General features: G+C 44.9%; 5 protein-coding genes and 1 pseudogene across 7 annotated transcripts; 4 read left to right on the forward strand and 2 right to left on the reverse strand.

Annotated features, from left to right (window-relative positions):
- Positions 1 to 3,027: 3,027 nt before the first annotated feature.
- Positions 3,028 to 30,880, reverse strand: ZMAT5 (zinc finger matrin-type 5). The gene is made up of 5 exons (XM_088443535.1): positions 30,612 to 30,880; positions 28,790 to 28,852; positions 22,474 to 22,554; positions 17,087 to 17,189; positions 3,028 to 4,592 (listed from the first exon to the last, which is right to left on the reverse strand). The coding sequence occupies exons 1-5, from the start codon at positions 30,736 to 30,738 to the stop codon at positions 4,463 to 4,465; spliced, it is 504 nt and encodes a 167-aa protein (XP_088299661.1). The 5' UTR covers positions 30,739 to 30,880; the 3' UTR covers positions 3,028 to 4,462.
- Positions 30,834 to 34,390, forward strand: UQCR10 (ubiquinol-cytochrome c reductase, complex III subunit X). Its single transcript, XM_088443536.1, has 2 exons — positions 30,834 to 31,053; positions 34,066 to 34,390. The coding sequence occupies exons 1-2, from the start codon at positions 30,913 to 30,915 to the stop codon at positions 34,108 to 34,110; spliced, it is 186 nt and encodes a 61-aa protein (XP_088299662.1). The 5' UTR covers positions 30,834 to 30,912; the 3' UTR covers positions 34,111 to 34,390.
- Positions 34,391 to 38,577: 4,187 nt separating this feature from the next.
- Positions 38,578 to 38,677, forward strand: LOC148509199 (U2 spliceosomal RNA; annotated as a pseudogene).
- A 2,388-nt stretch (positions 38,678 to 41,065) lies between these two features.
- LOC148509200 (uncharacterized) lies at positions 41,066 to 44,022 on the forward strand. The gene is given in 4 exon segments (XM_088443477.1): positions 41,066 to 41,790; positions 41,792 to 41,809; positions 41,811 to 41,923; positions 42,632 to 44,022. Coding segments are annotated over 4 exon segments (2,247 nt in total).
- Positions 44,023 to 54,870: 10,848 nt separating this feature from the next.
- ASCC2 (activating signal cointegrator 1 complex subunit 2) lies at positions 54,871 to 128,266 on the reverse strand. Of its 2 annotated transcripts, none has more exons than XM_088443538.1 (19): positions 128,093 to 128,266; positions 125,282 to 125,363; positions 122,677 to 122,835; positions 121,523 to 121,693; positions 119,044 to 119,173; positions 118,786 to 118,853; positions 111,055 to 111,162; positions 110,847 to 110,959; positions 102,849 to 102,923; positions 95,436 to 95,543; positions 95,286 to 95,354; positions 90,868 to 90,942; positions 90,619 to 90,787; positions 90,254 to 90,462; positions 89,271 to 89,390; positions 81,262 to 81,459; positions 70,732 to 70,828; positions 65,005 to 65,084; positions 54,871 to 55,112 (listed from the first exon to the last, which is right to left on the reverse strand). In XM_088443538.1, exons 2-19 carry the CDS (start codon positions 125,360 to 125,362, stop codon positions 54,941 to 54,943), a joined length of 2,202 nt encoding a protein of 733 aa, XP_088299664.1. In that variant the 5' UTR covers position 125,363; positions 128,093 to 128,266; the 3' UTR covers positions 54,871 to 54,940. The 2 variants fall into 2 exon arrangements, with proteins under 2 accessions (XP_088299664.1, XP_088299663.1); XM_088443537.1 differs by lacking the exon at positions 128,093 to 128,266 and adding an exon at positions 127,977 to 128,076.
- Positions 128,267 to 183,522: 55,256 nt separating this feature from the next.
- Positions 183,523 to 259,127, forward strand: MTMR3 (myotubularin related protein 3). Of its 2 annotated transcripts, XM_088443539.1 has the most exons (21): positions 183,523 to 183,743; positions 211,752 to 211,819; positions 212,196 to 212,272; positions 212,356 to 212,445; positions 213,596 to 213,712; positions 214,323 to 214,405; positions 214,488 to 214,654; positions 214,908 to 215,004; positions 215,828 to 215,941; positions 216,272 to 216,480; positions 216,916 to 217,047; positions 222,662 to 222,773; positions 223,370 to 223,565; positions 224,439 to 224,624; positions 225,940 to 226,110; positions 226,277 to 226,422; positions 246,423 to 247,752; positions 247,979 to 248,089; positions 251,213 to 251,301; positions 251,381 to 251,488; positions 257,042 to 259,127. In XM_088443539.1, exons 3-21 carry the CDS (start codon positions 212,270 to 212,272, stop codon positions 257,196 to 257,198), a joined length of 3,618 nt encoding a protein of 1,205 aa, XP_088299665.1. In that variant the 5' UTR covers positions 183,523 to 183,743; positions 211,752 to 211,819; positions 212,196 to 212,269; the 3' UTR covers positions 257,199 to 259,127. The 2 variants fall into 2 exon arrangements, with proteins under 2 accessions (XP_088299665.1, XP_088299666.1); XM_088443540.1 differs by lacking the exon at positions 251,381 to 251,488 and having other exon boundaries at positions 183,524 to 183,743.
- Positions 259,128 to 277,397: the final 18,270 nt, after the last annotated feature.

Raw genomic sequence — 277,397 nt, forward strand, 5'->3', positions numbered from 1 at the left:
GAACCCAAGTGTCTGTCGTAGTGAACGACCAACACCGGGAGAACTGCAGCAGGCGGCCTCCCACCCTGGGATCCCCCAAGGGGAGACCCGGACCGTCAGGCCGCAGGCTTGTCATCTGGCTTGGGGGCCGGACGTCTGGTACTCCATGCCTGTTTCCGGGGCTTGACCGATTTCTTAGGGCCAGCCTGTCGAGGAAACGACTGTGGTTTGGGCCTGCCCTGGGCCCTAGATGACCGAAAGGACGATGGTCCAAACCAGAAGGAGCAGCGGCCGACGGGAGACAAGCAGATTTGGCTGCCGCCAGCATGGCCACAATCTTATCCAGATCCGGACCGAAGAGAACTTCTCCCGTAAACGGCAACGCTTCCAGACCTTTCTTGGATCTGCGTCCGCCTTCCAGGATCGCAGCCACAAGGTGCGACGAGCAGCTACCGCTGCTGAAGAAATTCTAGACACCAGAGTACTAATGTCTAGAGCCGCCTCGTTGATGTAGGTGGCCGAATCACGGAGATTGCCAATCAACTCCGCCTGTTCGGCCGGACAGTCGGATTCAAAAGAAGCCTCTAATGAATCCGCCCAGCGCTCCATCGCTCTGGCAACCCAGCAAATGGCCATAGCCGGCCGTGCTGCCCCCCTGCAAGGGAATAAGCGGACTTCAGGCAGATTCCTACCTTGCGGTCCGTAGCATCCTTAAGGGAGGACATGGATGGCATCGGCAATGTGGCACTACGGACAAGACGGGTCACGTGAGAATCCACCTGTGGAGGGGATTCACACTTCGCAAAATAATTATCCGCGAACGGATAAGCCACCGCCAGGCGTCTCTGCGGCTGGTATCTTTTGCCAGGTTGTTTCCACGCCTCCTCTAAATGGTCCACCAACTGACCCGAAAGAGGAAAGACTGTGGCATCGCCCTTCACATCTTTGAAAAAGGCATACTTAGATTTAGCCGCTGGGGGAACTTCGTCCTCAATCACCAAGGCTGTGCGGACCGCCCGAATAAGTCCAGGAATATATACTTTGGACTTAGCATCAGCGTCCTTAGTATGGAAAGGTTCCTGATCGTAAGGATCCAGAATCTCCCCATCATCAGACGTCCCTTCGTCATCCTCATAAGGAGCGGACAGAGACGCCACCGGCCTTTTATGAGGCCGCATCACAGACTCCCCTTGCAACACATCCGACAAGTGCTGTACAGAACTCGTCAGGGAGTTAACCCACGCTGGCTCCTGAGAACCCGGGAGCGGGGAAATAGGGAGACTGTGGGGTACCACCAATTGTCGTGGGAACCCCTGCATGGGTGACGACACCACAGACTGCTGGGACAAACCCATCGGAGTAAACGCGGGCTGCGGAGCTAACTGGCCCACTAAAGCTGTTAACGCCTGAGCGAAACAAGCCCAGGGCGGCTCCTGTACCGGTGCTGTAACCGTAATAGGCCGCGCCATGGACAAACACTGCCGGCAAAGGCCCTCCGCGCTACCCTCCCCCTCCGCTAACGGTACTTTGCACGTGGTACACTGTAGCCGGAGGGGAAAATCACTTTCAGACATTATGGCACCACGTATGTGACCTCTCTCACCAATTAAGTATTAAATAGGCGAGAGACCACCCTGCTGCACCGCACCGCAAGGGCTTTAGCAGAAAGAACAGGGACAGTAATAAAGCTGACAGTTTAGAGAAGAAAAGTTACAGGCAGCGCTAGCACAGTCACATACAATGCAGAGAAATAACAATTCCTGCACTAACAGCGCTGATAACTCAACTACACAGACACAGGGCCTGGTAGGACACAGCGCTGCATACACAGACCTGAGCCACAGCGGAGGAGAGGTATGCGGGGGGACCCAGACCACGATGCTTCCTTCCAGACTTCCAGCAGCGTTCACCATGCGTTGCAGAGAAGATGGCCGCCGAGGAGCAGAGAGAAGCTGGCCTGGGGGAGGAGCGCTGACACAGGACCAGTCAGCACAGTGCAGAGAGGGCTGTGTGCAGCGGGGGAGGCGCCGGCTGTGAGACAGGGAAGGCGCGCTCCCCTGGCATGCATTTAACCCCTGGGACGCCGCAGCGCTACCGCTCTGCTGCGGTCCGCTGTCCCAGGGGGTAGTGGAAGCGCAGGTTGGTCGCCTGGCTCCACGCTGCAGCCAGTCCCCAGGGAGCCCCCTGCCTGGGGACTTAGGACCATGTGATCAGCGGGGACCCACCGCGGGACCCCGCTGCTTACCTCTGTCCCCCTTGAATCCGGCCATGGTCCGGAGCATCTGGGGTCACCGCTAGCTGTGACCCCAGACGCCCACCAGCATCCCCGGATCAGTACCGGCGTTCTGGTACCGGCGGGGTGTAGGGAAGACAGCATGGACGTCAGGACTGACTGTCCATGCTGTTCATCCAGATGTGCAGCCACAGCTGCATGAAGAAAAAGCTTCAGGGGCTCTTCTAGCCCCCACTCCAACAGGTGCACCCGACTCCGGCCGGGTACCAAACTAAACTGAGGTGCCTTGGCCCGGGGGCGGGGTATAGGAGGGGGACCTAGTGCATCCTGGGAGGCTGAAAGCTTAACTCTTTGGTGCCCTGCGACTGACGTCACACCTATACCCAAGGTATCCTGTGGATACCCTATGGACCCTGAAGTAGAAACAAAAAAACAACTTTTGGTAGATGTGAAGGACTCCCTTATTGTTAGATACTCACTTGGGTAGCTACCCAAAAGCTGCAAGGCCAGAGAGGGGTAAAAATCATACAACTATTGTCCCCAGTATTGCAAGTATGGGATAAATAGAAACAACCTGGTTCTCTCACCTATTTTTGATCACCCATAATCCATTTATGTTGGAACCTACCTTTTTTCAGTGTTGAAACTCAAGAGTAAAACTAGAGCATTGAAAAAAAAATGGTTAGAATATACTTAATACATTTCTCTTACACACAATTTAACATACCTGGAGAACATTAGAATCTACCAAAATAAAAAATATTGGATATAAAACAGATTGGGACACACCAATAAATAAAATAATAATACCCTGCATGGTTATAAAACATTTTTATTGATTCCCTACAAGGAAATTGGCAGTCTGTAGCATTTACAAAGTACAAACTGTTGAAGGAGTGAACACTAGGCCATTCATAACCTATAACCAGCCGTGAGCACAAATCACACTAATGCACTGGTATCCCAAGTTAAAGAGATCCAAAACACTTTAAATGATCAAATCTTATGGCTGGTATACAACCACCTCAATTTCTGAACAAACTACACAAATGTAAAGCTCCACTGTACATTTCATCCATAAAGGAATTTACTGGTCACAAGTATCAACATAAATCATCATCACAATAGGAATCAGAAAGGTCCTAGTGACAGGTTACATGCTGTAATAGGTTCCATAACAACATATCTTTAGCCCACCAATAACCACTATGTTTGTGCTTATGCCTTATTCATATGGTTTGTAGAAACTTTCCTCCCATATTCCCTAGGATTTCCCAGCCATTTCAATTAGTCTGTATCCTACTTTTTGCTCAGCTTATTTATGTAACAAAAACAAAATTATAATTATTGCAAGTGACCTCCGAGTACATTAATTGTTGAGTATCAGTGACTTCTAATAGTCTTATAAAAAAATAATGTATCCTGTACAAATAAATATATTTCCATTAAAAGATCAATCACTATAGGGGCAACGACTGCTTGTGTTATCTGCCAAATATCTGCTAAAAACAAATGTCAACATTTGGATGTCCCTTTACATCTTTTCTAGTGGTAACAATTTCTTCAAATTAACAGATTGGACAGTTTGTAGTTCTGGCAATGCATATGCCATTTCTGAATTATCAGGAGATAGTAAGAAAAGGATACCAGTTAACTTCAAGCAAAGTTTTCTTGATTTAATAAAATGATCAATTGGGAAATCAGTCTGAAATGAGGAATTAGGCAGCCACGCATGCCTTATACAGAGACTTCCCGGAATGCTGTTTTTGTGTTAATGCGTAAACACAGGGAAAAGGGTATATAAAAAAAAATCACCACCGATATGAGTCAAACTGGTTATATTTCAGGAAGAAATCTTCAACACTTATTAAAGTGCAATATACTCAACACACACATTATATAAATTAAAATGTGACAATTTTGGGGATAAAAGACAGGACTTTAATGATGCAGCTATAGCTTCCAGAAGATTATGTCCCCATTACTTTCTTCCTCGATCTCATCGACATGTTTCAAGTCTTCAGACAAACATTGCACAAGGTCACACACTGCATTTACTGACCACCACCATTTGTGTTCTATCCTTGATATATAAACACCATGGATCTGGCTTATTGCAGTCAAAGATTTTCTCTTCATTCTGGACACATGACTCGCATACTTTGTATGTCGCATCTGAAATAGTGTCTGTACATATTTCCTGCTCTTTATCCTTTTATCAAGGATTTTACATTTCCTCATTGTTAAGAATCAGCCCCACTCCAGGTCCTCTTCGTCACTCCTATCTGCAGCTATAGGGGGATGGAGCGATGGCGGCAGCTCACATAGCGGAGGCCATCCGGCCGGTAAATGGTAGATAGGACGCTCAAACACAGGTGCACTGTGAGGAGAAAGGTGCAAATTGTATCAAAGACATTAATGTCACAAATGCAGAATTCTACATGGTATTAGACAATACACAAATCCTAACTTTCCCTGTAAACTTTCCCTTGTATTCTGTATATATAAGTGATGCTATGTATAGGCAGAAAATGTAGATTGTAAAATGAGATGACCACTACATTGTACATGAGAATAGAACATTTTTAAAATGTCTGCAAGTATATATTTTTCAGGAATTATATATTTTGGTTGTAATTGGGTTGTTTATAATTATTAAGCATATAAAAGGTTGTATTTATAGTTAGTATATATGTAGTTATTATATTTACAGACAATATATATGGTTTAATAACTGTAATTTATAAGTTATTCATAATCACTATATAATTAGTTTGGAAAATGATAGATATTACACCTATAGTTAATACACTTATAGTTATTATAACTGTAGTAAACACATTTATAATCAATGATCTTATAATCAGTAAAGTACACTTTTATATTTACGATCACTATATTTATAGTCCTTAAGATTGTGGTTATTATATTTGAGGGTAATACATTTATAGTTGATATGTTAGTGGTTTGGATACCCATAGATTTTCACCATGGTTAATATTTATTTTGGTTAAGTTAGTTGTAATTGTTACGTTTAATTGTTAGTTATTTTTTAGGTCACTATATTTAGAACATTTATATTACTATAGCTAGGATGGTTCAATGTGGAATTGTATTTCAATTTGCCTCTAGGCGCTATATATTGTGCTTTGGTTCTATTCACCGAATGTTAGAATTGGTATTGAATTTTAGATTGTTTTAGGTTGTTGCGTTATGTCTGTCAAGCTTCACTATGTTTATTTTATGTTGTATTATATGTTACATGTTTTAAAATGGTAAATTAATAAAATATTACTCCAAAAAAATAAATAAAAAAACCCTTTCCCTTGTATGCTACTAAAGGGTTTAATATATCTGGGTATATATCCTCTCCCTATTTCTCAAAATGTCCCTGTCACACAAATAACGGGCATTAATACAAACAGCCTGTATACAATAGCAATGTACAGTAATACCACAAATATATCTGCTCTAAAATGATGCCACTCCTCTCTATCATATATGTTTCAGTTGTAATTTAATTAGCTATTGCTGTAGGCCAGGAGTTACCTACCACGGTATCCAAGGCACACTAACAATCCAGATTTTGAGGATAGCCATACTTGAGCACGTGTCTTAATTAGTACTGCACTTATTTTGATTTAACCATCTGTGCTCAAGCATGGATACACTAAAACCTGAACCGTTAGTGCGCCTTGAGGACCAAGTTTGGGAAACACTGCTGTAGGCAGATATTCTCACTTTTATTAAAACTCAATATATTTAGCTGCCAAGAAAATGGCTACCTTAATGGAGACTTGAGCTGTGGCTGGTGTATAGGCTGGTCTCACTGGGTCAGCTATACCATAATGGTACACTCCAATCTCCACTCCAGACTCTCCACCTCTATGCAATCCTTCAAACGGGCTCTCAAGACCCACTACTTCATCAAAGCCTTCCAGCTATCATTCTAACTCCCTGCTACATGCTCCTTCCTCCCCATCTACCCCATCTGTGTCACACCTGTTTGTCTTCCCCTCCCTTTTAGAATGTAAGCCTTTACGAGCAGGCCCTCTACCCTCTTGTGCTTCTCCCTACTTTAGTCAGTCCAGGCCTGGAGGTGCTCTGGAGAGGGGGACCCCAGCTCCCAGGGATCCCCGGCCTGATCTGGCTAGCGGTCAGGGGTAATGCTTTGGCCAGGGAAACCGGTGAAAGGTTTTCCCTGGCTGTGGCATTATCCCTCCGGTAAAAAATATGAGATATGGTAAGAACTTACCCTTGTTATCTCTATTTCTACGAAGTCCATAGGGTTCCACAGGATACCTTGGGGGTATAGGTGTGACGTCAGTCGCAGGGCACCAAAGATTAAGCTTTCAGCCTCCCAGGATGCACTAGGTCCCCCTCCTATACCCCGCCCCCGAGCCAAGGCATCTCAGTTAGTTACCAAGCCATAGGCCGGAGGAGGAGAAGGAAGAGAGAGAACAAAGATCTGGACACATACAAGAATCACATTCTGACCAGAGGGAGACGGAAAAACCGGTGACTAGAGCAAAGCCCATCTGCAGCACTGGTGCGACAGGGCGGGAGTCCTGTGGAACCCTATGGACTTCGTAGAAATAGAGATAACAAGGGTAAGTTCTTACCATATCTCATATTTTCTACTTCAGGGTCCATAGGGTATCCACAGGATACCTTGGGGATGTCCCAAAGCAGTATCCTTTAAGGGTGGGGACGCTCCTGTGCAGAAAGGAGAATCCGTCGCCCGAAGGAAGCATCCTGAGAGGCGAAGGTGTCAAACCTGTAATAGCTCACGAAGGTATGGACAGAGGACCACGTAGCAGCCTTGCAGATCTGGACTGCAGAGGCACCACGTCGAGCTGCCCACGAAGGACCCACAGACCTAGTGGAATGAGCCTTCAGAGAAGGAGGAACCGGTAGGCCTTCATGAAGATAAGCTTCAGAAATAGCCATACGGATCCAGGCTGCCAAAGTTTGCTTTGAAGCAGGCCAACCCTTTTTATGGAAGCCATAGAGGACAAACAAAGCGTCCGACTTCCTAAACGAAGAAGTGCGGTCAACATAAGTCCTTAAGGCCCGCACGACATCCAAAGAGGCCTCACCCACGGAAAGACCCGGTGAGTTAAAGGCCGGAACAATGATTTCCTCGTTAACATGAAACTGGGAAACAACTTTGGGAAGAAACTCGGGCAGAGTGCGGAGTACTGCCCTGTTCCCATGAAAAATCAAGAAAGGGGGTCTACAAGAAAGAGCCCCTAACTCAGAAACACGTCTGGCCGAAGCAATAGCCAGAAGGAAAACAGTCTTAGCTGTTAGCCATTTAAGATCCACTCATCCCAGTGGTTCAAACGGCGGTCCTTGGAGAGCCCTCAGGACCACAGCCAAATCCCAAGGCGCCACAGGTGGAACAAAGGGCGGCTGAATGCGGACAACACCTTGCATAAAAGGTGCGCACATCCGGGATTGTAGCAATCCTACGGTGAAACCAGACAGACAGGGCCGAAACCTGTACCTTCAAAGAAGCAAGGCGAAGCCCATGATCTAGTCCCGCTTGCAGGAAGGCGAGAATCCGAGACAGACGAAACTCCCGCGGTGCATAACCTCTCGGTCGACACCACTGGAAGAACGTATGCCACACGCGATGGTATATCCTCGCGGAAGACGGTTTCCGAGCTCGCAACATGGTACGTACCACAGAGCTGGAAAACCCCCGGGACCGCAGCATGGCCGTCTCAACAGCCACGCCGCCAAAGACAGCCGAGTCAGGTCCGGGTGACGAAAAGGACCCTGAGACAGAAGGTCCGGTCGTAGCGGCAACCGCAGAGGACTGTCCACGGACAGACCCTGAAGGTCTGAGAACCAGTGCAGTCTGGGCCACGCGGGAGCCATCAACAGGAGCGTCCCTCCTTCCTGTTTGAATTTCCGGATTACCCGTGGAAGAAGGGAGACCGGAGGGAACAGGTATGCGAACCGGAACGTCCACCGGACGGACAGAGCATCCACCAGAGACGCCCCTTCGTCTCTTGTAAGAGACCTGTACACCGGCAACTTGTTGTTGTGCCGGGACGCCATGAGGTCGATCTCTGGAAGACCCCATCTGTCCACCAGTAGTTGAAAAACGTCCAGGTGCAGGGACCATTCCCCCGGATGAACGTCCTGGCGACTTAGAAAGTCCGCCTCCCGATTGAGCACTCCCGGGATGAAGACCGCTGATATGGCCGGAACATTGCGCTCCGCCCAAACCAGGATCCGAGACACCTCTACGAGAGCCGCCCGGCTTCGGGTTCCTCCTTGCCTGTTTATGTAGGCCACGGTGGTAGCGTTGTCCGACTGGACGTGTACCTGCTGGAGAGCATTGAAGACCGCACGGAGTTCCAAGATATTGATTGGAAGCTCCGCTTCTGTCGGCGTCCACCTGCCCTGGAACAGATGTGGACCCGAAACTGCTCCCCAGCCCCGAAGACTGGCGTCCGTTGTCAACAGGACCCAATTTGGAACCCAGAACGGACGTCCCTCGCTGAGGTGGGTCGTCTGTAACCACCAAGCAAGGGACAGTCGAACCTCCGGGGTGAACACAATCGTCCGGGACTTCAGAGACTGAGGCAGCCCGTTCCACTTTGACAGGATCAGGTGCTGCAGAGGTCTGGAGTGAAACTGGGCATATTCCACCATGTCGAACACCGACACCATGGAGCCCAGTAACCTCATCGCCGAGTGTAGAGACACCCAGCGGCTGTGCAGACAACTGCGCACCCTTGACTGTAAAGCAGAGATCTTTTCCTCCGTCACGAAGATCTTTTGCTGTCCCGAGTCCAATAAGGCTCCAAGATGCAGAATCCTCCGAGACGGGATTAGAGTGGACTTCTGCCAGTTGATTAGCCAGCCGTGCCGTTGCAGCAGGGCAATGGTCAGGTCCAAGTGGCGTAACAGGAGCTCTGGAGATCCCGCCACCAATAACAGGTCGTCCAAGTACGGCAACATGCGGACTCCCTGCAGCCGCAGAGAAGCCGCCATGACAGCCATCACCTTGGTGAAAACACGCGGTGCTGTCGCCAGGCCAAAAGGTAACGCCCGAAACTGGAAGTGGTCGCTGCGGATTGCAAACCTGAGGAACTGTTGATGGCGCAAAAGAATAGGGACATGCAGGTAAGCGTCCTGTAAGTCCAATGACACCATGTAGTCCCCAGGTTCCAGCGCCAGAATGATGGACCGTAGGGTCTCCATCCGAAACTTCGGTACCCGCAAAGACTTGTTGAGTGCTTTGAGGTTGAGAATCGGACAATACGACCCATTGGGTTTCTGTACCAAAAAAAGATTTGAATAGAAACCCTGGCCCCTCTGGGAGAATGGAACAGGCACTATAACTCCAGCCTGGAGCAAAGTGTGCAATACCTTCCGCAGCTCCGTAGCCTTGTTCCGGTCTGATGGTAGACCCGTGGTGAAGAATCGAGCCGGGGGTCTGTGCCGGGAAGAGGGCGTACCCGTGAGAGACAACCTCCAGAACCCAAGTGTCTGTCGTAGTGACCGACCAACACTGGGCGAACTGCAGCAGGCGGCCTCCCACCCTGGGATCCCCCAAAAGGAGGCCCGGACCGTCAGGCCGCAGGCTTGTCATCTGGCTTGGGGGCCGGACGTCTGGTACTCCATGCCTGCTTCCGGGGCTTGACCGATTTCTTAGGGCCAGCCTGATGAGGAAACGACTGTGGTTTGGGCCTGCCCTGGGCCCTAGATGACCGAAAGAACGATGGTCCAGAACCAGAAGGAGCAGCGGCCGACGGGAGACAAGGCGATTTGGCTGCCGCTAGCGTGGCCACAATCTTATCCAGATCCGGACCGAAGAGAACTTCTCCGGTAAACGGCAACGCTTCCAGACCCTTCTTGGAATCTGCGTCCGCCTTCCAGGATCGCAGCCACAAGGTGCGACGAGCAGCTACCGCTGCTGAAGAAATTCTAGACACCAGAGTACTAATGTCTAGAGCTGCCTCGTTGATGTAGGTAGCCGAATCACGGAGATTGCCAATCAACTCCCTCTGTTCGGCCGGACAGTCGGAATCAAAAGAAGCCTCTAATGAATCCGCCCAGCGCTCCATCGCTCTGGCAACCCAGCAAAAGGCCATAGCCGGCCATGCTGCCCCCCCCCCGCAAGGGAATAAGCGGACTTCAGGCAGATTTCCACCTTGCGGTCCGTAGCATCCTTAAGGGAGGACATGGATGGCATCGGCAATGTGGCACTACGGACAAGACGGGTCACGTGAGAATCCACCTGTGGAGGGGATTCCCACTTAGCAAAATAATTATCCGCGAACGGATAAGCCACTGCCAGGCGTCTCTGCGGCTGGTATCTTTTGCCAGGCTGTTTCCACGCCTCCTCTAAATGGTCCACCAACTGACCCGAAAGAGGAAAGACTGTGGCATCGCCCTTCACATCTTTGAAAAAGGCATACTTAGATTTAGCCGCTGGGGGAACTTCGTCCTCAATCACCAAGGCTGTGCGGACCGCCCGAATAAGTCCAGGAATATATACTTTGGACTTAGCATCAGCGTCCTTAGTATGGAGAGGTTCCTGATCGTAAGGATCCAGAATCTCCCCATCATCAGACGTCCCTTCGTCATCCTCATAAGGAGCGGACAGAGACGCCACCGGCCGTTTATGAGGCCACATCACAGACTCCCCTTGCAACACATCCGACAAGTGCTGTACAGAACTCGTCAGGGAGTTAACCCACGCTGGCTCCTGAGAAACCGGGAGCGGGGAAATAGGGAGACTGTACCACCAATTGTCGTGGGAACCCCTGCATGGGTGACGACACCACAGACTGCTGGGACAAACCCATCGGAGTAAACGCGGGCTGCGGAGCTAACTGGCCCACTAAAGCTGTTAGTGCCTGAGCGAAACAAGCCCAGGGCGGCTCCTGTACCGGTGCTGTAACCGCAAGAGGCCGCGCCATGGACAAACACTGCCGGCAAAGGCCCTCCGCGCTACCCTCCCCCCCCCGCTAACGGTACTTTACACGTGGTACACTGTAGCCGGAGGGGAAAATCACTTTCAGACATGATGGCACCACGTATGTGACCCCTCTCACCAATTATATATTAAATAGGCGAGAGACCACCCTGCAGCACCGCACCGCAAGGGCTTAGCAGAAAGAACAGGGACAGTAATAAAGCTGACAGTCTTGAGAAAAAAAGTTACAGGCAGCAGCGCTAGCACAGTCACATACAATGCAAAGAAAATCAATTCCTGCACTAACAGCGCTGATCACTCAACTACACAGACACAGGGCCTGGTAGGACACAGCGCTGCATACACAGACCTGACCACAGCGGAGGAGAGGTATGCGGGGGGACCCAGACCACGATGCTTCCAATGCAGGCTTCCAGCAGCGTTCACCATGCTTCAGAAAAGATGGCCGCCGAGGAGCAGAGAGAAGGCTGGCCTGGGGGAGGAGCGCTGTCACAGGGCCAGTCAGCACAGTGCAGAGAGGGCTGTGTGCAGCGGGGGAGGCGCCGGCTGTGAGACAGGGAAGGCGCGCTTCCCTGGCATGCATTTAACCCCTGGGACGCCGCAGCGCTACCGCTCTGCTGCGGTCCGCTGTCCCAGGGGGTAGTGGAAGCGCAGGTTGGTCGCCTGGCTCCACGCTGCAGCCAGTCCCCAGGAGCCCCCTGCCTGGGGACTTAGGACCATGTGATCAGCGGGGACCCACCGCGGGACCCCGCTGCTTACCTCTGTCCCCCTTGAATCCGGCCATGGTCCGGAACATCTGGGGTCACCGCTAGCTGTGACCCCAGATGCCCACCAGCATCCCCGGATCAGTACCGGCGGGGTGTAGGGAAGACAGCATGGACGTCAAGACTGACTGTCCATGCTGTTCATCCAGATGTGCAGCCACAGCTGCATGAAGAAAAAGCTTCAGGGGCTCTTCTAGCCCCCACTCCAACAGATGCACCCGACTCCGGCCGGGCACCAAACTAAACTGAGATGCCTTGGCTCGGGGGCGGGGTATAGGAGGGGGACATAGTGCATCCTGGGAGGCTGAAAGCTTAACTCTTTGGTGCCCTGCGACTGACGTCACACCTATACCCCCAAGGTATCCTGTGGATACCCTATGGACCCTGAAGTAGAAAGAGTTCGGTGCTGGTTTTTGAAATTTCAGGGGACCCCTACTCGTTTTGTCCCCCAAGTTCCAGGACCAGCTCAACAAAGCCCGGTGCTGGTTCTTAATATACAGGGGCCCCCTATGCATTTTGGCACCTGTATTTTTAGAACCAGGACAGGCTTTATAATGCCCGGGGCTGGTTATGCTTTTTGGGGAGGAGGTGCACGTCATTTTTTTTTTTTTTTTAAACACACACAGAAGCCATCACGGAACTCACTGATCTGTGATGGCTTCTCTAAAACACGCACCTTTTATTGCTACTCGCAGTAAAAGGTGTCAGTTTACATAGTCCTAAACTCGCATATGTAGTAGCCTCGAGCTGAAAAGTTCGCAGGGTATTGAATTTGCGAATTTCAGTACAAACTCACACAAATTAAAAGTGCGAGATTGTACAGTTACTAAAACTGACTACCTATTACATTTGGCCCTATGTTTAAACATGCAAGCTTGTTTTCTTTTTATGAATTTGAATTGCCTGCACCAGGGGGCCATAACATTGTGATTCACAGTGAAACTAGTCATCACGGTTGCTTCACTAAAGATGTGGGCGAGTTCTCTACTCTAGTGGGAGAGCTCCTTGAAATGCGGGAGTCATCTGCACATTTTATTACATAGCAGACTATTTAAGATCTCAATATAAGGGTTAATGATAAAACCACTGCCATCTCATTCATGGCTATTAAAACATGGGCTGTCTGTACAATTTGAGGGTGGCACTGCAAACAACAGTTAGCAGGCCATTTTACAGATAAATCTAGGTTTATACCCTTTATCAACTGTGGAGCAAAGGGCAGAATTAGATCATGAATTAGGGGACAATATCTTAAATTCCCTCATAGTAAACTTTCACTGATTACAGAAAAAGAAAAACTGATTCAGTTTTTTATTTGAAATTAAAGAACACTTAACCCACTTTAGATTGCATAGAGACCAACAACTACTGCCAGATTCTAGGATGCAGACTTTGGTATGTAATATGGTTCCAAGCATTAAAAGCTTACGAGAAGAAGTATTTTCTCTCTCTCACCACCTTCTGTTCAAACTCCTTGGCCGATACAATAAGAGTCATTGTCATTATTGCTCATTTATAGAGCACCACAATACAATACCGCAGCGCTGAATAGTGGGAAGTTACACTTTACACATAAACCACCACCCATGAATACTCCCTTTGGTAGCATTCTCCACTAGTAAGACCAGAATACGGAGATGAGGACACACATTTTATTATGGCTATCTCTGATAACTGGGACTGTACAATATGAGAGATTTAGAAATAAACACCCCAAATGCCCATATGTACTTCTGAACATGAGGGACTCCTCTAACACTTAAATCATCATAAGAAAAGGTGGGCTGCCAGATTTCACCATATTCCCTTAATTGGATTTGGCGAGTCACTGAACATCACAGGTTAACCTAAATGCTTAAACATTATGATGCATGGCTGTGTCAGACACATCCCACTACTTAAAAGTGTATTGCAATGTCACCAGCATGTTTCACCACGCAATGTGCCATGTCCAGTGTTCGCGAAATACGCGCTATAGCGCGTTTTTACGCGCTACAGGAAGTTGGGGACCCAGATTTTAGAACAGAGTGGGTCCTCTAGGACGCGTGTAACGCTGCAGCATCCAATCATCACCGCCGGCGGCGTCGTCTTCTCAACCAATCACCGCCAGCGGATTCTCCTCAATGTATAGCTGCTGGCAATGTCTCCTCCCCCAGTGGGCACAGATCGGCCAGTAATGGATGCAAGTAGTACTACATCTCCCAGAATCCCCGGGTCCGCCTTTTACAGCAGCCGCTCCTTCCGACTTCAGTCACTATCCACGCGCTCCCTGCTCCCTCACGCCCCTCTCCCTTAAACTCTGCTCCTGCCTCTGTGGTGATATCGGACCCGGACAGGGGAGATGACGGCAGCACCAGCTTGGAGGTGACAACCTTGCTGCAGAACGTTGCGGGCCCGTCTATCCTACAGAAATACATCCGAAAGCTGCTGCCGCTGCTGGATGGTGACGCCCCAGCCTCCCTGGAGGCAGCTCTGTCTGGAGATGAAGAACGATGACCTTTTGTGGTGCTGGTGGAGTGGAGCGCCCTGAAAAGTGAGGTCCCCGCCCTGGCCGGCTGTGTGGTCCCCGTCGCTAATGTCACTGGCCTGCTGTGGCCCCTGTCCCTAGTTTTGTCGGCCATCAGTGTGGCCCTGGTGTAACCGGCCACCAGTGTGGCCCTGTCCCTGGTGTAACCGGCCACCAGTGTGGCCCTGTCCCTGGTGTAACCGGCCACCAGTGTGGCCCTGTCCCTGGTGTAACCGGCCACCAGTGTGGCCCTGTCCCTGGTGTAACCGGCCACCAGTGTGGCCCTGTCCCTGGTGTAACCGGCCACCAGTGTGGCCCTGTCCCTGGTGTAACCGGCCATCAGTGTGGCCCTGTCCCTGGTGTAACCGGCCATCAGTGTGGCCCTGTCCCTGGTGTAACCGGCCATCAGTGTGGCTAGTCACTGGCCAGTGGTGCAACCCCCCACCCCCAATCCTGACTGTGTAACTGTTTATTCTCCCTGACTGTGTAACTGTGTTTATCCTCCCTGTGTAACTGTGCATTCGTTCACAAGCCCCGACTGTGTAGTTGTGTGTATTTCCCATTTACCGTGACTGTTAGCTGGGTGCATCCCCCACCTCACCCCCGGCACTACCTGTCCCTAACCTCCCCCTTGCCCAAAATACTACCGTAGCTATCTACCCTTGCCCCCTCCCTACCCCCAGGACTGCCTGTCCCTAACCTACTCCTTGCCCCCAGTACTGCCCCAGCTGTTATCTACCCTTATCCCTCATTACTGCCTGGCCCTAACCTCTTCCTTGCCCCCAGTACTGCCTGAGCTGCTATCGACCCTTGTCCCCTTCCTACCCCCAGCACTACCTGCCCCTGGCCCCTTCCTTGCCCCCTGCACTTACCTCTCCCTACCCCAAGCTCTGCCTGCCCTAACTCCCCCCTAGCCCAAGCTCAACTTCTCCCTGCCTTTACCCCCAGCTCTATCCCAACTGCTGCTTGCCCTAAACCCCCACTACTTCAACTGCTACCTGCCCCCCAGCACTGTCCCAACTGATGCCTGCCCTCACCCCACATAATATGCGATGGGACCCAAAAACTTTCCCAAAGAGAGGGGTCCCTGGGACCCACAATTTTTTTCGCTCAACGCGATCACTGGTCAGCTGTTATCTATCCTTGCCCCCCAGCACTGTCGCAATTGCTGTCTGCACTTCCCCCCTCCCTAGCCCCAGCACTACCTGGACTCCTCTCTACCCCATCTTCTCCCTGCCTTTCCCCCAGCTCTGCCCCAACTGCTACCTGCCCACCAGCACTGTCCCAGCTGCTGCCTACTTTCACCCCACCATAATATGTGATGGGACCCAGAAACGGTGGAGTAGGACTCCAATTTTACAAAGCGAGGGGTCCCTGGGACCCACAAATTTTTCCACTTTGCGCAATCACTGATGTCTGGTTTGTTTTGTTAAAAATTGCTTATTTGTTTTGACGCAAATCATCTATTTTGGCAGATACAAACGAACATCCACTGAAAATATGGCTTGGCCGCAGAGCATTAGCCTCTCACTAGAACTGTACACAAGGGCACGTCTCCTGAGACTGCAGAGCTGATAACCCAAGCAACATTTTTGGGAGACTGCCATGCTCTCTAGTCACCACACAATAGATCACTGCTGCTGCAGTAAAAAGCCTGCGTGACTCCCACAAAAAGCGTAAACTTCCTAATCATGTGAACAAAACGTTTACAAGGAAAAGGAATGACTATTCCAAACAAAGCCTACCGGAATAGGAGGGACGACTGCCTGCTGAGATTGTTATACATATCATGGGACATGCCAAACCTTAGTATACATACAGTGGGGCAAAAAAGTATTTGGACAGCCATTGATTGTGTAAGTTGTTGCACTTTAAAAGATGAGAGAGGTCTGTAATAGGTACACTTTAACTGTGAGACGGAATCAGAACACAAAATTCCGGAAATCAAATTGTATAATTTTTAAACAATTTATTTGTATAGTCTTTCTGGCTGTCCAAATACTTTTTTGCCCCACTGTATTCATGTATGGTCACTTCCTTGTGTTGTGACATTGTTGTGCACCTGGGCAATTAAACTGTGGGGTGGTTTGTGCCTGTATGACAACAAATTTTAAATGAGGCATTTACAAGCAAATAGTGATTGGGTGTCTATGCTTTGTCAACATATTGCATCTTTAGTCTTAAGGCGGGTATCCACTAGGCGATTACACGATAACGACGTCGTTATCATGCAATCGCCTGCAAATCGGGCATGTAAATGACAAAAACGACCAGCGATGCACGTGCCCACTGGTCGTCTTTGCCATCTAACATCGCCCGTACATGCTGGTCAACCTGACGATCCCGTCAGGCTCAGTATGTGCGGGGATGATGGATGTGCCTACACTGAACGAATGAACGTTCAATGAAGGCACATCACTAGACATAAAAACGACAGCACGATTACAATGTCGTAATTGTGCTATCTTTGTATGTCTATAAGTGGATACGCACCTTTATAAGTTCTACCTTACAAAAATAGAAAACCAGTAGTAATAACAATGTAGCACAATAAGTTACTGTCTCTCAATGAAAGTTCACAATGATAGAAAAGTATGTGTATAGGCTGTATGTACTACACCAGCTCCCTCTGCTGTACTCACCTCTCACTGCGAGTGCTCTCTATCTTAGCTCGTTCTTCCAGCCACAAATGCACATCACAAGGAGGAATCTGTTTTTGCTGCTCATCTTTCAACCTTCTCTCTGCTAATAATTAAAAAAAAATAAAAAAAAATGTCAGCTTATAATGATAGGAAATAGTTTGAGAGTAAACTGTATGAGCCAAGCAAGAAAATGATTATCCTTTGTGCAGAAGCCCAAACTGGAGAAAAATATCCAGGGTATGTATGAGCACAAACTGACCAACAAGTAAGCAGAGTGGGGAAAAAAACAAAAAAACACTATTCTAAAAGTGAAGTTAATAGGAATTTAAAAAAATATATAAATCGCTATGGAGTATGTGTGCGCTAAATAAATAACTAGTAATAATAATAAAAAATAAATAAATGAACCATACAGAGGGGAGTATGGATGCACACACAAAATTTAAAGTACATTCTTTCACATGTTTTTAAAACCTATCAGGACATAAAGAAACATGAACTAGTACTTACAAGATCTCATGTGACAAAGAACAGATTGCAGGTCATTGCTTAGACAAAAAACAAGTCAATATGAAAAAGCTGTGAGCGGAAATTTTCATTTTTTTATCTTTGAGTGATTATTTTCTGTAAGTGCTGAATTCAAGTTGTTTATATATGTTATATTACATTCAATTACAATAATATTCATATTATCTAATTATATGTTTTAGAATACTAATTCAACTTTAATACATGTATATATTTCTCTATTTTCTTGTTTAAAATTATTGGGTGTACAGATCTCCCCTCATTATGAGCTGTACAATACTAGTTTACAATTGTTATTTTATGCACCTGGTTTCCATCCTTTTTTTACTGTTAATCAGAGCTGTGTCATTACCTGATCATCAGGAAGAGCTTTTGCCGCTACATAACAGCAGAGCCTTTGGCAGTTTGGTCAGCAACATCCAGATTTGTGCTAACATCATGCCAAAGAGAAATACACCTGCAGTTATCTCAGAGAAGCAATTATGTAAAGTCTATTGTTTTACAGCGAGATAGGAGTTACAAATGGAGGACACAGCTGCCAATTTTTCCAGGAGTGGGCCATATACTGTACACAAAATAAAAAATGCTGGATTGGCTGGTTTACCTAGATTTATGGCTACACTGAGTTCAGGATTGGTGCCAATCATTAATGTCCTTGATTGAGTAGTTAATTCATTTAAATAAAAAAAAAAAAAAGAAGGGATTTTTGGTTACTTTTCTCTGAATTTGGGTGACACTGGACCATGGGGTTGTAGATGGGACTGCAAGGAGCTGGCACTTAACAAAACTCTGGAACTTTAACCCTAAGCTCCTCCCCTCTGCAACCCCCTGACTCCAGCACAACTTCAAAAGTGCCTGGTAAAGGAGAAGCAGTAACTCTGACACTGTCATATCGAAAACCAAAATAACGGTCCCGTAGGGACCAACTGTGTAAAAAATACCAAGCAACACGACTGAGCGTGAGGGAGGGAATGCAGTGTTCCCCAACCTGATTCAGAGAAAAGGATTCAAAGGGAAGTAACCAAAAATCCCCTTTTCTCCTTCATCAAGGCTGGGGGACACTGGACCATGGAACGTTCAAAAGCCGCCCCCAGGGGAGGGAATGCTCAGGTTGACCGACCAGAGAACTGTACGTCCAAAATGGGCGTCGCTGGAGGCAAAAACGTCTAACCTGTAAAAAGTTACAAATGGAAAATAAAAAAAAAAGAAGAAAGCCCTAAGCCAACAAAAGGGCTGCCAAGTAGTCCTCTAAAAATGAACCTTACTCCACAGGCACTTAACCTACACTGGAGTTAGGGGGTTGCAGAGGGGAGGAGCTGGGTTAAAAGTTACAGAGTTTTGTTAAGTGCCAGCTCCTTGCAGTCCCATCTACAGCCCCATGGTCCAGTGTCCCCCAGCCTTGATTAAGGAGAAAAAAAAAGGTTTTGGTGCAGCCAAAGAGGGATATGTGGTATTCTGATACCCTCTGAGACTGCATGAAAGAAAGGATCTGGTTGCCTTATCAGGAAGCCAACAGAGGGACAAACGGAGGACGTAGGTGGAGAACAACCTGCAAGAAAGTCTGAACATCTGGCAGCAGAGCAATCTTCCTTTGGAAAAGTACCAAAAGGGCCAAAACGTGGACCTTAATAGAGGAAAAGCAAAGGCCCAGGTCCATCCCAGTCTGTAGAAACGACAAAATGCGTGCCAAGCAAAAGGACTGAGAAATAAAACCTTGTGCAGAGCCACCCAGTCCAAGTGAGACAATCCGGGTCCAGATGAAGATAGGGACCCTGCGACAGCAGGTACAGCCAAAATTGAAGACGCCACAGGAAGTCTACGGACAGGGCCAGAGGTCAGTGTACCAAGCCTGATGGGGCCAGTCTGGGGCGACTAGAATCACGATGCCCCCTTCCAGCTTGAGCTTCCACAGGACCCAAGATATCATGGATATGGGAAGAAACAAGAACAGGAGAGAAAACTCCCATAGTACTGTCAAGGTGTCCAAAAGAAAAGCTCCCGGATCTCTCGTGCAGAAGCAATAGAGGCAGCTTGTGACTGTGGTGCGACGCCATCAGGTCTATGTCCTGACAACCCCAACGACTTGGTAACATGAGAAACACATCAGGGTGCAGAGTGGACGTCTGGGCGACTTAGAAAGTCGGCCTCCCAGTTTTGGCTTCCGTTGATGTGAATTGCTGACAGCACCGGAAGGTAGCGTTCGTCCCATCAGAGGATGTGGCTGACTTCCCTCATGGTACTCTTGCAGCGAGTACCCCCCTGATTATTTATGTATGCAACTGCCATTGCACTGTCTGATTGTACCTTGACAGGCTTGTGAAGGAGGAACCTGTCCTGGCCCTGTAAATGGCCAGGAGCTCCAGGACATCGAGAGGAAGTCTTGTTTCCTGTACTGTCCAGCGGCCCTGGAAGGAGTGTTGACCCGTTACCATTCTCCAGCCTCAAAGACTTGTGTCGGTAGTGAGAAGGACTCGGCTCCCAGATGGGCACATGCAAGTACGCATCTTGAACATCCAGGTAGGCCATAAAGTCCCCTGGTTTCAAAGTCAGCAGGATAGAGCAAAGTGACCCCATCTGAAACTTGGGAACCCTGAGGTATGGGTTGAGGGACTTGAGGTTGAGAACAGGGCGAAAACAGCCGTTCAGCTTTTGAACAAAGAGGAGATTGGTGTAAAATCTGGTGCCCTGCTGTGCAGAGGGGACTGGGACAATCACGCGAGCAGCCAAAAGAGACTGAATTGAGGTGTGTAAGGCCTCTGCTTTTCCTGGATCTGAGGGAAAACCTTTGGGAAAAAAACTGAGTGGGAGGCCATTCTCGAAACGTGAGGGCATACCCTCTGGAGACAATGGCCCTCATTCAGAGCCGCTCGCTAGCGGCCGTACGCTCGTTCCGAGCGATGTTCGCACATCTGCGCATGCGTACGGTTTTTAGTACGCATGCGCGAACCAGTCAGTGCGGCCGAAAATCGTTTGTACGCTATATAGCGAGTGCCTGCTATTTTGAGTGACAGAAGGAGGCGTATGTGGGTGGTAACAGGGGAAGGTGTTTGAAAACGGGGGAGTGGAATTCGAACGCAGGCGTGCTTAAAGGTCAAAATGGGCGTTTTAAGGGAGTGCATAATTAATACAGCAGCATCATTGACCACGTCACTTGGTTTTTTTTAACTCAGAACTGCTCGCAAAATAGCGGTTGAAAAAACCAACCACAAGAATAGCGAGCAGTTCATACGCTGTACGATGTACTCGATTAATCTAATAAATAGCGGACATGACGTATGGTGCGAGCGGCCAGGGGGCGTTTTTATCAAATAAACGAGCGTATGTTTTGCTCGCTTGTTCAGACTTAGAGGTGTGAACAGACTGCAATTTGCGAACGGATCATTTGAATAGCCACCCCTTGTTTTTGAACGAACGACCGCAAATAGCGAACGGCTCTGAATCAGGGCCAATGCCAGTTACCCACATGTCTAAAGTAGTGTCCATCCAGCTGTCTGATAAACGCAGAAGACGGCTGCCCACGCTGGAAAATCCTGGGTGGGGGGCGGCACAGTCATGCGGCAGGCTTGCTGTCTGCAAGCTTAGGAGTCAGGCGACGGGTGGCCTAAGACTGGCAGCCACAGGGCTTGGAAGGTTTGGAGGAGGAACTCTGAGATCAGGAGGAGACCTGCCCCTTCGCTTTCCCTTGCGGACGAAAGGAGGTAGGCTGTCTCAGACGCTGCCATCTTGGCCACTATCCTATCTAGCTCTGGGCCAAATAAGACCTCATCCGAATAAAGGAGAGCTTCTAGTGCCTTCTTGGAATCTAAGTCCCTCCAGGATCATAGCCAAAAGGGCCCTTCTAACTGCCACAGTGAAAGCAGATATCTTAGAAATGGGAAGGCCTGAATCAATAGCCTCCTCGCCCCGATACGTTCTGGCTTCTGAATTGCTATCCAGGGTGGACCACATTCGAGACCTGTTCGTGCCTTTAAAGAGTCCTTCATCAAGGGAGACTGCCCAAGGCCTTGGCAACTCACTGGATGAATGGCATCCCCTGCATTAGCATAGATTTTTTTAAAGATCTCCAACTTTCTATCTATCAGTGGGTCCTTAAGAGAGGCAGTGTTCGGAATAGGTAAAGTAGTGGACTAGACTAGCCTGGCAATATGAGAATCCACCTGATGTGGAGTCTCCCACTTTGCCCTATCAGTATATGAAAGATGGAAGAAACTCAAAATGCGCTTTGAGTTTAGAAAACACCGGTTTGGTTGTAGCCAGTCCTCTACTAGGAGCTACTCCAATTGTTCCTCACAGTCTGGCTACGCTCCGAATAGTGTGCAGGAGATGGCCAGTGAAGCTGACCCAGTCACCAGCACGCAGGCTGCCGTGACTGGGGTGGTGAAGCAGCCATGAGGACGTTTATGATGCTCACATACTACCCACTCAAGAGTAAATAAAAGGGGCAAACTAAACTAGCCTATTGATACCCAAGAGGTGAGGTACATGGGGGAGGGAGCCTGTGCTGCTGGGAGAGAAAAATTAACTGTTTGTTGCCGAGGCTCCGCTGCTCCACTCTAAACACCACAGTCATCATCCCAGTGGCTGAAGGGAGAAATATCAGTATGGCTTTTATGGACAAAACTAAATTTTCCCTTTGCCCCAATAGTCATAAACCTCCCCAGTGATGCTGGGGAATCACATGAGAGAAGGCCACAGCATCTTCCTCGTTTCCCCCACTTTTCATATGGTTGCCTCTTGCTTTCTTTAACATAGCATAAACAGAGACAAGTATACTGACCACTAATAATAAATGATCATATAGTAAACCTGAGACAATAGCGAAGAAGTAGACTTATTAGTAAATACTCAAATTTCCTCACCTTCCACTCGAGATTTTAGCGCATCTAAGTCCTGGGCAGTCATGTGTGAAAAGCGGCAAGCTGGACCAAAGTCACACTGGCCTGAAAAATGAAACAAAACAAGGATGTTAATTCAGGGATCAGATTTTTGCTGTTAGCAAAATAACAAATAGAATAATAAAATGACGTGTTAACTGGACACAAATGTTGTAGAGTGAACACAAAGCTGAAAGTTCCATCTAGGAAGGGTGAAGATAAAATAAACTGTTCAGTAATATGCAGACATTCCACTGCCGCTTTGTTAGAAATTGTGATTGCGCTATCCCCACTAGCCATTAAAGGCAGTCGATAATCCCAGGCTGTCTTATGTGGGTCTGATACAGTGCACAAAACTCAATTGCAAAGCAAGTCAGGCAGTTGTTGTGAAATAATTGACCCTTTGTACAAGTCCACCAATCTGCAGCTTGTTTTGAGTATTTGCATTTCTTTGAGACTCTAACAAGCTCTGGCTTTAAACTGCAAGACAGGAGACTTTAGGTTAATTGGCTTCTGGCAAAATGAAATTTAGTGTATGTTGACGTGGTAGGGAATATAGACTGTAGGGACCGACATGAACAATTAACTACTCTCTGTAAAGTACTATATATATATATATATATATATATATATATATATATATATATATATATTTATTTATTTCCAGCTCAACATGTTGAAGCATACAAAAAGATGGATCCGCACTCCAATTTTTGAAAGGTTAAATCCTAATGCATTTTAATATAGCAGCAACAATTCATCACAATGCAGTAATTCATGTAGAGTGCATAAAAATACTTTTCAGAGCTCTGAAAAAGTATTTTTATGCACTTTACATGAATTACTGCATTTTGAAGCATTTTTGCTGCTATATTAAAATGCATTAAGATTTAACCTTTCAAAAATTGGAGTGCGGATCCATCTTTTTGTATGCTTCAACATGTTGAGCTGGAAAAGAAATACCATTACCTATAACTGAGATCTGGCACCCATCCCATATTACTACTTTTGGAAGTGTGTGGGATTTTTTGCTATGATGAGAGTAGTGTGTGTGTGTGTGTGTGTGTGTGTGTGTGTGTGTGTGTGTGTGTGTGTGTGTGTGTGTGTGTGTATGTATATATATATATATATATATATATACACACATATACACACACACATACTCTCTAAAAGAACAGGCATCATGCTAGATATGTGTAGTTATACAAACATGATCGGCTAAATCAGGTGTAAGGCATGTGTAAAAACTGTGTAAGCCACCATTACAGATGCGTCATCATACCATATTGCCACAGTCGCGCCAAAGAGCCCAAATTGGTGTGCCAGGTCCTGTGCAACTCGACTTGGGCATAACGTCTTTTGAACTCAATTATGTGTCTTAGTCTTAACCACTGAACGAGTCTGCACTAATTTGATATGCGACACGTACATCTGTGTGCGAATGAGTATGAATCTGTATACAAAGTGCTACAGATGCAGTAGACACTTTTTTTTTTACGCCAAGTTCCACTGTGCTTCATATGCGGCTTTGTACATATTTAAAACTAATTCTTGTGTAGTTAAATTCGGAGCCCGGCATCTCTGGTACAGATTGAGTGGTGTCTTGTTAATTTTACATTTAAAGAAAAAGTTGCTACTCTACACTGCCTGGCACTGTTCACTCACACCAGGCGTCTCGTGCCGCAAGGCGTAATGAGGATAGGAGTGTGAGAACGCATCTGTATCTATCATTACAAAGGAATTACACACCACAGCTTGTGACATAGGAAATAAGTATTACTAAATACAAGCTGCTCTTGCTAAAGCTTTCTAAACACAAACATGTGTCATCAGAAAATAGTTACACACCAGACTGGTCTACCCTTACTACTACACACTCTCCACTCTTAGGAGTCTATAGAATCAGATCCAGGTACTTAGCACTTCCACACCAATGGCCAGTGTTACTGAACACCATTATACACAGTAGCCTAACCAAATCTGCATTTTTCTGGTGCATTTTTAGTGGCCATTAGCACTGGAATTTGTCCAGCCCTGTTTATCTTTAAATAGGTACAGGAATATCATTAAATATTATTGCATAGTTCTCAAGTTTTTAAGTATGGCTTTTCAATTTAATTAGCAAAAAAAAAAAAAAAAAAGTCTAATCAACAACTGTTATGCCGAGTACACACTAGACGAATTGTAAACCAACTTGCTGATAACTACCAATCGTTACGACAAATTGGTTACGTCGTCCAGTGTGTACGAACAGTGTCACCGGCAAGGCGCATTCACATGCCTCGTCAGTAACCTCACCCGTGTGACCTACACGTAGGTCCGACGGGCGATATCATCAGCAGGGGCCATGCTGCCGAATGCAGCATGGCCCCCGCCATCATCAGCAAGTGTGTATGCACTTGCCGATCCCGGCAGCCCGCCGCGAACAAGGTCGGTACACACTAGACATCGTCTAGTATGTACCCGGCTTTATTCATCACTAGCTGGGATACTCAGCATTGCTCGGGTTGAAGACTGGACCCTGAAGTACACCTTCAGTCATTATTTGTTTTACATTGTCCTCGTCTATAACCCCATTCCATTGATCCTCAGAAGGACCCCGCTGTTTGCTAACATGCATGCAAACAGTGGCATAACTACTGTGGGTGCAAGGGGTGCAGCTGCTATGGTGCCCGAGCTCCCTCTGTGGCTCGCCACTCCTCCTGCACCCAGTCACACACACAAGGTGGGCCGTTCCAGTCAGGGCTGCCCAGGGTGGCCTGGGTAGCAGTGATGTTGATTTGGTGCCGGCCCGCCAGATGATTACAGCTGGCAAACTGACAGGCAGACATGGAGAGACAGCGTCGCTGGTTGCGAGACAATCAGAGCTCGCAGACTGGCAGCCAGTTCGTAGTGGCGGCTCCTGATTGGCTGCCGGCCTGCGAGCAACTATTGGTTCGTAACTGGTGCCAGATTCAACTTGCGCCAGTGCTGTTTAACCTTGACTGTCGGTGCGCCGCTGTAATTAGCTGCTCATGTCACACAGGGGAAGGAGAGAGGCTGCTGGAGGGACACAGGCAGGTGGGTTGCTTTGGGGGGGGGGGGGGGGGATATTGTGTAAGGGGCATTACTGTGCGACAATGTTATAAGGGGCATTACTGTGGTATAATATGTAAAGGGTACTACTATTCTGTGGAGTAATGTGTTATATGGTCACTACTACTATGTGGCATAATCTGTAGAGGGCATTACTGTATGGGATAATGTGTAAGGGGCATTACTCTGTACTGTAAGGGGCATTATTGTGGAGCACAATGTATAAGGGGTACTACTGTGTGTAATAACCTGAATGGGCTTTGTGTGGGGGAAAATGTATGTTTTTTTTTTCTTTCCTCTGAGGGGGCCCTTTTAAGTTCTTGCTATGTGGCTCCCAAAGTTCTAGTTACGCCCCAGCATGCAAACAGAGGGCTGAATAATATATATGGTCACTTTAAAAAGGACTAACTCTGGATTTATTATGAATTCGCATTTGTCAAAATTTGCTCAGGATACATTTGTAGCTCTCACACGGTCAAGTGCCACCAAAGCCAGCCCCGAAACCTGTGTAATGTAAGCGTGTCCCTATTTTTAGGGATTATGTTAGTGTGTGTGGCCCTGACTAAGTTCAAACCTAGGCAAAAACCTAATCCTTGTCGAACTACACCACCATGCCAAATTTGGTGTAGCTAGGTCTAAAACTCTGGCTGTACATAAAGGACAAACAAGAAAAGCTCTCGCTTATTACATAGATATACACAGATCTATTCATTCACACTTCTGATCCATAAACAGCTGCTACTCTTAAGTGATCAACAATATTGTTCCCAATTATAAAAGTGCATCAGAATATGCAGGTGTTATATAAATATTAGTACAATTAATAATACTGGCATTCATCTACAAGGTCCAGATCTTTTTAAAATTAGCAAGGAAACCTCTAGAGCAGCGGTGGCAAACCTGTGGCGCTTGAGCCACATGCAGCTCGTCTGTTGCTCTGATGTCGCTCACCTGACTGACACAGACTGCCTCCTCTGAGAGGCGTGCAGCTGTTCAGAGGAGGCTTGTCCTTTATTGCTGCAGTCTGCTCCGGAGGCATGTATGGGCGATGTGGTGATATAACGTCGCAAACAGGAGACGGAGCTCACCTTGTGAGTGAAGCTGCAGCGACAAGGAGGACGCGGTCGCAGACGCCGGAGCCTACCTACGTGACAGAAAGTCGCAAGAGGGTAAGAGCTGCGTTTTTGTTTTTATTAGTTTTCTTAAATTTTATTTGTGACATGTGGGGGGGGCCGGAGTGGCCCGTGGAGTGGGAGGGAGTAAGGGGCAAGGTGGCTGGACTGGAGTGGCCTGGGGAGAGGAGGGGGGCTGGAGTGACACATGGAGGGGTTGAATTGTACTATGTGAATCTTTTTATCAATGATTTTTAGTGGATGTGGCTTTTTCAGTGTATTATTTGTGTATGTGGCTTTTTCAGTGTATTGTATGTGGATCTGTTTTTTTTCATTTTTTTTTTATATTGTTCTGACTTTTTCTTTCCCTTTAATAGTTACCTCCACGGTGATTGTGTGCATGCGCTTTTACAAACATCATACCAGGGGCATGGCCTCACTGGCCATGCCCCTTTTACATGTGCCCCTTCAGCGTGAGCATGATCTCATCTCTTTGACAAACCTACAGATATTTTGGGACTCTTTGCCTCTGACTGGTTGGCCGTCCCTACTCTAGAGGCTCAAGTCATCTTGTAAAATAACAGAGCTTGTCCATTAATTGAATCGTTCTGAGAACTTTTACATTCATACTGTACCACCATAACTGTATGGAACTATGATATTATTACCAGTTATTTATATAGCACACATATTCCGCAGCGCTTTACAGAGAGAATATTTGGCCATTCACATCAGTCCCTGCCCCAGTAGAGCTTACAATCTATATTCCCTACCACATGCGCACACACACACTGGTTAATTTATTATGGGGAACCAATTAACCTACCAGTATATTTTTGGAGTGTGGGAGGAAACCGGAGTACCCGGAGGAAACCCACAGTTAGGGCCATGGTGGGAATTGAACCCATGACCTCATTGCTGTGAGGCAGTAATGCTAACAATTACACTGTCTGTGCTGCCATATTAGAAGTACAGTAATACAATATACTCCCAAAGCTTAAAATTTTATATTAAATGTCCCTTAGTAATTTAAAAAAAAAAAAAACTATAAAGCATTTACAGGGCGAGCACAACTTAGGAAAGGGGTATGCATAATGCTGGCAAAGAGCAATTACTGATGGAACTTAGGGCCTGATTCAGACCCGCTAGCGAAGGCATTGTGCTCGCTAGAGGGTCGATGGCCGGGCAGTGTGCACGCGCGACCACCGTAGCGAGTGAATTTTCAGGTGCAGGTCCGTGGGATAATTTTCTGGTGATAGTTGTTACTACAAGACAATAGTCACGAACACTGAATAGATTATTAAAAAGTCCAGGGATGGGGGATAATCCCCTATCCTAGCTTCAATAAATCCGGGAGTATCCTCACGTGAAAGAGGGAAGTTCTCCTTTTCAAATGATGTGGCCCCTTGATAGCTCTTGTCTCATAATCACTAAGCAATATCACACTGCACTGCAGAAATACTAGTAAAGCCATTGAATGTGAGGAGGACACTTAAAATGTCAGGAGAAGTGAGCAAAATAATGGTATTTTTTGAAAATTCTAAAACTATAATTTTGTGGGTAATGCATAAAAAAAATTATAGATATTGCTGTTGGAATGTGGCCAGCCCAGAAAGTGACAATAAGCTCAGAACAGGGGTGTTAAGCCTGTTAACTAAAATGGACAATATATGATAAATGCATCTAGCATGCTATTTAACCTATGAACGGTTACAATTTATTTCATATTTCTCATATAAAAATTAAACTTCGTTAACAATTGCAATCTTTAACAAGTTGATTAATTACATCACTACTAAAATAAAACTGTGACGGAAAAATAGGTAGCGGAGCAGCTTCAGGGCGCATTATAAAACAATAGCGCTGTACGCCTGGTGAAGTCAGTAGTACTATGAGGTAAACATTATTGACCTCCATGGGAAAAACATTTTCGGTACTTAATAAATTGCAAGATGCAAATGGCACACAGCATGCTCTACTTGTAGTGTGTGCAACGTTTCATTGAGCATGAAACACACATTTACTATATGCATCAATAACGTCAGGAATTCCAGCGAAGTCCATGTGGTGGATGCAAGAACCAAAATGTTATGCTTCATAAAGCATATACCCACCTGTCTGAAGGAAGCGTCTGCAGAGTTTCTTACATTCTTCTTCAGCAAGGATCTCACATGCATCTAATAAAGAGTAAGTTGAGAAGTAAAATTGATATTATACAGAGACTACATCAATTCCAAAACTAATAGCCTGGTTTTGACCATAATGTACGATGTACAAAAAGTAAACTGATTAACAGTAAGACCTCCGCCCCCCTGTTTTTCTCTAGCACTCTCCATGTCACCAGTGCTAACCTCCCTTGCCTCCTACCCTTCAGGCACTGACCCTGTCCACTCAGCCTAAAGTTGCATACAGGATACCGAGTGCGTGCGTGACTTCCACCCGTGACTCTTGCTAATTTCAGTGAGTTACCCTTCCAATGCCCCAGTTATCTGTCCAACTCAGACTGGTGTTATGTTTGATACTTCCATATGGCATTCCATTGTGTATTGTACTCAAGCTCTAATTAATGTTTTGTTATGTTTACCCTGGATGGTGCCGAGTGCATTTTGTGGCACCATATAAATAAAAATTGATATTAACTTTAAAGAAAGTCATAGGCAGTAACACTTATTAAATAATGTCATGTAAAATTAAGTTTTAATCGTCGACCTAGTGCGTACCCAGCATAAGAGACAACACAAAGCAGTAAACACAAGATTAACTAGGATAGTGCTATACAACACAACTGTGGTGTAACCCACAGCAACCAGTGAGAGTTGTGCTTTCAATTTCTAAGGTATACTAAGGGGTCTATTTAGCAAGCAAAAATTCCCGGAAACAAATGTTTCCGCATGATTGAAGTATCACAGCTATGCAGGTACTGGCTACTAGAGAAGATAACGCAATTATCTTCTCCGTTAAAGCCCAACTCCTACAACATTACATTGTAGAGAGCAGAAAAATGTTTAGAACATCCTTAAAGGCTTGCTTTATATAACATCATCTGAGAATGGCGAAATGTAAGGAAAAACCGTATTTCAGACGAAAACTGCAGGGACAGATGCTCCCGTCCAATCAGTCCCTGCAGGCAGCTGAAGCGCCTCCCACTCTCCTCCGCTCATTTGGCAATTACAATGATCGTGTTCCTGGCAGTGCAATTGCAAGACATATTTATTTATTTTTTATTGCACTATACAGTATATAGCCCTTCCTGGCATTCGTCTACCTTGCATTAAAACTGCTCCCTCCCCCACACACGTGTTGCAATGAAAACTAAACCTGGTAGACTGAGCAATATGAATTTGATAGATAGATCCCTGAATAGCAGGGAAAAGTGTAGAGAAAAATACAGAAATGGTGCCGATTTTGGCCCAATATCGACACTGTTGCTGAATAGACCACTAGGAGAGAGAACCTGAGCATTGTCCTGGAAAGCTAAATGGAGAATCCCAGTAAAATGTAGTACACACCAGTAAGACCATGCCTCCTCTGGGGATGTAGCCATCCTGGCACCGCCGACATTCCCGGCTCCAGAATCCCAATGGTGTGTATTAGGGTTAGGCACTAGAGAGGGGGGGGGGGGGGGGATAAGGCTGCAGAGGGGATGGTTATAGTTAGGCTGCGGGAAAGGTGAGTTAGGGGTAGGGTTAGAATACTAACCTGCATGCATTAGGTTTTCCACCATTGGGATTACGCTGCCAGGATTCTGATCACCGCCATCATCAGGATCGTGTTCCCAACCTCTCTCCTCTGCCCTCAGACACTACCATAACTAAATGATATATGAGCACTATAAACAGGTAGAATTAAGGCTAGTGCAGCTGTAGCAACAAGGTACCCCAGCCAGGTGCTGCCGCCAGTATAGGCACATTACATATACAGGGGTAGGGGGCTCACCTCTGAACAGGTCATACCAGGCCTTCTTGCTCCTCTGGTGCTGCACCCCGTTCAGGTGCTTCTTGCGGTTGTGCAGATTGTCGTGGAAGGAGCGGTCACAGTAATCGCACAGATACCGCCGACCCATCTCCTCCTCCCGGCTCTTCTTCCTCCTTCACAGTCACTGACTGCTCAGCATTAACGAGTCGCGACCAACCCTCCACACAGACCACTCACGTGACAGGAAGTGGCGCTCTCTGGCTCCTCCTCCTTGTGTAACGTCAATTCCTGTCGGTAGCAGCTCCTTGGCTACAGGGTCACTATGTCCGTGCTGAGCACCGTATACCGCTCGCTGTTCCGCCGCACCTCCACCTTCACCCTCACCATCGTGCTCGGCGTGGTGCTGTTTGAGCGGGCGTTTGACCAAGGAGCGGACGCATTGTTTGAGCACCTGAACCGAGGGGTGAGGACTGCTGGGTGACCGGGGAATGGCGGCTCAAGGGCACAGGGTGGGGGGCGGTACAGGTGGTACCAGGGACATTTTCCCAACTAGATGTGCTGCACTTGTAGGTTGTTTTGCTTTCATCCTTCTGCCCAGTTCATCCTAAACCATCTCCCTGTGTGCTGGCTATTCCATGATTCCAGTAAGATCGTCTTGTTGTTTTCCCTCAAAGGTATTTCTTCCATAGCCTGTAGGTATGTTTTGGGTCATCATATTGCTGTAGGATGATCTCTTGACCAACTAGGCATAGATCAGAGGTGTGGTGCTGCAAAATGCATTGGTAGCCCTTTTGGTGTAGGGTGGCAATCATTCTGCAAGTTGCCCACTCAGTTGGTGTCGAAGGGGTTATTTTGTTTAGTCGGGTCGTTTTGCTGTTAAAAAGCATTGCTCTTTTCAATACGCTGGGAAATAGCGTAAATAAAGCTCACATTGAGGAACCATCCTTTCGCCTGCTCAGTGGCCTACAAAAATGTGTGATTCACCAAAAATTTCTCATTTTTATTTACCAGACAATAAGTATTTCTTCCTGTCTTCAGTAGTCCTCTGGTGGTGCTTCAATTACCTGTTCCTTGAACAAGGCCTTTTTTTCGAACTCTGAAAATACATTGTTTTTCAGTATTTGCTAATATCTCTTAGCAGTTTACCATTGGAGGTTCATTTGCTGGACTTGAACTGCTTATATTTAAAAAAAGCAAATAGTAAATGGAAAAAATGTGTATGTATATATATTTTGTTCCCGCTAGGATTGGCAGGCAGTGCGCACCCCAAAAAGGGGGTGCGGCCCTGCCGACGTCAATGTTGGGGGCTTGCGCAGCCAGTGCCGGCACTAATGGGGGTGTGCCCTGCACCTACACCTACGGAGGTGCCTTGTTTTCCCAAAGCTCTTCCTTAATGTGAATAGATGCCGTGCGCATGCGCACGGCATCTATTCACATGGCGGCAGAAAAGCAGCAGCCATGCTGTTTTGGCAGGGCGCATTTTGCCCTATAAAAATCGGGCAAGGCTGCTAAAACAGCCTAGCGTGAACACTAATATATATTCAAATTTAATATACACACACACACCCTCCTAGCGTAAAACCTAATGGTGGTTATACTTTTTGGAAAAAATGTGGTTTTGTCTGGCACCTGATTTGCAATGTAAAGGCTTCCAAACATTCTGGTATATCTGTTCTGCAAATGTTCTGTGCTGTCATTGCCATTTAAGTTATTTGGCCAAGTGAGAAGTATTGTTGGTTAAGTTTAAATGGAGCAAAAAGTGTTTAGCTAAATATCGGGTGGGATTTGAATCCTTGTATTGGAGCTTCCAATCCTGGGATTTTGAGATTAGTCAGCGTTTGTGCTTTTCTTTCTTTTTTTTTTGTTTTTTTTTAATGCCGGGCTGTGCTGAGCACCTGCAGCAGACGGCTGAGACACTGCTCCTGTGCGCAACGTAACGTCTGAGGTCACGCTGCGCAGCCTGATGCCAGCTCCCCTGCCTGCCAGTACTATGCTTAAGTCTAAGCAGAGGAGGACTTTCTGCTGGTTGGCGGGACAGCCGCGGGTATCATCTAAGGGGGTCAACCAAAGCAGGAGAGAGGAGCACACAGGCGGAGGCCGGTACTCGGGAGAATGGGGAAGGGATGAGGACTGAGGGGCTTGCTAGTGCTACCACCAACTCAATCCCAGGAATTCCGGGATTGAGTGTTTTTCAATCCCGATTTTTGGGATTGAAAAAGTGGCCCGGGATTGGCCTCCCTAGCTAAATAGCTATGTTTGTGTGTATATATATATATATATATTAGTGTGTGTTTTTTTTCTTTCTAAAAGTTATGTGCGCAGATTTTCTTCTAACAGCAGTTGTGTGTACAGAGTCAAAATGTATGTTTGATAGACTTTCTGAACGAGCTGTAGCAGACAATAAAATTCAAATACTTTTATTTCAATGCAGAACTACAACTTAATTGCGAGTTAAAGACTCAAAACAAGAAAACCAATTCTACTTATACAAATGTGGTGCGCTATTTCAGTTTGGAACTCGTACTGCATGGTACAGAAAACCTGACCTGGGAAAGCCATTATATGAACCCACTATATGTGCAACACTCTCTAGAACAGAATATTTTATGCACCATGGTAACTGGAATCTGTCCAGTCTTGATGCGATAAGAACATCAATTTTTTATATTTCTTTACAAATACATTTTGACCAGGTTGCCTAAACTTTTGTATGCAACTATTATCTGTGTTGCATCACTGATTCAGCAAGCTCCTAATGCACGTCAGGGTCTGCATGAGTGGGCCTCTACTCTTCAAAATGGCACACATTAACCTTAATCTCAGTAATAAGTCAAATAAAAGACACATTTAATCAAATAAAGACCAATTTGTAGTAACCTATCGTCAGGCATTTTAAACAAGTATTCAAGCTACTATACAAACACAACTAACCATAAAGCGAAGGAGCGCATGTTTGGATTTGGTGTCACTTGTTGCCCATCACTGCCTTAAATGCTAGTAACAAACACATGTATTGGTTTAAGGGTTATAATAAGGTGGCAGTCATAATACTGTACAGTGGTTCTGGAACATAGGGCTGAATTCAATTCAGTGCGATGATGAATAGCCGTGGGGGGAGCTTCCGGAGCTATTCAATACACTGCGCTGTTTGCCTGGTTAGGAATTGGTTAAGTTGGAGAATGCTGGTTCTCGCGACTAAACACCTAGGTTAAGTTGCGAGAACCGGCATTCTCCGACTTAAGTGTCGGCTGCGTGGCTGTTAACGCGTGCTAAGCCTGCAAACGGCTGCGTGGCCCACACATTCGTCGGATTTCTCCTCGCATCCCCAGGGGGAAGTGAGAAGAAACAGCACGGTGTATTGAATAGCTGCGGGATTAATGTTGTAATGTGGAATAATCATTTTTTTTAAAAACTGGGTTACATTAAATTTAAAAACTTTGCTCTTACTAATTCTCTTTTTTTGTTTTTCTTCTAGAAATTGTGGAAACACATCAAGCACGAGTATGAGCAAAAAGATTAAGAAGTTGGCTTTCTCCAGAACAATTTTGGTCAATACTCCTGGGCCAGATCCTTCAGAGGACTGCAAAATGGCTGACAATGATTAGTGTCTAACGCTGGGGACAAACCTGCCACATGTTTGTGATTGACATTATGAGTAATAAAATGTAAATGGTAACCTCTAGATGTCCCTTTATTTGCTGCTGCGGATTGTTGGGTTGATAACATACTGACCACTTTAAAACTTGCTCAAAAAATGGTTCATGTTAAAACAAATGCAATAAATCTATTTTGTGTCTAAAGCTTCAATTGTTTGTTTTCCCTTCATGCTGATAGTAAATGTTGATGTTCATCTGAAAAAAAGACATAAAAAAAAGACAGTATATAATTCTTTCCGATTACTTTTTTTTTTTTTAAATGTTCTATCTGGATCACTTAAATAAAGAGGTTGTAAATGTGCACAGATCAGAGTTAAAAGTAAGTACAGAGACAGACATTGCAGTTACTGAAAAGCAACAAAGATTGGTGTGATAAAGTCCAAAAGTATGGGATCTGTCCTTACATTTATGGGAAGAACAGAACAAGGGGGCAATGGAAGCAATACAAAGAGGACTTAGGCGATTGTGAGGCTTCTTTCATTTTAGGGCAACAATGGATGGCAATTCAAGTGTGCTGTCCAAGGCTGCCAGGCTTTAGTGAAGGATTCCAAGGAATTATGTAGGACACTGGTCATAGTCTCTATACAGTTATGTGTACCAGACTGATTTGGGTGACTTTGTTTTCTAAATGGCAAATCATAGCTGAAACTACACATGAAATGTATGTTTGTGTGTATCCCTAGGGGTAGGAGAATATTTATCTGCAGAATAGATTGTAATGAAGTTGTTATCTTTTCTGAGGGAAAAGCTACCAGATGCAGGTGAATGAGTCCTATACAGAACATTCCCTCCAGCATCCAGGACTCATTTTATGAAGTCTCGCATCTATATAATATCAGTAATACAGGAGTTTAAAAGCTCTCTAATCTTTATGTATTTGGAACCAAGCCAAGTTTGCACATTTCTTTTCAGTCATCATCTAAAGACTAAAAAACACTGCTGGTGTTGCGCTAATAATCTAATTTGAGAAATAATAACCAGATATGGCAGAGACAAAGATTCAAGACAACAAAATGTGGCATAAAAATCAATATACAATTTAAATTTAAATATCATATGACAAAACATGCTAAAAAGATAAAAAGACATAACATACTAAAGAGGTCAAAACAGACTACTCATATATATAAAAAACCTCCCAATTGGGGTCTAATTAATATGATTGGCTGACTATGGAAAAGACCACATATGACTGTCTTATTGTATAGCTTATATAGCTCACCGGATTGCAATCCAAAAAATGACGATGAGTAAATCTTGAGTCCACACTTTCACTTGAACAAAATCCTTAATGGAGTCTACACACGGAGGTATGTACAACTGGTATAATGGATTTCCAAATCTCAGATGAGCGCTGACTGCTCAATATGCTGCAGCAGGCACCTCCTAAAATCTAGGAGAGCTGCTACGCTGATGGTGTCCCAGTCTTTGAACAGAAATGTCTCAAATACGTGTTGTTTACAAGGGGCCGTTGTGGTGATCGCCCCGAGTATCACGGACAGGTGTACAGATGCTCTTGAGGAGGGAGATGTTCTGAGGCTCGTAATAAAGTCAGCCCATGACCGCCTCTCTTTCTTTGCCTCTCCTCTATAGCAAACCTTGTCCCGCAGACAGAATAGGAGACTGGATGCCAGATGGATTTTTTGTTCGCAAACGGACTTAAATGGTCTCCAACAATCTTGAGAACAAATGTATCAATGTGATGTTCCTCTAACGCGTTTTGCTTCAGTTCCGTGAAGCTTTATCAAAGTATATATGTCCATAATACTCCAAAGCTTCACGGATCTGAAGCGAAACGTGTTCCGTTTAGGAACAAAAAATCCATCTGGCATCCAGTCTCCTATTCCGTCTGCGGAAGTCTGATTATTGTTCGAGTTTGATCATCTAAAGACTATTCTGGGTCTGACTCCCTCAGGGAAGTCCTGAAGGGTTTAAGCCAGATGTTCTCAAACTCTGCCATTAGAGTCCATGTTTAAAGGATATCCATGCTTGAGCACAGGTGGATTAAATTAGTCCCTCGTCAATTTGATGTCACTATCTGGACTTAGGCATGGACATCCTTAAAACGTGAATTGTATGACGGAGTTTGGGACATCTGTATTAAGCTCCTCATATAATAAAGAGATACAGCTAATTAGTTAGCTGACCATTGACAGTCACTGAGGTTGTCTGGCTGTAGGGTGAAAAAGTCCAAAGTGGTACAATGCTAGAGGCGGCGTCCCGCTTAGTCTAAAGGCCACTCACTGGTAAGTTGTGTACGCTGCAATGTTTCTTCGGGTGATTGGTGCACATTCTTGGGTGAGTGTATAGTCCCGATGCCAGTGTCTGTTCACGGTGGTGGCCAATGCCTGCTGTTCAGGTACCCAATTAGTGAGCCAGAGATGCGCTGGCTCAGCGTCTGCTTGGCCCTGGCTTCCTGGTCCGGGGTCCCCTAGCTTTTGTGGTCACTTGGTGAGATTCTGTTCGTACCTTACTCCAGATGGAGATAAGGATGCTGCTTGGTTTTGTAAGGATGAGGTGTGTCTCAGGTTGATTATACCCCTTTTACATCAAAGTCCCGAGTCTGACCCGGGACACGGTTCTACAGTGACCCCGGCGTTGCAGTGGACACTTGGAGATGATGTAATCTCCAAGTGCTGCTGAAGCCAGCCAATCGGGTAGCATGCGACATGACCCAGGTCATCTTGACCTGGCTCGGGGCGTTTACATTGCAGGGTGACATGGGAACAACCCATGCCCAGCCCTGCAAACTACCCGAGTTGGATACCCGGGTCACTCGACCCAGGTGGGTCAGTTTACACTGACTGAAATCCCAGATTGATGTGCGTTCATGTGTAAAACCCCGGAATTTTAATGTCTATGTAAAAGGGGTGTGAGTGTGGACGTATCCAATGCGTTTCAGCACTTAGTTCCTTTTTCTTCAGGATCCTCAGGGACACCATGGGGATATTATGGTTGGAGACCAGGCACCAAACAGTTAAAGCTTCAGCTCCCAGGATGCCTCGGGGTCCTCTTCCATATATACCCCGCCCCTAGCCATAGGACTTCAGTTGTTCGTTTTGGTGCGGCAGGATCAAGAAGCACCTTTGTAATGGGACTGCCCTGGCAGTCCTAAGCTTTTATTTTGTTTTATGTTTTTGGGTTGGCAGTAGTAAGCGTCTGAATTAAGACGCATGTACTGCGACTCCATCTACCTCCGCTGGGCTGCAACACCAGTAACTTGGCTGGTGATTTCGGCGGGTCGCGGCTAAGCTTGCTAGCCGCAATGCTGGGACCTGGACTGCAACCGGATGTACGGAGAGGTCAGGTAAGGGGAATGGCGTGTGGCAGTCCTTGCTTCTGGTGTTAGAGACGCGCCAGAAGCAGCTGCTGTTAGGGCCCAGGATTGTCCGCATCCTTACTACACTACCGGGCCTTATCGTCTGACGCCGGGGATCGGTAGCCAGTGTACCCAGCTGATTAACGCAGCTTAGGGGAGGTAGCTCCGACCCAGATGCAGTCCCTACGAATGGTTTTGTACGTCTGGGTTGCTCCACCTATCCTCCATGTGTATATGAGATGCTCACGGTCCATGCTCAGTGCGCCCTGTAGCTGTGGTCTCAGGATGGTCTGGGTCAGTCTCCCTGTATACCTCTCTCTAGGTTAAACTATATGGTGCTCTATGTCCTGCCATTCCTTTGCGTTGCTGTAGTTGATTTAGTGCCGATTGTAATTATATTACATATGTATTGTATGTGACTGTTTGCTAGCTGCTGACTGACACTGTCTTTTATTTCTGTATCTGTCAATTATAACTATCACTGTTTTCTCCATTCTTTTGGGTTGGAGGTTTCTTTCTGAGTACTTCACATTCAATTAAATATTTGTGAAGGCTGTCACATAACATTGCAATTATTGCCTTTATTGACCATGTAAAAAGATAAAGGGAAACAGGAGGGGGGCAGTCTGTGTTGGGTCCATGTACGGTTTACGTGTCCTCTCAGGCTGTAAAGGATGGTTTGTGTGTTGTCTGTTATAAAAAGTAACCTAACCAATCCAGTTTACCTGTCCCTGGACAAGAGCCATCTTGGGTTTCCTCTTTGTCCCAGGTTATGATGAAGGTTGTGGATCGTATGGCTGCTCCTACGATGCCTCCTTGGATGTGGTATACACAGCATGCTATGTTTGCACCTCGTATGCATCCTTCCTGGAAGGATGTTTATGGCCACTCTAGTCAGAGTATGGCACCATCTAATGATGAAAGCAGACCGGTAGTTACTAAGGCGCCTAAGCACAAGTTGTCTTTTTATCAGTCTGCCCAACATATGGATTCAGACGCATCATCAGGGGAATAAGCTTCTCGGCCTTTTGGCTAAGATCAAGTGTAGTATCTGTTCTTATCAGTGCTGACTGACTGGACTTTGACTACACTCGGGCTCCAGAGGACCTGCTGCTGCTTTTTTTCTGGACCTGCACCGGCCGAGGAAGCTGAACGAGGATTGCTGAGAGGAAGAAGGATTCGACTTGCCGAGGGTTAGACTTGCTGCTCTGCCCTCTGGAGAAGCGACTGCCAAGCTCCGACCAGCGTCCCCCAGACTGCCGACTGCGACGAGGAAGGACTACAAGTAGCAGAGGGTCAGACTTGCTTGCTCTGCCCTCTGTGAAACCGACCTCCGACCAGCAACGACCAAACCCTGCGACGAGGAAGGACTTCGACCAGCATTGGGCTAGACTTGTTTGCTCTGCCCTCTGCGAAGCCATCTCCCGACCTCCGACCAGCGGCGACCAGACCCTGCGACCGCGACGAGGAAGGACTTCGACTGGCATTGGGTTAGACTTGTTTGCTCTGCCCTCTGCGAAAGCGACTTCCGACCTCCGACCGCCGCAGACCCTTCTCCAGCCCAACTTCGACCCCGGGCAAGAAGCAGGAGAGATGGCCTCAGCTGCCCCAACCCCGGTGCCAGCTCCAGCCTCCGCTCCAGCCACCTCTGCCAGGAAGAAGACGGGAAAGAAGGGACCGAAGCCGGCCGAAGCTCTGCCCGAACAGGTCCTATCCACCTCCACCGCTCCTCCAGCAACAGCCCCCGGGAAGCCCAGCCAGACCCAGCCCAAGGGTACCCCAGCCTTGGAGCCCTAGATGAGGCAGACCGTGGTCATGAAGCTGAAGGAAGTGGAGGGAAAGATGCCGGACATGACAACGGAGACCTTCGGCAAGAAGATGATCCTTGAACAGGGGTTCTCGACTGCTGAAACCCTCAGCATACAGAATTACATCAAGGGCATCTTCTATGTGACATTTGCCTCCATTGCAATTTGCAAGAGGTACTGGGAAGCGGTGAAAGCGGCGAGGCCTGAATCCCCTTTCTCTCGCTTTGTGGGCAATTGCCCTATTCAAAGAGAGGAGAGGCGGGTGACGGTTTCAATGCGGAACCCACACACGCCTGGCAAGGACATCGCCACCTTCCTGGGCCGTTTCTGCACGGTGATCAAGGAGCCCTCCAAGATCCTGGACAGGCAAGTGGGCTGTCATTGTCAAGCTACAAAAGGACAACTGGAGCCCCGATGGAGTTGTGCACCTGCCACAGTTCTTCTCCCTGGGTGCATCTGCTGGATTTCTCAGTTATCCGGACCAGCCGCGGATCTGCAAGACCTGCGGTGGGAAGGACCACATTGGGAGAGACTGCAAGGTGGCAGCCTGCAAGAAGTGCAAGGTGGCGGGACACGACACCAAGGATTGCCCCACCCAGAAGACATGCAACCTCTGTGGGGAGGTGAACCATGTCTACAGAGACTACCCCAATAGGGCGAAATCCTATGTGGCAGCAGTGACTGGACAAGGCCAGCAGAGGCGCCAGGAGGGTAAGAAACCTTCCACCCCCACCCCACTCACTCGCACCCGTCCTACCCTTCCTACCCAACCCACTCCCACCCCACCCCTTCCCACCCGTCCTACCCCACTCCCTCCTCTCACTGTGACAGCAACTCCCATCCCCACTGCTGGCACAACCCCTCCCCCCTCTCCCTCCCTCTTCTCCATCCCACTGTCTCTTCCACCCCCCCTGTCTCTCTCCTCTCCGAGGAAGAGTTTCCCCCTCTTGTATCCTCTGCAGGCACTCAACAGTCGAGTTGGAAGTGAAAGGAGTTTGACAGCCCAGCTGCTGACCCCGATCCTTCCAAGAAGTTGGCGGTAGAGCAGGTCGAGAACCCTCTTTCACTGGAGGATGAGATGGAGGCGATGGTGGAAAGCCTCGTGGAGGAGGAAGTACCTGACCTGAACGCTGACAACTTGATCGAACAGCTGATCCAGAGCTGTATGCAGCTGCCCCAACAGGGTGACCCAGCAGCTGATAAAGAGGAAGCACCGCCCGACAAGAGTGGTAGCTAAATGTATTTTCCGTGTTCTAACCTTTTTTCTCCCAACTAATGGTGTCTTTTTCCCTCTTTACCATTAATGTGAGGAGTATTAAGGATAAGTTTAGAAGACAGTCTGTGTTTGCATTTTTAGATACTCAGAAATGTGATGATTACATGTTGCAGGAGTGCTCTATTCCTTTTTCCAGGTCCTATAGACATCTGGGCCGGCAGTGGTCTCACGGTCCGTCCTATTGGTCTGGTGGGGGTGAGTGTAAGTCTGCAGGGGTCGCCATTCTTATTAGGGGGAGCCTCTTCATGCTAGATTCTGTTCAGGAGCTTGTCTGCGGCAGATTGCTTATCGTAGACTGTTCCTGGGCAGGTGAGCCTATCAGGCTAATCTGCGTGTATGCCCCCCCTGGTAAGAATGAGCGTTTGGAGCTTTTCCAGACCCTGCAGCTGCAGCTCGCAACCACTAGGGCAGTAGTGATGGCCAGAGATTTCAACTGCCCCATGGAGGAGGATGGACGCAGCACCTGTAACACTGCTAAGCTTGACTTGACATCAAAACTGCTCATAGAAATGGTAACCGAAGCTTCTCTGCGGGATGCTGTGGGCTCCATGGGGGCTGGCTCCGTGAATTACACGTGGAGCCGCCCCGATGGCTCGGTGCATTCCCGCATTGACTTTGTGTTTACCTCTAGAGCAGTGAAGCAGAATAGGCATGCTATGGTTCCCTGCTTCTTCTCTGACCACAGAGCCATTCTCTTCCAAGGAGACCTGGGCAATGGTTTTCCTCCTGGCCCAGGCTCCTGGAAGTTGAACTGTGCTCTGCTGGAAAGGGAGGAGGTGCTGGCCGAGCTGAAGGATGCCTACATCACATGGAAGAATGATAAATGTTATTTTGAATGCATGAGTGATTGGTGGGAATATGTTAAGGCTAACATTCGCAGTTTCTTTCAGGTCAAAGGAAGACAACAGGCGTGCGACCGAAAGAGGAACTTCAAGGGACTGCAGAGACAACTGCAGTCCCTGCAGGACCTCCAACGGTGCGGCTGGGACGTGAGAGATGATCTGGAGGAGACCAAAAAGAGCCTGAAAGGGCACTTCGAGGAGGAATCCAGACGCATCGTCTTCCGTTCCAAGGTGGAGAACCTGGAGAAGGGTGAGAAATGTAACTCTTTCTTTTTCAGGAAACTCCACTCTGGCCACACTGACTGAGCTGCGAGATGACTGGTATTCCCAGGCAGGGGAAGGAGGGCGTCATTAAGGTCATCACGGACTACTATGGCGACCTCTACTCCCCAAAGACGACGGACAGTGCTGTGGCTGATGAGTTCCTGTCAGGTATCACTAACACTATTGATCCTGCAGGTAAAGCAGCCATGGATGCTCCCTTGGTGTTGGAGGAGTTGCACTCTGCCGCTAAATCCTTTAGGCAGGGCAGGACCCCGGGCTGTGATGGTCTCCCAGCAGATCTCTATGTAGCGCTGTGGGACCTCATTGGCCCGGACCTGCTCGAGCTGTACAAGGAGATGGTGGTGGAGGGCAAAATGCCTCCTTCACTGAGGGAGGGACTGATCACGATCTTGTATAAGCGTAAGGGGGAGAGATGCGAGCTGAAAAATTGGAGGCCCATCTCTCTCCTGAACGTGGACTACAAGATCCTGGCCAAGGTACTTGCCAACAGGCTGAAGGCTGTCATCGGACAGATCATTCACCCGGACCAGACCTGCGGCATTCCTGGCCGCAGGATTGCAGATAGCCTTGCCCTCCTCAGAGACACGGTCCATTACATCAAGGACCGGAACGTGCATGCGACTCTGGTCAGCCTTGACCAGGAGAAGGCCTGTGACCGTGTCTCACATGAGTTGATGGGTAGGGTCCTGCAGAGGTTTGGGCTTGGTGAAATGTTTTGCACGTATGTTAACCTGATGTACCTTGATATTCACAGCTCGGTGTTGGTGAACGGCTGGAAGACTGACCCCTTTCCTATTCTATCTGGGGTCAGACAAGGCTGCCCTCTTTCACCTCTTCTTTTTGTTTGTGTTATAGAGCTCCTGGCTGTATGCATCAGACAGAAACCAGAGATCAGAGGGGTCATCGCACCGGGTCCAGACCGTAGAGAGGCCAAGTGTTCGCTGTACATGGACGACGTCACTGTCTTCTGCGCTGACCAGAGTTCGGTGACAGCACTCGTCCAGACCTGCGACAGCTTCGGCCGAGCTTCAGTGGCAAAGGTCAACTGCGGGAAGTCAGAGTCTATGCTGTTCGGGCGGTGGCACCTGTCATCCTCCGCTCCATTCCCCTTTGCTGTCAAGCCGGACTTCATCAAAATTCTGGGAGTCTGGCTTGGTGGTGAGGGTGCGGCCCTGAAGTGCTGGGACGAAAGACTTGCCACTGTAAGGCAAAAAATTGGTCTGTGGAGCCTCAGAGACCTTACCATCGAAGGAAAAGCACTTGTACTGCGCAACAAGATCCTTCCCGTTCTGCAGTACACAGCGCAGGCCTGGCCACCTCTGGTCACGGTCTGCAGAGCCATCACAAGGGCAGTGTTTCACTTCATCTGGGGCTCCAAGATGGACAGAGTAAAGCGGACAGTTATGTACAAGGAGCCCCTCAAAGGTGGAAAGGGAATACCAGATATCCCCACCATGCTGCGAGCCTTCTTTGTGTGCAACTGTATCCGCAGGACTTTGTGTGAGACTGATAATGACCCTGCAGTTAACTCCATGTCTCGCTTTTTCCTCCTACCCCTTTGGAGGGCCCTAGGCTGGGCTAAGTGGGACAGCTCTATCCCTTACAACTGGAACACTCCCTGGTTCTACCTGGATGTGTCCAAGTTTGTGAGGGAGCACCAACTGGAGGGAGTTAAACCTGACTTGTGGAAACCTAAGACTATCCACAAGCTCATCAGAGCCAAAGACATTATGGAGCCTATTCCAGGGCTCCCTTCAGCAACTGCCAAGCAGGTATGGGAAAATGTGGCCTCCAAAAGGCTCACAAATAGACACAAGGACATGTCATGGATGGCAATCCAAGGGGGTCTGCCCCTAAGGACATTCATGCACTCCCGTAACCTGTGCAGGTACAGACATTGCCCCTGGTGCATCTCTCACGAGGAAACATCTATGCACTTGTTTTGGGACTGTACTTATGCACAGTTGTTGTTAGATGCCCTGGAAAATGAACTCAAAGACTGTGTGCCAAGGAGCAACCTTTCGTACCACTCGGTACTTTATGGACTGTTTCCTGGCACCCACACCTATGGGGCAATCCAGGAGGCCTGGCGCCTTATGAACTGTGTTAAGGACGCTTTGTGGCTTGCCAGGAATCGCCTCATTCTGCGGAGGGAGAGGATGTCTATCCAGGACTGTCGCAGGCTGATTCACAGCCTGCTAAGAGACTATTCCATCATGGACAGCCCTGAGGAAGAAGAGGACTAAACCCCCCTTCTTCTGCCCCCTCCCCCCATGCTTGATTGTCCAACAAGGACTGGGACAGTGGCCCTTTCCCCCATTTTTCACAGAGACTGATGTTTTGTTGATGTCTTTCTATTTATTTACCCTTCCCATATATGTGTCTGTCTTTCAATAAAAACTTCAGTTCTGTGATTCCCCCTCCCCTCCCCTCTACCCTCCACACCCATAGACCTTGTTGATTGTTGTTTTTGTTTAAGTACTGAATGAATAATGCAAAGTATTATGTATAGTATAGGATGTCTTGTGCTATATGTTTTGCAATGCATTATATAGTATGTTTGATTATGTTTGATAGTGTATTGGGTTTAAGCTGTGCTGCGACACAGTACACTTGTATGTGTGATTTATGTATGTTTTTTGCTATCTTTATGTTAATAAAGAATGCTTTTTTCAATCAAAAAATCAGGGGAATAAGATGATGTACATGGTTCCTCTCCAAGGTCTATCTCGGGGGAGGAGGGCCATCCGTCCACAGTGGATGTTCCTTCTTTGGTGAGGGCGGTTAAATCAGGCCTAGATATTCAGGATGATGAACCAGCTCATAGCTCCAATGTTTAATCCCCACCGGAAGGTGGTCCAAACGGAGTTACCTGTAGCTGAACAGCTCACTGAGCTTATGGATGAGGCATGGGGTAACCCTGACAAACGTTTTTATGTGAATAAGAATATAACATTGTTGTATCCTTTCCCGGCTTCTGTATGTGCGAAGCAGGAGGTACCTCCTACAGTGGATGGCCATGTAACGCATTTAATCAAGAATGCCACATTGCCTATTCCGTTGGCATCTTCCTGAAGGATTCCACAGATAAAAAGTTTGATTTTTTTTGCTCATCTGGAGCTGTCATTCGTCCAGCTATGGCTGGAGCCTGGGTAGCCAAAGCGGTTGAAGAATGGATGGGAGCAGTGGAAAATTCTTTACCAAATGCTACCAGAGAACAGATGATGTATATCTCTCACATACGGGAAGCAGCTTCCTATCTGGGAGAAGCTGCTGGAATTTTAGCTTCTAAAGCATCAGTAGCTTCAAAAGTGGCATGCAGGGCCCTTTGGTTAACATCTTGAAAGCTGATACAGGATCATAGAGGGCGCTAGAGGTTTTACCTTTCTATGGAAAAGTACAGTTTGGAGCAGAGTTGGATAAAATAATAGCTACTCTGGCAGCTTCAAAATCAGCAGGTCTGCCATCTACAGCGACTATAAAGTCTAGACAGGTTTCTTTTCAGTCCTTCTGTTCTCAGGGACGAGAAAGGGAACAGCCTTCCTCTAAAGCCGGCCATCCACTATACAATTTTCAGTCAGATATCTGTCCAATCTGGCTGGTTGGCATGAAAACCTGGTAATTATATAAATATTTAAAATTCACTTTGCCTTATTAGTGAAATATTCCATTAAAAGTAATAAATGTGAAACAAGCATGTATCATAAAATTGTTATTGGTATTAAATTGTTAACAGTACACTTGTCTCCATGTCCTTTATGTGTTGTACTTATAATAAATCAATCATATGTATTTTATTTTAATATCGTCAATATTTATGCACTATTCCTTGATTAATAAATAAAAATAAATAAATAGTATTACTACAGTCTACTTGTCTCTTAATGGCACACTAATCTGATGCAATTCTTAAAGATTAAACTCAGTATATCTGTATGGTCTCTGATGATATATCTGTATATTAATTCAGTCTTCAGTATCACAGTGCCATCTATTGGATATAATCTGTAATTACTTTGTAGGCTGTGTATAATGGAGATCTCACAGCGCCCTCTGTAGGGGAAAAAAACGTCTATCGTAGACCTTTGTACATGGGAACATGTGTTCAATTTCCAATGAGAGAATGCTATGCCCCCTACTGAGATAAAATATAATCAACCATATAATTATATGGGCTGTATGAGTTTACATATATAGTTCATTACCAGAATAGTTTTCACTGCAATACCCTCTATAGCAGGGCCTGCCAAAAGGTCGATCGTGATCTACCGGTAACTCGCGGAGCTCCCGCCTGTAGATCGCGACCGACTTGCTGTGGTAGCTGGGAACGTTGGTCTCTGAAGTGATCAGAGACTAAAGAAGCTTTCAGAGGCCAGCGTTCCCAACTATGCAGTGCGTGGGTGACGTCATCACCCCACGTCACCCGACGTGGGGACTGAGGAGTCTGCGTGCCTGCTGTCAGCGACAGGCACAGGCAGCATCTTCGCCGGAGGGAAGCTGGAGCGCTGGAGAGAGGTAAGTACTGCACAGGGGAGGGAGCACTCAGCATAAGGGGCATTACCGGGGGCACTGTAGAAAGGGCATTACTGGGGACACTGTATAAGGGGTACATCTACAGGGGAAACTGCATAACGGCTACTACTACTGGGGGCAATGTATAAGGGGCACTACTGGAGGCATTGCATAAGGGGCTCTAAAACAGGAGGCATTGCATAATGGGCACAACTACAGGGGGAACTGCATAATGGGCACAACTACAGGGGGCATTGCATAAGGGGCACTGTATAAGAGGCACTACTGGGGGCATTTCATAATGGGCTCTAATACAGGAGGCATTGCATAATGGGAACAACTACAGGGGGAACTGCATAATGAGCACTACTGGAGAGGGCATTGCATAAGGGGCACTACTATAGTGGTCATTGTATAAGGGGCACTACTGTGTGTTGTATCATGAATAAGGGTCACTACTATGTGGTGCAATGTGAATAAGATTGTGCTGCTGTGTGGAGTAATTTGAATTGGGGATACGTGTGTGATTTCGGCAGGACAGATCCCTCGTCCCTTGCTGTGATGTCACACCCCCTTTTTTGAGCTCGGTAGATCACAAAAGGTTTTTAGTTTTAAAAGTAGATCACGGAGTCCAAAAGTCTGGCCACCCCTGCTCTACAGGGTTGTGTAAATTATGTTGTTAGGGATTATATTAACAGTGCCCCCTATACAACAACTGTATAGTGGGTACAGTTAATGGATATCATGCCGTGCAATGATTTTTTTTTTTATATATCTAACACATGTTCCTATTATAGCACCCCCTGTAGGGATGTATAGGCTATACTGATTCGATATGTATTTATAGCGACCCCTTTAGGACTGCAAAGTTGACTAAAAAATTGTGTGTTTAGATAAAGGCAACTGTTAAATTGATTAATATATTTCTACTAGATGTTCAGGTTATTAAATTCATAGTATACAGAAGAAGTATATAAAGTGCAGAATTTATTCATGAGCTGTGTGTTCGATGCAGCTAATAAATGTCGTACTGCATAGTAGATTGTACAAACAGGTATTTCTATTATAGCACCCCCTATTGGATGCTCAAGCTGTATTTGTAAAGTACAATTGTTATAGCACCCCCTATAGAACTGCAGAGTTTATTCAAGGTTTTGTTAAATACAAATTGGTATTGCACCAACACAGAGTTAAATAATGTCAATTGCGTGCTCAGATTGTTGCTGCCAAATTCATGGTATACCCAGTGTGAAATTGTAGTAGTTCTTGCTATCAACCCCACTCATTAAGCTTTCAATCTCTTATTCAACTGTTCAGTGCAAAATATAATGAATAATCCTATCAATTAGGTCACAACATAGGACATAGAAAAGCGGCAGAGCCGCAAGCGCAGACGTACGTTTCACTAACAAAAGGTACTTAATTGGGTCAGGACATACGCGCCGGAAAGTGGTCTCTCCATCCGGGAGTGTTTCAGTTTCTGGCAAACAAATGGGGTCTGCCAGAAATAGATCTCATGGTGTCACATCACAACCACAAGGTCCCCAGGTATAGGTCAAGGTCCAGAGACCCATCAGCAGTTTTTGTGGACACACTGGCAGTAAGATGGGACTTGAAGCTGGTGTGTCTTTTTCTTCCGATTTTCCTCCTCCCAAGAGTTCTCAGGAAATTCAAGCAGTAAGCGGAACAGTAATACTGGTGGCTCCATCTTGGCCCAGGCATCATTGGTTCACCTACTTACAGAATCTGTCAATAGACAGTCCGTATCCTCTTCCTCTATGGCAGGATCTGCTAACGCAAGGCCCCTGCCAACATCTGAACTTACCTAGTCTGGCTTTGATGGCGTGGCTCTTGAATCTTCAATTTTAAGAGCAAAAGGTTTATCCAGTTCTGTAATTCAGACAATGCTTAGGGCATGAAAGCCAGCCTCTGCCCTTATCTATTACAGGGTCTGGCATTCTTTTGGTCTGTGGTGGGCCCACAGAAAGTATGATCCTAAGGTGTTCAGGATTTCCAGGATACTGGCTTTTCTACAGGCAGGTTTAGACCGTGGTCTCCGTCTGGCTACTTTGAAAGGGCAGGTTTCTGCACTCAGTCTGAATCCAGAGGAAAATGGCCTCATTACCAGATATTACAATATTTTTTCAGGGAGTTCTGTGAGTTCAGCCTCCTTTTGTTCCAGCGGTATTACCGTGGGATTTGTTGTTTGCTCTTAAGGGGCTATAAGCTCCCCCATTTGAATCCTTGGGGCAGGAAGTAATAGAGATCGAGTCTGCCGGTGGTGCGAGATGCAGACTGATCTCGATCGTTTTTTTTAAAGTTGCAGTCATTTACAAGGCAAAGCTAGTTCGGCTTTGCCTTGTCAATGACTGCAACTTTAAAAAAAACGATTGAGATCAGTCTGCATCACGCACCTCCGGCAGACTCGATCTCTATTACATCCCGCCCTTGAACTCTGTAGATTTTAAATGGTTGACAGCAAAGTCACTTTTTCTCCTTGCTATCTTTTCTGCACGCAGAGTCTCAGATTTGGCAGCGCTCCCTTGTCGCTCCCCATTTTAGATTTTTCACCAGGATAAAGCTGTCCTTCGTACAAGTCCGGGTTACATTCCTAAAGTAGTTTCCCGTTTTCATGTGAATGAAGATCCAGCTTTTCGGGCTCCAGACCTTTCTGTTGGTGAAGCCTCCCTGGATATAGTTTGTGCTCTCCGTATCTATGTGGAGTGTACAAACTCTGTTAGAAAATCAGATGCTCTTTTTGTATGATATGGTTTTCACAAACGAGGATGGCCAGCTAATAAGCAGAATCTCGGGCGAAATGGCTACGCATGACTATCTCTCAGGTGTACACACAGGCTGATCTCCCTGTCCCAAGCACGGTGACAGCACATGCTACTCAGTCTGTAGGGCCATCGTGGGCATTTAGTCGTGGTGCCTCTGCTGAATCATTGTTCAAGGCAGTCACGTGGTCTTCTGTCCACACTTTACTTAGGTTTTATGCCTTTGATACTTTTGCCTCTCAGGATGCTTCCTTTGGGCGATGAGTTCTCCTTTTTGCTCAGGAGCGTCCCCCACCCTGGCAGAATTGCTTTAGGACATCCCCATGGTATCCCTGTGGGTCCCTATGGACCCTGAAGATTTATGAATTATGGTTGAAGAACCCTATGGACTTGAAGAAAAGGAGTTAACGAACTTCTGGTACAAAAAAAAATCCTCATAGTGTTTATGTGATAAGGAACATAGGGCCTGATTAAGAGTTGTACATAAACGCGATGGTTTACGCATGACTCCAATGTTTAATGATCGGAGCATGTGCAGGATCTGTACTGTGCATGTGCATCACTGACTGCGATGGTGGTTATGATTGACATGCTGCAGCCCTTTGGGAGTGGAGAAGGGGTGGTGATTGCCAGCATTCTTGAAAATGGGGGTGTGTCAGCCTTGTTTTCCAAGGAGTGCTGAGGCCAGGGACTGTTATTTCCAATGCAGATTTCCTGGCCCCAGCAGGATGAAAACACTGACCATCCTGCATAACATGAGGGTTACTCAGATGGCCAATGTTTGCGCAGATAATCCGATGCAGTAGTGGATCGCAGAAGCTTTGCAGGAGGAGTCTATTCACACAAGACACCTCCTGCAGCATTAGCATATTTACACACAGCAGCTGCATGTACTGCGTACAAATCTGAATCAGGCCCATAGATTGTAGGCTCCACTGGAGCAGGGACTGATGTAATGACTGAATTATTGTCTGTACAAGCACTGCATAATATGTGTGCACTACATACATTTTAAAAAATAAGAAACAGGATTATGAATTTTAGGCAGGAAAAGAGCCCTGAGTAAACTGCAAAACCCTGCAACCAAAAGTAGATCTGGAGGACTAGCAGCACCAAAAAGGACACACCAGGAAACGGACTTCCGCAATGCTGTGATATGGGGCCACCGAAGAACCCGTACCAAACCACGGTGAGGGAAGACTGAGAGCCATTCGACAGCAGAACCACAATAGGGTGGTAGATGTGGAAGGCTGAAACAACCTAAAGTAGGAAGACTTTTTTTTTGTTGGAACAGAGTTCCACACCGACCTCAAGAAAATGAGATAAGGAAGCCGACGAGAGAGCTCTGAACTTAGAGACCCGTCTGTTCGAAGCCAAGGACAATAGGAGGACCATCTTCCAAGAGCGGATTGTCAATTCCAGGGTTTATAATGAAAGAAAGGGAACGGGATAAGTTGACAGTTTGATAAAAATAAACAAACAGCAGTGCTAGCATAAGTCACATACAATGCAGAGTATACAATATAACTGCAGTGGGCACTAAAGTCAACTACACAGACCGCAGTGGCTGTTAGGAAATAGTGCTGTATAACCTGACTCCTGGGAGAGGTATACAGGGAGACCGGACCCAGCGTTTCTGGAGACATGAATGCAGAAAATGGCTGCTGTGAGTGTCAGAGAGGGCGGAGGGTGAGGGAGGAGCAGCTCAGGGGCAGCAAGACCGCAGTGGAATGGCACTCTGAGCCAGGGGAGGGGCTGCAGGGAGGGCACCTTCCCCCTATGCTGACATCAACCACCGGGTCCCTGACCTTAATCTGTGCCCTGCGCCAGTATAGTAATGCCCTGGTGGTCTAGTGGAGTCCTTGAGGAACCGGTGTCCACATCAGCGCCTTCGGTCTGTCTCCTGAGACTGGAGGCAAAAGTGCACATAGACGCACGTCCCCCGCCTTACCTGTCCCCTTGAGTCCCGGCTGCAGTCTGCGGTCCGAGGAGCCCTGCTAGCTAGGTCCCCTCGGAGCCCCGTCGACAGTACCTAGCCGAGGGCTGGTGGAGCAGCAGTGCAGACGTCCAGAGGACTGTCTAGCTCTGCTGCACTTAGTGAAAATTATAATAAAATCATAAAAATAAAGCTTGGGCTGCTTAATAGCAGCCCCACTGTTCTAACGGTGGTTCAGCTCCTGCTGAACACCAACAAATCTGAGTTGCCTTCAGGCTGGGGGCGGGGTATAGGGGGAAGGACCGAAGCATCCAGGGACAGGAAAAATCTTTGCTGTTGCTGTCCGGTCCTCCAAGTACCAACTACACCCCATTGTCTCTCTGTGGAGCCCTATGGACCCTGAAGAAGAAAGAATAACTGAGAAAATATGTAGAAAATACTCCTGACTAGGGACTTACCTAGATACTCCTCAGCTTTTTAGTGATGGCCTCAGGCCCCAAGTGTATCCACAATTGGTGCCCCTTACATAATGCAGGAAACAGCAAAAAGCAGTTCTTCATGCTGTAATTGGCCTCACAGTCAGTCTGCACAACCTGTGACCCAGAAGAAACATCACTCTAGGATGTCAAGTATATTCACATGTATATCTCACCCGTGCGGTCTTCTACATCCCCCAAATGTAACTTCACTTGTGCTACATGCACATTCAAGCACCATACAATCATAATTGGGTCAAGAAAGTTGGGTGACAGAGTCTGTTCTGATTGGACGTGTGCAGACAAATTAGTTATAGTGGCACATGGGCCTCCAGAGTCAATAAATAACCTGACCCCGCTAGTACTGTACATTAGAAAAAACAAGAGAGAAATTCCACAAGGACTCACATTTACAAACATAATAAGCCACTAGCCATGTCAAGGAGTCTCTGCTCAGGTGGTCCTACACTGCATAATAGCAGCCCCACTTTGGGTAATCTATTTATGTGTATCTAAATTGAGACTCAACTTACCGAATATATGATTCAAAGTGGGGCTATGATAAACCTATATGTGGATTATCATGTTTGCAAATGTGTGCAACTGAGGGTCTGATTCAGGTTGAATCGCAATGCTGCATTCGCACGCAGCCGGCCGCTGCGGAAATATGCTAATGAATGCATTTGCACTGCCGTCGCAGCACAAGATGCAGACGACCAGCACTACATAGTGATGCCCCTTACCCTCTTCTCACATCCGTACTTATATGCAAGCATGCAAAATCATCAGTAACATCGGAGCTTCACACACACTTGTGGCTGACATGACCCTGCCGCAGAAGTTGCTAAACTTCCTGCACACAGTACTTCCTGCGTATGGGTTCTCTATGCACGACCCTGCAACGGCATTCGAGGCAACAGACACACCTGAGTTTGCATGACCACCCCCCGTCACCATCAAACAACACTTCCTGTCAATCACTAAGTGATGGGTGTGCGTACTGGCTGCGATCGTATTCCCGATCGCACCGCCTGGTTCGCGCATTCGCACTGTATCTTGTAGCATGCGCAGAATGTAAATATCGGCTGGCTGTGTGCGAACGCAGCATTGCGATTGAACATGAATCAGGCGCCAAGTCCCCTGCATTTTATTATGATGTTGGATGTAATTAAGTATCTTTTGCTGGGGATACAGTCATAATTCTGACCGCTGGAATTCCAGTATTCAGAATGCAATGCCATCGCTGAAATCCTGACACCTGTCGTAATCCAGACCCCAGCATCTCGAAGGTAAGTAGCGGGGTTAGGGGGAGGGTTAGCGTTAGGGCTTAGGCATTAAGGGGGGAGGGTTCGGTTTAGGGTGTGGGAAGTTAGGTTTAGGCACTAGGTGGAAGGTTAGGTTCAGGAACTGGGGAGGAAGGGTTAGGATACCTACCGACAGGTGTCGGTATCCACCCTGTTGGGATGCTGGCATCAGGATTCTGACTGCCGGGATACCGAGCGCTGGCATCAAGTACCCAACCCCTTTTGCTGGCCCATTGCAGTGTGCTGGGGAAATGTATTGTTTTTTTTTTACTTGTCTAGATTAACCCCTTCCTTACATGCACCTGCTAGTGCATTACCTATGTCCTGTGACTCCCTCAATCCCACATCCATGATTATACTGAAAGCCTTGAATATAATTGAACCTTCCTGAGATGGCAGAAATAAAAATTCAGGACACCAAATAATATTAATAATCAATTTTATATTCTAAAACATATAAAAAATAAAATACTGATACATTAAAAATATTGATCATACAGTCATACTAGCAGCCATACCGGACCCAGATTAAGAGCTCTGATCTCTGTTAAAAGACTATGTTAATTCTGAATACTCAGTCATTGAAGCAGTAGATTGTTGCATCTTATTGTGCTATATCATCATCATCGTATGATCAATATTTTGTAATGTATCAGTATTTTATTTTGCATACATTTTAGAAAATAAAATGTATTATTAGTATCGTTTGGTGTCCTGAATTTTTATTTCTGCCATCTCAGGAAGGTTCAAGTGTATTATACACGTATCAATATATTCAAACAGTTTTTTTTCAAATTAGCGAATCCCCATCATCTGTATTGTAGGGTTTTGTAATTTGTAGTGAGCATTCACAGGCTCACTGGGTGTACTGCTACTACGATTATTAATATACTTTCTCATTAGCGCCTGGTACTTGTGTTTTTCTTGGTTTAATATAATAGAACATGGCTTTTAATAAAACATGTATATTAAGACTTCTGTATTTTAAACATACTGCAAAACTGCACATTTTGTTTTACATAGTTACATGGATTTCAAAGTACCAAGTGAAGATGATATAAATGTTCCACCGCTACCAATCATTTCAGCATTTTATTTCATATAATGCAGTCATTAAAGGGATCCCTATGCCTTTTAATCAAGTGACCGGTGATGTCTACAGTCCCTTACATAATCACACTGGCATGCTCCATGTAGGTCATTTCCATTCTTGTGCTTCCCAGATGGTTTCCATACAATTCATAGTGCCTGGGTTAGATGTCCCAAGAATCCTTATACCACTTACATTTCTATTCACAGTCTGTGAGAACTTCTACAACAGCCATATAAAGTTGTATTCATTTTAGTTTGAGCTGGCGTGTAAGTCTGTCACATAATGCAGTCATTTTGGTCTTCATTCTGCTTTGAAAGCGAGCCAGCAGGTATGCCCACACACAACGGCCAACAAAAACGGGGTTATTTCCTAATTAAATAAAAATGCAAAGTATTCTATTTTGTGCAATGAGTGCTAGGTGCTTACATGGATTAATGCTCTCCCATTTTAATTTTTCAGCATTCACCTGGAAAGAGGATTTGTACAATATTTTATGGGTTGGCAAAAGTAAAGATTAGAAAAACAAATCATAGCTTACGATCAGATTTGCCTCACTGAGAACAACCTTTCCATTATTCTAGCGAGATACTGCTTGTTGGTACCTGTCCTGAATGCCGATTCCTTCTGATGAGAAGAAAATGGCTTAACATGGGCTGGTCACAGCATTCCCTGAAGAATGCGAGCGTGTCGCAGTATTGTGCATCATTCTGAAAGTGCATTAGAATAAAAGCAGAGCTTCTGTGGGACAACTCATTTTAAAGAACTCCAGTCAGGTTGGAAAAGGGTGTCTTGTTTTAGGTTGGGGTTAATAGGTGGCTGCAGAATCGTTTTGGACATGCACAACTCAAACCATGGTTACAAGGACAATTCTAGACCTAAAACATATAATAATAATTTTCGTTTGCTAGATTATCCTGCTTGGACCACTACGTAAAAACTTATTTTATTTTAGCTCTGCTAATTCAAAAAAGAGAATTGTTAAAAGTTACTCTATGAAGCTCAACTGGTTTATTATTGCTCACAAAGCAAAATTTTACAGAAATTGTCCCTTGAAATGATGAAATTAGGATGGTATCATCCCTTTATTCCTCTTGCGATCTGCCATGGACCTTCGATTGTGATTTGCTCTGACTCCCTTGTTAGCTTCTTTCTTCCTGCGCTCCTGTAGTGTATCCCGGCTCTGTCCCTGTCCCCGACTTGTTCCCGCTATTGCTGCAGAGTTATCATGTCGGAACCTGGAAAAAAAAATAATGTTACATAGAATTTGACGGCAGATAAGAACTACTTGGCCCATCTAGTCTGCTCCATTTTTAAACAGATTGTTACTTCAACCCTTATTGATCCTTACGTCTTCTCACGGAAATCCTTATGTCTATCCCATGCATGTTTAAATTGCTCTACTGTCTTAGCCTCTACCACCTCTGAAGGGAGGCTATTCCACTTGTCCACTACCCTTTCTGTGAAGTAATTTTTCCTCAAATTTCCCCTGAACCTACCACCCTCCAGTTTCAGAACATGTCCTCTTGTTGTAATACTTCTCTTTCTTTGAATAATGTCTCCTTCCTTTACCTTGTTAAAACCCTTTATATATTTGAACGTTTCTATGATGTCCCCCCTTTTCCTTCTCTGCTCCAAACTATATATATCAAGATCTTTTAGTCTTTCCTGGTACATTTTGTGGTGTAGACCTTGCACCATTTTAGTTGCCCTTCTTTGTATAGTCTCTAATGTATTAATATCCTTCTGGAGATATGGCCTCCAGAACTGAACACAGTATTTGAGATGAGGACGTACCAATGACCTATGCAGTGGTATTATCACTTCTTTTTTTCTACTACTGATTAATCTCCCTAGGCAAACAAACATCTGACTTGCCTTCCTCGTTGCTTTGTTACAATGTTTGCTTGCCTTTAAAGTCACCTGAAATAGTGACTACTAGATCCCTTTCCTCTTCAGTAGTTTCCAGTATAGTGCCAATAATACAATATTTAGCCTTTGGACTTTTGAGACCCAAGTGCATGATCTTGCATTTTTAGGCATTAAACTGTAGTTGCCATGTTCTTGACCATTCCTATAGTCCAGTGGTTCTCAAACTCGGTCCTCAGGACCCCACACAGGCCACGTTTTCCAGGTCACCCAGCCGGTGCACAGGTGTATTCATTACTCACTGATACATTTTAAAAGATCCACAGGTGGTTATAATTATTTCTCTTTTGATTCTGTGAAGAGACCTGGAAAACATGCACCATGTGGGGTCCTAAGGACCGAGTTTGAGAACCTGTGCTCTAGTCTACCTAGATAATCAATCATTTGTTTTACCCCTCCTAGTGTGTCTACCCTGTTGCATACCTATGTGTCATCTGCAAAAAAGGCATAGTTTCCCTTCAATACCATTTGAAATGTCACAAATAAAGATATTAAAAAGCACTGGTCAAAGTACAGATCCCTGAGGTACTCCACTGGTAACATTTCCGTCTTGAGACTGCACTCCGTTTACTACAACTCTATGTTTCCTATCCTGCAGCCATGATGTTATCCATTCAACTATTTGTATCCAATCCCATGCTTTCCGTTTATTTAACAGTCTGCGATGTGGAACAGTGCAAAAAGCCTTACTAAAGTCTAGATAAGCTATATCTATGCCCCCTCACCTTTATTTATTTCCTTAGTCACCCAGTCAAAAAGTCAATAAGATTTGTTTGACATGATCTCCCCCCAGTAAATCCATGCTGTTTGTGGTCCTGCAAATTGCTGGATTTGAGATTATCTACGACTCTTTCTTTTAAGAGTGTTTCCATCAATTTCCCTACTACTGATGTAAGGCTCACTGGTCGGTAGTTGCTTGCCTCTATTCCTTGCTTCCACTTTTCTGCAGTGGGACAACGTTTGCTCTTTTCCAGTCCTCTGGAATTACTTCAGTAGCTAGTGACTGGTTGAATAATTCTGTTAATGGTTTTACCAGCACCCCTTTAAGCTCTTTTAGTATCCTTGGATGTATCCCATCTGTGCCCCATTGATTTATCCACTTTCAGGTTTGAGAGTTCTGTTAGGATCTTCTCCTCTGTAAATGTGCTTGTTCCTACCTCATTTTTCTGATTACACCTGCAACTTAACGTGGCCCCTTGCCCTCTCTTTAAGTAGTGAATTCAAAGCAAAAATAATTAAGATGATTAGCTATTACATTGTCTCCCTCAACAAGAGTCCCTCTTTCTGTCTTTAGTCTTTTTATTCCACCTTTTGTTTTTCTCCTTTCGCTTATATCCTTCAAAAAAAGTTTTGCCCCCTTTAGCCACTGACTCTGCCATTTTCTCCTCAGCTTTTGCCTTTGCACATCTGATTACTTTCTTAGCCTCCTTCTGTTTTACAAGATACACAATGTTATTTTATTTAAAAAAGTTCTACCATTTATTTGAACACTGCTATATGATTGGGAGCTTGGAACAAAAGAATAAAGGAGTTATATAACCTAGAGGCTATGCTTCAGCATAGTCATGGTGAGATGCATGTATCAATGTGCTGTGCCACCAATGCATTGCATCCCATTGATGGTGTGACTTCTTCAGAACTTGCTTGTAATCTAACAATTGCAATTTCACACCATTCTTAAATATGGTGTGAAATCCACAAACTAATGGTCACACTGGAGGCCAACAATGTTTGCCCACAGGAGCATGCCTCTAAATAACACCAAACAAGTTCAACAAGTTGCCAGTACAGTTTTTAGTGAACAAAGAGAAAAATAAATTTGAAGTAAACTAAGGGCACAGCTGGAGGGTGCAGTACTAGGCCTTAACTGGCGTCACATTGACTTGAAATTAGCATTGGATTTGAGATAAGCCTCCTGAAGTATCCAGCCTAATATCGATATCCAGCTCATGATCAAAAACTTTCCCTGTAGAGTTAACAAAATGAGAGATATGGTAAGAACCTACCTTTGTTATCTCTCTTTCTATGAAGTCCATAGGGTCCACAGGGAGACCTTGGGGGGTATAGGTGATGATGGAGTCATCTGGGCTCCACGCAGTTAAATTTTTCTCCCAGGATGCACTGGGTCTCCCTCCTATACCCCGCCCCCTCAGTTTTGTAGCAAGCTGAAGGCCAGAGGAGGATAAAAGAAAGAGAAGAAAGTCTGGAACACTAAAGAATCACATTCTCACACAGAAGGAGACGGAAAACCGGTGACCAGAGCAAAGCCCATCTGAAGCACAGGTGCGTTAGGGGTAGGTGCCCTGTGGACCCTATGGACTTCGTAGAAAGAGAGCTAACAAAGGTAAGTTCTTACCATATCTAATTTTCTACTTCAGGGTCCATAGGCTCCACAGGGAGACCTTGGGGATATCCCAAAGCAGTCCTTTTAAGGGCGGGGACGCTCCTGTGCAGAGAGGAGAATCCGCCGCCCAAAGGAAGCATCCTGAGAGGCAAAGGTATTGAATGCATAATACCTCAGAAAACACCATGTGGCAGCCTTACAAAGCTGAACAGCCGAGACATCTCTGTCATTAATGCCTGACTTAGAGTTCCTCCTTGATGGTTGACGTAGGCCACAGTCGTGGCGTTGTCTGACTGAACTTGCACGGGCTTCCCTTGAAGTAAGAGTCTGGCTTGTTGCAGGGCCCTGAAGACAGCCCAAAGGTCCAATACGTTGATTGGCAGGGCAGACTCCTCTGCTGTCCACAGTCCCTGAGAGGAGTGTGGAGCTGTCACTGCGCCCCAACCCCGGAGACTGGCATCCGTTGTCAGAGGGACCCAGTCCGGAAACAAAAGGGGAGCCCCCTAGTGAGGTGGCCCGTCCGCAGCCACCAAGCAAGAGGCAGACGCACCTCCGGAGAGAGCACCATCGTTTGCCTAATACGATGGGATGATCCGTCCCACCTGAAGAGGATCAATTTCTGCAGAGGCCAGGAATGAAACTGGGCATATTGCACCATGTCGAACGTCGACACTAAGGAACCGCATTGCAGAGTGGATGGACACTCGGCGACTGTCAGCAAAGTGATGATCTTTTCTGTAGACAGAAAGATCCGCTGCTGTTGTAAATCCAACAGAGCTCCCAGATGTTGCATCCTTTGGGATGGGATCAGGGAGGACTTCTTCTAATTGATTAACCACCCATGCATCTGTAGCATATATATAGTAGGCTGTAGCTGGTGGTAAAGTCCCTCTGGAGACCCTGCCAATAGTAAAAAGGTCTTCCAGGTATGGTAACAGGCGGACCCCATGCTGTCACAGATGTGCTGCCATTACCGCCATCATTTGGTAAACACCCGAGGTGTAGTAGATAGACCAAATGGCAGAGCCCGAAACTGGAAACGTTGTTGCAGTACAGCAAACTAGAGAAAACGCTGGGGAGCCAAAGCAATTGGAATATGCAGGCATGTACCCTGAGTATCCAGACACACCATAAAATGCCCAGGTTCCATAGCCAGTATTATTGAGCACAGGGTTTCCATCCTGAACAGAGGTACCCTGAGGAATTTATTCAGGGACTTAAGATTGAGGATAGGCTGGGATCCGTTCAGTTTTTAAAACCAGAAAGAGATTGGAATAACAACCCGTTCCCCTCTGGCGCAACGGGACCGGTACAATGACTTCTGCTTGAAGCAAGGATAGTATGGCTTTCTGGATTTGCAAGGCCATGTCGTCCCTTGAGAAACTACTTCTCTTACCCAGGTGTCTAAGGTGATCCGACACCAACACTGGGTGACCTGAAGAATTTGGCCTCCCACCCTGGGGAGGCCCATCCTACTAGGCAGAGGGTATATCCTCTGACGTGGAAGTAGGACTTCTTGTACTCCAGGCCTGTTTCTTAGGTTTGACAGCCCTACTGGAAGCGGACGGCCTTGAGAAGGCCTGACCTGTAGGCTAACCTTGAGGACATAAGGATCGAAAGGAGAAGGTGCAAAGCTTTGCAGAAGCCGCAGCCGAAGGCAGAAACCCAGAATTAACCGCTGCCAACGTGTCCACAATCCTGTCCATGTCAGGACCGAATAATACTCCTGTATGGGAAGCATTGTAGGCCTTACTTGGAATCAGCATCTGCCCTCCAAGAACGCCACCACAGGAAACGGCGAACCACCACAGCTGCCGCCGAGACACTGGAAGTCAGGAGACTGATATCCAGAACCGCCTTCCCAATATGTATGGCTGCATCTCTGATGTTACCAACCAAGAACACCTCTGAGGCCTAGAAGCAATTGAGGGAAGGTATATAGACTTCCAGCAAACCTCCACCTTCCTAACCTTCAGGGAAGAAAAGGAAGGCATAGGTAACATAGCACTTATAGTTAACCGTATTACATGTGAATCTACTGCAGGGGATATGTTCCATTTCATGCAAGGAACTGCAGGAAATGGATAACACGCAGTCAAACGTCCCTGAGGTCGATACCACTTACCGGACGTTCGCCAGGCTGTAGCCCTGCGATCAACTAACTGATCCGGTAAATTCCGCAGAAGTAGCCCTTTATTTGTACAAACAGAGCCTGCTTGAACAGAAGAGCTTTGGGTTGTTATCCTCTATTACCCAGCCGGCTCTGACAGTTCACACCAAGGCAGGAATAGTAACCCCAAACAGAGTCTCCATCTCCAGTGGAGGGGAATGAGGGTTAGAGACATCCGCAATCTCTCTGTCATCAGATGACATCTCAGAGAGTTGTGTAGACTATGCTGACACCAGAGGAGGAGAAAGCCGCTAAGCCTAGATGGCATAGCGGCTTTCTCCTCCTACAACAAGTCTGTAGAGCAGTAGAGGTAACCGCCATTCACCCCTGGGGGGTGGGGGGCACAGGAGGAATCTGCATAGCAGTAATCTGTTGTGGCAATCCCTGAGAGGAAAAAAAAAAAACAGACTGCTGTGATAACCCCATATATATATACATATATATATATATATATATATATATATATATATATATATATTACACACACACACACACATATATATATATATATATATATATATATATATACATACATATATATACACACAAAATACTAGTTAGGAAGGCAAAGTACTGGACCAGTCTGACACTTGGGCAAGCCGCAGGAGCTTACTGCTCAGATATGGCGGAGTGCAACGTACAACAGTATGTGACAACTCTCACAAATACTTAGCTTTATATATACTGTATATATGCGAGATATCAGAAACAAAGAAAAGGTAGAAATGACAGTTTGGTACTGACAGTTTGTGAAAAAAAAGGCACAGACAGACCGCGCTAGCATAAGTCATATACAATGCAGAAATGAACCTGCACTATAATCAACTACGCAGACTCAGTGTCTGGTAAGCAATAGCGCTGCATACACTGACCCAAAAGGGAGAGGTATGCAGGGGGATCGGGCACACGCTGGCCAGAGAGAACTGCGACATTGCCATCCAAGAAAATGGCCGCCGGAGACCTCAGAGGTGGCGTGGCCCGAGGAGGAGAGCCCAGTGGAAAGGCGCGCTGAGCTGAGAGGAGGAGCCGGCTGTTAGACAGGTAAGGCAGCCTCCCCTGGCCAGCGTTTAACCCCCGGGACGATGGACTATTCCGTATCACTCCAGCCTGTCGCCCCTGGCGGCCTAGTGGAAGTGCAGGTCTCAGTGCCTGGCTCCACATGCTGTCGTCCCCAGCCCTGGGGGAAAAGGACTGCATCTCAGCGGTTCACTTACCTTGGTCCCCGTAGCGCCCAGCCGCAGTTCAGGGATCCCCCAGGGTCCCTGCTAGCCAAGACCCCGGAGGCCCGTCGAGATCCCTGGATACGTACAGGCGTCTCGACGCCGGCGGGGTGACGGAGCGGCAGCGCGGACGTCCCCTGGACTGTCTGCACTTGAAGAAAACTTTTTTTAAAAAAATAATAAAATCTTCAGGGGCTGAATAATAGCACCACCGCGTGCAGTGACCAGACACCGGCCAGGCACCCAATGAAACTGAGGTGCCTCTGGCCCGGGGTATAGGAGGGAGACCCAGTGCATCCTGGAAATTTTTTTTAACTGCGTGGAGCCCGGATGACTCCATCATCACCTATACCCCAAGGTCTCCCTATGGACCCTGAAGTAGAAAGGATAGGTTAAAAAGCCCCTTTTACCAGAAACATTTTGCAGTGGACATAGGAGCTGCTAGCCTACCTAAATGCATGTATCACTTATATGTAAAGACTCAGTAATTTAAGTATTTACAAGGTAGAACGCCTAGACAGGAGCTAACTGTAAACTATTATGCACAATTTTCACAGTTTTTGCTAAGGATTGTAGCTTTTAAAAGTAATGCCTTCCTCCTACCAGTTACAGGATTAAAACTTCTTCAAACATGTGAGTATCCGGCCAACCATGTTCATGCACGTGAAAAAGAACCCGCAGAGAACAGTACGGCGTACCAAAGAAGATGTATCCAAGGAAATTTGCAGAGCTCAGCAAAACTCCAACCATAGGAGAATAACTGCGTACAATGACCAGTGTAGCCAGCCTGGAGCCCCTAGGATTACCCTTATTTGGGAAGTCTGAGGGAACCGTGGGGCCAGCAGAAACAGATTCTCTAGATGAAATTTTTTTTTCCACAGAATAGCAAAGCATCCACTGCGGAAGCCAGCGGATACCCGGATCACACACAGAACTCTGGAGCCTGGAAAATGTGTTGAGAGGCCCTGAGATGCCCCTGTGGAGGGCCTCACATCCAGACGAACAGTAGGATGACAACTGAAATGTGACTCTGCTGAGGGAGTCTGCTGTCCAAACTCGACCTACCAGCATAATCACCTCTGAGAGAGTCAGAACAAAAGGTCTACACCATCGTGGCCACGCTCTTGAATGGATGACATACATATGCCTCCGCCAGATCGTTGTTAGACCGACTTCGTCTAGCCTGTCGACAAGGACGGACAGGACCGCCCAAAGTCTGAAAGATGGCTTGGAGCTCGAGCCTTGTAGACGGTGACCCAAGGCCCTGAAGATGAAAAAGCTATTTCGCAGTACCTCACCGAAGAACTGAAGATTGAACCTGGGACAGAAGAATGGGAACCCTCCACCAATGGAGAGTGACGAGTGCATGCGGACAAAACGAGAAACAGAGACTCGAAGGATATCGAGCAACCCTTCTCAGTTTCGAGAAGTACCCTCTGGAATTCCCACGGGGAGAACCTGGTCCACTGAACGGTCCCCTAAGTGGAGACCATCATGCATAATAACCAAATGTTCCACAAAATCGACGGACGACGCATTGATCGACCTGTTAAGACCAAGTCTGGTAGGGTTCATGCATTGTCCGCCACATGAAAAACACCGCTGGAGAGAGGCGCCTAAGGCAACCCCCAGAACTGAAGACAAGGGAAACCATGCAAAAGTCAGGATACGGCACTGCTTTAAAAGTGCTTGAACCAAGAGACATAGGAAGGTCCATAACTGGACATAGGAAGGTCCGAATTATGCTTCCCAAGCAGAACATCCAAAGAGGTCCTATTTGTGATACCCTCTCTTAAAGATACCCTGATCTTAAAGAGTTCATGCAAACTGAACTATCCACCCCTTGGTGCTTAAAGGCACTAAGAGACAAGATCAGCCGGAATGAGCCGGTTAGCTTTCGACCAGGTTTCGTTCCTGCTGTGGAACTGGAGCAGAAACTGCCGGCTGAGTGGAGTGGAAGTACGGTCCAATGGCACCGTGTTCGCTGTTTCCTGGGGAAGACCAATGTTGAAAAGGAAAACAATGCCCTGGCGGCGGACCTCCGAGGTCAAGAATGGTGAAAGATGCCTAACATCCAGGCGCACCCCCCCTCGCATCAGCTGCACACCGGCAAGCTGTCTAACAACTCCCGCAGCTGCCAGCACTCTCCCTGTGCGCTGCTATAAGCAGCGCACAGCGCCTAACTAGAAATGAAATAAAAAATTACAAAAGTAAAGTAAAAATAATGAAACTACAGAAGGGCTTTGTAAAAACAGTGCCCAACTCCTCAGGCACTTAAAGAACACTGGAATTGTGGGATTGCAGGGGGAGGAGTTTAGGATTTAAAGATACAGTTTTATTATGTGTCAGCTCCAGCCCCAAACTACAATCCCATTGTCCAGTGTTCCCCAGCCTTGCTGCAAGAGAAATTTAAAGTTAACGATGAGTCCATCATTGCAAAATCGATTGGGTAGAAGCCAACATAAGGTTTAAAAGAGATATCCTCCAACAATTAATTTGAGGATTTATAATATGCATTTTTCTGGTAAAATTGCATATCTTGTAGTTTATAATATATTTACAGGGAGACCTATGTTCTCTGTGAATATATTCGCAATAGATTATGGTAAATGCATGATGCTGGGTAAGGACCTAGACTTGTTACCAGGTTGTCCATAGCAATTCAATACTAAATGATGTATTCAGGAGTTAAAAACTGATGTCAGAGTAGATCCTGCAATTTCCTGCAGCAAAGACTTGTCTCAGGCCTTCCTCCCATCCAGTCGTTACTTATAAACCCTTTATAAACTGGATCTAGCAGTGTCTGTCATATCAGATGCATATTACACAGACTCTACCAAGTTGGACAATCTCTTTTTATAAAGTAAATACACAAATATTACAATTAATCATGGGAACTAGTTAGTGAGCTTCTGGGTAACTTTCTTGGGTTGCACTGATTGTAAAAGTACATCATTATGGGAGACTTAAGCAATTGTGAATTTATTACTCTATTTGTTTCATTGGTTCTCAAAGTGTACTCCAAACATACAAGGCAAATGGTGGTATACACACTGTACACTACAGTCCGCGTAAAGTGGGAAGAAGTAAGCAACCTGCTACGGTTTCTGTGCGACAGTTTCAATTTGTAAACCATACTGCTACACAATATGCACTATCGATATTATGTTGAGAGAGAGAGAGAGACACACATATATAGAGATGACACCTGGACAAAGGAGTTAATCTATTTAGTGTGTCTGTGTGTGTAATTGGCACGCAATTATTTTACTCTAATTTTTCCCCTTCTAAAATTTGTGGGCATTTTATGGTCTGCAAAATACGATAGTTAAAAATTCAATCTCTGATAAACCTACACAGGCAAAACCTGTAAAATGTAGTTTGGTCATGAAAACATTAATACTTCAGGTCATAGTGAAGCCCTTTAATGAGACCCAGGAAACAACTAGATAAAACTGGGTGCTTACCCTCTCTTTGCATAATAATGTGCTCTTCTTGCCTCAGCTTGTTCTCTCAGCACTGCCGGGTCCTGCACAAAGTGATCAGGCTGTTGGAAAACACAAAGACATTAAATGTAGAAACTGGGTAATAAGGGGTGACAAATAGGGATGGGAGGAATGAGCAAAGTATATGCCATACAAATCGGAATTTGAAGAAGTTCTGCCCTTTAGAATTTTAAGTCAGATAAAACCATATATTTATAGTAGACTGAAGAAAACATGCTAAAGAGGTAAGCACTCTGTAGGTATGGTGTCCCAGAACCATGGCATACTGACACTAACATGATCAAGCTAAAAACAGATAAACGCTATGTTAAACAGCCCAAGTTTCAGGTTATTTAACGGTTCAAAAAATAAAAATTCTCATATCAAAATGAATTATTGGGCAATAAATGAATATGCTTGTTGGGTCATCTTCTTAAATCACACATTGTGTTTTCTTTTTTTCAGAAATGTTTCCACTCTTGTATTGCAGATCTTGCATTTAATTAACCTTACTTATGCATTCCATTAATGACAGTTATTTATTTTTGTCTACCCAATGGTGAACAATCAGCAATCCCCTAGCAACACACAAACTTGTAAAGACTACACCTGTGCAATTGCACCATAAATAATTTACTAAACGTAAAAATACCACTTTGGGGGTGTAACAATAATGCAGTGTTTGATACCTTATGTATAATTTTGGTCAGATCCCCCTTTCCCCAACTTCACCTGCTGTGGGAACTGTTTCCATTGTTATAGAGTTGCTACAGTTATGGCTGTGCATCCTGTGTACATGATGGGGCTGATGCAGGGTTGCACACAGATTCATTTTGACAGAACAGGTTTTGCTGACCCATGGTTGGGTCATCAATCTTTCAAAATCCAACCTGGTACCATTTCAAAGTATGGTGTTCCTGGGCATGATACACACTGCGGCAATGGGTGTTTCTTCTAGATTCTATCTCTTCAGGTCGAGGTTTAGTTGGTGCTAAAGTAGAGACCATTGATGGTCCAGGTCTACCCTTACAGTAGTGTTTGCCTGTTCCAGTTTGAACTTCTTTCTGAAACAAGTCTTACCTGCAGCTATCCTGGTGCATCACTTTGTTTACCCCAAAAAACTTGCCTACTTGGTAGTTACAAATCAACCAACTGAACATGGGCTGAATGTTCATCCATATGGAACTGGACCCTGGTGTCAAAGCCGGATAGTTGGTTGAGACAGAATCTGTTAGAATCAAAGTCGGCACAACCCCATCTTGCGAATGGCAACAAGACACCATTTTGCGACTGGTCGCACAACGCCATTTTAACTACAATTCACACAATACAAGTACATATGGAGATGTTATTATTTAGCGTCGTGCGATTCCTACGCAATAGAACACTATTAAAAGTCCTTACTGAAACCATACCCACATGTATCAAGACCCATAATAAGAACAACCCTGCAAAACACGTACCACGGTGTACGCCACAAACACGTAGACGCACAACGCTAACTAGCTTCTTTTCTTAATATCCCTATACTTATACATTATACAATTACACTAAAAGGTTCCGTAGCATTTAAGGGTAATATTCAAGGTTTTATTCATTATCAATAATGTTGTGAAATACATGTTATTTGATATCTAAGGTTTAATACATGATAAGCAGACCGTGTTTGGTGCCATTCTAAGCCACTGTGTATTTGCAGATCTCCGGTTCCATCGGCAAGAAGATTGCAACATGAGTCTGCAAGTTATGGATCAGAGAGAGATAGGCATTGAAATTTTAAGGTAATGCAATGTAACTAGCCAGTTTAGACTTGTTTCCAGGTGCGAAAACGCATACAATGTTGGAAGGCTGAACTACTAAAGTACAAATGGACCTATGAACTATATCGTAACAGAAGATCCACGAGAAAGAACCAATGGGATTATGCCAGCTCATGTCTATTGTATTGCCTATCTCTGTAAAGGGTATATATTCAAGCGCTCTGACCCTAGTTAGTCAGTCATCATCTTCTTTCTTGTGACGGAGGCTTTATCTTTGATGCCGGGATCTGGATTCAGAGCGCTTGCATATGTATCGACTGTACCTTATTGAATGTAATAACCCTTTGAGCTCATTGTCTAGATCAAAGCGTGTATTATTTATTTTTGTTGAATAATATAACTTTTTGTGCTTTGGAACCACAATTGGGCTGGTCTGCAATTATTATTGTGTAAGACGCTAAATAGCGACTTTAAGGTATAGAGGTTAATTAGGTATTCATACTGGTAATAACAGATGCCAGTCAAAGGGCGTGAGGGCAGTAATGTCCATTCTCTACATTCTTAAATGCCTTGAAATCAAGAAAAATTGGCTAATCCCATCAGTCCTTGAACTCAGGGTGGTCTTTCCTTGCCCTAAGCAGTGCACAGACCCTCTTACAGAACAAGGCGATAAAGATCCAGTCAGAGAATTACACAGCTGTGGCATATCTGAATCACCAAGGGGGCACTAGATCATGGAAGACCATTTGATCATGAAATGGGCAGAGTGGCATGTTGCAGCTACCGTGGCAGTCCTCATTCCCGTAATAGAAAACTCGGGGGCAGACTTCCTGAACAGGCAGGACCTTCACCCAGGGTAAAGATGCCCCATCTGGAGGATTTACAAATTCAAGGTGATGTCTATCAGATGTCAACATGACAACATCCCGGCATAACCTCAACATGCAGAATGACTCTTCTTGACAAGGTACAATACTGCACTACTAGTCTACTAGACTCCATGGTTGACACTTGGGTCATTTCTGTAATTTACTTCTTCCCTCTGGCAACAATGTTACCATATGTCCTAAAACGTGTAAAAACAGAGAAAGCCTGGGTCATCCTGGTGGCACCAGATTGGCCACGAAGGTCTTGGTACTCTGATCTTTGATCTTCTCAGCATGGTGGAAGCCCCTCTATTGCATCCTCCAGTAAGGCCCAACCTTCTGTCAAGGACCTATTTGGCACCCCACATTAAATTGTCTGTCTAACTGTTGAGGCCACTATCCTGAAAGCAACAGTTTTTCCAGATAGTTTGGTCCATACCATGTTGAAGGCCAGAAAGCCTGCTTTCGGCAGGATTCATCATAGGGTCTGGTGGACCTATGTTTCCTGGTGAGAGTAGAAAAAAAAGTTTCTCATATCAACCTCACGTTTGGCTAGACATACTTTTCTGCAGACGGGCATGGATGCAGGCTTGCAGCTTGGGTCTGGTCTCTACACGGTTATCTTTCAGCTCTCACAGAAGTCACGACTTTTCTTTAGGTGGGGATCCATGTGCAGCCTTTTGCATTTCTCCTAGTAGAGACCTGAGACCTTAAACTGGTTATTCGGTCCTTGCAGTCGGAACAGTTTGAACCTTTGGACTCAGTGGTACGGAGGTACCTGACATGGAAAATAAACTCACTCCTGGCAATAGCTTCTGTTTGGACGGTTTCAAAACTTGGAGCTTGAAGCATTGGATCGCTCTCCTTTCTTGGTATTCCATTAGGATAGGGCAGTGCAGAGGACAATGTTTTCTTTACAGCTGAAGGTGGGTTCTAAGAGGGCTCTCGTCATTTGCTCTTAAGAGCTGGGATATTTGTATAACAGACTTGCGCCTGACAATCTATGTGTTTTGTACGACTTCCCTAAATGGGGATGGCTGACCTCCAAGCAGGCCATCGCTCAGTGGATCACTGTCATCAGCCAGCTTTACATTGTAGCAGGTAATATCGTTCCAACCCACGTGTTCTACTTCGTCAATGGGGGTTTCATGGGTGACGAGACATGGTGCCTACACGCTGAGCAGCTGTGCAGGGCACTACTTGGTCGCCTGTGCACACCTTTGAAAAATTTGACACCTTTGTGTTCAAAGATGCAAGTGTTAGCCGTATTGTGTTGGCCCCTGCACAGAGCAATCCTTCCCTCGAGGACTGCTTTGGAGCAGTCCTCGAGGGAAGGACAAAGTAAGAATTTGGGGAATTGTGTTGAATCCTAGTCTCGGATTCCATAAGGGATACTGGAAGCCCTCTGAGCGCTCTCTCTCTCTGTCCCTCTAATTTACTGTCTTTTTCTGTATTTTGTTTCCTGTGGTTCTTGCTCGGACGATTTTCTGTTCCCCGTCTTTGTCTCTTTTCGCTTTGTTAGAAAATTACCAAAGCTTCTAGGTAGCTGGTGATGTAAAGGGGGAGGAGCAAAGTTAAAACAGACCTCACCTCTAGTTATACCCGTGTTCCAATGGAATCAGAGAAAAGGATCTAAAGTACCACAAATCCTGTTATTTGATTGTCAGCTGGAAAATGCGGTTTGTTTATTAATGTAATTTGCAAGACCTTTAGGTTTCTTTTTTATATTCCCATTGCATTTTGTTTAAATGTATTCTTTACTTAAAAAAAAAAAACAAAAAAAATAAATGAATCAACCTGCACTATGTAAATGGACATGAATAAACCTGACACCATGTTTGTAAATGTTATAAACACAGGGTATAACACCTACATTTATTTCTGATTGGGAATCGGATTTAGGGGGATTAATAGGAAAGGATGATTGGCCGGAGATTTTCAGAAATACTTTTGCTGCTTCCGCAAATGTGTTAACAATGGAGACACACTATAAGGTCCTTTCACGTTGGTACTGCTGCCCCAGTCAGCTTTCTAAGATGTATCCAGGAGTTCCTAGCACTTGTTTGGAGATGCAAGACAGAAGCGGGAACACCTCTGCACATCTGGTGGGAATGCTCTTCTATTAGACCTTTTTGGGACAAAGTAATTGAAACGGCAAGTCTTATTCTTCATGAGGATTTGCCTTCGTGCCCTAGATTTTGGCTTCTGAACCTTGTTTGAAAACCCTATGTATATTTTAAAAAGTCGCTACTTCGCTATATATTAAGTGCCTCCAAAGCGGTGATCCCTGTTCACTGGAAGTCCAGGTTGGTCCCCTCTATGTCTGAGTGGTGTACACGTCTTAATCATTATATGACTATGGATGATTTGATTTTATCCCACTCAGACAGGGGTAATAAATTCACTGTGACTTGGTATCCCTGGTTGCAGTATAAGGAATCGGACCACTATAAGATGCTTAGTCACAATTAAAGAATAGTACAACAAACTCCGGAGATATATTTAATAGCGCATTAAAAATAGAGGATCAGATGTTGTAGTTTTAAATATCTGGTAGGAGGCTTCTTTCTCTTTCTTTTGTGTTTTTCTATTGTGTTTTATTCTTTATTTGTGTTTATTTCATTTATTCTGCTGTAACTGTATTTGATAAATGTTTGATTGAAAAATTTGATCATAATGTGTAATACGATTTACTATATGGATATGCCAAATGCGGGTTCTTTTGATATGTTCTCAATTGATACTTGTATATGTGAAAGAATTTGTGTTTGTATTTTATTATGGTCTTCAATAAAAACATAATGCGTAAAAAAATAAACACAGGGTATAAAAATCATATGTGCAAGATACCTTAAAGTGGGTGTTGTCAGTCTTATTACATATTTACCCTCAAGTTAAAATGTAACTGATTTATCTATGTAGGAAACTTTTATATACTTTTAATAATATTTTTTTTCCAATTATAATGCAATAGAAAAAAAAAATAAAAAGATAATGGTTACCATCTTCATAAAAACAAAGACATCGCCGTATACTGAGGTGTCTATTAGAGTGTGCTTACAAGCCATGTCTAGTTTTTATACCTTAACCGTCTCCTCTTCAGTCTCCTCTTCTTCAAATGAATCTTCTCTCTCATCTTCTCGCTCCCGGAACCTTAGCACTTGTGGAGTAGTGAAAGGCCTTGGAAATAGGATACAGAGATTATAATTAAGTATGCCAAGTCATCTTCTGTTTCTTTATGTTTTTTTTTTTTTTTCAAATATCTTTTTATTTTAGATTTTTCAGACAAGAAAAATACAAAAAAGTAACAAAAATACTCTTGTAGGTATAACAGAAAGAAGTCATTTAAATATGACAGAGTAGATACAAACATACTGCTCAAAGACATAAAGACAAAAAAAAAAAAATCGACCATGAAATATACAGTTATTTCCAAGCATCTGAAAATGATTACAGATAAGATTAAACAAAACAGAAGTAAGGAACTCTAAAAGAAGTTCCAATCTCAAAAATCACATCAAAACTGTAATGATTGAGAACCTCAAGGTTCCAGATTCTGGTACTCTATTAGATAAAAAAGAAAACAATTTATATCTTTAGCCTACTAATACAAAATAATAATATAATATAAAATATAATATTTATAATAATATAAAATAATAAAATAAAAATAGACAATATACATAATGAAGAAAAGGAAGAGAGAGAAAGGGAATAGAAGACAGAGGGGGGGGGGGGGGGAGGAGAAGGAGAGATAAGTACCCGTATTTTTAGGTGTTTCTAGGACTGAGTCTTCTATAGTAGAGACCTTTTAATAATTTAATTCAGAAAGCTTGAACAGAAGTCATTCAGATCACTTAAGGAAAATAGACACAATATATGAGTTAAACCAGTTTTTGGAGCAAGTACCATGATGTGGTTTCAAAAATGTTATTAATATGGGATTGAGTGGAGTTATCCAAGTGAGATATATAAAAGCCCCATTTTCTCTGGAAACGTTCTACCCCCTTCTCTATATCCGGGAGAGTGTCACGCCGGTCAAAATAAAGTACTTGAAGTATCATACGTTTAAAATCCCCAAGAAAAGGAGGGGTCTTTACCGTCCAATTTATGAGAATCGCTTTCTTAGCAATGGTCACTATTATCGTAAGGAGCGGAATACCTGTTTTCTTATTATGAGGGAACACATTCCAATTACTAAAGTTCGCAAAAATTAAAGCTAAGGGATCTTTTACTAAACGTATTGATAACAAATCATTTATAAAGCACATAAGTTTATCCCAGAATTTGCGGATGTGCCCACATTCCCATATATTGTGCCAAAAAGTGGCTTTAGAGGCTTTGCACTTCACACATTGTCCCGTCTCATATAATACCATATGAGCTCTGCTACTCTGCGAAATATATGCCCTATGTAAAATCTTCACATGGACTTCCTGTAGGCGAGCCGAGTGTAGGATTTTCAGGGTAGACTCATAATATCTTAAAAGAATTTCAGGAGAATCAATTGTGGGGATATCAACTGCCCATCTCTTCGCGCATTTATGCCATAGGGATTTTGCTTTGGATGAAGTGAATTCAGTTGTCAAAAGTTTAGTTTTGTAATTATTTTGCATTGTGAACGTAGATATGGGGTCTAGTGCATCTTTTGCACCTGGGTCTGTCAAAGCAGGAGGGGTATGTTGGATAAAATGTCTGACTTGGAGATACATGAAAAATTGAGAGTTAGAAAGATTGAATTTATCCTTAAGAATTTGAAATGAAAGAAAGGTGCCGCCTGGGTCAAAAACATCTTTGATTTTTGCTAGACCTTTAGCCTTCCAAATGAGGAAGTGAGAGTTATCTGAACTTGGGCTAAACATAGGATTACCCCAAAGGGTGTTGTATTTTGAAGAACAGGCGATTCGGTTGAGTCTCTGGTTAATGTTCCACCACGCCTTGTAGGTGTCACGAAAAATGATATTACTGAAAATTAGATTGGGGAGCTTGGATTTAGGTGTGTGTAAAAGTGCACTTGGAGCAAAAGGAGAAAGTAATTCTGTCTCCAGAGATAGATCTGTATAAATACTATGTCCAAGACACCAATCCAACACATATCTATAAAATACAGCTGCTGAAAAGTCCTTCAGATCTGGGATGCCCAAACCACCCCTCTTCCTGTCACCCTGAAGCTTAGCTAGAGCTATTCTGGTTTTTCTGCCTCGCCATAAAAACTTGGAAGCTGCTTTTAAGTAAGCATTAATATCCTTTTGGGTAAGAGCAATAGGAAGCATTTGAATTAGATAAGCGATCTTCGGAAAGATTATACTCTTCAAAACCGCTACTCTTCCCAACAACAACAAAGGAAGTTCACGCCAATCCTCTAATTGCTTATAAATTTTCGAGAGTATTGGGGAAAAATTACAATGGTATATTTTAGTAGTCACGTCGGGGATGTAAACCCCCAAATATTTTAAAGTGTTCTGTGATCTTAAAAATTGGGAACAAACCGTGGGTAGAATAGAAGGGGGGTACGATCCCAAACACAACAACTCAGATTTGTTAAAATTTACCCTATATCCCGAGAAAGATCCAAAGCGCTCAATATTTTCCAAAATTGAGGGTATGGAAGATTCAGGATGGGATACAAACAACAATATGTCGTCTGCAAATAGAGCCAACTTGGACTCCACTGTTCCTATCTTGATACCAGAGAACTGCTCATCATTCCTCAGTGTAACCGCCAGAGGTTCCAGTGCTAATGCGAACAGCAAGGGGGACAACGGGCAACCCTGCCTCGTCCCCCTGCCTATCACAATAGGATGAGACAGGTAACCGTTACAGGCAGTCTGGGTTATTGGATTAGTATAAATAGCTGAAATTAAATTTATAAAATTATCAGGGAAGCCAAAACATCTTAGAGATTCAAAAAGATGATCCCAAGTTAGTAAATCAAACGCCTTTTCGGCATCCAAAGAGAGAAGTAAAGGTGTCCCCCGGTTCTCTCTGAGTTCTAATCCTTGCATAATCGAAACAACTCTCCGAATATTGGTCACTGAGTGCCTACCCATGATAAAACCTGTTTGGTCTGTATGTATTACCGCTGGCAAGCATAATTTAAGGCGATCTGCCAAAATTTTTGTAAAGAGTTTATAATCCGAATTTAGTAAAGAGATAGGCCTGTAAGACCCTGGATGTTCAGGATCTCTTCCTGGTTTAGGGAGCAATTTAAGAATGGCGCTGTTAAAATAAAGTGGCAGAGATTTATTTTGAAGTATATCATTATACATTTCTAATAAAGTGTCTCCAAATTGAGGGAAGAGAATTTTCAAATATTCTCCAGTAAGGCCGTCGGGTCCTGGGGCCTTATTGGGTTTGAGAGAGCGTATAGCTCTAGAGAGTTCTGATATTGTAATAGGTGCACATAGTATTTCTGCAGCTTCCTGACTAATCTGGGGTAAGTGTAATTGTTCCCAGAATCTATCTCTTCGTGTATAGTCTATTTGACTGCTTGCATAAAGATCTGAATAAAACGTCCTAAGGGTTTCGGATATTTGAGTACCGGTATGCACACGAGTACCCTTTGGATCTATCAGGGATTGGATGATATTTGTTGTACGAGGGCCACGTAATAAATTGGAGAGAAGATGCCCTGTTTTGTTGCCGAATTTGTGAAATTTAAAATCTGAGATATATTGTGATCTATCATGATAGTTTGACACAATAGAGTCAAAAGTCAATTTTTTATCTAGGTAAATTCTTTTATGTATGGGAGAGAGAGTCAGTTTGTATGTTTGGAAAGCGTCCGTTAGCTCTCGTTGGGCCTTATGGTAATTATTATAATAATTCTTCGTATGTTGTTTCACATACGATATTATCTCGCCTCTTATTACTGCTTTGGATGCTTGCCAGAATAGGGTAGGGTTCGTGAGCCTGTGCTCCTCATTATTAGGTTTGCCAGGTGGACTCTAGCATAGATCTAAACTCAATTGAGTTAACTAAGTGTGTGGGGAATCTCCATTGTCTATAAGAACCCTTGTCAATTTCTTCCTTAATAGTGACGCGAATTAGTGCGTGATCCGAGATACAGATTGTTTCAATATGTGCCTCTTGTACCTTGGGAAAAAGGGTAGTCGAGATTAACAAATAGTCGATTCTAGAAAGAGAGCCATGAGCAGCTGACAAACATGTGTATTCTTTTTCTAGTGGATGTAACGCTATCCATATGTCTATAAGATCTAAAATACCAAGTTTAGGTGGTTTAATTGGACGGGTTCTAATTGTCTGTCTGTCTAGAATCGGAGACGAAATTATGTTAAAATCACCTCCCACAATAAGCCTAGTCCCAGAAGGCGAGTTTAGTTTATTCAGAATTTTTTGGAAGAAAGATCTGTTATATACATTTGGAGCATAAACATTGCACAATCTGTAGTTAGAACCATTAATAGTCACATCAATTATTACAAAACGACCCTCTGGGTCTAGGACAGAAGAATGTATCACATAGGAATGTTTTTTATGTATCAATATTACCACACCTCTTGCTTTGGAGGTAAAAGAGGCATAGGCCATAACTTTATATTGAAACATATTCAATTTATTTATTTCAGGGTCCAATAAATGGGTTTCCTGAAACATCATTAGATCAATGTGTAATTTGCGAATATAAGTAAACACCCTTTTCCTTTTAATAGGGGAATGCAACCCACCCAGGTTCCACGAACCAATATTCAATGAGCTCATTGTGTGGAAAATAAAACAGGTCTCACATTAGCAGGACTACCAAAGGTTATACCATATATAAGATCAGTAATAATAAATTCTAGAACATTTTTAAAAGACTCATGTTGCATATTAAGTACATTATCCTCATCAAGTCGGGGAGGGAAGGGTGCGTAAGTATGAGGGAAGAGAAGAGAAAGAGGGGAAAAAAGAGAAAAGAAAACATTCAAAAAAATCATAATAATAAAAATAACAAAATAAAAACACATAAAATTACGCTCCAAAGGGAGGCAATCTATAACTGAAGCCCTCAGGCAGCGCATGAAAACCTCTGACATGAATAGCATTAATACCCAAAACCTCAGGCAAAGACATAGAAAAAGAACAGAAAAACAATATAATACATTATATGTTTTAGCCCGCCACGGCCCTATGATATATGTGTTGACAATTAACGTAAATAGTTAGGAGAACGTCAAAATTCACCAATAAAGGAAAAAAGAACATTTATGAAAACCGTAGTAATTACCCTATGCAATATGCATTTTTTTTATGGATACAATGAAGAAAGTCTCTAAGTCACCCCACTGAGGAGGCAGAGTGGACGGGTGGAGATGGCTGAGTTGCGTCGCCCTCCTCCGATAGAAATGCCATCGCATCTGCCGCCGTGGAAAAATCTTGATATGAGGAGCCATCAAACAATCGAAGGCGTGCAGGAAATAATAATGCAAATTTGCGGCCATCTCTGATCAGACGAGAGCACACTGGGTTGAACTCTTTACGGGCTCTGGTGACCTCGGTAGAATAGTCTTGGAATAAAAATAACTTGGTGTTTTCCCACATCAGATTGCGCATGCGTCGAGAGGCTGACCATATGGCTTCCTTATGTGCAAAATTTAAGCATTTGAAGATGACCACCCTAGGTCTATTTGAACCTGTATCTCTGACAGGCCCCAGGTGGTGCGCTCGTTCAATTACCAAATCAGAGCTAATATCACCCAACTCCAGCAACTCAGGCAGGGACTGACGTAAGAAATGGTATAAGGCAGTTCCTTTGATAGATTCAGAAAGTCCCACTAGACGCAGGTTGTTCCTTCTGGAACGATTTTCTAAGTCATCGATCTTATTGCATAATTGGTAATTAGACTTCTCCAGTGTTTCACATTTACTTTTAAGGATTTGTATGTCATGGAAGTTGACCCCCACTCTATTTTCAATTGTGTCCACAAGAGTTTCCACTCGTGCAACATTAGACTTAATATTTGCTATAGCCTGTGTAAAGATGGATGCTTGATCTTGCAGCATCGGACCCATTGTATCTTTTATAGCCTGCACCATTGATGCATAACTTATAGGCTGTTCAGGGTTCGAAAATGCAGGTTTAGTAGAGATCAAGTTGGAAGTCAGTAAGTTAGAGCCTTTCACCTGCGGCTCAATGACAGCGGCCATAGTGGAATCCCTGCGTCTGTCTCCCCGTTGCTTCTGATTTGATTTTCCTGGCATCAGCGGAGGGAAGAATTTCTCCATACAGTGGAGACACTCAGCAGGAGATATATTAAATAAAGAGGGGGGTCGTAAACGCCTAAAAGGCGGTTAACATATAGTCGGGGTGGCAATGGAGTAGTAATATAGATCTAATCCATATCCTGCCTAAGGTCCAGCAGATCTTCACAGCATGTCAAAGTGATAGCGGGCCTGTGCAGTATGTAGCAAACTGGGGCCAAACGCAGCACGCACCAGATGTGGAGGAGAAGGAAAGGACCCAGCAAGGGTGGACAGAGTCTGCCACGAGAGCTAGGAGGACAGAGAGATTAATGAGTCCCCCATCTCCCAGTGTTTTGCACTTGAGCCGTGAGCCGCGACCAGCGCACTGCTCACCGTGCTCTCCAAAATGGCGTCGGCGTCTCCTCTCAGACCCACCGCAAGACACGTACCAGAGGGCAGCTCCGGATCCTGAGGATCCCCGCGGGATGGTGAAAGTAAGTCGCACGGGTATCACTGCAGGGTGGAGGGAGAGGGGGTACCTTAATGTGCAGCGTGTGTGGCAGCCGTGAGTCCCGCCTGTAGACGACCGGAAATCGAGGCCGCGGCTTGATGTGTGCTTGGTGTTTGAAGGCCGCAACCCGCAGCAGCGTAAAATCTCACTGCCCGATTCCGCGGACCCCGCACCTTCGTTCTAGCAGTACACAGGCAGGTATAGTGGGTGAAAGTCAGCTGCCAAGCCTTGGCAGTAACCGGATAATCTCCTTAATCAGCGGGAGCTCAGGCTGCGTGCATCCATCTCTTTCAACGGTCAGGCCACGCCCCCCTGTTTCTTTATGTTAATAAAACAATATGTGTCATATAGGTGACCTAAGGACTTAGACCTACCTAACAGACATATCATGCCAGTTGTTGCCTTATATCACAGTACAATCTTTAGTTGCTCAAACTTTCCCTCATTAATTTGCTATCTACAGTCAGAAGTGCAGGGCATGGACCTGCTGGTAGAAAGCATTTACTTAAGTGACAGAGCCTGTGGTTAAATACACATAGCTTTATTCAGAGCACCATGGAGAGTGGCCGTATCTGCAAATTTTCACACTGTGCGTGCATCCAGGAAAACATTTGCATCTATGCGGATCTGGTACTATAAAGAGTAGCATGTAAGTCAGCTGGGTCACCACTTGCGGCAAAATATTTGGTAATGGGTTTTCACAATTAGCATAGTTGTGTGAGTGTAACAGAATTAAGGCCTATTCTGAGGTGGGCATATGCAAAGTTGTGACAACTTATACCCCTTTCAGACATACTGAGACTTTCGGGATTTTGGCCTGCCTCACCCAAATTCCCGGCATCTCGTCAATGTCTGAAAGGCACCTATCCGGGAACACGTTCTCGGGTAGCAGACCCTCCAATTGACCAGGGAATACCCGGGACTACCTGGGTCATGTCTGAATGGTGCTACCCGGGAGATTACTCCCGGGCTGCACCAAGCAGCTTTTACATTGAGTGGGCATCGCAGAGCGTCCTTCAGGACTCTCAGCACTGCCGCTAGTCACCCCCGGCGCCGGTGGCCATGGAGCTGGCGACTGGGTTAGCGACTTCGGCCGCGTCCTCCTCCTCAGGCACAGAGAAACCCAGCTGCAGCTGGACGCTGGGGACTCAGGTAAGGCAGGGAGCCACATTGGCGCGGCTTCACCCACCGGCAGGTCTCTGGCACAGGGGGCGGCCAGGCTGCCCGCACATCCTGCCGGACCACCAGGGCAAATATTAACGGGGGCTCTATTGTGATTGGCCAGCTGCATGATGATGACATCAGCGGCAGCCGGAGAGGGGACAGCAGTCAGCAGAGTGAGGAGAGGGGACTGAAAAACCCAGCTTATGTCTGAAAGGGGTCTACCTGGGAATTTCCCGGGTAGAAGCTGTAGTGTGAAACGGGGGTCTCCACCAAATACTCAGGATTTTGTACAGGAGAAATTCCAGGGTCTGAGCAGGAAATTTCTTGGGTTGTATGTTCTCACAGGCAGATGTATAGGAGCGGTGTGACCAACTCAGAATACAGGCAGAAGTCTGCTGTCATTTTCAAGAGTGCAATGCTTTAGTGGATGTGGCTGCTTTGCGTGCAGCTCTGAATCAGGCCCCCAGATAACTTATTTATGTCAGATAAAAGTGGACTACACTCTCTAAGGCATTGCTGGTGAGCCAGGCAGATGCTACTGCTGGAAATCTAAAGCTTAAGATTCACTTTCTCTGTATTCACAACCTGAGGATCTACCGTTAGTATAATCTTCCCTGCCAAAACATATTCTCAGCTTTTACACTGCATTTGCACTGTCAATCATACTCCAATACGGTTTTCACTGGATCTACAGAGCATTTAGCCACACTTGCAGGGAACACCACCAAATAGACATATGCCTAAGTGTTGCAAACAAAAGACAACAAATAAGCAGAAATGTGTGCCTGTGCCTGTTATAAACCACACAGAGACAAAGGGGCGAAATCAATCAGCTGCGGTAATTTACCTCGGGAGAAAAAGGTGGTATCCTTGTGCTTTTATGCCAGAGGCTATTCAATTACAACCCATATTCATTGTGCGCTTTAACCCAAAGGTTCCAGAAAAAGTACCCGGAGCTATGGGTTAACGCGTTTGCGGTATCCGTGATAAGGTCATTTACCGCGGATTTCTGTTTGAGCATTCCTCAGGCTCAAACAAAAATCCGAGTTAAGTGTGGCCTGTGGGCTGTAATTGAATAGCCCAGGCTGACCAATTAGCCCGCGGTTAATTACCACAACTAACGGACCAAAGTGTAACAAATAAATAAACACAGCCAAGGCCGAAGCTTCTATTCTGAGAGCAGAATAACTCAAAACGTTAGTACTTTGTAGGTCTACCACGTGCAGGGATTACTGCAGACACCCTTCTTGGCAAACTCTACACAAGTTCCCGGACAGCAGGCGGTATGTTTTGCCATTCTGCCTTAAGTACACTGATCAACTGTGACACTGAAGGTCGAGTTGCCAAGAATGAAACTGTCGCTCCAATTCGTCCAAGAGGTTCTCAATGGTGTTAAGATCTGGACTCTGCTTTGATCCAGGGTACCAAATGTTTTGTATACTAGTCCAGCGGCACCGTGGAAACATGACAGGCGGCATTGTCGTCTTGATAAAAACATTTGTTGTTTACATAGAACTGTAAGAGCATGGGCCTCCTGACAAAGTGTTCTTGTCGAAAACGCCACATTAGTGGCCATTTGGAACTCGTGTGCAATGGCATGCATTTCACTTGTGAGGGGGTGTCCAATCACTTTTGTCTACATAGTGTACTAGGAGATAGAGGTGACTAGTATGCCCTGTAGAAGTAAAGGTCTCACCTACGGTTTGTAATTCTACTGTTGCCTTGTAACAAATTTCCTATCCCAGTGATAGGCAACAGACAGCCCCCAGCTGCTTCCTGCTTATATTGTCAGATTTGTTTGTTATAGCTTGTAACTCTCATTACAAACATCTGCCGATATATTTTTACAGATAGGGGTCTTTCTTTTTTATAACGGAGATTAAGGTAATTTGCTTACAGATAGGGGTGTTTATTTTTTATAACAGAGATTAAGGTAACTTGCTTACAGACAGGGGTCTTTCTTTTTTTATAACTGAGATTATGGTCATTTGCTGCCCATGTGGCCCCTGATGTGTATCTGGTTTCCTATTACTGAGAGTTGATGGGAGAGAGTATGTTTCGGAGATTATGGGGCACAATTTGGTTGAGTGGACAATATATACTACACAAAGTGCTGGATTCTGTTTAATAACCATTTAAATATCATTAGGAGAGTAGGTTATTGATATGTTCTATCACATACCAAAATATACTTAGGGCAAATGTATTAACCCACGATTTGCAGGACAATTAGTTTAAAAGGGAAAACCAAAAAACTGATTTTGCCTTTAAACCAGGTGTGGGCAATAAGCGTCCATCCAGCTGCTGTGGGACTATACATCCCAGCAGGCCCTGACACAGTTTTGCTATCAGGGCATGCTAAAACTGTGGCAGGGCATGCTGGGTTGTGTAGTTCAACAGCAGCTGGAGGGGCGCATATTGCCCTCACCCCTGGTTTAAACTAATTGCCACTTTAAATCTAATGACTGTTTGCCAGAATTTTCCAAATTGCAGACTATTACATTTGGCTCTAAGTTTCTATATTAACTGAACAACAAGTACTTAAAAAAATGTAGGTACACATAATTTATAGTACTTCTCTTACTTCTTCTTGGATATAAAAACTAAACATTGGAAGAAAAAAATAGTGACTTTGGGGAGATAAACATGTCGAAGAAAGGCATAGTAACTAGGTGAGCAGGATAGTGAGAAGGGGAGGTTGGATATATTGAGATACAGTATGAGATAACGGAATGAAAACGAGAGCGCTCACCTGCGGCTGATCAGCTCATCGTCAGAATCTGCATCATTAGCTCCAACCTGGTTCCCATCATACGTATCATCATACTCATCATCATAATCAGAACCTACTGTGTGTTCTTCAGAGACCATGTTATACTGGGCATAGCGTGCCTTCTGTGCCAATATTACACTCTTATCTGCCAGTACCTGTGCGGCTGTTTCTGGTTTCCTGCACAGGGAGAAAAAATATTCTCATTTTGATGTTTTATTGTACTGTGTGTGTGTAATGTTATAATTTCTTTGGACATAATAAATAGATTTACTTTTATTCCATTATTCCTCTTTTCTTAGCCTAGGACAGTCCCACACTGATCTACCCATACACATTACCTGCACTTGCTGTGTAGGATTACCTAGTTATTATAGGATAGATGGGACCAGGATATGACTCAGCTAATAGACAGGGAAGGTAAAGAGACATTTTTTTCTAATAAACAGGTTCATTTTATTATTAAAAATATTAAAATGAAAATGTAAATTTTTTTATTTTTATTTTGCAAAATCCACTAGTTGCAAACATGTTTTCTGTTGTGTTAAGGTTTGTCCCGGTGAGCTCCTCCTTTCAGGGAATTACTGCAATTCTACCATTATCTGTTATTCATGCTGCCTGCATGGACAGTGAAGAACTAAGCAACAGTGAAGACTGTCTGTATTATTTTGAGGATTTTTGGTACTCTGAATCCATCTGGGGCACATTGCCATAACATAAGGCAGTGGTATTCAACAGCTGTGCCATGGCACTCTAGTGTGCTGCGGCCGGTTGTGAGGTGTGCCGCGACGCAGTCAGGAGTGGTGGTCAGAGCCGCCGGTCACATTACAGATCTGCGGACCGGGCAGCACTGCCGCTAAGCTCCTCTGGGAGGCTCAGGCACGCCCGGGCTGTGAACTTCCTAGGGGCGGCGGTGTGACATCACAGGTCATGCACGCCACGTTGCCAGCCCGCTCCACAAGACAGCCAGACTGCTCTCCCTCCCACCCGCACGCTCTCACGGCTCTGCACTGATAGGTAGGTATGTGGGAATCAATGTGGTTGTATTTTTCTGTGAGGGCAGCCAATGTTTTTTTTTTTTGTGGGAATGTGGTTTATATTGTATGGCCTGTCATCTTTATTGTTTTTCCTGAGAGGAGTAATGTGTTTTGTTTGGTTTCTGTGGGGGCCAATGTATGTGCATTTTATTCCTGTGGGGGCCAATGTATGTGCATTTTATTCCTGTGGGGGCCAATGTATGTGCATTTTATTCTTGTGGGGGCCAATGTATGTGCATTTTATTCCTGTGGGGGCCAATGTATGTGCATTTTATTCTTGTGGGGGCCAATGTATGTGCGTTTTATTCCTGTGGGGGCCAATGTATGCGCATTTTATTCCTGTGGCCACCAATGTACAGTATGTGCATTTTATTCTTGTGGGGGCCAATGTATGTGCGTTTTATTCCTGTGGGGGCCAATGTATGTGCATTTTTTTCCTGTGGGGGTCAATGTATGTGCATTTTATTCTTGTGGAGGCCAATGTATGTGCATTTTATTCTTGTGGAGGCCAATGTATGTGCATTTTATTCCTGTGGAGGCCAATGTAGTGTGTTTTATTCCTGTGGGGGCCAATGTATGTGCATTTTATTCTTGTGGGGGCCAATGTATGTGCATTTTATTCTTGTGGGGGCCAATGTATGTGCATTTTATTCTTGTGGGGGCCAATGTATATGCATTTTATTCCTGTGGGGGCCAATGTACAGTATGTGTGTTTTATTCCTATGAGGGCCAATGTATGTGCATTTTATTCCTGTGGAGGCCAATGTATGTGCGTTTTATTTTGTGGGGGCCAATGTATGTGCGTTTTATTCTTTGGGGGGACCAATATAGCCTGTTTTATTCCTGCGGAGGCCAATGTAATGTTTTATTCCTGCGGAGGACAATGTAGTGTTTTACTCCTGCGGAGGCCAATGTAGTGTTTTACTCCTGCAGAGGCCAATGTAGTGTTTTACTCCTGCAGAGGCCAATTTAGTCAATTTAGTGTATTTTATTCCTGTCAGGGCCATTGTATGTGCATTTTATTCCTGGGGGGGGGGGGGGGGGGCGATGTATGTGCATTTTATTCCTTGGGGGGGCAATCTAGTGTGTTTTATTCCTCTGACGCCAATGTAGTGTGTTTTATTCCTGAGGAGGCCAATGTAGTGTGTTTTATTCCTGAGGAGGCCAATGTAGTATGTTTTATTCCTGAGGAGGCCAATGTAGCCTGTTTTATTGCTGAGGAGGCCAATGTAGCCTGTTTTAATCCTGTGGAGGCCAATGTAGCCTGTTTTATTCCTGTGGAGGCCAATGTAGTGTGTTTTTTTATGCGGGAGCCAATGTATATGTTTTGTCATAGGTCGCGCATGCTGCATTGCCGGGTGGTGTGTCCTGGCAATTTAAAAATCTTGCGCAGTGCGCCTGGAGTTGAAAATCACTGCCTTAAAAGTTGTAGAGGGCGCCAAACCAGGAGCAGACACAAATTCAAACAACTTATTTGTAAGACTTGTTCCTCCAACTCTATATCACATGAGATCACGGGAAGTCAGTTGAAACACTGAACCAGAATCACACTCAACAACACGAGTGAACAGAACAGAGTGATAGAAGAAGAGGGATCACAGTGTCCCCCAGATGGATTCAAAGATATTGATTTAACAGTAGGTACTAAAATTTATCTTTTGTCTTTCACTGCCATACATTGGGAACTTTCCAAATCTGCCTCTACTTGAGGGTACTCACAAAACAGTACATAAGATGTTTTCAACCTGAACGGACATTATCACATACTACAATCAGAGATCACAAGCAGCGGGAAAGTAGCAATGGAGAAACAGAAGTTCCAGAGCACAACATTTGACCTTTGCACCATGCTGCTCCACACAAAGGTCACACACCCAATGTGGAAGAGAGGTGTAACGTGATCAGACATGAACCCGGCACCAAACACATGGTGGGTCGATGGGAAGAACAATAAACATATCAGTGACTCATAGGTTGCGGGAAGTTCATTAACAGGACCAGAGAACTACCCGTCTACTGGACGAAGCAGAGGTATTAAACACAGGTATACACAAGCTATCCAGGAGAATAGAGAGATAGATAAACCAAGCATAACCAGAGCACCAGGAAAACAAGGCCTGGGTAAGATGGGATGTTAAAACCAACAGTCTTAGGGACAAAGGTCAGAACGCAAGACAATACTGCCTTACAAAAAAAATAAGCATGTAGTCCTAAAATAAAGAGAAGCCAATGCAGGTCTCGTCCTGCTAAGGCAATGTCCAATTGCCCATTAACAGACACTAATCAGTAGAGGACTCTAAGACTAGAGTCAAGGAATAGAAAGAAGCTATCCAGCTATTCACAAAGCCAGAGGGACATAGGGAAATCCCACAGAACAACTGCCGGAACATGGACAGTACAACTCTTAAAATCCCTGAAAGAAGAGACCTAAAAAACGCTGGAAAATCAGACCACATGTGTTGAAGACCAGAGAGAGGGTTGAAACCAAAAAACCAAAAGGTCAAATCATGAACTGGACCACAGTGGAAGAAGACCAGATAGAAACTCTGTAGCCACATGCCAACTGATGTTTTTCTTCACGATAAGGTGATAAAGGGAAAAGTCCGGAGTCCTGGCCCTTATTCAAATTGACTTAATTACTTTGAAAACTTGCCAAGGCAAACTTCGATGGAAAAGCTGTCGGTATTATAGCCTACAGACTCCGTTCCACTGTGGTAGAAAAACCCAGTAGGACACGCAGGTGTCACGTAAATGAACCATCTATTAATGGCTATACCAAATTCTCCAGATGCTCCATATAGGTTATACTGTATATGCTACAGTTATAGATTATCCAATGAGATGCAAAGGAGACTGCCATTGACGAAAAGTGAGCTCAAAGCAGAGCATGCAGCACCACACTATAAACTAGAAAACGCAAAAAGGCAGAAAAATCTATTGAAACCCCAGATTCTCCTAGGTGAAGGTACCAATAGCAGTCCCCAACCCTGACCCATGATTATGACAGTCATCCAAAAGTAAGGCCATAGCTGATAAGCAAATAGCAATTAAACATCGATGGCGAGCCATTGGTGGTTAGGCAATGCGCAGACGGAGCCCTGCACATGCGAATAGTGGGGCAGACAGTCAGCATCTGGAGACATCCACTGATGTTTCCCCATCAGGCAATCAATGGTTGCATCAGAGAGGGGAGGAGCCTCAATCGCAGTAAAAGACGGGGCTACGTTAAGGTCCTGGCCACGGCTTCCGATCTCCAGGCTGTGGCGGACATTACAGATTCAGAATGGATCGCAATTGCAACCGCGTACGCAGATTGGCCGATGGTGCGTACTGCACATGCACCGACGTGCGCGTGTGCAGTGTCAGCATTGCAATTGCACTGCGATCATGCAGATAGAAAGCCATCGTAAGTAACAGGGTGTCAGAGTTTTAGGGTGGCGACAAGGGAGAGGTTGGAGAAATGCAGGTGTGCCTGTTCGTGTGAACGCTGCTGCATGGGCGTGCATAAATTAGCCACTGCGACGGCATACGCAGCTTGAGTACTCACTGCGTGCAACAAAACTTACAATTTCTGAGACAGGTCAGAGCTGCTGCAATTGTGTGTGAGGGTCCGATGTTACTGATGTGTACGCAGTACTGTGAGGTATTACGAATGTGAAAAAGAGATAGTGGGCGTTTCTATGCTGGCTGAGCAGTTGCAAACATTACCATATTTCGCAACAGTAGTGATCCATGCTGAATCAGGCCCTTAGCCCTCACTCCCATTTGGCCCACTAAGCTCCACTCCCTTCTCTGATTGGCCTGCAACATGCCATTCCCCACAGCAGGGATGGCTGTCCTTGGGTGCAAGCCATCAATGGTACCCCATTGATGGTGTCATGCTATCGATATCGATAGTAACCACTGAAATGTAGAGGGGGAGGAGCTAGCATTACAAACAAGTTGTGTTTGAATTTGTGCTTGCATCTGTTTTGGTGCCCTTTACACTCCAAGGTATGGCAGTGTCCTCCAGATGAAAGAAAATAGGTGATAAACCTCAACTTCAAAAAAACAAACAAACAAATAAAAACGAAACAAAGGCCCTCATTCAGAGCCACTCGCTAGCGGCAGTACGCTCGTTCCGAGCGATGTTCGCACATCTGCGCATGCGTACGGTTTTTAGTACGCATGCACGAACCAGTCAGTGCGGCCGAAAATCGTTGGTACGCAATATAGCGAGGGCCTGCTATTTTGAGTGACAGAATGAGGCGTATGTGGGTGGTAACAGGGGAAGGTGCTTGAAAACGGGGAGTGGAGATCCGAACGCAGGCGTGCTTAAAGGTCAAAACGGGCGTTTTAAGGGAGTGCATAATTAATACAGCAGCGTCATTGACCACGTCACTTGGTTTTTTTTAACTCAGAACTGCTCGCAAAATAGCGGTTGAAAACACCAACCACAAGAATAGCGAGCAGTTCATACGCTGTACGATGTGCTCGATTAATCTAATAAATAGCGGACATGACGTATGGTGCGTGCGGCCAGGGGGCGTTTTTATCAAATAAACGAGCGTATGTTTTGCTCGCTCGTTCAGACTTAGAGGTGGGAACAGACTGCAATTTGCGAACGGATCATTTGAATAGCCACCCCTTGTTTTTGAACGAACGACCACAAATAGCGAACGGCTCTGAATCAGGCCCAAAGTTTGGATTCTCCATATTAAAACTTTTATACCAAATAAAACAGAATGTGAATTGATTTCTGGCTTATTTGCATATTAAAATTACTTAAAAATAAATTAAAATGAAACCTTTAGAGAATTGATAATATACAATATATATCTGTGATGACACTAAAATTATAAGCATATTATAAGGCGGTGAGGAGTTCCATGTCCACATAAAGAAAAAAAGGCTGTAGGTGACTTGTAATATCTGTAATAAAGTACAGTAATCACTCCTTATAATACACAAGTTCTTTTAAGGAACACTGATCTATCATCAGACATCACTGTTTACACATATATAATTTACAGGAGCATTTAATACACAAATATCAGCTTCACTTATTTATTATAGAAGTTTATCATATAAGTAAATATAAGAATAGCTCTCTATTGAATTCAATCAATATAATAAATATACGAATAACTGAATTATATTAGAAGATTTTTAAATAGTACTAAGAATGAAAATCATTGATTTAATACTTGAAAGCATCACAGAACAGCAGGCACATTTAGAGTATAAAGCCCAAGTCACTTCTACTACTTAGAACAGGGGTGGGGAACCTTTTTTCTGTCCAGGACAATTTTGATATATAGATTATGCAGGCCACGTCCCCTCCGTGTGATGTCACCCAGAGGCGGGGCCACAATCACTGGTGATTACAAGAATGCCTGCAGCATCCTGAGGATGCTCCGGGGAGCTGTAAGGCCAGCGCGGTGTGACCGTTTGAAGCGTCCTAAGGACGATCCAGATGGCACTGCTGCATAGATTCTGGCTGCAAGGTGCCAGTCTAGATGAGGCTAGCAGAAAAAAAGAGCTGAGGGCTAGACCAAATGATTCTGGGGGCCATATACAGCCTCCGGCCTGAGGTTCCCCATTCTTGACAGGAGGAAATGTAATGAGCCCCATTTTTGTCCATATTTGAAGCTGCAATTTTTTTTCGATTTGAACACATCAAGGTTCTTTACATTAACTCTTTAGATACATTTTCTGGCTTGTTAGGAGAAATGTTGCAATGATACTTTTTAGATTTATTTCAATGACTATTTTGAAAGCTTTACTACATTTATTTATAAGTTCTGGCCAAGCTCCAATTGTATAATGCACTGGTCGGGGAACAGGGGTAATTACCCCAAATGGGGTAAAAATGAAACTCCTGGGGGTAATGGACGGACAGCCGGGCATGCATATTAATCATTGAATGCCCGGCTGTCCGTCCATTACCACCAGGAATGGAGGTCACTGGCGCCGGGTGCGGCGCCAGTGACCTCCAGCCCGGCGCCGCAGGGAGGCTCTAAGCCGGACGCCCGCTGAGTTGTTATTAACAGCGGGCGCCCGGCTCCTTCCCTGCAGCGCCGCGTTAGCCAGAGGCTGGAGTTCTCTTCTGAACTCCAGCTTCCGGCTCTCTCCATGCCCACTATGGGAGAGCCGTCATGACGTCTCTCCCATAGCGCCGAGGAGCAGCCGGGCGGACAGGACGGTGGCGGATGCAGGAGCGGGGATTAAGGTAAGAGGGTTTTTTTTTGTACAAGTGGCACTATATGGGGGCACTGCTAAAGGGGCACTGCTACAGGGGCACTATATGGAGGCACTTCTACAGAAGGCACTATATGGGGGCACTGCTACAGGGGCACTACTACAGGGGCACTGCTACAGGGGCATAACTATGGGGGCACTACTACAGGGGCATTATATGGGGGCACTGCTACAGGGGCATAACTATGGGGGCCCTACTACAGGGGCATTATATGGGGGCACTACTATAGGATTTCCTTCCTTTCATATCAAGGGGGTAACATCGGCGTATCTAAATATATTTGGGGGTAAAAGGTAAAAAAGTTCCCTGACCCCTGGTATAATGAGTTTATTTTGTGAGAATTAAACAGTTTATTATTCATTAATGAGGTCTGATGAGCATAGCTGGGTAACAGTAACTATATTGAACTAAATATTTGTATTGGTAGTTAAACAAAGGATATTGATATTGATTGATTGCTATGATTTTATATAATTTAATGCATGTACATATTTTTATAAAGTTTCAATTTGAATTATAGATGAAACAAGCACCATCCACTGGGACTTTGTAAGCTTGCAAAATAGTTCCTATACTAGAGGTGCAGGTTATTTATGTATCTAGATGAGACATAATAAAACCATTAATTAGGACTTCATGTTTAAACACTAAATTGGACAATTCTGTTGTCTATGGCACTATAGACAGGAACACGAATACTTAATAATTCTCACCTCCTCCCCTTCCATATCCTTGAAGTGTCCACAATGTCTCGGCTGAAGACATCAAATTCATCTTCAGCAAAGATATTTGAGCGTGAGGTGACAAGAGGACAGGGATCCACCCGCTCCTGTCTAAATGGCGAAAAAGACATCATATGCACCGTATAAAATACACAAAACAGTTACATGATAAACTCATGCGCTGACTCCATACGGATTACACAGAAGGACCTTGCTGTTTTAACAGAACATTAGGTGACTATGATTAACAAAGATTCCAAGTATTAGTGTAATCAGATTCTTATGAGACAGAATGTATTTTTGTCCCAAAGGCCAAATGAATTAATATCAGCTAGTTCTTAACATGCTGAACCATCTTAAGTCCATAAATAATAAGAGAACAGCTTCTGCAAATCGAAGATCACAATGAAAGGTGTGAAACTGCATATCTATAAACCTACAGCTAATAACTAGTATATTCCATGTACTAAGAACCTTATTTAAACTCCATGTTGTTTTATTATAAATGGTTTGATTATTAGCATTCTTAGTGCGCACCTCCATTTTATTCTCTTTTTTTCCCAGCATGGTAGCACCTCGTACTAAGTTTATTGTCATGGTGTGCAGTCCAGCCCCCTCCCCTTTTTCCCTATGTATGTGTGTATTTAATGTACACTTGAAGGTGAGACTCCTTTTGCCTGGATTAGTAGGTTTAGGCACTACGGGGAGGGGGGGAGATTGAAGTTAGGCTTTCTTGGGGGTGTTAGGGTTAGGCACCACTGGGCGGAGGGTTAGGTTTAGGCACTAACGGGGAGAGTTAGTATACTTGCCCGACCCGTTGGGATACCGAGCATCGAGATGCAGCTGTCTGAGGCATCATGACTGCCAGTATTTCATACCCAACCCCAAAAAGAGAAAGGGGTTTGTCATTTACCCATTTCATTTTGCACAATATTGAAAACATTCATTTTCTGTTAAATGCATTGCTGCAATACCTTGGCAAGGTCCGATCTAGCTTCTGTAGACTTGGTGTCAAGTTGTCCTCTAGCAAGTGGTTGATGACACTTTCAGGATTGTTCCCATATTCTTCAAGACATCTCATAATGAAGCCCTCACCCAGATCAGGAAGCAAATCTTTCACCTGGGACACTAAGGAGTCCATCTCAACACCACTTAGAAAAGGGCCAGCAGTAGCACCTGCACACTGAGCAACACAGTGACAAACCAGCCTATTAACTTAAAAAGTAATTGAAACCTTGAAAAATAAAAAGCAGATACAAATTATAATTGTGTGTCAAACTGGGAAAACACAAAAAGTGAAATAAAAATATTAAGATCAGAGACTCATCTGTGTCCTCACTTCAGGTTCTTCTCTATAATGCGAGGTTTGTCCATTGTTTGCACATACTCCTTCCATGCTTCTCTCGGGACTAATCTGAGCTGGGGGTACAGTATGTGGCCTGGATCTCCGAGCCTCTGCCCACGCACTCTGAACACCAGCCAATAGGTATTTGGTGCGAGTCTCATCACTGATAAAGAGTTAAGGGACACTCAGACTGAATGAGGCCACATATAGCTCTCTTCTATTGTAGGATTTCATAAAGGATACAGTGAAGGGGAGACTTGTTGTAGCAAGCTAACATCCTCAGCAATAGGAAACAGCTCATCATAATCACACAGAAACCTGGAGATCAGATACATGACAGAAGCATATGAACATTAATTTATGAAGCCTGATATCTGGATAAAGGGTCGACAGTCAATAGGTCAAAAGGGACAAATGGCCAAAATATCTTTTTCAACATTTTAAGGTTAGGCTGACGCAAGGGACAATTAGGGTTAGGCACAATGGGGTGGGTTAGGTTAGGCTAGAGTTAGGTTTAGCTACTAGGGGGGAGAGTTAGGGGGAGGATTAGAATTAGAATTACAAAAAAAAAAAAAAAAGCGTCGACCATTTTAACTTGGCCACTTTTTAACCCGATTGACCTATTGCATGTCGACCATTTGGTGTCGACCTATTTACTGTCGACCTTTCTATTGTACCGTAGAGATAATTTTTTTTTTAAATAGAGGAAATTTCATGAGTCCAACTTAAAATCTTAGTAAGGGACCATTTTGTGTCATTAAAAAAAAAATTAAAAACCAAACCGCCAATTAAATGTTACCCATTAGACATTGAAATATGAACATATCAAATCAGTTACATGGAACCATCAACAAATAACAGCTCTATATATCAGTTGGCAGCCATACAAACTTTTCACTTGCAAATGGGCAACTAATAACACATATCTAAATGAGGTGTTTGTGATGGAGAATTGCAGAATTAAAAAAAAAAAAAATCACGACCTATAAAACCATTCAAACAAACATTGCTTACAAGAATAAAACAAAACAGAAATTCCCACAGCACTCAGTTACACACATTTGCAAACATATAAGTCGCGTCATTGCGCCTCTGCTCACGTGGTCCTACAATACATAATAGCTGCACTATGGGTCATATATTCATGCGTTTCTAAATTGAGAGCTAACTTATTTGGAGGTCCCCCAAAATCCTCCAATATAGGTCCCCATACAGGAGAGACGGATTGCAGCAATTGTGCAATTTGCAATCGATTGTGTATAAAAATCTTTCCCTTTTACAATCGATTGTGGCAATTCTGCAATCGATTGAAAAAGGGAAAGATTTTTATATACAGTTGATTGCAAATTGCACGATTGCTGCAATCCATCTCTGATGTATGGGGGTCTTATGACACTACAAAGATCAGCATATCCTTCAACTACTGATCCCATACATGCCTCTCAGAACAATGATACACAGCACGAAAGTTGTTCAGAATCAATTTATTGGTCCATCACAGGTGCGTGTAAGGAAAGGTTAATGTAGACAAGAAAACAACAAGACACAAAATTGCCCAGCATACTGTTAGAGGCCAGTAAAGGAGGCATCATTAAATAATAAAAATAAAATGCAGAGGACTCTGTTACACACTCCGTTTTCTTAGATTAACGCATCCCTAATGCTGGGCATACACAGCCAGATAAAATGTCTGTCAGACTGACAGACATTTTATCTGGCCGGCTGCCAGCCGCAGATGTCGCCGGCATACACTGTGAGAGAAATCTCACAGTGTATAGCCCGACATCCGCGCTCCGCCCCCGGGGGAGGAGACATTTCCCTGTTCCTTCCGTAGGAAGGAACACAGGAAATGTCTGTCTGTCGGCAGCGCTGGGCATACACTGCCCGATGCGGCCGACAGTTACCGGGTAAATATCGCATCGGACGGGCATGCTGGACAATCCTGCATGCCCGACCGAGCAATATTTAACCCTCGGTCACCCGCACACACGCTACAATTATCGGGGCGATCCGCCGATATCAGGCGGATCGCCTCGATAATTGCAGCGTGTATGGCCAGCATTACACGCACCTGTGATGCATCAATAAACTGATCCTGAGAAATTTTTATTCTGTTTATCAAATAACATTCCTTACCACATATGACGACTTAATAGCCCGGCTGATTATCTGATTAACCAGACCGTCTGCAGGGTATAGGAGCAATGGAAAGCAGCCTGTTCTTCTGTGTCAGTTAAGTGATGTAGAAGTGCACTCGCTCGGATTGAATAAAGGCTGCTCTACTAAGAATGCTCCACTGTGAAAGGCTGCTCTCACATTGGGTATGCAGTCGGGAAGCCGGCGGACTGTCGTATCCCAGCAAGTGTCTAATGACAGGCGTCGAAATCCCAACGCCTGTCATTAGACAATACGCCGGGAGCTTGATATACTGATCGAAGGGATGCCGGGCGACGAGCACGGGCACCCCCAGAGGGAGGTTAGGGTTAGGCACCCCCCTGGGGGACTTAGGTTTAGGCAGCGGGGAAGGGGAGGTTAGGTTTAGGCACTTAGAGGGGGGATTAGGGTTAGGCACTGGGGGGGGAAGGTTAGAGTTAGGCACCCTAAAGGAGGGTTAGGGGGAAGAAATAGGTTAGTCAATACTTACCTAGGGACGATCGGGGTTTCCTCCACTGCCGGGATGCCGCTGTCGGGATTCCAACCGCCGGGCATGGGTCCGGCAGTAAATCATACCGATTCCTCACATTGTGCCCATTTGTCAATGTGTATTTGAGGTAAAATCCCCAAAAACGGGTGGTTTACCTCAAATACTAAGTATCCCCTATTTGCAGCAGGTTTCTATGGGGGATGCGATGCTACCAAATTTACCAATATCCGGTGCATTCCAGATATTGGCCCCCACAGCCAACGCCTATATGTAGTCAATGGGCTACACCGCCCACTATTAGCCGGCGCTGGGATCCACCAAAACCCTCCCCGGCAATGGCGGATGTGTATGTGCCGTCCACTGGACTGAGTATGTGCACCACCCCCTGCACTGGCCAGCAGCTCTCTGGAGACATTGCAGGGTCAGGCTTCTTTCGGAGCCCGTGTCCCTGCATGTCCCGGATGATACATAGGCCGAAGAGATTGCTTTTGCAATGCGATCATGGGCATTACTGGCATGCCCTGATCGCATTGCAAAATCGATCCTTGATAAATGGGCCAAATTGAGTAACACAGACATAGGGCAGAGTCCCATTACTACAAACCCTGCTATGCAGCCTTCAGTCCTGGAGACCATGTTTACCAAGCGCAAATTTGCCCGCTAGCAGTGAAGACTACGATTGTCTCATCTTACAGGTGTTGTAGGATTGCTGTGGTCATTACTTTTACTTGGAACCACCACCAACAACAAGAAATTGAAGAGGACATCAAGGTCAGCAAAGGTATTCACAGTGCAGGAGATGGCATTAGCCACACATGTATATATCTTTATCTATAGAGAATTTCTAAATTGTTCCAAGCAATGAAATGTTTTAAACAATGTAATGATATATTTATTTTCAATTATGTGATGCCATTACTCGCCTACAAACCGCTTGCCTAGGCAACTCAATAACACTCATAGAGGCTTGTTAAAATAAATGGTACAAATGGCATTTATAATTGGTTATGGGTACCAGCACCTTTACTTGATTTAATTAGTCTGATGTTCTAACTATGCCATTGGTAGCTTTGGGTTGTGCATGTTTTAAAGGCTCTTTATGAGGCCTTTCACTGTTGTGTCAATTAATGTTCCCTTTGCCCCTTCCCTGTGGTGGCCACATATTTTGTACCAGGACATTACTCTACAGACATCACAAGTTCTAAAAATGTCCAAATCCCTGAACAGTAACACTATACATAACTGGACTTTCAAATAGGGATGTGGGTGGCCGTCTGAACAGTGTTCTTCTTCCATGGTCTCTTGGGACCTTTGAAACTTATGCTATAAGGTTAGTCTACCTTAGACAGTAGCTCACCTGGTCTACCATTACCACTTGGTGCACAGGTAAACCTCCCCCTCTTGGGACCTTTAGCTGGGAGGGCTCAATTACCTTTCAGTGCCTGGTCAACCATTATGCTAATTATACTGCAGGTTAGGTGGGTGCCACGCATTTAGCAGCCAGGAAATAAAATGAAGACCTAACTCATCCCATGCTGGCGGCAACCACACAGCTTAGTTAAAAAACGTGTTCGTTATCTGGTCATCTAGAGGCAGTTTTGAGGGGAAATTTTTTAAGTGATTACCAGATAGCTGTGGTGATGTGTCCGACTGCTAAAACCTTTAGTTTATGTACACTGTTCTACATCGCCATATGGGCAATCTGAAGAGCTGCATGCAATTATCTATAGTGTTCCTAGCATTAGATCAGTAGATTTCCTGGCATGCACACACACACTATGGTCTATGTTTAGTAGCATTGCAGGGAGCGCTACTAGTGTATTAGTCTAGGGCTTCCGGAACCCTTACTCAGGTCCTGCCTTTGTAATAAAACTGTGAAATGTCCAAGGAGAAAGACCGTACCCTGCAGGTACGATACAGCTCTATCTGCCTAATAAACAGAACATAACAAAACGATGGAGGGTATCCTCCTTATGGTTCACCGGCAGCTTAGTTTATAAAATTAAGTCAGTCTTACCTCCTCTCTGTAAGAAGATTTGTTAATATTTGCAGGAATTCCTCCACAAAGGGTTGTACATTGTCTGCTCTGTAAAACAAAAGACACTCAGGCATCTTGGGCCACACCGGTGACATACAGGAAGGTTGTGTCATGACACAGTACAATTACCTGTGCTCCAGGATGGGTTGAAGACATGTATTACTAATAATAATGTGAGAGATTTCTAATAACTTCTTCCTGGAATGAGACAGCCTCCTCCAGAGATCATGCTGCATGCTAGAAAAAACAGGAGATATGGTAAGAACTTACCTTTGTTATCTCTGTTTTTACGAAGTCCTTAGGGTCCACAGGGATACCTTGGGGTATAGGGCTTGGCTCCAGCCATGGGCACCACATAGTTAAAGATCTCCATCCCAGGTTGCACCGGGCCCCCTCCTATACCCCGCCCCCAGGCCAAGGCACCTCAGTTTTAGTATCAAGCCATAGGGCGGGAGAGAGGAAGAAGGAAGTCTGGAACACACAAGATTCACATTTCATAGAAAAAGAAGACAGAAACTGGTGACCAGAACAACACCCTACAGAAGCACAGGGCGTCAGGGCGGGCGCCCTGTGGACCCTAAGGACTTCGTAGAAACAGAAATAACAAAGGTAAGTTCTTACCATATCTCCTGTTTTCTACCTCAGGGTCCTTAGGGATCCACAGGGATACCTTGGGGATGTCCCAAAGCAGTATCCCTCAAGGGAGGGGACGCTCCTGTGCCGAGAGGAGAACCCACCGTCCGAAGGAAGCATCCTGAGAAGCAAATGTGTCAAAGGCGTAATGCTTGACAAAAGTATGGACAGAGGACCACGTGGCCGCCTTACAAAGCTGTACAGCTGATGCACCACGTTCAGCTGCTCACGACGGTCCCACAGATCTTGTAGAATGAGCTTTCACAGAGGGTGGCACTGGAAGCCCCTCATGAGTGTATTCCTCAGAGATCGCCATGCAAATCCAGCGTGCCAAAGTAAGTTTATTGGCAGGCCAATCCCTCTTATGAAATCCATATAGGACAAACAAAGAGTCCGATTTTCTTAAAGAACTGGTACGGTCCACATAAATTCGCAGAGCCCGTACCACATCCAAAGAAGCCTCACCAGCCGAGAGATCAGATGAATTAAAGGCTGGGACCACAATTTCCTCGTTAATGTGCAAGTTAGACACTACTTTAGGAAGGAAGTCGGAATGGGTATAAAGTACCGCCCTATCCGAATGAAAAATTAGAAATGGTGGCCGACACGAAAGAGCCCCCAAATCCGACACCCTTCTGGCTGAAGCAATAGTTAAAAGGAATACTGTCTTTGCCGTAAGCCATTGCAAATCCACGGAACCCAACGGTTCAAATGGAGGACCCTGGAGTGCCTTCAGGACCACAGCCAGATCCCATGGAGCTACCGGATGGACATAGGGAGGCTGGATGTGAAGGACACCCTGCATAAAAGGTACGGATATCAGGCTGCGAGGCAATCCTATGTTGAAACCAAACCGACAGGGCAGAAACATGCACCTTCAGTGAGGCGAGGCGTAGACCTAAATCCAAGCCCGCCTGTAGGAAAGCCAACACTCTTGATATCGGAAACTCGTGAGGATCATACGCTTTAGGGCGACACCACTCAAAATAGGTATGCCACACCCTGTGGTAAATTCTAGCTGAAGCCGGCTTCCGAGCACGTAGCATGGTATTCACCATCGCTCTAGGGAAACCCTTGGACCTCAAGAGGGAAGTCTCAGGAGCCACGCCGTCAAAGATAGCCGACTCAGGTCCGGGTAGAGATAAGGACCCTGAGACAACAGGTCCGGCCTCTGAGGTAACAGCAAAGGAGTGTCGATGTACAGACACTGAAGATCCGAGTACCAACTCCGTCTGGGCCACGCAGGGGCCACGAGCAGGATCTTGCCTCCTTTCTGCCTGAAATTTCGAATTACTCGAGGCAGCAGGGAGAATGGAGGAAACAGGTATGCGAATTGGAAGTTCCATCGTGCCGACAGAGCGTCCACCAGGAGAGCTCCTGCATCTCTTGTTCGGGATCCGTACGCCCACAGCTTGCGGTTGTATCTGGAGGCCATGAAGTCTATTTCGGGAAGACCCCACTTGTCCACCAGGAGTTGGAACACCTCCTGGTGAAGAGACCATTCCCCCGGGTGTACATCGTAGCAGCTGAGGAAGTCCGCTTCCCAGTTGAGGACAGCCGGAATGAAGACTGCCGAAATGGACCGGAAGATTGCCTTCTGCCCAAGTCAGGATGCGGGACACCTCCCTTAGAACCGCTTGGCTTAGAGTTCCTCCCTGACGATTTAGGTGGAGTTGTCTGACTGAACCTGCACAGGTTTCCCCAGCAGGAACGGTCTTGCATGCTGCAACGCCTTGAATACTGCTCGATTTTCCAATATATTGATCGGCAGGTCCGATTCCTCTGACGTCTACCGGCCCTGGAAGACATGTGGGCCTGTCATAGTGCCCCAGCCCCGAAGGCAGGCATCCGTTATTAGAAGAACCCAATCCAAAATCCAAAACGGACGTCCCCTGCTGAAATGGGACTTTTGTAACCACCAAGTCAAAGACAGGCGCACTTCTGGAGTGAGCCTGATCATCTGCGTCTTAATTCGATGGGGATTTCTGTCCCATCTGGAGAGGATCAACATCTGCAGAAGCCTGGAATGGAACAGGGCATACTCCACCATGTCGAACGTTGACACCATGGAACCCAGTAACTTCATCGCTGAGAGAAGAGACACTCGGCGATTACTTAGAACTTTGCGTATCTTGGACTGCAACAGGGCTATCTTTTCTTCCGTCAAGAAGATCCTCTTGTTGAGAGTCAAACAATGCCCCGAGATGGACCATTCTCTGAGAAGGAATTAGAGAGGACTTCTTCCAGTTCACTATCCAGCCGTGAGCCTGCAATACTGATATCGTCAGTTGTAGATGGCTGAAAATGACCTGTGGCGACCCTGCCAACAACAGAAGGTCGTCCAAGTAAGGTAACAGGCAAACCCCCTGCAACCGCAGGTGTGCCGCCATTACTTTTCTGAAAACCAGAGGAGCCGTGGAGAGGCCAAAGGATAGAGATTTAAACTGGTAATGAAGGTCCGACACTGCAAATCTGAGGTAACACTGATTAACCTTGGCAATGGGGATATGCAGGTAATCATCCTGAATATCCAGGGACACCATAAAATCCCCAGGCTGCATAGCTAAAACAATAGAACGCTGAGTCTCCATTCGGAACCGAGGGACCCTTAAAAACCTGTTCAGTGATTTGAGGTTGAGGATAGGTTGGAATGATCCATTTGGCTTTGGAACCAGAAAAAGGTTGGAGTAATATCCGGTTCCCCTCAGGGATAACGGAACAGGTTCTATTACTCCCATCTGAAGCATAGAGCACCCAGCCTCTTGGATCGCTAGAGCCTTCGTTGGATCTGAAGGACGGCCTGCTACAAAGAACTGATGAGGAGGCCTTCTGTGGAAGGAGAAGGCATATTCCTGAGATACCACCTCCCTTACCCAAGTGTCTGTGGTGGTTTGGAACCAACACTGGGCGTATCGCAGAAGTCGGCCTCCCACCTTGGGGTCCCCCAAGGGGAGGCCCAGCCCGTCAGGCTGAGGGTTTGTCATCCAGCTTGGCAGCTGGACGTCTGGTACTTACTCCAAGCTTGTTTCTTGGTCCTAGCGGTCTTTTTGGGGCCTGAAGGTCTCGGAAAGGACTGAACCTTAGGTTTTCCCGGAGGGCGATAGGGCCGAAAAGACAGATTTTTAGACCCAGACAGAGTCGGGGCTGAAGGTAGACATGCAGATTTGGCAGCCGCCAGCGTGTCCACTATCTTGTCCAAAGCTGGCCCAAACAGGACCTGCCCATTGTAGTGTAAGCATTCCAAGCCTTTCTTGGATTCAGTGTCCCCCCTCCAAGAACGTAACCGCAAGGAGCGTCGAACAGCCACAGCCGCCACCGCGGAAATCGTAGAAGTAAGCAGGCTCAAATCCAAAGCTGCTTCGTTAATGTACATAGCGGAATCCCGAAGGTTACCCACTAACACCACCTGTTCGCTGGCAAATGATGCTTCCAAAGCGTCCGCCCATCTTTCCATAGCCTGGGCCACCCAGCAGACAGCCATAGCTGGTCTAGATGCTCCTCCAGCGAAGGAATAGATGGACTTAAGGCACACCTCCACCTTAGGGTCTGTAGCATCCGTCAAAGAAGACATAGATGGCATAGGCAAAGTTGCGCTCTTTACTAAGCGCGTCACATGAGAATCCACCTGAGGAGGAGACTCCCATTTAGTGAAATAATCTTCCGCAAAGGGATATGCACGGGCCAGGCGCTTGTGAGATTGAAATCTTTTTCCCGGAGATTTCCACGCCTCCTCCATGTGATCAACTAGCTGACCAGATAGAGGAAAAACTGCTGCAGTTCCTCTAACCTCCTTAAAATAAGCATGAGTAGGCGCTGCAGGTAGGATGTTGTCAGTAATTATCACAGCCGCACGGACTGCCCGTATGAGACCTGGAATGTAAATACTAGACTTAGCCTCTGCCCCTGCTTGAGGAGTGTCAGTGTCCGACAGATCTAGAATTTCGCCCTCATCAGACGACCCGTCATCCTCATCATCCTGTGCAGATGAATATGACAATAATGGTCTTTTAGCAGGTCTAGACTGATCCTGCTGAGTGTTCTGCACCCCAGAATTAGACAAACCTGGGTCTGCCGGAGTAAGGACCAGTTGCGGGGGGCACTGCGTCATTACTATCGGCCCTGGAACCCCTATAACTGGAGGTGGGACTACCGCCTGCTGTGCGAACCCCAATTGTGGAAACGCAGGAGGGACTGCCAACCTATTTACAAGGACAGTCAAGGCTTGCGCAAAACAAGCCCAAGGTGGTTCCTGAGAGGTACTGGGTACAGCAGAGGGATCAGGAATGGCCAAGCATGCAGCACATAACCCATCCTGAAGTACCGCCCCCTCCCCCACACCTGCTTTACATCTGGAGCAGGAAAATATGAGAGGTGCTCCTCTAACAGAGTCCTCACTGGACATAGTGGTATATGACACTTCTCTCACAGTAATGACACTTAAACTGTGAGGCAGATTCCCACCCTGACAGTACTGGCACTGAGAGGGTTGGTCAAGGAGGAAGACATAGGGATAGCTAAAATGGCTGACAGGAGAACAGGCACACAGCGCTAGCATAAAGTCACATACAATGCAGAATTCCTGCACTAAAAGCACTATCACATACACAGACCTACAGCCTGGCAGTGATAGCGCTACATATGCTGACCTTATACTGGAGGAGCGATATGTAAGGGGCACCCAGGCTCCGCGCTCCGCACCCCGCACCAGCGTACTGCTCATAAAATGGCCGCCGGAGGATGAAGGGAGGATCACTGTCTCAGCCCGCAAAAACCTCAACGTAAGGCGCCAGAGAACAGTGATGGGGAGGGGACCTCCTGTGCGCTACAGGGAAGGCATCCTCCCCTGGCAGGCCATAAACCCCCCGGGATGCTGTAGCGTGTTCTGCAACGCTCCAGCCCTATATCCCTGGTGGTCTAGTGGTGAGCGCAGGCATCCGCCTGGCTCCACTATACTGCCTTCCCCAGGGAGCCCCCAGCCCTGGGGACGCCGGACTGTGAGACAGTGGGCGCCTACCGCAGATGCCCGCTGCTTACCTTGTGCAGCCCCCCGTACATCTGGCCACAGTCCACGGCCCCCGGGGGTTCCGCTTGCTAGAACCCCCAAGAGCCCGCCGACTTCCCCGGATCACTACCGATGGTCGGCGCCGGCAGGGGTGTCGGAGCGGTAGCATTGACGTCCGCTGGACTGTCCTATGCTACTGCTCTTGAAGATCTTCAGGGGCTGTTACACACAGCCCCCCTTTATGATGACCCGGCTCCCGGCCGGGCACCTACTGAAACTGAGGTGCCTTGGCCTGGTGGCGGGGTATAGGAGGAGGCCCGATGCATCCTGGGATGGAGATCTTTAACTATGTGGTGCCCATGGCTGGAGCCCTATACCCCAAGGTATCCTTGTGGATCCCTAAGGACCCTGGGGTAGAAAAAGCAAGAGAGACATTAGATATTATTTTATTTAGTACGGAGGTTGGTCTTGATAAGCAAGCAGAGGCTCTATCTAGAAATGAAGCATGTGTATACACTTTTAGCTACAAGACCAATGGACACATTTTGTTTCTTCAGTAAATATCGTTACATGCTTGCTTTAGAAATGCATATGGCCAGTACAAGGACTACTTAGCAAGTTGTTAGTATGGTGCAGGGGCGGAAATAAAGGAGACCATGAAAGGCGGTCACCTCCGGGCATCAGCCCTGAAGAGAGCACACTGACCTCCTCCATTTCTCTAGGATCTGTTTATGCACCGCAGAGCAAGAATAAGCATGGAGCCCAGGGACCATGTGCCATGGTCCTCCCTTTTCCAGGGCCTCCACCCTTGAGTCCGGACCCAGGCTTGGCAACAAATCTTCAGTAAGGATACTGTATTAATGTACATACAAGGGGCAGGAGCTGGAGTGCATGCCCCCCTTGGTTCCTACCCCTCACACATGCGGGACCTGCTGCCTCTGCTGTTGGCAACAAATAACAAGAACGGAAGACTCTGATCAGGTAGTGTTTGTGTGCAGGGGTGTTGGTAGTTAATCGGGGGAGGAGTTTGTGTCTGGGTGCTGCTGCTGGGTTGTTGGCAGTGAATGCAGGAGGGGAGTGTGTGTGTGTCTGGGTGCTGCTAGGCTGTCAGTAGTGATTGTAGGGGGGTGGGGGGGGGAGTGTGTGTGGGTGCTGCTGGGGTGTTGGCAGTGTATGAAGAAGAGGAGAATGTTTGAGTACTGCTACGGTGTTGGCAGCGATTGCAGGGGGAAAGTGAGTGTCTGGGTGGTGCTAGGGAATTAGTGAATGCATGGGGGAGGGTGCATGGCAGGGTGATGCTAAGGTGTAAGTAATAAATGTGGGAGGGGGTGAGTGTGTCTGGGTGCTGCTGTAGTGTTGACAGTGAATGCTGGTGGGTGGGGGGGGTGTCCAGATGCTTCTGGGTTGTTAGTAGTGAATGCAGGGAGGGGAGAGAGTGTGTGTGGGTGTTGCTAAGTGTTAGTAGTGAATGCAGGTCTGAGTTTCTGTGAGTTTGGGTTCTGCTAGGGTGCTAGCAGTGAATGCAGGGGGGAGAGTGTGTGTGTGGGTGTTGCTATGGTTTTAAGGCATGCAGGGGTTGAAGGTGTGAATCAGGGTGCTGCTATGGTCTTAGTAGTAAATGTGGGGTGGGGGTGGGAGAGTGTCTGGTGCTTGAGTGTTGGCAGTGAATACAGGGGGGATGCGTGCCTGGGCGCTTCAAGGTTGTTAATGAATGCAGGGGGGGGGGGAATTTCAAATTTCTTTCTGGTTTAGTAAAAGCCTTCATCCTTATTGTTATTATGACAATACGACAACTGCACTTCTGAAGATTTTGATCAAAAAGAGATCATTATTTAGCTAGGGAAATAGCTGAAGTAAAATATGTGTTGACGATAAATGCTGGAGTACAATTAAGATATTATATTTACCTTTTATCCTCAAACTTCCGTTTTATTATTGCAGATTCAAGCTCTGGGCAGAACAGCTCATAGAAAGAGCTCACTCTAAAAAAAAAAAAAAAAAAAAAAAATCATAGAATAAGAGTAAAACCTACCAGAACAAAATGTTTCATTTTCATTACCAAGTATTAATATTGGTCAGAAATGCACTCATTAAAAACCATATTTACAAATAAATGAAACGTTCAGGATACAATTTGTAAATAAAGCAATTACATCAGAGATGAAAATTGCAATAAACCTCACTTGCCTCCCTCACTTTCCTATTATTTAGAAATGGGTGTATAAAATTATATATACACACACATACATACACACAGTCAGGTCCATAAATATTGGGACATTGACAGAATTTTCATATTTTGACCTCTATTCACCACCACAATGGCTTTGAAATGAAACAAACAAGATGTGATTTAACTGCAGACTTTCAGATTTGATATGAGGGTAATTACATCCAAATCAGGTGAATGGTGTAGGAATTACAACGGTTTCTATATGTGCCTCCCACGTTTTAAGGGGCCAAAAGTAATGGGACACACTAAACAGTCCTAAATCTAACTTTCACTTTTTAATACTTTGTTGCAAATCCTTTGCAGGCAATTACAGCCTGAAGTCTGGAATGCATAGACATCACCAGACGCTGGGTTTCATCCCTGGTGATGCTCTGCCAGGCCTCTACTGCAAATGTCTTCAGTTCCTGCTTGTTCTTGGGGCATTTTCCCTTCAGTTTTGTCTTCATCAAGTGAAATGCATGCTCAATTGGATTCAGGTCAGGGGATTGACTTGGCCATTGCATAACATTCCACTTTTTAGCCTTAAAAAACTCTTTGGTTGCTTTTGCAGTATGCTTCGGGTCATTGTCCATCTGCACTGTGAAGCGCCGTCCAATGAGTTCTGAAGCATTTGACTGAATATGAGCATATAATATTGCCCGAAACACTTCAGAATTCATTCTGCTGCTTTTGTCAGCAGTCACATCATCTATAAATACAACGGAACCAGTTCCATAGGCAGCCATACATGCCCACGCCATGACACTACCACCACCATGCTTCACTGATGAGGTGGTATGTTTTGGATCATGAGCAGTTCCTTTCCTTCTCCATACTCTTCTCTTCCCATCACTCTGGTACAAATTGATCTTTGTCTCATTTGTCCATAGGATGTTGTTCCAGAACTGTTATGGCTTTTTTTTAAATGTTGTTTGGCAAACTCTAATCTGGTCTTCCTGTTTTTGTGGCTCACCAATGGTTTGCATCTTGGGGTGAACCCTCTATATTCACTCTTGTGAAGTCTGCTCTTGATTGTTGACTTTGACACATATACATCTACCTCATGGAGAGTGTTCTTGATTTGGCCAACTGTTGTGAAGGGGTTTTTCTTCACCAGGGAAATAATTCTTTTGTCATCCACCACAGTTGTTTTCCGTGGTCTTCCGGGTCTTTTGGTGTTGCTGAGCTCTCCGATGCGTTCTTTCTTTTTAAGAATGTTCCAAACAGTTGATTTGGCCACACCTAATGTTTTTTCTATCTCTCTGATGGGTTTGTTTTGATTTTTCAGCCTAATGATGGCTTGCTTCACTGATAGTGACAGCTCTTTGGATCTCATATTGAGAGTTGACAGCAACTGATTCCAAATGCAAATGTCACACCGAGAATCAACTCCAGACCTTTTACCTGCTTAATTGATAATGAAATAATGAGGGAATAGCCCACACCTGTCCATGAAATAGCTTTTGAGTTGATAGTCCTATTACTTTTGGCCCCTTAAAAAGTGGGAGGCACATATTGAAACTGTTGTACTTCCTACACCGTTCACCCGATTTGGATGTAATTACCCTCAAATTAAATCTGAAAGTCTGCAGTTAAAGCACATCTTGTTTGTTTCAATTCAAAACCATTGTGGTGGTGAAAAGAGGCCAAAATCTGAAAATTCTGTCAATGTCCCAATATTTATGGACCTGACTGTATGTATGTATTATATATATATATATATATATATATATATAAATATAAATAAAACATACATATATATATATACATACACACACACACATATTCACAAGCTATGATAGAACACATATGGAATTATGTTGTAAACAAAAAAGATGTTAAACAAATAAATCAAACTATGTTATATATTTTTCAAAGGAGCCCCCTTTTGCTTGGATGACAGCTTTGCACACTCTTGGCATTCTCTCAATCAGCTTCATGAGGTAGTCTCCTGGAATGGTTTTGAATTAACAGGTGTGCCTTGTCAAGAGCCAATCTGTGGAATTACTTGCATTCTTAATGTGTTTGAGACCATCAGTTGTGTTGTGCAGAGGTAGGGTTAGTACACAGTGAACACCACTATTTGACTACTGTTGTAATACACATTATGGCACCAACCACTCAACTCAGTAAAGAGAAACGACAGTCCATCATTACTTTAAGACATGAAGGTCAGTCGATACGGAAAATGTCAAGAACTTTGAATGTATCCTCAAGTGCAGTTGCAAAAACATCGAACGCTATGATGAAACTGGCTCTCATGAGGACCGCCCCAGGAAAGGAAAACCAAGACACCTCTGCTGCATAGGATAAGTTCATTAGAGTTACCAGCCTCAGAAACGGCTACTTAACAGCACATCAAATTAGACCACATAAAGTCTTCATTGAGTTCAAATAGCAGACAAATCTCAACATCAACTGTTCAGAGGAGACTTTGTGAATCAGGTCTTCATGGTTGTATTGCTGCGAAGAAGACAATACTGAGGATGAACAACAAGAAAAGGAGAATTGTTTGGGCCAAGAAACACAAGGAATGGACATTAGACCGGTGGAAATCTGTACTTTGGTCTGATGAGTCCAAATTTTAGATTTTTGGTTCCAACCGCTGTGTCTTTGTGAGACGCAAAGAAGGGGAGCGAATGGTTTCTGCATGTGTGGTTCCCACTGTGAAGCATGGAGGTGTGATGGTGTGGGGCTGCTTTGCTGGTGACACTGTTGGTGATTTATTCAAAATTCAAGGCACACTTAACCAGCATGGCTACCGCAGCATTCTGCAGCGGCCATGCCAACCCACCTGGTTTGCGCTTACTAGGACCATCATTTTTTTTTCAACAAGACAATGACCTCAAGCACACCTCCAGGCTATGTATGGGCTACTTGACCAAGAAGGTAAGTGATGGAGTGCTGCATCAGATGACCTGGCCTCCACAATCACCCGACCTAAACCCAATTGAGCTGGTCTGGGATGAGTTGGACCGCAGAGTGAAGGAAAAGCAGCCAACAAGTGCTCAGCACCTCTGGAAACTCCTTCAAGACTATTGGAAAACTATTCCAGGAGACTACCTCATGAAGCTGATTGAGAGAATGCCAAGAGTGTCCAAGCAAAAGGGGGCTACTTTGAAGAATCTAAAATATAAAACATATTTTGATTTGTTTAACACTTTCTTGTTTACAACATAATTCCATATATGTTCTTTCACAGTTTTGATGTCTTCATTATTAATCTACTATGTTGAAAATATTTTAAATAAACAAAAACCATCGAATGAGAAGGTGTGTCCAAACTTTTCACTGGTAGTGAGTGTATGTATATATGGAGAGTTATGGTAAAAATTACCTTGGTTAACGCTCTTTCTTCTAAGTCTACAGGGTCCACAGGGAGACATTGGGGTGTTGGTGGGACCTGGGGGACCAGACATCAACAGCAAGGCTTTTCAATCCCTGGATGCTCCGGTCATTCCCCCTATACCCCGCCCACAGCCTGAGGGGACTTCAGTTTTGTTAACAAGCCCAAGGCAGGTGCAGGATAGGAGAGAAAGAAGACTGGTACACTGAAGAATCATACTCTCACACAGAGAAGGAAAGTGACCAGGAGAAAAAGCCATAGAAGCTAGGAACGTCAGGACTTCAAAGAAAGAGTTAACTAAGGTAAGTTTTACCATAACTCTCCTTTTCTTCTGCATGGTCCATAGGGCTCCACAGGGAGACATTGGGGATGTCCCAAAGCAGTTGTTCAAGGGCGGGAACGCTCCTGAGCTGATAGGAGAACCCTACGCCCGAAGGGCAAAAGTATCAAAGGCATAAAACCAGGTGGCCGACTTGCATAGCTGTTCAGCTGAGGCGCCACGCCGGGCTGCCCACGAGGGACCCACAGAGCGAGTAGAAAGAGCAGAGACCGTAGTTGGCACAGGAAGGCCAGTCTGTGTTTAAGCCTGGGAGATCGTCATGCGAATCCATCTGGCCAGAGTCTGTTTGTTAGCTGGCCATCTCTTCTTGTGGAATCCATATAAGACAAATTTGGAGTCTGATTTCCGGATGGAAGCAGTACGGTCCATGTAGATATTTACAGCATGGACCACATCCAAAGGGGCCTCACCTGCCAAGAGGTCTGGCGATTGAAAGGCCGGAAACACAATTTCCTCATTCAGGTGGAAGCGAGAAACCACCTTGGGAAGGAAGCCCGATACCAAACGGGCAGATGCTATAGCTAGAAGAAAGAGTCTTCGCAGTGAGCCATTCTAGGGGTTCGAATGAAGGTTCCTGAAGTGCTTGGAGCACCTCTGACAAATCCCATGCAGCCACAGGAGGGACAAAGGGAGGTTGTATTCGTAGAACACCCTGCAGGAAGGTGTGACCATCCGGTATAGGAGCAACTCTGCACTGAAATCATATAGACAAAATCAGAGACCTGCACTTTCAGAGATGCTAGGCGGAGGCCTAGATCCAATCCAGCTTGAAGAAAGGCAAGGTTTTCTAGAAACCTTAAATACCTGAGGATCATAGTTTTTTGGAGCACACCATTAGATATATGTAAGCCATATTCTGTTTCAAATCCTGGCTGAGGCTGGTTTACGTGCTTTTAGCATGGTCTGGAACAGAGAGCTGGGAAAACCCTTAGCTGTCAGGAGGGATGTCTCAAGACCCAAGCCGTTAAAGACAGACGGGCTAGGTCCGGATGTAGACATGGACCCCGAGACAACAGGTCTACTCGTAGAGGAAGCTGAAGAGGAATGTCTATAGAGAGCCTTTAAAGATCGGAGTACCAGTGATGTCTGGGCCAGGCCAGAGCTATTAACGTGACTGTGCCTCCCTCCTATCTGAACTTTTGAAGCACTCGAGGAAGCAGGGATATTGGAGGGAAGAGATATACTCTAAATGGAAGTTCCATTTCACCGACAATGCGTCTATGAAGGCCACGTCGGGGTCCTTTGTTCTGGCTCCATAAATTGGAAGGTTGTTGTTGTGTCTGGAGGCCATGAGATCCACCTCCAGAAAACCCCATTTGTCCACTAGAAGCTGAAAGACTTCTGGATGCAGAGACCATTCTCCTGCATGCACGTCGTAACGGCTGAGGAAATCCGCCTCCCAATTGAGAATCCCCAGGATGAACACTGCAGAGATGGCTGGGAGATTGCGTTCGGCCCAGGTGAGAATGCGGGACATTTCTGTCATTGCTGACTGGCTGAGTGCCACAGCCGTGGCGCATTGTCGGACTGTACTTGTACTGGCCTGTTTTTCAGAATATTGTAAGCCAAGTTGAGAGCTCTGCAGATGGCAGAAAGTTCCAGGATGTTGATTGGCAACACTGCCTCGACTGTGGACCATTGGCCCTGGAGTGAGTGCTGGCTGGTTACTGCTCCCACCCTTGGAGGCTTGCATCTGTGGTGAGGAGAGCCCAGTCCGGGATCCAAAAGGGACGACCCTGGTTCAAATGGGAAGTCTGTAGCCACCAGGCTAGGGACAGGCGAACCTCTGGGGGGAGGCTCATCTTCTGAGATTTGTGCAGATGGGGTAGCCCGTTCCACCTGGAGAGGATCAGGTGTTGGAGGAGCCTGGAGTGAAACTGGGTGAACTTCACCATTTTGAAGGTAGACACCATTGATCCCAAGGTGTCTCTCTGTGATTGTGAAGTAGTCTGTGCTGTAATCTTGTCTGCCGTTAGGAAGATTCTCTGACCTTGAGAGTCCAGGAGGGCTCCCAAATGTACCATCTTTTGAGAGGGTGTCAGGGAAGACTGTCTAGGGATACCATAAAATCTTCACGCTCCATGGCTAGGATAATAGAACGAAGGATTTCTATACGAAACCTGGGCACCCTGATAAACTTGTTTAGAGACTTGAGATGGAGGATCGACCGATGAGACCCATTGGGCTTCTGAACTAAGAAAAGGGTAGAATAAAAACCCTTGTCCCGTCGTGAGAAGGGGACGAGAATTATTACTCCTGATTTCAGTAAAGACAGAATGGCTTTTTGGAGCTGTAGGGCCTTGGTTGAGTCGATGGAGTTGCTTTGCAAAAGAACTGTTGGGGGGGGGGAATCACCTCAGAAAGGAGAGGCTGTATCTGTGGGAGACCACTTCTCTTACCCAGGCATCTGACCTGGTATGATGCCAAACTTGGGCGAACTGAAGAAGTCGGCCTCCCACCCTGGAAGCCCCCAGGGAGAGGCCCTCTCCGTCAGGCTGCAGGCTTGTCCTCAGACTTGGCAGGTGGACGTCTAGTAGCCCAGACTTGTTTGGCCCTAGGCGCGGAGGCCTTGGCTGATGTCTGTTGCCATGGAAAGGACTGACCCTTGGCTTTGCCTTGAGTGTGAAAGGACAGAAAGGATGATGTCTGCGGCTTTATATTATATGCAGAGGGCAGGAACCCCGTCTTGTTAGTCGCTAAAGTAGTCACAATTTTATCCAATAGGAAGTCTCCTGCAAAAGACAGAGACTCTAGAGCCCATTTTGATTCTGAAACTGCTTTCCAGGAACATAGCCAAAGAATACGGCGGGCCACTACCAAAGTGGCAGATATCCTGGAGGCCACGAGAGCCGTATCCATAGCTGCTTCACCTAAGTAGGAGGCTGCATCTCTAATGTGAGATATGTAGGACAGCTGTTCCCTTGAAGCATCAGAGGGAAAAGCCTCTTCTAGGGCCTCTGCCCAACTCTCACCCCTAGCAGGACGAGTAATAGCTCCTGTAAGAGAGTATATAAATTTATGACAAACTTCTATAAGTCTCTCTGTGGTCTCCTTCAAGGAGGTAGCAGTATGAATGGGCAAGGTGGCATTTTTAACCAGACTTGTTACACGCGAATCCACCATTGGGGGAAATTCCCATTTAGTACAATCAGTAGCTGGGAGCAGATAAAAGGAACTGAACCATTTTGGAATTTGAAACCTTTTACCAGGCATATTCCAAGCTTCACTCATTGTCGAAATTAACCGATCCTTACGCTTGCCCATTTTTCTTCCTCCAACAAATCCACTTCAAAAACTGACTGTTCACTTGCTGCCTAACATATCCCACACCATGGCTTTTTAGGTGTTGTTAAAATACAAGTCCCAGCTATTGGTGATCAGCTATTTGACAAAGCATACTGGGGCTTGTAGTTTCACACCTTGGGCGGAATTCAATTGATTTCGCGGCGCGTATCTCCCGTCTAAAGTGACAGGAGATCGCGGGCCGCTATTCAATTGTGCCAGCTTTTCACGCTGATCGCGCCCATAGAGGTCAGGTTTAGCCGCGTAAAGCAGCTAAACCCGACCAAAATGCTGGGCGCGATCGCGAAAAGTGATGTTTGGGCGCCCAAACATGTCACTTTTCGCACATTTCAGCTCTCATCCCCCAGGGGCTGCGAGCTGAAATGTAGCGCTTGGCAGCTGATCGTGCCCGACAGGAGCATGTATAGAATAGCTCCGTCGGGCGCGATAGGGGCTGGAAAGAATTGAATTCCGCCCCTTGAGAGCCACAGTTTCTCCCAGCTTGATGTAAAACAAGAACTTGTACGCAACTAGACAGCCAAGGTACATATAAAATTCTGAAGTTCTGTCTTGATATAAAATATTTTTTACATATAAAATTAATATTACTATTAAATTTAAAAACAATCTTAAGAGTTTGCTGTCAAATAGAAGACAAAATTTACTGACATTCTCACAACATAAATAGAGCAAGGCGCAGGCTGCCCGATCACGTACTGACATACCTGCTGAGGAAGTTATGTTTCTGTAGCGTGCGAGAAGCAACTGGAAAAATCTCAAGGAAGGCCCAAATTGTGCTAGATGTGTCGCAGAGATAAAGCACTGCATCCTGCAGCTCCTGTGCAGATGTAAAGGACAAACAACAAAATGTAAAGGCAGCTACAGGGAATATTTTCTATAATGAACTGGGTCTGTGAAGCCTACTCTGCTGACCTGCTCTGGCATATCTAGTGGTGTAGTCGGTTTCCGATCTCCAAGCTTCAGGGGTTCCTCAGTGTCATCCCGCTGAAGTCCACAAACCATCATAATGGAGCTGAACACCTTAGGAAGACAGTGAGAGAACATAAGCTAAACTTTAATTAAAGGAATGTTAGCCCATTAAAGCTTTCCCATATGTGGAGTTCTAAAGAAATGTATTTGTGCATAAAAAGTGTATAGACCAGTCTGGCCAGCTTTCAAACAGTAAAATAAATTACTCTAAGTTAGAGTGACAAAGGAGGAGAACCTGTAATGGACCCAGAGTAGGGCCTGTCTACTCAACCAAAATGTGTAAGAGCCTCCCTGGGCAGTTCCCGAAGCCATTGAAGTAGATGGGAAAGTTGGGAGGCCTAAGCCCCATTAGCTTTAGAATACTGGTGAGTGCCACGTTAAATAGTTTGTCCATACACCCCTCCCCCCCCCCTTCCCCCATAGCAGAGAGGACATGTGTCAGTTTATATTTTTAAAAACCTTAAAATAAAGTAAGTAGATGGGGGAATGCTGCATGGGCTACAGAGACTTAGGAGTCTACTTACTAAGCAGTGTTAAGGGGGGTATCCACTAGACGATAAAGTTGAACGATTGAACGATAATGATAAAATCGTTCGATAATCGTTCGAACATCGTTTGAACATAGTTTGCAAATCGTGCAGTAATTGTTTCTAACGATGTACGATGCGCGCTCCCGCTGGTCGTTTGATCGTCTCCTCCATCGACTGAACATGCAGGTCAATTTCACTTGATTGCTTACAAATCGTTTACACATCGTTCACACTGAACGATCAAACGATGAACCACTATCTGCCCACTATAGCTGAAAGCTCTCAAGCACAGATTAAAACAACATAGTTTATTGTTAGACAAATTGGGGCCACGAGTGACCATTAACACAGACTCTGCATGGGACAGACTAGATAAATCTTACCCTGTTTACTGTATGAAGCTAAGTCCAAAGTGAAAAAGGACAGGCCACAAATAATACCCTCAACCTGATCAAAAGCCCTGACGGAGTTCAGGGACAACACCACTGTTCTTTCCCCAGCCAACTGGGTCTCCTACAGATGCATAAACATACTTCTGGGATAATTGGTGGGTAGTAGATTTCCCGGGCAAGACGGATGGCCAAATAATTAGCCAGGATTTTAACATCCATTGTAAGAAAATAAATAAAGCAATAGAATTCTGGGAGAAGAGGATCATTTCCGGATTAAGAAATCATGACAGTAAGGCGATATTACCATATTTGGTAAAATATGTCCAGCTTCCATGGCAAAGCCATCATCTTTGCCTGCCATCATTGTGCATAATATATATCAGGTCATTCAATCTCATGACATTACCACTTTCCTACCTCCCTTGGGTAAATCCTGAATTGATCAAGTCCAGCAAATGGGGTTTAAATGAATTGGGCAATATTTGGACTTACTATTTGGTGTAAACCGTTAGTAGCGTCATAGAGCTATACTTGGCACATACTGCAATATCCATCCCTGACTTGGTAACCACTACTACAGTATATGTGCAGAAACTGAGCTATCAGAAAGGTTGATATAATTACTCATGTTAACAAAAATGCAGAGCCAGCATATATTTTATTTCCTTAAAGCAGATAACTGTGTACTCATCCGAGCCAGGGCTTCTGCTCATTAAGGAGCAGAAAATAAGGAGGTGCAAGTGCTCCTTATTTTAAAGCTTCCAGCCTTCTAATTTCTCTTTAAAACGCTGAGGAAACTTTTGGAAGTTGCAAATGGCATAAGGGAAATGGCATGAGGGCAGCCTCACACTTGTGGTTTTCTGTATGGAGAGTGGGGTTATGATTAGCTATACTATAGACACTTCAGGAACAGTTTGGCAATATCAGTTAAAGTGTGCATCTAACCTTTTTGCTGTCATTTTGTCAATAAGGGGATTTTTCTGAGTTCATGGGGTGACACTGGGGCTATGGGTATAGGTGGTGCTGCAGGAGTCTGGGCACCAAATAACTTCTTTGGAAGCAGCAGAGGCTCCTCCTCCCCTATACCAGTTATTCTTAACAAGCCCAAGGAGCAGAAACGGAAGAGAGGAGACGACGAGCACACGCACACAACCAGACACCAACTGTCTCAGAACCGGGTGCCGAAACCGTGAAACTCCCAGCCAACCAGGGACGTGAGGGTGGGCACCCAGTGTCTCCCATGGACTCAGAAAAAAGTATTTTACAGATCAGACAAAAATCCCCTATTTTCCTTCATCCAATGGGGGACGTCCCAAAGCTGTCCCTTTAAGGGATGGACTTCTCCTGTGCTGCACTAAGGATCGTCAAAGCGAAGGTGTCAAATCTGTAAAATTTAATGAAAGTATTGGCAGAAGACCACATGGCTGCCTTAGAGATCTGCTATGCAGAGAGGCAACATGGCAAGCCCAAGAGGACCACACAGATCTAGTGGAATGAGTACTCACTTAGGTCGGGACCAGCTTATTTGTCAAAAAGTAGGCCTGACAAACGGTAAGGCGCAACCAGCGAGCCAAGGTCTGTTTGGAAGCTGGCCAGCCACGCTACTGGAAGCCATAAAGGACCATCAGGGAGTCCAATTTCCAAGTGTCCTTGGTCCGATCAAAATACAGTAAGTGCGAAGAGCCCGGACCACGTCCAATGTGAGCAAAGATTGACCTGTCCATAGTATACAAAGCTGAAGGGGAAGGGACCACAATATCTTGATTGAGATGGTAACTTGATACCACTTTCAGGAGATAATCCAAACAGGTATGGAGAACAGCGCAGTCAGGGTGGAAAACAAGGAAATGTGTGCATTGGGACAACGTACCCAAGTCCGAGACTCTGCTGGCTAGAGCAATAGAGAGCAAGAATACAGTTTTCACATTAGCAATGCAGATCAATCCAATCCATCGGTTCAAAAGGTGGATTGTTGTAGTGCCCTCAACACTAAGGTCAGGTCCCAGGGGGTCACCGGGGAAACAAAGGGTGTATCAATATGAAGAACCCCTTGCAAGAACGTTTGAATAGTAGTAAGACAGGCTATCTTGCGTTGAAAGAAGACCCAGAGGGCCAACACCTGTACCTTCAGGGAAGCTAGGCAAAGGTCCAGATCCAAGCCAGCCTGTAAGAAAGACAAAAATGTAGAAAGGTGAAAAACTAGAGGATCCCAACCATGGGCAGAACACCAACCAAACTATGGCAGCCATACATGATAATAGATCCTCACTGAGGAAGGTTTCTGGGCAGTCAGAGAAACCCTCAGTCTGTAGGATCGAGGTTTCCATAGCCACTCCATTAAAGCAAAGTCGGGATGAAGAAGCAATAATACCCGCCTAGCTGCCACCGAGGAAGTAGAGCCCTTGAAGGAACGGATGCCCAAATCAATGGCTGCCTCATCCAAATAAGTACCAGCCTCTTTGATAGTATCCACTACGGACATGAGATGACCGGTGACACTGACATTGTTGTTGGAGGAGGGTGATGGAGCGGCCAGTGCGCTGACAGCCCAGAGCCAGGAAAGATTTAAAATAAAAAAGGGATAGAGAAATTAACAGGAGCTGTAGCGCAGCCATTAAAAAACTGCCCTTTTCTTTGAGGCACCAAATAAAATTGACTTCCCGGGCTTCAGGCAGGGTATAGGGGAGGAATAGCCTGTGCTGCTCCCAAAGAAGTTAACTCATTGGTGCCCAGACTCCTGCAGCTCCACCTACACCCACAGTCCCAGTGCCCCCTATTGGATGAAGGAAAAAAAAATAAATGGTTTTGTTATTTAAGCACTCTAGCACCTACTTTGATTTGAGTTCCTTTTACTCATATTGACCCCAAATCCCAAGAGATTTGAATAGCAAGCATGTTAAATAAAGGTTGATCCTTCAATGTTAATATTGTGTACAATATATGCATAAACTAGATGTGCTTATTTATTATGCTTACATCTGCAAGAGCTCTGTAGCCTCCCTGGAGAGAGACAGATACTGCTAATGCTGATCCACACAGCCTGTTCCATAGGTGCGATAAGCGAGATCACCAAAGCTAAATACAAGGGGTCCATGATAAAAGTCTGTGGCCAGAGACAACAAGAGAGACGAGGTGCTTTACGTGCCAAGCAGCAGCTTGGAGGTGAAAATATAAAATGGCACTCTCATTTAGTGTAAAGCAGACAAGGCTCTAAACCAAAAAGAAACCAGGCACTGAATAACAATGAAAAACTGTGTACTCGGGAATCCCCAATAATCCTCAAAGAGAAACACACTGATGGGACATGCGCTAGAGAATTCCCTTGTGAGTTTATGTGGGAGAAAGCAGAGCACAGTTCTATTAGTTAAATTATTTATATTTAATTGGTCATAATATCAAATGTAAATTTCAACAATGTTATACAATGTGATATATATCACAACAGGAGTATATATGAGCAGCACAGACGGTCATGGGTTCGATTCCCACTACGGCCCTAACTGACACTCCAAAAATATACTGGTAGGTTAATTGGTTCCCCACAAAATTACCCCTAGTGTGTATGTGTGTGAGCATGTGGTAGGGAATATGGATTGTAGGCTCCACAGGGGCAGGGACAGACGTGAATGGTAAGATATTCTCTGTAAAGCACTGCAGAATATGTGTGTGCTATATAAATAACTGGTAATAAATAATAAAATACATAAAATTGATTCCAAAAAGTTTTAAAGACAAACTAAACTGATATAATACAAAATTAAAAATAAAATGGACAGAAAAAAAAAGAAGAAAAAATTGCAAATAAATATTGTCCAATTAGATTATACACTGTCTTAGGGGCCGTACTCAATTGCTGGCGAAAAGTCCCGGACTTTTCGCATGGTGCACTTTCCACCGTCATCGCTGGTTTGGCCTCCGGAAAAGTATCGTGTTCATCCCCGCTTTTCGTCCTACTCAATTGCAAAGGACGCGAAAACGCGTCCAGGCGCAAATGAACAGGTGAGAAGTGCTGATAGCACTTCTCACCTGTTGATTTGCGCCGGGATGCATTTTCTTGATTTCGCATTTGATTTGGGTAAATCAGCCTGACACCCCCGAAAAGATGCACTGACATGGGGGATAACTATAGATACCCCCGAATAGCCCTGTTGAAGGTATTTGGGGTGCTTAAATGCTCTCAATTGCTGCTATTTAGCGTCTCTGCACAAGTGGTGAAGAATAGCATTTAGCAGGTTTTTTTGGCCAAAATAAGTAGCCCCAGCAAATTTGGGGTACATGAAAATGGGTGCAAGCATGGTTGAAAATTGCTAAAGTGAGGTTTTACAAAAGGTAAAAAAAAAAAAAAAAAGACACCTTCAGCAAGCACCTGCAATCAAAAAAACAGCTTGGGCATACTTGGGGCATCTTTTGGAGTCTATTTAGCTAGGTTTTAACTTTGTCCCCGACTTTGTTTTTTTTCGCCTCCAAAACGAAAGTACTTTTTTGGGGTATTCTGATGTTTTGGTTTTTTTTTTTTTTACACAGTTTACCTTTGGGGGACTGTCCAAAGGGTGCAGGGTGGTTTTCAGAAGTGTGTACCCCAAAACCGCAATTCTGCACTTTTTCCGACCCCTATTCATAGGTGAATCTTTTCCACTGGTTACAAGGCGCAGACTTTTCGCACCGGCGAAAAGTCTTTGGAATTTTTATGGAGATAAGTTCTCGCCTGGCGAAATGACGTCACCGGAGAAACTTTTTCGATGGCAATTGAATACAGCCCTTAATGGGAAAAAAAAAAATAATGTTGGAAAAATTAAAATATCAGCTCCTTGTAAAAGATGACAGATTATATAATGGAATAACAGACTGCTATCCTCCCATTTGCTTGGAGTTTATTTTAGTTCCAAATATATATGTTCATCTAACTCAGTAGTTCTCAAACTCGGTCCTCAAGACCCCACACAGGTCACATTTTCCAGGTCACCTAGCAGGTGCAAAGGTGTATTCATTACTCACTGACATATTTTAAAAGATCTACAGGTGGAGCTAATTATTTCACTTGTGATTCTGTTAGGAGACCTGTAAAAATTGCACTGTTGGAGGTCCTGAGGAGAGAGTTTGAGAACCTGTGGTCTAAAGCTGGCCACACACTAGACCAACTTACATCCAACCAGCCAACTTGTTGATTGGTTGGAATGAAAATCTGGTAACGTATGGGAGTAAATGATGATCAGCAATTTGCTCCTAAATGTCAGAAAACAGATGAAAATGGTCGTTCAGACAAATTTGTTAAATGTTTGATCTAAACTATTTGTTCAAACAACAGTTTTGGTCCGTTTTCCAGCGTTTGGGAGCAAATTGCTGATTGTATTCCTTACCAGATTTTCATTCCAACCAATCAACTAGTTGGCTGGTTGGATGTAAGTTGGTCTAGTGTGTGGCCAGCTTAACAGTATAAGAGTATCAGTCCCATGTCCCCTAGTGGAGGAAGAAGAAATGACTCTGTTCTATATCACCAAGCCAATTCAGTCACTGAGGGGACGAAATACCTTTGATATAATGAGTGCATGATGGTCCCACATACACTCTGGGTATAAGCTGCAGTGAGAATATGCAGACTGTGTACTTGCAGTTTGAAGACTTCAGTGGAGCCTGAGACTGCAATACAGCCGCTGATTGGTGTTTCTTAGAAACTGATCAATGATGCCATATCCAAAAAATGGGACTTCAAAACTTTTTAGAATCAATTTTATATATAGACCTGTAATGATATATTGCATTGTATAACACTGCTGCAATATAGATTTTATATGATAAATTAAATATAGATAATTTTACTAATAGAGGTGTGCTCTGTTTTGTTCTGCCATATAAACTCACAAGATTATGCACTGGCGCAGGTCCCATAAGTGTGTTTCTCTAAAGCACAGCAGGCATTACACTTACTGCGAGTGCCATTTTAAATTTTCACCTCCAACTCACAGGGAAACTGCGTCTTGCTTTGGAAATAAAGGTGTGTTCAACTTAAAAGCCATGGCAAGAGGTTACGGCTCTTACTGGATGGACCAGGAATTTGAAGCTGAAATAAGGGACTGCTAGAGCCAGATCTTTCTCTATTCTTGTAGATCTGTGTACCAGCCAAAAGTGATGTGACAATGAAGTGGAAACACTGCTGTATCAAAAGCGCCAGGAGAGGAGCATTATTACAAAGGATCAAGCTTGAAGCAGACACTGTGCCCCATAGTTGGCTACAAGGAGACCGGTACCAGACTGTGCTTATGTTCCCTATGTGTTATGTTACAACTGTGAATGTAACGTTTTTTAAATAAAAAAAGTGCTATAGCTCTGTTGAGCATTCTTTATTCAAATATTTAGTAGGGTGTGAAAAGTTAGAGTTTCTCTAACCAGGTACAGGAGTCTTTGACTGGTAACCCCATGTACACTCTCTGCTTGGTGCAGGTCTGTCAAAGCCCCAGTATGAGGTCAGTGACCACATTTGTGCTGTAAAACATGTGCTTATAGATTGAAATAATTAAATATGCCTATTCCATAAAAAAAAAAAAAAAGTTTGGTAAATTGGACAAGGTAATAACAAAATTGTGCTTGTTTTATCATTGTATACTGTGGATTCTGTAAAGGAGGGGGGATTGATATAGCTTAGTCTCTCACTTTGTTGTTGCTCCTTATTTATCAATGTGCTCCATAGAGGACATTATTGTGCTTTTCGTATCAGCACTGCTGACACCCCAAGTGACCCCTTCTTCATTCCTTACTTGTAGTAATGTTGGCACACTGTCATCCAGATCCTGGTAATAACTAGGTTGTTGCTGGAAAATATTACCTGTGAATACACATATGCACAAAATCATTATAAAATAGGCAAACTAAGAAAAGGGGAAACTATGATGCAGAAGGACACAAACACAAAAGCTAAATAAGAAGCAGCAGGAAGAAGATAGTAAGGTTGTGGTACATGAAGAAATGTATGCATAGGGAACATGATTGAACAGGTGCAGTATGGCATTGCTCACCAATCATTTTCTGCAAAAGAGCAGCGTTTCCTTTCCCAAAGAGGACACATATATCCAAGAGTTTTGGGATATCCAAAAGAAAGTTATTGTACAAAATTTCCCCGAACACAGAGGGAGTGATGAAATGATCCTGTGCGTGGGGCACAAAACACAGTTTTATAAGCAGAGGTCACATAAGCGATCTTTTTTTTCCCCGTAACAAAATGTTTGGTTTATTTTGTTATTTTTTTAGTGTTGATTCACTACTGAAATTAAGGTTTGTTTTTCAAAGCCAGTATCACATGCTTGGCCAGCTTGTAAATGGCAATACGTTTGCAGCATGAGCTTAAATTACTCCATTTATATTATGGAAATTCGTTAACACATCTGTGATAAAATATGGTATACATCAAATAGCACTTTAAAAACAATTAGGAGTGAATGAGCCACTAGAGCAGGGGTCAGGGAACTTTTTTACCTTTTACCCCAAAATATATTTAGATACGCCGACGTTACCCCCTTCATTTGAAAGGAAGGAAATCATATAGTAGTGCCCCCATATGATGCCCCTGTAAGTGCCGCTTGTATTAACAAAAACAAAAAACAACACTTACCTTAATCCCCGCTCCTGCATCCGCCGCCGTCCTGTCCGCCCGGATGTACCTCCTCGGAACTATGGGAGAGACGTCTTGATGTCTCTCCCATAGTGCGAATGGAGAGAGCCGGAAGCTGGAGTTCAGAAGAGAACTCTAGCCTCCGGCTCACGCGGTGCTGCATGGAAGGCGCCGGGCGCCCGCTGGTAATAACATCACAGCGGGCTTCCGGCTTAGAGCCTCCCTGCGGCACAGCCAGGCATGGATATATGAATCATTCTATATTATAGAATGATTCATATGCATGTCCGGCTGTCTGTCCATTACCCCCAGGAATTTCATTTTTACCCCATGTGGGGTAATTTACCCATGTTCCCTGACCACTGCTCTAGAGCCATTAGAAATAACATTGAAGCCCTAGGGGTATATTTACTAAAGTGTGTGTTTTTAGAAGTGGAGATGTTGCCCATAACAACCAGACTCTAGCTATTATGTTCTTGAAGGTGCTAGATGAATAAGTAGAATCTGATTGGTTGCTATGGGCACCATCTCCACTTCTAAAAACCCGTACTTTAATAAATAAACCTAGCAAATACTATGAATAATCAAATTATGGCTAAATATGTTGTCTCTCATAAGGTAATAATAATAATAATAATAATAATAATAATACACAATATGTTTACCATACTACACTATCAAGTTTATTTTTCTGTATCTCTCTTTCTTGACAAATAAATAAAAACAATTCTAAAATAAAATAAACAGTACTGAAGCAAATTAGTGCTCCCTTCATCTCTAATTGTTTCTGACACACTAGCGATGTTTAGTCCCAGTTAAGAGCAGAAAAGCAGTTCAGTGCAAACAACAACTTTTAACCTTAAACACAAAATCACACTTGTGAAAATGCTCACGTATTATGTACAGCATTTAATACCATGTGTTCCTGCCAACATAAAACACCTCACTGTAAATAACAATCAGTGCTTTTTGGGTGAGCGTTAATGCCATTTTAGAAGTACGCAGCTTACTAGCTAGAGCTCTGAAGTCATTAAACTACTCCCATGATGACACTTAATAGTTAGAAGGAAACTCAATTTCTGTGTCACTTGGGAAAATGCTGAACTTTTACTGTGTGACAGGGAAAGGGTTTCCTATTCAATGATAAGGAGCATGTTTTTCATAAAATGAATATCATAAAATATTAGTATATGTACTAATATCCCAATGAAGGAGATTTCACAGAAATCTCCTGCAAACGGCTAAATAGTGTTGCAGATTGCAGTCCCCATTACTCTCAATGGGGACTGCAATCTGACCTCTCCATATCAAGTTCCAAAGAGGGTAGCTCTTCGGAGCTTGGTCTCGAAGGCTACCTCCATCCTGATGGAGGCATTTTCAGAGGAGAAAGATCTTGTAATCTCTTTCCCGTAGCTTCAGTTCACCGCTAAGTAGTTTCACAAACTGTCACTTTGCGCATTTGTGACACTTATGGTGCATACACACGGTCAGATATGTCAGATGAATGATTGAATGATTTTACCAACGATTTGAATGATTGAACGATTTCAGACAGTATTAAAATGAAAGTAATCTTCAAAATCTGACTGCAAACACAGACGGCGTCAGATATCGTTATCTGACATGCGGGAACGCGCATCGTTCATCGTTGCAGGCTCACATCAGATTTTCTTTTAGATATGAACGATTTTTAAAATCTTTATTGTTCATATCTGACCGTGTGTATGCACCATTACACAATTTTTTTTACAAAGGCCCCAAAGTGTTACTATTGAATATCTTTAGCATGTCATGGTTTATTGATATGAAATATGGAGTGTCCTAAACAAGCCTGTGTGCCAAAGACATTATACAACTTATCATAAATACTGTAGATTTGCTGATACCTTGGATTCTTTGTGTGTAGAAATCCGTAGGAAAGTGAGAAAAACATAGCGATGAAGTTTATCCTGCACACGCTGCACAGCAGGTGCAAGTGGCATTTGATGGTCATACCTGCGAGGGGCATTACTTAGAAAAGAATCCAGGCACTTTTGCAGGGACTCATCAAATATTACCTGTAATAAACCATACATCAGATAAAGATGAAGCAGATTTGAGCAACAGCACAAAAGACCAAAGAGTAAAAAAAAAAAATTGTATGATGATGATAGCTATGCCGCGAGCATTGGATGGCAATAACAGCAGACAAAGGGGCATATTCAATATGGGAGTGAAAAGTCAGTGCTGGACTTTTCGCTCCACATCGGAGGTTTGAGCGGGGATAAAGTATCGGGCGCGTGCCCGCTTATGCCCGTATTCAATTTAAAAGGTGCGGAATCGGGACCCGGCGAAATTGGATCTGTGCAAAAAAACTGGAATTTTCGGGAAATGTGCCTGGGACCCCCCTAAAGATGTCCATACATGGGGGATCACTATGGGTACCCCCATTTTGTGCCTGCTGAAGGAAGTCGAGGTTTGTAATAGCCGCGGCAGGTGCATATTTGCGGCTATGAAGAAGGGGTGAAGAATAGCACTTATTTTTACCCTCAAAAAAACCTAACTATTGCTATCAAATTTGGGGTACATGAAAATGGGGGTAAGCAGTTTTTAAGTCCCTAAAATGATTTTTACAAATTCTGCAAAAATGCACCTGCCGCTACTCCCGCAATGAAGAAAACACCTGCAGCATACTTGGGGAGCGCTCTGAATTTAATGTGGCTATTTTAGAAGTGTGTTCCCTATTTTTTTTTTTTACCCCCAAAATTAAAGTACATTTTTTGGGGTGTCCCAATTTTTTTTTTTTAAACAGTTTATGTTTAAATGACATTCCCAGGGGTGCAGGCTATTTTTTTTTAAGCCTGCAGCCCTAAACCCCAATTCTGCACTTTTTTTTGCCACCTACTGTATTTCAGTGGTGAAAAGTTATCCCTGTTTTTTTCAAAGACTTTTCGAACCTGCAAAATTGTTCCAAATTGAATATGGCCCAAAGAGTATTGTTAATGACCAAGTAAAACTGGAACTGTTTTTTCAAAGATGAAAGTTAAAGTAATTATCTCACCTGGCACCAAAAACGATCATGGGGTAGTTCTAATAACCAATGTAGGTCATTAGTGATGAAATCTACCCTTTCCAAAAATTCTTCCAGGAGAGCAGGAGCACAGGAGGCCGGCAGAGGGGTATACACTACAAAGTGCCTGCATGTAACTCTGCTTGGATGCTGAAGTGGCAAAAAGAAAAAAGATTAAGGGTATAAGGAGCCAACACAAATACCTAAACCGGACTATGGGCCTGATTCAGAGTGGAGAATAGAGTAAAAAAGAGCAAGTAACTGGTCAAAATTATGCTGCACTGCAGGTGAGGCAGATATAAAATGTGCAGAGATTAATAGTTCGTACACACAGTATGATTAAAATGCACGATATGAATGATAACGATATCGATCATATCGTTCAAATAGTGCATTTTTCGGTGCCTCCAACAACCTGCGATGCGTGAGCACGTATGGACGATAACGATATTGTCCATCGCCCGTGCATGCAGGACAACCTGGTCGATATCGACTAGGTTACTATAGGGACCTTACGATCGTTGATCAGGGGTCGTTGACCATCGTTGGTGGGTTTGTGGTTTGTTGGATGATCAATATCGATCATCCAACACACCCGGGAGATCGTTCAACTATATAGTTATCGTTGACGATTGTCCCGGGTGTATGCACCATTAGATTGGGAGGGATGTGTCCAAACTGAAATCTAAATTGCAGTGTAAAAATGAAGTTGTCCAGCATTTGTAGGCTACATGCAAAAGCAGCCAGTATTTACCCTACAAGCAAAAACAATTTATGTATTTGCACCCCTTGCATTGCAACATGGTTTGTCCAGTTACACAAGGCCTGATTCACTACAGATCACTATTCTGCTTATACGCACGGAACTGCGTTGCTAATATAAGCAGTGATATTTAAATGTTTGCATATGCATTGCGATCGCAGCCTGACATAAGGACGCCCACTTCCCCTTACTCACATCTGTATACTTGACCAACATAGTGAAAATCGGTAACATCGAACAATAATACCCCTTTTACACCTAAATTCCGGGTCTGACCCGGAGTTGGAACAAAGTTCCTATCCGGATCAGACCCGGAATTTTGCCGGCGCTGACTCGGGATATTCCCGAGTCAGCGCCGCTCACACCGCAGTCGGGTCTGCATAGACCCGGCTTTTGCGGAGTGAAAGTGGACGTTTGGAGATGACGTCATCTCCAAGCGCCACTGAAGCCGGGCCAATCGGCCGGCTAGCAGCGCACTCCAGGTCTTCGTGACCCGGAGTGCGCTGTTCCCATAGCAGGGTTTCACGGGCTACGCCCGTGTTAAACCCTGCTAGTTACCTGGGTTGGATTGCCGGGTCACTCTCCCCTTTTACACCAGGGAGCTGCCCGGGTTAACCCTTCAAAAACCCGGGTTTTAGCTCCGGTGTAAAAGGGGTATTAGAGAAGCCCAGACCTTACTCAGGAATTGCTTACTTATGCATGCCTGCATTTGCCAGACCCCCCCCGTCACCACCCACAAACAGCACTACCTGTCAATCACTGTGCCATGGGTCTGCGTAGTCGCTGCGAACGCAATTCCTAACGCAGCACCTAGCTCGCACACTGCAATGCATACACTGCGTATAAGCAACTGTGGGCCTGATTCAGACCCGGTCGCAAGCGCTGAGCACTCGCAACCGGGTCGATGGTGGCCCAGAGCGCATGCGCATGACGGAGCCGGCTCCGTCGTCCGCATGCGCGAGACCCGGATAGCGACGGGCAATCCGTCGCTCCAGGTCTCACACCAAAGGGGGCGTGCTGTTGATGTTGAGTGACAGCATGTCCCCTTTGATGGGTGGGTCGGGGGGGTGGCTGCCCAGACAGAGGCGTTCCCATAAGAAAGGCCTACCGTCTGGGGTCGGCCCTACTGACATCACAAGTGATGTCAGTGGGAGAGCTTTCGGCTCTGTTTGAGCCGAAAGCTCTCTGGGGCTTGTGGCCACGAGACCCTACCACAAAGGTCTTGTCGCAAGCCCGATGGTCTTGACGGCCGCACCATAAAAAAAAAAAAAAAAAAAAAGACGCCCTGATTCAGAGCGAGCGCTCTGTCAGAGCGTCCGGCTCTGAATCAGGGCCCAGTGTTCCTTGCTATTTCTTACTCTATTCCCAACTCTGAATCAGGCCCTACATAGGAAGATCACCAATAGGCTTTAAATTCTATAGTTTCTTGTTTTTGGGTCTGGAATTGAACGCTAGTAATTTATAGGGCACACTTCCATGAGATCAACTATACAATTATCTACAATAAATAGCATAGCTGCATCAGGGTTGTTAATCTGGTTAACAGGCATAATCAGCTGATGCTGGGTACACAGCCGACAAAAACAATATATCGTTCAGTACACCTAACCGTGTTTACACACAATATATCTGTGCACCTAATAGTTTTGTACTTATTGCCAGCAGTATATTTCTTTTACTGACCTGAGTAGATAAAAATGATATTATTTAAGTCTACATGAGCATGTTAAATGTAAATGTTATATAGCTAATTAGTAAGCAACATTTTTCTTTTTCTGTTTAGTTTTAGCATGGCCTTATTTATAGAGAGGAGACATAATAGAGAAATCTTACCAGGGCAGGCACAGTTTGCAGCTTTCCTGTCCGCGGATCTGTCTGGGTTACCTGCAGCTCATCCAGAGGCTGGCTCGGCATGCTGGAAATAAAACACATAGGAGCCAACGTAGAGTGGAACGTGAGTCTGCTGTGATTTCTCTAACATTGCGTGCATGGAACTAAGGGGCTATTTCTGAGTCGCACAATTCTGCAGCTGCATTAGTGTCTATTGCTGTAGTCGTGTTCCGACTTTATGCTAATGATAGCGTCAGCCCTTCCCCTGGTGTACAATTGTGCATCTGAATGTGCAAGGAATGAAATGCCCACTTTGAGTGCGTCTATAAAGCCACCATCGGTCGCACATTGAAACTTGCACCAGCCCCACGGTATTTTGTGTCTGAGTCTGGCTTCCAATGTGAGTGATTAAGCGACTGTGAGCCGGAATCAGAGATATACGCCAATGCATTCGCAACTGCGATCTCTTACGGATCGCAGTTGCTAAAATATGCTAATGCCTTCCAAAGCGTAGCCGAGCATAGGGACGCCCACTGCTGCCTTCTCATATCCGTCCGGTGACGTACAACAGCATAAACATCGATGTACATCAGTCACGCAGCATGTAGGTCAGGTCCGACCAGCCGCAAACACTGCAGCTCTCCTGACATGCAGAGAGGTATCATGCTGCGAAGGAGATCGCCATGGCTAATTTATACCCACTCTTGAAATGGCATTTAAATGGTCAGACCTGCCTATGTTTTTCTAACCACCCCCCGCTGTTGCCACCCCCAAATGCGGACTACCTGTCACTCACTTTGCGAGCGGTTCTTATGTGCTAGAGTAATCGCAATGCAAACGCTGCACGTGTGCTCAGTCTGCAAATATATGGGCTTTGCGTAAGTCTCTGAATCAGACTGCAACCACTTCAGCGTTACACCCACGACACTCGCATAACACACCCATAAGACGGACCACCTCCATGCATCTGAGTAGTTACTGCCCAGGAAGGTCTAATACACTCCTGATACCGGGCCTCTCAATCACAACTGCACCTCTGTGTGTACACTCTGCATGAGCAGTTGCAGAAAATTGCTCACCTCCGAGTACAACGGTATTGCGTGTGACTTAGAATCAGGCCCTAAATGTGTATATTCGCCCATATGCAGAATAAAGCACATCCAGACAACCCCAGCTATGTACTTGGCTTCATAGTCATCATTATCAGAGCGCATACAACTTATTCATGAGGAATACATAAAACAAAACATTGGATTCAGGGACAGAATTAATGTGTTACAATCTGTTTAGAGGGTTCCAATTGATAGGCGATATATTCTATTAAGATTAATAATTACAGATTTATTTATTTATTTTTTAAAAGGACACTGTGGTACCCAGAATAACATTTTTATTAGCACCACTGGTTTATTAAAGGACAAACGGTCGCAAATAACTTGTGCATATTATATATATATATATATATATACATGTGTGTATGTGTACATATATATACACAGACACACATACACACACAGTCAATATAAGGCAGCACTCTCTGGACTTTGGGCCTGATTCAGCAAGCAGCTCGATGTTTGGCCACTGCGCATGCGCCACATCCAGCGTGCGCGAGCCCCGCCGAGCGACTGAACTTCATTCGCTCCAGGGCTCGCTACAAGACGGGGTGGCTGACGATGGTGAGAGACAGCTCGTCCCGTCTTGTAGGCGGGTTGGCTGCACAAATGCAGGCGTTCCATTAGGAAAGCCTGGCATTTGTGGGAGGACCTATTAGAGCAGGGAGTCCACTCGGGCTTGCGGCAGCCGAGACCCTACCCCAGGGTCTCGTCGCAAGCCCGATGGTCGCGATAATCGCGACGGTCTCCAGCTTTGCGAGCGGCCTGGTGACAAAAAAAAAAAAAATCAGGGCCTTTGTACGAAGAAAAGAGTCAAACCACCAGTATGGTAAAGTTCAACGTTTCAGTCCTATCTGACTTTTATCAAGATAACAATAACGGTGTCTTGACTCTTTTCTTCGTACAAAGGGCATGATTCAGACCCGCTCGCGAGCGCTGATAAGAGCCAAAAGCACTCCAGGGCTTGCGGCAGACAAGACCCTACCACAAGGGGCTTGTCGCAAGCCCGATGGTCTTGACCATCGCGACCATCTTTTTGGCCGCTCGCTATAGCTGTGGGTGGGCACCCACAGCTATGGGAGCGGCCAGGAGGCCGCTCTAAAAAAAAAAAAAAGAGAGGGAGGGCACTGATTCAGAGCGAGCGCTCTGAAAGAGCGTCCAGCTCTGAATCAGGCTTAAAGTCCAGAGAGTGCTGCCTTATATATTGACTGTATCTATTAGACACGTACAGTAAGTGCTCCCAGGAGGGCACCAGGGTAGAAAAACTGTGCTTATTGAGGAGTGCTTGCTTATGCCTATGATATATATATATATATATATATATATATATATTCGAGAATGACTAAATTCATAATAAATTATTCCAACATCAAACAGAGAGGACACCGATGCTAATATAAATCAGCTTCCCACAACAGCCATAGAGTTGGAATGATACCAGACTTCATACTTGGTGACAATTTGCACGGGCTTAAAATGTTACAGTCACAATATATACCCATGGCTGTCAGACTACGACGACATCGATCACATTAACAACACATAATACGTAATAATCCACTCCAGATCACACAGATGGCACTGACATGCATCGGTCATCATCATCCGGAAACAGACTCGCCATGCTGGAGACAGTGACAGGTTACGATAGCAGGGGTGTACGGAAGCACCTGGGCCACACACACAGCCAGGAACTCGTTACCTGTCACCAGGAACTCGGGAAGAACGTCTCGCGGACTCCTCTCTGTGTCGCCGTTGCTGTTCTGTCTCTAACCAGAAGTGATCTACTACTAATGCTAACACTAAAGTAATAACGTACAGTGTATCCTCACAGACGCCATTTTGCTGTAGCCAATGGTCATTGATTAATTTAGTCTCTGGCACAATGGCTGCATCCACGAACTTGAGGGTAGTAACTATTTCCCCTTCGCGAAACGGACCCACTACGTCAGATGTGACGGTGAACATGGAGGCGTGGCTTGCAGTGTGACGTAGAATCGGGGTGCGGCTTACCTGGGCGGGAATGATTTGAACTCCGGGAGGTGCCTAGTGGTGACAGCGGAGACTTCGGAGCTATACAGGGCCAGAGAGCTGAGAGAAGGACTCCCGCCGCATCCTGCCAGGAGCCCGGTATCATCCTGCTGAGCGACCCCGGAGCGCCACCCACAGAGGACCCTTTACCCGGGGAGAGAGAGCGGGTGATGCCGGAGATCTGAGCCGCACTCCCCTACCAACAGCGCCGGCACCCTCTCGCCCCAGCAGCCGCTCTCTGGTGGGTATGCAGAACTCTGCCTCCTCCCGGGCACAGTTCCACGGGGTGTCCTCTGATAACTCGGCCGTGCCAGCGGCCTCACACTTTGGACATTACCGGGCGGCGCCAACGAGGCTGAAGTTGGCTTCTTATTCGGCCAGCTTCTTATTCATTTCTTATTCATTTCTTATTCACTTCTTATTCATTTTCCAGCTTCTTATTCAGAAAATGTTACATTAAAATATTTAAATAAAGTTAGATCACTAAGCTAACACTATGTAACCAAAGAATTGTGTCCCTTACACAGTCAACAATTATTATTTTCATGGCACAACAAGGATTTTGGCATGAATAGGGCAGTAAAGCGGGCACAGGCACCACATTTTGAATAAGAAGCTGTAGTTGTGCAGGGGTTAACTAGCTCCGGTCATCAAATGTTACATTTGAAACCCACAGAGGGTGGTCACATACATATGACCCACTTACCATTTGCCTTGACCAACAAGGATTTTGGCATGAATAGGTTAGTAAAGTGGGCACAGTCACCAGATTTTGTAATTTTGAATAAGAAGCTGTTATGCAGGGGTTAACTAGCTTCGGTCATCAAATGTTACACTTGAAACCCACAGGGGGGGGGTCATATACATATGACCCACTTGCCATTTGCCTTGACCAACAGGGATTTTGGCATGAATAGGGCAGTAAAGCGGGCACAGGCACCAGATTATCTCATTTTGAATAAGAATCTGTAGTTGTGCAGGGGTTAACTAGCTTCGGTCATCAAATGTTACACTTGAAACCCACAGAGGGTAGTCCGGTACATATCACCCACTTGTCATTTGCATTGACCAACAAGGCTTTTGGCATGAATAGGGCAGTAAAGCGGGCACAGGCACCATAATTTGGATTTTTGAATAAGAAGCTGTAGTTGTGAAGGGGTTAACTAGCTTCGGTCATCAATTGTTACTCTTGAAACCCACAGGGGTTGGTCTGGTACATATGACGCACTTGCCATTTCCCTTGACCAACAAGGATTTTGGCATGAATAGGGCAGTAATGTGGGCACATGCACCAGATTTCTTAATTTTGAATAATTACCTGTACTTTTTCAAGGGTTAAATAGCGTTGGTCAACAAATTTGACAATTGGGGTCTTTCCCTAAATTAGTAAAAACCCCACACGTCTGAGCATGGTCTGTTATTGGAATACAGGAAAAAAAATCTGTGTGGGGGTTCACCTTTCTACCTCAGGGTCCTTAGAAATCCACAGGGATACCTTGGGGTATAGGTCTTGGCTCCACAGCCATGGGCACCACAGAGTTAAAGATGTCATCCCAGGATGCACTGGGCCCCCTCCTATACCCCGCCCCCAGGCCAAGGCACCTCAGTTTTCAGTAGGTGCCCGGCCGGGAGCCGGTCATCGCAGAGGGGGGCTGTGTATAACAGCCCCTGAAGATCATCTAAGAGCGGTAGCATAGGACTGTCCAGCGGACGTCCATGCTACCGCTCTGACACCCCGGCGCCGACCACCGGTAGTGATCCGGGGAGCTCGGCGGGCTCTTGGGAGTTCCTGCTAGCGGAACCCCCGGGGGCCTGGGACTGTGGCCGGACCTATGGGGGGCAGCAAGGTAAGCAGCGGGCGTCCGCTGAATCACAGTCCGGCGTCCCCAGGGCTGGGGGCTCCCTGGGGACGGCAGTATAGTGGAGCCAGGCGGATGCCTGCGCTCTCCACTAGACCACCAGGGATACAGGGCTGGAGCGTTGCGGAACACGCTCCAGAATCCCGGGGGGTTAATGGCCTGCCAGGGGAGGATGCCTTCCCTGTAGTGCACAGGAGGCTCCTCCCCATCACTGCTCTCCGCCGCCTAACGCTGAGGTTTTGGCGGGCTGAGGCAGTGATCCGCCTCCCTTCATCCTCCGGCAGCCATTTTAGGTGAATGCTGTGGTGACAGGGTGCGGAGCCTGGGGTGCCCCTTACATACCTCTCCAGTAAAGGTCAGCGTATGTAGCGCTATCACTGCCAGGCTGTAAGTCTATGTAAGTGATAGTGCATTTAGTGCAGGGTTTTCTGCATGGTATGTGACTTTATGCTAGCGCTGTGTGCCTGATCTTTCACTGTCAGCCATTTTACTATCCCTATTTCTTCCTCCTGACCAGCCCTCTCAGTGCCAGTACTGTCAGGGTAGGAATTTACCTCACAGTTTTAGATTTATTTCTGTGAGAGGAGTGTCACATACCACTATGTCCAGTGAGGACTCTGTTAGAGGAGCACCTCTCCTATTTTCCTGCTCCCAGATGTGAAGCAGGTGTGGGGGAGGGGGCGGTACTCCAGGATGGATTATGTGCTGCATGTTTGGCCATCCCTGGTACCTCTGCTGTACCCAGCACCTCTCAGGAACCACCTTGGGCTTGTTTTGCACAAGCCTTGACTGTTCTTGTAAATAGGCTTGCAGCCCCTCCTACGTTTCCACAATTGGGGTCTGCACAGCAGGCGGTAGTCCCGCCTCCTGTTCTGGGAGTTCCGGAACCGATAGTAATGCAGTGCCCCCCGCAACAGGTCCTTAATCAGGCTGACCCAGGTTTGTCTGATTCTGGGGTGCGGAGCACTCAGCAGGATCAATCCAGACCTGCTAAAAGACCGTTATTGTCATATCCATCCGCTCAGGATGATGACGATGACTGGTCGTCTGATGAGGGCGAAATTGTAGATTTTTCGGACACTGACACCCCTCAAGCAGAGGCTAAGTCTAGTATTTACATTCCAGGCCTCATACAGGCAGTCCGTGCGGCCATGGTAATTACTGACGACAACTTACCTGCAGCGCCTACTCATGCTTATTTTAAAGAGGTTAAAGGAGCTGCAGCAGTTTTCCCTCTATCTGATCAGCTAGTTGATCACATGGAGGAGGCCTGGAAATCTCCAGGAAAAAGATTTCAACCTCACAAGCGGCTGGCACGTACTTATCCCTTTGCGGAAGATTACTTCACTAAATGGGAGTCTCCTCCTCAGGTGGATTCTCACGTTACGCGCTTAGTAAAGAGCGCAACTTTGCCTATGCCGTCTATGTCTTCTCTGACGGATACTACAGACCGTAAGGTGGAGGTGTGTCTTAAGTCCATCCATTCCCTTGCTGGAGGAGCATCTAGACCAGCTATGGCTGTCTGCTGAGTGGCCCAGGCTATGGAAAGGTGGGCGGACGCTTTGGAGGCATCATTCGCTTCTGAGGGTACCAGCGAACAGGTTATGTTAGTGGGTATCCTTCGGGATTCCGCTACGTACATTAACGAAGCAGCTTTGGACTTCAGCCTGCTTACTTCTAGGATTTCTGCGGCGGCTGTGGCCGCTCGACGCTCCTTGTGGTTACGTTCGTGGAGGGCGGACGCTGAATCGAAGAAAGGCTTGGAATGCTTACCCTACAATGGACAGGTCCTGTTTGGACCAGCCTTGGACAAAATAGTAGACACGTTGGCGGCTGCCAAATCTGCGTGTCTACCCTCAGCCCCGACTCCGTCTGGGTCTAAAAATCCGTCCTTTCGGCCCTATCGCCCTCCGGGAAAACCTAGGGTTCAGTCCTTTCCGAGACCTTCAGGTCCCAAAAAGACCGCTAAGACCAAGAAGCAAGCTTGGAGTACCAGACGTCCAGCTGCCAAGCCGGACGACAAACCCTCAGCCTGACTGGTTGGGCCTCCCCTTGGGGGATCCCAGGGTGGGAGGCCGACTTCTGCAATACGCCCAGTGTTGGGTCAAAACCACCACAGACACTTGGGTACGGGAGGTGGTATCTCAAGGATATGCCCTCTCCTTCCGCAGAAGGCCTCCTCATCAGTTCTTTGTAACAGCAGGTCCTTCAGATCCAACGAAGGCTCTAGCGATCCAAGAGTCGGTGCGTTCTATGCTTCAAATGGGAGTAATAGAACCTGTTCCGTTATCCCTGAGAGGGACTGGATATTACTCCAACCTTTTTCTGGTTCAAAAACCAAATGGATCATACCAACCTATACTCAACCTCAAGTCCCTGAACAAGTTTTTAAGGGTCCCTCGGTTCCGGATGGAGACTCTGCGTTCTATTGTTTTAGCTATGCAGCCTGGGGATTTTATGGTGTCCCTGGATATTCAGGATGCTTACCTGCATATCCCCATTGCCAGGGTTCATCAGCGTTACCTCAGATTTACAGTGTTGGACGTCCATTACCAGTTTCAGGCCCTACCGTTTGGCCTTTCCACGGCTCCTCGGGTGTTCACAAAAGTAATGGCGGCACACCTGCGGTTGCAGGGAGTTCGCCTGTTACCTTACTTGGACGACCTTCTGTTGTTGGCAGGGTCGCCACAAGTCCTTTGCAGCCATCTACAACTGACAATATCGGTATTGCAGGCTCACGGCTGGATAGTGAACTGGAAGAAGTCCTCTCTAATTCCTTCTCAGAGAATGGTCCATCTCGGGGCATTGTTTGACTCTCAACAAGAGGATCTTCTTGACGGAAGAAAAGATAGCCCTGTTGCAGTCCAAGATACGCAAAGTTCTAAGTAATCGCCGAGTGTCTCTTCTCTCGTCGATTAAATTACTGGGATCATGGTGTCAACGTTCGACATGGTGGAGTATGCCCAGTTCCACTCCAGGACTCTACAAATGTTGATCCTGTCCAGATGGGACAGAAATCCCCGTCGAATAAAGACGCAGATGATCAGGCTCACTCCGGAAGTGCGCCTGTCTTTGACGTGGTGGTTACAAAAGTCTCATCTCAGCAGGGGACGTCCGTTTTGGATTTCGGATTGGGTCCTTCTAACAACGGATGCTTGCCTTCGGGGCTGGGGCGCTGTGACAGGCCCACACGTCTTCCAGGGCCGGTGGACGTCGGACGAATCGAACCTGCCAATCAATATATTGGAAATTCGAGCAGTGTTTAGGGCGCTGCAGCAGGCAAGACCGTTCCTGCTAGGAAAACCTGTGCAGGTTCAGTGAGACGACGCCACCACGGTGGCTTACCTAAATCGTCAGGGAGGAACTCGAAGTCAAGCGGCTCTAAGGGAGGTGTCCCGCATTCTGACTTGGGCAGAAGGCAATCTTCCGGCCATTTCGGCAGTCTTCATTCCGGGTGTGCTGAACTGGGAGGCGGACTTCCTCAGCCGCCACGATGTACACCCGGGGGAATGGTCTCTTCACCAGGAGGTGTTCCAACTCCTGGTGGAAAAGTGGGGTCTTCCCGAAATAGACCTCATGGCCTCCAGACACAACCGCAAGCTGTGGGCGTACGGATCCCGAACAAGAGACGCAGGAGCTCTCCTGGTGGACGCTCTGTCGGCACGATGGAACTTCCAATTCGCATATCTGATTCCTCCATTCTCCCTGCTGCCTCGAGTAATTCGAAAGTTCAGGCAGGAAGGAGGCAAGATCCTGCTGGTGGCCCAGAAGGAGTTGGTACTCAGATCTCCAGTGTCTATCCATCGACACTCCTTGGCTGTTACCTCAGAGGCCGGACCTATTGTCTCAGGGTCCTTGTCTCTACCTGGACCTGAATCTGCTATCTTTGACGGCGTGGCTCTTGAGGCTTCCCTCTTGAGGTCCAAGGGTTTTTCTAGAGCGGTGGTCAATACCATGTTACATGCTCGTAAGCCGGCTTCAGCTAGAATTTACCACAGGGTGTGGCATACCTATTTTGAGTGGTGTCGCCCTAAAGCGTGCGATCCTCACGAGTTTAGAATATCGAGAGTGTTGGCTTTCCTTCAGGCAGGCTTGGATTTAGGTCTACGCCTTGCTTCACTGAAGGTGCATATTTCTGCCCTGTTGGTTTTGTTTCAACGAAGGATTGCCACGCAGCCTGATATCCGTACCTTTATGCAGGGTGTCCTTCGCATCCAGCCTCCCTATGTCTATCCGGTAGCTCCATGGGATCTGGCTGTGGTCCTGAAGGCGCTACAGGATCCTCCATTTCAACCTCTGGGTTCTGTGGATCTGAAATGGCTTACGGCAAAGACAGTGTTCCTTTTGGTTATTGCTTCAGCCAGAAGGGTGTCGGATTTGGGGGCTCTTTCGTGTCGTCCCCCACTTCTAATTTTTCATTCGGACAGGGCGGTACTTCGTACCCGTCCCGAATTCCTTCCTAAAGTAGTGTCTAGTTTCCACATTAACGAGGAAATTGTGGTCCCAGTCTTTAATTCATCTGATCTCTCAGCTGGTGAGGCTTCTTTGGATGTGCTACGGGCTCTGTGGATTTACGTGGACCGTACCAGTTCTTTGAGAAAATCGGACTCTTTGTTCGTCCTATATGGATTTCATAGGAGGGGTTGGCCTGCCAATAAACTGACTTTGGCACGCTGGATCTGCATGGCGATCTCTGAGGCATACACTCACGAGGGACTCCCAGTGCCACCCTCTGTGAAAGCTCATTCTACAAGATCTGTGGGACCTTCGTGGGCAGCTCGATGTGGCGCCTTAGCTCTTCAGCTTTGTAAGGCGGCCACGTGGTCCTCTGTCCATACTTTTGTCAAGCATTACGCCTTTGACACATTTGCTTCTCAGGATGCTTCCTTCGGGCGGCAGATTCTCCTCTCGGCACAGGAGCGTCCCCTCCCTTGAAGGATACTGCTTTGGGACATCCCCAAGGTATCCCTATTTGGATGGTTACTTATGCCCACTCAGTTCAGAATTTGGCTAAAACATCTGCCGCAAATGGTAAAGGCAGGCAGACCGTTAGCCACCAAAGCATTTAGTCGAACTGTATCATTCGAGTCCACCAAGCTTTCAGATTCTGACGCATCATCTAAGGAAAACAATGGGGATAGTTCCGCACAGAATTTACATTATATTCATGTATTTATTCATTTGTATTTACATGAAAAACAAAACCAGGTTCCCTTGTATCTTTTTTTTCTCCTTCTATATGTTAATAATATTTATTGATTTACATCCTGGGATACAATCCTTTTGGATGTGTTTCTTCATATGAGCTACTTGGGTACTACCTTTCTCATGGTATACTCACGTATACCTCTAATGAAAAAAAAGACAAAAAAACAAAAGAAAAGACATGATTTTATAGAAAGTGAGATTAGTTGGTGCACACCTGGAACCATGAATGTAAGGCTTACATAATAATTAAAACAACTTTTATTTGACTCTTTATAAATTGCATGAAAAATTGATTAGAATCAATAGAGTAGTGAAAAAGATTGAAAATAAAGTGATATAAAAATCATAACCTCTGTGTCTCGTATTTGTGTTTTAATAATTATTGTTCATGTTTATATGTCAGTATGTTCTGATTCAAAGGGGAAAAACCCTGTTGCATTATATTTCCTTCAGAATAATAATATTTTTGTTATTGTGTTACATAGAGCAACAATATAGACTCCTTCCAACAATGTGGCACTTGCCTCAAGATTTATTATATTGCTTGTAAAATCTCAGCTGTCTCAGGCAACATGCAATCTTCTATTTTTATTGAGATATATATACTGATTCTTCAAGCAAATTTCTTTACTGATCTTCTAGTATTATGGAGATATCATTGCTCATATAGCTAAAATATCACGCTACACACTCTGCCGATACATTGCATTCACAGTATGTTATTTTGAACACATATTGACATATTTAAACTAACACATTTTTTTTTCAATTTTCACATAAGGAGACACAGTAAGTGCAACTGCCTATGCACATTTCACCGGATGTCCGGCTTCATCAGGGCCCTGATGAAGCCGGACATCCGGTGAAATGTGCATAATACTAGAAGATCAGTAAAGAAATTTGCTTGAAGAATCAGTACATATATCTCAATAAAAAGAGAAGATTGCATGTTGCCTGAGACAGCTGAGATTTTACAAGCAATATAATAAATCTTGAGGCAATTGCCACATTGTTGGAAGGAGTCTATATTGTTGCTCTATGCAACACAATAATAAAAATATTATTCTGAAGGAAATATAATGCAACTGGGTTTTTCCCCTTTGAATCAGAATAAACATACTGACATAGTGTTCCCTCTAGCTCCGGCGGGAGGCAGGGCGCTGGAGCTAGAGAGGGCATGCCCGTGCGCGCGCGACCTAGAAGGGGGCGTGGTCATTGGAAAAGGGGGTGTGTCTATAAGACTCATCCCCTTTTCGTCACTCTTGGCGTGCCCGGCACTTACGCACACGCCGGGCAGCCCCCAAGCCCTGCAGACAGGGAGAATAGATGCCGGGCGCATGCGCCCGGCGTCTATTCTCCGGCGGTGACCGGGTCACCGCATGTTTCTCCACCCACGGGACACTGCGTCCCGCGGGTGAGAACGGCTCCCGCAGGCTGTGAGGGCGGGGCGCGTTTTGCCCTCCTCCTGGATGGCAGTGTGCTTTTTGCCCTCCAGAAGGAGGGCAGGGCGCCGTGCCCCGCTAAAACAGCCTAGCGGGAACGCTACGACATATAAACGCGAACAATAATTCTTAAAACACAAATAAGAGACAGGTTATGATTTTTATATCACTTTATTTTCAATCTTTTTCACTATTGATTTTAATAAATTTTTCATGCAATTTATAAAGAGTCAAATAAAAGTTAAGTTTTAATTATTATGTAAGCCTTACATTCATGGTTCCAGGTGTGCACCAACTAATCTCACTTTCTATAAAATCATAAGTCTTTTTTCTTTTGTTTTTTTTGCCCATTTTTTTTTTTTTGCATCTAAGGAGGCAGATTATGCTTAAGGTTTTCTCTCCGGGTCGTACTCTGGCAAGGCGAACCGTCATTCAACAGTTGATAGCCCTTCTGTAGTGAGGATATAGATGATTATGAACCAGCCACTAAGCCTAAAATTTGATGTTTAAACGTCAAAAGGTGGTTAAGACTGAATTCCCTCAATCAGACCAGCTCACTGAGCTCATGGGGGAAGCTTGCGGTACTCCTGGCAAACCGTTCCTGGTCCCAAAAAGACTAGCGTCTTTTTACCCTCTCCCTAATAGTGAGTGTACTAAGTTGGAAGTCCCTCCTACTGTTGATTCACATGTAGCATGATTAGTCAGAAGCTCTACGCTGCCTTTACCATCTACATCCTACCTTAAGGATGCCATGTATAGAAAACTAGAAACTTGTCTCAAGTCAGTCTACTTGCTTTCTGGTGCTATCACTAGGCCAGCTATGGCTGTGGAATCATGGCTCCCATGGCAGCTTCAAAATCTGCCTTTCTTCCATGAGCAGCTGCCCCTAAGCCTACACTGTCCTCTTCTCGGTCCTTTTGCCCCCAAGGGTAAGGAAAGAGGACAGTCCTTTCCCAGGCAGTCTAGTTCTCACAAGACCCCCAAGCCACGATCCAAGCAGTCTTGTCAACCAGATGTCCAGCTTCCAAGTCTGATGACAAACACTCCTCCTGGGGGGATCCCAGGATGGGAGGCCGACTTCTTCAATTTTTCAACTCTTGGCGTCAACAGACGCCTGGGTCTGAGAAGTGGTCTCTCAGGGGTACGCCCTCACCTTCCTTAGACTTTTTCCCCAGCTAGTTTTTTTTTGTTTTTACAATTTCTCCATCAGATCCCATCAAGGCTCTGGCCTTCCAGGAAGCCATTCACTCCCTGCTGCATTCAGGTGTGATAATACCGGTTCCTTCTGTTCAGTGAGGAACTGGTTTTCCACTTTTTTTTTTTTTTATTCAAAAGCCAAATGGTTCCCATCGACCTATTCTGAATCTCAAATCCCTCAACAAATTTATCAGAGTGCCCAAGTTCCACATGGAAACTCTACAATCAATTGACCTGGCATTGGAGCCTCAGGATTTAATGGTTTCTCTGGACATTCAGGATGCATAATTGCATGTGCCTATTACTCCAGCCCACCAACTGTTCCTACGGTTTGCAGTCCTTCAGCAACATTACCAGTTTTGGGCGCTGCCCTTTGGTCTGTCAACAGTCCCTCGGGTCTTTAACAAAATAATGGCAGTTATTAGTGTTCACTCTAGCTCCGGCAGCAGGCAGGGCGCTGGAGCTAGAGAGGGCACCTCCGCGTGCGACGCCATTGAAAAGGGGGCCTGTCTATAAGACACAGCACCTTTTCGTCATTCTTGGGGGAGTGCCCGGCACTTACGGACATGCCTGGCAGCCCCCAAGCAATGCTGACAGGTAGAATAGATGCAGGGCGCATGCGCCCAGTGTCTATTCACTGGTGGTGACTGGGTCTCCGCACATTTCCCCACCAGCGAGACACTGCTACCCGCGGGCTGTCTTAGCGCTGCGCTGTGAGGGCAGGGTGCTGTTTGCCCTCCAGAAGGAGGGCAGGTCGCAGTGCCCCGCTAAGAGTCTAGTGGGAACGCTAAGTTATGGTGGACTACCTCAGGCGCCAGAATCCTGCTATGCCTAGTTGACCTCTTAATCTTGGCACATTCATCGGTTGTGTTACAACGCCATCTCCAGCTAACTGTGGACTGCCTGCAAGCACAGGGCTAGGTCATCAATTGAAAAAGAGCTCCCTATCTCTGACACAGCAGATGGTACATCTGGGGTCACTCCTGGATACTTGAATGCAAAGGATCTTTCTGCCAAATTTTGGCACTACACTTGCGTGTGCGCAACTTGCTCCACAATCGGAAGGGTATCCATTCACTTATCACGTGCCCCAAGACCTGCATTGCTATCAACCTTCGATATAGTGCAATACACCCAGTTCCGCTCCAGGCCCCTTCAACAACTGATTCTCTACCAGTTGAACAGGTAGTATGATCTGAACCAGTCCCAGATGACCCTCCTGTCCGGAGGTTCAGCTTTCCCTCTCATGGTGGGTACAGACGTCCCATCTGGACAATCGTCGCCCCTTCTGGATTCCAAATTGGGAGCATCTCACTACAGATGCCAGTCTTCGTGGATGGGGTGCGTTAATTGGTCATCATACCTTTCAGGTGGACAACCCAGGAAAATCGCCAGCCTATAAACATTCTGGAGCTTTCAGCAGTGTACAGAGCACTCACTTGGGCACTAGACCTCCTCCAGGGCAGGCCGGTACAAATCCAGCCCAATATCACAACTGTGGTAGGCTACCTGAACCGTCTGGCAGGCATGCGAACTCAGGAAGCCATGCGGGAAGTAGAAATCATCCCGGTCTGGGCCGAATGTCCTCTCCCGGAAATCTCGGCAGTGTTCATCCCTTGAGTCCTCAACTGGGAAGCGGACTTCCTAAGCCATCAGGACATACATGCCGGAGAGTGGGCTCTCCACCCGGATGTCTTTCAACTCCTGGTGGACAAATGGGGCCTGCCAGACGTAGACTTCATGGCGTCACGTCACAACCACAAGGTCCCCAGGTCCGGTTCCAGGACCAGAGACTGCTCAGCCGCCTTCATGGACACTCTGGCATTGAGGTGGGACTTCAGTCTCTCATACCTCTTTCCTCTGATCTCCTCCCACCTCCCGAGGGTTCTTCGAAAGTTCAAGCAAGAAGGCGGCACGGTGATACTAATAGCCTTAGCCTTGCCCTCTATGGCAGCATCTACTATCACAGGGTCCTTGCCTGTAATCAGACCTACCTTGTCTCTCTTTGATGGCGTGGCTCTTAAGTCATCCCTCTTAAGATCCAAGGGTTTCTCTCGCTCTATGGTCCAAACCAGTGATTCCCATCCTCTGTCCTCAAGGCACACTAACGGTCCTGGTTTTAGTGATATCCATGATTGTGCACAGATGGTTAAATCAAAATAATTGAGGTACTAATTAAGTAACTTGTGCTCAAGTATGGCTATCTCTAAAACCTGGACTGTTAGTGTGCCTTGAGAACCGTAGTTGGGAACCCCTGGTCCAGACAATGCTCAGGGCACATAAGCCTTCCTCAGCCTGCATCTATTACAGAGTTTGGCACTCTTACTTTCAATGGTGCTCCCCCAGAGGCTATGACCCTACAGTTTTTAGGGTCTCCCGGGTGCTTGCCTTTCTCCAGGCTGGGTGAAATTTCTTCCTCCGCCTGGCCTCCCTTTTAGTTCAGGTTTCTGCTCTGTCAATTTGGTTTCAGGAAAGGATCGCTCCCCTGCCTGATGTTAGAACAGTCTTTCATGGTTTTCTCCGCCTTCAACCTCCCTTTTCCCTCCCGTGGCATTTGTCCTTTGTTCTCCGGGCTCTACAGGCTCCTCCGTTTTTGAATCTCTGGACTCAGTAGACCTCAAGTGGTCGACAGCAAACGCGCTCTTTCTCCTAGCTATTTCCTGTGCCCGCGGGGTATCTGATTTGGCAGCATTCTCCTGTTGCTCCCCCATTCTTGATTTTTCATCCAGACCGAGCTGTCCTCCGTACCAGGGCTGCTTACCTCCCTAAAGTGTTATCCCAGTTCCATTTGAATGAAGAGATTGTGGTTCCGGCATTCCAGTCCTTGTTCTTTCTGCAGGTGAAGCCTCCTTGGATGTGGTTCGTACTCTTTGAATCTGTGGATTGTACTAATTGCTTTAGGAAATCAGATTCTCTTTGTGTTGTATGGCTTTCACAAGCGACGCTGACCAGCTAACAAACAGACTAAACAGGGTTACAGCACATTCTACTCGGTCTGTGGGTGCTTCTGCTAAACAATTGTGCAAGGCCGCCACATGGTCTTCCGTCCACACCTTCCTCAGGTTCTACGCCTTTGATACCTTTGCCTCAGGATGCTTTCTTTGGCGCATCGGATTCTCCTTTCTGCTCAGGAGCGTCCCCACCCTTAAGGGGTAACTGCTTTGGGACAGCCCCATGGTAAGAAGAAAATAAGAGTTAAGGTAGACTTACCTTTTTGTTAACTTTTTCTTCGAGGTCCACAGGGTGCCCACCCTGATGCACCTGGCTTCATTGGGTATTTTTTTTTCTTGATCACTGATTCCTTCATTTTCTGGGAAAGTGTTTCTTGATTGTACTGTTCTTCCGTTTCCTCTTTCCTGCTCTTGCCTCGGGCTTGTTTACAAAATGGTCTGCCTGGTATGTGGAGGAGGCCTGGGGCATCCTGGGAGCTAAAGCTTTTACTGCTTTGGTGTCTGCTCTCTCCAACCACACACCCCATGGTACCTCTGTGGATCCTATGGACTTTGAAGACATATGGAGCGTACACACGGTCAGATTTGTCAGATTTGTCAGATGAACGATTTTACCAAAGTTTTGAACGATTTTTGACTGCATTAAAATGAATGGAATCGTCCAAGTCTGACTGCAAACCCATCAGATGTCAGATATCGTTATCTGACAAACGGGAACGCGCATCGTTGATCGTCCATCGTTCAGGCATGTCAGATATGAACGATTTTCCTTCAGATATGAACGACTGAACGATTTTTAAATCGTTATCGTTCATATCTGAAGGAAAAATCTGATCGTGTGTATGCACCAGTCGAGTTGACAGATTCTACCATAACTCTTAATTTTCTCTCCTCCACTCTGATGTCTAAATTGTTAATACATCTCTAGTATTCACTCTAGCTTCGGTGGCAGGCAGCGCGCCGGAGCTAGAGAGGGCACCTTTGTGCGCACGCCCGAAAGGGGGGCGTGGCCATTGAAAAGGGGGCATGTCTATAAGACGCGTCCCCTTTTCGGCACTCTTGCGGGCATGCCTGGCACTTATGGACACGCCGGGCAGCCCCCAAACGCTGCAGACAGGGACTGGGTCACCACACATTTCTCCACCCGCGGGACACTGCGACCCGCGGGTGAAGACTGCACCCGCAGGCTGTGAGGGCCAGGGGTGCTTTTTGCCCTCCTTCTGCAGGCTGTGCCCTGCTAAAACTGCCGAGCTGTAGCGCTACATCTCAACATTATTCCCACCTGTTTCACGAAACAGGTAGAGCTATAGCTGCGGGATAAGTACTGCTATGCCCCCCCCCCCTCACCCAAGTGTCAAAATGTACCTCAGAGTCAGTCATGGAATGGTGGTTTCATTGGAGTATGCAGTCAGCTTCTCCACACAAAAATGTTGACATTTATTATGTCAACATGGTTATGTTGTTAAGGTTATACTTAGCAGCAGGGCCGACTCTTGGGGTGTTTGACCAGTGTGGTCGAACAGGGGCACCACCTCATAGAGGGCGCACCCCTCCCCAACATCCCGAATTCAGCAAGGCAGCACTGTTCCACCTGTGGGCTGAAGTGTCCCAGTCTGGAGGTTGGTCACCCCCACCGCTGCACGGCGGTGCTGGACCACAGATTCTGAATAGATGCTGCGCGCAGCATCCATTCAGTGCCGGCAGAGGGCTGGGGGAAGCCCAGCTGGTGATGGAGTGCTGGGCTCCCCCCTAGCCTGACGTTACATGGGAGATCTACCATGCGGTCACAACCCCAAATAATGTAATTTAGTGGGTGTGGCCTATGGTAATTAGGCCATGCCTCAAAGTTGCGTGACTAAGGCACACGGTGCGGGTACCCCTGGAGCTGGCCCTTCTTACCAGAAAAAACATTGCTGACACTATAACCATGCTGACATTCTCATGTTTACCTGGTCATCGTCACCCTAACATACTGAACCCGTCATCTGGACTGTGCTGAGCTACAGAGAAATGTTAAATACATTACAACAAAGAAAAGAGCTGTCTGCCTTACATGTACAGGAGCTGTTCTGAGAAAAAATAATGACTATATATTCTGTACTCTTAAATGTGGGACAATGTAATATACCTTAATAAATTTATGATACATAAAATTCTTTTTTATTAATTTTCTTGTAAATATGATTTAAAAATGTTGGTTGTATTGATGTTTTAAACATTCAAACTATTCTATAATTTTTGGGGGATTTGCTGGGTATGCACTAGATGATATGTTGGCTGATCTGGCGGATTGGTCTGACATAAAGAGCTGTCTGCCTTACATGTACAGCTGTCTGCCTTACATGTATTGACAATACATGCCTTACATGTATTGTCAACCTCTGCCAGTGTGTAACCACTATAGACTACCATGCTCTGTCCCGCATTCGTCCATCGGGATCGTTCCGTCGGCCTGCATGTAGGGACGATGGAACAACACAGCTGCCGGCGCCAGGCAAGTGAATGGAGACAGTGCCAGACATATCCGGTGGTTGCGCACCAGGTCATGTAATATGTACCGTCTGTCCGATATGTCGGCCTGTCACGTCGCTGGATACACACATGGGTAAGTTTGTACCCAGCCAAACTTTATTTAATTGTAAATTGTCATACAATGGGTACATAAGGTGACTTACCATATTACAAAACTGAGCAACATCATTGCCATGACTGAGTGACCTGTACAATGGGAGAAACTACTGTGAAGGATACCTTATATTGTTATTCTATAAATACATAACTACATGGTAACCACAGGACATGGTGTATCTGGTAAAAATGTGATGTAGACCAGAGGTTCCCAAACTCAGTCCTCAGGACATCCTAAGAGTCCAGGTTTTAAGGATATCCAATTAGTACCTCGGTCAATTTGATTTAATCACCTGTGGTCAACCATGGATAGCTCTGAAACCTGAACTGTTGGGGTGCCTTGAGGACTGCATTTGGAAATCTCTTATGTAGACACAATGTCAACAGATTCAACGTGTCGACATCTGGAACGCCAACTTTCACAATGTGGGCAATAAAAATGTCGACAGCTAATTTTAACTCTAAACCATGACATTTTGTTTACACTCAGTATTTCTTGTGTTGCCATTTTTGCAGGTGTCAACATGTTGGTTGTTGACATTTTAACATTCAACATAATGGTGTCATCGTTTTGACTGTTGACTTAATGACCACATACCAGGACTCAAAATGAGAATGGCCCTGCTTGTCAGAGCTTACTTTCTAGTGCGAATACCCAGTACCCACCTATGGGCATATGAGCAGTTGGTTTGTTAAACATCACGGTTACACCACACAGTATTAGGAAGGTTTGTAAATGAGATATACACGCAATAATTATACAGGACTTAATGTTAATTCCTCACCAGTCTCTTCGCCACTCTGATGGGATGCCCTTTCAAGCTTATTTAGAGACACAATTGCACTCTCTTAATGGCTGTCTGCAAGACAGTGCTCCTGTCACTCTGCTTTTGATGGTCACAGCTCCATGAGACCAGGAGAGATTTTGGGACAAAAGCAGTACTGCAGGTCCATGATGGGTATATCCTGATAGGGTTCCTTAAGGACCATACCTGGCCTGGCCAATCTTACATTACTATCTGGTTAATGCCCTCTTGATGCTGTGGAAGCTCCCTTTTTAAAGGCAAAGTTTGCCCTGCAGTGTTCCAGGTCTTTGCAGATTGTAGCTTTTTGGCATGTGACCCTCCTAGCTTAGAAGGCAGGGTCTGGCATACATTCCTCTTGCCTGATTGGTTTTTCTCCAAATTGGAATTGTTCGCTTTGAGGATGCAGGTGCGGCTACAGCCCACACAATTCACAAAGACAGAAAAAAATGAAGAATTTTTTTATTTGTGGAGCGCAATTTGAGGGTTACACCACCCTTTAACAGACAGACGCACGCTTGTTGCTGCTGCTTTGAGGATGCAGGTGGAATCTAGACGGGATTTGGAACCGAGGACACACTACCTCCATCAATTGTCTAAATCCCACTGCACTAATGGCAGATACCGGATGCACGTCTAACACCAACATAGCAGTCAAGGCCTCAGTTATACGTTTTGCTTCAGGATGACTGCTGTCGTACTTCATCCTCCTCGCTAGGGACTGTTGGAAGGTCAATTGTTTAGTAAAAGTAGTGGTGTTCCTACTTCCTCTCTGGGATGATGAACAACTCCCAGCAGCAGCAACAGCACTAGGAGGAAGTGGTTCTTGATCTTTCCCTATTTTATTTTTATCGGAGAAAGTTTGGTCCTCCATTTATGTTATATTGATATATACGTGCGGCTAAGGCGCACACAGACACAGAAAATATTTTTTTAATTTTTGCTGGAGAGTAGTGCACTTTGTGGGTTACACCACCCTTTAAGAAATGAGCCAGCCGGCTCTTTACTTGAGGGACACAGGCGCATGCTTGGCGCTGCTCCTTTGTTGATGCACGTGCAGCCACAGTGCACACAATTCACAAACACAGAAAATATTTTTTATTTTGTTTGGAGTGCACTTTGGGGGTTACAGCACCCTTTAACGGTCAAGCCAGACGGCCCATTACTTACACAGGTGCACGCTTGGCACTACTTTGTTGATGCACGTGCGGCTACTGCGCACACAATTCACAAACAGAAAATATTTTTTTATTTTGTTTGGAGTGTACTTTGGGGGTTACAGCACCCTTTAACGGTCAAGCCAGCCCGCCCTTTACTTATGACACAGGCGCACGCTTGGCACTACTTTGTTGATGCACATGCAGCTACTGCGCACACAATTCACAAACAGAAATTTTTTTTTTTGCACATGGGGGAGCACCCCTGATGGACAGAGCACCCCCTGGACAACACTACAGCACCCCTTTAGGACTGGGACACTACACAGGACTTTGGAGTGGACACAGCCCCTATGGACAACAGCAGCACAACACAGCCAGCCCCTATGTACTTTGGAGGAGTGGACACAGCCCCTATGGACAACAGCAGCACAACACAGCCAGCCCCTATGGACTTTGGAGGAGTGGACACAGCCCCTATGGACAACAGCAGCACAACACAGTCAGCCCCTATGGACTTTGGAGGAGTGGACACAGCCCCTATGGACAACAACAGCACAACACAGCCAGCCCCTATGGACTTTGGAGGAGTGGACACAGCCCCTATGGACAACAGCAGCACAACACTACACAGCCCAGCCAGCCCTAACTCCCACCCTCCCTCTTCACTATCCACAGCCGAGTGAGAAAATGGCGCCGACGCGGGTACCTTATATAGGATCCAAAACCCGCGAGACCCGGAAGGCGGGATGATGACGTTTTGCCTCGATTTCAGATCCGAGTCAGGCGGGAAAAGTCAAGCCTGACTCTGATCGGCCTCGGATCGGGGGGGTTCGGATTTCTGAAATCCGAACCCGCTCACCCCTAATAAAAAAAAAATATATATATATATACCTGTGTGTGTGTGTGTGTGTGTGTGTGTGTGTGTGTTTTGTGTATACAAAAAAAGCACAAAAGCAAATAAAAAAAAAGCAAAAGCATAAATTTAAGCATGATAACAGTGCCAATGCGGACTAGGCAGGGCCAGATTTCCCACCATGTAACCTAGTCGCTCACTTAGGGCCTGGCGGGATCCAAGGGGCCCGTGGACAGGCCCCTTTGGCCCAACAAATCTGGCCATTCAAAATGCTTCCAGAGGAGCACAGCGCGAGTACTGCGGGACGTCATGACATAACACGGTCCTGCCTACATTTCCAGGGAGTCCCGCTGCCTGCACTGTCACAGACTTGGAGTGACTGTACATAGTAGGGGGTAGGAGGAGGGTCACTGGCTCCCCCGCCCAGCCCCAGCTAGCTCTGACGTCCAGACCATACACTGATTCCCCCCTGCACTGGCCACAATATGGGCCGAGCCAATACAACAATCCCTGCCCCCACATATGCACGAATTGTGGCATTACGTCGCGAGAGGGTGAGGCCTAATGAAGCGAGGTGTCTGCCCCACTAGCAACCTGCACTGACCCTGCAGCAGCTGCTGCATTGAGTGTAAGTATATTATGTATGTGTACTGTTTTAGTGTGTGTGTGTATGTATGTGTTAGTGTCTATGTACAGTATGTTATTGTGTATATGTGTTAGTGTGTGTATATTGTGTATATTTTAGTGTAAATTAATGTGTTATGTATGTGTTAATTTGTATATGTGTATGTGTAGACTGTTTATGTGTGTGTTATATATTATGTATATATATATATATATATATTCATGTGTGTATGTGTATACAAAAAAAACACAGTAGCAAATAAAAAGAAAAAAAAGTTAAGTAAAAGCATAAATTTGAACATGATAACGGTGCCGAGCGGACTAGACAGGGATGGATTTCCCACCAGGTAACCTTTCCTCCCAAAAGACAAACCAGCTCCAGACTTGCCAGCCAGTCCTGGTTCTTAAAATTACAGGGAACAAAATGTGTAGGGTTCCACTGTAATTTAAGAACCAGCACCAGGCAGCAGGGACAGAGCTGGTTTTAAATATAGGAATAAAAAAATTGGCGTGAGGTTACCCCTATATGTAAAACCATCTCCAGACCCTTTCTAGTGGGGGACTGATGCCACAGCCAGGGGTGACCTTTCACCGGGCCCCCAGCAGCAGCATCAGCCCTGACCGCTAGTCAGCCCAGGCCAGGGACCCCTGGGGAGTTGGGGACCCCTCCAATAAAGGGGTACCCCTGTCCAGGGCACCCCTGTCCTAGGCTGATAGTCCGGGGCTATCCCCGGCACCCTAGGGCGGTGGGTGCTGGGTTGATCGTGTTAGTGTGTAGTGTAAAATAAATGGTTAAATATTGTCTTTAGTTGTGGAACTACACATACCAGCAAGCCTCCCCCCATGCTGGTATTTGGAGAACCACAAATACCAGCATGCAGGGCATTATGGGCCCACTGGTACTTGTAGTTCCACAACCAAAGCAATACGGAAAAAAAAAAAACATACACCGTGAAAGTAAAATATAACATACATGCACACTCACTATCACACTTACTCACCTAGTATCCGAAGGGGTACCTATAAAAAAAAATACATACTCACCTATGCGTAGTTCACGTCCTCTTCTCCAAGTAGGCTTCCATGGGGTAAAAACAAAAAACCGGTTGCTCCCAAATCCACGCCGGACTGAGCAAAGCTATGTGTTTCCACATAGCTTTACTCCACGCGAATGACACGTGTGCCCCGTCATTGAAAGAGCCAATCAGCAAGCACCTCCGTCGGAGCCGCTCGCTGATTGGCTATGTGCGGTCAGCGTGTCTCCCCATAGACTTCAATGGGGAGAATTCTCCATTGAAGTCTATGGTGGGAACCGCAACATTGTATCTACTGCTGTAATCACAAGGTTGACTGAGGTGAACCTTGTTAAATAACATTTAACTTTCTTACACAAGCAGCAAGCACATATCTCATTGATATGTGTAGGCTACTAGCTCGGGAGAGATTTGCATAGAGAAAACACTGCAATCTCGGGTGAGTAATCTCACTAAACGATTTAATGAACAACAGAACGATCACATGTTCAGTCCTTCATTAATATGTATGGCGCCGTATGCGATATCGTGTGATTGGCTGTGCAGCACAGCCAATAACACGATATTGCATGCAACCGCGGGAGCACACAATTTCGGACAAACACTGCACGATATTTCCAATTTGGCCAAATCGGGCAAATATCGTGCAAGCAGGGCCAGCCTGACCCGATTTTTTGAGGTAAGCAAATAAAATTTCAGCACCCCCAAAGGTACTAAGCGCGCGCCCGAAAAAAAAAGGGGACGTGGTCCCATGGGAAAAGCCATGCTTGGTGGTCACTAATTGAGTGCAGGCAGTGCCACACTCCCAAGAGCCTCTCTGCTGTATCTCCTGTGTTTGTTTGTGTATGTGTGTGTATATAATATATATATATATATATAGTATACAGTATACATACACACACATACACGGAGAGGCTCTGGGAGTGTGGTGCTGGTGCTGCCTGCACTCATTGAGTGACCACCAAGCAGGCCAAGAACCAGCACCTAGGAGGGACTCCCACCTGCATACTTTACTTACATTGCTATTGGAGCTGTCGATGACCGATGCGCCGCCCGCATTCTCTAAGTCCTCACATCCGGGCCTCCTCTTCAATGATGGCTGCAGGTATCCAGGCTGGCCAGCCCCAGCCTTTTTTGCGCACTGTGAGTGCGACGTGACATCACGTCACTTTGCCAACCTGTCCATAGATATTGAGAGAGTCAGAGCCACGACGCAGCTCCAGCCAGCCTTTAGTAATAGAATGGCAGGCAGCTGTGTCATAGTGACACAGTCTGCCATCCACCAGCCTGACCTGCATGTCGCTGGCCGCAGCCGGGTCAGGACGCCCTGTATGTGGCACCCTACTCGGCTGCATAACCTGCGTATGGGTAGAACAGGCCGACTGTAGTCTCCGCTGTAAGTCACATTATGCCACGCTGTACAACCCTCAGTATATAACATTATGCCACGCTGTAGTGCCCCCAATAGGTCACATTATGCCATGCTGTAATGCCCCAAGTAGGTCTCATTATGTAGAGCTATCACTAGACTTTTTGGTGCCCTGTGCCAGAAAGAGCATTGGCGCTCCCTCATTTTTCAAAGGGACATAATGCACCCAAAAAAGGGGAATGGCCTCATTGGAAAGGGCCAGGGGAAGAGATAGGGGAGGCCAGGAGATGCTGAAGATGTTATAAGAAGAAGCTACAAGCAAGAATGATAATGAACAGAAATTTGACAGGCCCAAACAGCGTCCCCTGACCTGTGGTGCCCTGTGCGATGGCACCGGCCGCTCTACCCTAGCTACAGCCCGGACATGCCATGGTCTAGTGACGCAAGTGCCAGTATGCCACGTTGTAGTCTCTGCTGTAAGTCATATTATACCACATCGTAGAACCCCTAATTGGATCATCCCTTAATGTGAAGCGCGAATACACTTAAAACTAAAGGCAATAAAAAAAATATATCATAGATAAAAAACTATACACAAATAAAAACCTGCACTAATGTCCTGAGTACAATAATATAACTAAAATGAACATATAAAAAAAACAAACAAAAAAGCTCCCTGCCTGCTGCAGCTGAGTCTCAGTCTAGTGTTGCTGTCACACTCACCAGCATCACCACCTGCCTCTGCACCCACCGGTTGGGTCCCTCCCCTCAGAGACAGACACAACCAGTGCCTGCCCGACTGGATACGCGGCCGTGCTGCCTCCGCCGCCAGTTCCCACGCTGTGCAGGACCCGCCAGGTAAGTTTTCTACTGACGGGGAGAGAAGGGGGCTGGGCTGTGCTCTGTGTCTGACCCTGTAATAGCCGGGATGGGGACTGCCGTGCAGGGGCGGGCTGGACTGAGGGAGCAGGGCGCTATGTGCTCCACAGGCCGGTATTTAACCTGCCTAATAGAGTTTGATGCAGCCATTACGGGGCCGCCATGAGAGGGTAAGCAGCAGATAGTGGGGCCAATCAGGAGCATTGCTGAGCAGATAGGGGTGGAAGAGGCGGAGCCGAGGTGTCCTTACCTGAGTCAGTGTGACTGATTGTAATGCCGGCGGCTGTGGGGGAAAGCACAGCTGCGGGACTCAGGAGGTGATGCCCTTATAGCATGGCACCGTACGCAGCTGCGTACCTGGCATAATGACCCGGCCGGCCCTGCGTGCAAGTGTGTAGCCGGCCTTATTCTCAATTACTCTGTAATCGCTCAGCCCATAATTATTAACTGTACAATTTTAAATAAGATTGCACAACATAAAAATGACATAAATCAATCTATAGTACTACTATAGATTGATTTATATAGATTTTATGTTGTGCAATCTGATTTAAAATTCGGTAGACTGCGTATGCACCGTGATCAGACTGTGCACACACCAATAATGCTATGGATTATTTAAGGGAGGGGGGCCCCAAACTGGTATTTTGCCTAGGGCCCCATGAGGTCTAAATCCGTCTCTGCTTCCCAGCCATATAAAGTGCAAAAAAACTTACCCACATGCTGTTGACTAAGTTTTGAGAAAAATATATGAGTATGTACTGTGGACAATATTGCCCAACAGAGATTTTCTTGTGCCCTGTTTGGTCAGTCCAACACTGATCTGTTGGACTTTGTTTCACTGGCCCTAATTTGAGGGCATCTACTAAACACTATTTAGCAGAGGGAGGCCCCCACTTCATAATATGCCAAGCAGCATTCCCTTAATTCCGAATATGCCACGAACCAGTACCCCCAATTATAATGACACTTAGCAGTGCCCCAGTACATAATTTGTAACACATCAGTGCCCTCTATTCATGATATACCACACATCAGTGCCCCTAATACATGATATGCCTCACCACAGTGCCCCAATAAATGATATACCACACTACAGTGCCTCCAATACCTAAGTAAGCCACACATTAGAGGCCCCAATACATGATATGCCACACATCAGTGTCCCCAATACATAAATATGCCATGCAGCCGTGTCTCCAATTCATTAAAATGAGAGTTATGGTAAGAACTTACCTTTGTTAACTCTTTGAAGTCCATAGGCTCCACAGGGAGACCTTGGGGTGTAGGTTGGATCTGGATCCAGGGCACCACGCTGTTAAGCTTTTAGCTCCTAGGATGCACTGGTCCATCCTCCCTATACCCCGCCCCTGAGCCAGAGGCACACCTCAGCTGGTAAGTAGTCAAAGGCCGGAGGAGGAAAGAGAGAGAAGGAAGACTGGAATACTCAAGATTCACACTCACAGAGAAGGAGACGGGAAACCGGTGACCAGTATGAAGCCAGGTGCGTCAGGGCGGGTGGTCTGTGGACTATATGCACTTCAAAGAAATAGACTTAACAAAGGTAAGTTCTTACCATAACTCTCATTTTCTTCTTCAAGGTCCATAGGCTCCACTGGGAGACCTTGGGGATGTCCCAAAGCAGTCCTTTTAAGGGTGGGGATGCTCCTGAGAGGCAAAGGTATCAAATGCATAGAACCTTAGAAAGGTCTGGGTAGAAGACCACGTGGCCACCATACAAAGCTGAACAGCCGAAGTGCCACGGCGAGCTGCCCACGAAGGGCCCACAGACCGAGAAGAATGAGCAGTAACAGAAGCCGCAACAGGCAGGCCTGGCTGTGTGTAAGCCTCTGAGATAGTCATACAAAGTCATCTGGCTAATGTTTATTTATTGGCTGGGAATGCTTTCTTGTGAAATCCATAGAACACAAATAAGGAATCTGATTTCCAAAGGGAACTGTTCCTGTCACATAAATCCGGAGAGCACAGACCACATCCAATGAGGCCTCATCTGCCGAGAGGTCAGGTGACTGAAAGGCCGGCACAATAATTTCCTGGTTAATATGGAAATTAGAAACCACTTTAGGAAGAAACTTAGGGCGAGTGCAAAGCACAGTCCTGTCCAGGTGGAATATCAGAAAAGGAGGACGACATGAGAGCGCCCCCAATTCTGACACTCTCCTGGCAGAAGCAATTGCCAGAAGAAAGAGAGTCTTAGCTGTTAACCACTTGAGATCCACCAAATCTAGTGGTTTAAATGGAGGGCCCGAAGAACAACCACCAAATCCCAAGAAGCCATTGGCGGGACAAAGGGAGGTTGAATCCGGAGAGCACCCTGCAGGCTGGTGTGAACATTCGGTAGCGGAGCTATCCTTCGTTGGAACCACACTGACAACGCAGAGACATGTACTTTCAACAAGGCCAGTCGTAGGCCGAGATCTAACCCAGTTTGAAGGAATACCAGTATTCTGGAAATATGAAACACTTGAGGGTCGTACTCCCTTGCGTGACACCACTGGAAATATGTATACCACAGTCTGTGGTATATCCTGGCCGAAGCCGGTTTACAAGCTCTAAGCATCGTGTTTATCACAAACTCTAGTATGGATTGTGGATGCAGCCCGTATTTAGGGAATTGACTGGACCTATGCCTGAGGCGCGGAATCTAATGTGTCGGCGGTATTCACCAGGGACCCTCGCAAGAAGGTTTGGACTTGGCTGCATCTGACACACAGATCGCGGCCATCAGGTTAGGTTCCCCTATACAGGTGTTGGTGAGTACTGGATGTAGTGCAGAAGAATAACGTAGTCGACAGGCCGGGTCAATACCAAACAGACGAAACGGTACCAGGGAGCAGACGTAGACAGGTCACAGGGAATAGCAGAGGTCAGAACCAGATATCAGGAACAGTACAAAGGAGTCAGGCGAAATCAGGGTCACAAACAAGCCAAGGTCAAGATCAGGATAACTGGTGAGTATTGGAACGCTGGAGTATGGTATGGAGCCTATACTCTGGCATATGTCTGGTGCCAGAGACCCCCTCTTATAGGGAGAAGTCCAAATCTCGCGCCAAACGTGACTTCATGTTTGGCGCTCCTGTCCCTTTAAATTCCCTGCAGGTTGGCGCGCGTGCTTCTAGGAGAGCCGCGGCCGCCTGCACTTGTGAGGAGTGAGGAGAAGCTGGGGACTATCCGCTGGATGCCCGCCGCCGATGGAGGTTCCAGTGCCGCCGGACCCGGTAAGTAACAGCCGGTGTCTGGTGCACTGTGACGGTGTTGATGACAGAGCCAGAGAATCCTTTAGATCTAAGGAAGGATGTCTCAAGAGCCACGACATCCAAGACAGATGCTCCAGGTCCGGGTAAAGGCAAGGACCTTGAGACAAGTCCGGACACTGAGGCAATAGGAACTGAGTATCGATGGATAGACTCTTGAGATCTGAGTACCAATGACGTCTGGGCCAAACTGTAGCCACCAGCAGGACTGTGCCTCCATCTTGCTTGAACTTTTGAAGAACCTGAGGAAGCAGGGATACTGGAGGAAATAGATATGCAAACTGGAAGGTCCACTTCACTGACAGAGCTTCCACCAAGCTTGCTCCGGCATCTCTTGTTATGGACCCGGTCACTGGCAATTTGTGATTGTGAAAGAAGGCCATGAGGTCCACCTCTGGGAGGCCCCATTTGTCCACTAGGAGTTGAAACGCCTCTTGGTGAAGAGAACAGTCCCCTGGATGCACGTCATGACGGCTGAGGAAGTACGCTTCCAAGTTGAGATCTCCCAGAATGAACACTGCTGAAATGGCCGGGAGGTGACACTCTGCCCATGTCAGAATGCGGGACACTTCTGTCTTTACTGCCCGACTTCAAGTGCCTCATTGATGGTTGATGTATGCCACTGTGGAAGTTGTCGGACTGAACTTGCACAGGTTTTCCGTGAAGTATGTGCTGGCCCTGTAGACAGCTCGAAGTTCCAATATGTTGATTCGTAGGGTGACTTCGACCAATGTCCAAAAGGTGTGCGGACCGGTTATTGTGCCCCAGCCCCTGATACTGGTGTCCGTTGTTAGGATTACCCAGTCCGGGATCCAAAAGGGGCGACCCTTGGTTAGATGAGATGTCTTTAGCTACCAAGATAGAGACAGATGCACCACGGAGAGAGCACCATCGTCTGAACTTTGATCCGATGGGGTAACCCATTTCACCTTTGCAAAGGCCTTAAGATGGAACAGAGCATATTCCACAATGTTGATGGTGGACACCATGGATCCCAGAACCTGCATTGCTGAGTGGATCGACACTCGGCAACTGTGGAGACATCTGTGCACTCATAGTTGAAGTGTGGAGATCTTGTCTGAGGTCAGAAAGAGTCTCTGATCCTGAGAATCTAGCAGGGCTCCCAAATGAATCATTCTCTGTGAGGGATTCAGGGAGGACTTTTTCCAGTTGATTAACCTTCCATGCCTGTGAAGGAGAGCAATGGTTAGCTGTAGATGGCTTTGAAGCACCTCTGGGGATACTTCTAAGAGTAGGAGGTCGTCCAGATATGGTAGCAGTCGGATACCCAGACCACGCAGGTGGGCTGCCATGATAGCCATAATTTTGGTAAACACCGGTGGAGCTGTGGACAGTCCAAAGAGCAGAGCGTGAAATTGGAAGTGTTGCTGTAGTATAGCAAACCAGAGATAACGCTGAGCTGATGAGAGGGCGCCATAGGTATATGCAGGTACGCGTCTTGAATATCCAGCAATACCATAAAGTCCCCAGGCTCCATAGCTAGGATAATGGAGCATAGGTTTTCCATCCTGAACCTTGGCACTTTTAGGAATTTGTTCAGGGATTTGAGATTGAAGATAAGCTGATGAGACCCATTCGGCTTCTGAACCAGAAAGAGAGTAGAATAATAACCAGTCCTTCACTGAATTAGTTGGACTAGCATAATTATCCCTGCTTGCAGCAAGGACTGTATAGCTTTCTGGTTTGTAAGGCCTTGTTCGGGTCTGAAGAAGGGCCTGTGTAGAAAAACTGTCTGAGAAATGAGAGGGCGTATGTCACGCTTGGCGCTGGGGGAGTGGAAACTCTGGGTCCGGGTTGCGGGAGGAAACGAAGGCGAGGGGCCTGGATATATGTTCTCCTCATCCACAGCTCTCGAGTGTTGACGAGACCTGGGCAATGGTGCGTAGTCTAACCCACAGGATGGTGTTCGCCAGTGACCCCTCCAACCGGGATTTGGGCTTAGCTGCACCCTGTGAGCAGGTCGCGGTCCTTTGACCAGGTACCCGAGCTCAGTGGGAATTGGAGACACAAATAACCGTGGCCCTAATAAGAGATGACTAAGGTTTAAGGCACTGTGGAGTGATCCACAAACAACGTAAAGAAGTCTGGCAATACTGTAGCACAAAGTTCACTAGTGACACGTTTAACACACAGGCAGATATGGTAATTCACTGTGTATGAAGTTCACTAGAGGCTCGTTTAGCACACAGGCAGCTGGTAATTAACTGTTGCACCTGGTTTACTAGAGACTTGTTTAGCACACAGGCAGATGGTAATACACTGTTGCATGAAGTTCACTAGAGACTTGTTTAGCACACAGGCAGATGGTAATTCACTGTTGCACAAGGTTCACTAGAGACACGTTTAGCACACAGGCAGATGGTAATACACTGTTGCAAGAAGTTCACTAGAGACACGTTCAGCACACAGGCAGATGGTAACTCACTGTTGCACAGGGATCACAGTAACGTCTTGGCACACAGGCAGAGATGGAACACACTGTAGAGGAAATAGAACGCCAGGAACCTGGACCGGAACTCAACTAGGGACTAGGAGACAACCGTTGTTCAGGCAGTTTGCAGAAAGGTGGAAGCAGGCTATATACCCCACAGAACCCTTTGATAGGTGCACAGCGATCAGCTGATGCTCACCTATCCCAGGCCAGAAGTACAGTCACATGGGCCGACTGACATGGCGGCGCCCATGCCGGGAACCCTGAGTCCAGACACCGGACCGCCCGCAGGCCCCTACGCACGGGGAGAATGCTCAGCGTCCTCTCAGCTGCCCGACCGCCCGGGAGATCAAAGGAAGCCAGCGAGGAGGTAAGGCCGCGCTGATCCCCGGCAGAGCCCTGACAGCGTACCTGTGAGAGACCACTTCTCTTACCCAACCATCCGTAGTGGTTTGACACTGGCACTAGGTGAACTGAAGAAGTCGGCCTCCCACTCTGGGATCCCCCAGATGGAGCCCTGTCCCGTCAGGCTGAGGGTTTATCCTCGGGTTTAGAAGCAGGGCATCTGGTGTTCCACGTCTGCATGGTCCTGGGTTTGGCTGCCCTCGTGAAGGCCGACTGCCTAGGAAAGGACTGGCTTTTAGGCTGTCCTTGAGGACAGAAGGACTTAAAAGATGTAGTCCTAGGCCTTATAGTAGAAGTAGCTGAAGGCAGAAATGCCGTTTTTGGTGCTGCCAACGTTGCTACAATCTTGTCAAGGTCAGGGCCAAACAAGATCTCCCCATTAGAGGGTAATCCTAAAAGGCCTTTCTTGGAATCCACATCCGCCTTCCATGAGCTCAGGCATAGGGAACGGCGGGCAGATACAGTCATGGCCGAAACTCTGGAGGTTAGGAGACTGGTAGCCAATGTTGCTTCTCCAATATAGGAAGCTGCATCTCAAATGTGAGCAACAAAAGACATTTGATCCCTAGAAGCTCCTGAGGGAAAAGAGTCTTCAAGTGCATCAGCCCAGCTCTCTATAGCTTTAGACACCCATGCAATAGCCATGGTTGGACGGGCAACAGCCCCTGAAAGAGAGTACATCGATTTCAGGCAAATTTCCACCTTGCTATCCGTAGGATCCTTTAAGGAAGTAACTGTAGGAATAGGCAACGTAGCGCTTGTAATTAATCACGTAATATGGGAATCCAACGCAGGGGATGATACCCATCATGCCCAATGAACAGCTGAAAAAAGGTAACATGAGGTCAGACATTTTTGTGGTTGAAACCTCTTACCAGGCGATTGCCAGGCTGCAGCCATGTGCTCAGCTAGTTGAACCAATAGAGGAAATTCTGCTGAAACTGCTTTCTGTCATTTAAACAGAGGGTGCTTGGTTTTAGGGGCTGGATCATCATTTTCTATTAATAAGATGGATCTGACAGCTCGCACCAAGGCAGGAATATTAATTTTTGGCCGACTTTCATACTCCTCCGGAATGGAGTCAGGGTTATTGAAATCAGCACCTTCTGTGCGTGAACTGTGACGGTAACACAAAACGTGTAAAGGGTTTACTGGCTAGGGGCTTCTTACCTTGCAACAAGGTGTGAAAGGCATTAGATGTTGCCACCAGACTCTGCACTGAGTTAGAGAGTACGTCTACCCATGGTGGGGGTACAGGAGGTACCTGTATCACCCAAACCTGTTGTGGCAACCCCAAAGGGGGGATTACAGACTGCTGTGATAACCCCAAAGTAAGAGTTACAGCCGGATCAGCTAGACCTGTAATAGTGGCCAGTACCTGGGCCAACCCTAATCAAACGCTCCTCACTTAAACCTGCAACACATAACGTGCATGATAGCAATATGGGAGCAAATGTCTGTTGATACTCCTGCCTTTGCTAGACATAGCTGCAGAGTAAATGGCACACAATATGGCACTGGGTATAATGCAATAACCGCATACTTGCCAACTCTCCCTCATTGTAAGGGAGACTCCCTGAAATAGCAGCAATCTCCCTGTCTCTCTGAAGAGTCTAGCAATCTCCCTGATTGCACCTTACCCCCATTATGAAGCTGTTATATTAAAAAAACATAAATGTACCCACAAGCCCACAGGACTGTAATCAATTTAACTCCTAAAAAAGATGCATACCCAAATAATCAGTTATAGAGAGTAATTGTTTACAAGACTACATCACATAAAACAATGCAGCCCAAGGTGATCATTTAGACCATAAGGGGCGGAATTCAATTGTTTTTGCGGCCCACATCTCCCGTCTAAAGTGACAGGAGTTCGCAGGCCGCTATGCAATTGTTCTAGATCTTCATGCTGATCGCACCCAAAGTGGTCGGGTTTAGCCGCGTAAAGCAGCTAAACCCGACCAAAGTGCTGGACGTGATCGTGAAAAGTGATGTTTGGGCGCCTAAACATGTCACTTTTCACATATTTCAGCTCTCATCCCCCTGGGGCTGCGAGCTGAAATGTAGCGCTGTCAGCTGATCGTGCCCGACAGTAGCAAGAATTGAATAGCTCCGTCGGGCGCGATGGGGGTAGAAATCAATTGAATTCCGCCCAAGGAGTTAAAGTGTTTAGTCTATGAATCCATCTTGATTCACATTTCAACAACATCAAGTAAGATATCTACAGGTAAAGCAATTAATGCATCTAAAACATCCCAATTTACTGGATAGAAAACCTTCTGGTACGTTTGTACCTAATCCTGTCACATCCATCTTCACTACCAAATCACGAATGTTCCTTCCACGTGAATAGCAAGACATAATGCACGTGTCCTTTAAATTCAAATCTATATCCGATTCAAGCATCGGCCATAAGTCTCTAGACACCCGTCTAATATCATTACTGACAACATTGTTATGATTGACCCAGGGCATTACTTTTTTTGAACCATTCTTCTTTTTTGATCCAATCAACTGTTCCCTTGGTATTGACAGTGCTTTTAACTTAGCCTTGCGAAGAGTATCAACATGATAACCCCTGCTAATAAATGTAATTATAATGCAATCAATGTTATCCTCAGCAACACATCTGTCACTGCATATCCTGACAGCTCGTACAAACTGTGAGTAAGGGAGAAAAACTTTGGGCATGCAGAAATTTATTTCTGTCAGTAGGCTTCACAAACAGCTCTGTTTCAATCTGACCCTCATTCAGGTTAATCCTTACGTCCCAAAAAGTCACTGTGGTCGCATCAATAACATAATAGAACTTGATAGTACTATTGGTAGCATTATGTTTCTCAATGACTTCAACAAACTGTTCCCTGGACCCGCTCCACACTATAAACAGATCATCTATATAACGGGCATAAAATTTGATCAAGCACAAAATATATCTATCTGAGAAAAAGATATCCTTCTCCGCTGAAAACATGTAAGCGTTCGCATACGATGGGTCCACACTCGACCCCATCGCACACCCAGACGTCTGCACAAAGAATTTACCATCATACAAGAAATAGTTTCTACCCAAAATCATCTCTAATAGATCCCTAAATAGATCAATGTCAGGGCTCAAGTACAAGGGGTTATCGGTGATTAAATGACACACCGTCTGCACACCATCATTATTAGGAATGACAGTGTACTGACTGTTGACATCAATACTACACAGAAAACTGTCTGTAGGAATATTTTCAATCTTACGCAAATGGTTCAAAAAAAGAGGTTGTATCCAGTATAAAGTCAGAATGCCCTATCACGCATTATTGGAGGACAGAATCAAGAATGATAGAGTCAGGCTGAAAAAGAGAACCTCTGGATGAGATAATAGGTTTGCCAGGCAGAGGATTCAATCCTTTGTGGATTTTTGGTATACAATAATGGTGTTATAGGATGATCCACAACCAACATATCATTTAATTTCTGTGAAATTATTTTTTCATATACAGTCAGGTGCGTAAATATTGGGACATTGACAGAATTTTCATATTTTGGCCTCTATTCACCACCACAATGGCTTTGAAATGAAACAAACAAGATGTGCTTTAACTGCAGACTTTCAGATTTAATTTGAGGGTAATTACATCCAAATCAGGTGAACGGTGTAGGAATTACAACGGTTTCTATATGTGCCTCCCACTTTTAAGGGGCCAAAAGTAATGGGACTATCAACTCAAAAGCTATTGACAGGTGTGGGCTATTCCTTCGTTATTTCATTATCAATTAAGCAGGTAAAAGGTCTGGAGTTGATTCCAGGTGTGACATTTGCATTTGGAATCAGTTGCTGTCGACTCTCAATATGAGATCCAAAGAGCTGTCACTATCAGTGAAGCAAGCCATCATTAGACTGAAAAATCAAAACAAACCCATCAGAGAGATAGCAAAAACATTAGGTGTTGCCAAATCAACTGTTTGGAACATTCTTAAAAAGAGAGAATGCACCGGAGAGCTCAGCAACACCAAAAGACTTGGAAGACCACGGAAAACAACTGTGGTGGATGACAGAAGAATTATTTCTCTGGTGAAGAAAAACCCCTTCACAACAGTTGGCCAAATCAAGAACACTCTCCAGGAGGTAGGTGTATATGTGTCAAAGTCAACAATCAAGAGAAGACCTCACAAGAGTGAATATAGAGGGTTCACCACAAGATTTAAACCATTGGTGAGCCTCAAAAACAGGAAGACCAGATTAGAGGTTGCCAAGCATCATCTAAAAAAGCCATTACAGTTCTGGAACAACATCCTATGGACAGATGAGACAAAGATCAACTTGTACCAGGGTGATGGGAAGAGAAGAGTATGGCGAAGGAAAGGAACTGCTCATGATCCAAAACATACCACCTCATCAGTGAAGCATGGTGGTGGTAGTGTCATGGTGTGGGCATGTATGGCTGCCAATGGAACTGGTTCCCTTGTATTTATTGATGATGTGACTGCTGACAAAAGCAGCAGAATGAATTCTGAAGTGTTTCGGGCAATATTATATGCTCATATTCAGTCAAATGCTTCAGAACTCATTGGATGGCGCTTCACAGTGCAGATGGACAATGACCCGAAGCATACTGCAAAAGCAACCAAAGAGTTTTTAAGGCTAAAAAGTGGAATGTTATGCAATGGCCAAGTCAATCCCCTGACCTGAATCCGATTGAGCATGCATATCACTTGATGAAGACAAAACTGAAGGGAAAATGCCCCAAGAACAAGCAGGAACTGAAGACATTTGCAGTAGAGGCCTGGCAGAGCATCACCAGTGTTGAATCGTGCAACTGAACCTTTAGTACATTCCTGCCTATAAACCTCTAAGATTCACCTGCCTAGAACCTCTAAGACAAAACCTGCCTATACCTCCTAAAACCATAAGGTGTCGCTAATTAGCGCTGTGTTTTAAATATACCATTAATAAGACTCTAAGACAGTGGAATAGCAGTCCAACGCGCTAAAGATTATTATTCAGGTAAAAGTACAGATGTTACCACGCTATGATCTAACAATGAGCACAAACTAAATTGTACAAACATTTAGGTCATAAGGTACAGTCAATACATACACGTGCGCTTTGGGACTAGATACCGGCATCCGTAATGAAACCTTCGTCGAAACAGCATAACAGGACCACCGCAGACTGGCATCTCGTTTCAGAGCACTCACATATATACCCGTACTGGGATAAGCAATACAATAGAATACGTTGGCAGGTTCTCATTGGTTCCTCTTCTTGGTTCTTCCGTTACGGTACAATTCATAGGTCAGTGCAAAGACTCAACACAGCCTCTAACAGCCTGATTGTGTCCACTTTCCTGCTGCATAATAAATCTAGTCTAAACTATGGCATACAACATTTCAAGAAGTTATTCTCTCTATCATTCATATTTCATAGCCGCATGTTCTGATCTCCTCACCGATGCCACCGGAACGCTGTGGGAAAAGAGTAGATCAGTACGGCACCAATCACGGTCCATTTGCCTTTTACTAAACCATAGTTACAGAAAACATTCATTTCTTCATATGCTGACATTGCGAGTAAACCAAATAATAATCATTCCTTTCGTGCTGCTGGACCATTGCTTTTAAATGTGTATGCGGGGAGAAATGACATTAAATTGTGTTGTGCGTTTGAGGGTCTGTGGGGCACTTAGCGACCAGCACTAAGTTGGAAAGGCTTCTGTGTATGTGTGTGAGCATGCCAGTATGGGTTTGGGAAAGATCACTAAAAAGCTGGCTGTGCGTCTAAATAGCTATTTTGCGTTGTCCTATGTTTAACATGAAGTGCAGGGAAAACACCACTAATTTGCTACTTTTTGCTACATCGCGTATGTGTTAAATGTGAATGCAGGGGAAAACACCACTACTTTGCTACTGCTCAAATATGTTTGTGGTGATTTTAATGTGTTGCAAAGTTATTTTATGTCTGCTAAACACCGTCGGTAGGTGTTTGGGGAAGATTGTGAAAAAGCTGTTCGTGCTACTTTTAAGCAACTTTGCTACTTTTCAAATATAAGTCTGTGATGATTTTAATGTGTTGGAAAGTTATTTTATATCTGCTAAACACCGTCGGTAGGTGTTTGGGGAAGATTGTGAAAAAGCTGTTCGTGCTACTTTTTAGCAACTTTGCGTTGTGAGTAGCAAAATTGCTACTTTTAGCAATTTTGCACTGGATTGTGTACTATGTATTTTTGACAAAATGGCGCTTGTGTAAGCTTTCTTTTCTAAAATGGAGTCTTGCTGCCATTCACAAGATGGTGTCTTGATGCCAGTCGCAAAATGGCGTCGTCGCGAATAAATTTTAAACTGAACTTGTCTCAGCCAATTATTCAGCTTCGACAGTCCACCCTTTGATAGCAAACAACATGCTATCACAATCTGCTATTAGGATTTAATTTAGGCTTACATTTATATATTATTTAGTGTTATTATGGGATGGCACAAGGTGGTTCTTAATCCATCAATAATGTGTCTCTGGGTGGGGACATAAAACTACTATTATACGCACACCGCGGATCTTGGGAGATCATGTGACAGGTGTGGGAATGCACCAGTCTTATAACAGCAGTCTTGAAGGGGAATTTGAGACTTTACATTTTCTGGGTGTTCTATAAATAACATTTCAATAACATCCTCTATGCATGTCTAAATATTACACATTTAAATGATGGTACTTCCTAGCTCAGGGTTGTAATGCAGTTCTGTATCTACCTCGGTATACATATTATCATTTCTAACCACCATCACAGTTTCATTCCTTCGTTTCACTCTGTTTTTACATTTTCCACACTTCAACACAATAGGAACACACCGGACGCATATGCCAATTACTATGATGACAATCAGTATAAGGATCAAGAATTTGCCTATGCTGGCGATCACTTCCTGGACCCATTCCCCTAGACCCGAAAACCATTTCACTGGGTTCAGCCATGACACCCATCCTTCTATCTTTTCCCCTACTTCAGCCACTGAAGCATTATGGTTCTTGCGAAATTCCCACTTTAGCTGCAGAATTTCATCCATCTTCCGGTCTATCACCTCCTTAGGGTCGCTGGTATCATTGGTGACATAGGTGCAACATTTTACTCCAAATTGAGTGGCCAATGTTATGCAATACCCTCCAGTAACAGCTGTTAAATAATTCAACACTAGCCTGTGTTGCACCAGTTCTTTCTTGTACGCTTGCAATTCTCTCCCTGTGTACCTGAATGTGTCATCGTACATCTCGGTGATATTATCTATTAATTTAGCAAGTTCTTGGATATATCTAAAATTTAATGTACCCCTCGCAATTCTGGTGGGATCCAGGGCGACTAAAACTTGGAAGCCAGTTGTCTCACTGATTAACTGAGCGGCTTTATGCATATCACCAGGTATCATATTTCTCTTGCCTCTGTGTTCATATTGAGTGTGAAGATATGGTGACGGTGTGTTTTTATGTATACTCAGCATTTCAACATGTGTGAGGGTCATAACTTCTGGGACTACTCTTCCCAGGTAACACAAACCATCGGAACTCGGGGAGAGCCATTTATACGCTTTTCTTCCACATATAAAATATACATTATCAGGGAGAACATAAGGAATGGTATGCATCATTATCATTAAACACATTTCTCTTGCAAACAATCCTATCTCAGGCTCTTCCATCTGGTATATGCAAGTTTCTGGTTGTATTATTTTAGCACAATAACCATCTGGTACTTTACCAATCATTTCTTTGGTGGAACTCAATGTATACCGGTACCTAAAATATTTCCCACTTGATTTAATTGAGCGTAGCAGATCATAGTTTATGGACTCATTATCAGCTCTTTGTGAGAAGGTCATCGTCTGATTATTCCCTGTCACTTCCCAACCTCCGGGTTTATTGGGGTTGGTTATGTTCAAACACAAAAGTGATCTATCTACTTGGAATTGATAGAGTTTGAAATGAGGTGGTTTGGATGAGAGGAATTTTCCATCCAATGTTTTCCCTTTTTGCAATTCTAAAATTTCCGTGATATTCAGCGGAAATGGCACCAACCCTACATTATGCTGTCCCTGTGGCACATGTGAACACACCCAGCAATCGGTTTGATTTAACACTTTGCCTACCATGCTGTGATAATCCTCTAAAGGATACCCTCCCCAGTACGGATTATATTTTGGTTGGCACCGTTGGATACAGTTCTCATCAACTAGGGACCCACAAAGCTCACAAATACAGGAATCCTCAGATGATAACCCTCCACACCTTCCCTGAGTATCCGGAATGATAGCTCTTTTAACAATAACAGTACTAAGATTGGAAAGACACTCCCCTGATTGGCATTGCACTCCTCCTGTCTCCACTCCATCGGCACTGCCATCAGCTCCCGTTTCCTCAATCGGTCCCCCATCACAGACACTGGATATCCCTGGACTTACCAGAATGGTGAACACTCTAAAAGAGAATCTGAAAATGAACACAGCAGGCCTGTCCATTTTAACAACAAGTCCTGCAAAATTTCTCTCGGTTCAAATATCTCACTACGACTTTTTCAATCCTCCCGGAACAAGCTCGCGAGTGACAGGTCCACACTATCAGCCTTGTTTCCGACTTGTTTCTCCACCGGTTGATTGACCTTTTTGCAGTGAGTCGAATGGACCCAGGTATCTCTCTCGGCCACCTTCAAAGATGTAGTGCTTGTCAGCAGCACCTGGTATGGACCTTCCCACCGGTCAGTCAAACAATCTGAACGCAAGAAATTTCTGATCATTACATATTCTCCTGGTTCAACATCATGACAGTTAGTTTCAGGCATATCATTAGACAACAATTTCAGTTTCTGCTGCTGTTGCTTTAACTGCCTACTCATTGATATAAGATACTTTACAGTTACCTCGTTGTTACCCTTTAGATCTTCCTGTGGACTTATAATCAAATGAGGTTGTCTACCGAACAATATTTCAAATGGGGACAGATTCAGAGGAGGTCTAGGAGTGGTCCTTATGCTATGTAGGACCAAGGGTAATGCTTCTGGCCATCCTAGTCCAGTCTCTGCCATGATTTTACTTAGCTTATTTTTAATAGTCCCATTCATCCTCTCTACCTTGGCACTGGCTTGCGGTCGGTAGGGGGTGTGAAGTCGGCTATTAATACCCATCAGCTTACACATATTTTGGAAAACATCACCTGTGAAATGGGTACCCCTATCACTCTCGATGATTCTAGGGATACCATACCTGCATACAAATTCCTGAACTATTTTCTTGGCAGTAAATGCAGCAGTATTAGTGGCCGCTGGGTAGGCCTCAACCCAGTTGGAAAATATGTCTGTGCACACTAATACATACTTAAGGTTCCTGCAGGGTGGTAATTGGATGAAATCAATTTGTATCACCTGGAAAGGTCCATCAGTTGGTGGAATGTGGGACGGTTCGGTAGGGATCGCTTTCCCTATGTTCTTTCTCAAGCAGGTCAGACAGGACATTGCTATCTTCTCTGCTTGTGAAGAAAAACCTGGTGCGCACCAGTATGCCCTCACCAACTTGCACATACCCTGTTTACCCAGGTGAGTCAGACCGTGTGCTGCCACAGCCATGCTGGGGTAATATGCCTTGGGGGCTACTGGTTTACCATGTCTGTCCTTCCAGAGCCCAGAGGACTCTTGCCCACACCCCTTGGACTTCCAAATGGATTTTTCTTGAATTGAACACAAATTTTGCATCTCAATTAATTTTAGCATGTCAACGGTTTGGAATGACATAATTGTTTCAGTTGGAGAAAACATTTTTAACCCCGCTACCCATTTTGCAGCTTCATCGTCTCTGTTGTTGCCCAGTGACACCGGGTCATCCTCACATGTGTGGGCTTTACATTTAATTACTGCCACTGCCTTGGGCAGTTGGATTGCTTCTAAGAGATGTTTTATGTGTCGGGAGTGTGCAACTGGTGTGCCTGCTGCTGTCATAAAATTTCTCAGACGCCATAGAGGTCCAACATCATGCACTACCCCGAACGCGTACCTCGAATCAGTGTAAATGTTAGCAGATTTGCCTGCTGCCAGTTCACATGCTCTAGTCAGTGCTACTAACTCTGCCACCTGGGCCGAGTGAGGAGGACCGAGAGGTTTAGCTTCCATGATGTCTGTGTCATTTACAACAGCATAACCTGTACATAACTCACCTTTGTCTGTTTGTCTATGACAACTCCCATCCGTATAAAAAGTTACATCCACATTCTCTAAAGGTGTGTCATGTATGTCAGGTCTAGCAGTAAAGGTCTGATTCAGATATGTCATACAATCGTGCATATCATTATGTCTGCCGAACTCACCTCCCGCCAGCAACTCTTCTCCTTCCACCCTTTGTACATCATGTTGTACATATGGTAGGTATGTTGCTGGATTCAGCGTACTGCAACGTTTAACAGTAACATTTGCAGGAGCAATTAGGGCTAGTTCCCATTTGGTGAACCTAGCTGAGGAGACGTGTCTGGTTTGAGCTGAGTTCAACAGAGCAGATACAGCATGGGGAGTGTAGACAATCATATCATGGCCCAATACTACGTCCTCACTTTTACTCACCAATAGAGTGGTAGCTGCTACACTTCTCAAACAAGTCGGGAGTGATCTTGCTACTGTGTCCAATTGGGCACTGTAGTATGCTACGGGCCTACTGGCATCACCATGTTTTTGTGTAAGGACACCTGCAGCACAACCATCAGCTTCCGTACAATACAAATCAAAAGGTTTTTCATAATCAGGTATTCCCAATGCAGGAGCTCTTGTCAGACTATCCTTAAGATTAAGGAAAGCCTGTTCTGATTCCTCTGTGTGTATGACACGATCGGGCTTTGAGGAAGAGACTAATTCCTGTAAAGGTAAGGCCAAAATAGAAAAACCTGGGATCCACATTCGGCAATATCCACACATTCCTAAGAAGGTACGAATTTGCTGTTGATTCTGCGGCAGTGTCATGTTTTGTATGGCTTGTATTCTATCTGTTGTAAGGTGTCGTAACCCCTGGGTTAGGCAGTGTCCCAAATATTTTACTCTGGATTGGCACAGCTGTAGTTTGTCCTTAGCCACCTTGTGTCCTGTTTGTGAGAGATGAAGTAATAAAAGTTTAGTATCATTCAAACATGACATAAACGAGTCAGAACATAGCAATAAATCGTCCACATATTGAATTAGAACAGATCCATTGGCAGGTTGAAAAGATTGTAAACAGTCGTGCAATGCCTGGGAGAAGATACTGGGGCTGTCTATGAAACCTTGGGGTAATCGTGTCCATGTGTATTGTAAACATCTGTATGTAAATGCGAATAGATACTGACAGGATGGAGAGGCACAGAGAAGAAAGCAGAACAGAGGTCAATGACAGTGAAATGGGTTGCATTTGGTGGGATCTGCATCAAAATGACAGCTGGATTTGGCACTACGGGGAATTGGCTCTCTACTACCTTATTAACACCTCTAAGGTTTTGTACCAGCCTATAGCCCCTCCCACCACTCTTCTTCACTGGAAAGATGGGACTGTTGGCTACACTAGCTGTACGGACTAAAATTCCTTGTTGTAACAATCGCTCAATTATTGGAAACACCCCTAATTCTACCTCCTGTTTTAGTGGGTACTGGGGAATTTTTGGAGCTTGCCTACCATTTTTTAAGTTTACCATTACAGGGCTTACATTTGCCATTAATCCAGTGTCCTGTCCATCCTTAGTCCAAAGGGAATCTGGAATTAGGGACAACATTTCGTCTACTTGTGATGGGGTTTCATTTACAACTGTAGAGTGATACATTATCCTTTGAGGAGTGTCTAACATATCCCGCACCTCGTATGCCATTCTCTCTGGGATATCTAAATATACCCCATCAGGGGTGCAATATATAACACATCCCATCTTACATAACAAGTCTGCCCAGTAGGTTAGTAGGAGCCGCAGCAGCCAGAAGGAACGAATGTCTGGTATGCAACGGCCCAATAGTAACCTCTGTGGACTTTGTTAAAGGATAACGTTCCACTTTACCTGTTACACCCATTGTTGGTACTGTCTCATTGGTCACCTGTAAATTAACGGGAGATTTCATCACTGACCTGGTCGCCCCTGTGTCTACAAGAAAAGGATATTCAGTACCAGCTACATCAACCATCATGACCGGTTCTTCCCTAGTACTTCCCGTTAACCTGACTATCTGTAGACTACAGGTATGACCTGACCCCTAGCGTTGGCTACCGTTCTCCAATAAAGCATTTACGGCTATAATTGGAGCTGGTGCCTGTTGAACATTTGCTGGCCTTTGTGCATATCCTTTATGGGGATATCTAAATTTTCCCTGATGTGGGATTCCTACTCCTTTTACTGTGCAGTTTCTACTTAAGTGTCCTGTTTGTTTACAGTTAAAGCATGTTCGTGTTTCGGGTGAAGACATGTGGTGTTGTGAGGTTTGCGCAGAGGGTAAAGGTGGTGGATATGGGTAAGGATAGGGAGGGTAAGGGTATTGTGGGGGATAAGAAGTTGGTGGATAGCCTGGGACCTGTGGTTGCATCGGGTTAGTGGGATAGAGTTGCGTTTGTTGTTGAGTGGGGTTAGTGAGAGTGGGTGTGTGTGCAAGTGCAAGCGTGTCTGTTGGCTGTGATGTTACCGTCATTCCCTCCAGAGCTTGTATACTGACAGCCATCAGTTTCTTGCTCTGGGCTTCTCTCTTTTTGGAGATGTTCTTATCATGTTCAATGGCGGTTTCTATGAGGGTATCTATTGTAAGTCCCCGCCAGCCAGGCTGTGAGGTCTGTACCCGAGTTTTCAAACTCTCTTTCAGACCGTCCACAAGTACTGTGACTATCATTCCCCGGTGGTGAGTGCTATCTTTAATATCCTCTATCCCAGTGTACTGGGTGATAGCCTGCAGAGCCTGATCGCAGTAATCTTCTGCAGTCTCACTCTCTTTCTATTTAATTGTGAAAATTTTGTTCCAGTTAACTACTACTGGAAAATATATACCCAATTGAGTTACTATGCGGGAAATGTTACCTTGGTTTACTTGATCTGTTAAGGGGACGTCACCATCCAATACACAATCCGTGATAAATTTTGTCACATCGGTATTGCGTGGCAGACAGGCCCTTAACACCACACGCCAATCTTTATTAGTGGGCTCATGTGAACTACCCAAATTTCTCAAAAATCTTTGACATTTGGCTAATTCCTTTTTGGGATCGGGGAAATCATTTATGATGGAATTTAGTTCTGCTCTTGTCCAAGGACAATGCATTACTACTTCCCTCGTGGGCACTATACCATTTGCGTCTGCATTTCCATTTGGAACAGTTATTGTCCGAATGGGATGCAGACCGGTAGCGCTGCTACCTTTGACCTGGTTACCTGGCTGGGGGTTTAATCTGCTGCTGCTACGTATGGTATTAACAACTTCCTCTATGGGTGCAGAGTGTGTTAACACTTCCCTTGCTGTTACCGATGGAGATGGCGGCACCACCCGTGATTGTGGTGATGCAGCATCTATCATTTGCACAGCATGGGAAATGGCAGACATTACAATAGGCTCATCATCCACATCATAAACATTTTCTTTAAGGTTGCTTAAGAGATTAAACAAACAATTTGTTTGTTACATTTTTATGGGTTTTTTTTTCATTGACTGCACCTACACCCCCATCTGCATAGGGTGGTGGTGGTGCGCGTGAACCATCTGTACTACCTTCTGCGACGCTACCTTGCAGTGCGTGCGCGCTATCAAGCGATGCGTCTGTGGCGCTATTTAGCGTCACCGGCGCATTGCCTGAGACTGTGCCCGCGACGCCTGCTTGCGTCGCGGGTACCTCCTTCAGCCACATTTCCCCCTCGTGCTGCCACAGTTTTAAACATTCAAAATATTTAATCTTTTTCTCTCGGGATCGCATCAAACTGATGTGATCCCGGACATTATCTAACACATTTTTATCAAAACTACCAATTCTGGGAAACGGTCTGACACTTTTCCTCGTTATATAATCAACCATAAATCACAATACCTTATTGCATAAGTACCGTATTTGGTATGCATGATACAACGGGCCGATCCGATCGGCGCCTCCATTAGCAGCACATCATTGCCTAACATTTCTACTGTTTGCATGGCTCCCATTCTGGGACAACTCCTACGCTTTCCAATAAAAATTTAAACCAGTGAAAGACAATCAAGATACTTTCACTTACCTGCGGACGATTTAAGTCGGCGGCGCCCACAAACCTGTATAAGATTTAGTAAGGCAACTTCCACACCTGGATAAGATTTGAAAAAGGCAACTTCCACACCCGGATAAGATTTAGTAAGGCAACTTCCAAGCCTATGAGAGTTTATATGTCGGCCACTCTCACGCACCTCTATACAACAAAAGACAACATGTACACCTGCTACTGTGTATAGAACGGTAAAGCTGCTTACCGAGCGACTAGGCTAACCCTTGCACCTAGCCCTTAAGGATCATATGATACCCTTAACTTTGTTCAACAAATATTCACTGTTACACACTTTTTTCCTGCGCAGAAAAATACACGTTTAACCCAGATATTGGTAATAGAAAAAAAATGTAAACCTCAATGGCTTTGTTCAAACACGTGGCAGCACAACCGGAAGTACGTGTACACAATTGTGCGACTAGTCACATACACAGTGATGCGGCCAGACCCACGTGTTAATACCTTAATGCTATTATGCTACTCCCTCTAAACTTTTATCAACGAGAGAAAATAACTTTTCTCTCCATGTCCCTGGATTCTGATCAGCGCTTCCTCTACACAATAACCGGCAGTACGCTCTCAGCAACACTGTGATAATGAAAGACTAATGCGTCTCTCAAAAGGCGCCTCCACCCTTTTGCTGAGAGGGAACTGACCGAGTGTTACCATGTATCAGATAACGTGATAAACCTACGAGCCCCCAACTGTTGAATCGTGCAACTGAACCTTTAGTACATTCCTGCCTATAAACCTCTAAGATTCACCTGCCTAGAACCTCTAAGACAAAACCTGCCTATACCTCCTAAAACCATAAGGTGTCGCTAATTAGCGCTGTGTTTTAAATATACCATTAATAAGACTCTAAGACAGTGGAATAGCGGTCCAACGCGCTAAAGATTATTATTCAGGTAAAAGTACAGATGTTACCACGCTATGATCTAACAATGAGCACAAACTAAATTGTACAAACATTTAGGTCATAAGGTACAGTCAATACATACGCGTGCGCTCTGGGACCAGATACCGGCATCAGTAATGAAACCTTCGTCGAAACAGCATAACAGGACCACCGCAGACTGGCATCTCGTTTCAGAGCACTCACATATATACCCGTACTGGGATAAGAATACAATAGAATACGTTGGCAGGTTCTCATTGGTTCCTCTTCTTGGTTCTTCCGTTACGGTACAATTCATAGGTCAGTGCAAAGACTCAACCCAGCCTCTAACAGCCTGATTGTGTCCACTTTCCTGCTGCATAATAAATCTAGTCTAAAATATGGCATACAACATTTCAAGAAGTTATTCTCTCTATCATTCATATTTCATAGCTGCATGTTCTGATCTCCTCACCGATGCCACCGGAACGCTGTGGGAAAAGAGTAGATCAGTACGGCACCAATCACGGTCCATTTGCCATTTACTAAACCATAGTTACAGAAAACATTCATTTCTTCATATGCTGACATTGCGAGTAAACCAAATAATAATCATTCCTTTCGTGCTGCTGGACCATTGCTTTTAAATGTGTATGCGGGGAGAAATGACATTAAATTGTGTTGTGCATTTGAGGGTCTGTGGGGCACTTAGCGACCAGCACTAAGTTGGAAAGGCTTCTGTGTATGTGTGTGAGCATGCCAGTATGGGTTTGGGAAAGATCACTAAAAAGCTGGCTGTGCGTCTAAATAGCTATTTTGCGTTGTCCTATGTTTAACATGAAGTGCAGGGAAAACACCACTAATTTGCTACTTTTTGCTACATCGCGTATGTGTTAAATGTGAATGCAGGGGAAAACACCACTACTTTGCTACTGCTCAAATATGTTTGTGGTGATTTTAATGTGTTGCAAAGTTATTTTATGTCTGCTAAACACCGTCGGTAGGTGTTTGGGGAAGATTGTGAAAAAGCTGTTCGTGCTACTTTTTAGCAACTTTGCGTTGTGAGTAGCAAAATTGCTACTTTTAGCAATTTTGCACTGTGGATTGTGTACTATGTATTTTTGACAAAATGGCGCTTGTGTAAGCTTTCTTTTCTAAAATGGAGTCTTGCTGCCATTCACAAGATGGTGTCTTGATGCCAGTCGCAAAATGGCGTCGTCGCGAATAAATTTTAAACTGAACTTGTCTCAGCCAATTATTCAGCTTCGACACCAGGGATGAAACCCAGCGTCTGGTGATGTCTATGCGCTCCAGACTTCAGGCTGCAATTGCCTGCAAAGGATTTGCAACAAAGTATTAACAAGTGAAAGTTAAATTTAGGATTGTTTAGTTTGTCCCATTACTTTTGGCCCCTTAAAAAGTGGGAGACACATATAGAAACCGTTGTAATTCCTACACCGTTCACCTGATTTGGATGTAATTACCCTCAAATTAAATCTGAAAGTCTGCAGTTAAAGCACATCTTGTTTGTTTCATTTCAAAGCCATTGTGGTGGTGAATAGAGGCCAAAATATGAAAATTCTGTCAATGTCCCAATATTTATGCACCTGACTGTATGTATGTGTGTGTGTATGTATATATACGTACAGTATATGATTGTGTGTATATATATATATGTATACATATGTGTAGTATATGTGTATATATATATATATATACATATATATATGTGTGTGTGTGTATATATACAGTATATATATTACTGTATATTAATATGTTTAAATTTTATATATAAACCAAACCCTAAAATATTCAGGCGTCAGTGCCAAATCAACATTAAAAATACTTGTGTTGGTATTTAAGAAACAGTGAAGAAGGGGGTGAGTTGATGATAGGGCGACTGGTTTGCTACAATAACATGTGTCAATGTGAACAAATAAATAACATTTCATATAGTGCATAAATATAATAAATACAATCAAATGATGTGACAGTGCAAAAGAATTATATAAAAAAACAAAAATGTATTATAGAAACAGAATTAAAAAACCTTAAAAAATTATCAGGTTTTTCTTAATCAGACATTTGTAAATGATAATAAAAAGAATATAAAATCCAGAAGCATTTAATACAATAATACTCAAATGGAGGTAAAAATTGGAGGTAAAAAATAATGAATAAATATAGCAGCTTATCTGATACAACGAGAAAGGTACTTCTTCCAGAGTTCATGAGGCCTAGATAAAACACACCCAACGCATTTCATCCTAAGAATTCATCAAGGGGATGCTGTGTGAGTGGGGTGGTCTGCTATTTATACCCCACTGAAGGTTCAAAAGGGGTCATGAGTTCCCAGGAGTTCATGTAATCAAGAGAGACCTTATAAAATAGCCTATTAATTAATGGTTTAGATGTTTATATGTCCGAGTTAGACAAAAAAGTCGGAAAAAGTAATGTTTATAACTTATAGTTAGGGCTGGGTCCGTCTGTGCATGATGCCATTTCTGCCCTTTTTCAGTCACGCCCTGCTTACGCCCGTCACGTCCGTTCTGCTGTCTTTGTGAAGTGTTCCTGGTTAGAGCCCTGCTTCTCCTGAGGTGACGTCACTTACGTCACATGCCCATCGGTCACTTCCATACTCCTCAGTCATGTGCTTCATCTGGCCGCGTCATGTGTACACCGTCACTTCCACCCTGGCTTGGCACTGCACCTGGAATGGATACACCATCACTTCTGCCCTGGTTTGGCGCTGCACCTGGAATGGATATCCGCCGTCACGGCTCAAGTTAATCGGAGTCCCGGTTGCCATAGTGACACTTCCGCACTTATGAATGTATAGCGGATTCAGCTTCCGCCCATATAGTAGATCCACGTCTTTAAATTTAATTTTCTTCAGTACTTTCTATAACTCAAAAAGAAGATGTGTTAGAACCTTATGCAGAGACTTAATGCAGTTCCTACTTATAACTCCACTAGTAACAATAGTTGAGCAGCAGATCTCCCTAACCAAATTAATCATGTTAGGTGTTATACAGAGATGTAGCCTAAAAGTCCATAGTGTCATCAAACCTAATTAGACTGGATGAATCTAGCCAAACAGAAAAAAATACTTACATTTTGATTTAAAGTTCAACATGTTCTTAAAGATGAATCCTGGTTTAAGAGAGGTATTGAGACAGGGCATCTTTTAAATTTCAGGTGATTCTTCCTAGATGTTAATTTTCCTTATCTTTCTGGGGATATGTAGACTTTACAACACCTGGGATTCCCAAGAGGTCACCAATCTTGGTACTGATCAGGCCCAACTGCATTAAGTTAGTAATCAAGCTTGAGGTGGTATGGTACATTTTCCCTAAGGTTGCTTCTTCTTCCATATGCCATATAATTAATCCATCCATTGATTGGATTTGGTAGAGTTCACTTAACGGCAGTGTTACCCTAATGAACCTTTTTGGTATTTGCAGCACCAGGTATTCCTAAAACGTGACCCAGCTTAGTACTGACCGGGCCCAGTCATGTTTGGCTTCCAAGAGCAGACGAGATTGGGCATACAAATGGTGGTATGGCAGCAAATACCTATTTCAATGTGTTCAGTCTATGGTTAGCACTGCCTAATTCTCTACTCAACCTGGTCTTCTCCACAAGGTCATCTTTATGGGTACTGATCAGGCCCCTCCATGTATAACCAGGGAACCCTGGAAAAACATAGGGGGTAAATTAGTAGATGCGAACTTTACCATCAAAGGAACAGAGTGATCTCATAGTAATCGTTGAATCCTTTGGGTGTCAGTGTGTCTAATTCGAACAGACAAAACATCTCTCTTCTTGATAAAATATTGCCCAGGTCTCCTCCTCTTTCTCCCAATGTCACATGTTCGATCGCTTTGAAAATTATATCTTCTAGATTGGAGTTATGCTTGGTCACAAAATGCTTGGAGACTGCTTGCCCCTCTACTTTATTTCTAATGTTCCGAATATATTCTTGGATTCTCATTTTTAATGGTCTCTTTATTTTTCCTATATATTTTAATCCACACATACATTCCAACAGATATACAACCGACGTGGAGTTGCAATTCATAAAGTTATTTCTGGTGTATTCTTTGGAACCATCCGAATTCATAAAGGTTTTTCTTTTGGGATGGAAAAATTTACAGATGTTGCAATGGCCGCATTTGTAACTACCATTGAATCTTAAAGAGTTCAATGTTGCTTTCACTGCTTCTTTATTCCTTAGCATGCTTGGTGCCAGCAAGTCCTTCAAATTCTTTGAATTTCTATAAATAATCTGTGGTTTGGGAGGCAAAATTTTATTTAATACTGGGTCCATCAAAAGAATATTCCAATTTTTATTAAAAGATTTTCTGATCTGATTCTCATGGCCGTTATATTTGGTGATAAAGGGTATCATATCATTTTTCTGAGTCCTCTCTGTTTTGTATTTCAATAGATTATTTCTTTCTAGAGTTCTGGTTTTCTGCATTGCTGTTAAAAGGATATCTTCAGGGTATTCTTTTTCTCTGAATCTGTTTGCATAAATATCAAGTTGTTCGTCACATGTCTTGGCATCGCTGCAGTTACGTTTTATCCTGTGGAAATGGGAGTTCCATATAGGTTAATATGGTAATATGGTAATGATTTTTTTTTCTATTTATTTGTTATATTCAGCTGATCAGCAATTTATTTAATTAATAGTTATTTTTAGTCGTATGTGTCCCCTGGTAGGGACAACAGAAACATGGCGATGACGGATTAATTTTTTTTATGACAGTGATCGCATGTCAGTGTCGATTATTCATGTGTAATGGACACATGACGGTTTGCTGCTTACTGACGGCAGACGCAATGACGTCACACATTGGTCTCGGTACCTATGAACGCTACTAGGAGCCTGTATTGTTTCAGGAGATCTCGGCTATGGAAAGTGCGAAAGCTGTGTTTTCTGGACTCATGGACGTTGGTGCTGAGTAAATGTGCTTATTGCTGCTAATTTGGATGTATGTGAGCTTTTTTATTATAGTAAAGTGCTCTTTAGACTATGCTCATTTGTGCACTTTCCTATTTCTTTACAATATATGTATTTGTATATATATATATATATATATATATATTTCGCACATATATAGTGTGTATATATATATATATATATATATAATCTTTTGGTATCCTGACAGTCTGGATGCCAGCGTCGGTATCCCAACTGCCAACATGCCGAACATATCCCATACACACAATATGTCCATGAACAATGTAATTCACAGACATATCGCGCCAGCTGTGAAGCACAGCCGTTGGCAGATATATCTGCCCATCATACTGTGAGTATGGACGATCAGCTGAAAACCCTTACACTTGCTGAAGAGGCCGTCAGGGAGGGGGTTGCTATGTGACCCCTGGTCAGCGGGACCGCAGATGATATTGGTTCAGTGTGTATGAACAACCATAATCTGCAGATCAGTCGATCTGCAGATATATCTGTCAGGTGTGTACCCACTTTAAGATTGGTGGTGGGATTATCTGCCTGGGGGCACCAGCCAAAATCTTGCCTAGGGCACCAAATTGGCTAGGGCCGGCCCTGCACGTTTATGACACTCCCACAAGTCACAATGGTAACATGTGATCGCTTTGCCACAGCCCAATTCATGCCCATATTCCTATTTCATGGAAAGACAAATATGACCAAGTTGTGTCCGACAATCACACATTTTTCCGTGTGTCAATGAGGTTTCTTTTTCTTGCTATGTTCAGCCACTGAAAACTCTGATTTCACTAATCTCCTACTCCCTCTTTCTCGCTACCATTTTCTCTCTTTTTCCCTTTTCCTCCCTCTATCACCACCCCCTTCCCAAGATTTCTGTCACATAGCACAACTTTGTGCTCTTGACTCCGTCCTTTTCTCCTTCTCTCTGGACACCTTCCTCTCACCTATGGCCACCCTCTCCTGCCCTGAACAAAGTGTCTTGCTTTAAAATATCACCATCACTTCTAATCTTGTCTCTTTCACCCCGGCTGTAGCAAAAAAGTGGATTTTGCATCCGCATGGGCATAACTGCACATGATTGCGTCAGCAGAATCCGTAACTTTCCATTGTAAATGTATATGTACTGTTGTTTGTGTATAGGAAAAGTCATTTTTTTCTAAAAGAAGTGAGGCCTGATACAGAATAATGTCAATATACATGGGTCTCTCTGTAGGAATGTATAAACATGTAATTTTTTTTTTTTGTGTTTCTTTAAATTGGTATAGACATGTAACTTGCCCTTTTGTTGACTTGGTATAATGTCACTCATGGGTGAAGGATGGCAAGCCTTTGAACCTAGAGTGAAGAGAGGTTAGGAAGTCCTGCTTTCCTGCTTCAGTAATAATTGTGTCAACATGTGTATCTCACATAAGATAAATGACCCTGGAAAGAACCAGCCATTTGACCAGGCTCTGCCAGAAGAAGTCATTAGGAGTTTTGTGTATTGTTCCTGAACAGAGATCAAACCAGTATTGCTTATATCAGAGACTCATTGTCTGCGAAGGGTGTGTATTCTTTCACCTAAGTCCAGGGGTATGTTTATTGACATAAGCCTTGGAGCTAAATTTCAGAAAGGGCTGAAAGGTAATTAAAATAACCCCTGTCCAAATGAGAGAGAAACCCCAAAGATCCAACCAGCTGGACAACCCTCTCCGAGTTGACAAGGGTTAAAATCACCTCAGGGAGGGGGTCGGGGGGTGCCTGGAGAAACTGGCATAAAACTGTAGCTGACTTCTGGGTCAGTGTGCATTTCTGAGGGGCTATCGTCAAAGGTACAGATTGAATCGGAGTTCATCATTAGGGGCAGCCCTGTCCCCAAAATCCCTTTATTTATTTCTGAAATTGTAAGTAACTTGTGTGCAACTTTTTATTTAATATTATTATAATCTTGTAACTTTTTGTAACTAAGCTTTGAAGGTATTGTTGAATTAAACCATTAATTCTAGTTCTGGAACTGTGTTTTTATGACCCAAATGCCTCCTGTTTGGCATGTTACCTACATTTAAATATTGATAAGTTGTGTGTACAGGTGAGAGCAGAAGCTTGCCTTATGCTTTAGCATTAAATTGGTCTTCTGCTGGTGGCAGATACCGGAGTTAATAACCACAAGCGCTGAGTTAACTGGTAAAAGTCACGGGCGGCGATTCTCAGATTAGCGTATCTGGAGAGATCGGCCAGAGGTCCGTGACACCGGCTGTCACCCTCAGACTCCTTAGCTCTGCTCCTCAATCCTAAATTTCTAAAATCACTGCTGAATGATACTGGAGGAAATAACGTACATACACCAACTATCTTCACTTTGAATTCATGCTTTCCTCCTATAGCTTCTCCCTATCTCATGCTAAATAGTCATACTTTAAATCTCTTACATACTCCCAATCACCCAACCCCACTGCCAATTTGTCACGTTCAACTTTCTCCTCTGCTCTCCTGCACTTCCTCTTCTTTCCTCATTCCCACCCTTACCACCTTCTCCTCCACCACTGGGGATGAAGCCAGTTCACATTCTCTTATCATTGTCTCCTCCTTCACCTTGCTCCTTCGACCCTATTCCCTCCCAACTCCTCCGCTCTTTCTTTCCTGCTGCTTGCTCCCACCTTTCATATTTGCAACCTGTCTCTCTCTCTCTCTCACTCTGGTCAAATTTCAAACATTACCTTGTCTCACCCATTCTTAAAAAACCCTCTCTCGACCCTGATTCTCTCTCAAATTACCATCTTTTACCTCTCCTCCCATTTGTCTCCAAGCTCCTCTAGAGGATTGTCTACCTTTGCCGTACCACATTTTTTTTCTGCCCAATCTATTCTTGACCCTCTTTATCTTTGTGTTCCTGGACTGGTAATAGTGAGATTGCTACTTTGTTTACTTTGAGCCTTCTTTACAAAGTATCATTACATTAATTGACAACAGTGTAACTCTCTGTACTATATGAAGGAGTTATTTGCTTTTATATTTGTCTTATTATTTGATTGGTACACATATTGTTATTATTAGTTGGTATGCATATTGTTATTTATTTATATATACTCCAGGGAGCTATTTAACTTGTGGATTATTTAAGAATTTTATTAAACAAATGTTATTTCTTAGACTTAGGCATTTCTAGTATTCTTGAGCGCCACAGCGTACTGCACAGTTTTTTGTATTAATTCTCTTTGTGTGTGGAGACTGGCATTCTCCACGTGTTAGTGCTAGTTGGCTGCTAGAGATACTTGATTGTTTATCCAAATCCAGGTGGCTCAGCAAGCGCAAGGTAATTTGTCAAACCCTCTCTCGACCCTGATTCTCTCTCAAATTACTATCTTATACCTCTCCTCCCATTTGCCTCCAAACTCCTCTGCCGTACCATGTTTTTTTTCTGCCCAATCTATTCTTGACCCTCTTAAATATGGTTTGTGCCCCCTCCACTCCACCAAAACTGCTCTTGCTATGGTCACCAATGACCTCACTGCGAAATTCTAGAATCAATTTTTCTCTTCATCCTCCTTAATCTGTCTGTCAACTTCGACACTGTTGACCACCTTCTCAACATTCATTCCAAAGGCCTTCATGACCCTTTCACCTCTTGGTTTTCCTGTAAGCTCTCCAACCAATCCTTCACCATCTCTACCTCTATCTTCACACACCCTTCATTTCCTTTATGTGTTACGGCCCCTCGGTGGTCCATCCTAGGCCCACTTCTTTTATTTCTCTACCCCTCATCCCTTGGAAATCAGCTCCTCCAATACCATCTTTACACTAATGACACTAAAATCTATCTCTCCTCCCCTGATCTCTCTCCCTCTGTCCTGCCTCGTGTCTTTTGCTATCTCATTCTGGGTGACCAAGAGCTTTCTGAAATTTAATTTGGTGAAACCTGAACTTGTTTTCCTACCTTCCAGGATTCCTCCTTCCCTCTCTCTCTCTCTCTCTCTCTCTCTCTCTCTACAATTGACAAGATCACCCTCTCTTCTGTATTTCTGTCCCCTATATCTGCTGCTTGTATGTCATCTATGATTCTGCTTTTCCCTTCACTTCCCACATTCAACCCATCTCTCAGTCCTGCTGCTTCCACCTCCGTAACATTCACCCTTTCCTCACCACAGATGCTATTAAAACCCTTATCCATGCATGCATCTTCTCCCTTCTTGAGTATTGTAACTTTTTCCTTTCTGGCCTCCCTCTATGTCACCTCTCCCCACTCGATTGGAGTCTATCCTTAACACCGCTTTTCTTCTCATATTTCTATCTCGCCATATGGCATCTGCCTCTCCTTTCTGTAACCTCCTACAATATCTGCAGATAGTCCAGTTCAAGCTTCCCACCATTACTTATAAAGCCCTTAATCATTCCTCCATATCACCTTATGGCCGGTTCCAGTCCTTTTCCACAGTCCTTTGTTCGCATACTGAAAGGGTTAACTGCGGCGCCAACATTAAAGAGGTCAATCAGCGCTAGGCACATTTTCAAAATTAACTATTCAGCGTTAGGTGCCAATTTCACAATGAATGCCGACATCAGGCGCCATGCATTGGATATGTGCCTCAACCTAGACTCCCTGCGGTGGCTGCGGCAAGGTCACAGTTCAAGTCCCGACACCAAGGGGAGTCAATAAGGTGCTGGGACATGTAGAAATGCATTTCATTTTGTTGTATGCGCCGCAGCCCCAGATCACATCCGGAGACTGTGACTTGTCAGTGATTTAACCCTGGAATGCTGCACCAGGAGAGTGTGCCCAGAGCAGCTTCAAGCCAGGACATAGTCCCAGGCTGCAGGGCTGTGTTAGCAAAACCCACGCTGAGCGCTGGGCACAGTATTAAAAAAACATAAACAGATATATGTATATAAAAAAAATGTATAAATGTGTTTTAACATGTATGTCTAGCACTCGAGTCGGGAAAGCAGATCCCAAGCTGCAGTGCTGTGGTAGAGTAAAGCCTGAGGCACAAGGCACAACGTGTTATATATTTAACATGTTCTAATGTATTTATGTTTAACGTAAAAAGCGTATTTAAAAGTTACTGGGAAAAGCAGCCATTTTCCAGGTGATTTTGACAGCGCTAATACTGGTGCCGATGTGGGACTCCGGCGGCAGAGTGGTAAGTATTAGAAATATGAGTACAGGGTGCTCGTGTGCCCGCACACCTTGCACCCATTATAGAAATGCCCCTGCAAGTATGGTATAGTGCAGGGATGGGTAACCTCAGGCCAGGGGGCCATATAAGGCCACCCAGAATCATTTGGTCTAGCCCTTTGAGCTTTTTTCTGCTAGCCTCATTGGCTAGCAGGGTGCCTATAATGGCACCCTGCACCCAGAATCTATGCAGCAGTGCCACCTTGAGCATCCTTAGGATCCTTTAGACCAGGGGTTCCCAACCACGGACCTCAAGGCACACTAACAGTCCAGGTTTTAAGGATAGCCATACTTGAGCACAGGTGATTTAAATAGTATCTCAGTTATTTTGATTTATCCATCTGTGCTCAACAATGGATATCACTAAACCCAGGACTTCAGTAGCGCACGCTTCTGCTCCACGGGAGGTTTCTGTCCTCCCTGAGCTCGCCTTAGGACACCTGCGTTTCTGAGTACCCAGAAACCCCCCCTGACCAAACCAATTTTTTTTTTTAGAGACAGAGACAACCTTGTCTCTGTCTCTACACTATCAGAGGGCCACCCTTGGAGCTGCCCAGCCGCTGCCTGTTAAGCTGTCAGCGCTTCTGAATCAGGTGGCTTTCATACTCCCTGATGCGGAAGCGCTGACAACTGAACCTGCAGTTGCCGGGCAGCGCGCAGTGATCACCAGGGCCTGGACGGAGGCCATCAGGGACTGACTGGAGGCCCAGACAGAGAGGGGGCCCACTCGCTCCGACGCTGCCGCTGCCGATCCCTGCGCCCGCTATGCAAAGCACAAGCATCAGGTAAGTGTGGGGTTTGGGCTGGCTTTCTGGGGCTAGGCTGGCTATTGGGCTTGGGCTGGCTGTGTTGGGCAGGGGATGGCTATCTGGGATTAGCTGTGTGAGGTTGAGGCATGCTGGCTGGGGTGGCTACTGTATCTGGTGCAGGGGCTGTCTGGCTGGGGATAGCTGGCTGGGCCTGGGACAGGCTGGCTCGGGTGGCTATCTGGTGCAGGGGCTGTCTGACTGGGGCAGGGTACTGCCTGGCTTGGGCAGGGTACTGTCTGGCTGGAACAGGGGCTGTCTGGGGCTGGTTGTTTGGGGCTGGGGCTGACCGGGATATATGGAAACCCCCCCTAAAAATCCTGCGTTTGCCCCTGGACTTGAGGACCGAGGTTGGGAATCACTGCTTTAGACGGTCACACCACTGTCCTTACAGCTCCCTGGAGCATCCTCAGGATGTTATCACCAGCGATTGTGGCCCCAATCCCACGTGACATCACACCAAGGGGACCTGGCCTACTCCAGGCCCGCAAATGATGTTACATATATCAAAATGTCCCTCGGCAGAAAAAAAGTTCCCACCACTGGTATAGTGTGTAGTGTGTACCCATCTTTAGTGTAATTTGAGGACCGTGGAACAAGTTTCCTTAAAACGACTGTCACGATGACTTTGACAAGCACTGCTGAAATGTAAACTCTATAACAATCAATATACCATGTATAAAGTGTAGAACACATGCTACTGAGGGAACTGAAGGTCCCTTTAAACCGTTTGTTTGGGTCTGGCATCTTAACCCCGCCCACAGAAAAGAATATTGGCATACACATTAGAGGGAGAAGCCACAACACGAGAAGCCCGGCCCACTGATGACACACCCACTGTGGCCGCCGCTCCGTTTGGCTTAGGCTGACACATGCTAAGCCGCCGCTAGGAGGGGGTGTGTGCGCGCGTACACGAGGCTCCTATCAGTGGGCGTGCCCGTGTGCGTGAGAGTGCTCGTGCTCGTGACGTACACCCTCCTTGCCAGGCCCTCTCTGCGTCCCCGCGCTTCCGCCATGTTGTTGTGGTTGTGAGAAGGAAGGAAGAGCCCAGAGCTAGAAGTGACAGCAACCGACAACGGGGAGGGGGGGGAGCGACAGCTGACACCGGGGGACCTCATCCTACAGAGCTGCACGGTAACCAGTCCCCATATATCTCATGTCATTACACCTTGTCTATACTTATTATCATATATGCGCTGTGAGTACATAGGTGTTTCCCTGAGCGATCAGCTGCTACCTACATGTTTACATATATAGTATAATACATATACTGTATATGCACGATTTGTGTGTGTGTTTTCAAATAAATGGCTTGGGAACAAGCCTGTGTCACGAGCATTGCTGCTGTCATACATATACGAGCTGACCTATAACTTGCTGTATATATTATATATGGACCGTGCTAGATACTGGAGATCATGATGTTACTCCGTTCTTTATAGAATATAGAAGTCATATTGTAATTGCACGTTTTTTTATGGGATTATCAGAGAAAATTCATTACTATTTTTGTTTTCTATGTGATGGATCTTGGATTAATGACAACATTGTCTTCTTTTTGTGTAAATCATCCCTTAAGTAACGTAGTGTACTGCTAGGAATCACATAGTATTTACATTTTGACATTTTTTTTTATGTATCTTTTCTGTATTAAGCGATTGTCCTCTATGCACTTATTTGTGCACATTACCGTAAGGTTATAGGCAGCAATTTACAACAATGCTCCTTTCGCACTCCTGAAGACTTTGTGGTCACACTAATATGCGTCAATAGTAAGCTGTTAAATTAATAAGTCCATTTATAGTGGTGCAAATAAAATCATGTTCAAACAGGGATCAGCTATGTTTTGTATATCTTTTTCTTACTGTAGCTTTACCCGCTATTTATTTAAGAAGACAGTATACAATAGCTACTTATTGAATTGTCAAACTTCATCCAGTTGTGTGTTTTGTTTATAAAGTGCCGTGAATGCACATAGTATTAAAACTTGGCAAAATAGTACTGAGCCATTGACTCCTTCAGTGCTGGGGGTCTGGATCAGCTGCACCCTCCCTGGGCAGTTACAGGATGAATTGCTTCTGCTTTAGTTATGTTACTTACACTGTGAGAGTATATGAAAGGTAACATGCATAGTGCATATGTTGCAGACTTTAGAATGTACAGCTAGCAAAGACTTCTGCAATTGCTTTCTGAAGAACAGCATTAGCTCAGCGTTCTAAATTAGGAAGTTTGTAATGATTGCTGCAGTGTTTAGTCTTTTGCAGCATTATACAAATGATAAAAGCAATCAATCTATAATGTTTGCAATCCTTAAAGTCTAATAAAAGTCCTGATTTTTTTATTTTTTATTCCTCATTAAGCACATTAGAGCCAGTGCAAAGTACTATCAAACTGTTGTTTATAAGGGAGCAGTTAAAAATATGTTTGACTATTAACCAACATAAATGGGAACTGATGTTATGTCACTCTCAATAAAATGAATGGCTGGTTCATTAGTACCAGATATATGTATTAGAGAAATTGTATTAATAAAGAATGTAAAAGAGTCACAAAATCTATATTTTATTCCATTGAAAAGATGTGGTAATATTTTCTTTTGGGTCAGTTATGTTTACTCTTTTAACTAGATGAATGAGCTCCAAAAGCATTTCTTGACATGCAGTATTTTAAATATTATTGACGTTTACTCGACTTGTTTTCTGTCATTATGTATTTAAGCTAAAAAGAAGGAATAGGTCCCTTTAATTCCCAACTATGTTAATTCAGTAATCAGTCATGTGACTAGGAGGTGAGATGCAAAATCCGAATTCCAGCAGTGTGAACCACGCACTTTCTGGCACATCTCCTTACTGTGTCACACTCAGCAGAGAGGAACAATGAAATAAATACCTAATCTGTCAGGAATTTTCAGCCTGTCATTGAAAAATTCTGTCCTGCATTTTTCACAACAGTTGGGTATTCCCCATATCTTCGTGTAGCTACAGCAATGTATATCATTTAATTATAAGGTGCAGCGTTGGACAGTCAGTTACAAATCATTCTAAATACAGCTGCACTTAAACAGATAAGTATAGATGAAGGAGGTACAGATGTGAGACAAAGGGAAGATTGGGCTCTGCTCTATGGAGTTTACAATCTTTGCTGCTGAAATGACCAACCTCAATGAAAAGTTGCCTTAATGGAAGAGGAGGGCATGGAAGGAGAAACAGATATAGACACATCTTGCAGAGCAATATTGAGCAATTGAGCAATATCTTTCATAACTCTGGAATCCTGTATGGTGATTTGCTGTCTAACTTTCAAGAGATTGCAACAGTAGTCTTTAAGATTATGTGCATTATTTAAGGCTAATCACAGGTAGAAAGCCATCTTGCCTATTAATTTACTGCTGTCTCTAAATTTCTGGCAAACTTTCTGTAGATCTCATGGGATGAACTTTTCATACACAAAGAGGATTATTTAAGCCATGGTTCATATAGCAAATATAAGCAGCAACGCTTGGCAATCAACCAGAGATCAGCATTCAGCAGTACAATGTAGGCAGACTAACTAATATCTGATTGTATGACCTGGTTTACAAGCTTTTATATGTGTTGTACTTCTGCTGTCTAATGACTAATACATACAATTTGCAGATTTCTATGCAGTCATTCTTGTCTATTTTACTAATAGAGATGTTATTCTCTCATCTCACTGGTACATCTCTCCTACACTGTATTCTGAAATGTAGGTACTGAACAGGCACACGTAATCCCTGAGGACTTTCAAGTGTCTATCATTCAGTTTTGTAAAATCTAAAGTACAACCTTAGGGATAGCCTAACTACAATGTACAGCTATTAACACACACATCATTCTGGGACAACTTGATGAAACTATTAATTTCCTTCTCTATTATACTTATTGTTAAAATGCCTTGGATGTTATTTAAATGAGCCTTTGTGTATAGTATGTTGCTCCTGTGACCCAACTCTCATGTGATTATACAGTCCTTCACCTGAATGCCTGCAGACTTCATACAGTTTGATGACACAGTTTCCAATATGCCTGTCTCTCCACTGTCTCATTAATACCTGTAAAATGATGTCTCAGGGGGTTCGTCCTGTACTATGAGATTTTACAGGATGATCATTTATCTTTGGTATGCATGTGATCTAGTAAAGCAAAGTTTCTTCTACTGCAGTCAAGTGCTGTTTAGCATTATGCCATATACCTATACAATACACATGACTGTATACCAGCCAAGAATATGGCTAACTTTATGCATACACGCAAAATGATGAACATAACACTTGAGATAAGCACCATTGTAGTGGTTCATGTTCAGCTATTCACTTATACGGTACTTCATGTTCAGATATTCACTTATACGGTGCTTCATGTTCAGCTATTCACTTATACGGTGCTTCATGTTCAGATATTCACTTATACGGTGGTACATGTTCAGATGTTCACTTATATTCATGCAGACATGGCATTTCAGCTGTAAATCTAATTTTTACTGGCATGCTAAGCAGGACCCTTTATTGTCAGTCTTTCTGTAATGCATTGTTGATACACTCACATCTCCTATTTTATTTGAGCTTTCTGAAAACAATAATTTATCTTTAAATAAGAAAATTCAGAGGTTGTTGGTACATGTAATAGCTTGCAGTACATGTTTGTACAGCGATATATAAACACCGACCAGCACAGACAACGACGGCACTCAGAGACTCGTTCAAATGATCAAAATATTGTATTAAACTAACACATATGTGACACCAATGTTTCGGGATGCGCACGTCCCTTTGTCAAGGCACGTGTTGTGTCCCGAAACGTTGGTGTCGCATATGTATATCGTTTAATACAAAATTGTGATCATTTGAACGAGTCTTCATTCGAGTGCCACAACTTGTCTGTGCAGTTCGGTTATATTGACTGATTCGAATGGCACTGGACCTGCTGACATTGTAGGAGTGAGTGCCGGTCCGTCTGGAATGTCTGTGTGTGTGTGTGTGTATATATATATATATATGCACTTGTACTTTAAAAAGAACATTAATCAGGTATATATGCAAAATAGGTTACCATATCTGTCACAGCCATGCGATTCAGAGCTCTTCTGGAAATTTTGCAGTTAATTTCAATAACCCATTAATTTCAATGGTGTTTCAAGTATGTTGGATCCACATTGAAATAAAAGTGAGAAGATCTACTAGTAAATAAAATAATTAATTAAAAATTGGGCTTTGTGGCCTGTGCAAATTTCTTAACCAGACTCAGTGATCAACAGACTGCGCTGTTTCCCACATAGGCAATAAGCATGGTTCCCACATGCTAGAATGACCGCATGGGCTGCTTTCCACTAGTAACTGGGGAAGCCTGCAGAGTGCAGTCCTCCTCCTGTCAGCAGAACTCACCCAGAGACTATTGGTAGTCTTGGGCAATGGGTTTGTGGAATATTGGAACCCTATAACTGGCAAATTTGTCTCATTAGTTCCAGTGTAATGTTAAGAGGATTTAGAAAATGTGTATTACACAAATATAGCATGAAAATTCAAAGGCAAATGTTACACTTCTTTAATCCACAGGTTAATATTGCACCTTTTTAATACAAGGGGAAATATTGGATTTTTTAATTAAATTTAATTAAATGAATGTCCCATTGATGTGCATCGAGAAAATACAGCACAACGTTCACACCTGGTGGGTATTTACCCAATGAGTTCCCATATATATCAATATATGCAAGCAGCATCCCAAAATCTCTGCAATAACACAAAGGCGTGCAGACTCAAGAAATCCTGTAAATGGTTATGGACACCATAACCATTTATGCTATTTCTTGTTGCTGACTATTGAGCGATGCTCACTGTTTGCCAGGAATTGTGATGGGCATGTAGGATAATGGTTACACTTTATACATTTTGCCCACAATCTGATTTCTACTATGCAAAAGAAACATGATAGCAGCAAGTTAATCTGAAAGCTATGAATCAATACACGTGATTAAAATAATTTTATTTGCTTAACCAAATCTTCAGGGCCATGATTGCTTTCAGCTATATGTCCGTTCTCCTGTAAAAGGCAGAAGGCCAGCAAATATGGTTAATTATTTCCAAGTATGATATACAGTATAATCTTATGGTGGGAAATCTTACAGTTCCAAGAATCCTCTCGTCCTTGAGACTGTCTAGGTTATTTGCAGCAAGGCTCAGCTATTGGGTGCTTTTGGTAATATTTACTACATACCAGACTGCGGCTGCCTGAATGGTCAGATAATACGTAATGTTTGCTGACGTGGCCATCTGTGTGTCTGACAAAGGTATAGTTATTTGAGGGCATCTTGTGTTAAAAATTTTTTTCATTACTTAGATAGATAGCAGCAGTGGTTCAATGTAATCATTAAATGTATATGTAAGTCAGCACTATTCTTCTGATCAGCCTATAGCTCACTGACATTGTTCTTCCTACTGGTAGGTAAAGTACAGCCATGGCCAAAAGTTTTGAGAATGACACAAGTATTGGTTTTCCCAAAGTTTGCTGCTTCAGTATTTTTAGAACTTTAGCACCGCTCAATGCACTAGTTCTAAAGGGCAGAAAGCACCCTGCCCTCCGGCACAGCACCCTGCTGAAACACCCTGCGAGTTATGTCCCCTTCCGCGGGCCGCAGTGTCCTGCGAGTGGGGAAAACGGCAGTGCAGCGGTGAATGCAGCTCTTGGGGGCAGCCCGGTATGTCCATAAGGCGACGCGTCATAAAGACATGCCCCCTTTCATTGGGCACACCCCCTTTTTCGGGTGCACACGCGCATCAGTGCCCGTTCTCTAGAGTGAACACTATTACTATGGTATACTCAAGTAAAATTACAAGCATTTCATAAATGTCAAAAGCTTTTATTGACAATTACATTAAGTTTATGCAAAGAGACAATATTTGTAGTGTTGACCCTTCTTTTTCAAAACCTCTCCAAATCACCCTGGCATGCTGTCAATCAAGTTCTGGGCCACATACTGACTGGCCGCATATTCTTGCCTAATCAATGCTTGGAGTTTGTCAGAATTTGTGGGTTTTTGTTTGTCCACCCGCATCTTGAGGATTGACCAGAAGTTCTCAATGGGATTAAGGTCTGGCAAGTTTCCTGGCTATGAACTCAAAATTTCGATGTTTTGTTCCACGAGCCACTTAGTTATCACTTCTGCCTTATGGCAAGGTGCTCCATCATGCTGGAAAAGGCATTGTTTGTCACCAAACTGTTCTTGGATGGTTGAGAGAAGTTGCTCTTGGAGGATGTTTTGGTACCATTCTTTATACATGACTGTGTTCTTAGGCAAAACTGTGAGTGATCCCACTTTCTTGGCTGAGAAGCAACCCCACACATGAATGGTCTCAGGATGCTTTACTGTTGGCATGACACAGGACTTATGGTAGTGCTCACATTTCCTTCTCCGGACAAGTGTTTTTCCAGATGCCCCAAACAATCTGAAAGGGTATTCATCAGAGAAAATAACTATACCCCAGTCCTCAGCAGTCCAAACCCTGTACCTTTTGCAGAATATTAGTCTGTCCCTCATGTTTTTCTTGGAGAGAAGTGGCTTCTTTGCTGCCCTTCTTGACACCAGGCCATCCTCCAAAAGTCTTCGCCTCACTGTGCGTGAAGATGCACTCACACCTGTCTGCTGCCATTCCTGAGCAAACGCTACACTGGTGGTGCCCCGAACCCGCAGCTGAATCAACTTTAGGAGACTGTCTTAGCTCTTGCTGGACGTTTTTGGGCGCCCTGAAGCCTTCTTCACAACTATTGAACCTCTCCTTTTGAAGTTCTTGATGATCCGATAAATGGTTGATTTAGGTGCAATCTTACTAGCAGCAATATCCTTGCCTGTGAAACCCTTTTTGTAAAAAGCAACGATGACTGCCTGTGTTTCCTTGCAGGTCAACAGAGTTTCCTTAACCATGGTTAACAGAGGAAGAACAATGATTTCAAGCTCCACCCTCCTTTTAAAGCTTCCAGTCTGCTGTTGACAGAGTGATCTCCAGCCTTGTCCTCATCAACACTTCCACCTGTGCTAACGAGAGAATCACTAACATGTCAGCTGGTCCTTTGTGGCAGGGCTGAAATGCAGTGGAAATGTTGTTTTTGGGATAAAGTTCATAGTCATGGCAAAGAGAGACTTTGCAATTAATTGCAATTCATCTTATGACTCTTAATGACATTCTGGAGTATATGCAGATTGCCATCATAAAAACTGAAGCAGCAGTCTTTGTGAAACCAATACTTGTGTCCTTCTCAAAACTTTTGCCCATGGCTGTACACCATGCTTTTGTGACATGAGTGTTTTATGGCTCTAGCAGTTTTTGTGAAAGGAACTGCAGGAGTAGGCCTGTTCTCCCCTACAACTACTTGGTCCTCCCGGTGCAGTACTTTGATCTGTCACCTTGCTACAGTGACAGCTGTTAATTGTGGGGGGGGGGGGGGGAGCTGCGCTGCAGAGCTTAGCCGATTATATAGATCACGGATGGGAAACCTTAACCTTTTTTTATATATATTTTTTTTATTCTAATGGATTACACACTGGACTATGTCTACAGGTGGAACTTATTCTGGGGAGATTAAAATGCTCAATATCCAGAACAGTTCATGACTGGGGTGATGTCTTCTGCTTTGGGTCCTATTCCAGTTGCTGTGACTGTAGCTCCCTGAGCCATCATTATAAAGTGTAACACACATACCTGTTACAGCAAATTGAACTTCACCAAATACTGTTTTTGTTTGTATATTGCAATAGTTGTGAAAAGAAAATAATGTTACTATACAGGTGGGTTTGAAACCACATATATTTACTTTTTATGTGTGTAAATTAAGTCTGGCTTATCTTGAACCAAAGCATTGTTTATATTTTCTGAAGCATTTAACATGTCTGTGTGCCATAGTTGTTGTTACAGTCTGAGTGCCAAGTTTTGTGGCCTCAAAGGTTTGTTTCGCTGATATCAGCCATACGTTTTGTTTGGTGGGATTAGTCTGCAAACTGTTCTCACCCATGTCCACCCTGCTCCTATTAGTAAACATTGTCTGTGAATGTTCTCATCAGCACTTCAGCAGAATCGTGCAGTGTTTTGTTCCGATTACAGAGCTATGTACTTCCATCTTTTCCCCCCCTCCCCCTTCTGCAGCTATTTAAAACAGTAAAAGTGGGTACACACCTGACAGATATATCTTCAGTTCGAGTAATCTGCAGATGATGGTCGTTCATACACACTGAACGGCCATCATCTGCGGGTCCCGGTGACCAGGGGGTGTGTCCCGGCCCCCTTATCGCAGTTGCCGCTCTGTGTCGCTCTGTGTTTACGGATCTGCAGACCACTCGTACACACTTGCTGATGGACAGATGTCTGCAGACATATCTGTCCATTGGCTGTGCAGCACAGCCAATGCGATATGTCTGTGAACACCGACATTCACTGACACATTGCGGGTACACACTGCCGACGGGCAGCAGATACATTGGCCGATTAATTGATACCCAGCTTAATATTCTATTATTAAGGATTATCACTTGAAGTAGTTATCACCCATTCTGTCCTACTTTGCTTTTGTTTTATAGTGCTGATTCATTGCTTTTTACTTTTAGCCAATGTAGGACTGATGCTGTAAGCGTTTCATACCCCAGCTTCAAGAACTCTCCGAGCAGAACTTCTGGTACACCCAATGAATAATCATGCACTTGGAGGGGTTTAAAAAGCATAATTTGGACAATTACAGACATGTCTGTTTTTCAGATGAGTTTCTCCAAAAAGAAACATGTGGGACAGGTATGTGGAGGTGTAAATGATGTGGGAAAGGTATGTGGAGGTGTAAATTATGTGGGAAAGGGACGTGGAGGTGTAAATGGTGTGAGACAGGGACGCGGAGGTGTAAATGATGTGAGACAGGGACGCGGAGGTGTAAATGATGTGAGACAGGGACGCGGAGGTGTAAATGATGTGAGACAGGGACGCGGAGGTGTAAATGATGTGAGACAGGGACGCGGAGGTGTAAATGATGTGAGACAAGTATGCTGGATGTGAGAGGGGATATTGAACTTGCAGATGAGAGGTAAAAGTGTTTTATTCAACTTTTTATGTACCCCCCCTAAATGCTGTAAATACCTTAATTTGCGGAAAAACGCTTGCTATACGTTTTCCACCATTAATAAAAATGCAAAAATCAGCCATTTTACTTATTTTAAAACCATCAGTACTTTCCTTATGGCCACTAAAAGCCTTCTATATGATCCTGCTATCTCAGTTGTCACTTTCTTGGGGTTCAGGATGGTTTCCTCACTTTCTCATGCACTTCTCCCAGGTCGCCTTTTTATAGAAAAGTCACATACCCTCGTCGTAACTACCGCAAATTGCCATTTCTAATTGGATCTCGCATTTCTCGGCTGTGCCATTGGTGCTAGTTTAATGAAATAAGCTCGCATCTACCTAGTAGGACTAAGCCCTGGGACTGTACTGGGCACAGCTAAATTTCATATGATGTATCAGCAGTGCAAAACAGAGTAGATTATGCATATGCTTTGTGTTATGATGCACTAGGCAGTCTGCAGAGCGCTTACACATGCACTGTGTCCGTGTTATGACACCTGAACTGTGCGGATAGACGGCTGCATGGCCTTTGTTTTCTGGTACATCAGTTACAACATGGTCTGTATGCTGTGTGATAGCAAGTCATCGTGTAGCAATAGTAACAAGCTGGTAGTTCTTATCATACCGCACCAGCTGTGATCACCACTGACATGGGAGCTTCTTGGTGCTGTTTGTCTAGACATGGGTAATAAAGCCTGGGTGCTTGCACAGACCAGTAGCATTGCTCAGTTATAAACTGCTTGTCTTTGGTTTCTCCTCCACCCTGTAATTTACCTGCTAGTACTCATTTGTACAATAACTGCTTTCATGCAGTCTTACCCTTTTGTCACTGAGCACAGTAATTAGAAAGCCAACTATATCTCCTTCTTGCTTATCTTTTGTCTTTCAAGATCTTTCTTGGTCAGCAGATATCTGGGTTGCATAGAACTTTGAGCTCGCTCTGTCACATGTTTTAGTTAAACCTAAACCTGAGACATGCAGTTTACATTTAAAGTAAAACTTTGTTTGGCCACGCAGAATTTCCCAGGCCTGCAGAGAAAAGCCTCCGTTTGTGTATAGAGATTTGTGCACATGGCTTTAGCCGTGATTCCAGCGTAAGGTTGTAGTTTACAAGCAGTGTCCTACATCCTCCTCCTTTCTGTATTCTCCTGACACTGAATGAGTCATCTCCCAGCAGTGTGATGAATACCTGTCATTGTTTACTGCTTACCCAGTGACAGTCACCTGCTCCACACATAGGCTTTTGTCTTTCTGCTGGCTGCATTCATGTCCACTGTATTCCTGCTGCTATAAATGTATTTCCTGTACTATAAAATGATGGCATTCAGTAAATAAGACGTGGAACAGGTTTCTTAGATGACTGCTGCTGTATCTGAGAAAAACCAGTTCAAAGGTGCTTCATCCAGAATGAATGAACGAACTTAAATTATTTTCATTATTCATTTTATGCAGTTATTTTAGGTAGTACATTATCTTTACTCCTTATTGAAGTTAGAAAATGGTTCCCGGTACTGTACATTCCCAGTACAGGTTGAGTCTCCCATATCCAAATATTCCGAAATACGGAATATTCCAAATTACTGAATATTTTTTGTATGACTGATAATGTGAAACCTTTGCTATCTGATGGTTCAATGTACACAAGCTTTTTTTAAAGCACAAAATCATTAAAATACAGTATACAATAACCTTCAGGCTGTGTGTATAAGGTGTATATGAAACATAAATGAATTTCATGTATGTACACAAACTTTTTTTGATGCTCAAAATTATTAAAAATATTGTATAAACTGACCTGCAGGCTGTGTGTATAAGGTGTATATAACACATAAATGCGTTTTGGGTCCTATACCCAAGAAATTTCATTATAGTATGCAAATATTCCAAAATACGGAATATTCCGTTATCCAAAATGACCCTGGTCCCAAGCATTTTGGATATGGGAGACTCAACCTGTACTGTACACAGAGCAATACACTGCCTGCGGTTTGTTTGGTCTGCATTATTCAGGCAGCAAGCTGTCAGGTTTTGGGGGCATGGTAAGCATGGTTGCCCTGGAAGCAGAGTATTGTGCACAACTCTTATTCCATGGGGGTTGCATAGAAAACCAGTACATCTCTCCATATGTATAAAATAGACTGAATTCCTGCTTGATCACTGTGAGAAATGTTTTTTAACCTTGGGCCTGTTATGATTTTCATAATTAAATTTTAGTCTAGTCACCGGCATGATGGTAATGTGGAGATTGTAGTTTATGGATATCATTATTTGCTCATTTCTGTGTGATTATTCTGGAGTCTGCATGTTCAGATTGCCAGCTTTTGAAATGCAGAGAACAAACAACTGAAAAGTAAAATATACCTTTTGTATCTCATTCCATTTCATAACTGAATGATTTTTCGCTTAGTGGGGATGGATGTAGGTAACATACTAGGTTACATTTATAAAGCAGGAGAATGAAACGATTTCCAACTACTATGTACATGGCATATTCTTAATAGGGAATTTTCAACTAATGTGTAATATATTTGATTATTTTGTTTTTAAGAGGGTTTTTTTTTTGTACGAAACCTGTGGTGTTGTTTTTTTTGTATATAATGTATTTGTCATTTTATTTTTCTTTTGTTTAGTTACATCAGACTCAAATTAAAAAGAACAGCAGAGAAAATAGGTGACAATACACTAGTTATGGTGATTTTTGTTTATATGGTATATATGCTGACATCTCTAAAACACAAGCAGGGGTGTTACAGCAATTTCTTAATTGACTGACAATGCATTAATCAAGTAACTCAATTAGGGTTATGGAATAGAGCAGAAAAAGGAGAAATATACGGCTTGTACTGTCCACTCACAAAAAAAACTAATAAATGCCAGTTGTCTAGCCCAGGGTTAGGCATATTGTAGCACTTTTTAGATGCTCTGGAACTACACATACCAGCATGCCCTGCGACAATTTTAGCATGCTAAAAAAATAAAAACCTTTTATACACAAATGGTGCTCTTCTATAATGCAGGGCATTTTTTAGTTCCTTATCTCTATCAAGTTTCCACAAATTTATCAAACCTGGCATTGGACAAGGGCAAGGAAGTGCTATGTAGAGGGCATTTCTAAAGCCCTCTTGGCAATGCAATAATTTTCAATGTGTTCTGTTTTTTGCAGTTTTAATGAATGTCCCACAGTGGCTGTACGCAGAGGGCCTGATTCAGCAAGGAACGCACAGGAGATAGCGCACGCACTTGGCCGATGTTGTCGCACTGCACGTGCATCGCAGTGCGTGATTTAGCCAGTGCGATCGGGTAAGGGTTTGCAGACTACACGCAGTGTGTACGCAGACCCTTCCGAAATTGATTGACAGGTAGTGCCGTTTGTGGGTGGTGATGGGGGGTGGTCAGGTGAGCGCAGGCGTGCCTGTGCATTGGGACGCAGTTATAGGGGCATGCATAATTAAGGCAGTGCGGCGGCATACACAGCCATACTGTAAGCTCTACACAGGAAGCGGGCAAAATCCTGCGGCAGTTTATGTCAACCACTATATGCTAATGGGTCCGACGGTTCTCAATGTTACCGATGTTTACGCTATCTTGCGTACTGATCAGGCTTTGCGTAAAGGGAGATGGGTGGCTTAATATGCCGCTGGGTGTCTGCATCTTGTGCTGCTGTCTCCGTGCGTATGTGTTGATTAGCATATTCTCGCAGCAGACTGGTTCGTGCGTTCTCTCCTGAGCGTTCCTTACTGAATCAGGCCCAGAGTCAATTGATAATCGTGATGTGCCTCTGCGACTTTTATTAGCACGTATTTAATAAATTGGGTCATTTTAAGATCGTTGCCTCCTGCTGATTGTGCACTGTGGAGTGACAGTTGCACCCACCCCTACTTTGAGGGCCATAGTTTTCCTCCTATTGCATAATGTGAAATAACATTTTCCAAAGTTAGTCTGACATGTATGCCAACCTTCAGGTAAAATTGTTATCAAAAATAGAGATTGGGCAGGTGGGGACCCTGGTCCACTTCACATGGAATGTCCTATTTTCATTCTTTCTTGTGTTCCAAACTCTAATAGACTTCTGAAGGGGATCACGTAATTGTACACAGTTATCATTTGCATATTAGGTTACATTCTTAGCAAATGATGTATTGGGAGAATAAATCCAAAAGTAAAAAGTGTATGTGCGTGATGGTTTAAAGTGTGTAATTCAAGCGCTGACGAAATCTGACAGTCCTGCTTTCTGGAGGGGGCTGACACAGAACAGATATTTATTGCAAACAGAGCTTGCTTTGTGTCTGCCATTCTAAAACACATGCTGTCTCCCCTGCTATAACCCTTTCTGTACCTGCAGTACATTGCAAAATATGGATGTACAGTGTGCTGTAAGGCCTGATCCCGCTCTACATTTAGATTTTGTCTGTTCACGAATGACCTGTTACCATTAGTTTAATATTGCAGGAGTATGATAATCTTGGCATTAACTATGACATAGGCCTATAGTGGCAACATTGTAGACCCGTCCCTAGAAGTTTTGTATGAGCCACAACTTCAAAGTGTCTGGCCAAGTATGTTGTGCATTTATTTTATTTTTTTGTTTATTGAAGATGTTTAGCAAGAGAGATGAGGAGTACAGAAAGCAAGAAGGGATGGGGAAATACATGGTAATGAAAGAAATGATAACCCTGGAGAGCTATGGTGTAATTTAGCAGGATTTTTTATAATAGAAGAGGTGTCCTTGTGCCGACCATTCCCAGAAGGTGAGCTAACTGTTGTTTCACAGATTATAGTCCTTGGGAGGGGTCGTTCCAGGGCAACCAGATGGTGGAGAAGTGTCCAGCCTTGTGTTAGATAATACGTGAGGTAAGCTTAATTTTGTACACAAGCAATATCTGCTATTTAATCAAAGACTAAAATGGTGGGGATGTATATTTCCAGAGCTGAGCGATCTGATGTCTGAAAAGGTGTAGCAATTTTAGTAGTCTCTTGTTTGGTATCCGCTTTGTTTTGTGGATAGTCAACACAAACCTTACGGAATTGGGTATTGTTAAGCTGCTTGTGTTTGTCTATAGTACCCCATTTACACCAGAGCTAAAACCCGGGTTAGCTCCTTGGTGTAAAAGGGGCCAGTGTTGGATTCCCGTGTCCAGTGACCCGGCAATCCAACCCCAGGTAACTTGCAGGGTTTAACACGGGAACAGCCTGTGAAACCCTGCAGTGTAAACAGGTACCCCGGGTCATTAGACCCGGCTCCAGTTTACTGCGCTTGGAGATGTCACTGGGACATCATCAAATGCCTGGTGACCATATGTAGAAAAAGCCATAAGCCTGGCGATGGAGATTCACGTCCATCATGAGCACAGCAATAATGACAAAGCTAGCTGTCTAAATAGGGAAGCTGGCGTCAAGTCAGAAACCAATTATAAAGGACTCACCGGACAGGGGACGGGGGACGTGGTTATAAATCCAGCAAGAGAGCAAATACAAAAGGGGTGGAAGAAATAACCGTGTATAACATTTCAGATTACACTTTGACTCCTATTGAAATGGCGGCTATCTCAGGGGGCCTCTCGTTTGTTCAGACTCACAAACAGAGGCCCTTTAACTACAAAGTCGAGTTATACAAATTTCAGAGACAACTTAAGCTGCAGGGCTATTTTCATAGAACCCAAAGAGACCGTGTTGTCAAATCCCCAGTTCATATACTAAGTACCTTTTAATCTTTCCACTGAAACCTTTTAGATTGGGCAGACAAGACATTATACCATTCATGAATAGACAGAAAATATCATACTATGTGTCCAAAAGTGAAAATCAGGTTATTAACACCTTAAAAACAATAGATCTATCATCCGCCCCGATGATAAAGGCGGAGGCACAGTGATAATGATTAGATGTGACTATATCAATGAAGTACATAGACAACTCTCTGACTTCATGTGTTATAAAGAGTTAAGGTTTGACTCCACTACCTCTTTTAATAGGGAAGTTGATTCAATTATTGCTGTTGGCCTGTCAAACGGCTGGTTGGGCGAACGCACAATTTCCCACAATTTCATTATCAATTGACTGCACAACTATCTCCTCTACCCCCAAAGTGTGATGTCTTGGAGTTATCCTGCACTCTTTCCTCTTGTTCAAACAACACATTCAGCACCGCTCACAGTCCTGCCGTTTCCATCTCAAAAATATTTCCAAGATCAGACCTTTTCTCACACAGGATGCTACTAAAACCCTTATCCACTCCCTGGTCATCTCCAGATTGTACTACTCTAACCTCCTCCTATTTGGCCTACCTGCTTCTCACCTCTCTCCACTCCAATCTGACATCAATGCTGCTGCTCGGATAATCTTCCTCTCCAAAACGTTCTACATCTGCCTCCCTTCTCCCTCTCCCATTTACATCACTGACCTAATCTCCCTTCACTCTCGTGTCCGCCTTCTTCGCTCAACAAATGCATGTCGCCTCTCCTGCCAACTGATTTAATTCCTCCCACCTCCCAAGATTTTTTCCGTGCTGATCCCTACCTCTGGAACTCTCTCACTCTTCCTATCAGACTCTCCACCTTGCTACAAATATTCAAACAGGCTCTCAAGACCCACTACTTCATCCATGCCTTCCAGCTCTCATCGTAACCCGCTGCTACTTGCTACTTCTTCCCTGTATACCTCATCTTGTGTGAGAAAGGGTCTGATCTTGGAAATATTTTTGCGCTGGAAACTGCAGGACTGCGAGTGGTGCTGAATGTGTGCCCCGTCCCTTTAGAATGTAAGCTCTCACGAGCAGGGCCCTCTACCCTCTTGTGCTTCTCCTTTATACAGTCATCTACTCACTCCTGTGCCTAATACCTGGTTGCTTACGTCCTGTTGCTTATTGGAGTGTTATGATCACTAATTAAGCATTGTATATAAAACTTGTCCTGCATTGTACTGTAAGACACCTGTTGCTTGTTCACTTATTTGTCTATGTACTTTGTAAGGCACTGCGGAACACTTGTGGCGCCATATAAATGAAGGTTAATAACAACAACATATAGTGAAATTTTTAACTCTGGAGCATCCTGTGATTTCACTCCTTGCCTGTTTGTCCATGAAGCTCAGATTTGAGGTAGAGGAGGTAACAAGGTCCCGTGGCAGAATCCTGGAAGTAGGTTTTGGAGGGAACCATCCCACTCTCTTAGCCGTGTCGGCACACGAGTGTCGACTAGCAGCCCAGGTGGGCCCAGAGTGACCACTCTCCTCCGTCCATAAGGGGCAATGTTAACTGTGGACATGCACCATGGTGGTTTTACCCCCTGTATATTGGGACCAGATAAAAGACGACCCTGCATGCTCTGTAAGGCTGTATCCTTTTTGACATCAAGAAGGGATGAACTTCTGTAACACCTGCATGCTGTGGAGTAATTTGTCTTTTTAAAGACTGAGCAATAAACATCTACTTGCTTCAAGACGCTTGTTGTCTGTGACCAACAGAATAGCGCAAAATGCTATTCTGTTCTTTGGCTGTTCTGGATTGAGCCCAGTGTCTCTAAGCTAAAGCTCTTTGCCAGCCACCCCGCAGAGACTGGTCCATGGTGAGGGATAGTGTCAGCTAGCTTCCACTGGTCCAAGAAGTGTTACAGCAGCGTGCCCACACATACCCAGAAGCAAGCGGTTCCAGGTGCTGATGGTAGGAGCCTGGGTGGAAGTAAGCGGTTCCAAGTGCCAGTGAAAGAGCTTGGTGGTGGCACTGAAGTTACATGCCCACAGTGTAGTCAGTAACTGGCAGTTACTGGCGGTAATATTCCAAGATCCAATGGGATCAAAATGAATCTGTGATTGCCTGGTGAGGTGAGGTCATATGGTCATAGGTAGGCATAGTGGCGCTTGGAGATTACATAATCTCCAAGAGTCCACTGTTAGACGAAGAACCAGGTCAGGTATGAAGGATGAGATCTGGGAATAACCCGGGTCCATCAGCCAGGTGCAAAAGGGGGTACTGGATCCCCGGCTTCAACCTGTGTTCATTGTCCAGGCTCCGAGCCAGGCTAATTCCATGGTTTTATGTCTGAAAGGGGTATTACGGTCATTGCATTTAACTGCTAAACCAAAGCAACCTAGCAACAATTTTATTGGTACAGTGCAGATTGGAACTTAAGGTCTACTTGTCATGGTTTAGTACACATTTTGCACCACAATAATATGTCCGTAAATTAGCCCTACCTCCTAGCATCCCAGTTTTTCCAGTTTGAACATAAGATCGTCCATCTCATAGTTGTGTGAGGAGGGGAAGAGAATACATAACGATGGGAACGTACTCCGCCTCCTTTCCCTGAAAACACCCTGGCACTGACACTTGCACAAGTGGCATATGCATTTGGCACCTACAGAGCAGAAAATAACCCCAACATTTCCAGGCATTTTAGCTGCCAGGATTATGGGAAAGTCCCCCTGAAATAGTTGGGAGGTATGGATTAGCCCTTTTTGTGTTTTGCTGTGAAGTGAAGGAGCATTTTCTTAATGTACTGGAAGTTTAGTGCCGCTTATACCTGTTGTATTCTGCATCTTGACAGAAAAAATGTATCTCCATGGGTGAAGTGACAGGTAACTGGTAAACAAGTGTGTGGGTGGAATACAGCGATTCATCTCTGAAATCGGCACACAGTGACTGCACAGCTGATTACTTTTTATTACAGCCCTTTCTTAGAGCCATAAAAAGAGGTATGCACATGATGATGTATGAAAGAATCTTGTATATTTTCTATTAAATACATATGCATCAGTGTTAATAGCAGAAATGGGCATACACAACATCATGGATTGCATAAGTGGGCAGGCTACATTTTTGTATTGTGACCATCATTTTTTGCAAGTCTCAAATTTGGGCTGGGGTAATGTAAGAAATTTTGGGAATGACTTGTATGTGACCTTGTAATATCATAATATGACAAGCTGACTAGGGAAAGGATTGGAGCTACTTGCTGGAACTGAGATTACACATCAGTGAAGTAGTATTGATCTTTGTTGTGTAATTCTGTACACACAGACCACAGGGATGGAGTTGGAGAGTAGTGTCTGTATCCACTAGCTAGACATTGTCCACCTCAGACTAGACAAATGGTTAATACTTCGGGCATGATTGAGTCGCACGCAATCCGCACACAATGCCAAAGTTCAATTAGGTATTTGCCACCTCGCATAAAATTCTGAAAACCCCTACGGCGCATGCATTATAAAGAGTGTACGCACGAATGTGCTGTTGCGATTGGGTCAGACGTTATCAGAAATGGGGTGGTTAGAAGTGCATGCAATAATTGTCCGTCTCATGGGCGTATAATGGGAATGTTTCCGGGGCAAAAGCATATGCGTTCCCAGACGTGCAGTCATAGGAGGCCAGAGCGAGACAGAGAAATTGCACTTGCCGTAGGGCTGGTGTGACCAATGGTGGTGTCTAAAGAAACCCCGGTGGTATTATTATATGTAGGGATGCTGAAAGTGGGTGTCTAAGTCCTTGCACATTCAGACGCAGGATAAGGGCTGATGCTTGCATTTGCAGCCGCAACCCCAGCAACAAACGCAAGAGCGTTTATAAACTTTGCTACATCAGCGTTCATAATACTCAAGTTAAGCAGCAGGGTTGTCAGAAACCTAAGGTTAGGTTCCATTGTAGGCAGCATGGAGTATTTGATAGTATAAGTAATGAAAGGAAAAGCACATAAGGAAAAAGGGCCCTGCTCGTGAGAGCTTGCATTCTAAAGGGGTGGGGCAGACAGACAGGGGTGACACAGATGGGGGAGACGGTGAGCAAGGAGCATGGGGAAGTGGGTTAGGATGAGAGCTGGATAACGTTTTAATGAAGTGGGTCCTGAGAGCTCGTTTGAAGTGTTGTAGAGAAGAGTCTGAGAGGGAAAGAGTTCCAGAGGTAGGGAGCTGCATGGGCAAAATCTAGGATGTGGGAAAAAGTAATCAGTTGGCAGTAGAGGCAGTGTTAATTTGTGGAGCGAAGTGGGCTGGTAAAAATGTGTAGGGAGATAAGCTTAGAGCTGTTAATAGGAAAGAATTGTGTAAGGGCTCTGTAAACGAGTGTGAGAAGCTAAGAATTGGGTCCTGAAAGGAAGGAGGGCCAGTGTAGGTCTTGTAGGAGAGGGGAGGCAGTTGTAGTGCATTTCAAAAGGAAGATGAGCCGAGTCGCAGCATTGAGGACAGATTAGTTTGAGAGAGATTGGAGTCAGGGAGGCCAGTTAAGAGGAAGTTACAGTAGTCCAGTCAGGAGATAACCAGTGAGTGGATGAGGATCTGAGTTACATCCATGGAGAGAGAGGATCTGATTCTGGCAATATATCTGAGATTGAAATGGCAGGACTGGGAGAGGTACTAAATGTGTGGTTTGAAGGAGAGGGAGGCGTTAAATACAACTCCAAGACAGTGCATTTACGGGCTAGAGGAGATCGTGGCGCTGGCAATAGATAATTAAATTGTGGGGGGGGGGGTGAGGTTATTCAGGAGGGTGGGTAGATATCAGCTCAGTCTTAAGGACTTCTACATCTACATTGGCATACCGCTGATTCCCAGATCGGAAATGTAGACCGGCGACCATCGTTGATCGCTGATCTGTCGGGTTATTGTTGACCTTCTACGTGTTTAAAAGTACCAGATTTGCTAATCACGATCATATTTTGATCTTGATCATCAATGGGCACCATCTCCACTTCTTCTTCTAAAAACTCTCACTTTAGTAAATTTACCCCTAAGAGAGGTACAAGAACCTTGGGCCTTGGGGGACACCTAAGGTTGGTGGAAATGGGGGGGGGAAGTGGAGTCATGAGAAGAGATGGAGAAAGAACGGTCAGAGAGGTAGGAGGACAGCTAGCAGAGGTCAGTATCATGCAGACAGAGGAAGTGAAGAATTTGCAGAAGAGGATTGTCCACAATGTCAAAGGCAGCAGAGAGGTTGAGGAGAATGAGCAGAGAATATTGACCAGAAGGAGATTCTTGCTCACTCTTGTGGGGGCAGTTTCAGTAGAGTGGAGACTGAAATGGGTCAAGGAGGGAGTGAGAGAAAAGTAAGGCAGTTGTAGAGAATAAGCTCAAGGAGTTTAGAAGCAAATGATAGGAGGGAGATGGGATGGTAGTTGGAGACAGTGTTAGGATCAAGGGTGGGATTTTAAGAATGTGGGAGACAAAGGCATGCTTAAGTGCAGAGGGGACAGATTGAAGAGACGGGAACAGGCAACAGGAGAGAGGAAGCAGAGGAGTCAGGAGTTGAAAGGGTCATGGGGGGAGGTGGAAGGTAGGGGGACCGGATGAGGGCCACAACTTCATCTCTAGATTCTGAGGAGAGAAAAAAGCAGTGTAGGTGAGATGGATGGGGAGCGGGCTGAAGGTCTGTGAGATGTTAAGTTATTCTATTTATCTATCTATCATATCCCTGTCAATCTGTGTCTTGAGTTGTCTTTTAGAGAAGTTATGGCCAATACAAAATAGGGACACTCCATGAAAATGTCTCATATGTGACACTGTAAAACTGTCAAGTAGAAGTTTCCGTTATGTCCCATGGAATGGCCCAATACATCAAGGGCCGCACGTGCAGCCTTCCAGAGTTTAAAGGGGCTGCATACTACCCTTAATTTCAAGGGGCATATTCAGTTGTTTCTCGCACCTGTAGCACCCTTCTAAAGTGACCAGGAGCTATTCAATTGTAATAATTGCAGAATTTTACTCGCACCCTTCCTTAGGTGTGAACAGAAATCCTCCCAAACTAGGTCTTTTGTGCGCCTTAACTGCAGCGTGCCCGGCTTTTCTGGGCCTTAACTTTCACTTAGCAGAGGAGCTTTACATGGCTAATCCCCTGCAAGAATTCACTCATCGTGACCAGTGCAGGACTGGTCATTCAAACATATGAATAGCTCCAGTGACTTTAGACTCATCCCATGTTTTGTCCAAAATTACAACTTATGCCACTCAAAATTTCAGCTTTCTTCAAAATAGCACCACATGCCCCCAGATCCCTACTTGCCACATAATTCCCCCACATACACTCAGATTTCTTCACATGCCCCTAACATGTCACTCTGATCTCATATGCCATTATCATGCCATGAAGACCTCCTCCAAAGGCCTAAAAACACTTAACTCCACAGTCAGAGCACATGGTGCAGAATGCACTGCGCACTCTCCTGGATGTGCTGTGCCTCCCTACAATATGTCGTGGAGGTCACTTGATGTGTAAGCTGACTGGTCCTGTTTATACCAAAGCAGAGATGTATGGGCCTCTTAAGGCAGATCGGAAATTAAAAGCTAAGGCTCACTGTACTATTTACTACTCCTTTAGAGGTCTACAGGCACCAGATAAGCTGTTTTATTTAATTATGTCTATTTTGATATACCCTTTGTGTTTATAGAATCGTGTTATGGTTTATTACTATATTGCTTTTTATGTTTGTACTGCACTGTGTACTGTGGGGATCCTTTTCTAGGTATTTCTACTTCAGGGTCCATAGGGGGGTCCACAGGGTTGACCTTGGGGTATAGCTTGGATCTGGATCCACGGGCACCATACAGTTAAAGCTTTAGCTACCAGGATGCACTTGGGTCCGTCCTCCTCTATATCCCGCCCCCGAGCCACAGGCACCTCAGTTTTAGTTTGGTGCCCGGCCAAAGTCGGTCACCTGTTGCAGGGGGGCTGCAGGAGCAGCTCCTAAAGCTTTCTTTTAAAGAAGAAGAATTTATTTTTTTCTTTCTTTTTACACTTTGTTAACTAAGCGGCAGCATCAGACTGTCTGTCAGACGTCTGCGCTGCCGCATGTTCTTCCCGCTGGCGCCGCGACGCCAGTACAGATCTGGGGATCGCGGCGGGACCCCAGAGTCTGTACTAGCCGGGCTCTGGGGACTCCCTTGATTGCTGCCGGACATACGGGATTCAGGTAAGCCGCGAGTCGCCGTTTTTTTGGCAGCCCGCGGATACTTTAAAAATGCAGTCAGATGCCTCCTGGTCTCTGGGGACAGACCGGAGGCGCTAGCGGTGGCGGCGGGCTCCCCCTCCATTGAGGCATACCCCGTCTGAACACTAGACCACCAGGGTAGTATGCTGGAAGCGGGACCAGCAACCCTGGGGTTAATAGCTAGCCGGGGGAGACAGCTTTCCCTGTCTTATGGCTTCTCCCCTTAGCTCAGTGCGCCTTTCTGCTCGGTGTCTGGCGTCGCTGAGCTGCTCCTATCTTCGGCCACTCCTCCTCTGAGGTCTCCGGCGGCCATTTTCTCCAGTGGCACAACGCAGATCTCTCAGGCTGTATATGTGGACCGGTCCCCCTGTGTACCTCTCCCCTGTTGTAGGACAGAGTACACAGCGCTATAGCCCTCCCAGACACTGAATCTGGGCGGTTGAGTTCAGCGGAAGGTGCAGTGAGTATATCTATCTGCATTGTATGTGACTTTTGCTAGTGCTGCCTCTCTGTGATTTCTTTCTACTTACTGTCAGCTTATACCTATCCCTTTCCTTCTCCTACGACCCTAAGGTTTGTGGAGGAGGGTCTTTCTACGGACCTCACTTGTATAAAACAAGTATTGGTGAGGTCAGTCACATACAGTTGTGTGCCACACAGTACCATATTGTGAACTGTTGTATTGCACACTTGAGAGTGCCTAGGTGTTAATACCATACTGCTTCCTGTAATTCTTGTGTATTTACTGTATCATGTCTGATGAGGAGATAGAGCACTCTGGGACCCCTGTGTTTGTTTCCTGCAGACGCTGTTCTGCAGGATTTAATAGGGAGGATCTATCTGAGGATGGTCTGTGCGGGCGGTGCTGGCTGGTACCTGGCCCTACTAAAACCCCTATGTCACAGGACCCTCCATGGGCAATGTTTTCAGAGGTGCTGGTGTCAATTGCTGACCGTTTATCGGTCCCGACAGTCCCTCCTAGGGCGTTGCCCCAGCACACCATCCCCCATTCCCCGGGTATTCTGCAAATACTGCAGTCTCCCCCTGGGTCCCAGACTGTAGGTCCCTATATGGGGATGCCTGTGTACGTACAGCCCCCCCCCTGGTGACGCAACAGTCTGTTGTGCCTTTTCAGAGTTTCCCTCAGGCGACTAATCCTCCCTGGGTAGAGGTACTCTCCAGCTCGGTACAGAGCCTGGCGGCCACATCTTCGGCTTTTCAGTCAATGTTACAAAGTGATATGCTGCAGAAGGCGTCCAAGCGTCATGTCGTTAGTACATTGACGGCGCAATTATCGGACTCTGAGGTGTCCTCAGACGATGGAGAGATTCTTGAGGACTCTGATTCTGATGCTACAGGTCAGGAGGTGGAAACTAGGTCCTCCATTAATGTGCCGGCATTAGTTAAGGCGGTGCGAGCCATTCTTCATATAGAGGAGGATGCCCCGGCGCCTAAGTATCCTAACTTTAAAATGGTTAAGGTTACTTCAAGTGTTTTTCCTCTGTCTGATCAATTGGCGGATCATATGGCGGTAGCTTGGCAGCTGCCTAGTAAGAAATTCCAACCACAGAAAAGGTTGGTTTCTAACTACCCTTTTCCTGATGATTATTGCAGGAAATGGCAAACCCCACCTGCGGTGGATTCCCATGTCACCCGCTTAATTAAAAATGCTACGCTGCCTTTACCGTCTATTTCTTCTTTGAAAGATCCCACAGACAGGAAAGTGGAGACTGCATTGAAATCCATTTACTCTCTCTCAGGGGCGGTGGCTCGCCCGTCCATGGCCATCTCATGGGTGGCTAAGGCCATCGAGAGCTGGGCCAACGCTTTGGAAGATACTTTTCCTGAAGATGCTCTGGAAATGCAGAGAGCGCTGGTAGGACAGATGAGAGATGCTGCTTCCTATATTGTGGAGGCATTGTTGGATACCAGTCTGCTGACCTCTAGGGTTTCGGCTACAGCGGTGTCTGCTCGCCGGTCCTTGTGGCTGCGGTCCTGGAGGGCTGATGCTGACTCTAAAAAGGGCCTGGAGGCTTTGCCTTTTAATGGAGAATTGCTATTTGGTCCTGACTTGGACAAGATCGTAGATACTCTGGCTAAATCCAAGTCAGCCTTCCTCCCTTCGGCTTCTACGCCGGCTAAAGTGAGGAGCTCTGCCTTTCGGTCCTTTCGGGTTCAAGGTAAGGCAAAGGGTCAGTCCTTCCCGAGACGGTTGGCGACTAAGACCGCCTCTAAACCCAAGAAGCAAGCCTGGAATGCTCGGCGCCCTTCTTCCAAGCAGGAAGATAAACCTGCGGCCTGATGGGACGGGCCATTCTCTGGGGGACCTCTGAGAGGGAGGCCGACTTCTCCAATTCGCCCAGTGTTGGCACAATACCACCACGGATGCCTGGGTTCGAGACGTAGTCTCTCAGGGGTACGCCCTGTCTTTTCGGGTCAGGCTGCCCCGCCAGTTTTTTTGCACCAGTCCTTCTCTGGACAAGACCAAAGCTTCCTAGATTCAGATGGCTTTACAATCCTTGCTACAAGCAGGGGTCATTGTTCCCATTCCACAGTCTCAACGCGGGACGGGGTACTATTCTACTCTGTTTCTGGTACAGAAGCCCAATGGTTCTCATCGCCCTATCCTGAATTTGAAGTCTCTGAACAAATACCTCAGGGTTCCCAGGTTCAGGATGGAAACGTTACGTTCCATCATTCTGGCGATGGAACCCGGGGACTATATGGTCTCCCTGGATATTCAGGACGCCTATCTTCAGGTGCCTATAGCTCCGGCACACCAAAGGTATCTGAGGTTTGCCATCCTGCAACATCACTACCAGTTTCGGGCGTTGTCTTTTGGCCTTTCCACGGCTCCGAGGGTGTTCACCAAGGTGATGGCAATTATGGCCGCCCACCTTCGGGACCAGGGCATACGGCTGCTGCCATATCTGGACGATCATCTTCTGCTGGCGGGTTCCCCGGAGGTACTTCTTTGTCATCTCCACCTGACCATTGCTTGTCTTCAAGCACACGGGTGGTTGATAAATTGGAAGAAGTCATCTCTGATCCTATCACAACGGATGGTTCATTTGGGAGCCCTTCTAGATTCTCGTCAGCAAAGGGTTTTCCTGACTCCGGAAAAGGTGTCTTCCCTACAACTGCGGATACACAGTTACCTGAGCAGGGCCAGGGTGTCGGTACCCTCGGCCATGAGAGTCCTAGGGTCCATGGTGTTGGCATTCGACATGGTGGAATTTGCCCAGTTCCATTCCAGGCCCCTGCAGGGGCAGATTCTATCGGAATGGAACAGGTTACCTCACCGGATCCGATCCCAGACACTGGTCTTGTCCTCGGAAGTGCGCCAGTCTCTAGCTTGGTGGCTTCTGCCAGCTCATCTCATCGAGGGTCGCCCCTTTTGGATCCCGGACTGGGTTCTGCCCACAACAGATGCCAGTCTCCGGGGTTGGGGGGCAGTGACCGGCTCGTTGTCTCTTCAGGGCCATTGGTCTGCGGAGGAAGCAGTTCTGCCCATAAACGTGCTGGCGCTGCGGGCCGTGTACAGGGCTCTGCTGTCGTCAGGCATCGCTCTTCGCAGAAGGGCAGTGCAATCCGACAACACCATCACGGTGGCATACATCAATCACCAGGGAGGAACTCGCAGCCGAGCTGCGATGTCAGAGTTGTCTCAGATCCTGGATTGGGCGGAGCGCCACCTTCCAGCGATCTCGGCAGTCTTCATCCCGGGAGTCCTCAATTGGGAAGCAGACTTCCTCAGCCGTCACGACGTGCATCCCGGGGAATGGTCGCTTCACCCAGAGGTGTTTCAACTTCTCGTGAACAGATGGGGACTGCCGGAGTTGGACCAATTACAAGTTACCCGTGTACGGCTCAAGAACAAGGGACGCAGGCGCAAGCCTGGTGGACGCGCTGTCGGTGAAATGGACATTTCACCTAGCGTACCTGTTCCTTCCGAGCTCCCTGCTACCTCGGGTACTCAGAAAAATCAAACTGGACGGGGGCACGTTTCTGCTGGTGGCTCCAGCGTGGCCCAGACGTCCTTGGTACTTCGATCTCAGGAGCTTGTCCGTCGACGCTCCGTTCCTTCTACCTCAGCGTTGGGACCTACTGTCTCTGGAGCCTTGCCTTTTACCCAGATCTGGGTCAGCTGTCTTTGACGGCGTGGCTCTTGAGACAGCCTTCTTAAGGTTTCAGGGTTTTTCAAGCCCTGTCATCGGTACCATGCTGAGGGCGCGTAAACCGGCCTCTGCACGGATTTACCACAGAGTGTGGCACACTTATTTTCAGTTGTGTGAGTCCAGAAACTTTGATCCTCAGGTGTTCAGGGTTTCTAGGATTTTGGCATTTCTGCAGTCAGGTCTTGACCTGGGCTTACGTCTTGCTTCCCTGAAGGTTCATGTATCTGCTCTGTCTGTGTGGTTCCAGCATAGAATCGCTACACTGCCTGACGTTCATACCTTTTTCCAGGGTGTTCTTAGAATCCAGCCTCCAGTGGCTCCGTGGGACTTGGCGGTGGTTCTTCGGGTCCTGCAGGGACCTCCTTTTGAACCTCTTGAGTCGGTTGACCTCAAGTGGTTAACACTTAAGACTGTGTTTCTCCTGGCAATTGCTTCGGCCCGGAGAGTATCCGAGTTGGGGGCACTTTCCTGTAGTCCCCCCCTCTTCATTTTTCACCAGGACAGAGCAGTACTTCGCACTCGTCCTGAGTTTTTGTCTAAAGTTGTCTCTAAGTTCCACATCAATAAGGAACTTGTGGTGCCAGCTTTTCAGTCTCCTGATCTTACAGCTGGTGAGGCTTCGTTGGACGTTGTTCGTGCTCTAAGAATTTATGTTGATCGGACTGCTTCGGTTAGAAGGTCCGATTCGTTGTTTGTCCTCTTTGGTTTTCATAAGAGAGGTTGGCCTGCCAACAAATAAACCTTAGCCCGTTGGCTTTGTTCTGTTATTAGGGAGGCTTATGTACAGGAAGGTTTACCTGTTCCAGCCTCTGTTAAGGCTCATTCCACTAGGTCTGTTGGTCCTTCTTGGGCTGCTAGACGTGGTGCCTCCGCTGTTCAGTTATGCAAGGCAGCCACTTGGTCTTCCATTCAGACGTTTTTGAGGTTTTATGCGTTTCACACCTTTGCCTCTCAGGATGCATCCTTTGGGCGCAGGATTCTCCTTTCTGCACAGGAGTGTCCCCGCCCTTAGTTGAACTGCTTTGGAACATCCCCAAGGTCAACTCTGTGGACCACCTATGGACCCTGAAGTAGAAAACAAGAGATATGGTAAGAACTTAGATTTGTTATCTGTTTCTACGAAGTCAATAGGGTCCTCAGGGCGCCCGCCCTGATGCACCTGGCTTCAAATGGACTGTGTGGCTGGTCACCGGTTTTCCGTCTCCCATTTCTGTGAGTATGGTTTCTTGTGTGTTCCAGTCTTCCTTCTCTCTGTTTAGTCTCCTCCTTCGGCCTAGGCTGCTTACCAACTGAGGTGCCTGTGGCTCGGGGGCGGGGTATAGAGAAGGACGGACCCAAGTGCATCCTGGGAGCTAAAGCTTTAACTGTATGGTGCTCGTGGATCCAGATCCAAGCTATACCCCAAGGTCAACCCTGTGGACCCTATGGACTTCGTAGAAACAGAGATAACAAAGGTAAGTTCTTACCATATCTCTTGTTATTTCCATGATTCACAGACACGTCTGAGACCACCAAAACAAGACAATCTCCACTTATGCTTTGTCTATATATTTTATTGTTATGAAACCACACATTAATCTGAAGTGTTAAACACTAATTGGTTCATCTATATAGAAGCTTTCTGCTCTTGAAAGCAATTGCTTTCCCCCGCACAACATGCTATGCGGTCGGGTTTTCCACTGAGCTCCTGAGCATTATATCCATGTTTTTATCATGAGACACACACGGTGATTGAGAACTCCTTGTACAGTGACATAATCTTCTGGTTGCTAGCGGACTGGTCAATAAAACATTATATGCAGTTATGCAGAGAGAGTCCTCTTGTGACAATGTGCATGGCTCCATTTATATTATTGGTCATGTGAAGATGTTCATAACTATTTTACAATAATTCCTTTACATGATACAGGTCATGCAAATCACTAATGCTGTGTTCTCTTCACAGATCCTTGATAAAATGTATTAAAGGTAAATCGCTTCCCAGGAGGGGCAGACGTTCTGACGTTATTACAGGTAAGCTGCAATTGGAGATTATTCTTGACTGAGTTATGTGTTAGAGATCTCAGAAATAGAGACCAGCCCGCATCATCTATCCAAGAGTGGCTGTCCTATTTTCACTTGTGCCGGTCAAAACATCAGATGGACAGCACAACACGTTTCTGTCATCCATACTATAATTACACTTTTGTCCACTTGCTAATATATAATTTGATTATACTGGTTTTGTTTGTTTTATGCACTTTTGACTTAACTTATGTGTTATGGAAATGCAGTTTTAGCATTTTGGAATGCTGTATTGCAGAGTTGATACATGACTTTGGAATTTTCTTTAACCAATATGAACATCATTGAAGATTGACAGTGTGATATTATTCTTTTTGTATTTCAGGCAATATCTGGTGGAGAGACCTCAAGGAAGAGCACTCGTCCACCATTGCCTTCCTTATCTGTTCTGGATAAAACATGGTAAGATGTGTGTAACTAGTGAATGCATGTGATCAGTCTTGGACATTGTCAATTCCAGGTAATCACTGCTCTCTCCTTTTTAGGATGAAGAGAGTCAGAGCAGTCTAGAATGTATCCAAGCAAATCAAATTTTTCCACGCAAGCAGCTGATCCGTGAAGATGAAAACCTTCAGGTGAGAATGTCTCTCAAATGATCAGATATAATAAGTCTAAAATTCATGTAATGTCTCAAAGTACAACAGCGGAAAATGAAGAGGGCGTAGTGTATTGAACCGTAATTAGTACCTAAATAATATGCATTAAATGTATCAATCGACCAGTGTGCAAATATTCAGCAGCAATTTAATCTATCTCAAGCAATACACCTAAAAATTAATGAGCATATAAAATATATATGGATAAAATTGTTAGAGCTTAGATCACAATGTATTCCAGCCATGAAAAGCATGTCTGCAGGTTCATATATAAAGAGCTAAAAAGAAAGCTATAAATGTAGTATTCCCGCTAAACTGGGGGCAGGGTAGGGTGCTGAGGTTGCCGGCAGGGAAGGTGTGGCCGTCCGGTGAGGGGGCATGTCCTTATGACACGCCTCCAATTTGTTACACTTGGGGGTGTGCCCAGCACTTACGGAGGTGCTGGGCTTCCCCAAAGCTCTCCCCTGACCGTGAATAGATGCTGTGCGGTGAAGGCTCAGGGCAAGCTGTTTTAGCAGGGCGCCGCTAACAGGGTAGGGCACTTTTTTCCCTTTTAAAATTGGGCAGGGAGCTGCACCCTGCTAAAACAGCCTAGCGGTAACACTAAAATGTATATTGAATGGTATTTCCATAATAACCTTTGGCAGAAACTATTGGGGCCCCGTTAGGATGTAGAAACTTCAACTAGATGCGAGTCTCTGTAGTTTGAATAAATTACCAGATCTGATGCGAAGTATGGGATCATTCCTGGATGACCATTTGTAGCACAATGAGAGATATCCGGATGTGTGTCCGCCTCTTGACTGCAGTCTGTGCTGACCCGTGTGTGGGTGGGCGTCATGATGGAACACAAGCGTGACTTTAGTGTAAGGTGCCAATAATAGTTATGGATCCTGTAAGATGTCGCCAGGAGTAGCAGTCAGCAGGGATCTGAAGGTGCAGGATCACTATATCCAAAATCAGTGAGGATAGATGGTAATCACATTTCTCAGGTGTACCCCAAAAGGTGAGCCCGCCTTAACATGCTTTCACTGGATATACCAGCTTCATCAGAGGCAAGTGTCTCATGGTATATTCATGTTTTCTTCAGCTCTTTTATGGTGGCACTCATTGTCCTCACTCTGTCCAGGTTCCATTCCAAGAGTTGCATGGTGAGAGCACAGAATTTGTGGGACGAGCAGAGGATGCGATCATTTCTCTTTCCAACTATCGTCTGAACATTAAATACAAGGAGTCCTCTATTAATGTAAGTGTTTGATCTTACTACAGAAACCTTTATAATGGTGATCATTTAGCATCATGCAGCAAAGTTTCATTTCTGGGAAATGCTAAGTAACTATACAGTAAGAGATATTAGGAACAATATTAGACACTCAAATCTTGCCATGGTAAAAATGTTCATGTAAAGAAAGAAGAGCTGTGCTATTTCCAGCTTTGTCATACTCGAAGATAGGAGTCCACTAGATTCAGAGAAACACACAGGGTTATGCACACAAGGTTGTACACACGCACCCCACCCAGAACTGGGTAAAGATTTACCAAGTACTCCTCTACTCCAGACCAAAACATTGGTTGGTGTTCCCTCTGCTAAGATCCTTGCCTCTTTCCTAAATTTGCTGACCCAATTCTACTAGTCTTCGGCTCTGAAGGCCACATGAAGGGGAGAGTCTCTGACATTGACTTGACAGCCATTATCTTATTGGACATTTAGATTGATGGGTTTTCTCCCAAGTAGAAGTCTAGAGTACAAACCCCAAAAATATCGGAAGCACGTTTTAATATTGCCCAGTAACTCTGGAGCACCTTTATCTAAGGAAAAGTATATGTTGTTAATGGTTGTCTGATCTTCATTGTAGGTCCCTCTGCAACTGATAGAATCTGTAGAGTGTAGAGATCCATTTCAGCTTCATTTGACCTGCAAAGACTGCAAAGTAATCAGGTACATTTCTTATCAAACTTATCAGTTTGAACATCTTTAAGCATACACTGTATCTCTAACAGGCTTGTCTGTATAATACCAGGTGCCAGTTCTTCAACTTTGAGCAGGTCCAAGATTGGCAGAAGCGTCTAAATGCAGTCTTGCGCCCACCAAGTCGTATAGAGGATCTCTTTTCCTTTGCTTATCACGCCTGGTGCATGGAGGTTTATGCCAGTGAGAAAGAGCAGCATGGAGATCTGTGCCGCCCAGGTGTGCAATTTGTGTAGTTCTATCTGTCACATTGGTCTGATGAGCCCAATATATTTATATGCTGATCTAGGTTAAGGACGCAGGCATAATTTTAAGGAAAAAAGGCTAGACATATTGTAAATGCATTGACATATTGTAATTGCATTGAGCCTTTTCTTCCTACCAGTGGAAGAGACAAGTGTTGTTAATATTATTCTTGGGTCTTTTCATGCTGATCTACTCTATCGGTATGTTTTTGTTTTTTTTTTGTCAGGTGATCATGTGATTTCACGTTTTAAGAATGAAGTGGAGCGGATGGGTTTTGATATGGATAATGCTTGGAGAATTTCCAATATCAATGAGAAATTCAGGTATATGAGGCTTGTTTGAATGTTTCACATCTGTTTGTTTAACCAGTAGTTAATAATGCTTATGATCTCTAACTACAGGATGGTCGCAGTTTATTCAGCACCTTTCTATAATATTAGAGAATTAAAGGAACAGTATATTTCTAACTTTGTAACTCCGGCCCACCATGTGTTATTATTTGACAAAAGGCAGCATCATGCTTAAAGTTACATGCCAAGAGATGTGCAGAATAAGATTCTCCTGTTCTAGGGTTCCTGTGCAGAGTGAAATGCCTGTCTGACTACTGGTTTATATGCCAGAATAGGGCTGGGCTCCTCTAATTCTGTTCTTCAGGTCTGTTCTAATAGCCGCAGAAAGGCAACAGAGCCTCACCAAAGCTCTGATAGAATGGACAGTGGTGGGTATATTATGTCAGTGAGGGGAGGTTATTAAATGAGTGCATACTGGGCTTTTAATGCCATATGCTCTTTCTGCTTTTGTTTTCTGGATCATGGCATTCTGCCTAGGAATAAGACTGATGGTTTATTCAAGGACATTTATGAAAAGTGTTCTAAAGGTAATTGTGAAGAAAAGGTGATGTAATCCTTGGCAACAAAGCAGCATGCTTTCACTTTCTAAATTGTACCAGATTGAATCTGGGCTGTATGGGCAGCACTGGCATTTGATCATTCTTTACACTTACCTTTTGTACAGCCTTAAATGTTCTCCTTTTGTGTTTAAAGATCAAAACAGGTTGTCTACACTTGCTTTCACATTCCTTAGTGCCATTCAAAACCTCAGATAGCCATGTGTATTTTCTTATCACCAGCATCTCTCCATTAACAGACTATGTTCCAGTTACCCACAAGAGCTGATTGTGCCAGCCTGGATAACAGATAAAGAGTTGGAGACTGTTGCCAGCTTTCGCTCCTGGAAGCGTATTCCAGCTGTGGTATACAGGTAAAACTACAGTGCAGTCTGATCACACTCTTTTTATAACCAGAATCCTGCAGTGGTTAAAAATCAATATTATTCTAGATTTTTATTTTATTTTAAAGAATTCTTATTTTTTATTCATACCAGGAATGGGTTACTTACTAAGCCGTCCTTTTTCCACACTGGTGCACCTGTAGACATCCCTTCCTTGACCCCTACTTGCTACTTCAGGGGGCGGGTATTTTTATTTTCATTTTAACATGCCCCCACAACTATATCCCGTTTTGACATTGTTGGTCACTCTGCACAGTCAGGTTATGGTGTCTTATTTCTATCTCTGTTTCTTCCATACAGGCACCAAAGTAATGGAGCTGTTATTGCCCGCTGTGGCCAACCTGAGGTCAGCTGGTGGGGGTGGAGGAATGCAGATGATGAGCACCTTGTTCAGTCTGTCGCCAGGGCATGTGCCAGTGACAACAGCCGAAGTAGTCCTGGCAAAATGGCTAATGGAACTTGCCTTCGTGGCCATGGTAATGGAGGGGTGCTTACAGATGTTGATTTTGGTAAGAGTTCAAAACTAGCGCAGGCAATTTTTGTGCTTTTTAATTGGAAAAGGTTTTTTGTGCTTGGTCAGTATTAGGGAGCTGCTCAATAAATAATAGTTACCTGAATGGTGTAAATTGAGCGCTAATATGTACTAATATTATATTTGTTGTATAAATATGACGGCGAGTGGATGGGAGCAGAAATAGGAGAGGCAAAAAGATAAAGGCAAAATTTTTCTTTTTGCATCTCCTATTTCTGCTCCCATCTACTCACCATCATATTTATACATCAAATATAATATTAGTGCTCAATTTACGCCATTCAATTTTTGTGCTTTTAATTATATATTTCCAAGTTCATGTAAAAAAATAAATTATTTTCCATTTTCCTAATATAGTTTTCCTGAATGCTTTGTGTTTTGTAATTTATTTTTATTTTTTTTTTCCCTGCAGACTCATCCATGTCAAATACTCTGCCATCTGAAAGCCCTGCTGTCCAGCCAAAAAAGCTATTGATCCTTGATGCCCGATCCTATGCTGCTGCTGTGGCCAACCGTGCCAAGGGTGGAGGCTGTGAGTGCCCCGGTGAGACTAGATGCTTAATATGGGGGTCAGACTTGGGAATTCTATAGTGCTGTACTTTGGAGTAGTTGTTGACTATCTTTATTGTTCACCCCAGAGTTTATATTAATAATGATTTTGTTAATGTGGCAAAGCAGAATCGGTTTGATAATGCTGGTGGATGTTCTATTGGTCCCATGGACATTTCCTCTAATATACCTCTTTCCACCGGTATCAATACTGCCTCAGGTCCTCCGCAAGCGGAAGCTAGAGGGTGGGTCAGCTATTCTGGTGGCTACAGATGGGCCACGCATGGCCTCGTATGCAGATCTTAGATGTATATTCATGGTTCCCCTTGGGCATCTTCCTCTAAGGCTGTACCTTCTTTTCAGGGTCTGTTCCTGTTACCCCCTATCTCCCTCACCTGGCTTTGACAGGGTGGCTATGGAGACAGCCCTCTTGAAGGCCAGGGGTTCTTCAGACAGTGCTGTACGCACCATTCTTTGTGCCAGGAAACCAATTTCTGCTAAGGCCTTTCACCATGTGTTGTGAGCCTATTTTGCTTGATGGGCCATCAGAGCGCTGGATCCAGCAGTATTCTGCCTCTCCAGACTCCTGTTGTTTCTTCAGGGACTTGGGACTCTGTATACCTTCCCTCAAGGTACAGGTCTCTGCCTGCTCAGTCTATTTTCAGCGCAAGATTGCTGTTGTTCATGTGGGCTTTTATCCAGACAATGCTTCACATCCAGCCTCCTTTTATTCCCCTTGGGATTTGGTTCTGGTCATGCGGGCTCTTCAGAGCCATCCCTTCGAACCTTTGGACTCTGTGCACCACCGATGGCTCACTGTGTTCCTTTTTGTTATTTCCTGTATCCAGAGCGGTCTCTGACTTGAATGCCTTGTCCCACGGATCTCCATTTCTGATTTTTCACTATGGCTGAGCGGTCCTGTGCACTAGGATGGTTTTTCTCCCGAAGGTGGTCTCTAAGTTCCATATCAACCAGGAGATTTTGGTCGATGATCAACAGGATCTGGTCTAGTCTCTTGCTTTGTTGCAGGATCTCTGTGTTTATGTGGACAGGACCAAGGCCTTCCGACGCTCGGATTCTCTGTTTGTGCTCTATAATGTCAACAAGCGTGGTTGGCCATCTTCCAAGCAGACTGTTATTGGTGGATTAAAATGGTCATCTGCCAGGCCTACTCTTTGGCAAACAACCTGGTTCTGTACTTGGTGATTGGCCCACTGTATCCAGTCACTTCCTGGGCAGCTTGGCGTGGTGCCTCACTTCAGCAGCTTTACATGGTGGCTAGGCGGTACTCTGCGCACACTTCCAGAAATTCTACATTATAGTTATTACAACTTCGCCTCTAGAGATGCTAGCTTTGGTTGATGTGTCCATACATACAGCACAGGAACATTCCCACCCTTAGGGGGAACAGCTTTTAGACATCCGTGTTTCCTCAGTGTCTCCCACATGGATGAAAGGGAGAATAGGATTTTGGCTCTTACCTGAGAATTTTTTTTTCTCTGCACACTCACCCTTTCACCCCTGGTGTTTGTTTGCCGTGGTTTCTTCTGCTTCAGTCTGTTAGCATGTTTGCCTGGATTAACTCCTTCACTTTCTACTCTTTGAGCCTGAATCATGTTATTACATAAACCAGATGGTTTATGTACTAACACGATGGAGGGTGAACTGCGCATGCATGTGGGAATGCAGAGGCCAGGGTCTGTTTCGTAGGATGCAGAATTCCTGGCCTCACAAGCAGCCAGGTGCTGGCCAGGCTGAGTAAGCTTTAACTTATGCAGCCTGGCCAAAGCAGCAACCGATGGTTGCGATGGTGATCCGAGGTAGTGTCTATGGATGCTGCACTCTGATTGCAAATGAATGCAGGACGTCTCTATTACCAACAGACACCTTCTACTGCATTTGCATTTTAGTTGGACGGTATTGCACAGCCACTTCCTTGCGGCTGTGCAATATTGTCCACATCTAAATCAGGTCCTCCTTGCTGCCAAATCCAAGGGTCACTCACTCTTTCTCCTTGACCTGTCTGCTGATTTTGACACACTGAACCATTCTCTCCTGCAAAGCCTCTATAATCTACGCGATACTGCCCTCTCATGGCTCTCTGACCGTTCTTTCTCAGTCTCTTCTCATGACTCTACTCCTCCCCCCGCCCCACTTCCTCTGTTAGTAGATGTCACCCAAGGTTCTGTTTTTGGACCTCTCCTATTCTCCATCTATAATTCCTATTTAGGTGAGCTCATCAGCTCTTTTGGCCTCCAATGTCATCTCTATGCTGATGACACTCAGATCTACCTATCCTCCTGTGACCTTTCCCTGTCTCTTCCCTCTCATATCTCCAACTGTCTATTTTCTCTTTGATGTCTCAGTGCTTTCTCAAACTTAACAAGTGCAAGACTGAAATGATTATCATTCCACCCTCCCGCATAACCTCACCTTCCACTCAATTCAAACTTCTCACAATAATTTACAAAGCCCTCACCCATTCCACTCCTATTTATATCGCACTTCACACTCCAGCCCTCCCACTTCGCTCCATCTATGAAGGCCACCTCTCCTTCCAACCAGTGGTGGCTCCAAAGGTGGGACTGCAGTGCAGTCCAAAATTCAAATAGGGGAGCCACACCAAATGCTGACAAACATTGCCGGCTGGGACTCACTGACAGTTGGTGTGGCTCCCCTATTTGAATTTTGGCCTTGCGCTGCAGCCCCACCTCTGGAGTTGCCAGTGCTCCCAACTGATTACTTCCTCCCACTCTCACCTTCAAGATTTTGCCCATGTTGCTCCCCACCTCTGGAACTCTCTTCTCTCTATCAGACTCTTCACCTCTCTACAAAATGACACACTTCTTCATCAAAGCCTCTCAGCTCTCATCCTAACCCATTGCTCCACGCTCACTGTCTCTCCACTCTGTCATCCCTGTCTGTGTGCCGCCCCCAGGGATGTAGCGTGCGGCCATGGTGCACGGTGCAACTGTGTGCTACCGCACCCCTCCCTCGTGTGCCAGGTAAGGGGCGTGTCCAGCATGTACCCCCTCGCAAAGCTCTCCCCTCCTCACACAAATTCCCCCAAGACACACATCTTTCTCCCCCCCCCTTACTCAGCTCTCCTCCCCTCAAAGACACACAACGCTCCCCCCTCACTCAGACTCCCCAAAACAGCTCTCCCTCATTTAGCTCACCTACCCTTACACAGCCCTCCCACTTTACTCAGCCTCCCCTCACACACACAGTGCTCCCCCTCACTCAAATCATCTTCCCCTCACTCGAAACATCCCCACAGCTCTCCCCCTCCCTCAGCTCTCCTCCCCTCGCACAGCTTTCCACACTCACTCAGCCACCCCCTCTCACACACAGCTTTCCCCACTCATTCTGCCACCCCCTCACACACAGCTTGCCCCACTCACTGAGATCCCTCCACACAGCTCTCTCCCACCTCATTCAGATCCCGCTCTTCTCACACACACAGAGATTCCCCCCCCCCCCCACAAAGATCTCCCCTCTTCACACTCTCATACACATACAGCTCTTCTCCTTAATATAGCTCTCCTCCCCCCTCTCACTGTTGCAGGGCGCCGAAGATCATCCATCAGACAGAGGCTGGATCACCTGCTGCTGAGCAGAGCCTGAAGCACATAAAGAGATCTGTGCCTCCATACTAGTGGTGTGGGCGGAGCCACAAGTGCCGCTCTGCCCACATCATGCTCCCTGTCTGGCGGTACAGATCTCTTTATGTGCTTTAGGCTCTGCTCAGCGGCAGGTGATCCGCCCCTCGTTAAATGGCTGCTCTCCGGCGCCTAGGACGCACAGGAGCTCCACTAGAACCAGCCTTGCTATGCCCCTGGCTGCCACATCCCTCCTTTACTCTGTAAGTTCTCTAAAAGCAGGGCCCTCTTCCCTCATACGCTTTTCCTTCACTCACCATATTCCTCCCCACTGCCTACAACAGCACCCAACCTTTGGGTTCTGCCACCCTGCTGCTTATTTGAGTATTATGACCGCTGTTGCAACATTGTTTATAAACAATGTCCATGTTCTGTATTGTAGATAACTTTCGGTCCTGTTTTTGTTCACACTGTTTCTGTATTTGTACTTTGTAAGGCGCTGTGGTGCCAAATAAATAAAGGAGATAGATAGATAGATATATATATATATCTATCTATCTATCTATCTATTTACAGTCAATAGAGAGGGCATTCCCAATTCAAGTTGTGCAAAGTTTCTTTATGATGAACTGTCATGTCAAATGCATGGAAGACTTTTCGGTCTCATAGGACCTTTGTCAAGACAACCAGTGATTACAACATGTTACAGAGGCACCAGAAAAGCAACTATCCATAACACGTCTCAAACCACAGCTGCCACAGATCCGTTCATTTAAGGCGGGAAGTGAACTTGGTGTTTTGATCACAGAACACAGCTCTCTGCTTATCATTAATCTGACATGCACAGTACTATTCTGCCAGCAAGATGTAACATAGCAAATTCCGTATTTCGCTTTGGGAAATGCACTTTGCGCAATAATACACTTTGCGCAATGTTTCCTCAAAGAATTAAAAGCATGTTAGGGGCATATTGAATTAGCTGTGAAAAGTCCCATATTTTTCGCATGCCGGACTTTTTGCCGACATCGCTGGCTTTCCATGCGGAAAAGTATCGCGCTCGTCCACGCTTATCGCTGTATTCAATTCCATATCAGCCAAAACAGAACTCTGCGAATTCTAAACCAGTGACAAGTCTTGTCAGATTTGGGGAAATCAGCCTGACACACCCCAAAAGATGTGCTGACATTGGGGATGACTATAGATACCCTCGAATAGGCCTGCTGAAGGTATTTGGGATACTTAAATGATCTGAATAGCTGCTAATTAACGTCTTGGCAGAAGTGGTGAAGAATAGCATTTTGCTTTTTTTTTTTTCTTCAGAAAATAACTAGTCCCACCAAATTTGGGGTACATGAAAATGGGTGCGAGCATATTTTGAAGTTGCTAAAGTGAAGACCTGCAAACTTAAAAACACCTGGGGCATACTTGGGGACCTCCCAGGAGTCTATTTCACTAGCTTTTAAGTTTGACCCCAACTTTGGTTTTTTCGCCCCCAAAAGAAAAGTACTTTTTAAGGGGGTTCTTAAGTTGTTTGTTAACTTATTTTGACACAGTTTACCTTTTGGGGGTCTGTCCCAAGGGTGCAGGGTGGTTTCCGCAAGTTTGCACCCCAAACCCCAATTCTACACTTTTTTCGCCAGCTTTCATAGGCAAATCTTTTTCGCCTATTCCAATGCATTGACTTTCCGCACCGGCGAAAAGTCTATGGAATTGAATTCCGGGGATAAGTTTTCGCCTAAAATGGCTAATCGCGGCTAATTGAATATGCCCCTTAGTTTGTTATATCTGTATGTAGCAGCACAAATTCATTATACTGGCATCAATGAAAACTGTTGCAAAGGAAAAAAGGTGTTGTAACCCATAGCAACCAGTCACATTGTGCTATTTCAGTTTAGAAGGTTACAGCAAGCCTTGTATTGGGTGTTACAGCATCGTATTCCTGACCATCTCTAGCGATAACTGTTTCTATTTGTACAATGTTAAGTAAACTTTTTTCTTTTTCTGTAGAGTATTATCCCAACTGTGAAGTTGTATTTATGGGAATGGCCAATATACACTCCATCCGCAAGAGCTTCCAGTCACTACGACTGCTATGCACACAGATGCCAGATCCAGCCAAGTAAGCGTTGTTCTGCGGCGTTCACTGTGTATTCCCAGCTGTATCCCTTTTGATTTAGGCATTCATTTTTTAATCCTTTCATTTTACTGTGTAATAGTTTGTTAGATTACCAATATGGTGTAATTACAGTGTTCATAATGAAGACTAGCATTTTGGAAGATCTGTGGTAACTAGTTTCCTGCGAGTGCCAAGCGGCAGTCCCTATATCATGCTACAGATGTTTCCTCATTTAACTATTCTGGTCGTACCTAACTTTGTTACAGCAGCATGGAGTGATACAAGTGATATACTGTCACAAGCTATTATTCTGTAGAACTCATTGTACTTTCTTGTGATCTCTTATCACAAGACGTCTAGCGCATCACAAAAACAGCCATGTGTTTGTCCGGCCAGAAGGACAGTTAGATGTGGACACATCTGTATCTGTTTTTGGGAACAGGTAGCCTGATGTGACCTCTGATTGTGAGCATAGAGAGTTGTGGAATAGATGATAAATAACCATCCTGAATATAATTAGAGGGTCAAACATTAGGCAGACATAACAACCTTCACATTATATTAGTGAAATGGTTATCCCCTTTCCCTTTTCTCTACAGTTGGCTGTCCGCATTGGAAGGAACTAAGTGGTTACAGCATCTATCTATGCTGCTGAAGTCCTCGCTGCTGGTAGTACATGCATTGGATCGCGATCAGCGCCCAGTTCTTGTGCACTGCTCAGATGGGTGGGACCGCACTCCACAGATTGTTGCTTTCTCAAAACTCCTGTTGGACCCTTATTACAGGAGCATTGAGGTAGATTTTGTCTATGTAATACCCCCTCTCCCCTATTTCCAGGTTTATTGAGTTTTCTTTTTTTGTTTATTTTTAAGCCATGTCCAGTAGGAACTATTAGAAGAGAATTAGAATTCTGCTATTTTAGTTACCATTAGATTATTATTTTATTCTAACATATTCCACTGTTCTGTACAATCACAAAATGTTATTTAACCTGCTTGGTCTCTGCCCCACTAAGGCTGATGCTGGATACACACTAGACGATACAGATGTGTCCTCTTGCATCTTTGCTGCGTACGTGGCAAATCGCACCACGCATGGTACAAGGCGTGTGCCACGAGCGGATACGCGCACTGCATTCGCACCCGTGAGTTCTTAGGATTACATGGTATGATCGTAGTGCGTGCCGTAGCGTATGCTGCAGCAGGTAACCGCATGGCGTGATGCGAGCGCACGTTTGTAGCACAATCGGCAAAGATGCAAGAGGACACATCTGTATGTCGTCCAATCCCGCAGATTAAAGCGACATATCGGGTACATTGTCTAGTGTGTGCCCATGCTATGTGCGCTCCCGCAGGTTGTTAGCGACATCACCCACCGGACCTACTGCAGGGCATACGGGGGATGTCGCTGACAATGTCATGCTGCATAATGCAGCATGACACGTCCCTTCTTTCCCCGTCGGACCCAGCATCGGCAGGTGTATATGCACTTGCTGCATGCCGGGGCCCATCACCGGCGATGTCGCTCTGGGTACACATCATCTAATCATCAACTTTACAGTCCTAGTAAAACAGGTTTATTGGGCTGCTATATTTTTCTCAGAAACCAGTTCTAAGTGGTACTATCTGCCATTCTGACGATCCCTGACAAATATCTCATTCTCTGCAGGGTTTCCAGGTGTTGGTTGAGACAGAGTGGTTGGACTTTGGGCATAAGTTTGCTGACCGCTGTGGGCATGGGGAAAACTCTGAAGACTTGAATGAGCGCTGTCCTGTGTTCCTGCAGTGGCTGGACTGTGTTCACCAGTTACAGAGACAGTTCCCTTGTTCTTTTGAATTCAATGAGGCTTTTCTGGTGAGTTTATTCTGGGAAAGATGAGTTCAATTAGAATGGACAATATCTACAATTCAGGATGCCGCTTTGTAGCATTGGGATGTAGTCATTATACCAACAAGCAGGATGCCGGCGCTTAGAATACTGGCGCCGGAATCCCGACACCTGTCAGAATCCTGATCTCCGGCATCCCAACAGGTAAGTATTAGGGTTAGGGCGATGTTAGGGTTTGGCACCAGGTGGTAGGGTTAGGTTTAGGCACTGGGGGGGACACTGTAACGTAGCGTTTCGCATGCAGATACACCCGCAGTTGCTCACAGAACATGGGATGTCGCATATCATTTTATATTGCTTGTGCGAATAAGACACATTTAAAGGTAAAAAGTTGCACGAAAAGATGCTTAGTGCTACCGAGCCACAGCATGGTGTGACTAGAAGGCCTGTTTAACGCGCAAGGAGGCTAGATTTATGTGGCCACATCTGTGTGCTAGTTTTGCAGAACACTTTGGAAAAACTTTTAAATATTGAAGAAAATAAATAGTTTGTTAATATAGCAAGCATTAATGTGATTGGTTTGGCCATTAAATCCTGTAAGGACTGTGAGAATTGGTCATAGAATTATAGAGGGGGTTTACCTCAGTTATACCTGGTATGTGATATTTTGTCTTTTGGGTGATATCTTTATAGTAATAAGAATAATCACGTTATAACACTATGTCTTTCTTGCCCATGTTGCTGCTAATGGTGGTTTATTTTCACCATTTTTTGTGTGCTCCAGTTTTGTGACTATACTTTTGTATATTATAGTTATATATTTTCAGTTCACTTTTCCTTTAAATAAAACTCACCTGTGTTTAGCCAACTAAATATGACCTGACTGGTAGCATGTGGCCACAGCTTTAATAAATTTATAATCTATTTACATCACATATGATTTTACATTATTGAAATTACATGAAGCTAATGGATATGCCTACAGATTTTTCATTGATGATTTCCTACCGATAAACATACATATTGTCCCCAAAAATATCTAACTAGTAAAGATTTAATTTTATTTCTGATTCAGTTGTTTACTTTTTTCTATTTCAATATTTTGTTTCTAAATACTGCGTGTAGATTGACCTGTCTGCTTCCGCAAACTAGATTTAATTGGCGTACTCGCTCTCTCGGGCTCATTCTAGCTTCTGTCATTAACAGTCTGAAATTCATTAAAGGATCCAGGAAATAAATGGGCTTGTTTGGCTAAGGACGATCTTGCAGAATGAGCTGGACACATTGGGAGAACACGTGGGCAAGTTACTTACCTGCTGTAACGTACCGCTTGCATTTTCAGGTGAAACTGGTGCAGCACACATATTCTTGTTTATTTGGGACTTTCCTTTGTAACAATGCCAAGGAGAGGAGTGAAAAACATATACAAGAGCGGACGTGCTCCGTTTGGTCGCTACTACGAGCTGGGAACCGCTCCTTCAAGAACTTGCTGTACTCCTCTCAGTCAGAAACTGTAAGTCCCCTTATATTGCTCGCAATTCCAACTTCATGTACTGTATAGAATCCACCTACCTGTCACAGTAATACAAGTTCCTTACAATGTGTATTCTACTTTTGTGATTGCTCCTGCTTCAAAGTGTAGACACTCATGTAGACTTAATCTGCCTTGTATTGTATAGGTGCTGTACCCTGTGTGCCATGTTCGCAATCTAATGTTGTGGAGTGCAGTCTACCTTCCTGGCTCCTCCCCATCAACACCTAGCGAGGAATCCTGTACCCCATACCCAACTCCTGGCTCTGTTACAGAGGAGCCGCCGCTATGCAGGTGAGGACATGACATGTATGTTGATCTATTGTCTTATTCATGAAAAATGGTGTTTGTAAAGGGTAAACCCAAGTTATTATCAGGTAATGTAAAAGTGCAGAGATCCTGTCACCGATCCTGTAATATACTCTCTGGGACGCCGCTCTTCTATTGCATATGTGCTGCTTTCAGAGCATCATACTACATGAGTATCCATTTCTGCTTCAACAGCTTTTAGTTTAGGAGTAGTATTACTGAGGGCAAGGAATATATTGTAGGGATGATGTAATATGCTGTGAAAGAAAAGGAAGGATTAGGATGACCGAGCTAGTGATGTGTTTGATGATGAAACAAAAATGTTTTTTTTTTCTTGCAGCAAGGCCTCTAGCAGCGCACAGTCTGAGCGCTGCGGCTGTATTTTTTTTTTCAGTGGCCCGGCAGGGGGGTGCGTATTGCGGGGACCCCCCACAGCACTCAGGCCTCCAGGGAGACCGCCGGGGACCAGCGCACGCTGCGCCCTTTTAGAGGGTGCCCAGCGAAGGGTGCGGACCCGGATGGCGGCCGCCATTTTACTAGGCTTGTTGCGGCGGCTCCCCTCCCATGGAAAGGGGTTGCGCACGCGCTGACAGGCTGCCCTTGTGTGTCAGGGCTTGACTGTAGTTTTCCCTCAGCCTGGGAAGTACTCCAGGTCAGCAGAGCAGGGAGAGTGAGGGGGCAGAGCTTCCGACGCTGCACTTCTCCTCCTGCAGCAGCACAGAAGGCCAGCTCTGCTTTGCTTTCAGCAGGAGATGCACAGAGCGTCCTGCCTCTGCTGGAGACTGTTAGTTTCTCTGGCATGTCGCTGAATGGCTCCACCTTTCTCCCCTGCAGCTCCTGGAAGGCTAAGTACTGTACTTTACACTTGTGTGAAACCCTACTGGTACTGTGGTACACTTACATGGAGTACCTGAATGTACTGTCTCTCACCTCTTCACAGTGACTCTCCTATATTCTAGCTATGGCGTGGGTATGGCATCAATGACCAGCAGGGCCCCCGAATACTCGGGTGCTTAGCACAAAGTGGACAATAAAAATATGGAATACCAGCGCTGGATAATGCTTTTCCTCTGATACTTCTTTTTTCCTTACTCTCAGTTGGAAACTCACTTACCTTTTTATACACACCGGTTAGAATATAAATGTATCTTTATACAGACAACCACAGCGTATGATGAACAGCACTTACATTCTATCCCGCTTGTCCCAAAAGGTTTCTTTTATATTTAAAGCTGGATACAATGTAGTATGGAAAATAGATACTCTTCTATTAGACAGAAACTTACTTTCTGATTCTGTCTCGAATTCGCATCAGATTTTCTTTGAATTTTAAAACCTCGGAATGCAGCAGTCATCAAATCCGTCAGAATCCCAGACTTAAATAGTATCCAAACCAGGTGTATAAATCAACACGCTACTTTATTAAAAATACATCTGTATAACGGATATAGGCCCTCATTCAGAGCCGTACGCTCTGAGCAGAGCGCACGCTCTGAATGAGGGCCGGGCTCCATTTTCATGGAGCGTCCTCCTGGACGCTCGTATAGCTGTGGGTCACCACTCACAGGCTATACGAGCGTGCATTGTGATGGCCGCGATGGTCGAGACCATCGCGACCATCGAAATTGCGAGCCGGAGCCTGCGGTTGAGGTTTTCAACCGCAAGCTCCGGAGTGATTTTGGCTCTATCAGAGCCAAAATCACTCCCACTGACATCACTAGTGATGTCAGTGGGCCGGCTTCTGACGGGAGGCGTTCCCGTGGGAACGCCCCCGTCAGGGAGGCACGCCCCCGGCACGCCCACCAAAGGGGGCGTGCTGTCAATCAACATTGACAGCACGCCCCCTTTGATCGGACACAACGAGCGAAGGACTTTCCTTCGCTCGTCGCGTCTGGCGCACGACGGAGCTCCCTCCGTCGTGCGCATGCTCAGTCCATAACATCGACCCACTTGCGAGCGGACAGCCGCTCGCGAGTGGGTCTGAATCAGGCCCATAGTCCGCAAAAAATAGAAAAACACAAAAAAGCACAAGAAGAATCCAGCTTAGCACAAAGTACCTGATGGAGGGAACACATGTGGACAACAGGTGCAGCGCGATAAAGAAATGTTGGCCACCAGAACAGGAAAACTTTATTTACACTCCTCCATATCCTTCAGCACAGTAAGCATAATGGTTACAAGCTTTACTTCGCCAAGTTCCTCCAGCATAATACATGCAGCAGATGCTAAATGCTGTATTTTAAGCTTAATGGTTACAGAAGATTAGTTACGTTCCACTCCAAATGAACACCTCCAGCGTCAGTCTTACACATATGACACGGCAGTAAAATGGTAGCACATACCCGGTGTTGCTGGGCTCAGTAGTTCTACGCATGTCAGTCCAACAAATACAAATCACACTCGTCTCAAGACTGCTGATGTGCGGCACATCCCATTACACAGGGACCGTCTCTCCTTCCATCACCCCGCATACACTTTCTTCAGGCATACTGATGATCTGTGTATCCCAGGACTCTGCCTCTAGTACTCATCCCACTATCCAGGGACCTCTTCATCTGACATGCTGGCAACTTAATGCAGACCATTAACACTTTCACTGCTGGGCTTCTCTACTTTAGCACATGGTTACACAGGATTTTTCCATAGGACTCCCCTCTAGCCACGCTGCCATCTTGCATTGACTCCTCCCTCACTATGGGGCACTTCTCCAGGGGCTATCAACCAGGGATCCAGCCTTACACATCACAGACACTCACCCTCTGCACACATGGGCTGTCTCTTCACAGGAGCTATCACATCTTCCACTGTGGCACCAGGCAGCACTTCCCCCTGAGATCCTCTGCAGTGACTTCCTCACTCAGCAAGCACTCTGCTTTCAGCGGCTACCTCTGCAGCACTCCCCAATCCTCTTCTCAGAAGGGGTTCAATATCAGTGGGACTGCTCTTTATCCACAGCTCCCTTGCAGGACTGTGGGGGAGGGGTGACCGCCCCCTTCCCCCCCCTTTGCCTGTATCCAGGGTCCTCTCTAAGACTCCTTATTTCCTAGGGGCTTCTTGCAGGGGTCCCCTTAATGTATTACAGGGGCATTCCCCTGTACACATAACGTGGCTCAAGGCAGCTGCCGTGCAACCTGCCCTAAACGTCAGGGAACCACGGGACCTCCCTCCTCCCGTCCCGCGGCCCCAGCCTAAGATGGCTGCACTCCTTCTCCACGAGGACGCCGGGAACCAGAGTCGCGCCTGCCACGAGACCACGTCCCCTCGGCAGCCTGCTTCCTCTTTCCTTCCCAGTGATTGACTAATATCACTGAGAGGCGGGGCTTAATCGTGGCACCGCTGGGAGGCGGGGCTTATTTGCAGGGGCGGGGCTTAAGTTCGGCTCTGACGGGTATTACATCTGTAATTGTATTTCTGCCTATGTGTTCACATACTTGTGTTCTGTGCTATATATTTATGCTGGTTCTGTCACACTTTTCATTGCTGCCTGTTTTTAAAGTGGATTGCTCCCGCTGTTTTTGGTTGCACAATTGGCTGCGCAGACTGTGTAATGGTTAGCATTACGGCCCCACCGTACGACGGTCGTGGGTTCGTTTCCTGCTACAGCCCTAACTGTATGGAGGTTGTATGCAGGGTTTTTACTGTATTTTATGCAATGTTTCCTCTCCTGCGCTGGATTGCCTTTGAGGGCATTGTGTGTATGGGCCCGATGACGTGCAGGCATCTGTGGTGCTGCGTCCACCGGAGGGGACCCATGTGGGCTCAGGCTCTAGGTGGGTCGGTGTATGCCCTAATGGCGATGGTGTGCTACATGGGGACACCAAGTTCAGGATTTGGTGTTCCCTCGTCTCTGGCACAGGATTCTTACCCTCTAAAGCACAGGTTCTCAAACTCTGTCCTCAGGACCCCAAACAGTGCATGTTTTCGAGGTCTCCTCACAGAATCACAAGTGAAATAATTAGCTCCACCTGTGGATCTTTTAAAATGTGTCAGTGAGTAATGAGTACAGCTGTGCAACTGCTGGGTGACTTGGAAAACATGAACTGTGTGGGGTCCTGAGGACTGAGTTTGAGAACCACTGTTCTAAAGGATTAAGGCCCTCATTCAGAGCCGGACGCTCTGAGCAGAGCGCACGCTCTGAATGAGGGCCGTCCTCCATAATTATGGAGCGTCCTCCTGGACGCTCGTATAGCTGTGGGTCACCACCCACAGCCTATACGAGCGTGCAGGTTGACGGCCGCGATGGTCTTGACCATCGCGACCATCGCCACTGCGAGCCGGAGCCTGCGGTTGAGTTTCTCAACCGCAAGGCCCAGAGTGATTTTGGCTCTATCAGAGCCAAAATCACTCCCACTGACATCACTAGTGATGTCAGTGGGAGTGACGCTCTCTTTCTCTACCCAGTTCACTCTCAAGTGGTAGGGTGGTTGCTCCGGTTTAGAGACCATTGAGGGAAGTCTTCAGACATCTGGGTACTGAAGCATCATTCGTTATGGTTCCAACTTGGACCTCGGAGGTCCGCCACCGAGCATTGTTTATTGTTTAAAATCACTCTTCCCCAAGAAGCAACAAACACAGTGCCAATGGGCCATGTTATCATTCCACCCCTTTCTGGCAGCATGTTTTTGCTCCTTGTTCCGCTGCAGGAACAGAAAGGGGGGTTCTATCTACTTCCTAGTTTGACTGCTTCACGGCTCATTTTGGCCGATCTTGTCTCTTTGTCCCTTGATCACCATGGGGTGGGTAGTTCAGATCTCATGAACGCTCCCCGATCAGGAATCCACAGCATAGAGGTAAACAAATTCTCGCTAGTCGTTTGGAACGCATATCTTCGGGTTCCAGTTTGGGCAGGCCGTCCCTCTTCCTCTTCCTCTTCCTGGGCGATCGACTCTGTTCTCTGTTTGTTCCGGGCACTTCTGTGCCAGGGAACCCCAGCTCTGTGTGTTTGCAGCACAATAAGGTTGGTGCTGCCGCTCATATTGTGCACAGAAGGTATCACAATTCGGCCCTCTTCGACTGTTCTGCTTGTGGCGGATGATTCGGCTTCACAGTTTCGGACTGCCTAAGTCACTTGTTTCAAGTACTTTCACATCAGTACTGCATCCTGACCTTTGCGAGGTCTCCCTTGCTTCCTTGTCTGCACCTTTATATGGGGGTGGCCTTCAACACCTCTCTCCAGCGGTGTTTTTCTTTTTTCGGGGACGGTGCATTGACCCTACCTAACTAGGTCACAACGGTTCGTTTAGCGCCTTGTACACCGACCTGGTCTAACATTCAGTGATTGGACAGGATGGTCTCTTAGAGGACATTCAGTGAACAAGGTTCTACTCGGAGTTCCTGTGGGTGATTCTACAGACTTGCAAGTGCTGTTCGGAAACTCTCGTCTCTGATTCTTCTTCTGTCCGCCATCACTCGTCACTCTGTCGTTGGATGGTTTCCCTTGTTTTGTCCTCCAGGTGTGTTCCTTCAGTCCCCCCCGCATTGGCTCATTGTGTTCACGTACTCGAATCTCCTGGGCCAAGGTGCCGTGGACTTGCCGTTTGGCTCTGGGTCCTTGGCTTTCCGTCCATAGCAGCTTGGCTGCTCGATGGGCTTGATCTCCAAGCCATCTCTGGCTCTCTTGGGGACCCTGTCCATCCTCGCCGGCTGGTCACAGTCTGTCGCCAACGACCCAGTGTTGGCATATGTACATCTTCGGGCAGGCACAGTAGCGCGCCAGCGATGGTGGAGGCACCCTGAAGTCTTTCCCGGGCTTACACTTTTGTTCAGACTCTATCAGCGGTGGTCATACCGGGAGTCGGAATTTGGACAGCGGACTTCCTCTGCAGAACCACGTTTCTCCAATGGCAGTAGTTTCTCCTTCCAATAAATTTCCTTCGGTATGTTCAGACGTGAGGGCTTCCACGCGGGGATCTTATGGCCTCTCAACACATTGTTGCGGCTCCCCAGGTTTGTATGTAATCTGAGCATCCACTGGCTTCTGCAGTCGATGCCTTGACTGTTCTGTGGAATTTTTAATCTGGAGCATCAGTTTCCCCAGACCCCACTGTTCCCTCTACTCTCCAGCAGCATCTAGGCTTTCTATGTGAGGGTTTTCTATGTGGCTCCAGGCTGGCTAGGCTGGTCATGATACGCTGAAGTTCTTCCAAGGTTGGTGGGTCTGGGGTGGCGTTTTCCTCTATGTCCAGACCTGCTGCAACAAGGCCCGTTTCTACTAGGGCACTTTTCTCGATTGGTTTTCATGCCTGGACTTAGGTGACTGAGAGTGAAAAGCAGCAGGTTTTTTCTCTCTCGGTGGTCCGTTCTGTGCTGCTTTGCTATCTTCCATGAAGATTGCAGTTCTCCGTACAGGTTTTATGTTCCAGCCGACACTTGTTTCGGCCTTGTACTTACACCAGGATATTGTTCTTCCAGTTCTTACTCCTTTGGTGAATTTCCGGGACTGGGATGATCTGGCTCTGCTAGTTGGGCTAAGCTCTGCGGAATTCCTGGGACATGTCTTCTTTGGTACGCTGCACTGTTCTCTGTGGGTTCTTTATGACGCGCAGGACCTTGATTGGCCGGCTACTCAGCATACCCTTGTACGTTGGATCCACTCTGTCATCACTCACGCCTATTCTGGTGTGGGGCATCCGCCACCAGACTGGGTGTCAGCACCTTCTGCTATGGCGGCGTCGATCTTATGGGCAGCGCAATGCGGGACTTAAGCAGCACAGGTCCGTTGTGTGGCTGTCTGGTCCCCTGTCCGCACGTTTGCACATTTTTACGTTTTCAGGTTTTTTCGCATCCAGTGGCACCCACTTTGGGCGTACAGTTCTCCGGTCAGGCAGCCTGAGTGTTCCTTACCCTGGGGGTGGCTTTTGAACGTCCCACTGTCCAGTGTTCCCCAACCTTGCTGGAAGAGAAGATAGGATTGTTGGTCAACTTACTGTTGAGTCCTTTTCTCTTAAGCAGGCTGGGGAACACTGCGATCCCTCCCTCACGCTCAGTAGTGCGAGGCGTTTGGTTCTTGACTGGTTTTTTCAATACTGGTTTGTTTGGTTGCTTTATTGGGGTTCCTGCTACTCCTCTCCAAACTCTTTTTTTTGTTTTTTAAAGAAGTACTGGGATTGTTGGATGGCAGGGGGGAGGAGCTTAGGTATTAAAACTACAGTTTTAATTTAAGTTCCAGCTTCAACCTACAATCCCATTGTCCAGTGTTCCCCAGCCTGCTTAAGAGAAAAGGATTCAGCGATAAATTGACCAAAAATCCTATTATGTGAGTCAGTCTGAGAGACACTTTAATGACGCCATTAGAGTTGTACGTTTCGCTTTTCCTTCTATATGAACACACCAGAACTTAGGGGTTTCAAATCGAGTTCCAGTTCGGAATCACTTTGGGGTTCCGGGTTGAACAGAGGGGTCTATGTATTAAGCCTTGGAAAGAGATGATATAGAACGGAGATAAAATACCAAACCAATAAGCTCTTGTCAGTTTACAGACTGTGTTTGAAAAATTACAAGAGCTGATTGGTTGGTACTTTATCTCCGTCCACTTTATCTCTCTCCAAGTCTTAGTACATAGATCCCAGAGTCTTGGCTCGGGTCTGCTGTCCTTTCGGTACTCTGATTTAAAAACCGAACTCAGGTTTTGGGCTACATGTAAACAGGTCGAAATTACATTATTTTAGCCATTTTTATTGATATATTTTTTTATTTATATATATAGATATAGATATAGATTTTAAGGAATCCGAAACCAAAACACTTTAAGGATTGTTTTACCAAAACATGATGATGAATTTAAACCAAAACATGGGGTCCATGCACATCGCTAGTCACCATTCAGCACTCCTGCTGGAGATCTCCTTTTTAAATGGAACCTCATGCATACACAATCTAAGGGTATATTTACTAAAGTGCTGGTTTTTAGAAGTGGAGATGTTGCCCATAGCAACCAATCAGATTCTACTTAACATTTATCTAGCACCTTCTAGAGCAGGGGTTCCCAACCACGGTCCTCAAGGCACACTAACAGTCCAGTTTTTAGGGATAGGCATACTTGAGCACAAGTGACTTAATTAGTGCCTCAGTTGTTTTGATTTAACCATCTGTGCACAATCATAGATATCACTAAAACCAGGACTGTTAGTGTGCCTTGAGGACCGAGTTTGGGAATCACTGTTCTAGAGCAGGGGTGGGCAATAAGTGGCCTTTCAGTTGTACAATCCCAGCATGCATTGCAACATTTTTAGCATGGCCAAATATCAACACTGTGGCAGGGCATTCTGGGATTTGTAGGTTTACAAAATCTGGGGGGCCGCTTATTGCCCACCCCTATTCTAGAAGGTAATTGCTAGAATCTGGTTGCTATGGGCAACATCTCCACTTCTAAAAACCCGCACTTCAGTAAATATACCCCTAAGGCTCCATGTACTAGTGAATATGCCACATGGTAATCACTGCTTCTGACAGTGCCACACAAAGCAGCTAGCAAATGGCATGTTGATGAAAATGTGGAGAACAGATTAGCACGTTTCCACATTTTCCTTGATACATAGACCCCTAGCAACAAATCATGAATTATAATATATAATTGCCTTTCTTCTTAATAGTCCGTTGCAGCCATTACATTGAATCTGGAGTCCATTCTAGATAGGTAGACATTTAGTTTCAGAAATGCCTCTCGATTGTATAGGAAGGAGTGCCTCTTGAGTGACTTCCCAAGCTGTCATCATGGCAGCTATTACAATGTGATGTACCCATGTAGTGCAGTAAGGTGGGCAATATATAACACCACATAATGCTGCATAATGAAAACATTTATTCAGTGCCTACATGTAGAGCATTACTCCCAAACTCCATCAGTAGCTGATGAGACGTCTAATTGATATTGACTATATGGATGGCTATAATTCGACAAGACTAGACTGGGTTTATGGCGGACAATTCTACCTCTATCAGTCTTCGGTTGTTTACTCACATACAGGGCTCTCACAGACAGGAGTCGTTGACTGTGATTGTTTCCCTCTATGCTGCTAGGGCATTTTATTCTGTTGAGTGGCCCATCCTATGGGAGTCTGAGATGTTGTAGTATAGGCCCAGGGTTCACTTAATGGGTTCAAGTTTTATACTCTGCTACGGTTGTACAGGTGTCTGTAAATGGGTTTATAGCCTCTTCTTTTCTGTTGATGTGTGGTACTAGACAGGTGTTTTCAGTTGCCATAGCGTTTGAGTCCTTTGCCTGTCTGGTAATGTCTCACCCTGACATTCGGGGCTGTGAACTGGGCTCTAGGGTGGATAAGGTAGCGCTTTTTGCAGAAGATGGTCTTTTATTTCTTAAAGAATATCATACTTCTATGCCTGTAGTTCTTGATCTCATTAACCATTTTGACAGATTCTCGGGTTTTCCTGTCAACTGGGATAAATCCTGTATTCTTCCCCTTAGCGGCCCACACCCTGATGCGCCCCCCCTCCCCTCCCCTCCTTTGTCCACCTCCCATTGCAATGGGTGGGCAAAGTTATATATTTGGGTGTTAGGGGATTGAAATCCTGAGGCATGTTCAAAATTCAAAGTGTCACAAAACAATTGACCTACTTGAAGGATCCAGCAAGGGCTTTGTGCAAACTCCCGTTGTCAATGATGCGTTGTTTTAACTTATTTAAAATGGTAGTACTCCCTTAAATATTATATATTTCTTCTTCTCCACTAGGGCACCAATTGGTTACAATTTATTTCCCAGCAGCCCAGACTCCCTTTCCTCTATACCACGCCCCCGGCAGCCAGTTTACTTTGGTGCCGGCAGGAGCGGGCACCATTTTGAAGGGGGCTGCTTTTCAGTGGTCCCTTATTAATTTTATTCGGCTGTTACTCCTGCCCCTGATGTGGTGACTGGCCATTCCACCCGGTCAGTGGGTGGCACTACTGCAGAGCAGCTTTGTAAGGCTGCCATGTGGTCCTCCACCCACACTTTATTTGTTTGTATGCATTTGTCACCTTTGCATCTTCGGACGCAGACTTCAGGTGAAAGGTTCTCAGTGCAGCCCAGGAGTGCCCCATTCATAGTTCCATTGTCATCCCTGTGCCTCCTAGTTGAGGAAGAAGAAAAGGAGATTTTTGATCTTACCTTTTTATGTCCTTTCTTTTGACTCCATAGGGGGCACAGGGCGCCCGCCCTGACGCACTTGGCTGATGGGGATTTAGTTGCTCTGTTCACCTTGCCTATGTGGGATTCTGAGTCTGCCTTCTCCTCGCTCCTTGCCGTGACTTGCTAACTTAACTGCGGGTGGGGTATAGAGGAGAGGGAGCCTAGGCTGCTGGGAAATACATTTTTTAACTGTTTGGTGCCCAGACTCTCCCCCTTTCCAGGCTGTACCCATTGTCACCCCTGTGCCCCCTATGGAGTTGAAGAAAAGGATTAAACAGGTAAGAACATAAATATCCTTTTTCCATAATTACCTGGTGTCTCTCCCCCTTAAGATTTCCCAGCAGATAAATAGCCTCTTTAGGCTGGGCGGATTGTCGAGCCAGAATACAACTCAATATTCTTAGAAGGGCGATGGGAGGACTTGCGCTCCCATATTTCCAGCTGTATTGCTATGTGTCCCAACTGGCCCATCTGGCAGAACGCATATGGGATCAGGAATGGGTATGAAATACCGCCGGCCACATGGCAGGCCGACAGGAGCAGAGTGCGAAGCAGCGTATGCCCGACAGCGCTGGAAATCCCGATCGTGGATAGGTGAGTATCCACTAACCTAACCCCCTAACCCTAATCCCCCCTCTAAGTGCCTAACCCTAACCACCCCCTTCCCCGCTGCCTAACCCTAAGTCCCCCCCGGGGGTGCCTAACCCTAACCCTCCCTCCCCCTAGCCTAACCCTAACCATCCCGAGGGGGGTACCTAACCCTAAGTCCCCCCCGGGAGCCCTAAACCTAACCCTCCCCCCCCGGGGCCGACTCCCGGCGTCGGGGAAATGCGGGCGTCTACATCTAGACGCCCGCCATTTCACCCTTGCCGGGATAAGACAGTCGGGAAGCCGGCAGCCGGTATATAGGCAGTCGGCTTCCCGATTGCTTCCCTGGGATCATGCCTTGAAGCTGGTTGGAGCGGAGGGTCTTGACCCGGATACTCACCTGAGGCATTCTCGAGTTCTGCCAGAGGCTTCTGCTTTGTAGGTCCATGGGGTTTGGGACAGTTGGAGAGTGGTCTCCATGGGTCAGTTATACACTTATGGGGGTTCTCAAGTCAAGTGGTCAACTCAAACAGGAGTCTGTCCACTGTCCACTTTTTCAGGTATTTACACCTCCGTCATGCCTTGTCCACCCAATGCCCAGATGCAATTCCCTCCCCCTGGTTATTTTGGACTCTGCTATTGAGAAATGCATGTCAACCTGCTCTCGTAAAACTGTGTCTGCCTAATTTATTCTCGTTTTTTTTGCAAGCTTATTGCTCTGAGAAGTAGCCCAACCTTAGAGCTAAACGTGAGGCTGGCCTAAGTACCTATATGTGATGAAAGGTGGAGGTTGGCTTTGGAGTGCCCTTGGGTTTACACTGCCTCCATTCGCTTCCAACAAATACACAACTATTCCTGTTGCATAGGGTATATCTTACCTCGATTTGTCTATGTAGATTTAGAGGTTGGGAAACTCCTCAATTCCGTAAGTGCGGTACTGTAGAAGGTACTTCTTGGCATTTAATATGGGAATGTCCCCTGATTTCCTCATTCTGGAATAGAGTGATTGGATTGGTGGCCTCCACAGGTGTTCTCCATGTCGCCTTCACTACCGTAGTTTGTTTACTGAGTGTACTAGATGACATGTTGAACAAAATTACTAAACAATGTTGAACATATGCATTTTGACTGAAGTCTGTATTGTGCATGCGTAGTTGGCCAATACTGGTCCAGTCTATAACCATTGACTTTCCTTGGTTAATGCCATGGTGGCACATGAAAGATACAGCTACATAGCTAGAAATGCAGAATATACATTTAATTATATTTGGGCTAAATTTGGGCTTAATTCTGATTTCTCCAATCTTTCTGCGGAGGCAGATCATGTCTCGAACCCTTTGTCGCAAGTTGCTCTCTAGCGGTCCCTGGGGTATTGGAAAATGATTGCTCATTGTGTTCACCCCTGCTAAGTTAGTGTTTCCCAACCACGGTTCTCAAGGCACATAAACAGTACAGTTTTTAGTGATATTCATGCCTAAGCACAGATGGTTAAATTAAAATAACTGAGGCACTAATTAAGACACCTGTGCTTAAGTATGGCTATCCTTAAAACTTGCACTGTTAGTGTGCCTTGAGGACTGTGGTTGGGAAACCCTGTGCTAAGTTCTTTTATGTTGTTGTGTATCCCCGCCCTCTTCTCGGCTCAAATGTTGGTGATCAAGCAAGACACATTGTCCTCCTGGGATATAGTTAATTTACCGGCGGCCGGAATCCCGACGTCAGAGGCCCTACCCGGAGCTAAAGATAGTCATCGAAATCCCGACTCAGGGTTAGGCTACTTACCGCCCCTGTCGGTATCTTCATTGTTCGGGCTTCTGGTGTCAGGATATGAACCGGCAGCTATACAGCCGCCCAGGATTTCATACCCAGCCCAACTCGTCTACTTATTGTTATATTAAAGAATGTTAATGATTCACTCTTAATTCTCCATTTTTTTTAATGTCTGTAGCATTAAACATTCTCAATAAAGAATACTTCATTAAAAAAAAAAAAAAAAAAAGATATGGATGCTCTAATACCCTTAAGTATCCTTGTTACATCAATGCAGTGCTTTCTGAATGCATGTTATTACTTGTGTGGGCCATTTTGAAATAGTTTGTTTGGAAGGGGCATCTCTTTTACTTGTTTAATAAGAAATAACAAATAGTTGCTCTATATTTCTAAAACTCTTTAGATCTACATACAGTCAGGTGCATAAATATTGGGACATTGACAGAATTTTCATATTTTGGCCTCTATTCACCACCACAATGGCTTTGAAATGAAACAAACAAGATGTGCTTTAACTGCAGACTTTCAGATTTAATTTGAGGGTAATCACATCCAAATCAGGTGAACGGTGTAGGAATTACAACGGTTTCTATATGTGCCTCCCACTTTTTAAGGGGCCAAAAGTAATGGGACTATCAACTCAAAAGCTATTTCATGGACAGGTGTTGGCTATTCCCTCGTTATTTCATTATCAATTAAGCAGGCAAAAGGTCTGGAGTTGATTCTAGGTGTGACATTTGCATTTGGAATCAGTTGCTGTCGACTCTCAATATGAGATCCAAAGAGCTGTCACTATCGGTGAAGCAAGCCATCATTAGGCTGAAAAATCAAAACAAACCCATCAGAGAGATAGCAAAAACATTAGGTGTGGCCAAATCAACTGTTTGGAACATTCTTTCAAAGAAAACGCATCGGAGAGCTCAGCAGCACCAAAAGACCCGGAAGACCACGGAAAACAACTGTGGTGGATGACAGAAGAATTATTTCCCTGTTGAAGAAAAACCCCTTCACAACAGTTGGCCAAATCAAGAACACTCTCCAGGAGGTAGGTGTATATGTGTCAAAGTCAACAATCAAGAGAAGACTTCACAAGAGTGAATATAGAGGGTTCACCACAAGATGTAAACCATTGGTGATCCACAAAAACAGGAAGACCAGATTAGAGTTTGCCAAACAACATCTAAATAAAAGCCATTACAGTTCTGGAACAACATCCTATGGACAGATGTGACAAAGATCAACTTGTACCAGAGTGATGGGAAGAGAAAAGTATGGAGAAGGAAAGGAACTGCTCATGATCCGAAACATACCACCTCATCAGTGAAGCATGGTGGTGGTAGTGTCATGGCGTGGGCATGTATGGCTGCCAATGGAACTGGTTCCCTTGTATTTATTGATGTGACTGCTGACAAAAGCAGCAGAATGAATTCTGAAGTGTTTCGAACAGTATTATATGCTCATATTCAGTCAAATGCTACAGAACTCATTGGACGGCGCTTCACAGTGCAGATGGACAATGACTGAAGCATACTGCAAAAGCAACCAAAGAGTTTTTTAAGGCTAAAAAGTGGAATGTTATGCAATGGCCAAGTCAGTCCCCTGACCTGAATCCGATTGAGCATGCATTTCACTTGATGAAGACAAAACTGAAGGGAAAATGCCCCAAGAACAAGCAGGAACTGAAGACATTTGCAGTAGAGGCCTGGCAGAGCATCACCAGGGATGAAACGCAGCATCCTGTGATGTCTCTGCGCTCCAGACTTCAGGCTGTAATTGCCTGCAAAGGGTTTGCAACAAAGTATTAAAAAGTGAAAGTTAGACTTGGGATTGTTTAGTTTGTCCCATTACTTTTGGCCCCTTAAAAAGTGGGAGGCACATATAGAAACCGTTGTAATTCCTACACCGTTCACCTGATTTGGATGTGATTACCCTCAAATTAAATCTGAAAGTCTGCAGTTAAAGCACATATTGTTTGTTTCCTTTCAAAGCCATTGTTGTGGTGAACAGAGGCCAAAATATGACAATTCTGTCAATGTCCCAATATTTATGCACCTGACTGTACATAGCTCTCAATGAAATCAGCGAGTAAAGTGTCTTTTCTTTTTCTTGATTTAGTTGGAAAGTTGATACCACTTTAGGGAGAACAAGTGGAATCTCTCTTTAGACCACTTTACCCTTAAAGATAGTTTAAAATAGCTTTTTGCACCATGGTGCCTGCAATTCTCCAACTCTTTGGATCCATAAAATTAGACCTTGTTATACGTGAGGGTGCATTAGAAAACATGTACAAATAAAGTAACCACTACAAAAAAACTTGCTTTGAACAAAAGTGTGACATATTTGTGAAGAAAACTGCTTGTATAGACAGTGTTTGGATGTGTTTGATGTTTTCAGACAATAGTGATCAGCATTAGGCTGTGTTTGTGCAGTGGCAGATACAAAGCGTAGGCACGACATGCAGATTTAGCCAATTGATTTTGAACTGAATGGGCCTGGATGAAGAGGTGAGGACTTCTGAAGCATCTCACATGCCATGGAATACAAGGGCACAGTGGCCAAAATGAAAGGATTGCTCTATCCTTCCTTTCTTTATCTTTCTCCACAGATGAGAGGGGACGGCAGAAAGGATCAGGGTAACTGGTGGCAAGAAAAGAACCTTGGTACCTTTTGCACCATTATGTCTGGTTGTGGAAAGCAGACTCTGGGCCTGATTCAGACCCGCTCGTGAGCGCTCGCAAGCGAGTCGATGTTGGGCCAGTGCGCATGATGGACTCTGCTCTGTCGTGCGCATGCGCGAGACCCGGATAGCGACGGGCAAGCCGTCGCTATGGGTCTCGCTACAAAGGGGGCATGCTGTCGATGGTGAGTGACAGCACGCCCCCTTTGGTGGGCGTGGCTGGCCAGACGGAGGCGTTCCCATGGGAACGCCTACCGTCTGGGGCCGGCCCCACTGACATCACAAGTGATGTCAGTGGGAGTGCCTTCAGCTCTGATAGAGCCGAAAGCACTCCAGGGCTTGCGGCAACAAGACCCTACCACAAGGGTCTCGTCGCAAGCCTGATGGTCGCGATAGTCTTGACCATCGCGACCATCTTTTTGGCCGCTCGCTATAGTTGTGGGTGGTCACCCACAGCTGTGCGAGCGGCCAGGAGGCTGCTCAAAAAAAACAGAGGGACGGCCCTGATTCAGATCGAGCGCTCTGTCAGAGCATCTGGCTTTGAATCAGGGCCTCTGTTCAGTGTAAAACCTGATATAGGGATCACTATCCTGGTAACCCTTCTACTACAACATTCTTCATTCCTGCCACGTGGAATACAGAAAGTGATTTCAGTCCTCTTACTGTCCAGAGTACCAACTTTGTTACTTCTTTAATCATCACTTTGCTTTTTGTGCCACCTTGATACCATTCTGTTGTCTGAGCAGATTCTGACATGTTTCCCTCTGAGCTGTCCTTGGTAATATCAGCCATTCTGGATCTAATAGGGATCTTCTCTGAGTGCTTATGGCTGTTGTTGCAGGACAGTCTGACCCAGGGAAGTCTGTTTTTGATCCCACAGACTAGAGTTCCCAAATGAAAACTACACATTATACTATCTCATCCAGGAACATATTCCTATTGTTGAATAGAAACTTCACAACAATTTTAAGTATTATCTTACTGTTACATAAATAGTATTAATTCTAGGGGCAACAGGGGGCAGGGCGGCTCTCAGTGAAGGGCACGATGTGCCTGTGCGCCCGAAAAAAGGGATTTCCCCCCCCCCGCCCTGGGGGTGGGAGGGCTGTTTCAGCGATGCGCCGCCATAAGTGCAAGGTGCATTTCAGCAATTTCAAATTGGGCAGGGCGCGCCGCCCCGCTGAAACAGCCTAGCAGGAACACTACTTAATGCTGCATGTGTTCCTGATGGGGTAGCTACTGTATCTTGATGCATCTTTCTGCTGAAAAGGTGACTACGTAACTGCCATTTATCATCGCCCCCTGATACTACCACCGTTGGTGGTAGTGGAATAAGATAACTTTTTCCTGGTTCACAATCCAACAATTTCCCTGTAAATATGTTATCACCTGTATTATCTAGGCTTTTAATGCCTGTTTTGATCTAACCAACACTAATATGTTGTTAAAATATGGCCATAGTTTGACTTCTTGTTTCCCTGCTACTGCATTCAGTGGTATTGGCACTTTTGTGAAGGTTGTGGCAGATGTTGCTAGGCCTATGGGTTGACACATGAATTGAAATGTTGCCCCAATATTCAGAAACTCAGAAACTATGTTGCACAGTTACAGGGATGTGGAAGTAAGCATCCTGAAGATCTATGGATGGCAGGAAATCTGCTTCTCTTACAGATGTGAGGATACTGTTGAGTGATTCCATACAAAAATTATTGCCTCTGACGAATCTGTTTTTCTAGATCCAGGATAGTGCGTTGTTTCCTGACCAGGAAGAGTCTAGAATAGAACAAAAGGTACTGTGGTTATAGCCTTTGTTCTTATTATTTTTGCATGGCAGAGCCTTCAATTCCACTGTCTGTTAGGGTTCTGGATTGTACCAGTAAATTTTTTCTGAGCTATTTGTGATTCTCTATCTTGTAGCATTCTTCTACCATCTATAGCATCCACTGATACTTGATTGACCAGGTCCACGCATGTACATATTGTGCAATTCTGCCCCTACATGTGTTATAGAGGACTGATCCATAGTTATGGCAGGTGGGTTGGGTACGAGATGCCGGCGCCGGCGTCCCAACAGGGTTAGCATACCGACACCCATCGGTTAGAATGCTAACCCTTCCCCTCTCTCTACCCCAACCCTCCCTCCCTGGTGCCTGAACCTAACCTCCTCCTCTAGTGTCTAAACCTAATCTCTCCCTCCCCACACCCTAACCCTCCCCCAGGTGCCTAACCCCTAACCCTCCCCTCAACCCCTTTACTTACCTTCGGTATCTTGGTGGTCGTGGATGCCGGTGTCAGGATTCCGGCGTCAGCATCCCGACCGCTGGGATGCCGACCGTATCCCATGACAGGTATGCAGATTTTTGTTCCCTTGTTCATGATCCTAAAAACTCTAAAGCAGTGGTTCCCAAACTTTTACGAATCATGGAACCCGAGAGAATCAGCATTTTTTTTTCACGGCACCCAGGGGCCAAAAGTTTGTCATAGAGAAATCCAGCCAATATTATTAAATTAAGTAAATTGAACTTCTTGTCATCCTCAGGGTCAGTTATGTGGTGGTGGATAGGGTTGTGCTTCTGTTTGTCTACATAGTTTTTTTATTGGCAGCACCAGCACTGGTTTTGCCTATCACATTGACCATAAATCATTTGATTTTGTACTGAACCACCAACCCGTGGCACCCCTGCAGTGTCCTGCGGTACCAAACAGTGTCACAGCACCCAGTTTAGGAACCACTGCCCTAAAGGACTTTCTGGAAGTGATCGGAGAATGTGTCCATTATACTTCCTACCAGGCCTATAAGTTCTTGCATTCTTAAACTGCTAGCATGAGGAAAATTGCTGAGAATATATTTTGTTTTGTCCCTGAGGGAAAACTGAGGTCTCCAACAAGCAGACTTCCTTTATAGGGAAGCTCATGAGGTTATACATAGACTGTAAATCCACCCTTCATGGCTGCAACCACAGAGCTTTTTTGGCTACTAGTAATGATGCTATAATTCTGGTTGAAGAGACCACAGGGTCTATTGAGACTCCTATAAATATTCAATTCCTCGCTATATAACAACTATGCTTTTTCTGTAAATATTGCAGATTTACATCTTTCTGGTGAGATTCTCCAGTCTGAGGCAAACATATTTCCAGATTTTAATGCTGTACCTAAGGAACAGGTTTTGAAAACACTTTACATTTTCTTATCCATATGAGGTAACACAACTTGTAGTGAAAACACAGTCCTACCGTACATGTTAACTCTATTTTAGGGACTTCACACCAATAAATATTGTCCTCATCTTCCAATGGAACATGCTTTCTAGTCTCTTAGTATTAATAATATAGCCTTAATTAATGGTGAACTCCCTGCCCAAGAATTAGGTTCCTCCAACAATGACACCTGCTATAGGGAATCTTATCTTGCAACCTAAATTGCTAAAGACTTAAATGCTCTAGTAAAACATTCACATAATCCGAATTACATTTTCTTTGATGTTGTCTCCTCAATGTCTCCTAATTCATCACTAGAGGAAGTATCCAGCTGAAGAATCCTGTTCTGAAAATGAATACTTTTTCTCTGTTCAGACCCTGTGTCTTGATTTGAATGAAACAAATAATGGTAACGCTAGCATTAAAATCCTTTTTAGACAAAATTGCAATTAGCTTTTTATTTTGCTCAGGTGTTGCCATAAAAGATCCAACACGTACAGCACAAATCTTGTGAAATAGTACCTTCTTCCTAATACTAAAGACAAATCTACTATTACTCTGCACTATCCAGATTTTGAAAGCGTAAAGAGGGGTACGCACTTCAGCGATGTCTGGCTGATAAGCTATTTTGTAACGACACATCGCCTACATCGCTCAGTGTGTACTGACGATTGTGTGCTCCCGCGGTCACTAGCGACAGTCGCCAGGTTTGATGTGCTGCACATCAAACCTAGCAATACCGTTAACGGCCAGTGCATTGTTAATGAATGATGTAATGGTGATCGTTCCGTAGTTCATTAAAGTCGAACAGTGTGGACACACAATCACTTTTCATGGGCATTCGTTCTGATTTCAGAACGAATGCCTGTCGCTCCAGTGTGTACCCAGCCTAAGGACCCAATTGGGGCTTATCTTGACTGGTTTTTACTTTTAAGCTGTTTGGAAATTGACTCAGGCTGGCTAACAGCTCCCGGCATGCAACACTGTGGTACTTACTACTTCCAATTCCTTTTAAGACCTTCCCTCATCCTTACCTGTTGATAATGCATGCGCAACAGACTCTCTGGCAACTGGTGGGATACGAGAGTTCTTTGAGTAAGCAGGACTGCCCCTGAAGCAGCAGACTGTAGTGTCCGGGTAGCCAGCCCGGTCCTTGGACTTGCAGCAAAAAGGTTGCATTCCAGGACCCTCCAGCCAAAACACACTACAGGTTTGCCTACAGCTAGACACAGGAAAAGACACACATGGGCATTTCTTAAACTGCCTCTCCCTACCTATGTAGACTGTATGTGGACTCTTACCCATTGTAATGGCTGCAAACTGGAATTATTTTGTAACTGCGAAACCACTAATAATGGCTTTTCTAGCATCTAACACCAAAAAAAGTCCAAAATTGGATATAACGTTGAAGCTTGAAATAGCTTATGGTAGTGACATATCAGCACACAATCTTCACTTGGTGAGTTTCCTGGTTTGATCTGACACAAGTGGTGGAAAATTACAGTGACCGATTTATTGGTAAAAAAAATAATCCTAGAGTAATAAACACAAATTAAGCATTGAAAATTGCATTATTAAAAATGTGGCACAAGCCCATTATTTTCTTGTTTATAATTGTCTCCTTAGGTTACCCAAAACCCGATCATATGATGACCTTCCAACTGCCTGTGATATAAATGTGCCCTGTGTGAATAGGCGCAGCAGTGACCCCAGCTTGAATGACAAGTGGCAGGAGCATCGCCGGTCCCTGGAGTTAAATGGCTTAGGAAATCCTGCAGAAGAAGGCCAAGAGGGGGAGAGACTACTCTTGGGAGCACAGCTCTCCATGGCTGCTGGTGTCGGGGAAGGACAAATGGAAAATATTCTGCAAGAGGCTAGCAAGGAGGAGGGAGGAGGTGAAGAACAGGGAGGGAAATTAGTGTGTGGGGAGGAAGAGGCTGGGTTTACAGAACAAATACAAAAAACGAAGGAAGATTCAGAGAAAACACAGGATGGGGAGGAGGGTTCTTACTTGAACAGTGATGCAGAGAAGAGTGAGGGTAACCAGGAGAAAACCAAGGGGGACGCTGAAACCCCCAGCCTGATTCCAGGACACTTGTGTGCAGAATTTGAGCAACCAGTTTCTGAAATTAGCCTCCCCATTCAGGCAGAACCAGAGATGTGCGCTATTCAGGTATGTGAGGGTGAAGGAACATCTAACCAGGTTGCTGAGGAACAGCCATCAGATTCCTCTGAATCGGAAGAAAATGAAATAAAGGAGTCTGAATTGACAAAGGAGGCAAAACAGAGCTGTCCCAGTTCTGATTCCATTCACAATTTGCCATCAGAGTTTGTTCTTGAAGACTCTACAGAAACTTTAACAGATGACCTTTCAGTTTCATGGCCCTGCAGACTGGACCATGTGACAGCAGCAATCGAACTATCACAGAAACCAGAACAGGGGTCTGATGAGGGCCTAATTATGATGGGCTTGCAGGGTCTGCCGAGCCAAAATGAAAGGACGTGTTCTCCTCTTCCCCATAATCATAGTGCCTTTCCCCCTACTGAATGCAACTCACAAAATGTGTTTAAAACGGACCAATCTTCTCCCTCTGTCCCTGATGGACCATGTCTTAGTGTGGACAATAGTCGGAGGAAGCAGACACTTTCACGGCAGAATTCTAGCTCAAACAACCCCCAGGTTCACCTCAGAAACCTCCAATACAAGTGCCCATTGCACACTTGTGGACGACATCGCATAGGGAGCACTCCAGAACAGCCAGCTCGCAATCATCTGGATGATGATGGGATGCCCATGTATGTGGATGCTATCCAGCAGAGATTGAGGCAGATGGAGACTGGTCATCAACAGGAAGTGGAGACTTTAAAGAAACAAGTGCAGGAGCTACGCTGTCGACTTGAAAGCCATTTTCATAACAGCCCGGTGTGTTTCAATGGAGAATTAGCAGATGAGGGGGTGAGTTTTAATTATCAGAATCTGTTTTCTGTGTTGTCAATTTAAGTGTGAAATTCAGTTGTTCCCTTGTAAACACTCATGCAGTGTATAAAAGAAAGCCGTCAAACATTCTTTTTTTTTTTTTTTTAAACCTACAATAAGTGACCTATAAGTGTGTATCAGAGATTAGAATGCAAGTTTTGGCATGTGTTATTCCTTATGAATATTCTTCTTCCATGTCTCTTAGACCTCGATCCCTGATTCTGAAAGTAACAGGGATCATAGCTGTTTGTCAGGCTGCAGCACAGAATTCTTCTCTGAGGCCAGCTGGGAGCAGGTGAACAAGCGGGACACAGAGGTAAAGCCACGCTCTGCTCTCCAGACTCCTCTCCACCATTACCCATTGCATAAAATGCAGTTGCAAATTGCTTACCCCACTGGCTGCACTTATGTACTTACTCTATGTATTGAAAGAAATGCTATAAAACTGTCTTGAGGGTCATTGACTTGTCCAGCTTGGGATGCGGTCACAATCCCGACCGCTGGAATTCTGGCACTCAGAATGCCGGCACCGGAATACCAACACCTGTCGGAATCTCTGCTCCGGCATCCCGAAGATAAGTAGCGGGGCTAGGGGAAGGGTTATGCACTAGGGGGGGAAGGTATAGGCACCAGTGAGGGGAGGGTTAAGGGCAGGGAGAGAGGGGAGGGTTAAGATACCGACCGACCGGTATCGGTATCCTAACCCTGTGGAGATACCGGCGTAGGGATTCTTAGCGCTGGCATCCCGTACCCAACCCATCCAGCATATGTTCAATAATAGGGATAGTCCGTTGTGACGTTTAGCTCAACAGAATGGTTGTCTTAGAAACTACACCCACAACTAACTGGTGCCTGGTGCTACCCACTAACAGGTTCAGATTCATCCTGAAAGACCTCTAAACTTATGCATTAAAAAAAGTATTTGAAGATTGCATACATCTATCAGGGAGTGTTTATTAGTGCAAGCAGTAAAATGAGAACGTTATGGGTGTGATGCTCCCTGAGGTGTCTTTTCTGTGTATGCGTAAATATGGGATGTAGTCTGCATCCTGACATGCGGGATGCTAGTGGCCTAAAAACCAGTGCAGGAATCCCAACAGCGTCCAGATCCCGGCTCTAGTACCCCGACTGCCGGCATCCCAAAGTATTTGGGGTTAGGTTAGGGGTTAGTGTTAGGTACTAGGGGGAGGATTAGGTTTAGGCACTAAGGGGGGAGGTTTAGGGTGCGGGGAGGGAGAGGTTAGGTTTAGGGTGCGGGGAGGGAGGGTTATCGGTAAGGGTTAGTGTTAGGGAACTTACTTTCTACTGCTGGGATTCTGACAGTCAGGATCCCGTACTCAACCCGTAAATGTACTCTAGCATTATATCACTAATACTGAAGTGCAGTCAAAAAATTGTTTTCATTATACAAAACGATGCATAACTAAATATTAACTAGGCACATGTAATTTAGGTGGCTGCGATGTTCTACAGTACCATGCCAGAATAAATAAAATATGTAATTACCATGTTTTTTCCCCTACAGAAATATATCTATACATGGGGGGAAAGCAAATATTAAAGATACTTAATACAGCTCTGCTCTGACTTTATTCCATGATTCGATCATTCGCATGTTCATGCTATTCAGTAAAATTAACATATTGGGCAACATTTACTAAGCGGCGGGTTCTAATCCCCGACGGTTTGGTGGTGATTTTGCTATCTGCAGATAACCGTAAAACCACCGTCAAAACACATTTTAGAATAGAATTGGGCTAAAATTACTAGGCAGCAGTTTTGGTGTCCTTTAGAAACCGCCACCAAACCGCCAGAGTTTGGAACCCGCCGTCAAAACGCAACAAAACCTCTGGGGTTTAGAACCCGCCGCTTAGTAAATTTTGTCAATTGACTGCAGTCATCTACTATTTTTTTAAATGCAAAGTAAAATAATCAATGCTGCTATCATTAACGTTTAACCTAATTCTATTACAGAAGATGTGTTTTAGGCATTTTTTACTAGCAAATGGGGATTGCCAAAAATAGCAAATTAATTGTTATACATTTACACCTAATCAATGACTATTATGATTTCTATTCCACTGTGGGTGGGATTTGTAAGATCTATAAAGAGTACACAGACTAGTCCACCGTGCAGTTTACTTTCTGTAATGAGAGCTTCGTATTTTTGGGTGGGTTTTGTTTGTAGTTAGCTATTTGACTTTTTTCATACGATTTGTACAGGCACCATTTCTCCTTCATACACTAGGGGACACTGGAGCTCAAGACAGTGGGGTATAGATGGTGGTTGAGCAGAGCCTGGCATTTTAAATAATCTAAAAGTGTGACTGGTTTCTCCTCCTCTATGCCCCATCAGCCCCAGTTTTAGAAATGTGCCCAAGAAGAGCCAGGGCACATTCACTTTAATTTATTTTTACTTGTCATTGAGGACAGACTGTCTGCTTATTGTGGCAGTCTACCTGCTACGTGGGAGCCGCCGGGAAGGGAACCGCCACGGTTACTACAGCCAGTGTCTGATGTCCCTGAAATGGGGGTCTCTGCAACAGCACAGGGTCAGCAGATCCAGCGGGGGCCCACCACAGCTGACCAGAACTAGAGTCCGGGTCCCCCGCTTGCCCCTCTCCGCTCAGCCTTCCGGCCACAGCAGTCCCTGAGTATAACCCACCACTCCTGACTAGCAGGAGCGGTGGGCTAATAGCTGGGCTAAGTGACAGAGCGGTTCTGCCGCAGCTGTCACATAGGACTCCCCCCTCTTCCCCTCTGGCGGCGTTTATAGCGTGCTATTCAAGTTTTGGCTGCCGGGTGTTGCAGGTTTCACAGCACTCTCCCACACGAGAGGGAATCTTTTGTACGGTCCCCACTATCTTGAGATTGTGTCCCCCGATTCCATAGGGGGACACTGGACACCAGCCCAGCACTGCTTACCTGCTTCACGGTTTCCTGTTTGAAGAGTTCTTCTCCAGTCCTGTTGCAGTTGTATGTTTTGTTTGTTTGTGTGACTGCCTGCGTTGCCTGCAGTGTGGTGGTGTTTTCCTCTAGTGGGCTGTTCCATTCGGGGATGTTCTTCTTCTTTTCTTCTGTCTGTTCTCAGTCTCCTCTTGGGGTCAGTTTCCTTAACTGGGAGCCAGTCACTCTTTTAGATCATTTAAAGTGCCAGTCTCTACTCAACCACTGTCTATACCCCACTGTCTTGAGCTCCAGTGTCCCCTGTGGAATCGGAGAAATCGATTTACCGGTAAGTACCAAAATCCTGTTTTTACCTGCAATGTATCACTTGAAATGCTGATATGACCGGTCTAGGATTCACCATATCTACTTCCATATAGCTAGTGCAATGTTCTTTTCTTGATATCTGTCTCAATTGCAGTGTATTATATTTAGTTTATCTCATTGTATCCCACATTGATATCTTTTATTATGATCTTTACTATTATTATAGGTGACAAGATGGCTTCCAGATCACCTAGCAGCAAATTGTCATAACTGTGAGAGCAAGTTTTGGTTGGCAAGCCGGAAACACCATTGTAGGTAAGAGTGGAAGTATGGTAGATTTTCTGAGAGTCTCTTCTCTCCAACCACTGACTTCTCATTCATATTTTAAATATAGCTCAGTTCCCACATTCTCTAGAACAAAAATACAGCAGCAATGGAACCTTCCTCCATCTCAGCCATGTTTCGCTCCTTGCAGGAATACGGAAGCCGTGGCCAAAACGTGGTGAGCTTTTGTAGAGGTCGGTTTGTCCGTTTGCAATCGCCAAAACTAACATTGTCTACGCCTTAAAACCCCATACTTTTGCCAGCAACACCACCACATGCCCTAATACAAGATGGAGGAAGCAGAGTAAAGTACACTGGGAAATGTACACCTCCAGGGTCACAAGTGCATGTAATATTAGAAAGGTGTAGGGGTAATTGAAGATGAAGATGTGTGCCATGGACACCTGAAACTAGTTCATGGCTGGTAATAGCATGTCACAATTTTTTATATTTGATGATTTATTTATTTATTTTTTTCCTCACACAGTTGAAAATGTTATTTTATAATCTTATGATTTACTTTTGATAAATAATTAATGCTGTGAAAAGGCCAATGTCCCTGTCCAGGGGTATAGACATAGGCTGAGTACACACGTAAAGATTTTCTGTCCAACCATCCAAATAGTTGATTGGTTGGAATGAAAATCAGGTAATGTATGGGAGTAAATGATGATCAGCAATTTGCCCCTAAATGCCAGAAAACAGATGAAAATGGCCGTCAGACAAGTTTGTTAAATGTTTGATCTAAACAATTTGTTCAAACAACAGTTTTTGTCCATTTTCCGGCGTTTGGGAGCAAATTGCTGATTGTCATTTGCTTTCATACCTTACCAGATTTTCATTCCAACCAATCATCTAGTTGGATGGTTGGACAGAAAATCTTTACGTGTGTACCCAGCAATGCTGTTGAGTTTGCAGTGTAGATTACTTTAAAGCAGGGCTCGACAAATTTTTCTAAAATGTAGGAGCCAGACTACCCCAAAAAAAAAAACAGGATCAAAAGTGTGATATGCAGCTGCTACACAGCACATAGGGTGTAGTGGTTACCTCCTTGCTATTGCTGGGAGCCCTCGGTGGGGTCACTGTTGCAGCTCCCTCCTCTCTGCAGTGTCCACTTTCCCTGCTTCCTTCGTGCACAGAGCTCAGCGCTGCTGAAGGAGCACTGGCTGCTAGATGGGCCCGGCACCACCGACAATACACCTGCCCGTATACAGGTGCTACGGAGAAGACTATTAGCAGGGGTGATGCCGCGCGGTGTTTGGCTTGCTAGACGCCGCGCGGCAATTGGTTGAGGAGAGGCGTCGCGCGGTGAATTGGCTTGCTAGACGCCACGCGGTGATTGGCTTGGGGGAGGTGCCGCACGGTGATTGGTTGGGGAGACGCCGCCGCCGCAACATCAGCGGGTCCTACAGGTAACAGGACCCGATTAAAACTGAGATCACTGGGCTGGCACACTGTGCATGAAATGCCCACTGCAATAATCTTCGCTGGGGCTGATAGAGCTGCTTCTTCCCTCCCTGTAAAATCTGGTCGCCAGGCACCAAAATCTGGTCACCATAGCGACCTGGCCCCCGGGATTTGTCGAGCCCTGCTTTAAAGGGTTATTAACGAACATTGCTCAAAGGTGCAATTGTGCACTGAACAATCAACCAATCAAGCATTTTCTTTAATTAGCACTTCACAAACAATGCAGTTAGATGCAACATTTGCAAAAATCACAGCACCTAATGGGCAATTAGTTTTTGTCCAGAGTAAGTTATAAAATGAAAACCAGTGTCTAATTAGTTGCCATGGTTTAGTTCAAATTTTACACCTAAATGTAGAGTGAGTAAATGAGACCTACTGCCTAAATTGTTGTAAGTTTCTAATTGGTTGCTCTGGGATACTGCACATGTGCCCCAGTGTTCACAAGTGACCCTCCATATCTTTAGCCACCTCAAAATCTTTTATCTGTGAGAATATGTAAATGCAGATTGTGTAAAGTGTCCTTTTTCTTTAGCCTAGTGTATAACATACGTGGGGTCAAATGTAAAAGCTTCTGATTTGCCAAAGTGGTGATTTTAAGGCAAAACCAACATGGTGCTCCTTTTAAGATATTAGTGGTTTTATAAGGAATGGGCAGTGTTTGGCGACCCCCTCCATTTTCCTTTGTGTCCTTGGGATCACCATACTTTGTCATCCCTGAAAACAGTGGTCCTTTTTCATGTTTCCATAGTTATATCTAAGATTTCACATCAAGACATAGTTGGCTATGCAGTCCTTATATCCTCACTATTATTGCCTTGGGTTTTTGTCCTCCGTCCTAGGAAGTGGCTTTTTACTCCATGTATGAAATATATTTGTCCGGACTCGGGAGTTCTGCTATTCCCCTTGCTGTATGCTGCATACGCTATACACTTCCCTTTTAATCTACAACATATTAATAACCATATTTAACAGGCGCAATTTACTTCAGTTCCATAGCAAGTACCAAAGTATTTTTTATTTTATTTTTTTAAACATACAAACTTTTTTTTTTTTTTTTAAGGTTTTCTTTTTTAAATGAAACTGATTTCTCTTTAATAGGATACCATTAAGTGCATACCACACTATTTCTAATGTATCATTTTCTGCCTCACCATCTCTGTATCTGAGCAAGTCATCTGTACTCCTATTGAAAACTGACTACTTAAGTACTCTCCACATTTTTGAATTGTAGGGTTTTCTGGTGACTGAACTTGAAGGGCCTGCCTTACACACAGTATACCGAAATACAGAATTTACAGCCTATATTAAAAATAGATAGATCCAAGCTTAGGGGTCAATTCAATTCCATGCGAGGGGAAGGAGTTGTTGTTGCAGCGGGGTAGAAACACCTGCAACGACAGTGCCTACTCGCCTGGACTCGCAAGGGGGAAGTAATTGAATCGACCCCTTAAAGTTTAAACAAGGTTACTAAAAATGACACCCAAGTCCAGTTTTAATAATTGCGGGGTGGCTACTATGCATGTTAGCCCCATATAGAACTACTGTGGGAGCATAGTAAAAATCTACCACTTCTTCAGCTGATTCAAAGTTGAGGCTGAAAGAGCAATTAATTCTTGGCATGGTTGGAGAGATGGAAAGTATTTATATGAATTCAGTACATTTAAGGAACTCCCCCCATCTCCATTTTTTTTTTTTTTCAAGTGCAGTAGATTAGTTTATTTCATTTGCTCATTGACTCCGATATGACTGGCCCCCTGAACTAGGGAAAATATATGTATATTTATTTTTTGTGTGTTTGTATTGCAATGATGCTACGTCTGGTTAGCAATTAGATCTGGGCTATAGTTGGTGCTACCTGTCTTTGCTGTATATAGGCTGCGTAATACAAGAAATCCCACTGTTAGTAGGTACAGCACTCTGTTTTTGTAGTGAAATGCCTAAAGAAATAAAATAAAGGTTAGCGCTGCGCACTGTTAAGGCTAAAATACACCTTTTATACTGTACTCTCCATGATTCATCCTTGAGTACAATGTAAAACATCCAGCACTATGCCAGGGCATAAAGACATTATGCATCCAGCACTATGCCAGGGCATGAAGACATTATGCATCCAGCACTATGCCAGGGCATAAAGACATTATGCATCCAGCACTATGCCAGGGCATAAAGACATTATGCATCCAGCACTAGGCCAGGGCATAAAGACATTATGCAGAGACCCCCAGTGTACCCTAGCCTACAGAGAAATTGGGATGGTGGAATACCTTTGTGTGGTTAAAAGCCACAAAGTAAAGTGATACTTTTTCATTTCTGCCTCAAAAACAAGAAAAATACACGGAAGCCTCTGAAGGTTTTGCCTTCCGATGGGACTGAGGATTGCTATTCTCATTCTGGGCGGCACATGGAGAACAGAACACTGCGCATAGGTGCATCGTTCGCAGTGTCTTTCCCCTCCATCTTGCATTGCCCCCAATTGTTCATGTTTATTTGCCTTTGTCATAGGGATCAATGAAATACATATAATTAAATGTCCTCTGAAAAAACATCCTGCATAAAGGTCCCCAGACTTTGCAGTAGTCTAGAGGTGGGCTAAATAATAATCACTGCAATGCCTACTAAACTACAGTGATCCCTCTGTATAATGCAATTGGAGTAATTACTAGTCCACCCTCCTTTACCAACAAGTAACAATACAATCTGGTTACTGGGGATTCCAGCACATTTTTCACAGATTGTCAGTTTTCATGAACCAATGTGTCTAATTAAAGCTGGGTACACACCTGAATGATCCTGCGACCTTGTGTTATTTGTAACGCTATATCGTGCTAGGTGAATTGGGTGTACAAGCAATAAATTGGGTGCACACGCTATACGATGGTCGATGTGATCCATCACGGATTGCAAGATTGGCCAAAATATTGTATAGTGTGTACCCAGTTAAGAGCTGTACGAAATTTTGAATGCGGTTGAATCTTTTTGGCTTTTAGCAAACTGTGCTTATGTCACAGCTGCATATGCTAATTAGGGAAGTTTGTGAGCTATTCAGAATCGCACGCATATCAGTGCTTCTCTTTTACTACTGAATCTGAATGGTTGCTGGTTAGCAATGGGGTGTTCACGCATAGAAGCGTCTCATGGGCACGTGGGCAGAGTTGCGCGTATACGGAGGTACGTTCAGATTCCGTTGGATCTCCCAAACCAAAAATGGGGATGGTGCAGAGACAGGTGATGTGATGACTGCTGCTCTCACAAGTGTAGAGCTGGGGGGCAGCATAGACGGCTGCTCTCACAAGTGTAGAGCTGGGGGGCAGCGTAGATGGCTGCTTTCACAAGTGTAGAGCTGGGGGGCAGCGTAGATGGCTGCTCTCACAAGTGTAGAGCTGGGGGGCAGCATAGACGGCTGCTCTCACAAGTGTAGAGCTGGGGGGCAGCATAGACGGCTGCTCTCACAAGTGTAGAGCTGGGGGGCAGCATAGACGGCTGCTTTCACAAGTGTAGAGCTGGGGGGCAGCGTAGATGCGGGTGGCTCAGTATACAAGCGAATGTTACTGTAGCATGGATTTCCGATGGCTGCCAGAATTGCCACCGATTTCTGTGCAATTCAGAATCTGGCCCAATGTGCACAACTATCTGCAAAATAATTAATGGAAGTTCATTCATTCTACTCTTATTTAGACAATTGTAACCCTTTCTCTACCATTTAAGTGGTCCATAAAACGGAAGGCATATGAGCATGTACATTGTCAAAATGCTTTACTACTTAAGTCTGCTATTCACAGACATTCTGTATAGCAAGAAGCACATGCTGCCATTACCTATAGATGGACTATTAGTGAATCAGGAGTGTGCACTCACGCTAAGTGATTGTATGTTATGTCAGTGCATGTGCTCTGAGCCCTGTACTTGCATGTGTACACTCTGCAGCTGCATGTTTATAAAACTGTTATGTTATCTTGTGCAATCCACATCCCGCTCTGTAATAGACTATATTGGCCAAAAGAAGAGATTCACCCCATTAAAACAACACATGCTTTGTGGCCCTCAGTTAGCTGTCGTTTTCTCCTGTAATGGATAACACTGCAGATAACACATTTCTTCCCTAGCCATAATAGAAACGGTAAAACGAAACTAATTCTATTACGCAGCATTTGTTTTTTGGGGGGTTGTACTCAGCTTTTCCTTCCCATAAACAAAGTATAATTTCTTTCTTAATATAATAAATTATGAGAGTAACTTTTAAACTCTCTCTCTCTCCTGATTATAGGAATTGTGGAAATGTTTTCTGCTCAAGCTGCTGTAATCAGAAGGTCCCTGTTCCAAGTCAACAGCTGTTTGAGCCCAGCCGAGTCTGCAAGCTATGTTACAGTAATCTCCACTCCAGCCTGGAACTGGAAACCCCAATTACAGCTTCTTCTAACTAGGCAATCATCCTTCCAGGAAATCGGAGCAAGGCTAGACTTGTCCACCCTCAATCTGCTGGAAGGAGTTATTGAAGATGTGATACGAAGACAAATCTGTTTTTTCCCCCTTTGACTGCCTTGTATGTTTTCTCCATTCTGCATACTTTATTTTTTCCTTTGTGTTGGAGCAGTGTTTTGGGTTTGGTTGGGAGATGCACCCATATCACCTGGCCCTCCACTTTGGCTTTTAAAGCTGCAGGAGTTCAGTTTATCGCTTCTCAAAAGATTGAACTGGTGAAATTTAAATCGTTCATACGTGTAACATATGACTTGTATGCATTTTGGGTCATTCAGTTGCATATGGCAGAGGAAAATCATACTAAGCATGATACCAAGGTGCCCAAACCCAGTCTTAATTATTTGTGTCCCTATTTATCCAGCAGATTGTGTTAGTCTGGGTATCAAGTAAACTGATTGCTTTTGTTTTCTGGGGGCATCCTTTTTCTATCACTATAGCTAGCCCAACTCTGTCCTAGTCTGTGCTGGTTCAGGCCTGTTTTTCAAAGACTCTGGGATACAGTACTAGGCTCACCTATGACGTTATGTACTGTAGACATTGTATAACAGATACAAATGACCAAGCTTATTGTCTAATTTTGCAGCCTTTTTAAATAATTTTTGAAAATTGTATTCACTAGTTGGCACATGTTGATCCGAACATGAGTTCTAAATAGGCCTGTGTGTTTACATTTGTTCATACAAGTAGTTCTATCGGGCTGCATGGGATATAGGAGGCTGGAAAAAGGCTTTCTTACCTTGGAATCGTTTTGTGGGTCTGCAAATACATTCTACTGTCTGGCAGGTTTGTTTGTATACTTTCCTTCCTGGAATGAGCATTACATAAGTGAGCTAATGATAAGCTATTGCCACAACCCTGCACCCGCATGCTCTCTGCTCTTGTCAAGGGCTGCCCCGCGGAGCCTCAGCGTTTTGTGGCAAGAACTTTTAAGCACCTTTTTAACATAGAGTACTCCACAGGGTGATGAAAATGTAAATGATTTCATCAATAAGTACTTATTCTACAATGACACAACCGTAGTCTTGTGGGGTTTTTTTCCCCAAAACAGTCCAACCCTTATTCTAGTCACTGGACCATACCATGTGTTACAGTGCAGAGAGTCTGTCTTGAATCTAAATATAGTTCTTAATTTTTCAGTGCTGTAGAAATTATAACACGTGGACATAATATAAGTATTTGAGGCTCAAACATGAAGCTATTTAGGGGATGCATTATGGAAATTTTTTTTGCACTTTTTCATTGTTTTTGTACAAATATTTATTTTTTTTCTCTCCCTCACTCGAGTGCACTTAATTAGCGAACCTGCATAGTAATTTTCCCTAGGAGGCAGCCTAAGGGGATGCGAGGGCTAATGAATTATTGAGTGGGGCAGTAAGACAATGTCATATTCTCTACTGCAGTGCAGCAGGGGCCCAAATCAAAAGTCCTTTTTAAAATGGGGGTTACAACGACTAGAAACTCTTCTGTATTTGTTGTTGGAAAGAGGACATTTCAGTCATGTGTAGTTCACAAACTTTCCAGAATTGAGGACTAGATATTTTAGGTTCTCTATAAGAACATCTTCAAGTTTAGTAGCTAAACATCAAAATAATATGGTGCATTATGAATTAAGAGTATGTGTCTTACTTTGGTAGTAGCACTGATGGGAGAACACAGCCAAGAAAATACAAAAATAAAAACAAAAATCAGAGGGAGTGCTCATAATATTGGGTGGCAGCTGATCTGCAGAGATTTTAAATTGTGAATGCTTTTTTCTCTGAGAGAAAAGGAAGACATACTCGGTCTAGCTATAGAGTGCACCATTTATATTTTTAAAAAAATAAAGGATGTAATTGTGAAAATCGTAACAATAAAAAAATGTTATACCTCCACCTGGTGGTAAGTTTTTGGAAACACCTGATGAATGTTGGGAAGCACAGTTCAGTTTTTCTGTCGAGACCAACAGCATTCATCACAGGGCTGAATTGGTCACAATGAGGTTTCATGAATCTGCTATTATTCTGTCTCTCCTGTGAAGAACATCACTGGTAGCAGACCCTGGTCCATAAAGCACGTTTTCCCCCTTTCACTGTTCTTTTATTTGTTCTGTATAGGAGCTGATTTGTTACTACTTAGATTGTGTGTGTATATATATAAATATATATATATATGAACTATCCCTTCTAATGAAGCAGATAAAGAGCTTCTATATTTTTTTTTCTTTTTGTCAAAGCAAGAAGTAAATAATTTTAGCATTGTTAACTATATAAATAAACGTAAATAAAGTTCAGCGTTCACAGTACTGTTTGTAGTGAAGTAATTAGATCTTTTTGATCATTGCACAATTTCTTGCTGCTAGCTGTGGTAATTAATTAACATTGGGATATTCACATAACCGGCATATCACTGACCACTAGAGGGTGATATATTTGTATTATTCCCTTCTATCAAAAACATTGAATGACAAATGGATTATATATAAAAATCTGTATTTCTGTAAATACTGTTATGTGGATAACATTTATCTAGTAAAGTCTATAAAATAATAGGTAGGAGCTGAGTGGTTGCTATGGGCAACCTCTCCACGCTTTACACTTGATACATATACCCTTAGTGTACTCATCTTGGAAATACTTTATTTAGTTACACTTTTTTAACACCCTTTCTACATTTTGAGACTGAATCCACTGCACGCCCATTTGGTTAGCTAGTATTTTTGACACGTCATTTGCATGGTCGCAAGTATGCATAAAAATGTGTATATGTGTATATATATAATTATATATATATATATATAAACAACGAAAAAAACAGCGGCACTCAGGGTCTTCAAAAATCAAACTGGTGTATTTGGAAAATATCACGACATAAGACCAACGTTTCGGAGCCCGTAGCCCCTTTGTCAAGGTGAGTGAGAACAAGTGAAAAAAGCGTCTTACCTTATAAAGAGTGTGTCGAGGAGTGAAGAAACCGCCCGTGTGGAAAGCAGCGCCGGTTCCGTCGCGTCCAGCCCCGCACAGAGTACTTCCTGTGCGGCAGGAGATGACGTGTGTTCCTCCCGGCGTCACGTTGTCCGGGCAACTGCGTGACCATGGCAACCCAGTGACGCTGCTGTGCGCTCATGGAACCGGCTCTGAAATTATAAATACGTGAGAAATGAGTGAAAAAGAACCAACTGGACACCAGAGGCACTATATATATATGAAATTACTTATGTATAATAGAGACTTACAGATACATTATTACATCAAACAGATGAAAATGTAAAAGAATAGTGAATAATGAACGAAAACCTATATAAAATAGGTAAAAAATATTATTGTGAAAGCGCACTTGTGTTCAAACACAAATATATACTATACTAAAAAAAGTTAATATATTAATAAATATATGTGAGTATAATGATATAATAATACCATATAAATATATACAATCTCTGAATAAGTGAAAATAAATATTCTTAAAAATGTTACATATATATGAAAAAGACAATATTATCCCAAACATGAAATTAATTATAAATATTCCAGGAAATCTTTTCATTAAGGCCGGAGGGCCAAATAGTGTTTAAAGAAAAAATCCATCTTGTTTCTAATTGAAGGAGTTTGTTATTTCTGTCTCCTCCTATTAATGTGATGGGAATATGGTCAATGGCCATATATTTTAATGAAGACAGCGAATGATTTGATTCCATGAAATGCTTGGCTAACGGGTGGTCGATCGTTTTGCCTGACAATGCTGCTTTAATCGCTGATCGATGTAGGGCGATTCTTTTAATTGTCTTATAGTTTTTCCCACGTAATAGAGTCCGCATGGGCAGATGATCAAATAAATTACGTGGGTTGAAGAACAAGAAAGAACATGTCTTATAGAAATAGATTTATCCGTATGTGGATGTTTAAAAGAAGATCCACTAATTAAAGACTTACACGTGAGGCAGCCTAAGCACTTATAGCAGCCGGGGCTTTTGGACAAAAATGTGGAAGAAGCAGTTGTTTTAAAATTTGTAATGTCGGTATGCACCAAATAATCTTTAATATTTTTTGCTCTTGTGAAACAAGACATGGGGCGTTTATTTTTGAAACATGGAAGATCTCTATCTGTTTTAATGATGGGCCATAATGCTCTCGTTGCACGTTGAAGGACCGGACTGGCTGTGCTATATTTACTTTTCCAAGGGATAGTGTCCGTTTGTTCCTTCTTCTTAGAGACTAATAATGCTGCTCTTGGCATTTTCAAGACTTGTTGTTTTAAAGAATTAAGATTCTTTAATTCATATCCTCTATGAAGAAATTTCGTGACAACTTTGTTCAGTTCACCGTCCAATGTTGATCTATCACTGTTAATCCTGGCTACCCGAATCATTTGTGACTTGGGTAGTCCCTTAATAAGAGATTTAGGATGGTGACTGTTGGCCCGTAAAATTGTATTTTTATCCATGGGTTTGGTAAATACAGAAGTATTAAGGCTGTTCCCCTTTACAGTAATATGAACATCCAGATAATTGTCTCTGGACTGAATTAGAAAGTAAGTTTAATAGGGGAATTTCTAGCATTAATAGTTTCCATCAAATTGACAAACTCAGTTGTACTACCAGTCCACAAAAAGAATAGATCGTCTATGAAACGAGAGTAACCCCTTATATTGTCACGTATTCTTTCATCACCAAAGAACATTTTTTACTCTTCTGAGAACATAAAGACATAGGCAAAATACGGGGAAAACTACTCCCCATGGCACATCCTGAACGTTGTTCATAAAATTGTCCATCAAAAAGAAAATAATTTCTACTAAGGATTAAATTTAATAGTTAGAACAAATTCCAGTTCCACTTCATGCATCTCTTCTTTCAGTAGAAACTGTCTCATTACTTCTAATCCTTCTCCATGCGGTATGCTAGTGTACAAATTGGACACATCCATTACACACAGTAAAGCTCCTTCTGGGATGTTATTTATTGAAGACAAGCGTGTTAAAAAATCTGTAGTGTCCTTGATGAAGCTCGGTTGTTTAGAAATCAAAGGCTGCAAAATGGTGTCCAAAAATTGGGAAATGGGTTCAAATAAAGAATTTCTAGCCGATATTATCGGCCTACCCGGAGGATGGATCTTTATGTATTTTGGGTACCGTATTTGTGTTTGTGCTTTCCACACGGGCGGTTTCTTCACTCCTCGACACACTCTTTATAAGGTAAGATGCTTTTTTCACTTGTTCTCACTCACCTTGACAAAGGGGCTACGGGCTTCGAAACGTTGGTCTTATGTCGTGATAGTTTCCAAATACACCAGTTTGATTTTTGAAGACCCAGAGTGCCGCTGTTTTTTTCGTTGTTTGGATCATTTCTACAGAGGGCACCTGGACCAATTTATACTTATAACAGGAGTGCCGGGCCGTTTCTACTTTCTACAACATTTGAGTCTGACTCTGCATCAGGTTCTCTTGGGTCAAGGCACCCTCCTTATATATTTTACGGTCAAGGAGTGTCATCGCTTACAGTGCAATCACAGCACTCACTAAATTGCACTGTTTAATCTATTGCACAGCACTGTTTTGCACAGCTGTTGGATCACTCCACTGCACTTATAGAGGGATACGTTATATTCATTATATCCATACAGAGATTTAATATGGAGTCGACACAGAACATTTCGGGATCAGAGATGCCAGCTGGATGCAGAGGGATTAATTCTCCTTTGAATAAGTTATACAGCTACAATGAAGCAGACGCGGCACGATTACTTTTTAAGGAGAACCTCCCTCCATTAGACAAATATGGGGACACAGGATATATACCAGTCTCTGCTAAAATTAAAAAATAAGGAAATTGATATCCTGATGCATGGAATTTCTCTTTCAAATTATCACCGGGACAAAATGATACCCCGGGGCTTCAGGATTAGAAACGTCCCCACACTGGGTCGTTATAACCCAGAATTCTGTCAGAAATGGATAGGCATCCTTAACAAATGTAGTATGGACTTGATTCTATTGGTGGTAGAGGAAGTGGGACAAGAGCTCAAATCCACCAGAGAGAAAATCGACAAATTTGAATTGGAACATACATCTACTTTACGAGAGGATCAGACCCAGGACTGGATGCATAAATTGCAAACTCAAATTAATAATTATCGCAAGGAACTCGTAAAGTTTAAGAGAAACAAACAATCAATTGTCAAGATTGACTGCGAGGAAAATAAGGTCTACAAGTGGTTAATGGGGGGCACACCTGGTTCTCAAGGTCCTAGGAATTTTAAGTTTAGGTCCAACTGGAAAAGACCACGGGAAGGAAGTATGGGAACAGCGGTGTATTCTAACAGTGAGTGAATTCGCTCAGCCTGATTCAGAGGATTCACAGGAACACCAATCAGTCCCTTTAGGGACACCACCTGTCGCCTCAAAGTTTCAAAGACCAAAAGGACTCCCTCCCGCAGGGGGGGTCAAAACCAGAGGATTCAAAGGACCAACAGTCCCAAAGAAAATTTAACATTCAACTTGTCCTCCAGACAATTCAATAACAGCGAATTAGAAGTGCTTAACAAAGGCCTATCTTTCATACCTACCAACCCCCATGATAATTTAACTTGGAAAATAGATCTTCATAGATTCTCCAGAAAATTACGTCTACAAGAGTTCTTTCAAAATAAACTAGTTATTCCAATGAATGAATCTAATATTTTTCATAATTTTTTAATGTCCAGATCCTCTTCCACATTTGATCCACAATCCACCAATTCTTTGATTAAAACTTTTACTCGGTTATTGGATGAATCCGTACAAAAGTACACGGGTGCACAGAACAAATTTCATAGCAACCTTTCAAAACAGGAGAGAATTGCTCTCAATAATATGAGCAACCTACGGGATGTAGTTTTTCGCCCCGCTGATAAAGGGGGAGGGATAGTCATCCAAAATCTCTCGCACTATCTCTCAGGAATATATCGACAATTGGCAGATATGAATACATATCAGAAATTATCTAAGGATCCAACGCCAATGTACAAGAAAGAATTAGATGAACTACTCCTCCAAGCCAAAGACCGTAAAATAATTTCTGATAAAATATATATGGCCTTAATTCAAGACTACCCAGTGGTGCCTTTTGCTTTTTATGGTACCCAAAATACATAAAGATTTAATCCATCCTCCGGGTAGGCCGATGATATCGGCTAGAAATTCTTTATTTGAACCCATTTCCCAATTTTTGGACACCATTTTGCAGCCTTTGATTTCTAAACAACCGAGTTTCATCAAGGACACTACAGTTTTTTTAACACTCTTGTCTTCAATAAATAACATCCCAGAAGGAGCTTTACTGTGTGTAATGGATGTGTCCAATTTGTACACTAGCATACCGCATGGAGAAGGATTAGAAGTAATGAGACAGTTTCTACTGAAAGAAGAGATGCTTGAAGTGGAACTGGAATTTTTTCGAACTTTATTAAATTTAATCCTTAGTAGAAATTATTTTCTTTTTGATGGACAATTTTATGAACAACGTTCAGGATGTGCCATGGGGAGTAGTGTTTCCCCGTCTTTTGCCAATGTCTTTGTTCTCAGAAGAGTCAAAAATGTTCTTTGGTGATGAAAGAATACGTGACAATATAAGGGGTTACTCTCGTTTCATAGATGATCTATTCTTTTTGTGGACTGGTAGTACAACTGAGTTTGTCAATTTGATGGAAACTATTAATGCTAGAAATTCCCTTATTAAACTTACTTTCCAATTCAGTCCAGAGACAATTGATTATCTGGATGTTCATATTACTGTAAAGGGGAACAGCCTTAACACTTCTGTATTTACCAAACCCACGGATAAAAATACAATTTTACGGGCCAACAGTCACCATCCTAAATCTCTTATTAAGGGACTACCCAAGTCACAAATGATTCGGGTAGCCAGGATTAACAGTGATAGATCAACATTGGACGGTGAACTGAACAAAGTTGTCACGAAATTTCTTCATAGAGGATATGAATTAAAGAATCTTAATTCTTTAAAACAACAAGTCTTGAAAATGCCAAGAGCAGCATTATTAGTCTGTAAGAAGAAGGAACAAACGGACACTATCCCTTGGAAAAGTAAATATAGCACAGCCAGTCCGGTCCTTCAACGTGCAACGAGAGCATTATGGCCCATCATTAAAACAGATAGAGATCTTCCATGTTTCAAAAATAAACGCCCCATGTCTTGTTTCACAAGAGCAAAAAATATTAAAGATTATTTGGTGCATACCGACATTACAAATTTTAAAACAACTGCTTCTTCCACATTTATGTCCAAAAGCCCTGGCTGCTATAAGTGCTTAGGCTGCCTCACGTGTAAGTCTTTAATTAGTGGATCTTCTTTTAAACATCCACATACGGATAAATCTATTTCTATAAGACATGTTCTTTCTTGTTCTTCAACCCACGTAATTTATTTGATCATCTGCCCATGCGAACTCCATTACGTGGGAAAAACTATAAGACAATTAAAAGAATCGACCTACATCGATCAGCGATTAAAGCAGCATTGTCAGGCAAAACGATTGACCAACCGGTAGCCAAGCATTTCATGGAATCAAATCATCCGCTGTCTTTATTAAAATATATGGCCATTGACCATATTCCCATCACATTAAGAGGAGGAGACAGAAATAACAAACTCCTTCAATTAGAAACAAGATGGATTTTTTTCTTTAAACACTATTTAGCCCTCCGGCCTTAATGAAAAGATTTCCTGGAATATTTATAATTAATTTCATGTTTGGGATAATATTGTCTTTTTCATATATATGTAAAATTTTTAAGAATATTTATTTTCACTTATTCAGAGATTGTATATATTTATATGGTATTATTATATCATTATACTCACATATATTTATTAATATATTAACTTTTTTTAGTATAGTATATATTTGTGTTTGAACACAAGTGCGCTTTCACAATAATATTTTTTACCTATTTTATATAGGTTTTCGTTATTCACTATTCTTTTACATTTTCATCTCTGTTTGATGTAATAATGTATCTGTAAGTCTCTATTATACATAAGTAATTTCATATGTATAGTGCCTCTTATGTCCAGTTGGTTCTTTTTCACTCATTTCTCACGTATTTATAATTTCAGAGCCGGTTCCATGAGCGCACAGCAGCGTCACTGGGTTGCCATGGTCACGCATTTGCCCAGACAACGTGACGCCGGGAGGAACACACGTCATCTCCTGCCACACAGGAAGTACTCTGTGCGGGGCTGGACGCGACGGAACCGGCGCTGCTTTCCACACGGGCGGTTTCTTCACTCCTCGACACACTCTTTATAAGGTAAGACGCTTTTTTCACTTGTTTTCACTCACCTTGACAAAGGGGCTACAGGCTCCGAAACGTTGGTCTTATGTCGTGATATTTTCCAAATACACCAGTTTGATTTTTGAAGAACCTGAGTGCCGCTGTTTTATTCGTTGTTTGGATCATTTCTACAGAGGGCACCTGGACCAATTTATACTTAGAAAGTAGAAACGGCCCGACACTCCTGTTATATATCTATATCTATATCTATATATATATATATATATATATATATATATATATATAATTAATTATAGGTATCACATCCACTATACGTAGAGATAAAGGCACTCCCCAGACTTTTGAAGTCAAAAACATACTTTAAGCTTTATTAGCATGCACATCCACAGTTGCCAACGTTTCGGTTCCACTACGGAACCTTTGTCAAGGCTTCATAGGGATACAAAAGACATATATATATATATATATATGTGTGTGTATATATATAATATATATATGTATATTACAATATATTTCCATTACAAATGTTTTAATGAGTGATTGGAGCGATCACTTTGGGCCAGTTGTTATGTAGACTGTTTTGGTGTCCGTATGGTCTAATGTGTAGTACGGTTTGATACTGTGCATCACCTGTGTCGTGGTATGTGTTTGTGGTTAGTAGATTGGTGCTAATAAAAGGGGGAACCAGAAAACACCTTAACTAAGTAACAACTACATTAGTTACTGACAGTCTGACTTCTCCCACCTGCATCAGTGATATCATTACCTGAGAGTTTCAACACCTACTGAGCATGGCAATCTAAGGACATGCTTTATAGGATTATTATTTAGATATGGGAGGAAAACCTCTCTTGATTTTTTGCTTGTACCTCTATGGGACATGAGCAAGAATGAGCAAAGTTTTTTTGGCTGGATAACCCAGATAGTATTAGCTTGTGAAGTTGCAGCTAATTAAATCTCCTTCATTGACACTTTATTATTAACACACTCCTTTTCTCTCACAACTACATTCACTACTCAGTTATTGCCACATCACACTTTATATACAGTCTTTATCTCATACAGTAGGTAATGTATTCTGAAATGTGTAACCGATACTAAACATATAACAGGGGGACAGATTCAATTACCTGCAGGTTGTTGCACGATCTCTTATACCTGGTATAATGCAGGCAGCCCTGAGGGTATACAATCGGGAAGCCGGCTGCATTAATACCGGCAGCTGGCTTCCCGACTGTCATATCCCGGCGAGGGTGAAATGCCGGGCGTCTATATCTAGACGCCTGTCATTTCCCTGACGCTGGGAGACAGGCCCCCGGCATCCCGATCAAAGGGATGCCGGGCGCTGCGAGCGGACAGACTTAGGGTTAGGCACCCCCCCCCCCTGGGAGGGTTAGGCACCCCTGGGGGGGACTTAGGGTTAGGCACCCCCCCCCCAGGGGACTTAAGTTTAGGCAGCGGGGAAGGGGGGGGGGTTAGAGAGGCTCTTAGAGGGGGGATTAGGGTTAGGCACCCCTAAGGAGGGTTAGGGGGGGTTAGGTTAGTAGATACTTACCTTAGGATGATCGGGATTTAAAGCGCTGTCGGGCTTCCGCTGCTGGGCTCTGCTGGGATTCGAACTCCCGGCCATGCGGCAGCTGGGATATCATACCGATTCCGCCCTGAGGCAGTAGTTACCGCTTATTGCAGCTTGCATGTTAACTTGTGTTTATGTGGAACCAAACCAAAACGATTTTAGAGGAAGTTGTAAACCATATGAAGGTCGTGCAGTTTTTGTAACTAGATTTGATAGATTTTTGATGCATTTAATACTGTCGCACATAACGGATTTATACATAAGATGAGATTGCCTATACTAGGCTGGAAAAGTATGTACATGGGTAGATGGCTTATCAATAGGAAACATACAGGGTTGTTCTAAGTGTAAACCTACAAAACATGCATTGCAGTTATTAATGGGGTACAATAGGGATAAGCATTGGACCCTGTCTATTTAATGTTTTTATTAATAACCTAGTAATTTTGGTATCCACATCTGCAGATGACTGAACTATATTGGGTTCTTAATAGAAGTATAGTGATAATGCTAGTTTCCTGCTGCAAGTTGTCAAGTTTGGCAAAAAAATTAGTTTACCTTTTAACATGGCTAAAGGTAATGAATGTTCTGTACCCAGACCAGTGTTTCCCAAACCCAGTCTTTGAAACCCTAACCGTGCAGGTTTTTTAGATCATCTAGCAGGAGCACAGGTGTGTTACTTGACTAACTCAATAGATCTACAAGTGGTACTAATACATTTTCCTGAGGATACATTGAAAACATGCACTGTTAGGGTTCCATGAGGACCGTGTTTGAGAGACACTTACCAAAATGGTGGTAATGATTACGCTACTCTTTAAATTGGATAGAATACATCTCTGCCACTTTCCTTGAGTGGAGCAAAGGCAGCGGGGCCACAGCCAATCACTGACTTGGTAGAGCTTCATAGGTAAGCAGATCAAAATGTTGTTTTTTCTTTTTTAGCCTCTGTTGTTGATAAATTGGTAGCCGCCTCACTGGCATTTTGTTTTGTCTTCTTCTGGATCACACCGCTAATCTGTGCATGAATAATGTAGGTTAGACTAGTGTTTACTTTTCAACTTGCTAAGTAAAGGTGGGTACACACCTGACAGATATATCTGCATATCGAGTGATCTGCAGATGATGGTCGTTAATACACACTGAACGACCATCATCCGCATGCTGCAGCTGGTCCCGGGGGCGGGTAGGGGGAGTGCCCTAATCACGGAAGGTGTGGCCATGCCCCCTTCAAGAAGAAAAAAAACATTTGCGGCGCTGGGGAGGGGGCGCTTTGTGCCCCTCGGCCCGGCGCACAGCTAATGGGGGGGCGCGATCAGCGTGATCGCTCTCCCATTTGGCATTGGAGACTGCTCGGGCTGCTGCTTTAGCAGCCTCGGGCTGCTGCTTTAGCAGCCTCGGACTGTCTCCCAGTGCAGCCCAGCACACAGCAGCGTGTGCTGGGCTGCTCTGGATGGGGAGCTGTGCCGGACCCGGGTAAGTAGTACCCACTTGCCGATGGACAGATATGTCTGCAGGCTGTGCAGCACAGCCAATGCGATGTCTGTGAACGACGAAGTTCAGACATATCGTCTGTACACACTGGCCGACGGGGGCACAATATATTGGCCGATCAATTGATTGGCCAGTGTGTACACAGCATTAGTAACTTGTATATCTTGCACTGTATTTATTTTTCAAATAATTACATCTCCAGATAAACCTGTACTGTCAGGACCTGAGAAATTATCTTCTTTGTAATGCACTTTATGCATTTAATTATTTGTGCAGCTTTAGCTTTATGTGCAAGTCACTCACATCCTTAAACTACTGCATATCGAACATTCACGTAGGCATCTGTCCAATAGTGAGAAAAGATGTGCTAGCAGAGAGAGAATATCATATCTAGCCATAAAGGGAAGAAGATTGTTATCAGCTGAGTCACAGAAGTTCATGTAAGCTTTGATGGTGATCTAGCCTTAACAAGGAAAACAGCCAGTACACAGGATATATGTCCCTACAGGTACAGTTCATACACGTAGGCAGTATTACCAAAAGATACAATCTACATCACCAGGGGACAACACATGTAGCCACATAGCCCAAATATTAGGGATTTTTCTGACTGTTTTCTATGTTTCTAAACTGGTTTCCACTACATTTTCATTGTCACCCTTAATGTTTGGACTATAGTTGTTACGTCCAAAATGCATATGTACACTGGGAGCGTGCTATGGACACAAGCACTTGTGTCTAATTTAAAGTTTGTTGTACTTTATTAGTCGTATGATATATTTGATGTGGTGTGTGAGGTTTTGTTGGTGTGAGCTATTAAGGCACATATCCATCCCATACTGTGTCTGTATCTGTTTTCCTGCTTGCGCACCTCAGCACATGGGTGGGAAGTTTGGTAGAGCATTTATCTCTAAGCAATCTGGTTGAAGACTGCCATACCTCACAATCCTAATTTAGTTCATAGTGAGAAGGATCCTTCCTATTAATTGGTTAGTTTAGCAAATCTAACATGGTGGGCAAATCAATCTACATCGTTGTAGAACCAGATGTAGGTAAGATGCTGTGACTAACGATTGCAGTTTATTTAAATGGTTCAAAAATGATGTATGGAGACTTCTATGCTATACACATCACTTTTAGTTTGATCACATCTTAATTAAAATGTCCACAGACGGGTAACTTAAACCTGACCTAGTTTTCTTTGCAACATTCCACAGTGGAGACTGAATGGCATCCCAAAATGTTTCCTTCTGTGGTAGTGATAGACAGTAGGTAAATTGCACCCTCTAGTAGGCAAGGTATTGAACGGAGGCTGGTACCTCCCTATCCTGTCCATTTCTCCCCCCCCCCCCCTCCTTTTACTGGCATAGAAGCCAGGCACAAAGTTATGCCAACCTTATAACATGTTAGGGGCTGCGTGATAGGCTTGCTAATCTTCAAAAGAACCACACGTTACCCTTAATATGAATAAACAATGTATTTAAGAAAAGATGCAGACAGATCTGTAATATAGTTGCAGACATTTGAAACGTGTTACAAGCTATAACAGAAAACGCTAACCATATAGCAAGGATAACCTGGGGACTGTGGGTGAAGGTTTGGAAGTCTGTCTGCAGCCTTAGAGCCACCTGCTTTATGACCCTAATAATTTACATTATTGTTTTGTTTTAATCTGTAGCTCTGTTTTCAGATAGCGTGGCAGGGGTAACTGCACCCCTGTCACGACCAGGGTTTCTCGGCATGGTGGTCGGCGGGTGTTACCTGTGCGGATGTTATGATGGGGCGTCTGGTGCTGGTGCCTGGCGGGGAGCATTGGCTGTGCGCGGTTCTGTGTGGGCATATTGTCACTCTGTGCTGGGTAGGCCTGGCGGTGTTTCCGTTCCGCTCCGGCATGGGCGCTGCCATCTTGCTTTTGGCCATGTGACCTAGTTCCCCAATCCTGGCATGTCACATGCTCACTCTCTGACCACTCACGGCTGGGCGCTGGGTATAAAAGGGAGTTCAGAGCTCCCTTGCATTGCCAGTGCAACGTGTTTCTCAGCGCAAGCTGAAAGAGAGTTCTTGAGCTTGTCCGCCTGCCTGCTGGATCTCTGCCTAACCTGCTCCTTACCCTGCTGGACTTCCACTGTCTTCTCCTTTTGCCTTCCCCGTTGCCTGAGTACCTGTGTCAGCTGTTCCCTGCACCTTGCCTCCACTTGCACCTTCCTCTGGACATTATTTCTTCAGCCACAATTCATTTCAGCCACACAAGACTTGGAATACTGGACTGTCTCCTGTTATCACTACCTGGACTTTGTCCCATTGCCTCACTACAGTTCCCAAGTGCACTTTAGTGCTATACCCGGACTTTCTGTTTTACCACATTCATGTCTGTTAAGCCACTCAAAAACTCCACGTTTATTTTTAAATCTGCTTCAGTGTCTGCTCCTATTACCACCCCGGGCCCACAACAAAACCAGAACCTCACAACCCCTTCTTTTTGTGTGCCAGCACAGGATATTCCCTCTTCTACTGTCCCCTGCTACATGCATGTGTCACGACCACCTAGGGAAAGAAGGGGAACATTCTAGGGTGTGACCTCATAAAGCTCAAGTTACCCTGCTCCAGGATAAGGATTACACCATGATACATAGCAGCCAACATTTTCAAAATGGTGCAATCAATCGGCTTTAGAGTCAGATGTTAACATGTGGATCCCAATTTAGCCTTCCGCTGGCTCCTAAAGGGACTAGTCAAGTCCAAATCACAGCTATATTAGTACCTCAGTCAATTTTGATTTAACCATCTGGACTCAAGCATGGATATCCTTAAAACCTGGACTGTATTGGCAGAGTTTGGGAACCTCTGGACTAAGGTAAAGGGGGCTGATTTGAATGTATACAAAAGCCATGAACAAGTTTATAAGTAACTTACTACCTGTACTTCAATAGTAGAAAACCAGTTTGAAGCTGTCCACATTCACCAGTTATTGTATCTATTTCCTATGCAGAAAACTGTGGATTCAAATTTGAATATTAGCGTCTGCATCTCTGCATCAAGTGTATCTATATACAAAGGCCATTTGTAGTAAAATCACAGAACCCCTTTCTCTACATTGGGTAGGAAGGATTTGTGTATGAAAATATAAAAGTTTTAAAAGCATCAGTGGTGAGGAGGGGAAGGTCCACTTCATCCAGATCATTTTCTGAGCAATGGGTTAACTCATTTCTTTCTAGACCAAGCTACCATTGGATGAAGTTGTCTCACAAAAGCACCAGGGAGACCAGTTGTAGATGCAGACAGAACAAATTACTTAGAAACCAGAGAAGTTTTTTTCAGAACTTTTTAATAACACCACATCCCCAAACATTATGAATGAAGGTAGCAAAAGAACTAGAGCACTTTGGGCAAAAACCTGTTTCCTTGGCAACCATATATTTTTATTTCTATTATGCAATGTAAGACCTATTAATAACCTTAATATGTACCTCTTGTAGAACTGCAGATTCTAGAATTTTAAGTGTGGAGTCAAAAGGATATATTAATTCTTCCCCAAATATAAGGGTGGGGAATTCCTGTTACCATGCCTGAAAGGTTCTGGACCAGTTTGCAAATATCTGAATATATGAAATTATCATACAGATGTTTGGTTCAGTATGTGTTACCAAAAATATATAAAAGCAGAGACGTCTGGGGATTCCGAACGTGTGATGACGACATAGCGTTGGGTAATGAGCCAACATCGTGCTGAATTTGTAAATATAAATAAGTGTTTGTGTGAGAGAGCATCTTTCTCTTTGAGTGCTTGGCTTGGAATGACCCACCGGGGATAAAAATATCTGCTGTGGACCTAATACCCTTATCGCTCAGTTGAAGGTATGTAACATTTTCTAGTGCTGGTGGGAATAATGGATTACCCCAAAACGGGATAAATTTAGGACTTTTCTTGTTCCGAGTCAATTTCTTGTTAATTGCCCACTAGGATAAATAAGTATCACAAAGTATTATATTATTGAAGGTGTTGGAAAGTGGAGTAATGCACTTGGTGAATAGGGTGCTAGTAAAGACCTATCCAATCTATTAATAGTATAACTATATTAGTCGAGAAGCCAATCTGCTATGTAGCAGAAAAACACTGGCAGATAGCCTTTTAAGTCAGGGAAACCCAAACCTCCATCTCTTCATCTGGCTTTGGCCATCGCGATCCTGGGCTTTTTGTCACCACATATAAATGTTAAGAATAATTTGGAGAAGCAAGACAAGTTGGAGTATGTAAGTCAAACAGGTAACCTCTGTACCGCATATGACAATTTGGGAACAACTGCTAACCTCCCTAAAAGTGAGAGGGGGAGGTATTTCCAGTCCTCCATTAGTTTTATGAGAAGGGGAGTGAAGTTAGTGGAATATAACAGAAAGGTGGGTGGTAATACATATTGCTAGATATTTCAACTGACAATTGTTCATTTTAAAATTTGCCAAGGATGAGTTCTGCGTCAACAAATGTCTCTTCACTGTAAGAGGAAGAATATCTGACTTATCTACAGGGATTGAGGAGGAAGAATCAGAGAGAAACAATAACATGTAGTCTGATAACAGTGCAACTCTGGAGATTTTCTCTGGCCACTTAAATACCACTAAACAGCAGAAATTGTTGCAGTGCAATAGCCAAAGGTTATAGTGCTATTGCATATCAAAGGGAGGATAGTGGACATCCCTGTCTTGTTACTCTCTCTATAGCACAGGTTCTGAAACTTGGTCCTCAGGACCCTAAACAGTGCATGTTTTCCAGGTCTCCACAGAATTACAGGTGAAATAATTATCTTCATCTGTGGATCTTTTAAACTGTCAGTAAAGCTGGCCATACACGCTACAATTATCGGGGCGATCCGTCTGATATCGGCGGACCCCCCTTGATAATTGTAGCGTGTGGGGGGGCAACCGAGGGTTAAATATTGCTCAGTCGGGCATGCCGGATTGTCCAGCATGCCCGTCCAATGCGATATTTACCGGTAAACTGTCGGCCACATCAGGCAGTGTATGCCCAGCTGCGGCCGACAGACAGACATTTCCTGTGTTTCTTCCTACGGAAGGAACAGGGAAATGTCTCCTCCCCGGGGGGTGGAGCGCGGGTGTTGGGATGATACACTGTGAGAGAAATCAATTTATCTGGCTGTGTATGCCCAGCATAAGTAATGAGTACACCTGTACACCTGCTCGGTGACCTAGAAAATGGGAACTGTGTGGGGTCCTGAGGACCAACTTTGAGAACCACTGCTCTATAGGAAAAGGGCTAGATAGATATCCATTACAACAGAGGTTCCTAAAACGTGGTCCTCATGGCTCCACAAAATTTCAGGTTTTAGAGATATCCATGGTTAAGCACAGGTGGTTCAATCAAATTGACTGAGGTACTAATTAAGTCACCTGTGCTCAACCATAGATATCTCTAAAACCTAAACTGTGGGGGAGCCCCTGCATTACAAGACACACGTGTGGTGGTTGAGGTGCATAATGTTTGCAATGCTGTTATAAAAGTTTCAGGAAGGTCAAAGCGTTTCATTGTGTCATATGCCAAGAGACCAAGTCGAACGCCTGTTTGGCATCTAAAGACAAGATCACTTGGCAGCAGTGCTTAAAGTGGTCCTAGAGAAGTGGTGGAACTCCATGCCCCCCATCCACCTTGGCACTTTTTCAATAAAGGGACATTGCGTTCTTACAGTGCACACCGAAAAGGAGGCGTGGTCTCTTGTATTCCTAATTAAAATTACGCCGCACAGTAACACAATCTTATCCACATTACACCGCACATAGTGCCCCTGATTCACATTACACCACATACTGTAGTAGTGTCCTTTATTCATGTTATGACATACAGCAGTGCCCCTTTTACACAATGCCCACATTTGTGCCCCTTATACACAATGCCCACAGTAGTGCCCCTAATACACATAATGCCCACTGTAGTGGTGCCTCTTATGCAATGCCCCCAGTAGTAGTACCCCTTTTGCAGTGCCCACAGTGGTAGTGCCCCCTGTAGTAGTGTCCCTTATGTAGTGCTCCCTATGCAATAGCCCATTAGTAATGACCCCCCGTAGTAATGCCACCAATAATAGTGCCCGCAGTAGTAATGTCCCCTGTAGTAGTGCCGCTTACACACAAAAAAACCCACAATACTTACCTTAAGCCCTGCTCCTGTGTCCACCGCGGTCCGGTCCGCCTGGCTGCTCCTCGGAACTATGGGAAAGACCTCATGACGTCTCTCCCATAGTGCACACTGCGGGAGCTGGAAACCGGAGCTTAGGAGTGAACTCCGGCTGCCGCTGGCCCTGCGGGGAAGAGCTAGGCGCCTGCTGGTAACAAAATCTCAGCGGGCGCCCGGCAAATGGAGCCTCCCTGAGGCGCCAGGCTGAGCTGGGCCAGAGGAGGCGGAATGGTTTCCCTCTCGAAATAGAAGTGACAGAACGCAGATCCGCCGTGTTCCGGCCCACTTTAACCCCTGCTTGGCAGACTGTTCCCCTGATTTTTTAAGAATTGGACTGAGGAAAAGATGTGCTGTATGTTTAACACTGTCTGCCCCAGATGAACACAGTCTGATCAGGTAACACTCTTTTTTTTTTTTTTTTTTTAAGCCTCTCTGCCAGGAGTTCTGTCATTATCTTATAATCCACATTTAGTAATGAAATTGGACTGTGTGAACCAGGGTCACTAAGTACTCGGACAGCTTTTGGCACAATTTTTAGGATTGTATTCCTCCCAAGCTACATCCACGTTATTAGGAAATTTGAAACATTTGGATAGATAAGAAGGATATTACAAATGTCCCACACCAGGGCATGACCTGATTTTGGTTTTACTTAACTTCAGAAATCCGTGGTAATAGCGTTATAGAGGGTAGAATGTAGTCTATTCTGGATAATGTTCCATGTGAGGCAGAAAGACAAAGTCTTTTTTCTTCATTTTCCATAGGGAACACAGGCTGTACGCTGGGTATAGGTTGGTGGAAAGGAGTCTACACACCACACAGTTACTTTGTAAGGCACAGCTCAGGCTCCTCCTTCCCCCTATATCCCAGCCACATTCCACCTCTGTTTTTTGTGTTGGTGCCTGCAATGAGGCACACTGTGGAAGCTGTGCTTACAGCTTCATAGTTTTCCTTTTGTTTATTGCTATTGAGTAAGCAGCACTAGGCGTCCCATATGACGCCCGTGCTACTACTCTATCACCCCAGCGGCCGCTGCGCTGGTGACGTGCCAGGGTCCTCGCGCAGATGCTCCAGTTTTAGTGGAGCTCCAAGGCGCAGCAGGAGGAAGGCAAGTGTGGCTCCCTGTTTACAGGAAGTCGTGGGATTGCGGTTTATTACTGCTAGTATGGGAGACGCTGGGAGTGCAGACAGGGGGGACCTAGGTAAATACCGCATCCTCCCTAGACCACCAGGGGGGCGGCCATTGCCCTGAGATCTATGCCTGAAGGGGGAGGTAGGCTCTCCCTGCTGGCTCCTCCCCCACCCCCTAATGCTTTCCTCTTAAGAGGAAGTTGTTTCAGGGTCATTGCTCCTCTCTCTCCTCCTTGGAGAGTACAGGCTCCAGGGCTCCCTGTATTCCTCACCCTCACTGGTCAGATTATACATATTGCTCCTGCCTCCCCTGTTGGGGCTGATTTGTTGAGCGTTTATTGCCTTATATTGTCTTTATTGCATTGAATGTTCTGTATGTTTGATTGGTTAATGTATTTTGCATAAGTCAGTCTCTGCATAGCCCCACTTATTTGTTATCTGTGGTGCATTTACATTCTCTGCTCTAACCTCTTTTTGCACATCTCCGTT

This window comes from Taudactylus pleione, unplaced genomic scaffold (assembly GCF_031769625.1).
Source record: "Taudactylus pleione unplaced genomic scaffold, aTauple2 ptg000330l, whole genome shotgun sequence".
NCBI classification, from domain to species: domain Eukaryota; kingdom Metazoa; phylum Chordata; class Amphibia; order Anura; family Myobatrachidae; genus Taudactylus; species Taudactylus pleione.

Coding starts and splice junctions, on each gene's coding strand:
- UQCR10 (XM_088443536.1), top strand. CDS start 30,913: ATGTCCGTGCTGAGCACCGTATACCGCTCGCTGTTCCGCCGCACCTCC. Junction 31,054..34,065: donor TTGAGCACCTGAACCGAGGG/GTGAGGACTGCT, acceptor TTTTTCTTCTAG/AAATTGTGGAAACACATCAA.
- ZMAT5 (XM_088443535.1), bottom strand. CDS start 30,738: ATGGGTCGGCGGTATCTGTGCGATTACTGTGACCGCTCCTTCCACGAC. Junction 17,190..22,473: donor GCTAAAATCTCGAGTGGAAG/GTGAGGAAATTT, acceptor TTTAATTATTAG/CAGAGAGAAGGTTGAAAGAT. Junction 4,593..17,086: donor GAGAGCACTCGCAGTGAGAG/GTGAGTACAGCA, acceptor TTCTCCTCACAG/TGCACCTGTGTTTGAGCGTC.
- ASCC2 (XM_088443537.1), bottom strand. CDS start 128,014: ATGGCGAGTCTGTTTCCGGATGATGATGACCGATGCAT. Junction 102,924..110,846: donor AAACATAACTTCCTCAGCAG/GTATGTCAGTAC, acceptor TTTTTTTTTTAG/AGTGAGCTCTTTCTATGAGC. Junction 81,460..89,270: donor AGGATATGGAAGGGGAGGAG/GTGAGAATTATT, acceptor CTCCCTGTGCAG/GAAACCAGAAACAGCCGCAC.
- MTMR3 (XM_088443539.1), top strand. Junction 212,446..213,595: donor GTGAAGATGAAAACCTTCAG/GTGAGAATGTCT, acceptor CACTCTGTCCAG/GTTCCATTCCAAGAGTTGCA. Junction 251,489..257,041: donor GAAGCCGTGGCCAAAACGTG/GTGAGCTTTTGT, acceptor TCCTGATTATAG/GAATTGTGGAAATGTTTTCT.